The sequence below is a fragment of the Hemitrygon akajei genome, chromosome 10 (genome assembly GCF_048418815.1).
Source record: "Hemitrygon akajei chromosome 10, sHemAka1.3, whole genome shotgun sequence".
Taxonomy (NCBI): Eukaryota; Metazoa; Chordata; class Chondrichthyes; order Myliobatiformes; family Dasyatidae; genus Hemitrygon; species Hemitrygon akajei.
The window spans coordinates 168,740,242-169,028,599 of NC_133133.1; the positions used below are offsets into that span (position 1 = coordinate 168,740,242).

The 288,358-nt window shown below is 41.3% G+C and overlaps 2 long non-coding RNA genes across 2 annotated transcripts; one reads left to right on the forward strand and one right to left on the reverse strand.

Annotated features, from left to right (window-relative positions):
- Window positions 1-93,546: 93,546 nt before the first annotated feature.
- On the reverse strand, window positions 93,547-217,442 carry LOC140734932 (uncharacterized). Its single transcript, XR_012100641.1, has 4 exons — window positions 217,338-217,442; window positions 111,717-111,781; window positions 101,627-101,802; window positions 93,547-93,702 (listed from the first exon to the last, which is right to left on the reverse strand). It is a non-coding gene; the product is annotated as an uncharacterized lncRNA (long non-coding RNA).
- On the forward strand, window positions 157,660-174,119 carry LOC140734933 (uncharacterized). The gene is made up of 3 exons (XR_012100642.1): window positions 157,660-158,128; window positions 163,462-163,665; window positions 172,835-174,119. It is a non-coding gene; the product is annotated as an uncharacterized lncRNA (long non-coding RNA).
- Window positions 217,443-288,358: the final 70,916 nt, after the last annotated feature.

Here is a 288,358-nt window from a genome sequence, read left to right on the forward strand (position 1 = left end):
ATGGCAAAGGGGAAGAAGCTGTTCCTGAATCGCTTCGGGCTTCTATGCCTCCTTCCTGATGGTAATAATGAGAAGAGGGCATGTCCTGGGTGGTCGTGGTCCTTATTGAAGGACCCTCAGGTTGTCCTTCCTGAGGCACCGCTCCCTGAAGATGACTTAGATACGACGGAGGCTGATGGATCTGACTGATTTTACAACTTCCTGCAACGTGCTTCAATCGTGTGTAGTAACCACCCTGTACCAGACGTGATACACCCTGTACCAGACGTGATGCACCCTGTACCAGATGGTGATGCACCCAATACCAGACGTGATGCACCCTGTACCAGACGATGATGCACCCAATACCAGACGTGATGCACCCTATACCAGACGGAGATGCAGCCTATACCAGACATGATGCACCCTGTACCAGACATGATGCAGCCTGTACCAGACGTGATGCACCCTAAACCAGACGTGATGCACCCTATACCAGACGTGATGCACTCTATACCAGACGTGATGCACCCTATACCAGACGGAGATGCAGCCTATACCAGACATGATGCACCCTGTACCAGACGTGATGCACCCTAAACCAGACGTGATGCACCCTGTACCAGACAGTGATGCACCCTGTACCAGACGGAGATGCACCCTATACCAGACAGTGATGCACCCTGTACCAGACGGTGATGCACCCTATACCAGACGTGATGCACCCTATACCAGACGGTGATGCACCCTGTACCAGACGGAGATGCACCCTATACCAGACGGTGATGCACCCTGTACCAGACGGAGATGCAGCCTGTCAGAAGGTCCTCCATGGTACGTCTGTAGAAGTTTTCAAGTGTTTTGGGTGACAAACCAAATGTCCCCGAACTCCTAATGAAACAAGGCCGCGTTCTTGCCTTCTTTATAGCTGCATGGATATGTTGTGACCAGGTTAGTTCCTCAGCGATACTGACACCCTGGAACTTGAAATTACTCATTCTCTTAACAACAGTCTGCTGGCAGAACCCAGCGAGATGAGCGGTATCTGTGGGTGTGGAATCAGAACGGTTTTCTTATCGCCAAAATAAATGTACCCCATCTCCAAATTTTAACTCATCAAATGGGGTAAAAGTTTGGGGATTATGTATAAGGACAGTGAAGGGTTGTGTCTGAGGAATTAACTGTGTGATATAAAAGATGCCATAGTTTGCTCAGTAAATTCTCAAAGTAAAAGTGAACATATTGAAGATCATTTCAGACTATTTGTATTATACTAGATATATGCAAATAATAATCAGATTGAAAATCAAATTCATCATAATGTTATAGCTCCAGTGTTGCACAATTATTAACAAAATACAAAAAGAGAACACATTATCATCAACAGGGAATGATGTCAAGACTCCATAATTATATCTATCACTTTTTGCTTTGAGACAACCTGTGTCAAAAGTATGAATACTTAGATAGATAGATAGATACTTTATTCATCCCCATGGGGAAATTCAACTTTTTTTTCCAATGTCCCATACACTTGTTGTAGCAAAACTAATTACATACAATACTTAACTCAGTAAAAAATATGATATGCATCTAAATCACTATCTCAAAAAGCATTAATAATAGCTTTTAAAAAGTTCTTCAACATTTCTTCATATATTTTTAAATCTATATTGGACAACCTCAAAGTTATTTAGAGTATTATCAATGCTCTTATTAAGAAAATTAATGTAGTAATTTATTTTTAAAGTTACATTTCATTTCATAATTTCTTTGTAAACCGTAGAGTTGCTAAAACCATTTAAACTGCCTACTCCCATTGGCTCACTCTGGGAGCATAGCCCTCCATATCCTTACCAAGCACATACAGGCAGACAGACAGACAGACATACTTTATTGATCCCGAGGGAAATTGGGTTTCGTTACAGTCGCACCAACCAAGAATAGTGTAGAAATATAGCAACATAAAACCATAAATAATTAAATAATAATAAGTAATACCTATCCAAGCTCACATGCACTACTTGCGCTAGCAGCTCATTCCACACTCTCACCGCCCTCTGAGTGAAGTTTCCCCTCATGTTTCCTTTAAACTTTTCACCTTTCACCCTTAATCATGACCTCTGGTTGTGGCCCCACCCAACCTCAGTGGAAAAAGCCTGTTTGCATTTACCCATCTATACCCCTCATAATTTTGTATACCTCCATCAAATTTCCTCTCAATGTTCTACATTTTAAGGAATAAAGTCCTAATCTATTCAGTTTTTGCTAATAGCTCAGGTGCTCCAGACCCTTGTAAATTTTATCTGTACTCTTTCAACCTTATTTACATCTTTCTTATAGGTAGGTGACAAAAATCGCACACAATACTCCAAATTAGGCTCCCCAGCATCTTGTACAACTTCAAAATAATATTCCATCTTCTGTACTCAGTACATTGATTTATGAAGGGCAATGTGTCAAAAGTTCTTCTTATGATCCTCTCTACCTATGATGCCACTTCCAATGACCTGTATTCCAACTTCCCTTTACTCTGCCACACTCTTCAGTGCCCAACTGGTCTCTATGTGTGCTTAAATCTTTAAACATTACCTTGGAATACTGAACTTGACAAAGAAATGGGTAAAGTTACAAGGCCTTTCACTTTATACTACTGTAGGTTACCTCAATTAGGGTTAAATAAGGTTTTAACTCAGTTGCATTAAACCCTGGCACTCTCCTTTACAAATGGAGTAACTATATACGCAGTCAGAGTTGGAGAACATAAAGACTCAGAAAGCATGGAGAACATTATGTTAAGAAATCAGAATCAGAATAAGGTTTAATATCACTGGCAAATGTCATGAGATTTGATGTCTTTGCAGCAGCAGTACATTGCAATGCATAATAATAAAAATAATGTTAAAAAATAAGTTTTAACATATATGCCCTGTTTAATCACTTCCTAGATGCTGTCTGATCTCTCTCTCTCTATACATACACACATATACTTATATATGTTGGGTTTGCATTCCTTAGAAAGCTTGGAAAAATAAGGAGTGATCATAAACATGAGGAAGTCTGCAGATGCTGGAAATCCAAAGCAATACACACAAAATGTGGAGGAACTCAGTAGGTAACGCAGTATCTATGGAAATGAATAAACAGTCGATGTTTCTGGATGAGGCCCTTCTTCAGGACTGGAAGGAAGGGGGAGGAGACCAGAATAAAAAGTGGGGAAAGGGGAAGAAGGCTAACTGGAAGGTGGGTGGGGGAAGAAATGTATTTATTGGAAGGAGAAATTGATATTCATGCCATCAGGTTGGAGGGTACCCCAATGCAATTTAAGGTATTGCTATTGTTACGGATTCAGGCAACAATAAATATATGAGTTAGGCAGGGGTTTTTGTAGCAAATAACATGTTTATTAAACACTGAAAACAAACCCTCCAAAAGTAAACAAAACACTAACGTAACCGGAAATCAGCTGCTGTGCGGCAGCTTAAACAGTTCTTAAAGCAATGAAGCTTAAACAGTTCTTAAAGCGATGTTGCAAAAACAGTTCTTCAAAGTAGTATTGCCAAAAGTTCAAAATGCTCACAGTCCATTTAAGGGAGAGACTTTTTAAGACGATTTAAATTCTCTTTCACGTCGTGTTGCTTCGGTTCCCAAATCGAACTTTTCCCACGAAGAATTTACGTAACAAAACAAAACGGCTTAAAGGCACTGACTTTTCCTTCAAAACACCATTCTCAATCCTTTCTGATATTTCCCAGGGATTACCACGAGAACAGTCAACAAAATCCTTCCGAATGAGGATCAAACAAGGTCGAACCTGTTTCACCGTCGAAATCAATTTTCCTCGATCTTTAACTCCCGAACTCCGATCTTCACTCTCCACTGATACTCAACTAGCAGTATTGTAAAGAAACTGCTGGCAATGACCTTTTAAACTTTAGGCATTAGATAAAACTTCATCTTTCAAATAAACTGCGTCATAACATTAAATCACGCAGCGGCATGAAGTCAACATGGCAAATCCAGCCACGAACTGCCCCTCCTCACAGGGAGGGGTCCTCCTTTTATACCCTGTAAAAAAAACTTGTCACATGACCTCTACTGGCGGGAAAATGATGTCACTCCACCATCACAAGACCATTACCTCAAGTCCAGTATAGCTTCAACCCCAGTCACGCGTCACGTGTCACGGGTACGTAACACTACTCAACACTGACTTCATCTTGACAAACACATTGGAACAGGATGGGAATCAGAATTAAAATGTTTGGCTACCAGAAAGTTCAGCTTGTGGCAGAGAGAGTGGAGGTGCTGATGAAGTGATCCCCTATTTATGACGGGTCTCACCAACATAGAGGAGGCTGCATTGAGAGCATTGGACACAATAGATGACCATGGGAGGTTTACAGTTGAAGTGTTGCCTCACCTGGAAGGACTGTTGAGGGGTCTGAATGGAAGTAAGGAAGGAGGTGACCTTATTGAAACTTAAGGTCCCAAGAAGATACAACAGGCTAGATATTGAGGTATTTTCATTACTAGGAGAACCTTGAATGAGGAAATATCATTGCAAGATAATGGACTGGTCATTTAAAGCAGAGGTGTATTGAGTGTGGCAAATCTTTAGAATTCTCTACCCTAGACATTGATGGGGCTACATCATTAGAAGCATTTAAGATTAAGGTTGGAAGATGAGGAAATTGTGGCCTGTGGGTACCTGCATGAAGGAGGAGTTGAAATCAGCATGGATCAACCATAATCATATCTTTTGCATTTGTACAGGGCCCTGGTGAGACCGCACCTGGAGTAATGTGTACAGTTTTGGTCTCCAGGGTTAAGGAAGGACATCCTGGCTATAGAGGAAGTGCAGCGTAGATTCACAAGGTTAATTCCTGGGATGCCCGGACTGTCTTACGCAGAGAGGTTAGAGAGACTGGGCTTGTACACGCTGGAATTAAGGAGATTGAGAGGGGATCTGATTGCAACATATAAGATTATTAAGGGATTGGACAAGATAGAGGCGGGAAATATGTTCCAGATGCTGGGAGAGTCCAGTACCAGAGGGCATGGTTTGAGAATAAGGGGTAGGTCATTTAGGACAGAGTTAAGGAAAAACTTCTTCTCCCAGAGAGTTGTGGGGGTCTGGAATGCACTGCCTCAGAAGGCAGTGGAGGCCAATTCTCTGGATGCTTTCAAGAAGGAGCTAGATAGGTATCTTATGGATAGGGGAATCAAGGGATATGGGGACAAGGCAGGAACCGGGTATTGATAGTAGATGATCAGCCATGATCTCAGAATGGCGGTGCAGGCTCGAAGGGCCAAATGGTCTACTTCTGCACCTATTGTCTATTGAATGACAGGCCACGATTAAGAGGTCAGGTGACCTACTCCTGTTCCTAACTTCTTGTGTTCTTGTGTAATAAGGGCAAAGTGACTCAAAATCTTCTGCAACAAGAAAATTGTATGTAAATCCTTGTATTTGTGATTGGAGTACTACTTACCTGACAGAAGTGTGAATCACAGTGTGGCAGCTTCTGAATTTCAATTTAACTAATGAAACAAATCTGCAATAAAAAGATAAAAACATTAATGTTAATCACTGAACCACTGAATCATCATAAATCTCTGCAGACACAAGAGTATGTAAATCCCGGAATCTGGAACAACACACAAAAAGCTGGAGGAACTCAACAGGCCAGGTTGCTTCTGTGGTGAGAAATGGAGAGCAGACATTTTGAGTCTTCATCTGGACTGGGAATCAAAAGTCTATTTGGTTCATTAATGACCTTTAGGGGAGGAAATCTACCAGAGCAACATATACAAAATACTGGAGGAACTCAGCAGGTCAGGCAGCATCCATGGAAATGAATAAACAGTCAACGTTTTGGGCCAAGACCCTTCTTCAGGATTGAGAAGAAAGGAGGAAGATGTCCTGTTTGATCATTTCCATAGGTGTTGCCTGATCTGCTGAATTCCTCCAGCATTTTGTGTGTGTTGATCTGGATTTCCAGCCTCTGCAGAATCCCTTGTGTTTAGGAAATCTACCATCCTTTCTTGAGCAAGGCTGTATGTAATTTCAGCAGCACAAATATTTGACCCTTAACTACCCTCTGCTGTGTCAAAGCAATCTGCTCAGAAGAAGACAGGAGTAGATTATAAATGTTGCCATTTCCAGCAGCACACACAAAATGCTGGAGGAACTCAGCAGGCCAGATAGCATGTATAGAAAAGAGTAAACGGTCGACATTTCGGGCCGAGACCCTTCATCACAACTGGAAAGGAAGGGGGCAGGAGTCAGACTAAGAAGGTTAGTGAGGGTAGGACGAAGTACAAGTTGGCAGGTGATATGTGAAACTCAAAGAGTGGAAGGGTGAAGTAAAGAGCTGGGAATTTGGTTGCTGAAAGAGATAAATGGCTGGAGAATGGGGAATCTCATTGGATAGGACAGAAGACCATGGAAGAACGGGAAGGGGGGTAAGTACCAGAGAGAGATGATGGAAAGGTAAGAAGATAAGATATAGGAGGAAAACATGAATGGGGAATGGTGGGGAGGGGGAGAATTAACAGTAATGTCCACTTCTTTCCTCTAGTTCACTTTTCAACACAATAAATGCAATTGTTAATGATGCTGCAAATTTGAAATACAGTAAAAATAGAAAATGTTGGAAACACTCAGCAGGTCAGGCAGCCTCTGTGGAAAGAGAAACAGAGTTAACATTTCAGGTCAAAGATCCTTCATTAGAATAGGAATAATAGGGAAATCAAATCTACTTTAATTTGTGGAGCGGGTGGCAAGGACAGGAGAAGGGAAGTATACCAGTTCAGATGAGATCAGACATCATAGAGGAAAGCTGTTGATGAAGCTAAAAAACCATGAACAATGGAAAGTTGCAAAATGCAAAATGCTAAGAACAAAGTGTCCAGCAGTTCAGGCTCTGACAGGAGAGAGAGAAGAACTGAACCAATATGAAAAATAGATGGTCTGCAGCAGTAGCAGCCAGTTCTGATACAAACAGAAGAAGTGAGTTGTTAAATTAAACTTTGAGCCCAGAAGGCTGAGAAGTGCCCAGACATGTGAGTGGTCTGTTTCTCAAGCTGATTTGAGCCTTATAGGAACAGATCAGAAGACCATGGGCAGAGAGCTCAGAATGGGAACAGGGTGGTGTATTAAAGTGACAGGAAAGCAGAAACAGGAGGTTGCCCATGTGAGCCGAACACCAGTGCTCCACAAAGCACTCATCCATTCCACATTTGATTTCTCCAATGCAACATACACCTCATTCTGAGCTCTGAAATATATATAATTTTCAGCACAGAGGAATTTTCAACACAAACTTCTCTGACTCCATCTACTTCCCCTCTGCCTCTTTACACCCTTTCACTCTTCTTCCTCTTCTTCTTCATCTACCTACACACAGGTGGGGGAGGGGTGTTTTTCCTGACTGGAGGTCTGTGATCCATGGTGTTCCACAGGTAATAGGGTCATTGATGTTTTCAAGTGTTGTGTATTTAAAATTTCAAGAATATTTGAGTAATCTAGTATATATGTATTGTTTGGTTAAGCATTCTTGCTTCTTTAAATAATAAATTATGGATTATATGTTAAAGTATGTTAATAGCATACATCATCATGCTACCATGTGATACATAAGTGGCTTGAAGTTAGCTCTGCAGGAGTCCTAAAATTTGGGGCTAACTTCAATTCCTAGTTTAGAGCAGGGGTTCCCAACCTGGTGTCCATGACCATCAGCTAATGGTTGGGTCCATGGCATAAAAAAGGTTGGGAATCCTTGTTTTAGAGTCAAAAAGTCACACATCATGGAAACTCGCCAAGCTAACCGGATTGCTAGTCCTATCGTGTTTGGCCATAGCTCTCTAAACCTCTCCTATCATGTACTTATCCAGGTTTCTGAGTGGGGGAAATTTAAATGAGTTTTGCAAGGTATGTCTTTTTTTAATATAGAGTGGTAGGAACGTAAGAAGCTGCAGAATAGGGAACCCAATCAAATGCTTCATGGTCACAAACCTTCCCATCATTGGTCTGTAGGATGACCTGCCTCAAAAAGGTAACACCCATCGTCAAAAATCCTCACCATACGGGCCATGCCATCGTGTTGCAGCTACCATTCGGCAGGAGGTACAGCAGCTTGAAATCCCACACTACCAGGTTCAAGAACAGCTATTTCCCTTCAACCGTTTGGTTTTTGAAACAACAGGCACAGCAACACTAAGAGCACTCTGATCACTTTGCACTAAAATGAACTTTCTTTTACTCAAAAACATGAGAGGATCTGCAGATGCTGGAAATCCAGAGCAACACACACAAAATGCTGAAGGAAATCAACAGGTCAGGCAGCATCTATGGAAATGAATAAACATTCGATGTTTTGGGCTAAGAGCCTTCTTCAGGACACAAAGAAGGACCCTTCTGTTACTCAAATTATGTTTTACTTGTAATATTTGTCTATGATATGTGCTTAATGTATGTTTTATTGTGAATTATGCTCATATGGTGATGTACTGTATGCTTATGATGCTGCTACAAGCAAGTCTTTCATTGCATCTGTGCATAAATGTCCTTGGACATATGCAATAAACTGCTGAATATTTTTCTAGGAATATTGAGGGGGAGCAATATTAATGATAGGACAGTGTTTTTAAGAAGAGCAGCAGGAACAGACAGTGCTTGAAAGTGATAGAACAAGACACACTAGGAAGTTTGTTAATCACAAACTGCTGGAGGAACATCTATGGAAAAAAGAACAGTCAAGGTTTTGGGCCGAGACAAGGGTCTCAGCCTGAAATGTCGATTGTACTTTTTCCCATAGATACTGCCTGGCCTGTTGAGTTCCTCCAGCAGATTTTCCCTAGTTCGTTAATCACTCCTGGTTTCATTGATATAGACGTAGAGTAAGAAATTTCTGCTAACCAATTCAAAACCTTGTCTTTAATCTCCATTTCTGCACATATACTTTTGATAGGAGATGAGTTGTGGAAGAGGTAGCACATAAGAATATCAGAAATGAGTAGTTCTAGTGATTTAGAGGGACTGAGGAGGTTTATGAATATGGAATACTTTCCAAATATTTGCTCCTGGCATGGAAGTTCTTTACAAGAAGTGCATGTTGAAAATCAAAGTGCTTTTGGCATCTCACCTTCCATTTAAGCAACACATGCATCACATTTCGAAATTACTTTCTTGATGGGTGTGGCTTTCTTCGAAAAGATAGACAATATAGGACAAATATATCCACAAGACACTCTGCAGATGCTGGAAATCCAAAGCAACACGCACAAAATGCTGGAGGGGTTCAGCAGGCCAGGCTGCATCCATGGAAATGAAGTAACGGTTGATTTTTCAGGCTGAGATGCTTCATCAGGACTGAAGAGAAGAGGGAAGATGCCAGAATAAAATGGTGTGGGGAGGGGACAGAGGCTAGCTAGAAGGTGAAAGGTGAAGCCAGGTGGGTAGGAAAGGTATAGGGCTGGAGAGGAAGGAATCTAATAAGAGAGGAGAGTAGACCATAGGAGAAAGGGAAGAAGAAGGGAACTCAGGGGGCAATAGCAGGCAGTTTTTTTTTTCTTTGGCTAAAAATATTGGACAATGATTGGTTTGCATTAAAATAACAAATGCTTCTCACTTAAATAAAGTGCCAAATAATGCAATTTGTGGAGACAGTGCTGAATAATTAATAATGTTCCATCTTAATAATCTGTTGTTCATACTCATTATTTAAATTGTCAAGTTCACCTTCTACTGAATAAATTATTTGCTGAAATGTTCTTCAATCAATGTCCTCATTTCAGAAGTAATGGATCTCCATCAACCAGTTGGTTGCAATTGTAGTTCCTAATCTGTTTTCAGTGAGAGAAGATTAACCCACTGGGAGGTGAACAGGAAAAGTGAAGAGACTTCAAGCATGCTTGTTAGAAAGCGTGGAATAGAAAGAACAAACAACAAAATAAACTGCAATTCCTTTTGAAAGCTTACATTTTCCAAGGAGCTTCAATGGTTGTCTTCAGACTGGGATCACTATCAGATTTCTTGTCAACAATAGCTTGTGATATTAATGTTAAATTGATTTTCCAGCTGCCTTTACCTTATGTGAAGGTTTGGCAGTGATTAATATGATTGTTAACCAACAGAGATAAAAGAATAATTTCAAACTGATGTGCACAGCACTGCAGCTAATGAGAAATAAATGGCACCTCAAAGACTGGTTTCACAGTCTTTACTAAGCCAGTTACAGTGTATTGTACGTAACAATTAGCAGACCACTGGATAATGCTGTTACCAGTACTCATTCAGTACTCATCCATGTCGTATGACATGGTGCATGGTTGTATAAACAGCTGGTGCATATCACAAGTCCAGTTATGTGACCACTGACACCAGACAATCTCTGAAGAGTACTGATAATGGCAAGGGTCATCCATCTTGTAAAGACACTGCCCAGAAGAAGGCAATGGCAAACCACTTCAGTAGAAAAATCTACCAAGAACAATCATAGTTATGGAAAGACCATGACTACTCAAGTCTTACAACATGGCACATTGCAAACAACCGAAGCCCATCTAAGAATCTCTAAAATATCTCTATTTTATTAGCTCCTACCACCAACCCTGGCAATGTGTTCGAGGCACATAGCACTCTGTGTATAAAACTTACCTGTGGCATTTCCCCTGAACTGTCTCCCACTCACCTTAAATGGATGCCCTCTGGTAATATCCATTGCCACCTTGGGAAAAGGGTGTTATCTCTTCATTTTATCTATGGCTCTCATAATCTTTAACACTCTGTCAAGTTGTGTCTCATCCTCCTTTGTTCCAAATGAAAAGCCCTAGCTTGCTCAACCTATCCTCATAAGACATGTTCTCTAATCCAAGCAGCCTCCTGGTAAATCTCTGCTGCACCCTCTCCAAAGCTTCAACACCCTTCCTATAATGAAGTGACCAGGACTGAATGCAATACTCCATGTGTAGCCTGACCAGAATTTTATAGACCTGAAACATTATCTTGTGACTCTTGAACTAAATTTTCTAACTAATGAAGGACCACACACCATAGGCCTCCTTACTCGCCTGAACAACTTGCTTGGAAACTTAGCAGAATCAATGGATTTAGACCTCAACATCCTCTGGTTCCTCCATACAGCTAAGAAATCTGCCATCAACTTGTGCTCCACCTTCAAGTTTGGTTTTCAAAGGTGTATCACTTCACATTTCTCTGGATTGAACTCCATTTGCAATTTCTCCACCCAGTTCAGAAATCTATATTCCTTCATAATAAACCTTTCACGCTATCCACAGCACCTCCAACCTTAGTGTCACCTGCAAATTTACCAACCCAACCATCCAAGTCCTCATCAAAGTCATTTATAAAAATCACAAACGAGTCCCCATACAAACCTCTGCAGTACACCATTAGGCACCAACCTCCAGGCAGAATACCCTCCATCTACTAACACCCATTGCTTTCCGTGCAAAAGTCAATGCTGAATCCATACAGCTAAGTTTCCATTGATCAAATGCCTCACAAATGTCTGGATGTGTTTGGAGTCACCAAACAAGGAAACGACTGTAGATTTAATCCTCTTTAGGATATTAATAAATCAGTTGGTTTCCTTGTGAAGATCCACTAGATTTGTATTTACTGCAACTGAGACATGTTGTTATTTTTAATTCCATTATTATTCAATTACTGACATTCTGATTCAAGAGGAGAGAGTGTTAACACTGAGTCAAGACTAACTCCTCCTTAGGATAAAATGCAAAATAGTTATATTTACCTATGTATATCCAAACATGCAATATAATCTACTTTTTTCCCAATAGCCACAATTTGATTAAGTCACTTTTATTATACCAATGGTACTAAAACAGGATATCAACATTCAGTTACGAATCTAGGTTTGTCCTATCAGGTAACCTAAAAGAATCAGATTGAGAATCAGAATCAGCGGCATGCAGTATACCATGAAAATTCTTGTTTTTGCAGCAGTAGTACAATGCAATTCATAATAATAGAAAAATATGTGAATTATAATAAGTATAAATCCACTAAATAGTTAAATTAAATAAGTAGTGCAAAAATAAAAAATAAAAAGTAGTGAGGTAGTGTTCATGGGTTCAGTGTCCATTCAGAAATCAGATGGCAGAGAGGAAGAAGCTGTTCTTGAATCGCTGAGTGTGTGCATCAGGCTCCTGTACCTCCTTCCTGATGGTAGCAATGGGAACCTGGGTGACAGGGGTCCTTAATGTTGGTTTTCATTCCATATTTTGGATCAAAAGTGCTTGAACTACAGGCAAGCACGGGCTATGAGAATCTGGCAAAACAGTACAGTTGGCTCCAGCTACAAGAAGGAGTTCGCAGGATTTGTTTTTTCTCTATCTGCACATCGGTTGATTTTATGAGTTCTTTTGGATTTCTTTGTTTTGTGGCTGCTTGCAAGGTGACAGATCTCAAGGCTATATAACGTATGCATACTTCGAACTTTGAGTTGTCACCCTCCCAATTTACACTAAAACTGGATTTACTACTTTGGTTAATGCTAGCAAATGTTAGTTAGCAAACAATGAATTAATGGTTAATTGAGGTGGAACTGATCTTGATTCACACAGCATTGTTCAATTGCACAAGAATATACACCGAAACTGTAAAACACCTGACTTCCATTATTTAAACACATAATATTTAAACTCACCTTTCTTGAGAATAGACTCATTACTTATCTTAAGCACTATCTCAGAACATTGATTCACTGATTTATAACATACATTAGCTTCATTGTAAATACATTGGCTGAACAAGTTTTTCACAGCAAGGAAGAATTAGTTTCAAGTTTCAAGTTTCAAAATTATTTAATGTTATTTCCAGTACTCAAGTGTAAAGGGGAATGAAATAATTGTTACTCTAGACCCGATGCAGCATATAAAAATCACTCTAAGATAAAGAACACAATAAAAAACACAATTAAGATAAATACATAAGATAGTTTAAAGACATAGATTGGTTATATGTACACAAAGTGACACCAGGCACAGGAGTGTCTGTGTATAAGGTGACTGACAAGAAAAAGGAAAATCAAATTGGTAAAAAACGAAATCAAATCCTTAGAAAGAGGTTACATAAGATCAGAAGATGAGGAATCGCTGAGGGTAGAGTTAAGAAACTACAAGGATAAAAAAAAAACTGCTGGAAGTTATATGCAAACCACTAAACAGTAGTCAGGATGTGAGCTACAAATTACAATGGGAGATAGAAAAGGCATGTCAAATGTTATGGCAGTCATGGGGGATTTCAATATGCAGGTAGATTGTGATACTCTGGTTGGTGCTGGATCCCAAGAGAAGGAATTTGTAGAATGCCTACTTGATGGCTTTTTAGAGCAGCTTGTGGTTGAACCCTGTAGAAGATCAGCTATTCTTGATTGGCTATTGTGTAATGAACCGAACTTGATTAAGGAGCTTAAGGTAAAGGAACCCTTATGAGATAGTGATCATAATATAGTAGAATTTACCCTGCAATTTGAGAGGGAGAAACTAAAATTCAGATGTATCAGTATTACAGTGGAGTAAAGGGAATTACAGAGACATGTGACAGCAACATCTCAAAGTAAATTAGAAGTGGACTCTAGTAGGAATGACAGTAGCGCAGCAATGGCTGAAGTTTCTGACAGCAAGCACAAGACAAGTACATCCGAAAGATTTTAAAGTTTGTATTGCTAAACCATGGCTGACAAGGGAAGTCAAAGACAACATAAAAGTAAAAGAAAGGGCATATAATAGAGCAAAAATTAGTGGAAAGTTAGAGGATTGGGAAACTTAAAAACCAACAGAAGGCAGCTAAGAAAGCCATAAGGAGGGAAAGATGAAATATGAAGGTAAGGTAGCCAACAATATCAAAGACGATACCATAAGCTTTGTTTCAGATATATAAAACATAAAAGAGAGGTGAGAGTAGATGGAAAGTGATGCTGGAGAGATAGTAATGGGGAGAAGGAAAATGGTTGATGAACTGAGTAAGTATTTTGTGTCAGTCTTCACTGAGGAAGACACCAGCAGTACACTGGAAGTTCCAGGTGTCAGGGGCAGAAGTGAGTGTAGTTTTGCTATTACAATAAAGAAGGTGCTTGGGAAAACTGAAAGGTCTGAAGATACATAAGTCACTTGAACTAGATGGACCATACCTCAGGGTTCTGAAGACATTGTGGAGGCATTAGTAAGGATCTTTCAAGAATCTATTGATTCTGGAAAGTTTCTGGAAGACTAGAAAATTGCAAATGTCACTCCACCCTTCAAGAAGGGAGAGAGGCAGAAGAAAGAAAATTATAGGCCAGTTAGTCTGAACTCAGTGGTTGGGAAGATGTTGGAATTGATTGTTATGGATGTGCCTTCGGGGTAGATAAAAAAGGCCATAATAAACATGGTTTCCTTAAGGAAACATCTTGCCTGGTAAACCTGTTGGAATTCTTGGAGGAAATAACAAGCAGGATAAACAAAGGAGAATTGGTGGATCTTGGGCTGTTGGATTTTCAGAAGCATTTGACAAGGTGCCATTCATGAAGCTGCGTAACAAGATAAGAGACCATGGTATTACAAGAAGGATATTAGCATGGGTAGAGCACTAGCTGAATGGCAGGAGACAAAGAGTGGGAATGAAGGGGGTCTCTTCTGATTGGCTGCCTGTGACAAGTGATGTTCTGCAGGGGTCAGTGTTGGGACCACTTCTATTTATGTTGTATGACATGGTTGACATAAATGCTGGCTATAAGGCCAATTCTGCAGATGATACGAAGATAGGTTGAGGGGCAAGTAGTGTTGAGAAAGCAGGGAGTCCGCAGAAAGATTTGGCCAGATTATGGGCAAATAAGTGGCAGATGGATTACAGTGGAAGGAATTGTATGGCCATATACGTTGGTAGAAGGAATAAAAGCTTAGACTATTTTCTAAACGGGGAGAAAATTCAAAATTCCAAGGTGCAAAGGGACTTGGAAGTCCTCATTCAGAACTCCCTAAAGGTTATTCTGTAGGTGAAGTTGGTGGTGAGGAAGGCAAATACAATGTTAGTGTTCATTTCAGGAGGACTAGAATATAAAAGCAAGGATGTAATACTGAGGCTTTATAAGTTATCAGTGAGGCCTCCTTGGAGTATTGTGAGCAGTTTTGGATCCCTTAGCTAAGAATAAAGGTGTCTAGCATTGGAGAGAGCTCAGAGGAAGTTCACAAAAATGATCTTGAAAATGAAAATCTTGTTGTATGAGGAGTGATTGATGATTCAGTGCCTTAAGTCACTTTAATTTAGAAGAATGAGAGGGATCTCATTGAAGTTGATAACTCATCTCCTTCTACCTTAGGCCACGAACAAATCAATCACCCCGGATGAGTTATTAACTGATTAGTTATTAACTTCATACTTACTGCATCATCACTCAAAGAGTTGACCTGCATGTGCATGTAACAAGAGCTGTATAACTCATCTCCTTCTACCTTAGGCCACAATCTTATCAATCACCCCATGCTGTGGACACTTTCTGGAGGTCCACGATCTGTATGCTCAGCAACCACTGGACTAAGTGTGTAAATGTAGGAGGAGACTATGTTGAAAAATAAATGTGCTAGGTTTTCTAAAATTGACTCCTTCTATCTTAGGCCACAAACTTATCAATCACCCTTCGTATATATTGTTGATGGCAGGAGGGTTAATTAGTAGTATATGTCTCACACTGATTGTCAGCTATTTTCACAAAATAAAAAATAAATTTTATTTAAAAGTAATAAGCATTCCATTCCATGCATACCCTTATAACACGACCAGCAAGCAATATTAGGAATATTACTTCGTAATGTCTTTCATTTGATTTGTAAGTATTACACCAAAGCTTAATGTGTGTCAAAATCTTAGTCAGCTCCCTTACTTTACTAGCCAGTCTTTGAAATCCAAATCTATCATTTCCCTTAATGACTTCATTAATCATACAAATTCTAATTAGAATCTATGGCTAGTGGCCTAATGGTTCATTTGCTATTTTTCTCTACCCACTGTTCGATATGGGTCTACAATATTCTCTGTGTCTTTCAACAAGAACATACATGGTTCATATTCTACCTAAAATCCAAAGATGAAAGCCTTTCTTGTCATCATTAGAGTAGATATTCTGAAGCGCTTCTCGGTGATCTCAAGGGACCAATTCTATTGCTTGCTTCAGAGTATAAAATCCCTTAGAAATGCACTCTAAGTTTGTCAGCCAAAAAAAAAAATTACATTAACTAGTGCAGAAAAACTAACAACTTCAAAAGTAGAAGTGCTCCAGATTTGGAAACATTGCAATGTTGTTGTAATGAGGCTTTAAAAATCAGTATGTTGTTTCAAAAATGTAGGCAAGATACAGTCTAGGTTTTTATCACACTTAAACAGATATGTTCTGTGGCAGTGACTTGTCAATGATTTTTGCACAGTGACTTGTGCATCTTAGTTAAGCTTCAGAAAGAGGCATCAACCTAATTGATTGGAAGCTTGCTTGCCTTCTGTCTGAAGGGTGTAGGGTTGTGAGACCCTGCAGAAGAAGAAAATGCCAGAGTAACTTTATTATTCTTTCACTGCCAACAGGGAAATTGCTGGAAAAGAATATATCGCACTTCCTGTTTTTTAATTCTTCGTTTGAGTACACATCTTAACCAATGCAATCACTAAAATTGAATTTTTAATACAGTATAAAATTAAAGTAACTTTTCTTTGCTCCGAATGCATATGATCGATGTTTGAGGGCTTCCTTCATTACTGTCACCATTTTTCCAGCAACTACTGGGTATATTCCATAATCTTGCACATCAAAGTTCAAAATAAATTTTATTATTAAAATACATATATGTCAGCATATACGACCCTGTGATTCATTTTTGTGGGTATATTCAACAGATCTATAGAATAATAACTATAATAGAATCAGAGAAAGACTGCCCAACGAGGGCATTCTACCACAGTGCAAAAGACAATAAATGGCAAATACAAATAGAAGTATAATAGAAGTAATAGTAGTAAAATAGATTCAACAGTGGCTGGATTGGAGATGCCAGAGAGTAGTGGTGGATAACTGTTTGTCAGTTTGGAGGCTGGTGACTAGTGGTGCGCCTTAGGGATCTGTACTGGGTCCAATGTTGTTTGTCATTTACATTAATGATCTGGATGATGGGATGGTAAATTGGATTAGTAAGTATGCAGATGATACTAAGGTAGGTGGCGTTGTGGATAATGAAGTAGGTTTTCAAAGCTTACAGAGAGACTTAGGCCAGTTAGAAGAGTGGGCTGAATGATGGCAGATGGAGTTTAATGCTGATAAGTGTGAGGTGCTACATTTTGGTAGGAGTAATCCAAATAGGACATACATGGTAAATGGTAGGGCATTGAAGAATGCAGTAGAACAGAGTGATCTAGGAATAATGGTGCATAGTTCCCTGAAAGTGGAATCTCATGTGGGTAGGGTGGTGAAGAAAGCTTCTGGTATGCTGGCTTTTATAAATCAGAGCATTGAGTATAGGAGTTGGGATGTAATGCTAAAATTGTACAAGGCATTGGTAAGGCTGAATTTGGAGTATTGGGTACAGTTCTGGTCACCGAATTATATGAAAGATATCAACAAAATAGAGAGAGTACAGAGAAGATTTACTAGAATGTTACCAGGGTTTCAGCACCTAAGTTACAGGGAAAGGTTGAACAAGTAGGTCTTTATTCTTTGGAGCGTAGAAGGTTGAGGGGGGACTTGATAAACGTACTTAAAATTATGAGGGGGATAGATAGAGTTGACGTGGATCGGCTTTTTCCATTGAGAGTAGGGGAGATTCAAACAAGAGGACATGAGTTAAGAGTTAGGGGGCAAAGGTTTAAGGGGTAACACGAGGGGGAATTTATTTACTCAGAGAGTGGTAGCTGTGTGGAATGAGCTTCCAGTAGAAGTGGTAGAGGCAGGTTCGGTATTGTCATTTAAAGTAAAATTGGATAGGTATATGGACAGGAAAGGAATGGAGGGTTATGGGCTGAGTGCGGGTCAGTGGGACTAGGTGAAAGTAAGCGTTCGGCATGGACTAGAAGGGCCGAGATCGCCTGTTTCCATGCTATAATTGTTATATGGTTAAGAAGTAATAATAATAAATAAATAAATAAATAATATTGCGAACATGAGATGAAAAATATTTAAGGTTGAGTCTATTGGTTGCAGGAAAGCGCAATGATGGGGGCAAGTGAAATTAAGTGAATTTATCCACTTTGGTTCAAGATTCTAATGTTTGAGGGGTAGTAATTGTTCCTGAACCTAATGGTGTGAGTCCTGAGGCTGTTGTACCTTCTTCCTGACGGCATCACGAGAAGGGAGCAAGTCTTAAGTGGTGGACATCCCTGATGACGGATGTTTTATTTCTGTGACAGCATGTTATGTAGATGTTCTCAATTTGAATTTCCATTCTAGGGTATTAGTGCTTCCATACCAGCTATGATGTAGCCAATCAATATACTTTCCATCGCACATCCATACAAGTCTGTTAAAGTTTTAGATGTCATGTCAAATACATACAAACTCCTAAGGAAGTAGAGGTGCTGCTGTACTTTATTCGTAATTCCTTCTTGCCCTTCTTTAACTTATTTTAATACTTTCAAATCATTTACGGCAATTACTACTATCTCTTTTTTAACCAGTTCAGATTTTTAACCAAGTTTACTTTCACTAGATTCAGTAGTGTAAGCAATTTGACATCTCAAGAAACTGCCAGCCTGCCATTTTCTAGCATAGTACTAGAGATGTTAGTCTATAGGACATTGTCCTGTTTCTGGTCATACATCAGTTTTCTCACATTGATCCATCCCACACACATTTTCTAATACACCTAGTCACTCACAGGTTTAAAATACCTTTTGAAAGAAGGACTCTGCATTGTATTGACCTGGATGCACACCAATATCAGAAAAATCATTATCTGCAATATAACATAAACCAGGGTTGAGAAAAAGCCTCGAAACTTTAATTACCATCCTGCCATCCTGAAATTAAGATAAGCTCCCAGTTTTTGTTCAGCTGAAGAATAGCACTTTTGCAAGAATTTTTACATTCAAGAAGAGGATGGTTGAAATTGAGAACGTAGAATTTCATTTGCTATGTACCCAGTCATTTAACATGGGCTATCATGGTCTTTCTATGAATATCGCTGTTCTTGGCAGATTTTCTACAGAAGTCATTTGCGATTGCCTTCTTCTTGGCAGTGTCTTTACAAGACGGATGACCCTATCCATTATCAATGCTCTTAAGAGATTGCCTGTGGTCCCAAGATCAGGACTTGTGATATGCACCAACTACTCATATGATCTTTCACCACCTGCTCCCATAGCTAAGCAGGTGCTACACCTTGTTCAAGGGTGACCTGCAGGCTAGTGGAAAGAAGGAGTGGTTTACACCTCCTTTGGTAGAGACCCAAGAAGAGAGAAGAAAAGAAAACATGCAGCCTCAATCCATCTTCAACTTTTGGGCTTAACTGAGGTGCATTCATTGTCAGCTTCTATGAATTATATTGGCAGAGTTATTGCCTACATCAGACTGATTAAAATTAACACACTTAATGTAAAGTAAATGGAAATGAGAGAATGTTCAATTTATTTTAATATTCCTTTGAAATTAATGCCTCCAGCATGGAGTTCACAGGCCACAGGAGACTTAAATGTGAAAGATAAATTAATGCAAAGTACACTTAGAACACTAGCAGGAGAAGTAGAGTTAGCCATATGGCCCCTCGAGCTTGCCCAGTCCCTACATTACATCTGCACTTCTACCTTAACTCTTCTTTTCCAAATTCCCATGATTCCCTTAGTTCAAAGTAAATTTTATTATTGAAGTACATATATGTCACCATATGCAACCCTGAGATTCATTTTCTTGCAGGCATGCTCAAAAAATTTATTGGAGAGTAACTATAACAGAATCAATGAAAGACCACCCAACTAGAGAGTTCAACCAGAGTGCAGAAGGCAACAAACTGTGCAAGTGAAAATATAAATAAATAGCAGTAAAACTGAGAACATGAAGCTAAAGAGTCCTTAAAAGTGTGTCCATTGATTGTGGAAACATTTCAATGATGGGGTAAGTGAAGTTGAGTGAAGTTATCCCCTTTTGTTCAACAGCCTGATAGTTGAGGGGTAATAACTGTTCCTGAACTCTGGTGGTGTGGAATCCTGAGGGGAGGAGATTTACTTGATGGCAGCCATGAGAAGAGAGCATATCCTGGGTGTTGGGGATCCCTGATGATGGATGCTGCTTCCCTGCATCAATGCTCCACGTCGATATGCTCAACGCTTTACCCATGATGGACTGGGCCAATTCCACTACTTTTTTAGGATTTTCCATTCGTCGTTCATATGACATGGATACGCCTACCTCCTCCTTGGAGAGTCAGAAACACAAGAAAAAGTGAGATGGGACATCAGATTTCTTACTCTGAAGAGCAATAATGAGTCTAATGGTCAAATCATCTTAGTGTCAACAATACTGGCTTGTTATTTCAGATTTACTGTATTTAATTGCTTGAATAAAGTTTCTCCAGGTTCTCTGGTGGGATTTCGGCTTATATTTCTGGATCAATAGCCTTAACATCTGATTACCCTCCAGTATTGACTTTAGTCCAGATATACACAGACTTAATACCTCTCCATGGCTGATACTGTCTTCTGAGTGCCAAAGTTTCTCTTCAATTTATTCTTGGATCAATGGAGATTTCCAAGGAGTCAGTGAAAATCTCTCAAGAAGTTCTCAAGTTCTACTTAAAATGATCTAGTAACCTTCAAAAGTTCAAAGTGCAAAGTAAAATTTATTACCAGAGAATATACATCTCAGCACATACAGAATTGAGATTCTTTTTCTGTAGGCATAATTAGCAGATCTATAAAATAGAAACATAGAAAACCTACAGCACAATACAGGCCCTTTGGCCCACAAAGCTGTGCCAAACATGTCCATACCTTAAAAATTACCTAGGGTTACCCATAGCCCTCTGTTTTTCTAAGCTCCATGTAGCTCCAAGGAGTCTCTTAAAAGACCCTATTGTATCGGTCTCCACCACCGTCGTCAGATTAGTAACTGTAAACAGGATCAATGGACAACAAACTGTACAAATGCAAATATAAATAAATAGTAATAAAACCAAGCAAGAAATAACAAGATATAAGAGTCCTTAAGTGAGTGTATTTATCCCCTTTTGTTCAAGAGCCTGATGGTTGAAGGGTAGTAACTGTTCCTGAACCTGGTAGTGTGAGTCCTGAGGCACCTGTACCTTCTACCTGATGGCAGCAGTGGGAAAAGAACATGGCCTGGGTGGTGGGGATTTTTGATGATTGATACTGCTTTCCTATAGCAAAGTTTCATCTAGATGTGCTCAATGGTTGAGAGGGTTTTACCCATGATGTACCGGATCGAGTCCACTACCTTTTGTAGGATTTTCCACTCAAAAACACTGGTGTTCCCATACCAGGCCATATGCAGCCAATCAGCACACTTTGCACCACACCTCTACAGAAGTTTGCCAAGTATTTCGATGACATACCAAATCTCCACAGTCTCCTGAGGAAGTAGAGGTGCTATCGTGCTTTTATCACAATTATATTTATATGATGGGGGTCAAGGACAGGTCCTCTGTGTTACCAGGTTTGGATATGGCCCAAGTGCAGAGTGAGAGACACTGAAGCAGGTCGATAGTTAACAGACTTTAATGCAAACAGTGTTAAACAGAAAATAAAACAATAAACGCTAGGCCGTTAACTAAAATTCTGAAATGGAAAAACGAACCCTACACTGTGGCTGAAAAGAATATCTAAACATTAAACAAATACCACTAGTCTTCAGAGTCAGTTGACTCGACAGTCCAATTTCTCAGGCAAGGCCGAATGCAAGCAGGCAGCGAAGCATCGCTGTGCTGTGTCCAAGTCTCAACAAGCACTACGACCACAAGTATGGAGTTAAATACCGTCACAATTAAATACTAATTAGCTGATACGTGCAAATTCACAATCACAATTGCTGTATCTACTGCGCTGCCGAGTCCGTGGTTGTGATGCTGTGAGATAGTGACACCCAGGAATTTAAAGTTACTGACCCTCTCCACCTCTGATGCTCCAATGAATACTGGCTCATGGATCTCTGGTTTCCCTCTCCTGAAGTCTACAATCAGTTCCTTGGTCTTATTGACATTAAGAGAGAGGTTATTGTTATTGATCCACTCAGCCACGTTTCCAATCTCCCTCCTGTATGCTGATTCATCACCCCCTCTGGTACAGCCCACAACAGTGGTGTCATCAGCAAACCTGTATATGGCGTTGGAGCTGTACTTAGCCACACAGTCACAGCTGTAAAGTGAGTAGAGCAGGGGGCTAAGTACGTATCCCTGAGGTGCTTCTGTGCTGCTGGAAATTGCAAAAGAGATGTTTTTTGCCAATCTGAACTGACTGGGACCTGCAAGTGAGGAAATCCAGGATCCAGTAGTGCAAAGGGATATTGAGGCCCAGGTCTTGGAGTTTACTGATCAGTTTTGAGGGGATGATTATGTTAAATGCTGAGCTGTAATCAATAACCAGCATTCTGATGTATGCACCTTTGCAGTCTAGATGTTCCAGGCTTGTGTGAAGAGCCAACAAGATAGCATCTGCTGCAGACTTGTTGCTTTGGTAGGCAAATTGGAGTGGATCCAAGCTGCCACTCAGACAGGAGCTGATGTCCTTCAACACCAGCCTCTCAAAACAGTTCATCACTGTGGATGTAAGTGCCACTTAACCAGGTTACCATGCTCAGTTTATACACTGGTGCCTGAAGCAAGTGGGTACCACACACTGCCGAAGTGAGAGGCTGAAGATATCCGTGAATACACCAGTCAGCTGGTCAGCACAGGTCTTCAGCACTCAGCTAGGTACTCTATCTAGACAATATTCTTTCCTTGGATTCACTCTCTTGAAGGAAGCCCGCACATCATCTTCAGATACTGAGACTGAAGGATCATTGGGAGATAAGATGGTATCCAATGGTTCCTCCCTGTTCTGGCGATCAAAGCAAGCATAGAAGGCATTGAGCTCATCCGAAAGCAAGTTTCTGCTGACCCCTGTGTCGCGTCACATGATTTAACTTTGTAGGTGGTTATGGCATTCAAACCCTGTCACCGTTGTCCCCTGTTAATTCCAGTCTACCCTGAACTGTCCACTTTACCCATGAGCTGGCTTTCTGGAGATCATACCTGCATCTCTTGTAGCATTCTTGATCTCCAGACTTGAGTGCCTCTGGTCTGGCTCTCAGCGGGATCTGGATTTCATTGTTCATCCAGACTACTGATTGGGGAAAGCCTTGAACGATTTATCAAATCAAATCAAAGGAAACCCTAGGCCAAAGATTTCTCAACATAGTGAAGGCATTGACCGGCACAAGTCTTAATGAGAAGACCAGATGTAATCAAAGTGAAAATATTACCCAGCCAACCCTCGTGTGGCAAAGACTGCAACCCAAAACACACAAAACTATGATAGAAGCAAATCATATAACCATATAACAATTACAGCATGGAAACAGGCTATCTCGGCCCTTCTAGTCCGTGCCGAATGCTTACTCTCACCTAGTCCCACTGACCTGCACTCAGCCCATAACCCTCCATTCCTTTCCTGTCCATATACCTATCTAATTTTACTTTAAATGATACCATGTTTCATGATAAATGAATCATCCTTGTCTTTGAGGGACCATTAGGGTTGACTTACCTGAAGAACTTCCCAGGTCAAAGATGAACAGATTTTCATTTGGCTTATATCAGATTTGTGATGTTGTGATGACTAGTTTAGAGTGGGGGTCAGAGATACATTTCTACCAAAGGAGGTGTAAGGTGCTCCTTGCCGCCGCTAACCTCCAGATTACCCTTAGGCAGGGTATCTGCTTATCCATACCCCCCCCCCTCCCCATCAGGGTCACAAGAAGCCAGGGAGCAGATGGTGGCTGGTCGTATGGTTGCATGAACAGTTGGTGCACTTCACAAGTCCTGGTTATGCCAGGCAGACAATCTCTGAAGACTATTGATAATAGTCAGGGTCATCAGTCTTATAAAGGCACTATCCAGAAGAAGGCAATAGCACACCACTTCTGTAGAAACATTTGCCAAAAAAATCATGTTAGAGAAAAGACTGAGAACAGCACCTTGAAGACCACAAGCGCCAATGTAATATGACTAGGCACATAATGATGATGACTAGTTTAGTAATTAATCACTAAATTCTTGGGCACACGATAGTGTGGCAGTTAGTGTGATGCTATGACAGTGCAGGCACCGAAGTTTGGAGTTCAATTCCAACATGTTCTGTAACCAGTTCATATGTCCTCCCCACAAAATGCATGGGTTTCCTTGCACTGTCCAAAGACATACCAGTTAGTAGGTTAATCGTCATTGTAAATTGTGCCATGATTTGGCTCCGGTTAAATTGAGTTTGCTGGGCAGCATAGCTCAACATATGGGAAGAGCAGATTTTATGTGCACCCCTAGTTAAAATGAAAACTATAATTCCAGTTGCAGCTGTGACGGGGTGTTTGATGGTAGGAAGGGGAAGCACTACACTTTGATGAGTTATGATGCATTGCCTGGCCGGAAAGAGGAGTTTCAGAGGATCATCCCTTTCTCTGTTTGCTTTTACACATCAGCCTCAGGCTCCTGAACTTCACTCACGTCAGCTCTGAACTGATTCCACAACCTGTGGATTTACTTGCAAGGATTGTACAACTAATGTTCTTAGCATCGTTCATTCATTCATTTATTTTGTATTTGCATAGTTTGTTTTCTTTTGCACACTGGTTGCTTATCAATCTTTCTGTGTAGTTTTTCATTGTACTTCTTTATTCTCCTGTGAGATCATCGGGGTCTCTCTTCCCGCCATCACGGACATTTACACCACATGCTGCATCCGCAAAGCAAGCAGCATTATGAAGGACCCCACGCACCCCTCATACAAACTCTTCTCCCTCCTGCCATCTGGGAAAAGGCACCGAAGCATTCAGGCTGTCACGACCAGACTATGTGACAGTTTCTTCCCCCAAGCTATCAGACTCCTCAATACCCAGAGCCTGGACTGACACCAACTTACTGCCCTCTACTGTGCCTATTGTCTTGTTTATTATTTATTGTGATGCCTGCACTGTTTTGTGCACTTTATGCAGCACTGGGTAGGTCTGTAGTCTAATGTAGTATTTTTTGTTTGTGTTGATCTTACGTAGTTTCAGTGTAGTTTTTATACTGTTTCATGTAGCACCATGGCCCTGAAAAACGTCTCATTTTTATTATGTACTGTACCTGCAGTTATGGCCGAAATGACAATAAAAAGTAACTTGACTTGACTTGAGTGTCTGATAGAAACCAAGTATCAAGGAAGTATATAATGACATATACATACTTTAATAATAAATTTACTTTATATTCCTTTACGCTTTTATTAGAATCTTCCCATTGTCTTCTTCCAAATGCTCACTACTGCTGCTCCACAGCAGCTCGGTGTAGAACCAGAGACAGGTGGGGTAAGCCCACAAGATGGTGACATTATGCCATCATGAATCTTGACAATAACTCGCTGCTGGGCTGCTCCATGCCAGGATTGATGATGGAATCAATGTCAATGATGTGTTCTCTTAAATTTAGTGTGGTGCTACAAGCCTCATTGCACAGAGACTGCTACTTGCCTCTTGCTTGTGAGCTGGAGTCAGGACGTTGTGTCATCAGCAACCAGCTCTTCGTTGCTCAGTAACCTCTTACTGGTCTAAATCAAATGGCACAGCAGAATGACGGCTTCATTGCTGCTACCAAGTTGCTGGGCTTTGACAGGTCTGTGTCAATCTACTCACCAGCTGAATATCAAGGGATCAAGGTTGTTTTAGGGTAGGGTATATCTGAGAATTCACTAACACTCATCCACATCACCCCTCACATGATAACACCTTAGTTAGACCCCACTTGGAGTACTGTGTCCAGTCTGGTCACCTCACTACAGGAAGGATGTGGATAGAAATTTACAAAGATGTTGCCTGGATTGGAGAGCGTGCCTTATGAGAATAGGTTGACTGAACTCGGCCTTTTCTCCTTAGAGCGACGGAGGATGAGTTGTACAAGATGATGAGAGGCATTGATTGTGTGGAAAGCCAGAGGCTTTTTCCCAGGTCCGATATGACTAACATGATGGGGCATAGTTTTAAGGTGCTTGGAAGCAGGTACAAGGGGGATGTCAGAGGTAATTTTTTCACACAGAGAGTGGTGGGTATGTGGAATGCACTGCCAGCAATAGTGATAGAGGCGGATACAATAGGGTCTTTAGATAGGTAAATGCAGCTTAGAAAAATAGAGGGCTTTGCGGTAGGGTAACTCTGGGCAGTTTCTAGAGTAGGTTACATGGTCGGCACAACGTTGTGGGCTGAAGGGTCTGTAATTTCTGTAGATTTCTATGTTCTAAGTAGTCGAGGACATCACAGAGCAGACTACAATCCCAGCATAGGTGCGCATTCCTGCTGCCTGCTTGTTTTCAGCAAGAGGGAATTGAGTGCAGCTGTTTATCTGTGAATTTCAAGAACATCAGTGAACACAGAATGATAAACCTTGAGACCGTAAGACCGTAAGATATAGGAGCAGAATTGAACTGTTTGGCTCATCGAGTCTGCTTTGCCATTTCATTATGGCTGATCCATTTCCCTCTCAGTCCCAATCTCTTGTCTTCTCCCCATAACCCTTCCTGCCCTGAGTAATCAAGAATATATCAACCTCTGCCTTAAATATACACAGTAACTTGGCATCCACACTTCCCGTGGCAACAAATTCCACAGATTCACCCTTCTCTGCCTAAAGAAATTCCTCCGCTTCTCTGTTCTAATTGAACGTTCCTCTATTCAGAGGCTCTGAAGTGCTTCAAATATCTCCAACTCCTGCCTGGAAGGATTTCAGCTCCTAAAAGTTCATTGTTGTGTATTTAATATTTCAGTGATATTTGAGTAATATTGTAAATATATCGTTGGATTAAGCATTATTTGTTTGTTTAAATAATTCATTATGGGTTATATGTAACAGTGCGTGAAAGGCATACATCATCACACTGTCACGTCATACGTTCATGCCTCATTTAAACTAAAAACAAGCTAAGACCCATGTTTCTGGGCTACCGTCTTTTCCTTGCAATTAGTTTAATGTTTTGGAGTTACACAATATGTCAATTGTCACAAGGACCTTGACAGCCACTACTCAAAATCTTGGCTTTGCAAATTGATTGACATCATGCTCTGCATATATTTCTGCCTGACAGTGGCCTCATTTACACTTACATCAGTACGGCAGCCAGTGTGATTCATGTCACATCGGAGGCCTCAGTGGTGCCTTGATTAACGATCACTAAAGGTAACTATCATGCAAGGGCTGAAACTCACAGAAAGAGAAGTTTGTGTGCAGTATAGCAGAAACTTTCTTCAGTAATGGACTCACCACACGAGAATTCTGCAAGGTTGCTCTGTGCATCAACGCTGATCTAATCAAGAGTTTAAATTTTGTACAACGCAATGGCAGGAACATTGAATTTTCCACTGTCAGGTAATCCGCATTTCCTGTGTTCTTCACCCACACACACTCGACTGTTCACCGAGCTGCTCTTCCCTTTGTTGATCTTTCCCATCCCCTCCCCTCTCCCACCCGGTTCCACTATGTGCTATGCTCTTCCCGTATGGTTCTACCTATCAGCTACCAGCCTCTATTCCAGTGTCCTATATATTGTGTGCATTGGTAGCTTTTCCTGTTCCCTCTCACTCCTTTTGCAGAGTCTTGACGCGAAGCTTTGATATATAAATGTTGCAGTGCAGGTAAACAAGAAGATGAAAGGTCATAACAAGGCAGATTATAAAGTAAAGGGAACCATTTAATGAAAGAGACACCCAGATGGTGTGTTACCTCCCAGAGGCAGGGTCAGGGATGTCTCAGATCAGTTCTACAGCATTTTAAAGGGGGAGGTTGAACAGCTGGAAGTTGTGGTACATATTGGTACCAACGACATAGGCAGGAAAAGGGATCAGGTCATGAAGAAAGAATATGGGGAGTTAGGTAAGCAGCTGAAAAGCAGAACATCTCTGGATTGCTGTTTGTGCCATGTGAGGGTAAGAATAGGGTAACTTGACAGATGAATGCATGGCTGAGAAATTGGTGTAGGAGGGTAGAAATTCAAATTTCTAGTTCAATGGGATGTCTTCTTGGGAAGGTATGACCTGTACAGAAAGGACAGATTACACCTGAACTTGAGGGAGAATCAATATCCCTGTGGGCAGGTTCGAGAATTGTTGGGAAGAGTTTGAACTAACTTAGTAGAGGGATGGGAACCAAAGTGATAGGGCTGAGGATGGAGCAGTTGGTGTTCAACTAGATACAGTGTGTAGTGAGATTGTGAGCAAGGACAGGCAGATAAAAGGGCAAAATTGCAGTCAGTGGGATGAGTTGAAGTGTAACATTAGACCATAGACCATAAGACATAGCAGCAGAATTAGTCTGCTCTGCTATTTCATCATGGCTGATCCACTTCCCTCTCAACTCCATCCTCCTACCTTCTTGCCATAACTTTTAATGTCCTGACCAATCAAGAACCTATCAACCTCTACCTTAAATACTCCCAATGACTTTGCCTCCACAGCCACCTATGGAAATGAATTCCATAGATTCACCATTCTTCTGAAATTCCTCTTCATCTCTGTTCTAAATGAACATGCCTCTATTCTGAGGCTGTGCCCCATTGGTCATAAACTCCCCCACGATAGGAAACATCCTCTCCACATCCACTCTGTCTAGGCCTTTCAACATTCAATAGGATTCACTGAGATGCCCATCGTTCTTCTGAATTCCAGCAGGTACAGGCCCAGAGCCATCAATTGCTCCTCATACAATAAGCCTTTCATTCCCAGAAACATTCTCATGAACGTCCTCTGAACCCTCATCAATGTCTGCATACCCTTTCTTAAATAACGAGCTCAAAACTGCTCACAATACTCCAAGCGAAGTCTCACCCGTGCTTTATAAAGATTCACTATTACATTTTTATTTTTATATTCTTCCTTGTGTTTCTTGATCTCATTACTGGACATCCAGTGGCACGCGACCCTGCCACTTTGATTTGGCCCACACATTCATTAACCTGGTCTAACACTTGCCTTTATTGGGATCTTTCTCCTCCTTTAAAATTTTTTTTTTTTAATTGAGTTTTCAAGTGATTACAGAAGAAAAAAAAAATTATCTACCCTTCCCCCTCCCCTAACATCTCTATTGAAGAAAAGAAAAAGAAAAAGAAAAAAAAAAGAAAGAAAGAAAGAAAGAATGCCTGAATATTGGAAGATCCCCACATGCTCCACGGAGTTCATAATAACTTTAGTATATATATTTATTTCTTTCCCCAAATAACCAATTATTTTATCTTCGGAGCACCTATATATTTAATCTTGACTGTTGTAAATAAGGGCGCCAAATTTTCAAAAATGTTTCATATTTATCTCTTAAATTATAAGTAATTTTTTCAAGTGGAATACAGCTGGAAATTTCATTCTTCCAATGATCTATACTTAAGTATGAATCCGATTTCCAAGCAACTGCAATAGCCTTTTTGGCTACTGCCAGTGCAATTTTTATGAATTCTTTCTGATATTTATTCAATTTGGGTTTCGGTTTTATCCCTTCAATATCACCTAATAAAAATAATATTGGGATATGTGGAAGTTGTGTTCCAATAATTTGTTCCAGTAAAACTCTTAAATTTGTCCAAAAATGTTGAATTTTAGAACAAGACCAAGTAGAATGTAAAAAAGTACCAATTTCTTGGTTACGTCGGAAACACTGATCAGGTAAATTTGGGTTTAATTTATTTATTTTTTGTGGTGTAATATATAATTGATGTAAAAAATTATATTGCACTAATCTTAACTGGACATTTATTGTATTTGTCATACTATCAAGACATAGTCTTGACCAATTTGTTTCTTCAATTTTAATATTCAAGTCAGTTTCCCATTTTTGTCTTGACTTATGGACTCCTTGTTTAATTGCCTGTTTTTGAATCAAACTATACATACAAGAAATAAATTTTTTAGTTTTTCCTTTTTGAATTAAAGTTTCTATTTCATTAGATTTCGGCAATAACATTGTTTGACCCAATTTTTCTCTTAAATAAGCTCTTAATTGGAAGTAACAAAAAAGAGTGTTGTTTGATATTTTATATTTATTCTTTAATTGATCAAATGACATTAATATACCTCCTTCAAAACAATCTCCTATATATCTAATCCCTTTTTGAAACCAATTATATAAAAGTTAATTATCCATTGTAAAAGGAATAAGTCTATTTTGAATTAAAGATCTCTTTGCTAATAAAGAATTCCTTATTTCATCATCAACATTTATTTTATTCCATAAATCAATCAAATGTTTTAATATAGGAGATTCTTTCTTTTCCCGTATCCATTTAGATTCCCATTTATATATAAAATCTTCTGGTGTATTTTCTCCTATTTTATCTAGTTCTGTTCTAATCCATGCTGGTTTATCTTTATCAATAAAAGATGCAATAAATCTAAGTTGATTTGCTTTATAATAATTCTTAAAATTTGGAAGTTGTAACCCTCCTAGATCAAATTTCCATGTCAATTTTTCCAACGATATTCTTGACATCTTACCTTTCCAAAGGAACTTCCTCACATATTTATTTAACTCTTGAAAAAACTTCTGGGGTAGCTGTATTGGTAGTGATTGGAATAAGTATTGTAATCTAGGGAACATATTCATTTTTACGGTACTTACTCTACCTACTAATGTTATTGGTAATATCATCCATTTATCAAGATCTTCTTGAATTTTTTTCAATAATGGTAAATAATTTAATTTATATAAGTTCTTTATATCATTATCAACTCTTATACCTAAATATTTTATACCGTTTATCGGCCATCTAAATTGAGTTATTAATCGACATTGACTATAATCTCCTTTAGTAAGTGGTAAAATTTCACTTTTATCCCAATTTATTTTGTAGCCTGATATTTTCCCATATTCTTCTAATCTAGAGGATAATTTATGCAACAAGTACAATGGGTTTGTTAAATAAAGCAGAACATCATCAGCAAATCAGTTAACCTTGTATTCCTCCTGGTTAACTCTGAAACCCTTAATATCTGGGTCCATTCTAATTAATTCAGCTAATGGTTCTATCGCCAACACAAATAAAGCAGGTGATAATGGACAACCTTACCTAGATGACCTTGTTAACTGAAATGGTGTTGAAATTTGACCATTTGTCACTCTTTAGCTTTGGGATTAGTATTTAAGATTTTAATCCATTTTATAAAGGATACTCCTAATCCATATTTTTCCAATACCTTAAATAAAAAATCCCATTCCAATCTATCAAATGCTTTTTCTGCATCTAAAGCAACTGCCACACTCATTTCCTCCCTCTTTTGCGCCAAACGAATTATACTAAGTAACCGGGTTACATTATCTGCCGATTGTCTATTTTTAATAAATCCTGTTTGATCCATATGTATTAATTTTGGTAAGTATTTAGATAATCTGTTAGATAAAATTTTTGCTATTATTTTATAGTCAGTGTTTAACAAAGAAATAGGTCTATATGATGTTGGCTTTAAAAGATCTATCTTTTTTTGGCAATACTATTAAAATAGCTGTCAAAAAAGATTCTGGAAGTTTATGTGTTCTTTCCGCTTGGTGTATTAACTCCATAAAAGGAGGAATTAATAAATCTTAAAACTTTTTATAAAATTCGGGTGGAAAACCATCTTCTCCTGGGGATTTATTACTTTGAAATGATCCTAGAGCTTCTTCGACCTCTTTTAATGGAAAAGGCATTATCTAATCCCTTCTGTTCTTCCGAATTCAATTTTGGAAGAGTTACTTGTGATAAAAACCTTTCTATCTTGACATTATCATTTTGTGATTCTGATTTATACAGTTCAGAATAAAAATTCTTAAAAGTTTCATTAATTTCTAAAGGTTTATAAATAATTTTATTTACTCTTGTTCGAATTGCATTTATCATTTTAGAAGTCTGGTCTGTTTTTAACTGCCAAGCAAGAACCTTATGTGATCTTTCACTAGTTCATAATATCTCTGTTTAGTTCTCATAATTGCTTTTTCTGTTCGATATGTCTGAAGTGTATTATATTGTAACTTCTTGTTAACAAGTTGTCTTCATTTTTCTGCTGTCATATATCTTTGAGATTCTTTTTCTAATTTTGTAATCTCTTTTTCCAATTGATCTATTTCTATCATATATTCCTTCTTAATTTTAGAAGTATAACATATTATCTGACCTCTCAAATATGCCTTCATTGCTTCCCACAATATAAATTTATCATCAACTGAATGTGAATTTGTATCTAAAAAAAACTGAATCTGCTTTTTCATAAAATCACATAAATCTTGACGTTTTAATAATATTGAATTAAATCTCCATTTATAAAGTGATTCCTCTTTATCTATCATTATCATTGTCATTATCAAAGGAGAATGATCTGACAATATTCTTACTTTATATACCGTATTTTTCACTCTGTCTTGAATATTCGTTGTTAATAGGAAAAAATCTATCCTTGACTAAGTTTTGTGTCTATTTGAATAAAATGAATAATCTCTTTCTTTTGGGTTAATTCTTCTCCATATATCAATCAAATTTAAATCTTTCATCAATGATAAAGTTAATTTTGCTACTTTTGATTTTGTGATAACCTTTGTTGATCTATCTAAAACTGGATCTAGACAAAAGTTAAAATCTCTACCTATTAATATTTTGTCATGTGCATTAGCCAAATTCAAAAAGATCTCTTGTATAAACTTTACATCATTTTCATTTGGTGCATGAATATTCATAAGAGTCCATAGTTCTGAAAAAATTTGACAATGTATAATTACATATCTCCCCACCGAATCAATTAATACATTTTGTATTTTAATTGGTAAATTTTTATTAACCAAAATTGCAACTCCTCTCGCCTTTGAGTTAAATGAAGCCGCAATAACATTTCCAACCCAATCTCTTTTTAATTTCTGATGTTCTATCTCTGTTAAGTGTGTTTCTTGTAAAAAAGCTATATCTATTTTCATTTTCTTAATGTATGTTAAGATTCTTTTTCTTTTCACCGGTCCATTAAGCCCATTAACATTAAAACTTTAAAAATTCAGTTAATTAGTCATTATTTTTAATTGTGCTACTCCAATCTATAATAATATCTAATCTTTCAACTTTCGTGGTACCTTGGAGAGTCTTTTTAAAATTCTCCATGTTGTTATGTGTGTCCCCACCAATCATCCAGGCAAAGAAAGAAAGATAGAAGAAAAATAGATTATAAAGAAAAAAACAAAATACCCCCCTACTAATGTTGTGGATAAAAAAGAACACAACATTACCCCCCTCTGTTGTACGGGTCATGGCAATCATCATGATTACACACGTGAATCCCGTAGCAATCGATCCATAGCTCCCCCAGCTCCCCCACAACATGAAAAAGTATATATATGAGAAGAAAAAAAAATTACTACTCTCAATTAATATTTCTCAAATTTTGCCTTTCTCCCCCGTATCATCCTTAAATGTCCATCAATTCCATTCACTGTCCCTGTCTTCATCTTTAATCCATTACACTTTGAAATCTCTATGTGTAGTTAGTGAATATTTGGGAATTTTTGTGTGAACTCTTCTGCTTCTTGATAATCGGTAAAAAATCTTCTTTTTCCATCCTCCAAAAAAAATTATCAGTGTTGCTGGGTGATGCATTATGAATTTATAACCCTTTTCCCATAAAGCTTTTTTCACTGGGTTAAATTCCTTCTTTCTCTTCAAAAGGTTATAACTTATATCAGGATAGAAAAGAACTGCTTTCCCTTCTATCATCAATGGCCCTTTTCTCTTTCTGGCACATTGGGCAGCCGCCTTCAGGATCTTTTCTTTATCTTGATATCTTAAGCATTTTATCAAAATTGATTGTGGATTTTGATCAGCTTGAGGTCTTGATCTTAAGGCTCTATGAGCCCTTTCAATTTCAATTAGAGTTCCTTCTTCCATTTCCAAGTTTTCAGGGATCCATTTTTGAAAAAAATTCATTGGATCTTCTCCTTCTATATCTCTTTTAAGTCCAACAATCTTAATATTGTTTTGTCTGCTAAAATTTTCAAGCTTATCCACTTTTTCCAACAATTGTTTTCTTTCTGATGTCCAGGCAGAGATATTATCTTCCATTTTATTCATTCTTTCAGCCATGTCTTCCGTTGTGACTTCCAAGTCTGTAATTCTCTTTTCCATTTTATCCTGTCTTCTTATCATTGTTTCAAACATAATCTGCATATTTTTCTTTTTTTTTGATTTCTTTTAATGCGTTTAATTTTTCTAATTTACGCATTATTTGCATCAAGGTTTTTTCTATATTTCCAGAAAAACGTCTACCTCCATCTTCGTCTGATTTATCCAGAGAATCTGAATCTGCCTCAGATTCACTTTCACTTCCGGTTTCAATCGTAACTGGGATTTGTAGTTCAGGTTGCTCGCGTTTGCGCATGCTCCTTCCTTCGCGTTTGCGCAGTTCTTGTTGGTCTTTTTCTTTAAAAATGGTTGATGTTGCCGCAGCTTCCCGTTCTGTATTGCCGGAGGTAAAACGTACTTGAGCCCGCGGCTCGCTCGCAGCAGCGGGCCCCGATTCTGTTCCAACCTGCGTTGTCTTCAAAGTAATAGTTTTCTTCGTCTTCTGTTTATGAGACATAATTTGAAACAATCCGGAGTAGTTTATAAGTAACTTTTAGAAAGTATTTACTAACTTTTCTTCACTTAAACATTAATTTACTGATTTTTTACGGGAGAGCTGGATTCCTGCATCTCGATCCTACGTCGTCACATGACGTCCCCCTCTCCTTCTTACAAAAATGTTATGCTTGTGAATATAGTAAGGTGATGTGGTTATTATTCATGTTTGGTATGGGGGGATGATGTTGATTTGTGAGTAATGAGTGCTCAGTTGTGAGGGGTGTCTAGGTAAGGGTTTGTGGGTGTGTGTGGGCCAGGGTTTATGGGGGTGTGAGTGTCACCATTAGGTTTAGGGTTAGGGGTTGGATTAGGATGTGATTATGTGAGCAGTGGGAAACTTTTGGTTTAAGATGATGCTACCGAACAAGTGCAACGGCTCACTGGCAGTTCAAATGACAAGAAATAAGACTAAAAACATTACTAATAACACCTTTTCCGAAGTAAGTTGCGGTAAACTCTCACTACAAAGCAAGTGGAGGCAAAGCTGATATGAAGGACGAGCAGAGCGGGTGCATCGCAAAACTGAAGTGCAATGTGCTCAAGATGGAGTCGCCGTATCGCTGTTGGAGTAGGAGCGAGCGATTTGGAGAGGAGTTTATGGCCGTCCACCTAACCTGGGTGCGAGATTGGATCTCTCCCAGCACCGTGCCAATTTGGTGAGATCGAGGACAGCTTTAGGCTGTGTGGTTACGCCTGGATCCAGGACCTAGAGTGAAGCACCACCCGGTGCTTGAACAATTTAACGCCGGTCTAGATAGACTGGAAAGCCCGAGTGTCGGGACTGGAGGAGAGGGCCAGGCTAATTTCACTCACTTTCCCATAATGTTCATTTGCCTCTTGGCAGTGAACCACTGCAGTTGCTGTGCTGTTGAGACCGAGGCTCAGGCCTACTCTGGCTGCTTCGGGGGGTAAATCTAAGGACTCGATCTGGTTGCATGATTGTGTTTCCGTTTCTTTCTCTTTCTCTGTGTTGGGGTTTGGATCTTCTTTTTTGTACTTTGAATATTCTAGTCCTCTCAAAATGAATGCTAACATTTCACTTGCCTTCCTCACTACCAACTCAACCTACAAATTCATCTTTAAGGAATCCTGCACGAGGATTTCCAAGTCCCTTTGCACTTTGGATTTTTGAATTTTCTCCCTATTGAGAAAATAGTCTATGCTTTTATTCCATCTACCAAAGTGCATGACTGAGCATTTCCCGATGATGTCATTGGATATTTAAAGCGCAGTTTGACAGCTTCTTAATTAGTAAGAGTGTCAAATGTTACGGCAGAAGGCCAGAGAGGGATAATAAATCAGCCATGATGGAATGGCCGACTCGATGGGCTGGGTAGCGGAATTTTACTCCTACGTGCTAAGGTCTTTTTTGGTTGGCATCCGTCTGTCTCGAAAGACAATGGATGATGATGATTATTATCATAAGTCTGGGTGGAAGGTTTGGAGATCCTGAGATGCCCAGTCATCAAGATCTTCCTCTCGGCCTCACCAGTGTGGTCCAAAGGAGAGCTTATGAAGCAATACGTTTGGCACCAGCTCGGCTGCAGGAGCTGCCAGAAGGATGTTCAATGATGTCCAGATGCCTTAAGGGCTCCACTTCAGATTTGCTGTCTGGGTTTACTCCTGTAGCCTTCATCTCTCCTGAGGCTGCCTACAAGGTGCTCATGAACCTGATCCCACAGCTGGGGATCAGGTTCATGAGCACCAGGGCGTGTCCACATGCTGGTGGGTCTGTGTGCTACGTGTGCAGGGGTCAGACCTCCTCCCCGTCCTCTATAGTTCAGCCTGAGTCCGAAAGGAGTTCAGTTTCCATGTATCGGCAGTGAGGAGGCAGTACGTGAGGTTTGCTGTTGGAGTGGCTATGTACTGGGAAGGAGAGACTTACCCATTCAGCTCTCCTTTTTGTGAGTCTGCTAGCCAGCGGTGGAAGCTGAACGTGAGAGCGACAAGCACTACCCACTACACTACCACACTAGACATATCCCTATAACAGGGGAGTAGAAGCTATCCTTCAGAGTGGTAGTACATGCTTTTAAACTTTTGTATCTTCTGCTCTTTGGAAGAAAGAAGCGAAAATGTCCAGAGTGGGTGGGCCCTTTGGTTTTTTTGGCTGTTTTACTGAGGCAGTGACAGGAATTCACTGAGTAAAGGCTGGTTCCCAGGATAGGCTGAGTATCATCAGCAACTCCTTGCATGTTCTTGTGGTCACGTGCAAAACAGTTGCCATACCAACTTGCCATGCATCCGGATAGGATGCTTTCTATGGTGCCATTGATAAGGAGCAGTAAAGGTTGATGGAAGAGGCTCGATTTCTTTAGCCTCCTGTAGAGGCTTGTTGAGCTTTCTTGGCTACAACATCAATGTGGTTGGACCAGGATAGGATATTGGTGATGATACTATTGGGATCTTGAAGCTCTCAACCCTCTTGGCCCCAACATCGTTGATGTAGACAGGAGCATCTGCACTATCCCCCTTCCTCCAGTCGATAACCAACTTTCTACAAGGATCGCTCCCTAGGCAACTCTCTTGCCAATTCATCCTTCTGTTCTCCTTCCTGGCACTTAGCTTTGCAAGCAGAGCTAGTGCCACATTTGTCCCTACACCTCCTCCCTCACTATCATTCAGGCACCAAACAGTCCTTCCAGGCGAGCAGACACTGTTGAGGTCATCTACTGTATCGGGTACTCCTGCTGAGCCTCCCGTATATCAGTGAGGCCCAACGCAGATTGGGAGACCGCTTCATCAAGCACCTACCAGAAAAAGTGGAATCTCTCAGTAGCTGCCCATTTCAGTTCCACTTCCCATTCCCATTCCGACATGTCAGTCCATGGCCTCCCCTACTGCTGTGATGAGGCTGCCCTCAGGTTGGAGGAGCAACACCTTATATGCCATTTGGGTAGTCTCCAACTTGAATATCGATATCTTGAACATCCAGTAATTGCCCTCCCCCCTCCTTCACTATTCCCCATTCCCATTTGCCTCTCTCACATGATTTCCTTACCTGTCCATGACCTCCTTCTGGTGCTCCTACCCCTTCCCTTTCTTCCATGGTTTCCTGTCATATTCTCCCTTCTCCAACCCTTGATCTCTTTCATCAATCGACTTCCAAGCTGTTTACTTCACCCCTCCCCTCTCCTGGTTTCAGCTATCGCCTAGTACCTTGTACTTCTTCCCCCCCCCACCACCAGCAACTTCTTACTCTGACTTCACACCTCTTTTTCCAGAACTGATGAAGGGTTTCAGCCCAAGACTGTTTACTCTTTTCCATAGCCTGGCCTGCTGATTTCCTCCAGCATTTTGTGAGTGTTGCTTGAATTTCCTGCATCTGCAGATCTTGTTTAGGTATCTCTGCAACCATTTAGATGGAGGTAGAGTAGAATTTGGCCCTGCAGTCATGAGTGTACGGAGAGTAGAGTAAGGCACAGAGGACACAACCATGCGGAGCACCAGTGTTGGGAATAATCATGGTGGACTTGTTGCTGCTTATCCTTAACTGATTGGTCAGGAAGTAAGCAGAATCAAACGAAATTCTTCTAATTTAAATCCTGTCAATTCTGCCAGATACGCACCCCCATCCCGCCCCTCCTGCTGCATTAATGCAAAATTCCTGATCAAAGGTGTACGTTTTTGGTAGTGTGCTAATCAGATTGTGATGATGTTTGATGGGTAGGGGAAGAGGCCTGCTTGCACTGGACACTTCAGACCTGCTACCTGGCCGGTATCGAGAAGGTTCCAGTAAAATTTGTGAGGCTACTCATTTGGAGTTGTGCTTGAGATAATGCTAAACTAACATGCTCCTACTTTCTGTCCATTACACCACTAGCGTTATGGGCAGCAATGAAGGTCCTCCATCTCTGGTGGCGTTCAGGGCTCCCTTCATCGTGTCAGTAACTTCCTCTCTATTTTCACTACTGTCACTCATGCAAGTCCTGGGAGGAGACACAGGAATACCATCACATTCAGTAGAAGGATTCTTCTTTGTTATTTCTGTAACTGTTAACCTTGAGCTGAACCCCCAAACCTGGAGGAACGATGGACTACTCTTAGTCTGGCTCTACCCTTTGACCTGTTCGGTATGGGTGATCCTAAACAGCCAAAGCATAAGGCCCTGATTCCAGCCAACATAGCTCTCCAGGTTATTGAGGCACACAAGCCTCCAAACCCATTGACAAAGCCCTGATTATTTCTTCCTCCTGTACAGCGCTGAGAGTCTGCTTTGATTTAACCAACCAATTCATACTCGACCTACTTTACAATGACCCCAAAAACAATGCCTCTTGGCACAGCAGATGGCCATGTTCCTTAGTTGTTCCTACTCCAGCAATATGTCTCAGGTTTCATCATCAGGAAAATGGCTCATCAAGCAGCATATTCAGAGTTGCTGAGTTGGCTTTTCATCGTGTTCCTTGCTCTAATTAATGTGCCATAACTCCTTACAAAGGATGTCAGGACTGAACTCTGGGGTTAATGGACTGTGAGTTTATTAACACCTGCTTACTGTAAAGGATAACTCCTGAAATAGACTGTTGAAGGCCACAACAAAGATTTTACTTTTTAAAAAGAAATCTCTACCTGAATGTCAAGTTGATGTCAAAATACGTGGATCTGAAGCTCAACTGCTCATGGCTTTCTTGTCCAAATGTTATTAGTGTAGCAAGGTAAAGTTAATTTCCTGCTTACCTGATTCATCAAACTGGACACAATTTTGAAGAAAATTGCAATGAAGTCATAGTGACATTGCTAACACTACCAACAGAGTGTGGAGAGGAAGTGGTTACATGTTGTAAGGGATTGTTAGCAGAAATAGAAGTCGTGGGGAGGGGGGTGCAGTAAGCGGCACCCTAACTTGAGGCACAAGACCTGATGGACCGTTAGTAGAGCAGGCACTTGCAAAAAAAAAGGATGAGGCACTGGAACACAGGAAGAGCCATAGTTCTGCAGGCAGTGAGCACTTGCCATCACAACGCATCTGAAGCTCGACAATCTCATCCAACCAGACATTATTGGGGATCCATAAATTAGCAACCAGGGTGCCTAACAGCTCTCCTCGACTCGCAACACAGAACAAGTTCACGCAATTTAACAGTCAAGTTAACTTTCTCTACCCATCTATGAAAAACAGGTCGTGCAACAATACAGCACTGGCCAGAACCGAAAGGTGAAATAGAGCCAATCAGTGAACCTACCAACCCCAAGCATTCCTCTTGAGGTGTTCAAGCAACCTCGGCTTCATATGTGTTTCCAGAACCACCTTCGGTGATTATGAGAGCTTACATGATTGGTCAGTCGCACTAACTGGAATAGTATAAAGGTCGCTTGTTGAACAGCAGCTCTATCCTGGCTAACATTCAGATTCCAATCTGAATCCTAGTCAACATAATTTTCACTGCTATGATCATCTTCATTTTCGCCTCGCCATACCGCTACCATCATTCTATCCATGTCAAATCGTTGTCTTTGTCAGCATCCAATAGGCATTCTCAGTGTTAATTTTTTTATTTTAATTTAGCTCCATTAATGATGAATAAATATGTATTGCACGATCTCTATGAGTTTTAAAGGCGGTGAGGCTTTGAATTCCGATCTTGCTAAGAAACAGAAACTACAGAAAGTGCATCAATACAATGTTACATACCTGGAGTATGGCTTTATTCCATTCCTGTCAGATCAGTGACACCCCATGTGTGTCTTATTTGTAACACTGGACTGTCTAATGAAGCCATGAAACCATCAAGATTGCAGAAACACTTCCATAAAGGATTCCCTGAAAAGGCTACTTATAGTATTACTCAGTTCCAGAAGATGAAAGAAGCATTTAAAAAGCATTGTACACTCAAGTCGTTTGCCAAGAGAGCTAAAAATGGCCTTAAGATTGGTCTCATTGCTTCTTATAACAATTCCAAAATGATAGCTAAGTGTGGAAAATCTCATACAATTGAAGAAAGATTAATAATGCCTGCTGTATCAGAACTGCTCACCACTGTTCACAAGGTGGATACCAGTACTTTAAAATCAATTCTTCTGAGTAATAACTCTATCGCTCGTCATATTGACAAAATGAGTGAAGACATTGAGTATCTACTGTGCACAGAGCTACAAAAACAGAATTTTGGATACAACTGAATGAATCAACCGTGTGAGACATTGCTAATGGCATACTGTGGTGAACTACATATACCTGTCTCGACACACCCCCTGCTGACTGCTCCTGTGGCTCCTCCCACAGACCCCGGTATAAAGGCAATTGAGGCCTGAGCCCGGCCTCTCTGTCTCCAGGATGTAGTATGGTGGTCAACCACTGCTTGTTCTTTCTTCCAGTCAATAAAAGCCGATATCTCGCCTTCACGTCTCAGAGAGAGTTATTGATGGTGCATCACATACATATAGTTTATCAAAAATAGAAAAGTTTATGAAGAGGTTCTCTTTGCAAAAAGTTAAAAACAAATATCAATGGAGAATCAATCTATGACAAGCTCAAAATGTATATTGAGGATAAAAGTATTCCAATAATGAACATAATTTCTTGTGCAACAGATAGAATACCATTTATGACAGGTTGCCATGCTGGTTTGGTGACATTTATGAAAAAAGAAATTCCAAGTCTGTTTGTAATCCATTGTACAATTCATCATCAACATCTTGCAGCCAAAAGCCTCAGCCAATGACTTTCTGTCACCATGATGCTTGCAAGATCTGATATCAACAAAATTACTCATCCATTAAATAGCAGAAAATTTCACCAGTTATGCCAAGATAACAATCAAGAGTTAGAATGCTTGCTTCTTCACACTGAAGTGCATTAGCTGTCAAAAGGCTGCTGTTTAAAGTGTTTCTTTGATCTTTTTGACACTTGTTAAATTTTTGCTCAAAGTCAGCAAGAGTTTGGGAAACAAGATTGAACTTCTACGTGGAGATGTGGCATACCTATCCAAACTGTATGACAAAATGAACATTTTAAATATGAAACTGCAGGGTGAGAATTTCAATCTAATCCAGGGAAAAGTGTAGTGTCCACTTTATCAGAAAATTTGAAATATATAAGCAAAACATTGAAAGAAGAATATTCTCAGTTTCCCTGCATGGAAAGTATGTTACTCTCTTTCACAGATGGTGATTTGGAAGAGTACTGCTTATAAATGCAATCACTGAAGAAGGATTTTCAGAATCTATTCAAGCTTCTGAATGATCTGGAAACTCCAGACTGGGTAACTAACCCATTTCTTTTCAAGTTGGAAGAACAGGAGAGGAGTTTACGAGAGGGAACTATTGAAATACAGAATGATGAAGAAGCAAAAATGTTTTTCAAAAATGAAGACTTTTGTGGCATGTGGCTACATTGTCATACAAAGTTTCCAGGTCTTTGGAGAAGAGCCAAACTGCTTTTCATTGCATTTCCATCCTCCTACCTTGTTGAAAGAGGCTTCAGTGCAGTGAACCACATGCTCACAAAAACAGAAACCACTTGGAATTTGTTACGTGTAGGGACCTAAGGCTTTAACTTGAACCAGATATTTCAACTCTTGTTAAAAAACCATCAAGCTTAAGGATCACATTGATATCGAAGCTGCTGCACACAGGTACTGTGTAAGCTAGGTTTAAAGACAAATAAAAATTTAAAGCAGAATCATTTTTCTCATGTTAGCACATGGTAGACATGTTTTCTACACCATGGGGGTACCGGAAGGTATATTGTGCCTAAGAGGGGCATTGACAAATATGGAAGTGGCTAAAAAAGGTTGAGAATCACTTAACTATGGAAAGGAATAAACAGATAACGTTTTGGGCTGAGACTCTTCTTCAAGGTTGGAAATGAAAGGGGAAGTTGCCCAAATAAAGAGGCAGGTGAAGGGGAGAGAGGATAGATAAAGGTAAAGCCAGGTGGGTACGAAAGGGAAAGGACTGGAGAGGAAGGAAACTGAAAGGAGAGGAGAATGGACCCTAGGAGAAAGGGAAGGAGGAAGGGACGCAGAGGGAGGTGATAGGCAGGTGAGAAGAGGCAGTCGAGAGTAAGGAATAGAAGAACAGCGGAGAAGGAAGGAAAATTTTTATACTGGAAGGAGAAATCCAGTATTCTATTAAATTTGGAAAGACTTGGCCACTTATTCAACACTTTCACATGATGTAATTTAACCTTTTCCAAACTTATTTCTTTTTTTTTTCTTCTTGTTCTATACACGTAGAGCGGATTGGAATTGATGACACTTATGGTTCTTTTTCTTTTTTAAAAAATATTACAAATAGCCCATGTTTCTTTTTCTTTTTCTTCTCTTCTTTTTAGTTATTGGTTAATTTTGGATAGATCAGTTTTTTTGGTGTATATATATTTTTTTTCTTTTTTCTTATTTGTTATTCCATTTTTTTGCTCTGTGTACACCATACTTGTATTTTGTATGATTTTGGGAGGCTTAATTCCCTTGCGTCAATTGAGTATATATTCATTTATGTTAACTATTAACAATGTAATCCCAATAATTGTGTATTAATATTTGCTATTTTCAATATGTTGATATTAATAAAAAGATTGAAAAAGAAAAAAAAGGAAGGAGAAATCGATGTTCATGCTATCAGGCTGAAGCCTATCCAAATGGAATATACGGTGTTGCTCCTCCACCTTCAGGAAGGCCTCAAATTGACACAGAGGAGGCCATGGACTGACATGTCGGAATGGGAATGGGAATAAGAATTAAAATATTTGGCCATTGGAAAGTTCCTCTTTTGGCAGATAGAGAGGAGGTGCTCACTGAATCGATCCCCAATTTATGACAGGCCTCACCAATGTCAAGGAGGCTGCAACAATCCCTGCGGAAAGCGAAGAAGGGGAGTTAAAGGTATGTTTACGTCTTTCGAAGATGGCGTAAGTTGCGGAGGATGATGTGTTGGATATCTTGGGTGGGGTGTGGTCTCTCTGACCATTTGGGCTGTTCCTTGCAGGGGGCTCTGGCTATGCAATGCTGGTGCATCTCCAGCTGAGAGCCAACAACCTGTCTCTGAATGTGAACAAAACGAAAGAGATGATTGTTGACTTCAGGAGGGCACGGAGTAACCACTCTCCACTGAACATCGACGGCTCCTCGGTAGAGATCATTAACAGCACCAAATTTCTTGGTGTTCACCTGACGGAGAATCTCACCTGGTCCCTCAACACCAGCTCCATAGCAAAGAAAGCACAGCAGCATCTCTACTTTCTGTGAAGGCTGAGGAAAGTCCATCTCCCACTGCCCCCCCCCGGCCCCACATTCTCATCACATTCTACAGGGGTTGTATTGAGAGCATCCTGAGCAGCTGCATCACTACCTGGTTCGGAAATTGCACCATCTCAGATCGCAAGGCGTGCAGCGGATAGTGGGGTCAACTGAGAAGATCATCGGGGTCTCTCTTCCCACCATTACAGACATTTACATCACACGCTGCATCTGCAAAACAAACAGCATTGTGAAGGACCCCACACACCCCTCATACAAACTCTTCTCCCTCCTGCCGTCTGAGAAAAGGCACTGAAGCATTCGGGCTCTCACGACCAGACTGTATAACAGTTTCTTCCCCCAAACCATCAGACTCTTCAATACCCAGAGCCTAGATTGACACCAACCTACTGCCCTCTACTGTGCTTATTGTCTTTATTGTACTGTCTATTATTTATTGTACAGTCTGCACTATTTTGTGCACTTTATGCAGTCCTGTGTAGGTCTGTAGTCTAGTGTAGTTTCAGTGTAGTTTTTGTATTGTTTCATGTAGCACCATGGTCCTGAAAAATGTTGTCTCATTTTTACTGTGTACTGGACCAGCAGTTATGGTCGAAATGACAATAAAGAGTGACTTGACTTGACTTGAAGTGAATGCCTCCAGCCGAGCAAGCAGATGGTTACCAAACTCGGGCTGTCTGTGTCCAGATTCCAGTCCTGGAATACTCTGTAATGAGTTTCAGTATGCCATCCCTGTAGAATGCACGGGTATTCTCCAGGTTCTCCGGCTTCCTCCCACGGTCCAAAGATGTACCAGGTAGGTTTGTTGGCCATTGGAAATTGTCCTGTGATTACGTTAGGGTTTAATTGGGATTATTGGGTGTTACTAGTGGGTGCAACTTGAAGGGCTAGAAGGGGCTACTCCACATGCATCTCAAATAACCAAATAAGTAAGTACATACTGAGGAAGATTTAAATTCATAATAACTGTATAACATTTAACCAATGTTTATGTATTTGAAGGATCGTACACAGATAGCAGATTTATTTATAATATGATCAAGTGGTTGAAGGACATATTACACCTCAGGAGGTAATGCTGGCCTCTTTATTAACATCCCAATTTACAATCTTCATAAACTTTAAGCTCTTCAACACATGCAAGTTGTTTTCATTTAAATTCAGCTTATACATTGTAGTAAATAAAAATAAACATCAGTGCAATTTTATTTTTCATTGTGGGGTTCAGAACACTACAGCATAGAAGTAGGCCCTTCAGCCCATCTAGTCCATGCTGGACTATTATGCTGCCTAGACCCATTGACTACATGCACCCAGACCATAGTTAGCTCTCACATCCATGTAACTATACATGGGTTCTTTCAGATCAGAAAATGTATATTTTGGGTTATGTATGCTGCGATCCCAAAGGGAATGAGAAAGGATAGAGCTACAGATAGAGAGACAGGGGTCACCTGAATGACAAAGTTATTAGTAAGGTTAAGAACTCATTGGTGATAAATTCTGGCATTATTGCAGGAGAAACATCAACTCAGCAATTCAATTCACGTTTAATTGTCTTTCAACCGTACATGAATACCCATGAATAAAGCCAAACGAGATGGCGTTACTCCAGAACCAAGGTGCAAAACACAGTACCAACAGTAACACACAGCACAAGGCACATACAAGATAGCAAGCACAGTAAAGTACAGCCACACAAAAAAGTAGTCCAAATCCTGAGTTCATAAATGCTGCAGAAATCTGCAGTCGAATAAATTCAGCTTGTCTTCTGCCGAATGACCACTGGGGGCAGCACCACCCAGCCTCCGGTGGAGTGCACTGGCTCCCACAACTCTTCGAGCAAAACTACAAGCTCTATCTTACATAAGAAAAATTAAATTTTATATTAAATTAAGAAAAGAAAGCAATAACTGTACCAAACCAAAGTTTTCATCATAAATGGTATCCGAACTGTTCCATTATTGTCTGGGTTACTAAGCTGTTCCTTTACAATTTATTCACAGATAAAACTATGTTGGATAAAACATATAAAACATATAAAACATATAAAACAGATAAAACAGATAAAACCAAGGAAACAAAATATATTCTGTGAAGAGCTGGATCAGAAAGATTTAAGGAAAGAAAGAAAGATTAGCTTTATTTGTCACAAGTACATGAAAACATGGTGAAATGCGTTTTTTGCATCAAAAACCAACTCAGTCCCAAGAATGGTACTGGGAGCAGGCCACAAGTGCGGTAACACATCCAGCGCCAAAATAGCATTCCCACGACTCACAAACCCTGAACCATGCATCTTTCAAATGTGGATGGAAACTGGAAGACCCAGAGGAAACCCATATAGTCAAGGGGAGACTGTATAAACTCCTTACAGACAGCAGCAGGAATTGAACCTTGACAGCCGCTTGCTGGCACTGTAAAGCGTGACACTAACTGTTATGCTACCATGGTACCAGTGAAAAAAAACAGGTTTTAACTTGCATAAAGTGCTTCTTGTTCATGTGTTCTAGCCAGTGTGCTATACAGCTTACCTCCTACAAGAAGTACAGAACAAATCAAAACCGGCTCTTGTTGTGAAGTATAGCTGAGTGGAAGAATAATACTTTCAAAAAGCTACATTTTGTTGATGCTGGAAATCAATTGAGTGTTCATACAGAGGTCTCATACAGTTCTTCAGAAACATCAAAGTGCTCAACAACTTTATAAATTGCAGAACACACAAAATATAAAGGGAATAACTTCACTCAACTCCACTCACCCAAACACTGATCCAACAAACTATAAACTCACTTTCAAGGACTCTTCAACTCATGTTCTCAATATTTATTGCTTACTTATTTATTACTATTTTGGGGTTTTTTTCTGTTTGTATTTGCACAGTTTGTTGCCTTTTGCACATTGGTCATATGTCCATCTTTGTTGGGTGCAGTTTTTCCTTGATTCTATTGTTATTCTTTGTATTTACTGTGAATGCCCACAAGAAAATGAATCTCAGGGTTGTATGTCGTGACATGTATGTACTTTGATAATATAACTTACATTTAATTTTGAACTTTAAAATACTGAAGCATCTACAGATGGAAATGGATAGTTAATGCACCTGATGAAGGGTTTCGGCCCGAAACGTCGTCAGTACCTCCTCCCATAGATGCTGTCTGGCCTGCTGAGTTCTGCCAGCATTTTGTGTTTTTAGTTAATGCTCCTCCAGTATTTTATGTGTTGCTCCAGATTTCTAACACTAGCCATCTTTCTTCTGTCTCCATTACACATTGCAGGAACTAATACTCCATGGCCTCCTCTTCTGTCATGATGAGGCCACACTCAGGTTGGAGGAGCAATACCTTATATTCCGTGTGGGTGGCCTCCAACTTCATAGAATGACATTGATTTCTTGAACTTCTAGTAATGTACCTCCCCCTCTTTCACCATTCCCCATTCCCATTTCCCTCTATCACCATATCTCCTTACCTGTACATCTCCTTCCTCTGTGCTCCACCCCATTTTCTTTTTCCATGGCCTTCTGTTCTCTATTATCAGACTTTCCCCTCTCCAGCCCTTTACTTCACCCCTCCTTCCCCTCCCGGTCTCACCTATCACTTTGGGGTTTTTCCTCCCTCCCCCCACCTTCTAACTCTGATTCCTAATCTTTTTTTTCTACAGACCTGATGAAGGGTCTCAGCCCAAAACGTCAACAATAACTTTTTCTATAGATGCTTCCTGACCTGTTGAGTTCCATTAGCATTTTTTGTGTGCTGCTTGGATTTCCAGCATTTGCAGATATTCTCTTAGAAACATAGAAACATAGAAAACCTACAGCACAATACAGGCCATTCGGCCCATAAAGCTGTGCCAAACATGTCCTTACCTTAGAAATTACCTATGGTTACCTATAGCCCTCTATTTTTCTAAGCTCCATGTAACTGCCCAGGAGTCTCTTAAAAGACCTTATCGTATCTGCCATTACCACCATTGCAAGCAGCCCATTCCACGCACTCACCACTCCCTGCGTAAAAAACTTACCTCCTCTGTACCTACTTCCAAGCACCTTAAAACTGTGCCCTCTTGTGTCAGCCCTGGGAAAAAGCCTCTGACTATCCACACAATCAATGCTTCTCATCATGTTATACACCTCTATCAGGTCACTTCTCGTCCACCGCCGCTCCAAGGAGAAAAGGCTGAGTTCACTCAACCTGTTGTCATAAGGCATGCTCCCCAATCCAGGCAACATCCTTGTAAATCTCCTCTGCAGCCTTTCTATGGCTTCCACATCCTTCCTGTAGTGAGATGACCAGAATAGAGCACAGTACTCCAAGTGGTGTCTGACCAGGGTCCTATATAGCTGCAACATTACCTCTCAGTTCCTAAACTCAATCCCATGATTGATGAAGGCCAATACACCGTATGCCTTCTTAACCACAAAGTCTCCCTGCGCAGCAGCTTTGAGTGTCCAATGGACTCAGACCCCAAGATCTCTCTGATCCTCCACACTGCCAAGAGTCTTACCATTAATGCTATATTCTGCCATTATATTTGACCTACCAAAATGACCCACTTCACACTTATCTGGGTTGAACACCATCTGTCACTTCTTAGCCCGGTTTTGCATTGTTTCAATGTCTCGCTGTAACCTCTGACAGCCCTCCACATTATCCTCAACCCCACAACCTTTGAGTCATCAACAAATTTACTAACCCATCCCTCCACTTCCTCATCCAGGTCATTTACACAAATCACAAAGAAAAGCAGTCCCTGAACAGATCCCTGAGGCACACCACTGGTCCCCAACCTCCATACAGATTATGACCCGTCTACAACCACTCTTTGCCTTCTTGGATCCCATGCCTCCTTTCTTTCTCAATAAGCCTTGCATGGGGTACCTTATCAAATACCTTGCTGAAATCCATATACACTACATCTATGGCTCTACCTTCATCAATGTGTTTAATCACATCCTCAAAAAATTCAGTCAGGCTTGTAAGGCACAATCTGCCTTTGACAAAGTCATGTTGACTATTCCTAATCATATTATGCCTTTCCAAATGTTCATAAATCCTGCCTCTCAGGATCTTCTCCATCAACTTACCAACCACTGAAGTAAGACTCACTGGTCTATAATTTCCTGGGCTATCCCTACTCCCTTTCTTGAATAAGGAAACAACATCTGCAACCCTCCAATCCTCCGAAACCTTTCCCATCCCCATTGATGATGCAAAGATCATCGCTAGAGGCTCAGCAATCTCTTCCTTCACCTGGGGCACATCTTGTCTTGTTTGTGACTTGAATGTATTTTTTTTCTGGCTGTGATGTTGGCTTCAGTTGAGAATATTTATCAAAAAGTTAATTAATTACTATTTATTGTTCTCTTTACTTGATTCTTCATTTGATTATATCGTAATTTTTCTTATCAAGAGCCCAAAGACCAAGTGATCATTGCTTTGAAAAGGTAAGCAGCATCAGATGCTGACATTAGGAAGTGTCTTTAAAACTTGGTCACGGTTTAAAAGGATGAATTGCAACCTATCAACAGTTAACCTTCCAGTTTCACCTCTTCCACTATCATTAACAATTTGTGGAATTCAACCCATGTTAGCAGCTGTGTAATCTTCTCCTCAACTCCAAAGGTCTCCGCAGGTTGACCTTTATTATTCAAGCCAAAATGATGAAAGTACCTGATCAGAAAATACCAAAAGAAGCCAGTGAACAAATTCTCTGAAGGGAGAAGAAATGTCATGAAATGGGAATGCAGATCTTCATAAGGGACATTAGAGAGACTAACTCAAAATTACTTCATGCTCGATGGAAAGTCCATAAATATAGTGTGATCACTCAAGTCATGGATGATCTTCTTCTCAGGCAGGGGTTCCCAGCCTGGGGTCCACAGACCCCTCAGTCAATGGTCGGAGTCCACGGCATAAAAAGGGTTGGAGACCCCTGTTGGCACAAAAAGGGTTGGGTATCTCTCTTCTAAGGGGTTGTCTAGAGGTTGATGTGGGATCCACATATTCTGGTGCAGCGTGGGCAAGAGTAAGTAGTGGCTGTGGTTAGTGGTCGGGACTTTTGTTTGTTCAGTCTCTCCTTTCGCAGCTGCTGCTCATTCTCTGTGGCACAGCGGAGATCGTTCTCACAAAGTGCAGCTCCCTCTTGAACAGGTTTCCTCCAGGTGAACCTATTGAGTGCAATGTCTTCCCAGTTTTTAAACGTAATTTTGAATTTCTTTAGATGGATTTCAATGTTATCTTTGAGACATTTCCTTTGCCCACCAGGAGTTCTCTGTACTTCTTTCAACTGGGAGAAAAGGATCTTTAAGCAGCATACACAAAGTGCTGGTGGAACGCAGCAGGCCAGGCAGCATCTATAGGAAGAAGTACAGTCGACGTTTCGGGCCGAGACCCTTCGTCGGGACTAGCAAAGGATCTTTTACTGTTTGTGCAATCACATTAGCTGGACTTTGCTAGATTAAAGAAAACTGACCCAGATTTGCCAAATAGACACATATTGATCCCCAAAACATACCCCGATAAAACATGCACTTCCATTGCCTGGAGGACCTACCTAGTGCAGAGCTCTGGGCCAACCACTCAGCATTAGATTCGGAATCAGAATCAGAATCAGGTTTATTAACAGCCGCATATGACGTGAAATTTGTTAACTTAGCAGCACCAGTTCAATGCAATACATAGTATAGAAGAAGAAAAATAAATAAATAAATAAACAAATAGATCAATTACAGTATACACATATCGAATCGATTAAAAATCGTGCAAAAAAACAGAAATGATATATATTTTAAAAAATGAGGCAGTGTCCAAGGGTTCAAAGTCCATTTAGGAATCGGATGGCAGAGGGGAAGAAGCTGTTCCTGAATCCCTGAATGTGTGCCTTCAGGCTTCTGTACCTTCCACCTGATGGTAACAGTGAGAAAAGGGCATGTCCTGTGTGCTCATGGACAGAATATCTGCTCCAGCAAGCTGATTTCAATAAAAGCTTCAAATGTTTGCCTGTAACTTCATGGCTTTCTTCAATATGCTCCAGTTTGGTCCTTATTCCTAAAGACATATAGATTAGTAGGTTAATTAGGTACTGTAAATTGTCTCTCATATGTAGGTGAGAGGAGAATTTGAGGGAAATTGGGGAGTAGAAAAGCGGATTGCTGTAAATGAGTGCTTAATGGTTGACATTGTGTCAATGGGCCAAAGGACTACTTTCTGCCATAAGAATAGGTTATTTACTCCTTTGATGGGTGGCAGGGTAGAGATACATCTCTACCAAAGGAGGTATAAGGTGCTCCTTCCCTCCCCTAGACTGCAGGTCACACTTGGGCAAGGTGTAGCACCTGTTAGTCCCTCCACCCACCCACCCCATTCAGGGTCAAGTGAAGCCATGGGAGTCGGCAGTGGATGGTCGTATGAGCAGCTGGTGCACATCACAAGTCCTGGTTATGTGACCACCGGAGCCAGGCAGACAATCTCTGAAGAGTATTGAAAATGGCTGGGGTCACCCATCTTGTAAAGACTCTGCCCAGAAGAAGAAAACACTTTGGTAGAAAAACTTGCCAAGTATAATCGTGGCCACGAGATCACAATCACCTACATCATATGACATGGCACATAATAACGATGCGTCCTCTGAGGCACCATGCCTCTTAAGGAGACCGTGAGTGATCTGTGACTTAACTCTATTGTCCTACAACTATTAATAGCATTGGTTAACAAGCTATGACATTAACAGCTGTTATTTTTGGAAGACAGTTCCAAAATTCAGCTGTGTGAAGATGTGCTTCCAAACTTCAGTCTTTAAGGACCAGACTTCTGTTTTCAGACAATCACCACCGGTCATAGAATCCTTCGCAATCAAAAGAAATATTTTCTCCCTCACTACACAATGTGCTTCACTTAATAGAATAGAAACTTCAATCAACACAGCCCTTAATTTTATAAATCTCAGAGAACACTTGCTTTGTTATTTATCTGATGGACAGCTCACAGAATTTATCTCTTTTTTCCTTGAAAGCTGGTGAGTGACATTGTGAGGTCAATAGATTTATTAACTTAAGGTGTAACGGCCTTTATTAATTGGGTAGTATTTTGTTCAGAAATCATCCATCTGCCTGCTTGCTTTGGGCTCTATTTGTCACCAGGGAGGTGGAGAGGAAGGTGGGTAAAATCTGCTGTTCAGAGGTCTCAGATGCCTGCATTGTGTTAATGAGGCTGGAGCGTACTTAGTGATCGAGAATAAATACGAATCTGAATCAGGTTTAATATCACCAGCATCTGTTGTAAAATTTGTTAACTTTATGGCAGCAGTACAATTCCCTACATGATATATAGAAGAAAAAAACTGTAAATTATATTAATTATATATATATATATATATATACACACACACACATATATATAGTTGAATGAAATAAATAGTGCAAAAACAGAAGAAAAAGTAGTGAGGTAGTGTTCTGGATTCAATGTCCATTCAGAAATCGGATGGCAGGGAGGAACAACCTGTTTCTGAAATGTTGCGTGTATGTCTTCACACTTTTGTACCTCCTTCCTGATGGTAACAGTGAGAAAAGGGCATGTCCTGGGTGCTGGAGGTCCTTAATAATGGATGCTGTCTTTCTGAGACACCGCTCCTTGAAGATGTCCTGGGTACTTTGTAGGCTAGTACCCAAGATGGAGCTGACTAAATTTACAACCCTCTGCAGCTTCTTTCGGTCCCGTGCAGTAGCATCCCCCCCCCACCCCCTTACCAGACAGTGATGCAGTCTGTCAGAATGCTCTCCACGGTACATCTATGGAAGTTTTTGAGTGTATTTCTTGACTTAACAAGTCTCTTGAAACTCCTAATGAAGTCTAGCCGCTACCTTGACATCTTTATAACTGTATCGATAAGCTGGGACCAGGTTAGATCCTCAGAGACCTTAACAACTCTCTGCAACTTACTTCAATGCTTTGCAGTAGCCGCCCCCACCCCCCAATACCAGATGGAGGTGTAGCCAGTCAGAATGCTCTCCATGGTACATCTGTAGAAATTTTCAAGTGTTTCAGGTGACACACCAAATCCCCTCTAACACCGAATTAAATAGATAGATAGATAGATACTTTATTCATCCCCATGGGGAAATTCAACATTTTTTCCAATGTCCCATACACTTATTGTAGCAAAACTAATTACATACAATACTTAACTCAGTAAAAATATGATATGCATCTAAAATGACCCTCTCAAAAAGCATTAATAATAGCTTTTAAAAAGTTCTTAAGTAGATTACTTAAATACATTGAGTCCTAACCCCGGCACTTTAACATATCTTACTCCTGGCGGTTGAATTGTAAAGCCGAATGGCATTGGGGAGTATTGATCTCTTCATCCTGTCTGAGGAGCATTGCATCGATAGCAACCTGTCGCTGAAACTGCTTCTCTGTCTCTGGATGGTGCTATGTAGAGGATGTTCAGGGTTTTCCATAATTGACCGTAGCCTACTCAGCGCCCTTCGCTCTGCTACCGATGTTATACTCTCCAGTACTTTGCCCACGACAGAGCCCGCCTTCCTTACCAGCTTATTAAGACGTGAAGTGTCCCTCTTCTTAATGCTGCCTCCCCAACACGCCACCACAAAGAAGAGGGCGCTCTCCACAACTGACCTATAGAACATCTTCAGCATCTCACTACAAACATTGAATGACGCCAACCTTCCTGCACAAGTCATCTGTGTTGGCAGTCCAGTCTAGCTTCTTGTCTAACTGTACTCCCAGATACTTGTAGGTCTTAACCTGCTCCACACATTCTCCATTAATGATCACTGGCTCCATATGAGGCCTAGATCTCCTGAAGTCCACCACCATCTCCTTGGTCTTGGTGATATTGAGACGCAGGTAGTTTGAGTTGCACCATATCACAAAGTCCTGTATCAGTTTCCTATACTCTTCCTCCTGTCCATTCCTGACACACCCCACTATGGCCGTGTCATCAGCGAACTTCTGCACATGGCATATATAACTGCTGTCTTGCCTTCTTTATAGCTGCATCGATAAGTTGGGACCAGTTTAAGTTCTCAGAGATATTAACACCCAGGAATAAGAAATTGCTCACTCTCTCCGTCTGATTCCGCAATGAGAACTGGTGAGAGTTCCCTCTTCTTACCCTTCCTGAAGAGAAGGTTACCCTTCCCGAAGGGAAATTTCATTGGAATAAAATCAGCTTCAAGGAGCTCTGTCCATAAACTGATCCCCATTATAAATTCTACTATTTGGCAGGACAAGGGGTAGCTTATAAAAATAGGAAATGCAACTTAGAACCATGCAAAGAGTTGTTGCGTGCCCTGTACCCAAATTTGCTATGCAGTAACATTGCAGAATAGAATCAGAATCAGGATCAACGTAAAAGGTGGACAAAATCGAAAAGGATAAATACAGGACTAAAGGTGTTATATCTGAATGAATGCAGTGTACAGAATTAGGTAGATGAACTTGCAGCATAGTTGCAGATTGGCAGGTATGATGTTGTAGACATCACTGAATCATGGCTGAAAGATTATATCTGGGAGCTTAACATCCAAGGATCCATGTTGTATCGAAGAGGTAGGCAGGACTGCAGGAGGGTGTGGGGGGCAGAGTTGCTCTGTTGATAAAAAATGAAATCAATCATTAGAAAGAGGAGACATAGGTTTGGAAGGTGTTGAATCGTTGTGGATAGAGGTAAGGAATTGCAAGGGTTAAAAGTATCTGATGGGTGTTGTGTACAGACCTCTAAACAGTAGTAAGGACGCCACAAATGACAACGGGAGATAGGAAATGCATGCCAAAAGGGCAATGTTACAATAGTCAAGGGAGACCAATATGCAGATAGATTGGGGAAATCAGGTTGGTGCTGGATTACAGGAGGGGGACTTTCTAGAGTGCCTATGAGATGGCTTTTTAGAGCAGCTCATGGTTGAGCCCACTAGAGGATCAGCTATTCTGAATTGGATGTTGTGCAATGAGCCAGAATTCATTAGAGACCTTAAGGTAAAAAAACCTTCAGGGCCAAGTGATCATAATATGATCAAATTCACCCTGAAATTTGAGAAGGAGAAGCTGAAGTCAGATGTATCAGTATACAGCAGAGTAAAGGGAATTACAGAGGCTTGAGAGAGGAGTTGGCCAGAATTGATTGGAAATGAACACTGGCAGGGATGATGGCAGAGCAGCAATGGCTGGAAGCAATTCTGAAGGTACAGGATATACACATCCCGAAGAAGAAGAAGTATTCTAAAGGAAAGATGACACAACTGTGGCTAACAAGAGAAGTTAAAACCAACATAAAAGCAAACGAGAGGGCATATAATAGAGCAAAAATTAATCAGAAATTAGAAGATTGGGAAGCTTTTAAAAACCAACAGAAGGCAACTAAAAAGTCATTAAGAAGGTAAAGGTGGAATACAAAATTAAGCTAGCCAATAATATTCAAGAGCATACCAAAAGTTTCTTCCGATACATAAAGTGCAAAAATGAGGTGAGAGTGAATATTGGACCATGGGAAAACAATGCTGGAGAGGTACTAATGGGGAAGAACAAAATAGCAGACGAACTGATTAAGTATTTTACATTAGTCTTCACTGTGAAAGATACTAGCAGTATAGTGGAAATTCCAGGTGTCTGGGGTATGAAGTGTATGAAGTTACCATAACTAGAGAGAAGGTTCTTGGGAAAATGAAGATAGATAAGTCACTTGGACCAGATGGTGTACACCCCAACTTCTGAAAGAGATAGCTGAAGAGATTGTGGAAGCAATGATCTTTCAAGAATCACTAGCTTCTGGAATGTTTCTACAAGATTGGAAAATTGCAAATATCACTCCAGTCTTCAAGAAGGGGAAAAGGCAGAAGAAAGGAAACTACTGGTCAGTCAGTTTGACCTCAGTGGTTAGGAACATGTTGAAGTCAATTATTAAGGATGAGGTCTCTGAATACCTGGAGGCACATGATAAAATATACCATAGTCAGGGAAAATCTTGCCTCACAAATCTGCTGGAATCCTTTGAAGAAGTAACAGGCAGGATAGACAAAGGAGAACCGGTTGATGTTGTGTACTTGGATATTCAGAAGGCCTTTGACAAGGTGACACACGTAAGGCTGCTTAAGAAGCTATGAGCCCATGGTATTACAGGAAAGATTCTAGTATGGATAAAGCAGTGGCTGATTGGCAGGAGGAAAAGAGTGGGAATAAAGGGAGCCTTTTCTGATTGGCTGCCAATGACTAGTGGTGTTCCACAGGGGTCTCAAGTTAAGTCAAGTCACTTTTTATGGTCATTTCGACCATAACTGCTAGTACAGTATATAGTAAAAATGAGACAACATTTTTTCAGGACCATGCTGTTACATGATACAGCACAAAAACTACACTGAACTACGTAAAAACAACACAGAAAAAAACTACACTAGAATACAGACCTATTCAGGACTGCATAAAGCGCACAAAACAGTGCAGGCATTACAATAAATAATAAACAGGACAATAGGGCAGTAAGTGCCAATCCATGTATTGAGGAGTCTGACAGCTTGGGGGAAGAAACTGTTACATAGTCTGGTCATGACAGCCCAAATGCTTCGGTGCCTTTTCCCAGATGGCAGGAGGGAGAAGAGTTTGTATGAGGGGTGCGTGGGGTCCTTCATAATGCTGTTTACTTTGCAGATGCAGTGTGTAGTATAAATGTCCGTAATGGCGGGAGGAGAGACCCCGATGATTTCAGTTGACCTCACTATCCACTGCAGGGTCTTACGATCTGAGATGGTACAATTTCCAAACCAGGCAGTGATGCAGCTGCTCAGGATGCTCTCTATACAACCCCTATACAATGTGAAGAGGTTGGAGGGTGGGAGATGGACTTTCTTCAGCCTTCGCAGAAAGTAGAGACGCTGCTGGGTTTTCTTTGCTATGGAGCTGGTGTTGAGGGACCAGGTGAAATTCTCTGCCAGGTGAACACCAAGAAATTTGATGCTCTTAACTATCTCTATTGAGGAACTGTTGATGCTCAGCGGGAGTGGTCGCTCCGTGCCCTCCTGAAGTCAACAACCATCTCTTTTGTTTTGTTCACATTCAGAGACAGGTTGTTGGCACAGTGGTGTTCCACAGGGGTCTGTGTTAGGAGCAATTCTTTTTACATTATAACTCAATGATTTGGATAATGGAATTGATAGCTTTGCAGACGATATGAAGATAGCAAGGGGGCAGGCAGTTTTGAAGAAATAGAGAGGCTACAGAAGGACAGACAGATTAGAAGACACGGCAGATGGCATACAGTGTCAGGAACTGCATAGTCATACAGTTTAGAAGAAGAAATAAAACGGTTCACTCTTTTCTAAATGGAGAGAAGATACAAAAAAAGAACACTGAGGCAAGAAAGGACTTGGGAGTGCTTGTACAGGATTCCCTAAAGGTAAATTTTCAGGTTGAGACTATGCTGAGGAAAGCAAATGCAATGTTAGCATTCATTTTAAGAGGACTAGAATATAAAAACCAGGATGTAAAGTTGAAACTTTATAGAGCACTGGTGAGGCCTCACTTGGGGTATTGTGAACAGTTTTGGGCTTCTTATCTTAGAAAATATGTGATGAAACTTGAGAAGGTTCAAAGGAGATTCACAAAAATGATTCCAGGATTGAACAGCTTGTCATATGAAGAGCATTTGATAGCTCTGAGCCTGTACTCAGTAGAATTCAGAAGAATGATGGGTGACCTCATTGAAACCTATTGAAAGACCTTGATAGAGTGGGTGTTGAGAGGATGTTTCCTATGGTTGGAGAGTCTAAGGCCAGAGGACACAACTTCAGAATAGAGTGGTGTTCTTTTAGAAAGGAGATGAGGAGGAATTTATTTCACCAGAGAGTGGTGAATCTGTGGAATTCTTTGCCACAGGCAACTATGGAGGTCAAGTCATTGGGTATATTTAAGCAAGAAGTTGTTAGATTCTTGATTGGTCAGGACATGGAGGGCTACGGGGAAAAGGTGGAAGTTTGGGGCTGAGAGGAAAATTGGATCAGCTATGATGAAATGGTGGAGAAGACTCGATGGGCCAAATGGCCTAATTCTGCTCCTAATTCTGGTCTTATGGCCTATCAGGTTTATTACCTCTGACATATAGTGGGTGATGGGATAGGGATGTCTCTACCGATGGAGGGTAAGTCACTCCTTCCCTCCATTAGCCTGCAGCTCACCCTTGGGGAAGGTGTAGCTTAGACCCCCAATCAGGGTCATGTGAAGCCATGGGAGCAGGTGGTGGATGATCATTTGAGCGGCTGGTGCAGATCACAAGTCCTGCTGATGTGACCACTGACGTCAGGCAGACAATCTCTGAAGAGTATTGATAATGGCCATGATCATCTGTCCTGCAAGGACACTGCCCAGAAGAAGTCAATGGTAAACCACTTCTGTAGAAAAATCTGCCAAGAACAGTCACAGTCATGGAAAGACCATAATCGCCCATGTCATACAACACGGCACATAACAAACAAACAAACGGTATATAATGAATTTTGTTGTTTTGCAACAACAACATGGTGCAATACATAAAATATACTATGAAATACAAGAATAAACATATATTTTTAAAAAATTAATAAGTAGTGCAAAACTAGTGAGGTAGTGTTGATGGTTTCATTGTCCGTTCAGAAATCTGATGGTGGAGGGGAAGAAGCTGTTGTAAACTGTTGAATGTGCATCTTCAGGTTCCTGAACCTCCTCTCTAATTGTAGTAATGAGAAGAGAGCTTACCCTAGGTGGTGGGTGTCCTGAATGATGCTGATGTCCGGACGATGCTGAGGATGTTCTACGAGTCTGTGGTGGTCAGTGTTATCATGTTTGCTGTTGTGTGCTGGGGCAGCAGGCTGAGAGTAGCAGACACCAACAGAATCAACAAACTCATTCGTCAGGCCAGTGATGTTGTGGGGGTGGAACTGGACTCCCTGACGGTGGTGTCTGAAAAGAGAATGCTGTCCAAGTTGCATGCCATCTTGGACAATGACTCCCATCCACTCCATAATGTACTGGTTAGGCACAGGAGTACATTCAGCCAGAGACTCATTCCACCGAGATGCAACACTGAGCGTCATAGGAAGTCATTCCTACCTGTGGCCATCAAACTTTACAACTCCTCTCTCGGAGTGTCAGACACCTTGAGCCAATAGGCTGGTCCTGGACTTATTTCCACTTGGAATAATTTAATTATTATTATTTAATTATTTACGGTTTTATTTTGCTATATTTCTACACTGTTCTTGGTTGGTGCGACTGTAACGAAACTCAATAAAGTACGTCTGTCTGTCTGATGAGTGCTGCCTTTTTGAGGCATGGCCTTCTGAAGATTCCTCAATGGTGTGGGAGGTTTAATACCCATGATGGAGTTGGCTGAGTTTAAAATCCTCTGCAAGTTTATTCGATCCTCTGCCATGACCCCTCCATACCAGATGGTGATACAATCAGTTAGAATATTCTCCACAGTAGAAATTTGCGGGAGTCTTTGGTGTCTTATGAAGTCTCCTCAAACTCCTGATGAAATTTAGCCACTGTCAAGCTTTCAGTGTAATTGTATCAGTATGTTGGGTGCAGGATAAATCCTCAGAGATGATGACACCCAGGAACTGGAGACTGCTCAAACATTCTACTGCAGACCCCTGAATGAACTGGTGTGTCCCTCAACTTTCCCTTCCTGAAGTCCACAATCAATTCCTTGGTCTTACTAACTGCAACCAGTTAGAGACATCATCTCTAGGCCTTCCATTAGTGCAGCTTTCCCATGAAGTTTGCACTGTTGGTAATGATATCTTGTTGCAGACACAAGCAATGAGATCATTACCACCTCGCTATAAACTTTATGGGAGAGCTGCACTTATGGAAGATCCTTCAGGTGATGATTATTATGAATTGTTTCAGTGTGTCCAGCTGCTACAGAAGATACCAGAGGGAGGTAGCAGCAGCCATGGGAATTCAGCATCACAGCTCACCAGATGTTGCTCCATCCATGAACATAAACCACTGACAAAATCAGGCAGTTAGTTCACTGATTACTGTGGCTAATTGTTGCTAGTTCACCTCATCACATCACTTCATAGTTTTTTTAACTATCGCTTGCTGACTTAGTTAAAGATGACACAATAACTTGGAAGAGAAAAGATTTTACAGTTTGTATCATCAGTTGATCCTCTCTAATTAGCATCAAAGCTATTACAGAAGCAATGTATTTCATTGTTAATGGATTACTTGAGTAATGATTTTGACTGTAATAAATGAAAAGTACTACATTTCTACTTTATGATAAAATTTAAAAATGCATTTTATGCTTGCAACATCAAATTAGTTATGTTAATATTCTGGTTGGTGGGGTGGAAAGGACCTCTCTTCCAAAGGAGGTGTAAGGAGCTCCTTACCTCCGCTGGCCTGCAGGTCACCCTTGGGCAAGATGCAGCACCTGCTTATCCCCAATCAGGGTCATGTGAAGCCATGGAACAGGTGGTGGATTGTTGTATGAGCACCTGGTGCATGTCACAAATCTTGGTTATGTGACCACTGATGCCAGGCAGACAATCTCTGAGTATTGACAATGACCAAAGTCGCCTGTCTTGTAAAGACACTGCCTGGAAGAAGTTAACGGAAAACCACTTCTGTAGAAATATTTGCCAAGAACAATCTTGGTCATGGAAAGACCATGATCACCCATGATACAACATGGCACAGAAGGAACAATGACAAAGATGCAGATGGCCGTGCAAATGCCTTTTAAATGTTGTTATTGTACTTGGGCAGCACATTCCAGAAGTGTACCATGCTCTGTGTGAAGAAGCTGCCCCTCAGGCCCCTTTTCCCCTCTTGCTTTATATCTATGCCCTCTAGCTTTTGATACGACATGGCACATAATGAATGAATGATTGAATTTATTACTTAGATTTATTAATTCTATGCATTAGAGTGAAAGTTACATGAAAGTGGCAGAGTGAACCTAGCCTCTTTGTTATTCCAGGAGCAAAATTAAAATAATTTTGTTTGTGTAATTATTATGTTACTGTCTCATATAATGAGATACATGTAAAACATTGTGTATATGAATGATGAAACTCTTTTTCTTAAGTGAGGTGAACAGTATGGGAAAGAGTTTTAACTTTGGGCAGAATTGCTAATCTGGATGCAAATACAGCAAGCACCAAATTGTGGTGCAAAGCTGAAAGTTTTTGGAAATCAAATACTGCACAAACCCATTTCTGTATGGACAATTAAGAATTCCCATGAAACTGCACAAGTGGGTAGTGCTTCAGAATGTAATCCATTTTAAAATTTTTGCTTTAAATTATATTCCTTGTTGTACTCAAGGGTGGTAAAATGAAAAGAGCTGGAATATAATAACCAGAAAATATTTTAATCAGGACATTTAATCACAAGCCTTTAGTAAATTGCTTTTTAAGTATGCCTCTAAGTGCCCTAATGTCTAACAGAAGTAGCTCAATTTTTAGAACCTATTTAAAATCTCAAAAAAGGCTACAGATGAATTGAAGCTCAGTTTGCGTTGGATGTAATTTCTACTTGAGATACAAAGTTCATTTTTCACCAAATTCCAAGCAAATTATGTAAAATATATGATGGTAGCCATATTCAGACCCTATCTCTGAAAGCATTTAACAGTGAATTCTCATATAGGCATTAGAAACTCCTTAATAAAGAGATACCGAATTAAAAAAGCTTGAACTGTTGTGGATCTGGGAGAGAATGAGAAACTTTAGAGAGACGACATACAGGGGCAAGATAGATCAGCTAGTTAAGTAGTACCACAGAAGCAAACTTGTACTTAAAGTTAGTAAGAGCAAATTACTGATTGTGGACTTCAGGAGGGGTAAGATGAGGGAACACACACCGGTAGTCATCGAGGGATCAGAACTGGAAAGGGTGAGCAATTTCAAGCACCTGGGTGTCAATATCTTTGAGGACCTATTCTAGGCCCAATAGATCGATGCAATTACAAAGAAGGCACAACAGCAGCTATATTTCAGAAGGAGTTTGAGAAGATTTGGTATATCATGAATGAAACTGGCATATTTCTACAGATGTACCAAAGAGAGCTTTCTAATTGGATGCATCACTGTCTGGTATAGGGATGGGGAGTGCACTGCATAGGACTAAAATTAGCTGCAGAGAGCTTAGTCAGCTCCATAATGGGCACTAGTCTCAGTAGTATGCAGGACATCTTCAAGGAGTGGTGTCTCAGAAAGGCGGCGTCCATTATTAAGGACACTTATCACGCAGGACATGCCATCTTCTCATTGTTACCATCAAGAAAGAGGGAAAGCAGCCAGAAGGCATATATTCAATGTTCAAGAACAGCTTCTTCCCCTCTGCCATCAGATTTCTGAATCGACATTGAACCCGTGAACGCTACCTCACTAATTTCTATTTTTATTTTTCCACTAATTTAATTAACTTAATTTTTAATATATATGTTCTTCATATATTTTAGAGTCTTTGTTATTTAATATTGCAATGTACTGCTGCCACATAACAACAAATTTCATGACATATACCGGTGATATTAAACCTGATTCTGATTCATTGTATCTGAGGCACAGATTCTGTAAGACAGCATCAATGAACATCATTATGTCAGCTTAACAATTTAAAAATGTCTTCTTATGTTCATCAAATATTTTGATATATTTGAAATATCTGCAAAAACACACCTTTGCTATTTGGACTAGGATATAAAAACAATGATGTAATGCTTTACAAAGGCATTGGTCAGACTGCACTTGGTGTAGCGTGAGCAGTTTTGGGCCCACTAAATAAGACAATAGACAATAGACAATAGGTGCAGAAGTAGACCATTCGGCCCTTCAAGCCTGCACCGCCATTTTGAGATCATGGCTGATCATCTACTATCAACACCCGGTTCCTGCCTTGTCCCCATATCCCTTGATTCCCCTATCCATAAGATACCTATCTAGCTCCTTCTTGAAAGCATCCAGAGAATTGGCCTCCACTGCCTTCCGAGGCAGTGCATTCCAGACCCCCACAACTCTCTGGGAGAAGAAGTTTTTCCTTAACTCTGTCCTAAATGACCTATCATTTTTTCTCAAACCATGCCCTCTGGTACTGGACTCTCCCAGCATCTGGAACATATTTCCTGCCTCTATCTTGTCCAATCCCTTAATAATCTTATATGTTGCAATCAGATCCCCTCTCAATCTCCTTAATTCCCGCGTGTACAAGCCCAGTCTCTCTAACCTCTCTGCGTAAGACAGTCCAGACATCCCAGGAATTAACCTAGTGAATTTACGCTGCACTTCCTCTATAGCCAGGATGTCCTTCCTTAACCCTGGAGACCAAAACTGTACACAATACTCCAGGTGTGGTCTCACCAGGGCCCTGTACAAGGAAGGATCTGCTGACATGGGGAAGGTCCAGAGGATGTTCATGAAATTGATTCCAGAAATGAAAGAGTTCACGTTTGAGGGGTGTTTGATGGCTCTGGGCCTGTACTCACTGGAGTTTCATAAACACAAAATACTCTGCAGATGCTGGGATCAAAGCAACATGCACAACACACTGGAGGAACTCAGCAGGTCAGGCAGCATCCGTGGAAACCAACAGTCAATGTTTTGGGTTCAGTCCTGACGCAGGGTCTCGGCCTGAGACATTGACTGCTCAGTTCCACAGATGCTGCCCGACCTGCTGAGTTCTTCCAGCGTGTTGTGCGCGTTGCTCGCTGGAGTTCTGATGGATGAGGGTGTATTTCATTGAATCCTATCAAATATTGAAAGACCTAGACGGAGTGGATGTGGAGAGGATGTTTCATTTAGATAATGAGTCTAGGACCAGAGGGCACAGCCTCAGAATGGAAGGGCATATATTTAGAACAGAGATGCGAACAAATTTTTTTTTAGCCAGAGGTAGTGAATCTGTGGAATTCATTGCCACAGATGGGTGTGGAGGCCAGGCCATTGGGTATGATTAAGGCGAAGTTCGATAGGTTGTTGATTAGTAAGGATGTCCTAAGTTAAGGGGAGGAAGCAGGAGAATTGGTTTGAGAGGGATAATAAATCAGCTATTTTGGAATGGCTGAATGGCTTAATTCCACTCATATGTCTTGTAGTCTTACAACTAATATACTACACCAATTTACAATCACACCTCTCTTGGTGCAATGACTTCCTTTGGCCACATTATTTATTCCTCCACACAGTTTATTAATTAGATGAAGTTCAAAGCTCAAAGTTAAAAGTAAATTAATTATCCAAGTATATATATCTCATCATATATGTCATCACCCTAAGATTCATTTTCTTGTGGGCATACTCAACAAATCTGTAATAGAATAATAATCATAATAGAATCAATGAAGGACTCCACCAACTTGGGCGTTAAACCAGTGTGCAGAAGACAACAGATTGTGCAAATGATAATAAATTTATAAACAATAAATATCAAGAACAGGAGATGAAGTGTCCTTGAAAGTAAGTCTATAGGTCGTGGGAACATTTCAATAATGGGGCAAGCGAAGTTGAGTGAAGTTATCCCTTTCGGTTCAAGAGCCTGATGATCGAGTGGTAGTAAGTGTTCCTGAAGCTAACAGTGTGATTCCTGAGGCTCCCATATCTTCTTCCCAAAGGTAGCTACGAGAAGAGAGCATGTCCTGAGTGATGGGGATCCCTGATGAGGGATGTTACTTTCCTGCGACAATGCGTTGTGTAGATGTGCTCAATGGTGGGGAGGGATTTACCCATGAAGGATTGGGCTGTATCCACTACTTTTTGCAGATGAACATAAAAGAGTAAAAATGAAATTGTAAGGATCATAATAGAACAACGAAAAGCAGATAGCTGTTGGTAAAAAAAAAAAGCCTTCAAGTAAAAAACAATCTGAAATGACAAGTCAGGGAACTAGGGAAAAATAAACTGAAATAACTGAATAAAATGTATTCAGCCTTCTTTTCCTCAACAACAACACTTCTAAGATGTGAAATATAATTTACAATAAAATAGGTTTGCCAATAAGTCCATATTTCACACTAATGACTAAATGTACCCATTAGATTCTCTATTGAGTCATTAATATCTGTACTAAAATCTCTACTTGTAAAGAGAAGGCTTGCAATTAGAAGCACTTCTAATGACCTTAGAACATCCCAAAGTAATTCACAGTCATTTAGGATTTTTGAAGTGCAGTTAGTGTTACAATATGGGTAAATGTTGCAGCCAATTTATTTATTGCTTTTTCCTGGTTCTGATCATAGGTTTCCAACCTAAAGCACTAACTCTTTCAACTTTCCACAGATACCGTTCTGGAGTTTTGTTTTTGACACTTTCTGTTAAAATTCATAGTTCAGTCCCAGTTACAACAATAATATCAATAACTGGATCATTCAAACCTCTCAAGACAGGCTGCCCAGCAATGCAATCCTAGTCTAATTATGAGACAATTTATAATGACCAATGAACCTACAAACCAGTACGTCTTTGGACTATGGGAGGAAACTGAAGCAACCAGAGTTAAATTTTTCAGAAGGGCATAGAATGCAGGACTAGAGGTGCTGTATTTAAATGTACGCAGTATTTGGAATAAGGTGGACAAACTCATGCCGCAATTAGAGGCTAGTCGGTATGACGTTGTGAGCATTACTGAGTCATGGTGGAAAGAAGAACATAGATGGGAGCTTAATATCAAAGGGTATATTTTGTGTTGAAAGGACAGGCAGGAAGGCATAGGCGGTGGTGTGGCTCTGTGGGTAAGAGAAGGAATGACATTTTTCGAAAGAGGTGACACAGGGCCAGAGAATGTCAAAGCTTTGTGGGTGAAGGAACTGCAAGGGTTTAAAAAAAACCATTATGGGAATCATATATAGGCCTCCAAAAAGTAGCCACGATGTGGGGTTAAGATTGCAAAGGGACCTGGAAAAGGCATGTAATAAGGTGAATGACACAATTGTAATGAGGGACTTCAATTTGCAAGGGGATTGGGAAAATCAGGTTGGTGTCAGATCACAAGAGAGGGAATTTGTTGAGTGCCTACGAGATGGCTTTTTAGAGCAACTTGTGCTGGAGCCTACTCAGGGAAAGGGTATCTTAGATTGGGTGTTGTGTAAAAATCCGGATTTTATTAGGGAGTAATAAAGGAAGCCTTAGGAGGCAGTGATCATAATAAGACTGAATTCATACTGCAGTTTGAGAGGGAGAAGCATAACTCACATGTATCAGTATCACAAAGGAACAAAGGGAATTACAGAGGCATGGAAGAGGAGCTTGCCCAGGTGGATTGGAGGAGGATACTGGTGGGGATGACAGCTGAGCAGAAGTGGCTGATGTTTCTGGGAATATTTCATAAGGCCCAGCATAGAGCTATCCCACAGAAGAAGTTGTTCTCAAAAGGCAGGGGTAGGCAACTTGGACTGACAAGGAAAGTTAAAGACTACATTAAAGCCAAGGAAAGGGCACATAATGCAGCAAAACTGAGTGGGAATTTGGATGATTGGGAAGTTTTTAAAATCCAACAAAAGGCAACTAAAAAAGACACAAGAAGGGAAAAGATGAAATATGAGGGCAGACTAGCCAATAATACAAAGCAGGATACCTAAAATTTTTCAGTTATGTAGAGTAAAAGGGAGGTGAGAGTTTATATTGGACCATTGGAAAATGATAGTGGTGAGGTAGTAATGGGCGACAAAGAAATGGCAGATGAACTTAATGGATACTTTGCATCTGTCTTTACTGTGGAAGACACAAGCAATGTGTCAGAGGTCTGTGAGTGTCAGGGAGCAGGAGTGGGTGCCATTGCTATTTCAAAGAAAAAAGTACAAGGAAAACTCAAAGGTCATAAGTTGAATGTCACCTGGGTGAGATGGACTACATCCCGGAGTCCTGAGAGAGGTTGCAGAAGAGAGAATGAATGCATTGGTCATGATCTTTCAAGAATCACTTGATTCTTGCATGGTCCTGGAAAACTGGAAAATTTCAAACGTCACTCCACTCTTTTAAGAAGGAAGGAAAACAAAAAAGAGAAAATTATAGGCCAGTTAGCCTAACCTCAGTGGTTGGGAAACTGTTGGAACCTATTATTAAGGATGAGGTTTCGAGGTACTTGGAGATAATGATAAAATAAGTCAAAGTCAGCATGGTTTCTGTAAAGGGAAATCTTGCCTGACAAATCTGTTAGAGTTCTTCGAGGAAGTAACAAGCAGGGTGGACAAAGAAGAGGCAGTGGATGTCATTTTCTTGGATTTTCAGAGGGCTTTTGATAAGGTGCCACACATGAGGTCACTTAACAGGATAAAATCCTATGGCTTTACAGGAAAGATAACGGCATGGATAGAGGACTGGCTGACAGGCAAGAGGCAGTGAGTGGGTTTAAAAGGGGCCTTTTCTGGTGCTGCCAGTGACTCGTGGTGTGCTTTGTGGGTGACAATTTGGACAGCTGTTTTTCACATTGTTTGTCAAGGATTTAGACAATGGAATTGTTGGTCTTATGGCAAAGTTTGCAGATGATATTGAGATAGGTGGAGGGATAGGTAGTGCTGAGAAAGCAATGCGATTGCATAAGGACCTAAACAAATTGGAAGAATGGGAAAAAAGTGGCAGACGGAATACAGTGTTGGGAAATGTATGATAATGTATTTTGGTAAAAGGAACAATATTCTGAATTATTATCAAAATGGGGAGAAGCTTCAAACATCTGAGATGCAAAGGGCCTTGGAAGTACTCATGCAGGCCTCCTAGAAGGTTAATTTACAGGTTGACTCTGTGGTAAAGAAGGCAAATGCAATGTTGCCATTCATTTCAAGGGAAATAAATTATAAAAGCAAGTAGATAATGCTGAGGCTTTTTAAGACACTAGTCAGGCCGCACATGGGGTATTGTCAACAGTTTTGGGCCCCATGTCATAGAAAGGATGTGTGGTCATTGGAGAGTTTGAGTATTTATCAATTAATATAAGATTAGCACATAAAATTTAAAAAAACACTGGAAATTGAAAATAAAGTGGGGGCACAGTAGTGTAGTGGTTAGCATAACACTTGACAGTACCAGCAACTTGGGTTCAATTCTCGCTGCTGCCTGTAAGGAGTTTGTACATTCTCCCCTTGACCGCTTAGGTTTGTTCCAGGTGCTCTGGTTTCCTCCCACAGCCCAAAGACCTACTGATTGGTGGGTTAATTGGTCATTGTAAGTTGTCCCACGATTAGACTACAGTTAAATTGGTGTATTGCTGGGTGGTGCAGCTCGAGGGGCTGCAAGGGCCAATTCCACCCACTATCTCAATCAATAAATAAACAGGAAAATACTTTAATTACTCAGCAGGTTTGTTTATTTTATCTTTTATTTTTTATTTAGAGATACAGCATGGAGTAGGCCCTTCCAGCCCTGTGAGTCACAGCGACCAATAACCCCCTACAACCCCAATTTAACCCTAACTTAATCACAGGACAATTTACAATGACCAATTAACCTAATCGGTAGGTCTTTGGTCTATAGGAGAAAACTGAAGGACCTGGAGGAAGCCCGTGCTTTCTAAAGGGAGAATGTACAGAGGCTGCTTATGAATCATGCTGAAATTGAACTCTGAACTCTGATGCCCCAAGCAGTAATAGCATTGAGCTAGCCACTATGTCACCATGGAGTCCAGGTGAGGTGGTATCTGTGTGAAAAGTTCAAAGTTCAAAGTTTAGTTTATTATGTCACCATGTAGAACCCTGAGTTTAATCTTCTTGCGGGCATGCTCAATAAATCCAATAACCAAATCATAAGGGAATCAAGGAAAGACCGCACTAACAGGGCAGACAACCAGTGAGCAAAAGAAAATACAAAAAGAAATTTAAAAAAATAATAATAAATAAGGAATAAATATTGAGGAAATGAGATAAATAGTCCTTGAAAGTGAGTCCTTTGGTTGTGAAGTTATCCCCTCTGGTTCAAGAGCCTGATGATTAAGCGTAATAGCTGTCCTGAACCTGGTGGTGTGAGTCCTAAGGCTCCTGCACCTTCTACCTGATGGCAGCAGTGAGAAGAAAGCATGCCTTGGGAGTGGGAGTCCTTGATGATGGCTGCTGCTTTCCTGCAAGAATGCTCTGTGTGGATATGCTCAATAGTGGGGAGAGTTTTACCCATGATGGACCGGGCCATATCCACTACTTCTTATAGGATTTTCTATTCAACAGCATTGCTGTTCCCTTACGAGGTTGTGAAGCAGTCAGTCCGTATACTCCCCACAACAATCTACAGAAATTTGTCAAAGTTTTAGACATCATGCTAAAACTTTGCAAATTCCTAAGGAAGTAGTGGCGCTGCTGTGCTTTCATTGTGATTGCACTTATGTGCGAGGCCCAGGACAGATCCTCTGAAATAATAGCACCAAGGGATTTTAAGTTGCTCACCCTCTCCTCCTCTGTTCCTCTGATGAGCACTGGCTGATGGACCTCAAGTTCCCTCCTCCTAAAGTCAGTAATCAGCTTCTTGGACCTGCTGGCGTTGAGTAAGAGATTTTGGGGCTTTGAAGCACTCAGCCAGATTTGTCATTGCCTTTGACTCAGCCTACAACAGTCACCGAACTTAAAGAGGATCACAGCTGAAGCTTCAGGTTGAAAACCCTTTATTAGAAGGCTTTCCAATTTGAGAGATAACTCTTCTGTAACACACTCAAAGTGCTGGAGAAACTCAGCAGTTTTGGGCAGCATCTATGGCAATGAATAAAGAGTCAACATTCATTATGATGGGTCTTGGTGCAAAATGGTGACCCTTTCTTCCTTTCCATAGATGCTGTCTGACCTTCTGTTTCTCTTTATCATTTTGTGTGTGTTGCTCTGGATTTCCAGCATCCGCAGAATCGCTTGTGTTTATGTTAATTTGATTTCTCTTTCCTCAGAAGACATCTGACCTGCTGTGTGCTTCCAGCATTTTCTGATTTTATTTTCTTTGTTATAGGTTGTCTTTTATTTGTAGTTTTGAATTAATATGGATTGCATTGATGACTTACAGCAACCCTTCAGCTTCACGGCTGGCTAATACTTGTGCAGTCTATTTCACACTGAGCAAGGAATGATTTCAGACTCAAGACACCAGCAGGAGTGTCCTTCTTTAGACTATCAAGCCAGGCTTATTTATTTAGTGTCAGTACCATTCTCACCAAACCGCTGCTGTGTGAATGTATGACTCTGGTGATTCACGCTGGCTCCCTCAAACACCTGAGCAACTACCAAGTCTGTAAGTGCTTCAGACTTGAGATTTACTTCACTGTGTGAACATCCCACTTTTGTTCCAGTAAAGTTCAAAGAATTTCAAAGTAAATTTCATTATGAAATGTACATACATGTCACCACAGCCAACCCTGAGGTTCATTTTCCTGCAGGCATACTCAGCAAACCTGTAGAATAGCAACTATAACAGAATCAACAAAAGATCAACCAGAATGCAGAAGACAATAAAATGTACAAATGCAAATATAAACAACTAGCAATAGATAACGAGAACTTTGGATAATGAGATAAAGATCCTTAAAGTGAGATAATTAGTTATAGGAACATTTCAATATTGGGGCAAGTGAGTGTAGTTATCCATTTCAATTCAAGAGCCTGGTGGTTGAAGGGTAGTAACTGCTCTTGAACCTGGTGGTGCGAGTTCTGAGGCTCTTGTACTTTCTATCTTATGATGGCAGTGAGAAAAGAGCAGGCACTGGGTGGTGATAATCTCTGATGATGGATTCTGTTTTTCTACAACAGATGTGCTCAATGTTTGGGAGGGCTTTACCCGTGATGGACTGGGCTGAATCCATTACATTTTGAAGGTTTTTCCATTCAAAAGCATAAGCACTTCCATACGAGACTGTGATGCAGCCAGTCAATATACTCTCCACTACACATCTATAGAAGTTTGTCAAAGTTTTAAATGTCATGCTGAATGTCTGCAAACTCCTGAAAAAGTAGAGGCACTGCTGTGCTTTCTTCGCAATTATACTTACGTGTTGGGTCTAGGACAGATTCTCTAAAGTAGAAACACCCAGGATTTTGAAGCTGTTAACCCTCTCCACCTCTGATCCTCCGATGGGTAGAAATATTGAATGCTAACTGAACATCTACTTCAAATTACAGACTTTACACATTGTTGATAATTTTTTTAACATGTTGGAATCACTAGTCTTGTTATTGTCAGTAAAACAGAAGTTATGAGTTTACAGCTGCGAGGTATATTTGCATGCTTTTTTCTATCTGAGGTGATTTGAATAATTTATTTGCTTCTTGTCTTTCATTTGGGAAAAAAATCCCTGAAGCAAAGGAGTCCCTTCAGATATTACAGCCATTATATCAACGAAAGCTAACAATTTATGGCAATCTTTGGAAACTTGACATGGGAAGAATTGCTGGTGGCATTTTATATTAAATGTATTTTGTGTGAACCTTCCATTAACATAGCCTCCTTGAGTTCTCATCTCAAAATGTTCTGATAAAAATAGCTTTTATAAATAAATTATTTTTAGAAAGGAATGACTGTGTAGTGATGGTTTTGGAATTTGTTGAGGGCCAGCCTTTGTATATTATAATTAAGAGGAATTGTTTGTAATTCTTGGTGCAAATTTAGTTTGAATGCTGATTTTCAAAGCAAAATAATAATTTTATAAGGATTTTTTTATGTTTAGCTCTGTTTACTAACTAACTAAGGGTTCTTGTGCTGAACGACTTCATGATCCTATAATAATGACAAATCCCTAAAGTTGGTAACGCAAACAAAAATGTGTCTGATTGCAAATGACCATCAATTCCCAGTAAAACTATTTCTGAAAAGATGATGAGAGAAAAGAGTTGCAAATTTATTTATTTTTATTTATTGAGATATAGCACAGAATAGGCCCTTCTGGGCCTTCCAGCCACACTGTCCTGCAATACCCCAACTGAACCTTAGCCTAATCCTAGGGCAATTACAATAACCAATTAACCTATCAACCAGTATATCCTTGGACTGTGGGAGAGTACTGGAGCACCCAGAAGAAACCCATGCAGTCACAGGGAGAAGGTACAAACTCCTTACAGGCAGCAGCAGGAATTGAGCCCAGTTTACTGGTAATGTAAAGGATTTTGCTACCATGACGCCCTAGAGATTGGAGTTGCCATTGCTCTAGTCAACGAACATACGTCTAGAAATAAGAATAGAGAGTACTGGAAACTCTCAGCAGATCAGGAAGATAAACAGAAATAACGTTTCATAGCTTTCAAAAGTGACCTGAATCTAATGTCTTCAAATTTTATTCCTCCATATTACAGGACTGGATCCACCATTGGGCAGATCTTTCTGGATCTGATGACCATCAACCCCCATTCTCACTGTACTGACTGGCTGCAGAGCTTGAGTATAGACTTTGTTAAAGGCTTCCACCCTGTGGCTTTATGATGAGGTGGTGACTAGGCTTCAGACAGCGGAAGCTGAGACCTCACCCTGTCAACTCAACTCACAACCCCTACCTCATAAAGTTCACTACCCCTACCTCATAAACTGAAAGTTCCACTCACCCTCCCCCACGTTCATCTCTTTATTCCCCTTCTCTTACGCTATAAATATACTCTTTGATTGGACAGTGGTGCCAGACACAGCAGAAGCATTCCCGCACAGGTCCGAAGCAGAGCTTGAAAAAGCAGACAGTTTCCAACCAGAGTCTTTGATTGGACTGTGGTGCAAATGCAGTAGAAGTATTCCCATGCAGGTCCAGAGCAGAGCTGGGGAAACCCAGCATCCATAAAAGAGAGGTACGATCTAGCAGAGCGACCGTCATGGGAGCTGCCATCGTCAGAGTGGTCTGAGTCAGAGTGGTAAAGCTTTGGCTCAACAGGCTTTGGCAAGAACAGGTGGCGGTCAGGTTAAGTAGATAAGTTTATTTCTTATTTCCTTTTGTTATCTAACTCTTGGAAGAATAGGGATATGTCTGCAGGACCAGTGTGCAGTTCTGGGTGTCAGATGTGGGATTTCCAGGAAACTTCTAGCCTCTGTGATAGCCACATCTGCAGTAGGTGCATCAAGATGCAGCTCCTTAGAGACCATGTTAAGGAACTGTATATGCAGCTCGATGACCTTCAGTTTGTTAAGGAAAGTGAAGAAGTGATAGACAGGAGCTACAGGGAGGTAGTCACCCCAAGGCTACAGGAGACAGATAAATGGGTGATTGTCAAGAGATGGAAAGGAGAATGTCAGATAGTGGAGAGCACCCCTGTGGTCATCCCCTTCGGCAATATGTACTCCATTTCGAATACTTTTGGGGGGGTGGGTGGAGATGACCTACCTGTGGGAAGCGACAGTGGCCTTGCCTCTGACACTGAGTCTGGCCCTGTGGCCCAGAAGGGTAGGGAACTGATGAGGATGGCAGCAGTGATAGGGGACTCTATAGTTAGGGGGTCAGATAGGCGATTCTGTGGACACGAAAAGAAACACGAATGGTAGTTTGCCTCCCAGGTGCCAGGGTCCACGATGTTTCTAACTGCATCCACAATATCGTGAAAAGGGAGGGTGAGCAGCCAGAAGTCGTGGTACATATGATACCAACGACATAGGTAGAAAAAGGGACAAGTTCCTGAAAGCAGATAGAGGGGTTAGGAAGGAAGTTGAGAAACAGGACCTCAAGGCTAATAATCTCGGGATTGCTGCCTGTGCCATAGACAGTGAGGATAGGAATAGAATGAGGTGGCAGATAAATGTGTGGATGAAAACTTGGAGCAGGGGACCTGGATTCAGATTTCTGAATCATAGGGACCTCTTCTGGGGCTGGTGTGCCCTGGACAAAAGGGATGGGTTGCACTTGAATCTGTGGGGGATCAATATTCTTGTGAGCAGGTCTGCTAGAGCTGTTGGGAGTGGTTTAACCTACTGTTGTTGGCAGGGGGATAGGAACTAATATGATAGAGCTGAGGATGAGCCAACAGGTTTACAAGTAGATGATGGGTATAAGACCAATGTAAAGAAGGACAAGCCAATGATTGGGTGCAAATGCAGACAGCACAAAGAGTTAAATTATACTACCCATGTAGTCACAGGGAAAACATACAAATTCCTTACAAACAGTGACGGGAATTGAACTCAGGTTGCCTGTACTGTAAAGCATTGTGCTAACCTCTACACTGCCACCCTTATGTTACAAATTATTAAGTTAAGGGGTAAACCTTTCCAAAATAAAAAAGGGAACTCCACCATTAGTACAAGAGAGTTTAAAAGTAAATCTTAGATAGTTTTCAGAAATTGACTAATGCAAAATAAATTGAATGATCAAATCGTAAGTTGCCAAGGTAAAACGCTTCTTTCAAATTCCCGTACTCTCTGTGCAGACATACACTGGAATTCTTTCCTGTGTCTTCAGAAAATGCTCTTCCAAACAGAAGATTGTTGCGTATGCACTCATCTGCTCAATACTGGCTACCATCCTCAGTAATCCATCTCACCTCATTCAGATGATTACAGATTTAAAATATGACCTGTAAAATCTAGGCTGACACTCTAGTACTACACTGGGAGAAAGTTACTCTGTGAGTTGTGATTTTTTTCTGTTAAACCAAAGTCCCCTATTTTCACTCAGCTAAATACAAAGCACCCCTTCCTGCTATTTTGAAGATACATAATGTGTTGTGTATTAATATTTAAGTAATATTTGATTAAGCATTCTTGTTCTTTTAAATAATTAATTATGGGTTATCTACAAAAATGTGTTAATTGAATACAGTAACATGCTACCATGAGATACAGGCACCATTCACTTAAAGACCAAGTTCTACCCGCATTTCGGACTCCTGTATCTTCATTTGAATTATTTTAATGATTTGAAGTTGCAAAGCGTAACATAATGGAGTTATATTGGAAATGTATAATTATACATTAACAGTTTAAGATGTCGCTGGTGAATCTCAGTGACTTCTGTCTGGTGGCTAACAAAACCTGGAAAACAACTAAATACTTTGTTAATCACACTGTTTCTGGCAAACAATCATTGCAAGTAATAGTCTCCAACTTCCCTTTGGACTTTGAGGCAATTCGTAATGGCTGAACCAAGGCAAGCCGAGGCAGCAGGCACATCACCAAGAGTGAGAAAGTCCTGAGGTTCAATCGATTTCCAGGCCAAACTGGAAAGGTTGGGTACAGGCCGAATCGAGGCAGCGGGGTCCAGGCCCCAGAGTGTATCAAGTTGATTGAAGCCAATGTTTGGACATTGATTTAGGCATCAGGCCGCGTACTAGTAAAAAATACTGTGTAATGATGTCACAAATGAGAAAATCTGCAGATGCTGGAAATCCAAGCAACACACACAAAATGCTGGCGGGATTCCGAAGGGTCTTGGCCCAAAGCGTTGATTGTACTCTTTTCCATAGATGCTGCCTGCCTGGCCTGCTGAGTTCCTCCAGCATTTTGAGTGTGTTGCTTGTAACTATGTCTCTAGAACCATAGAACCATAGTGCTTTACAGCACAGAAACAGGCCTTTTGGCCCTTCTTGGCTGTGTCAAACTGTTTTTCTGCCTAGTCCCACTGACCTGCACCTGGCCCATATTCCTCTGTACACCTGTCATCCATGTACCTGTCCAAGTTTTTCTTAAATGTTAAAAGTGAGCCAGCATTTACAACTTCATCTGGCAGCTCATTCCACACTCCCACCACACTCTGTGGAAGAAGCCCCCCCCCCAATGTTCCCTTTAAACTTTCCCCCTTCACCTTTAACCCATGTCCTCTGGTTTTTTTTCTCCCCTAGCCTCAGTGGAATAAACCTGCCTGCATTCACTCTATCTATACCCATCATAATTTTATATACCTCTATCAAATCTCCCCTCATTCTTCTATGCTGCAGAGAATAAAGTCCTAACCTATTCAATCTTTCTCTGTAACTCAGTTTCTCAAGTCCCAGCAACATCCTTGTAAACCTTCTCTACACTCTTTCAACCTTATTAATCGCCTTCCTGTAATTAGGTGACCAAAACTGTACACAATACTCCAAATTCGGCCTCACCAATGCCTTATCCAACCTCACCATAATATTCTAACTCTTATACTTAATACTTTGATTTATAAAGGCCAATGTACCAAAAGCTCTCTTTACTACCCTATCTACCGGTGACACCACTTTTAGGAAATTTTGTATCTGTATTCCTAGATCCTTCTGTTCTACTGCACTCCTCAGTGCCCTATCATTTACCTTGTATGTTCTACCTTGGTTTGTCCTTCCAAACTTGTCTGTATTAAACTCCATCTGCCATTTTTCAGCCCATTTTTTCAGCCGGTCCAGACCCTTCTGCAAGCTTTGAAAACCTTCCTCACTGTCCACTACACCTCCAATCTTTCTACCATCAGCAAATTTTCTGATCCAACTTACCACAATATCATCCAGATCATTGATATAGATGACAAATAACAATGGACCCAGCACTGATCCCTGTGGCACACCACTAGTCACAGGCCTCCACTCAGAGAAGCAATCCTCCACTACCACTCTCTGGCTTCTCCCACTGACCCAATGTCTAATCCAGTTTACTACCTCACCATGTATACCTAGCAATTGAATCTTCCTAACTAACCTCCCATGCGGGACCTTGTCAAAGGCCTTACTGAAGTCCATGTATACAACATCCACTGCCTTCCCTTCATCCACTTTCCCGGTAACCTCCTCAAAAAACTCTAATAGATTTGTTAAACATGACCTACCACGCACAAAGCTGTGTTAACTCTCCCTATTAAGTCCCTGTCCATCCAAATACTTGTAGATCCTATCTCTTAGTACTCCTTCCAATAATTTACCTACAGCAGACGTCAAATTTACCAGCCTATAATTTCCTGGATTACCTTTTGAGCCTTTTTTAAACAACGGAACAACATGAGCTATCCCCCAGTCCTCCGGCATCTCACCCGTAGATACCAACATTTTAAATATATCTGCCAGGGCCCCTGCAATTTCAACACTAGTCTCCTTCAAGGTCCAAGGGAATATCTTGTCAGGTCCTGGGGATTTATCTGCTTTGATTTGCCCCAAGATAGCAAGCACCTCCTCCTCTTCAATCTGTATAGGTTCCATGACCTCACTACTTGTTTGCCTCATTTCCATTGACTCCATGCCAGTTTCCTTAGTAAGTACAGACACAAAAAACCCATTTAAGATCTCCCCCATTTCTTTTGGTTCCACACATAGCTGACCACTCTGATCTTCAAGAGGACCAATTTTATCCCTTACTATCCTTTTGCTCTTAGTATACCTGTAGAAGCTCTTTGGATTATCCTTCACCTTGACTGCCAAAGCTACCTCATGTCTTCTTTTAGCCCTCCTGATTTCTTTCTTAAGTATTTTTTGCACTTTTTATACTCCTTAAGTACCTTATTTGCTCCCTGTTTCCTATACACGTCATACATCTCTCTCTTATTCTTTATCAGAGTTCCAATATCCCTAGAGAACCAAGGTTCCTTATTCTTATTCACTTTGCCTTTAATCCTGTCAGGAACATACAAACTGCACTCTCAAAATTTCTCCTTTGAAGGCCTCCCACTTACCAACAACATCCTTGCCAGAGAACAACCTGTCCCAATTCACGCTTTTTAGATCCTTTCTCATTTCTTCAAATTTGGCCTTTTTCCAGTTTAGAACCTTAACCCGAGGATCAGATCTAGCTTTATCCATGATCAAGTTGAAACTAATGGTGTTATGATCACTGGAACCAAAGTGTTCTTCTACACACACTTCTGTCACCTGTCCTAACTCATTTCCTAATAGAAGATCTAATATTGTATCCTTTCTAGACAGTACCTCTATATATTGAACTATATATAGTTCAGCTGTTGAAAAGAAAGGAGCTTAGCATAAATATATGTAGCATTTTTGAACTCAATATGGAGTTTTCTTTGACACCTGGGTTGGGAATTGTATCAATGGAATCAAACATCTCAAATAAACTTTAATACCAATAACTCATTGACAATTCAATAGAAAATAATTGAAAGGTGTTTTCAAATGGAGGCAAATTCTGATGTTATTCAATCATCTGGCATACTTAGCCCTAAAACTTTATGATGAGACAGGCCCCCAGGGAATTGTCTGAGACTTCCTGTAAGTCTCTGTTGGGAGGAGTGCCAAAGATAACTGTGTGTTATTTTACCAATATCAGCAATGAGTTCAATGTCCTAATGACAACATCCTCTACAACCTCTCACTCACAGAATTATAATTTGTTCCAAAGAAATCTCATATTTTAGACTATAAATTCTTTGATGTCAAAATAGGTAGACCAGTGGCAGGGCTCAGAATGCACAGTGGTACAATAAATAGACCGATTACCTGAAAGATCCAGAAGAACAGGTTTGAATCATAACCTCCAGTGTTTGCACGTGACATTGTGGGTTTTACCTGTGCTCTCTGCTTTCTTCCTACATCCCAACAATGTGCTGTAACACACATGCAGAATGGTGGAAGAACTCAGCAGGCCAGGCTGTATCTGTGGAAAAGAGTAAACAGTCGACATTTTGGGCCGAGACTGCTCATCAGGACTGGAAAGGAGAGAGGAAGGAGTCAGAGTGAGAAGGTGGGGGGAAGGGGAGTGCACGGTGGCAGGTGATAGGCGAAACCAGGAGACGGAGAGGCAGAAGGGTGAAGCAAAGAGCTGGGAAGTTGATCGATGAAGGAGACAAAGAGCTGTAGAAGGGGGATGATGGACAATGAAAGATCATGGAAGAAAGGGAAGGGGGAGGAGCAACAGAGGGAGGTGATGGGCAGGTAAGGAGATACGGTGAGAGAGAGACTGGAATGGGGAATGGTGAAAGACAGGGGCGGGGGTGCAATTACTGGAAGTTCGAGAAATCGATGTTCAAACATTGTGCTGGTTGGTAGGTTAACTGGCCACTGTAAATTGCCCCAAGTGTGTTGGTGAGTGGTAGAATCTGCAGGGGAATTGGTGGGAATGTGGTTAAAGAATAATATGTGATTAAAGTAACAATGGACAGCTCATACCTGCCATAGACTTACCAGGCAGAAGAGCCTGTTTCCAAGCTGTCTATCTCTATGGGATGGCATCCGTTAGTCTCGTGAGACCATGCACCTGTGCCTGGAAAGTCTTGTCCTCTCCAGCGCACAGGCCTGGACAAGGTTATATGGAAGACCAGCAGTTGCCCATGCAGAGAGTCTCCCCTCTCCACGCCACCGATGTTGTCTAAGGGAAGGACAAGGGCCGATACAGCCTGGCACCAGTGTCGTCACAGGAGTTGCCAGAGCGAGGTTGAAGGCAATGTCGGACTGCCTTAGGGATTCCAGCTCCGGATTTGTCCTCAGGGTTTACTCCCGAAGCCCCTCCCATGAGTGGGTATGGCCGCAAGGCAGCGGAGGTTCTCTATAACACTTTAAAAAAGTGATTGAAACTTACGTATTCTGTATGATGCAGAACAATAATTAAAAGCATATAATGTTCACTAATTCCATAAGCAACTTTGCGGATTTGGGCATGGATGCTAAAGAAAACAATTGCTAATTATAATTACAACATCTTATTTATTGAGCTTGGCAAGTTTGCAAGAATGTTTTCATGTTGGGAGTGGCACAGTAGCATAGTGGTTAGCATAACACTTTACAGTACCAGCGACCTGGGTTGAATTCCTGCTCCTGCCTGTAAGGAGTTTGTACATTCTCCCCGTGACCACATGGGTTTCCTCCTTGTGCTCCAATTTCCCCCCCACAGACCAAAGACGTACTGGTTGCTACGTTAATTCGTCATTGTAATTTGTCCCGTGATTAGCTTTGGGATAAGTCAGGGGATTGCTGGTTCAAAGGGCCAGCAGGGTCTATTCCGGACTGCATCTCTAAATAAATACCATAAATATTGAAGCTATGAACTTCTACTGATATGTTTTTGCTTATCTAAATGCAAAGGACTGATCATAAAGGCAAAAGTAGGACATTGCATCAAATGATTTATTTTTATTTAGAATAGAGCAAATTGGCATTTCACAGCAGTTGCCCCTACAGAAGATCTTATCCATCCCTGCTGAGCAAGCTAATAGCATCCTAGCATGCTTGCAGATGGTTCCAGGCGAAAGGACTTAGAACAAAAAAAAGGACATCAAGGAAATGATAAAAAGGATCAAGGTCACCTGCACTGTCCTTTTTATGACTGGCGCTGGATCTCTCTGCTGTGAAGAATGCAAAGAAGTTTCATTGTTTTGCATTAACTGCCAACAAAGTTTACCGACATGTAGCAATTTCATTTCTGAAGAAGTACTTACTGCCCATTACACTGCTGGTGATTAAGACAGCAATGAAGGTTTTCTTCATTGCTGTTTCGATAACAATTTTGTTTTTGACCAGTTAGCCATGAGCTGAACCCCCAAACCTGGAGGGCCAGTGGACCTCTACCCTTAGTCTGGACTCTACCCTTTGACTGGTTTAGCACGGGTGACCCTACCAAGAGCCTGAGTCCAGCCAATATAGCTCTCTGGGTCATTGAAGCACACAAGCCTCCAAATCCTACAACAATGTTGTGGTCGTCTTGGAGATCCGAAGAAGTATTTGTGAGATTTAGGAGACTTCATGGATGAAGAAGTTTTTCTGTAGTTAGACATGTGAGGAAAACTCTGTATGATGCAGAACTATAATTAAAAGCAATTAACGTCCACCAATTCCATAAGCAGGTTTGCAGATTTGGACATGGATATTCAAGAAAACAATTGCTAATTATAATTCCAAGTTCTGTAATCTGGTTCTCAAACTCGAGAAACTCTTAATGAATAGTCTTTTATCTGTTGGCACATAAGCTCAGTGGCCATTCTATTAGGTACACCTGCTCCCTAATGCAAATATCTAATTGACAACTCCATGCATAAAAGCATGCAGACGTGGTCACAGGTTCAGTTGTTGTTCAGACCAAAGATCAGAAAGGGGAAGAAATGTGATCTAAGTGACTTTCACTGTGGAATAATTGATGATATCAGAAGGGGTGTTTAGAATATCTCATAAACTGCTGATGCCCTGGGATTTTCATGCACAGAAGTCTCTAGAGTTTACAGAGAGTGGTGCGAGATGCAAACAAACATCCAGTGAGCAGCATTTCTGTGGGTGAAAACGCCTTGTTAATGAGAGAGGCCAGAGGAGAATGGCCGGATTGCTTCAATCTGACAGAAAGGCGACAGTAATTTAAATAACCATGTGCTACAACAGCATCTCTGAATGCGCCACATGCCAAACCTTGAAGTGGATGGGCTATAACAGCAGAAGACCATGCACATACATTCAGTGGCCTCTTTATTGGGTATGGGAAGTACCTGATAATTTCTTGATCTCTTGATCTAATTACTGACCTTAGGCAGTGTATTGATGATGTGATGACACTATTGAGATTGATGCGGTGGGGAAATGACTCTGGTGTTAGCATGAGTTGTGACTGGACTCACTGTTGCATATTTGCAATGTGTGTAATTTCTGTCAGAAATGGGCAGAAACCCATTAAAGCCTTCAAAATGCACTTCACGTACCAACAGCCCTGTTCCTCTCATCAAACCTATACTCTGTTAAGAATATCCTTGCTCTTGCCACACCCAGCAGCGTCTTGGGAATGCAGAAGATGTGTGTTGGTCAGAGAAACGGTGAGGCACATATCCAACACATGCCTAGCTGTAAAGCAATGGAGAATTTACCGTCACTGGTAAAAAGTTATTTCTTTTTTTTAATAATTCACTTTCTTGACTTCCAGTTCCTCTTCCCATTTCTATTGTCTACTTATTGCCATGGAGACTGGAAGCACTGACTCAAGACCCAATTCATACATTGTTATGGTAGAATGCAGATTTAAATTCACTCAATTAAATCATTTGCAACCAGAAAAGACTGGCTTCAGTAATGTTGTTCATGGTTGTCATGTAAACCATCGGGTTTAACGTTCCTTAGGAAAGGAAACATTCGGCTTTGTCCGGCCAGACTGTAACATGACTCCAGATTTCATGGCAATGAGGTTGGTTGTCGATTTTCCTCTGATATGCACATCACTACCCTCTGTGCTGCTTTCCCTCAGCACCAGACTGGATACTTTCTGCCAGTTCCACCACAGTGAAGGCCCTCCATCTCTGATGCTGTTCAGGGCTTCCTTCATCATGTCAGTAGCTTCCTCTCCGTTTTCACTACGTCAGTCACATAAGTCCTGAGTGGAGACTGAAGAATACCATCGCACTCAGATGCAGAAGGATTCTTCATTACTGTTTCTGTAACAGTTTTGTTTTACTAGTCAAGGTTGTTAGCCCTGAGCTGAACCCCTGAACTTGGAGGACCGGTGGACCACTCTTAGTCTGGCCTCTAACCTTTGACCTGTTTGACCCTACCATAAAGCCCTGATTCCAGCATTGCTCTCTCGGTCATTGAGGCACGCAAGCCTCCAAACACAATGGCAAGCTTGTGGTCTCCTAGGAGGACCAATCTGGATGGTAAAATGGATTTTGTTCTTCAGTTCTCTGGAGTTGAACTACGGATACCTCAAACTTCTAACTCAAATGTTAAATTTCAACATAGTGAGCTTCAGCTAACAGCAGGAGTTCGCATTAGCAGATAAGAAAAGGGTATGCCATATAAAGTTTGCTATATTCATTTATGTGTAAAAGTGACGTACAATATTTTTAAGCCACAATAGTTGTTTAACACATCCCACTGATGGTATAAATCAAATTTAAACTGATTTCTGGTATTACGATGGTGCTTTGGTTAGCAATATGTCTCAAATCATACACCATGCAGTGCATAAATTAATACATAATTACTCAATATTATTATTTTGTTTTTTTTTGTATTTGCACAATTTGTATATTTTGCACATTGGTTGCTTGTTCATCTCTGTGTGCAGTTTTTCATTGATTTGATTGTGTTTTCTTGTACATACTGTGAATGCCAGCAAGAAAATGAGTCTCAGGGTGACGTATATGTTCTAGGGGTGTATTGAGCATCCAGAGGGGGATAGCACCTCTAGTGAAGGGGCTTGTCATGTCCATTTCAGGGTAGCTCACCCACCTTTGGTCCTCACCGGACACTCATCTCTCACTTGCGGCCCCAAGTAGCTGTTTGCTTGTGACAACGGCCGCACCCTGGTACACCAGTTCGATAGGCAGGCCAAACCAGGCGAGGGTAGCCAGCGGCCTCATATCTTGGTAAGAGAGGGACATATCCCAGCATGAAAAGTCGCCCTCGGCAGACTGGGTGGATGAGATCTACAGTAAGATCCAATGGCCAGGAAGGTGGTACTGTAATGCTCCATGGAGAGCGAAGAGCATGATAAGGCACAGAAAATATTGTGGTCATCCACAGCAACCAAGGAAGGTGCTAATTTCAAGGAAGGCTCGAGGGGCCGAATGGCCTACTCTTGCACCTATTTTCTATGTTTCTATGTTTCTGATGCTTTTTTGTACCACTGGACCCAGACTCCTGAGGCTGAGAGAGTGGAACTGCCCCAGTGCTACAGGTTTTCCATTTTAAAAACTCTCCCGCACAGGTTAACTCATTGTCGGACATGATGGACAACCACCATATGTACTTTGAGAATTAATTTACTTTGAACATTGAACCATGAGAACTTGATTATAAAATAAATACCCATATATCATTCCACTGACGCTTTAGACATCAGTATGACATTCACAGGCCTGTATGTATGAACAGGTTCAATACCGTGAATAAAGTTGCAAATTTAATTTAAAGAAATAAATTATTTCTTTAAATTATATTTGCAACTTTATTAGATAGGAAACAGAATAAAAAAATATTCATTGCGTCCAAGAACTGTTACTGGTGAATCAAAATTGTAATGAGAAAATGCATTAAAAGCTCAATATTTGGTTGTGGAATGCCGAGGAGGAGAAAAATATTAATACAGAAGTTACAAAAACAGATCATTTAGTTCAGGTGATAGATACGTCTGCACAAGAAAAAGTAATTCCAATATGTCAGTCTGCTCTACTGCCGCAATGAAGCCACACTCAGGTTGGAGGAGAAACACCTTATATTCTGTCTGGGTAACCTCCAACCTGATGGCGTGAACATTGATTTCTCAGACTTCCGGTAATTGTGCTCCCTTCTTCAGCATTCCCCATTCCTGCTTCCCTCTCTCAGTTAATCTCTTTACCTGCCCGTCACCTCCCTCTGGTGCTCTTCTTCGGTTTCTTTCTTCCATGGTCTTCCGTCCTCTCCTATCAGGTTTTCCCTTCTACAGCCCTTTACCTCTTTCACTAACCAACTTCTCAGCACTTTACTTCACCCCCTCCCAATCTCCTGGTCTCACCTACACCTTGTACTCCTTCCTCCCCTTTCCCCACTTTCTTATTCTGACTTTCCAGTCCTGATCAGGGGTCTCGGACCAAAATGTCGACTGTTTACTCTTTCCTATAGATACTGCCTGCCCTGCTGAGTTCCTCCAGCATTTTGTGTGTGATACCAAGAAAAAGTATGGCTTCTTGTGCAAAGTGAGAAAAACACAACCTCGTATCTCAGAAAGGCTGCGCCGTCATTGGACAGAGTCCAGTGGAGGCTTACGAGGATGATTCCGGGAATAAAGGGTTAATTTATGAGGAGTGTATGGCAGCTTTGGGCCTGTACTCACTGGAATTTAGAAGAATGCGTGAGGGTCTCATTGAAACGTTTTGAATGTTGAAAGGACTAGATAGGGTGGATGCAGAGGGGATGTTTCCTATGGTGGGGTATCCAGAACTAGAGGGCACAGCCTCAAAATTGAGGGTGACCTTTTAGAACAGAGGTAGGGAGGAATATTTTTAACCAGAGGGTAGTGAATCTGTGGAATGCTCTGCTACAGACAGTTATGGAGGCCAAGTCCATGGGTATAATTAAGGCGGAAGTTGATCGTTTGCATATTAGTCAGGGGATCAAAGGATATGGTGAGATGGCAGGTATATATGGTTGAGTGGGATCCAGGATCAGCCATGATGGAATGGTGCAGCATACTTGATGGGTTGAATGGCCTAATTCTGCTCCTATGTCTTATGGTTTTATGGATCATTGGATGGAAACTTCAACACAAGAAGTGGGATTCAATTGAATCCCAGTGCCTGGGATTTTCAAAGACATCAAGAAGGCACAGTCAATTTGCAAACTGATGGGAGAATAAAGACCCCTTGGTTAACTGCCAGCTTCCAAGTAGGATGATCTAGGCGAGTTCCTGAAAAGAGTGAGGATGGTGCAATTCTTGGGCAGAAGGTACTTTTGTTTACCTTGTGAAGTATCTGCCCCTCTTGTGCCCACAAAGGACAGATTTTAACTTAATTCCTTGGTTTTCTTCAGCCTGTTTCTGTCCGGTGGGGGGGGGGGGGGGGGGAAATGTGACAGTTTTCTACTCAGGGAAAGGATCAAACTGCACCACAGCTCACCTAGCCCTTCGAGGCATCTGCATACCCTTCAGGTTAGACTGTGGAACTGAGAGCAAGGAAGCAACTTGTATGTCACACACACAAAATTTGAGAGGAACTCAACATGTCAGGCAGCACCTTCGGAAACGAATAAACATAATGTTTCTGGCCAAGACCCTTCACCCAGTCCTGTGTGTTACTCTAAATTTCCGGCATCTGCAGAATCTCTTGTGTTTATTGCTGTCTGTTACCACGCTCCTAAGTGGTTTGTTAATTCCTCAGCCTTTAGCCTTATCTGGAGTGCTTCAGTCCTCCAGGTCTTACATTATCTCCCTCTTAAGAAACAACACAAAGCAGATAATGACAAGGAAATCTCAATTCATTTAATGTTTTGTCTCCCCCAGGATAATGGAGGGATCAAATCTCAAAGAAAGAAAACAATCAAGCACACAGCAGCTTTATGTCGATACCTCCAACTGGTTCTCAGGGTGAGCGCATGATTAAACTATTCTCCAATTATTTGCCAACTAGATTTTACTACCAGCTATATCTGAAAATTATAGTTAGCCGGCATATTATCTGATAAAGTCTTGAAATCACAATAGTCTAATTCTCTCAAGTCATGGGTGCTTTGTTCTTCTAGTCAGCTAATCCGAATTAAAATCATTTAAAAAATTGAAAATTTCTTTCATAATTCAATCCTTCTAATAGCAATGTAAGTTATTGATTCATTCCTATTGGTGATCCCACCTAAATGGGTTTCTCCGGCCACTGTCTGTAAGGAGCTTGTACATTCACCCCGTGACCGCGTGGGTTTCCTCTGGATGGCCTGGTTTCCTCCCACATTCCAAACTGTACCCATTGGTAGGTTAATTAGTCATTGTAAATTGTCCTGTGATTGGGTTAGAGTTAAATTTGGGGATTGCTGGACTGCATGGCTCAGAGGATTGGAAGGGCCTATTCTGTGCTGTATCTCAATAAATCCTGCTGGGAAAGGAGAATGAAATAAAGGAAAAGTATAGAGCACTATAGGCCAGTACAGGCCCTTCATGAAGAACTGCAAAACCCGTCTTTTCTCTCCTCATTCGGCATTCATTCATGAGACACATGGAGAAGGAAGTGACCTTCACACAAACAGTTAACAAATGAATAACAGAAAGAAATGGACATTTTTTTTTGTAGTTAGAAATGTTGAGAAAGGTGATAAAATCTACACATCACTGGATTGCTTGCTTACATCAGCAAGGAACGCTGAGCTCAGATATCAGCCGGGCAGTGAGCTGCTGGCATGGTTTGTGCTGGTAGGATTGGCTTGAGAACAAAGAAGCAGCTGGCGTTTGGGAACTCCAAAACTCCCTGATGGCTTATGACGTTTTTACTCTGCTTGTGACCGATCAAAGAAATGGCATAAGCAAGGGCTGTTGATGCTTCTTGGGGAGAGAGGCTGCATAACTTTGACTGTTTAATGCCATTGCAATACACAGTGGAAGAAGTGTTAATTCTTAAATGTCGCTCACATGAAGGCGAGTGTCTCAAGATAGATTCCACAAGCTACTAGTTAAACCCAGAGCATTCAGGAGTGAAGCTGGAATAAACTTCTACACATACAAAGGATTATAGAAGTTTGAAGCAACCTTCCATAAATTGTGGGTGAATTGTTCATTTGTTTTTCATTCATACACCTGTTTTAGAATCGTTAGCAAGGCTCTCATTTATTGCTCATTGCTGGTTGCTCTTGAAAGCCAATGGGAAGTCATTTTTTTGAACTGGAGTGATGGTTAAATTGGAAGGGGCTTTGTTGTTGCTTTCACGCGATGACTGTTCTTGCAGTCATTCTGCGAAGGACAGTTCTCTATAAATGACATTTAATAAGGAATATGGGACAAAGGTGGATATTAGGTCTCCAGTACTCCAGATGGTGGATGGTAGGTTAGACAGCCTGCCAACTTGGCTGACAAACTCAACCTGGAGGGTTGAACCTGCCGCATTCATCTCCAAAATAAAAAGCATGCTGCCTGCTTACCGTAAGGTGATCCCAGATGGACAGGCTACAGAGGACCTCTTGTTTGTTTCTGCCACTACACTGTGTAGGTTTATCTCCAGCAGAGCTCTGATGCAACTGGGATTTTCCAGATCTGGACTCGCACCAACCTACAACATGGTTCTCTCTCAATTTAGGTAAGTAGAATGCCCCTACAGGGAGAACACACGCACTTTATAGTAGGCAACCTAAAATTCTGTCTATGTGTCTGTATGCAATAACTGAGCTTTAACTTTTCTAGCCAAATGAAATAAAGAAGCAACACACACAAAATGCTGGAGGAACTCAGTAGGCCAGGCAGCATCTGTGGAAAATTGTACAGTTGATATTTCAGGCCAAGATCCTTCAGCAGGAAATAGACAAGCTTTTATTTTAAACTTACAAGGGTATCTCCAGGACTTGAAGACCTGAGTTATCAGGAAAGATTGAATAGGTTACAACTTTATTCCCTAGATCGTAGACGACTGAGGGGAGATTTGATAGAGGTATACCAAATTATGAGGGAATCGATAGGGAAAACGTAAGCTGACCTTTTCCACTGCAATTGGGTGCGACTACAACTAGAGGTCATGGGTTAAGGGTGAAAGGTGAAATATTTAGGTGGAACATGAGGGGAAACTTTTTCACTCAGAGAGGCATGAGAGTGTGGAATGAGCTGCCAGTGCAAGTGGTGAATGCAACTTTGATTTCAACATTTAAGAGAAATTTGGAAAGGTACATGGATGGTAGGGGTATGGAGGGCTATGGTCCTGGTGCAGGTCAATGGGACTACAGTTTAAATGGTTCAGCATGGACTAGATGGGCCAAAGGGTCTCTTTCTGTCTTGTAGTTTCAATGAATCTGTGACTCTAAGGCTAGTGAAAGGTAAATGATTGATTGGTAAGAAGCAGTCATTCAAGAAAACCACTTAAACAGACACTACAAAATAGCAAAGGAAAAGATAAAGATTAATATTTGGATGAGTAAACCAACAGTTATTATTGCTTCATAATTCTCAAAATGGTGCACATCCCAGAAATGCAGAGGTTGGTAGAACATGGAACATATAACCTTGTGGCCATCACTGAATCGTGGTTGAAGGATGGTTGTAGTTGGGAACTGAATGTCCAAGGTTACACATTATATCAGAGGGATAGGAAGGTAGGCAGAGGGGGTGGTGTTGCTCTACTAGTAATGAATGGCATCAAATCAGTAGAAGGATGTGTCATAGGATCAGAAGATGTTGAATCCTTGTGAGTTGTTAAGAAACAGCTAGGGTAAAAGGAAGTTGATGGCAGTTATATGATGGCCTCCCAACAGTGATTGGGAGGTGGACCACAGGTGGACAGGAAAGAGAAAAGGCGAGTCAAAAGGGCAATGTTATGGTCATCATGGGAGATTTTAACATGCAGATCGATTGCAGAAATCAGGTTGGTAAAGGAGCTCAAGAGAGTGAGTTTGTTGAATGCCTAAGAGATGGCTTTTTAGAGCAGTTTGTCATTGAGCCTGCTAGGTGATCAGCTATACTGAATTGGATGATATGTAATGAACCGAAGGCGATTAGGGAGCTTAAGATAAAAGAGCCCTAAGGAACCAGTGATCACAATATGACTGAGTTCAACTTGAAATTTGATAGGGAGAAAGTAAAGTATGAGGTAGCAGCATTTCAGTGGAGGAAGGGAAATTACAGTGGCATGAGAGAGGAGTTGACCAAAGTAAATTGGAAGGAGCTGCTGTCAGGGATGTCAGCAGAACAACAATGGTGTGTGTTTCTGGGGAGAATGAGGAAGATGCGGGACATATGTATTCCAAAGATGAAGAAATATTCAAATGGTAAAATAGTACAACCATGACTGACAAGGGAAGTCAAAGCTATCGTAAAAGCAAAAGAAAGGGCATACAACAAAGCAAAAATTAGTAGGAAGATAGAAGGCTGGGAAGCTTTTAAAAACCTACAGAAGGCAACTAAAAAAATCATTAGAAGGAAAAAGATAAAATGTGAAAGCAAGCTAGCAAATAATATCAAAGTGGATAGTAAATGTTCTTTTCAAGTATGTTAAAAATAAAAGAGAAATGAGAGTGGACATAGGACCGCTAGAAAATGAGGCAGGAGAAGTAATAACAGAGGGACAAGGAGATGGCTAATGAACTAAATGAGTATTTTACATCAGTCTTCACTGTGGAAGACACTAGCAGTGTGCCTAATGTTGTAGTGTGTGAAGGAAGAGAAGTGGGTGCAGTTACTATTACAAGAGAAAAGGTGCTCAAAAAGCTGAAAGACCTGAAGGTACATAAGTGACCCGGACCAGATGAACTGCACCCTAAAAGAGGTAGCATTAGAGATTGTGGCAGCATTAGAAATGATGTTTCAGAAATCATTGGACTTTGGCATGGTGCCAGAGGATTAGAAAATTGCAAATATCACTCCACTCTTTAAGAAAGGAGGAAGGCAGCAGAAAGGAAATTATAGACCAGTTAGCCTGACCTCAGTGGTTGGGAAGATGTTAGAGTAATTGTTAAGGATGAGGTGATGGAGTACTTGGTGACACAGGACAAGATAGTACAAAGTCAGCATGGTTTCCTTGACGGAAAATCCTGCCTGACAAACCTGTTGGAATTCCCTGAGGAGATTACAAGTAGGATAGATAAAGGGAATGCAGTGTATGTTGTATATTTGGTCTCTCAGAAGGCCTTTGACAAGGTGCCACACATGAGGTTGCTTACCAAGTTAAGAGCCTATGGTATTACAGGAAAGTAACTAACATATTTAGAGCATTGGCTGATTGGTAGGAGGCAGCAAGGGGAAATAAAAAGATACTTTTCTGGTTGACTGCCGGTGACTAGTGGTGTTCTGTACTGGTTGGTGCTGGGAACCACTTCTTTTTATGCTGTATATAAATGATTTAGATGATGCAATAGATGGCTTTGTTCCCAAGTTTGCAGATGATACGAAGATTGGTGGAGGAGCAGGTTGTGTTGAGGAAACAGGATGCAGAAGGACTTAAACATATTAGGAGAATGGGCAAGAAAGTTGCAAATGAAATACAATGTTGGAAAATGCATGGTCATGCACCTCGGTAGTAGAAATAAATGCATGGACTACTTTCTAACCAGGAGAAAATCCAAAAATCTGAGATGCAGAAGGACTTGGGAGTCCTTGTGCAGAACACCCTAAAGGTTAACTTGCAGGTCTCATTGGTGGTGAGGAAGACAAATGCTATGATAGCATTCATTTCAAGAGGTCTAGAATGCAAGAACAAGGATGTGATGCTGAGGCTTTATAAGGCACTGGTGAGGCAGCAACTTGAGTATTGTACTTTGAACTTTATACACTTCTATCAATTTAGCTCTCATTCTCCTGAACACCAAATAAAAAAACCTAGCTCACCCAAAATTTCTAATGGAAGAGAGCATATTTTAGTGGGCCAGTCAAAATTGTCCCTGGTATGTAGCTGAGTAGTAGAATCTCTGGGAAGATGATGGGAGTGTGGGGAGAATGAAAATGGGATTACTGTTGGATCAGCTGTCAAGTGGAGTTTATTGTTATGAATACAAGTGGAACATCCCAGGCATGAAGGTATAGACTACACACAAAGCATAAATTATACACAGAATTATCTCATACAGCAAAATTATGACAAATTATGTCTATGAAATAACAAGACCTTTTGAAAAAGTAAACAAAGACAATAAGTCCATGGTAGTATAAGCTGTGGTCCATTCTCTTCCATTGTTGAGATAGGGTTAGGGATGTGCAGGTAGGTTTGAAAACCTAGTGTGAATACCTCAATTGTCAGTATGATGGGTCAAAACATTTATTTCAGTGTTACACAGTCCTGATTCACTGTGACGCCTGTGGTCTATTGGACCGTAAACAGTGACTAGATAACAAGCAAAGGAAACCAAGGCCCAACCTAAGCATGGCCCTAATGTCTTTTAGACTGTTCGTACGGTCAAAGGCCACTTACTCCATTTAGTGGTGCCTCTAGTGCTCACATGGTGATCCAGCTGATTAATATTTAAGTAGTAAAACAACTACTATTTAGGAAAATATTTAAAATATACTCAAGTCCAGTCAAGTCAAGTTTATTGTCATTTGACTATATACATGTATACTATCAAATGAGACAACATTTCTACAGACCAGGGTGTAAATCACAGTAATACACATACACACATAGTGCACACAATAATTTAGGAAAGTAAGATTTAAATCTACAAATGAATTACAGATAAATAAACTAAGTAAAGTGCATAAGTTACATATTGTATGTGCCTTCTTAATCAGGGAGTTGAAAATGAGAGACCAGGTGAGGTGAACTCCCAGGAACTTAGTGCAATTAACTCTCCTTACATAGGAGCCATGTATGTGCAAAGAGGGATGGTTCATCTGCACCTTCCTAAAGTTTACAGTCATTTCCTTGGTCTTCTCCACATTCAGACTTAGGTCATTGTTCTCACACCAGTTCAGCAGACACTCTGCTTCCTCTCTGTACTCCGACTATTAATGTCAATAAATGTTTAATAATAATTAAATACAGTTTACTAAATGTTTCCTTCAGATTGAAAGATAGCAAACATAATTTCTTTATTCAAATGTGGAGTGTTCTATACTTTTGTGCAATGGTGTGCAGGAGCAAAGCTTCAGAAGGAGCTGATGTACACTCTGTAGATATCTAACAGTTCTCTACCTACCTGCCAACTAATATTCAGACATGTTCTTGAATTTGCTCACTGAACAGTCTTGCCTCTGTCCTTCAATATGCTCCTTCCAACTTAACTCTTTTGACCTCAGTTTCTGTTAGCTACGCTGGCGTACCTGGCTTACAGTCAGGAGTTATATAATGACATTCCTGTGAAGCTTTTGGTACATTTTTCATCAGTTAAAGTTCTATGTAAATGTAAATACTTGTAATCGTAAGGTAGGAACAACTGTAATCAATTACAGTTATTTTGGGGGATGTTAAACCATAATACTATAAGACATAGAAGCAGATTAGAGACCATTCAGCCCATTGAATCTGTGCCAAAACTTGATCATGGCTGATGTACTTTTCCTTTTATCCCCATTCTCCGTCCTTCTCCCCATAACCTTCTACACACTGACTAATCAAGAACCTATCAACCTCCTCTTTAAAAATACCTAATGAATAGCCCCCCACAGCCATTTGTAGCAATGAATTTCACCAATTGCTACCTTCTGCCTAAAAAATTCTTTTACTCTGTGGCTCTTCTGTCTGGTCCAATACTCTTGCACTATTGGAAACATCTCCTCCATATACACTCTTTCAATATTTGCTAGGTTTCGATATCCTTTGTCTTTTGCTGAGAAAGGTGAAGGCAGATAAATATTGGTGACTAGAAGTAAGGGGAGTGAATAACCAGGTGATTTAACTGAGTAAAGTGACCAGGAGGAGAAAGAATTCACTTGAGAAATTTGTCAGAAGCTTTTAAAACAATTGGAAGAAAAGCTCATTATTCCAAGTGACTGGATTCTCATGCCAGTGGACTGTCATCCTTTGACAATGTGTTTGAGTTGGCTTTTCAAGCACATATCATAAGTAGCAGAGAGAAAGGGAACGTTAGCCACACTGAGTGTGACCACAGCTCGGAAAGTAGATCTATTGTCCAAGTGCAGAGTTGCAATCAAGAATCTAACTGCATTGGATGAAACGTAGCCAACAGGGCTACAGCTTGAACTGTGGCTGCTAATGGACTCCTGTGTGTGTATACATAGCACAGTTTATTTTAGTTTAAAGATAACATAGATAATGACATCTATTTTTCCAATAAAGTTCAAAATACTTTAGGCTAAATGTACAAAAAGCCCGAAAGATCCAATAAACAGCTTTTCTTTCAGTCAGGTATACACAATTCCATAAAACCATATAATAAAGGATCAGAATTAGACATTTGACCCATTGAGTCTACTCCACCATTTCACCATGGCTAATCTATTTCCCTCTCCACCCCAATCTCCTGACTTTGCCCCATATCCCTTCATGCCCTGGCTAATCAAGAATCTATCAAACTCTGCCTTAAGTATACCCAATGACTTGGCTTCCACAGCTGCCTGTGGCAACAAATTCCACAGATTCACCAGTCTATGGTTAAAGAAATTCCTCTCCTCATGAAACATGTTGCTTGTTGTGTTCTGTGTCATCCAGCCGATAATGCTGGGCATGTTACTGTATGTTGGCACAGGAATGTGTGGCCACACTTACAGACCACCCCAGCACTGTCTTGCGTGAGTTGGTTGATAACAAACGATGTATTTCACTGCATTACACATGACAAATAATCTTGAATCTTGGGTTAAGCTGACCTCCCACTACCAAAGACCTGAGCAAAAAAATCACAGTTAACATTTCAGAAAATTCTCTACTGACAGATGCGTTGTTCTTTAGATGAGATGCTGGTCCAACTCTTGCTGGCTGGAGCAAGTGGTTCCAAAGGGAACCATGAGCATTCAGCCGGTCTAGGACATGTGTGCAAATGCTAAGAAGCTGGAGCTTACTTGACACATTAATGGGAAGGAATTGTTCAGTTTGCCTGGATGCTAGATACAAATGGGGACAGCAGTGAGATCAAGTCTTCACAGGCTTGCTCTGGGGATATTGTCACTCAGATCCTATGCCAGTCAAACCTTGTGCACGATCTGCGACTCTGCTGATTTCAATGGGTTTGTGAGTTATGTATTGGAAAGTGAAAGGAGAGGGAAATAGCCTTCTTCCTAATCATTTTCCCATTTTTATTAGTTCTTTGTGTCTTTGTTTTTATACTTAAGAATGAATAATTTTACTCATTCATATATTTTATTGAGTTCTACAAGTTTTTAAATGTCTCTGAATATTAAGGGAAATTTGTGACCATAGCCTCTATACTGCACTTTCTGAGACCTCAAATGACCTACCACGTTAATCCGAAAGGTATGAAACTTTGCAGGTAAGTTCTTCAGGTTGTCCTGTCCAAAATTTACACTTCAACCAATTAAAAAGCAGATTATTTGATCCTACAATTACTGTTACTTATGAGATTTTTAAAATTATTGTTTTGCACTTTGTTTTCCTGGAATTATTGCACTAAACTCACCCTGGGCTTCAGTTGTTACACATTTCAAACTGTTCAACATTAATGGACTCTGCTGTTTTAATCCAAGGTTCTTTTAGAAGTCAGGAAAGAAGCACAAAGCTTGTTGCTTCATGTTAGTTTTATTAAGAGTTGACAGAACAAATAGAATTTGAAACAGACAGTGATAGGGGTACACTAGTGAGAGAAGAGAGAAAATCTAAAGAACAAAGATGGCACCTAGCATAGAACAGCTGTTGTTATACTACTGGGTTAAGAAAAATTCCATTCAAATCTATAGATAAGGTTTAAAAATTAGAAAGCACTTATTCAATATTGCAATACCAAATGAGATTACTTATTCACTTAATGCAGAACAAAGAAACATTCTGAGCTTTCCAGAATTACACTTTGTATACCCACTAGAGGCTTATTAAACTGTTATGTGCACACTATAGCCACTAGGAATCATTGTAAGCAGTTACTTGTATATTAGTAATTATATAAAGTACAAGCAGATAATTGTTAAACAGCAAAGAAAATAACAATTAAATAGTCTAATCTGAGAAATAAACAATCAGATACAACAACATTAATAAAAAACTGAGAGTGCGGCTGCAAAATTAATGATAAAATAAACAGAAATATTTGTGATTAGCTGTGTTGTGTGGAATAGACATTCTGGTGTTCATCCTGCAAGCAGAACAGATAAAGTTATTCATATATATATATATATATATATATATATAAAAGAGGATATTGATTAACAACTTTCCCATTTTGAGGCTGAGGTCTCAACCAATAAGATTCTTGCCCATCCATAATGGCTGCTGAAAGGGATGTTTCCAATTGAATTTATAAGAGGCTAATGACGCATTGACAAATTGGTAAATTGTTTTTTTATATATTTTTCAAGATACAGAGAAGATCTTTGTTCAGCATGAAATCCATCCAGATTATCTCATTACAACAGTGCGCTGAGACATAACAAGGGAAAACAATTGAATTGAAAATACACGTGGACTAAGATGTTAACTGTCCTGTGCTATCATCAGTGGGATCATCAGTTGATCTGCCACCTGTCTTCAGGACTTTCGGCCCGCTTATGATCAAGACTCCCTCAAGGTGGTGGGCCAGCAGTGCTAAAGAACCACCTCCCATTGATGAGCTTAACAATTTGGCATCTGCCTCTATCAGAGTTGTTGGTCGCTTCAGATAGTCTACTTTTCAGGTCCCTACGCAGCTACTGAAGAGTTTACAAAAGATGGATACACTGTCCGACTATCTGCCCCTCTGGACGTACTTAGTCCACACCCATGATCCTGCCTCTGCTCCTTCAGCTACAGCCCTGCTGGTTGACTTGATCTCTCTTCTAGTAAAGCCAAGGTCACGCAGCCACTTCTGGAGAGTGAACACAATTAAGCCACAGCACCTTACTTCGAATGGATAGCATGAGACCTTCCACCCGCTGTCTCTGCACTCTGATCTTAATTCTGCATACTTGCGCTCATGGGCTTCATCGATGTTGCATGAAATCCATCCAGATTATTTCATTACAACAGTGCACTGAGACAGAACAAGGGAAAACAATACAGAATACAGAATATATTGCTACAGTTACAGAGAAGATGTGAATCAGGCAGACAATAATGTGCATGGCCATGATGAGGAAGATTGTGTTGTGATCTGACAGACATGTAAAATTATAGGAGGCACACTCATATGGCAGGTGGAACCTTTTCCCCCTTACAGGAGGTATAAAAGACAAAAGGACATGGGTTCATGGTGAGGAAGGAATTTTGAGGGGATTTGAGGGGAGAGATTTAAATAAAAGTCCACTAGAATTCACTGCCAGAGAAGATTACAGTTAGATATAATAATGACATTTAAGAGACATTTTAGACAGGCACCTTAACAGACAGGATATTAGAAGGATAAGGACCCAAAGCAAACAAATATGAGATACATAGATGAGCATAAAGGTCAGTAGAGGTGTGACGGGTTGAGGGGCCTGTTGCTGTGATGACTGTGAATTTTAAGATACAGGGATTTATTAGAAATTCAATTTTACATCTATGTTTTTACAGTAAAATGAATCTTTTAATATGAGGCTAACATGTTGGCAACATCCATTTTCTAACAATCTTATAAAGAGTTTTCACTGAATGGCTAACTGTCCCAATAGAAATGTTGAGCAATTGGTTACTCACATCACTGTCTTATTCCATCTAATGAAGAATGTAATTAATAAGCTGCAAGACCTTGGCCTCAATCTCCCCTTGTGCGATTATATCCTGGATTTCCTCACTTGCAGTCATTGCAGTCAGTTTGGGCTGGCAATAACATCTCCTCCACGATCTCCCTAAGCACCCGTGCTCCACAGGGCCGTGTGCTTGGCCCCCTGCCCTACTCGCTTTACACTTATGACAGTGTGGCTGAGCACAGCTCCAATTCTATATTCAAGTTTGCTGACGACACCACCGTTGTGGGGCAAATCAGAGGTGGTGATGAATCAGCATATAGGAGGGAGATTGAAAACTTAGCTGAGTGGTGTCATAACAACAACCTCTCACTCAATGTCAGCAAGACCAAGGAACTGAGTATTGACTTCAGGAGAGGAAAACTAGAGGTCCATGGCCAAGTCCTCATCAGAGGATCAGAGGTGGGGAGGGTTACAACTTTAAATTCCTGGGTGTTACAATTTCATATCTTGGACCCAGCATGGCAGCACTTTTACTTCCTCAGGAGTTTGCAGCAATTCAGCCTGACATCTAAAATTTTGACGAACTTCTGTAGGTGCATAGTGGAGAGTATTGAACTGGCTGCATCACAGCCTGCTATGTAAATACTAAAGCCTTTGATTGGAAAATCCTACAAAAGGTAGTGGATGCAGCCCAGTACAACATGGGTAAAGCCCCTCCAACCACTAACAACATATACATGAAACGCTATCGTAAGAACATAAGAACATAAGAAATAGGAGCAGGAGTAGGCCATCCAGCCCATCGAGCCTGCCCCGCCATTCAATAAGATTATAGCTGATCTGTCCGTAAACTCAGCTCCATCTACCTGCCATTTCCCTGCAACCCTTAATTCCCCCACTATGTAAAAACCAATCTAACTATATCTAAATATATTTAGTGAAGAAGCTTCAACTGCTTCCCTGGGCAGAGAATTCCACAGATTCACCCCTCTCTGGGAAAACAGTTTCTCCTCATCTCTGTCCTAAATCTTCTCCCCTGAATCTTGAGGCAATGTCCCCTAGTTCTAGTCTCACCTACCAATGGAAACAACTTTCCTACTTCTATCTTGTCTATCTATCCCTTTTAAAATTTTGTATGTTTCTATAAGATCCCCTCTCATTCTTCTGAATTCCAGAGAGTATAGTCCCAGGCGACTCAATCTCTCCTCAGACGTTAACCCCTTCATCTCTGGAATCAACCTGGTGAACCTCCTCTGCACTGCCTCCAAAGCCAGTACATCCTTCCCCAAGTATGGAGACCAGAACTGCACATAGTACTCCAGGTGCAGCCTCATCAGTACCCTGTATAGTTGCAGCATGACCTCCCTGCTCTTGAATTCAATCCCTCTAGCAATGAAGGCCAACATTCCGTTTGCCTTTTTAATAACCTGTTGTACCTGCAAGCCAACTTTTTGCAATTCATGCACAAGCACTCCCAAGTCCCTCTGCACAACAGCATGCTGCAATCTTTCACCATTTAAATAATAATCTGCTCTTCTATTACTCCTTCCAAAGTGGATGATCTCGCATTTACCAACATTGTATTCCATCTGCCAGACCTTGGCCCACGCACTTAACCTATCTATATCCCACTGCAGACTCTCCACATCCTCTGTACAATTTGCTTTTCCACTCAGTTTAGTGTCATCAGCAAATTTTGCTACTCTATACTCAGTCCCCTCTTCCAAATCATCATTGTTCAAGCATAATACACTAGTTTTAGATCTAACTATTTCATTCTCCATCTGTATGCGAAATTCAATCATACAATGATCACTCTTTCCAAGAGGATCCCTGACTACAAGATCGTTAATCTTACCTGTCTCATTGCATAGGACTAGATCTGAGACAGCATTGAGTTCATTTACATGCTGCTCAAGAAACCCATCACAGATGCATTCTATGAAGTCCTCCTCAAGACTTCCTTGAACAACATGATTCACCCAATCTATGTGGAAGTTGAAATCCCCCATGACAACTGCCATTCCATTCTTACAAGCCTCAGTTATTTCTTGGTTAATCGCCCCTGCAACTGCAATATTTTTACTAGGTGACCTATAGACAACTCCCACCAGGGAGTTTTTCCCTTTGCTATTCTGAATCTCTACCCAGATGGACTCAACATTCTGCTCTGTCATATGAAAGTGGCATCCATCGTCAGAGATCCCCATCAGCCAGATCATGGACACTTCTCGCTGACACCACAAGGCAGAAGGAACAAAAGCCTCAGGACTCATGCCATCAGGCTGAAGAAAGTCACACAAATACTGGCGGAGCATGTGGAAATGAATAGACAGTCAACAGTTCCAGCCGGGAATCTTCTTCAGGACTGAGAAGGAAGGGGGCAGATGCCAGAATAAAAAAGATGAGGAGAGGGAAAGGAGGCTGGCTGGAAGGTGATAGGTGAAGCCAGGTGGGTGGGAAAGGTCAAGGGCTGGAGAAGAAGGAATCTGATAGGAGAGGAGAGTGGACCATAGGAGAAAGGAAAAGAGGAGGAGACCTGGGGGAAGTAATAGGCAGGTGAGAAGAAGTAAAAGGTCAGAGTGGGGAATAAAGGAAGAGGGTGGATGGAATTTAGTTACTGGACAGTTCTTAACTCTCAACCATTAGGGTTTTGAATAAAAGGGGATAACTACCTCAACTTTACTTGCCCTATCATTGAAGAGTTCCTACATCCAATGATCTCACTTTCAAGGTCTCTTTATCTCATGTTCAAGTTATTTATTAGTTTTTTTAATATTTGCATTTGCACAGTTTGATGTCTTCTGCACTGTCTGATCTTCCATTGTCCCTGTTATAGTTACTATCCTATAGATTTGCTGACTATGTTCACAGGAAAATGAATCTCAGGGTTGGATGTGGTGACGTATCTGTACTCTAATAATAAAATATACTTTGAACTTTATACACAAGTGTTTGGGAATTTGTTTGGTTCGAGGGCTTCACACTGCATAGCTGATGTTTTAACCGAGAACTCCGAAGTTAGTCAGCTGTAATTTTTGTGTAGTGTTTCTATTCTTAAACATAGTACAAAATAAATCCCCTAAGATATTACTCAGCCACAAGACAGTGGATGCCAGAATAATGAATTAGGATTAAAATTGTACTGCCCACACCTATCAACTGTACAATATACTACAGAATCAGAATCAGGTTTATTATCACCGGCATGTGACGTGAAATTTGTTAACTTAGCAGCAGCAGTTCAATGCAATACACAATCTAGCAGAGAAAAAAAGTAAATAAAATAAAAATAATAAATAAATCAATTACAGTATATGTATATTGAATAGATTAAAAAACATGCAAAAATCAGAAATCAGCCAAGCATTATCTAAAGACAGCACTACTAGTCACTGTGAAGATGACCTTCTCCATCAACCTCTGTGCCTCCAGCCCAGCGTTGGCAATAGGGCTCAGGAAATGTCAAAGAGATGGATGATATATTGCCCTAAATTGCCGAAAACCTTTTCTGGCAGCACAACAGTGCTGTCAAATTTCATCACAACACAGTAATGACCAAAGTCCACTTATTGTGTATAACCTCGCATGCCAACTGTTTGATTTAATGTTACAGACCACCTTTGATCCGACACGATTAGTCGATGTGCGGTTGATTAATGATCATCAAGAGTGCCTGATTCCCACATATTTCATAAAACTTCTATTCCAGTCGTATTATCTATATTACATTAACTTGAAAGCAGGAATGAATCTTTTGGGGGCAGTGTTTCCGTTTACGGCCATCGGTAGTACAACTTTCATCAACTACGACCAGAATACAATGCAGAATAGGCCTTTCCAGGCCTTCAAGCCACGCTGCCTACCAATCCCTTGATTTAATCCTAGCTGAATCAAAGGGTTCAAAGGTACATTTAATGTCAGAGACATTGACAATCATTGGACAACTTACAATGACCAATTAACCTATCAACTGGCACATCTTTAGACTGCAGGTGGAAACAGGAGCACCCAGTAATAAGGTCACTGGGTGAATGTACAAACTCCTTACAGACAGTGGCAGCAATTGAACCTGAGTCTCTAGTACTGTAAACACTGTGCTAAGCACTACACTACCAAGCTGCTTGTTTAGTATATTATATATATTAATATATATATATATAAAAAACAGAATCCCATTCGCCATGCAGCTGACGAATCCAAAGGAACAGCAAAGACCAATGCAGTTCGGCACCAGCAGCATCGCAGGAGTTGCCAGTCAGTGTTAAACTCAACGCTGGATTGCCTTAGTGACTCCCGCTCTGGATTTTTCCTTGGGGCTTACTCTCAAAGCCTTCCTCATGAGTGGGTATAACTACAAGGCAATGGCGGTTTGAGATCAGCGTTCTCCTTCTACGAGATGAGCTGACGAGCCCCATCTGCTTGACGCGACGGATTTTAAGTTGCCAGTAACCCACCTTTGCCCCTTCTCCTATCAGTAGAAGTTATTCTACTGGGCTTATTGGCTAAGCCACATCTGAAGGCCAGGAGCTGGACTCGGTTGTCAGAGGCTATTTGAGATGCACACCATTGAGGGCACTTAATAGGTAGTGGGAGCTTACTCCCACTACCACCCCCAGCTATAACAACCTTAAGGAATCAAAACAACGTAAACAAGACATCGGCTAACCTAGACAAGAATATACTGTATAATGCAGAGAGACAAGCACACTGAACAATAATTGTGCAGTCAGGATGGTTCCTCTGTCAGGAAATCACAAAGGCGCATTAAACTAAATATCTGAGCTACTCTTGGTAATGTTACTTATTTAAATTATGTTACAGTTGTTCAGGTATCCTTGCTGTACCACAAATATCCTCACTAATCCCTCAGCAGATGAAGTGAGACAGCAGAGCATCTTACTACAAGGTGTAAATAGGAGCAGTCAATCATCCTGAGATAATATTATGGGACAGCGCCGTGGCGTAGTGGATCGTGCAATTCTATTATAGTACCTGTAACGCGGGTTTGATTCCCAGCACGGTCTGGTAGGAGGTTGCACGTTCTCCCAGTTGCTCTGGCTTTCTCCCACAACGCAAAGACGACGGGTTAGTAGGATAATTGGTCACATGGGTGTACCTGGTTGGTACGGACACGTTGAGCCAGAAGGGCCTGGCATTGTGCTGTATCCCTAAATAAAATAAATTGTATAGATGATTAGGAACTATACGTAATGAGCTTCATGGCACATCCCTTTGCGGCAGCGATTTCTCTCAAACTTTTCTCCTACCCCATCACTCAGGGAACAGAATGAGCCCTTCGACACGTTCCCAGGTTCTGCGGCATAACCCCACCAATAGGACCAAACTGCTGCTGCAATCAGATAAAGTTTATCTCTCCGAAGTCCTCATACCTACACTACTGGGCGAAGAGGCTTTAGGTACGGGTGCAGCCAAGCACCTATTAGGCAAATATAACCCATTAAAAATAATAAAGGTAGATTTATACAAAAGGACACTCATTCTGAAATATGGTTTGGCAACCAATTGAAAACTTTGAACTCACCTATTGCTTAAGCAAGTTCTGAACCATTCACTTTTAGAGGTGGTTCTCAATGTTCAAAGTACATTCATTATCAAAGTATGTGTAAATTATACAACATTGAGATTCATCTGCTTTCAGACAGCCACAAAACAAGAAACCCAAACAAACCCAGTTTCAGAGAAAGGCCAACACCAATGCGCAGATAGAAAAAATAACAAATCATGCAAACAATAAAAGCAAGCAACAGCTTTCTGAACAAAATAGAGTCCATAATCCTGAAGCCTAGAGTAGGCCCATAGCCTCAGTATTAGTTCATCACACAGCGGGGCAAATTGCCGTGAAGCTCACAAACACTGAGCCTGAAGCAGCTGGAGCAGGGTTCAGACTCAACGCTGAGGAGAGTGGACTGAATGTAAACATCACAGAGCAGATCTGGCCCTGACTCTTGCCACCGGTCCCACACCCTGCCTTTTCAGTCCATTTGGCCTAGAATTTAAATTGTCCAGACACTGGAACGTCCCCTGCACTCAGACCTGGGCCCTAACACAGCAATATGCTCTGGGCCTGTGTTCCACGTTCCGGCCTATACCTCACCATTCCAAATTGGCCCAGCATTTAGATGAATCGAACCTCACTCACAGTTTAAATGGACGAGCTCCGAAAAAACTCTGCTCCAACTTTTCTCCGCTCTGTTCACTCCAACTCCATCTCTGACTCTAATGTTGTCTCGAACCTGCCTCGGCCTCACTCCAACTCTGGCTCGCACCCACATCGACCCTCAGATCAACCTTGTCTTCACTTCACCTCTTCATTTGTTGTGGTGATCTTGTACCACAATTTTCCACAGAAAATGAGTTAACAATAGAGTATTTCTTGCTTTGAAAACCACCGGTAAGCTGCCACCCATCTTCAGTAGCGCCATCTTAAATGAGCAGTCTGTTGGTAACATGAAGTTACCAACATGGTAACATGATACTTATTCAAAAAATGCCATGGTCCACAGTGTGAGATCTGCGGAAGAGCATCAGGCGGTCAAACTAAATCTACCACAATGTCTGCTGTAAGAATAATCATTTTTAGTGAAGTTAGAGACATCTATGACAATGAGAGAGACTCTGCAGAAAAACTGTTGCCTTTCTAACTAATGCCCTTCAGGAGAATGTTGGTTGTGTACCCCCTTAGGAATTTCAACTGCCTTCTATATATTTATTATTATTATATTATTCGTGTGGAAGAGATTAGGACAGGTTGGGATGTCTGTTAATAGAAACATAGAAAATAATTGCTCTGGAAGTATTTTTGTTTAAGAAAGTGCATTGATAGTTAAATTTTGAGGCAATCATTATCTTAGAGTGAAACCAGACCCTGGTCTGTGTGACTCCCAGCGTACTGCCAGCAGCATCCTGTGGTACCCTGGAAAAGCACATGTACAATGTCCTGTGTATGTTACTCAAAATGGCTTCTTTGGTTTGTTAAGAGTAGGAATGCTTCTTTGTCTGATAAGTGTTTCTCTCGCAGTTGTTTAGCTTTAGACTTGCTGATATGGGGATTGTATTCATTTGTTAACCAATGGGGAATGTTATTTTGTCTTGTGAGGCTGGGAACTTGGGGGGGGGGGGGTGGGTTTCGCGGTCTTTTGAGGAGAGTCGAGAGGAAGACGCCAAGGAAGATGGACGTGCGCTGCACTGCTTGGTTGACCACCGGGGGTGGTCCCAGGTTCGAAGACGTGGAGGTCGGAGGCAAGCGACGAGGGGTCAAATGGTTCGATGGTTGAGCTCCAACGATGTGCACTAAACTGACCGAACTTTGATAAGTTGGCGCCTTTTGTTTTTTTTCTTTCCTTTCATATATATTGTATTGCCTAGTACTCTTTTAGTTTTAGTAAACTCTTTAAAGTGTATTTCATAACGGTATCTGGTGTGAATTTGATACTGTGTGCGGGCGTGAGGCATAAACTTGATTCTCATAGCACCTGCGTGTACGGGAGGTGGGTTGGTGTGTGGCTGGATCTCCTTTTCCCCTAGACATATACCAGCCTGTTGGGTAAGTGTTACACACAGTAATTTCCAAGCAGTAACCAGCTTACATCCCACCCTGAGGGTCTTTTGATGGCTTATCACAAACCAGGGATTCACAACCTGGGGTCCACAGACTCCTCAGTTAATGGTAGGGGTCCATTGCATATAAAAAAAGTTGGGTACCCCTGCTCTAGACTCAATAGTAAATCCAGGGATGAATCAGGAAGCTTCAGCCTGACCACTAGAATATCCCTGATTTCCAAGTTGCAGAGTTCCGGTGCAGACATCTGGATCTCCTGTTGCTGTCTGTAAGGAGTTTGTACATCTCCCCATGATGTTGTGGATTTCCTCCAGGTACTCCAGTTTTCTCCCACAGTCCACAGTACCCGTTGGTAGGTTAATTGGTCATTGTAAATTGCCCCGTGATTAGATTAGGGTTAAATCATGGGGTTGCAGGGCAGCGTGGCTTGGAGGGCTGGAAGGGTCTATTCCGTGCTAAATAACTCACCGCTATATATTCTGTAGATAGCTCTTCAGACCTGCTGGCAAGTTCAAAGCTGAAATTAAGTATGTAGTGTATATGTTACCATGTATCACCTTAATATTCATTTACTGCAGGCACTTACAGGGACTAAAAGAAATACAATAGAATTTATGAAAAGCTATACATAAACAGACAAAGACTGACAAACAACCAATGTGCAAAAGGTGTCAAACAGAAATCAAAAATAAATCAAAAACTGAGAACATGAGTTGTAAAGGGTTCTTGGAAGTGAGTCTGTAGTTTGTAGAACTAGTTCAGAGCAGCAGGGATTGAAGTTATTCATGCTGGTTAAGGAGTCTGATAGTTGTAGGGTAAAGATTGTTCTTGAACTTGGGGGTGTAGGACCTAAGACTCCTGTACCTCCTGCCTGATGGCTGTAGCAGGGAGAGGTCGTGGTCTGGATGGTGAGGGTTTCTGATGATGGATGCTACTTTCTTGCAGTTGCTCTCCATGTAAATATGCTCAACGGTGGGAATGCTTGTGATGGACTAGGTGGTCTCCATCCCTTTCTGGAGTCTTTGCCATTCCGGAGCATTGGCATTTCCACATCAGGGTGTGATGTAACCAGTTAGAACACTCTCCATTACGCACCTATAGAGGCTTACCGAAGTTTTTTGTGACATGTTGAATCTACGCAAGCTTCAAAGAAAGTATAAGCGCTGTCATGGCTTCTTTGTGAAGTTGTTGGCATGCACTGAAACTCCGAGATCCTTGGCAAGGGAGAACCATCCCTTCAGTCAAAGCCAATTAGCCACTGAATCAACGCATTCACAAAGTCAAATTTCAGAACTGTTTTCATTCCAGGCTGCAAATATACACCAAAATTCATCCACATCAACAGATGGCAAAGAATGGAGCGAATACACTCCGTGGCCACTTCAGAATCAGGTTTATTATCACTGGCATGTGATGAGAAATTTGTTAACTTAGCAACAGCAGTTCAATACAATACATAAAATAGAAGAAAAAAATAATAAACAAGTAAATCTTATTCAGTATACTTTATACAGTATACATATGTTGAATAGATTAAAAATCATGCAAAAAACAGAAATACTATATATTTAAAAAAAGTGAGTTAGTGTCCAAGGGTTCGAAGTCCATCTAGGAATCGGATGGCAGAGGGGAAGAAGCTGTTCCTGAATCACTGAGTGTGTGCCTTCAGGCTTCTGTACCTCCTACCTGATGGTAACAGTGAGAAAAAGGCATGCCCTGGGTGCTGGAGGTCCTTAATAATGGACGCTGCCTTTCTGAGACACTGCTCCTTGAAGGTGTCCCTAGTACTTTGTAGGCTAGAACCCAAGATGGAGCTGATTAAACTAAATTTATAACCCTCTGCAGCTTTTTTCGGTCCTGTGCAGTAGCCACACCCATCCCATTCCACACAGTGATGCAGCCTGTCAGAATGCTCTCCATGGTACATTTATAGAAGTTTTTGAGTGTATTTATTGACATACCAAATCTCTTCAAACTCCTAATGAAGTATAGCCACTATCCTGCCTTCTTTATAACTGCATAGATATGTTGGGACCAGGTTAGATCCTCAGAGATCTTAACAACTTGATGGTATTTGAGCTATGCCTAGCCACACAGTCATGTGTATATAGAGAGTAGAGCAGTGGATTAAGCACACACCCAAGGTGAACCAGTGTTGATCATCAGCAAGGAGGAGATGTTATCACCAATCCGCACAGATCATGGTCTTCCCATTAGGAAGTCGAGGTTCCAATTGCAGAGGGAGGTACAGAGGCCCAGGTTCTGCAACATCTCAATCAGGATTGTGGGAATGATGGTATTAAATGCTGAGCTATAGTCGATGAACAGCATCCTGATGTAGGTGTTTGTGTTGTCCAGGTGGTCTAAAGCCGCATGAGTAGCCATTGAGATTGCATCTGCCGTTGACCTATTGTGGCGAGAGGCAAACTGCAATGGGTCCAGGTCCTTGCTGAGGCAGAACTTCAGCTTAGTCATGACCAAACTCTCGAAGCATTTCATCACTGTAGATGTGAATGCTACCGGGCAATAGTCATTAAGGCAGCTAACATTATTCTTCCTAGGCACTGGTATAATTGTTGCCCCTTTTGAAGCAAGTAAGAACTTTCTGCTCATAGCAGTGAGAGGTTGAAAATGTCCTTGAATACTCCAGCCAGTTGGTTGGCACAGGTTTTCAGAACCTTACCAGGTACTCCATCGGGACCTCCCGCCTTGCGAGGGTTCATTCTCTTTAAAGATATCCTAACTTTGGCCTCTGAGACAGAGATCACAGGGTCACCAGGTGCAGCAGGGATCTGCACAGCTGTAGTTTTGTTCTCCCTTTCAAAGCGGGCATGGCAGGCATTGAGTTCATCTGGTAGTGAAGCATCGCTGCCATTCATACTATTGGGTTTCGCTTTGTAGGAAGTAATGTCTTGCAAGCCCTGCCAGAGTTGTCATGCGTCCGATGTCGCCACCAACCTCATTTGAAATTGTTTCTTCACCCTTGAAATAGCCCTCCACAAATCATAACACACACAAAATGCTGGTGGAACGCAGCAGGCCAGGCAGCATCTATAAGGAGATGCACTGTCGACGTTTTGGGCCGAGACCCTTCGTCAGGATGTGAGCATTTTGTGTGTGTTGTTTGAATTTCCAGCATCTGTAGATTTCCTCGTGTTTGCTCCGCAAATCATACCTGGTTTTCTGGTACAGGCCTGGATCGCCAGACTTGAATTGCATAGATCTAGCCTTCAGCAGACGACATACCTCCTGGTTCATCCATGGCTTTTGGTTTGGGAACGTGCAGTAAGTCTTTGTAGGCACACACTCATCCACGCAGGTTTTAATGAAGTCAGTAACAAATGCAGCATTTTCATCCAGATTTGAAGATGAATCCCTGAATACAGTCCAGTCCACCGATTCAAAGCAGTCCTGTAAGCACTCCTGTGCTTCCCTTGTCCAAACCTTCTTGGTCCTCACTACTGGTGCTGCAGTCTTCAGTCTCTGCCTATACTCAGGGATTAGAAGTCCAGCCAGGTGATCAGACTTCCCGAAGTGAGGGCGTGGAATGGCATGGTAGGCATTCTTGATGATGGTGTAGTACGTTGTTTCCTCTGGTATTGCAAGTGATCTGTTGATGGTAATTGCTTAGAGGTTTTTTCAGACTAGCCTGGTTATAATCTAGTGAAGGCGTTAGGGTGTGCTGTTTCATGGTGGAATGTATATTGCTACCAAAATGACTCTGGAGAACTCCTCTGGTAGGTAAAAAGAATGGCATTTAACTGCTAGATATTCCAAGTCTGGTGAGCAGAATTGGGACAGCATTGATATATTTGTGCACCAAGAAGAGTTGATCATGAGGCATACTCCTCCACCTCTGCTTTTGAGAGACTCTATAGATCTATCCTGATGGTGTATAGTAAACCCATCGATCTGAATCGCTGCATCCGGTACAGAAGGGGTTGACCAGGATTCCGTGAGACAAAGGACACATGCGATCCTAATGTCCCTCTGATTCAGCACCCTAGCTCTGAGATCATCGATTTTATTCACCAGAGGCTGCTCGTTTGCAAGCAAGATAGTCGATGTAGGGAGTTTAAAACCCCAATCTGCAGCCACGCTTCCTCCATGGACGCTTACGTCCACAATCAGAATTTTTTTGTCAGTTTTAAACAGTGATAGTTCATTTAAACACATTAAGACATCTTTGTTGACTACACTGTTCAGTTTTGAAATACTTAAAGAGAAACACATTAGAAAAACAAGATTTTTATCGGTATTTACAGATGCGACAATATGTTAATAAGACGCTTAAAAATGTAACCAAGGCAAATACATGCTTGATAGAGCTCTTTAGAAAAGCATATAATTCAGATAATGGTAGTAGAATAATTTCAAGCATGTATAAGGGGTTGTCAAATCTTAAAACACATTCAACTTCATACATTAAAACAAAATGGGAGAAGGAAGGAGGGATAATTATATCTGAGGAAGAATGGACAACAATATGGAGATATCAATGGAAGTGTACCAATTCACAGAAATGGAGGGAGTTTGGATGGAAAAACTTGATAAGATATTTTATTACACCCTCTCAGAAATCCCATTATGATGGTAACCTCCCTGTTTGCTGGAGAAATTGTGGAAATCAAAATGCAAATCATTATCATATTTTTTGGGACTGCCCTGTTATCAAAAACTATTGGAGGGGGATACACAATGCCCTACAAGACATCTTTAAATGTGAAATACCTTTGGAGAGTAAGACCATATATTTTGGATATATACCTCAAGAATGGTTGAAAAGAGATAAATATTTAATGAATATACTGTTGGTGGCTGGTAAAAAGACTCTTACTAGGAAATGGTTATCACAGGAGAGCCCAACTTTAAATACATGGATGGAAATTACAATGGACATTTACAAAATGGAGAAGATAACAGCATCCGTTAATCATAAGCTGGAACAATTTGATTCATACTGGGAAAAATGGTTTAACTACATAATGCCTCATAGGCCTGATTTTATTCTCACAAATCAATGAATCTGTTGTAAAAAAAAAGATCACTCCCTACTTGTACATAGTTCTTTCCTTTTGCTTGTTTTTTCCTTTCCACTCTTTTCTATAAGTGTATACCCCAGATAAACACTATGTGGAGATTTGTGATATATATGATTATATGATGTAGATGTACAATGTCTGAAATACATCTTACGGAAACGTTTGTTTGATGAACTTCAATAAAAAAAATTACAAAAAAAAAGACACCTTTGTTGACTATACTGACTTTGGAAGCAGTTGTGCTTTTTAGCTGTATCAGGCTGAAACGAGAATATTTAATCGTATCCATTGGGAGTACTGCCGTTATTCGAGTCGCCCCTAGGCACCCCAGGAGTTCAGACGGAAGTCCACTTCCTTAGGTGTCTCCTGTACCTAATAAAGTGGCCACTGAGTGCATGTTCATAATCTTCTGCTACTGTAGGCAATCCACTTCAAGATTCAGCATGTTGTGCACTCAGAGATATTCTTCTGCACATCACTGGATATTTGAGTTACTGTCTCCTTCCTGTCAGCTTGAACCAGTCTGGCCATTCTCCTCTGACCCCTCTCATTACAAAGACGTTTTCACCCACAGAACTGCTGCTCACTGGATTTTTTTTTGTTTTCCACACCATTCTCTGTAAACTCTCGAGACTGTTGTGCATGAAAATCCCAGGAGATCAGCAGCTTCTGAGATACTCAAACCACCAACAATCTTTCCACAGTCACAGTCAAGTGATTGCCATATGATTGTCAGATTTCTTCCCATTTTTTACACATTCTGATGTTTGGTCTAAATAACGATTGAACCTTTTGACCATGTTGGCATGCTTTAATGTAGCGAGTTACTGCCGCATGATTATCAGATTAGATATTTTCATTAGTGAACAGGTGAATAGGTGTATCTAATAAAGTGGCCACTGCATGTATCCGTCAGTGATGATCTCTGTGAGCAGATTCACAGTGTTCCACATGTCTTCTGTCCTAGAGGAGCTATTCCTGCATGGATATTATACAAAAGTCTCAAGCTAGAAACAGCTTAGCGTTCATTCCAAATCTCCCTGGTGGGATGATATACCTTTCAGTACTGCTGAAAAAGAGCTAATGAATATTCCCGATTAACTGGGCTGTTATAGCTGCTAGATATTATTATTGCTCCAACTATTGCAACAACAGCCTCAGTTCTATTGAGGTGCTGGGCTTCCCTTTTCTTATATCAGATGTGCTCAGCTTACTGTCGAACCTGTGTAGCTGGGGAAGTTATGAATTGCTCTTATCTCTCCACTCTGAATATCTGTCTCCCAGTGCTCTGGCAGTGCAGTAAAATAAGTAAGTGGGCTGCCTTCAGGCTGCATCCATTGAGGAGCATCACCAGCTCAGTTATAAGACCATAATAAACACAAAGTATACTACAGATGCTGTGGTCAAATCAACACGTAAAAAAGCTGGATGAACTCAGCAGGTCGGGCAGCATCCGTTGAAATGAGCAGTCAACGTTTCGAGACTAATGCGGGTCTCGAAATGTTGACTGCTCATTTCAACGGATGCTGCCTGACCTGCTGAGTTCATCCAGCTTTTGTACGTGTTGATAAGACCATATAGGAGCAAACATAGGCTATTTGGCCCATCGGGTCTGGTCCACCATTTCATCATGGCTGATCCTTATTTCCTCTCAACCCCAATCTCCTGCCTTCTCCATGTATCCTTTCACACCTCAGCTAATCAAGAACCTATCAACCTCTGCCTTAAATATTCCCAATGACATGGCCACCATAGCTGCCTGTGTCAACGATTTCCACAGATTTACCACTCTCTGGTGAACAAAATTCATCCTCATCTCTGATCTCAATTGACAGAGACGTAACATAAAGATTTTTACTCCTCATGTATGTGAAGGATGTAAGTAATAAAGTCAATTCAATTCAATAATGAATGCACATAGTCTTTTTTTCCCAGAAGAAGGCAATATTAAATCAGAGGTCATAAGTCAACTAGAGCCCACAATCATGAATAGGATTGAGGTCTATGTGTCTGTTTACAGAATTGTTCATGGGAAAAAACACTTTGAGCAATTCTTTTGCATGCCACAAGTTTGTTTGCAATATGAGTTTCACTGATGCCTAGTCAAATGGTGCCCATCAACGATTATCATGGGTAGAGACATGACTGAGGTACATAGGTACAGTTCACAGATAAGAGAGTTAGAGGGATATGGGCTAAGTGCAATCATAAGGACTAAATTGGTAGGCATCTTGGTTAGTATGGACAAGGTGGGCCGAATGGCCTGTTTCTATGCTGTATTAATCCACTATATCTGATACCTAACACTTCACCGGGCTAACTCCAGTTTAGACATATCATTGTGTCCATGCTATTATATTCAGAGAAATTTTCTGAGAACCTAACAAGAATTTACATTGGCTGCATTCCTGGAAAAGTTAAAAAAGCTTTTAACTGAGCTTGACATAATGGATTGCAGTACCTTATTTCCAGCATGACATCATCAGTAGGTTGCTTTGATTGATGTCAAATTTCCTTGTACAGCATCTGCTTGGTATGAGAAAAGAGACAGCAATCATACTTCATGACCGTTTCCTTAGGCATGCTCCTCAGCCCAAACACGTCCCTCATTTCTGTCAAAGATATACCTCTTCTATAGATATGTCATGATATTGAATTGCTACATCACAGCCTGGTATCAAAACACCAATGCCATTGAATGAAAAATCCTACAAAAGGCAGTGGATTCGGTCCAGTATATCACAGGTAAAGTCCTCCCAATAATGAGCACATCTCCATGAAATGCTGTCGCAGGAGAGTAGCATCCATTATCAGAGATCCCCACCACCCAGGTCATGCTGTCTTCTCACTACTGCCATCAGGTAGAAGGTTCAAGAGCCTCAGGATTCACACCACCAGGTTCAGGAACAGTTACTACCCCTCAACCATCAGAATCTTGAATAAAAGGGGATAACTACACTCACTTACCCTATCATTGAAATGTTTGCACAATGAGTTATCTCACTTTAAGGAATCTTTATCTTGTTGTTTCACATTCTCATTATTTACTGCTATTTATTTATATTTGTGTTTGCACAGTTTGTTGCCTTCTGCACTCTGGTTGATCTTTCATTGATCCTGTTGAAGTTACTGTTCTATAAACTTGCTGAGTATGGCCAGAGGAAAATGAATCTCAGGGGTGTATATAATGATATATATGTACTCTGATCATAAATTCACTTTAAACTTTGAACTTAGTATTACTGTAATTCATCCAATGGATGGACCAGTACTTCCATTTAAATACCATCAGGAAAGCTCCAGAGATAGCTGGACGATCTTGGAAGCCCAATAGTGATATCTACTGAACGTCAAAATCACAGTGGTACAATGACAGGGAAACAAATACAAGGATTAAGCCACAGTTAGAACTAGGAGACACCAGAAACTGGCAATTCTAACTCAACCGCATCAAGTTAACGCTGTTATTGTCATGATATCGGGCAGATCAATCTCTGAATCAGGTTTAATATCACCAGCATATATCGTGGAATATCTTGTCTTTGCGGGAGCAGTACAATGCATTACATAATAATAGAGGGGAAGAAGCTGTTCCTGAATCATTGAGTATGTGCCTTCAGACTTCTGTACTTCCTGGTGGTAGCAATGAGCAGAGGGCATGCTCATTGATGGGGATGATGGGGATCCTTAATGATAGACGCCGCCTTTTTGGGGTATCACTCCTTGGCAATGTCCTGGATACTATGGAGGTGTCAGTACCTCCAGTTGAACTCTGTGTTTTTGTGTGTTTCCCCCATAGCTGTCAGTCTGTAGTTTTGTATTTGTGGTGAACTACATATACCTGTCTGGACACCCCCCCGATGACTGCTCCTGTGGCTCCTCCCACAGACCCCTGTATAAAGGTGATGGAGGTCTGAGCCCGGCCTCTCTGTCTCCAGGATGTAGTAAAGTGGTCACTCACTGCTCGTTCCTTCTTCCAGTCAATAAAAGCCGATATCTTGCCTTTACGTCTCAGAGTGAGTTATTGATGGTGCATCTGTATTGTCACGTGCTTCTGTCCCCGCTCCTGCTCTACTCCGGCCCCTGTATCACTGAGTACTCCGTCCCTCATCTGTTTCTCATTATTACCTGTATTATTACACTGGAATTTAGACGGATGAGAGGGGATCTGATTGAAACATATAAGATTATTAAGGGATTGGACACACTGGAGGCAGGAAGCATGTTCCCACTGATGGGTGAGTTCAGAACTAGAGGCCACAGTTTAAGAATAAGGGGTAGGCCATTTAGAACAGAGATGCAGAAAAACTTTTTCACCCAGAGAGTGGTGGATATGTGGAATGCTCTGCCCCAGAAGGCAGTGGAGGCCAAGTCTCTGGATGCATTCAAGAGAGAGTTAGATAGAGCTCTTATAGATAGCGGGGTCAAGGGATATGGGGAGAGGGCAGGAACAGGGTACTGATTGTGTATGATCAGCCATGATCACAGTGAATGGTGGTGCTGGCTAGAAGGGTCGAATGGCCTACTCCTGCACCTACTGTCTATTGTTTATTGTCTATTGTCACCTGTGTCTCATTGTGCTCCACCTATCATCTGCCTCTCTGTTTATTGCTCAGTGTATTTCAACCCTGTGTTTTCACCTGTTTGTTGCCAGATTGTGCCAGTGAATTTTCTTGAGCCTTTCCAGCATTTGTATCTGTACTCTGTCTGTCTGAATATTGACTCTGCCTGTTTCCTGATTCTGGTTTTTGGATTTCACTGGATGTTTTGATCTCTGCCTGAATTTTGATGCTGACTTTGGTTACACCTTGGGATTTGTTGCTCAATTAATATCACAGTACACACAGTACTGGGTCTGCGATTGGATCCCTGCTCCAGCACCCTGATGGTACAATCTGGCCAGAATGGATCCAGCAGACACTGATTGTCTGAGAGCTGTCCTGAAACAATGGGAGTGATGCTGGGGAGACACCAGAACCAGCTGGACTCTGTTTTCTGGGTAGTGGAGTTGTTCTACCAATGTAGCTGATCTTGTGGCCTAGACTCAAGTCACTCCGGCTGTCCCAGAGCACCCATCAACATTCTGCGACTGTATCTTCTGCCCTGCCCTTTGCGTTCTTGCTTACTTCTCCCATCCAAGAGCCCTGTCTGCCTCCTCCAGAAAAGTACTCAGGTGAGTCTGGTAACTGCTGCTATTTTCTTTCCTGGTTCATCCTCTTTTTTTTTGAGTTGCAACTAACCTTTCTGACTGAGCTGAGGTAGCTTATGTCATCACCAACTGTCCAGTCGGGAGAAAGAATGGGGAATAACTATCTGGGAGGCAGGCTCCCCTTTCTGCAGTAGTTTTTGGTTATTTTCTGAGGAGATGAGAAGTATTTGATCACCCCAAACACAGGAGAGAGAGCCTGCCTGTGAAAGGTGGCATGTGCACCAGTGATGCAGATCTGTGTCAGATTATCCCATAGAGTTCTGCACCCTAGCCACAGCCAGCGGCTAGAACTCGGGCACAGTACAACACCTTCCTGAACGGCCTCTCCAAAGGCATCAAAGATGAGATGGCCAGGATTTCCTGGTGGATTTGGCCACCTGTATTGATGTTTGCCTTCAGCAGCACCACAGAGGGAGGGGTTTCAGGGGGTCACTGGCTGAGTTCCAAGCTCCTTGTCAGTCTACATTGCCCTGCCATTTGCCTCCATCTACAGTTCTACGGAGTCAGTTGACTTGAAAGTCCAATATCTCGGGGAAGGCTGAATGCAAAACAGCAGTGAAACATTGCTATGCCCTGTCCAAGTCTTGACAAGCACTATGATGACAACTATGGAGTTAAATGCTATCACAATTAAATAATTAGCTGATATGTGCAAATTCACAAGCACAATTGCTGTATCTACTGTGTTGCCAAATCAGTGGTTGTGACACTATCCTTGTGCATCTGCACATAGCTTCAGAAGGTTCAAGATTGTTTTTGTCATTCTTCAGTAAGTGAGTGTAAAGGAGAAAAATTGATTTATGATGCAGCATTAAAAACAACATAAGCATAAAGAGCACAATTAAAAGAACAAAAGAAAACCCACAATAAATAGAAATATAAAAGTAGTCCTACAAAACACAACTGTTGAGACCATCTGGATGTTTTTTTTCTTTTGAAGAGTTCTGTAGATGCTCCCAGTGCATCCTTGGTACAGGCATTTGGAGAAAGCAGTGATGAACACAAAGTAACTGTTAAATCAAAGAGTGATTTCCATTATTGGCACATGGGAATTCCAATCTCCTCATCAGATTTCAGTCTGACAGATTCCAAGCTATTGCAAATATGCAGTTGGTGGCCACTTTATTAGGCAAAGGAGGTACCTAATGAGTGCCCACTGTGTGTATATTCATAGCCTTCCACTACTGTGGCCGATCCACTTCAAATTTCAACAGGCTGTGAATTCAGAGCAGCTGTTCTGCACACTACTGTTGTAATGAGTGATTATTTGAGTTGCTGACACCTTCCATGAGATCATGAGACCATAAGATATATGAACAGAATTGGGCCATTAGGCCCACTGATTCTGCTCCACTATTTCATCATGGCTGTTCCAATTTTCCCCTCAGCCCCAATCTCCTGCCTTTCCCCATATCCCTTCATGCCCTGACCAGTCAAGAATCTATCAACCTCTGCCTTAAATATACATAAAGGTTTGACCTCCACAGCTGCCTGTGGCAAATAATTCCACAGATTCACCACTCTGGCTGAAGAAATTCTTCACCTTCATTCTAAAATGATTTCTCTCTACTTTAAGGCTGATTTAATTGCAGAAACATTCCAGTTTTAGACTTTCCCACCATCTCCACATCAAGTCTATCAAGGCCTTCCACCATTCTATAGGTCTCAATGAGGTCACCCCTCATTCATCTGAATTCTAGTGAATGCCAGGCCCAGAGCCATCAGACGCTCTTTAAATGGCAAGCTATTCAATCCTGGAATCATTTCTGTGAACCCTCCCCAGTTTCAACACATCCTTTCTAAGATAAGGGGCCCAAACCTGCTCACAATACTCTAAGTGGGGCCTCACCAGGCCTTTATAAAGTTTCAACACCGAATCCTTGCTTTTATATTCTAGTCCTCTAGAAATGAGTGCTAACATCACATTTGCCTTCCTCATGACAGACTCTGTGCAAATTAACCTTTAGGGAATCCTGCACAGAGCTTCCTAAGTCCCCTTGTGTCTCAGTTTTTTGGATTTTCTCTCCATTTAGAAAATAGTCAACCCTTTCATTTCTTCTACCAAGGTTCATGACCATACACTTCCCGACATTGTATTCCATCTGCCATTTCCTATCGTCTGCAAACTTTGCAACAAAGCCATCAATTCCATCAATCAAATCAATGACGTATAACATAAAGCTCATCAGTCCCAACACAGACTCCTGTAGAACACCACTAGTTATTGGCAGCCGATCAGAAAAGGCTCCCTTTTTTCCCCACTTTTTGCCTCCTGCCAATCAGCCACTGCCTTATCCGTGCTAGAATCTTTCTTGTAAAACCATGGGCTTGTAACTTGTTAAGCAGCCTCATGTGGCTCCTTGTCAAAGGCCTTCTGAAAATCTAATACACAACATCAACCAATTCTCCTTGTTCTCTCCTGCTTGTTTTTTCTTCAAAGAATTCCAATAGATTTGTCAGGAAATAAATTCCCTTGAGGAAACCATGCTGACTATGGCCTATTTTATCATGTGCCTCCAAGTACCCTGAGGCCTCATCTTTAATAATTGTCTAATAGTTTCCTTTTCTTCTGCTTTTCTCCCTTCTTGATTACTGGCGTGATATTTGCAATTTTCCAACTTGCAGAAACATTCCGGAATCTTGTGATTCATGAAAGATCATTACTAACGCCTCCACAATCTCCTCAGCCACTTCTTTCAGAACTCTGGGTATACACCATCTGGTCCAGGTGACTTACCTACCTTCAGACCTTTCAGTTTCCCAAGAACCTTCTCTCTAATTAAGGTAACTTCACATTCTTCATAAACCCTGATACCTAGAACTTCCACCATGCTGCTAATATCTTCCACAACAAAGACTGATGCAAAATACTTATTCAGTTTATGTGGCATTTTGTCATCCCTCATTACTGCCTCTCCAGCATTGTTTTCCAGTGGTCCAGTATAAATTTCCACCTCTCTTTTACACTTCATGTATCTGAAGAAACTTCTGGTATCCTCTCTAATAATATTGACTAGCTTACTTTCGTATTCCATCTTTACCTTCTTCATAACTTCTTTAGTTGCCTTCTGTTGGTTTTTAAAAGCTTCTAAATCCTCTTATTTCCCACTTATCTTTGCTCTATTATATGCCCTCTCTTTGACTTTTATGTTGGTTTTGACTTCCCTTGTTAGCCATGGTTGTGTCATCATTCCTTTAGAAACCTCCTTTACTGGGATATATATATATCCTGTCAGCTTGAGCCAGTCTGGCCATTCTTCTCTGACCTCTCAGTAGTTAGATGTTTTCACCCACAGAGCTGCCACTCACTGGATAATTTTTTGTTTCTCCCATCATACTCTGTAAACTCTAAAGAAATCAGCAGGAGAGCAGCAGTTTCTGAGACTCTGGGGTGTACACCATCTGATCCAGGTGACTTATCTACCTTCAGACCATTCAGTTTCTCAAGAATGCAGACATTCAAACCACCCTGTCTGGCACCAATGATCACTCTATGGTCAGTTTCACATAGATTGCATTTCTTCCCCATTCTGATGTTTGGTCTGATCAACAACTGAACCTCTTGACCATGTCTGAATTATTTTATGCATTGAGTTGCTGCCACATGATTGGCTGATTAGATATTTGTATTAACGGGTTGTACCAAATAAAGTGGCCACTGAGAGTAAATAGGATGTGTGAAATATCCTCCTACTGTTAGTAACACCCAATACTCCAGTCATGCATCACCCATCTTGTCATCATCTCATTGAAATGGCCATCACACCCAGAATCTCCTTGTGCTTCCATACGGGAAGAGGAGCACTGCTCTCATGAAATATCTCAACTGATTAGCATTCAACAGTGGCAACCTGATGCATCATTTTCTGGAAAAAGGAAACTAACATCTCATCTAGCTTCACCCTGGCATAATCTGCGGATGAACCTATGGAGAGCTGTATCATGTTAACTTGCAACTAAATCCTAAATAGTATTCTGCTGTAGTCAACACAAATGATGAAGGCCTAGTTGGGAACACATCCGGAAATTCCAGTGTCAATACAACAGGGCACATGCTGTGAACTGCTTCCAGTTCAGAATCAGATCAGGTTTATTATCACTGACATATTGTGTGAAATGTGTTGATTTACCACAGCAGCCCATTCACTACTACCCATTATGCTGCTGGCATTTAGGGCAGCAATGAAGGTCCTCTATCACTGGTGAAGTTCAGGGCTTCCTTCATCATGTCAGTAGCTCGGTTTTCACTACTGTCTATCATGGAAGTTCCTGGTGCAGACCCAGGAATATCATTGCACTCACATGGCGAAGGATTCTGCATTGCTGTTTCCATACAGTTTTGTTTTACTCGTCAGGATTGTTAGCCCTGAGCTGACCCGCCGAACATGGAGTACCAGAGAACCAATCCTAGTTAAGCCTCTATCCTTTGACCTTTTTGTCGTAAGTGACCCTACCAAGAGTCAAAGCATAAGGCCAATGTAGCTCTCCAGGTCACTGAGGCACACAAGCCTCCAAAACTTATGACAAGGTTGTGGTCTTCTTGGAGGACCAGTCCAGTGCATTACATAAAAATATTATAAGTTACAATATAAAAAATAAAATATAAATAAATGGTGCACAAGATAGAGAGCTAGTGTTCATGGACTTCCTCATCACCATCCCCAAGTCTGGGTCCCTGACATACCCTGAAGTAATTCCATTTGGAATAAAAAAAATAATTAAAACACAAAGTAGAAACTCCATATTGGATTAAAGAGTGAAATGTTCTGAGAAATTCAAAGGCTGTGACAAATTACCTTCATCCTCCTGTGAAATTGTTTTTCAATGGCAAAAGATTGCATCAATTAAGCATACCAGCCTTCAGAAACCTGCTCCTGACTTCTACTGCATTGTTCAAGGATATGTAATGCTCCTTCAGGAGTCTTTGGGCTCCAGCTCTTGAGAATTTTCTTAATGTTTCTTTGGCTCTTTGCACACTGATCCACTACCAGTAGTGATATATGGCATAGTCAAAGGACCTTGTCTCTCAGAGGAGAGTATGGGGATTAAACTTTACAAGAGCGCTAGACTCGCAATTAGAATAAAGAAAAGGAGGGAAAGCAACAGAATGTCACTGATCATAAAAAATGAGATTAGATCATCTACCACAGGACCAATAAACATTGATGTACAGATGAAGTTGATGGCTTAGTGGCCAGGTTTGTGGATCATACAAAGATAGGCAGAGAGGTACATAGTATGGTCATGCCTTTTAGCAGAAGGAATAAAAGCATAGGCTACCTTCAGAGACGTAAAAGGTCTTGCGAGTCCTAGTGTAGGATTCCCTGAATGTTAACGTGTAGGTTGAGTCCGTAGTAAAAAAGGCAAATGCAAAGTCAGCATTCCCTTCAAGAGGACCAGAATATAAAAGCAGAGAGGTAATGCTAGGGCTTTATAAGGCATTGAGCGGACTATATTTAGAGTATTGTGACTTGTATCTAAGAAAGGATGTGCCTGGGATTGCATATGGTCCAGAGGAGGTTTATGAGAATGAAACCAGGAATAAAAGGGTTAATAGAAGAGGTGCATTTGAGAGCTGTGGGCAAGTACTCACTGGAGTATAAAAGAATGAGGGGAGGTTTTTTTGATACCTCTCATTGAATATTGGAATTTCTAAATAGAGTGGAGATGCAGATATTTCCAAGAGTGGGAGAGACTAGGGCCAGAGAATACAGCTTCAGAATAGAAGTACATTGCTTTAGAGCAGAGATGAGGTGGAATTTCTTCAGCCACAGGGTTGCGACTCCATGGAATCCATTGCCACAGATGGCGGTGGAGACCAAATCATATTAAAAGTGCAAGTTGATAAGCTCTTGATTTGTAAGGACATCAAAGGTTACGGGCAAAAGGCAGGAGAATGGGGCTGAGTGGGAAAATAAGTCAGTCATAATCAAATAGCAGAGCAGGATCGATGTGCCAAATGGCCTAACTCTGCTCCTGTGTCTTCTGATCATATGGTCTTATGGATCCTGTAGCAGGACCATAGCTTCCTGGAAGTGGCAATACAAATAGATAGGATGGTGTTGAAAACATATGGCATGCATGTCTTCACCATTCAGGGAAATGCAATATAGATAAAAGTAGGCAAGTAGTTTTGGAGTACAGTGTGCATTGCTGGTTGCCACATTATAGGAAAGGTATGAAGGAATGGATGATAAATGCTCTGGATGTTGCCTGGATGAGAATGTAGCAGCTATAAGCAGAGAATGCACAAAAACTTCCATCTGGAGTGTCAGCAACTGAGGGAGAAGCTCATTTGAGTAAATAAAATTATGAGAGGCATAGAGTTAAAAATTAGTCATTTTTCATTTAACTTGTCTATATCCCCTTGAAGCTTCTTTGTATCATGATCATGACCTTGATTCCTGCTCAATTTCACATCATGAGCAGACTTAGAAATGTTTCATTTGGTTCTGCAGTGAAGTTGGTGATTTGAATTTGAACAGTTTGGGCTCGAACACTGATCCCTGAGATATCCTACTAGCCATCCTTATTAATGTCAGAGAAACTTAAATTTTCCTAACCATTACTTTACAATTATTAATCAGCTCATAATCCACATTTGTATATCACCCCAATTCCAATCTTTGATCTCTAATTCCAATTTGTAATTTGTTTTGTGTGGGACTTTATTGAAAGCTTTCCAAAAATTGAAATGCACGACCCCATCTACTCTACTAGACGCATCAAAGAACTCAGGAGGTGTCATGAACCGTTTGGGTCTCGCGGCTTGCTGTAGAGCTTTGAGCTCCTGGATTTACTAAATGTTCGAGCCGAGAACCGATGGCTTTCTATTTGGTCTTGTGTTGATTGGGACTGGCCCGTGTTTCCTGCATTCTATGGTTATTTAAAGGGCACTCTCATTGTGCTCTGGAAGCAGAGTCCTACTGTATTTGTGGAGAATGAGTTATATCAAGGCGTCGCTCGGTAATGCTTCTGATGCTCTGTTGACCTTCCCATGTCTAACCTCATTTCACGGGGAATCTGCTGTCCTCCATTCCTGGGTTGAGTCACTGTCACCCTGACAGATTCTGCCGTCCTCTGCACCAGGGCTGAGTCATTGCCAGTGCAGGAGCTCACCCTGACAGAGTCTGCCATCCTCCGCGTACGGGTTGACTCAGAGCCTGAGTCACTGTCACCCTGACAGAGTCTGCCATCCTCCGCTTCCGGGTTGGCTCAGAGCCTGAGTCACTGTCACCGTGACAGAGTGTGCCATCCTCCACTTACGGGTTGACTCAGAGCCTGAGTCACTGTCACCCTGACAGAGTCTGCTATCCTCCGCGTACGGGTTGACTCAGAGCCTGAGTCACTGTCACCCTGACAGAGTCTGCTATCCTCCGCGTACGGGTTGACTCAGAGCCTGAGTCACTGTCACCCTGACAGATTCTGCCGTCCTCCACACCAGGGTTGACTCAGAGCCTGAGTCACTGTCACCCTGACAGAGTCTGCTATCCTCCGCGTACGGGTTGACTCAGAGCCTGAGTCACTGTCACCCTGACAGAGTCTGCCATCCTCCGCTTCCGGGTTGGCTCAGAGCCTGAGTCACTGTCACCCTGACAGAGTCTGCTATCCTCCGCGTACGGGTTGACTCAGAGCCTGAGTCACTGTCACCCTGACAGATTCTGCCGTCCTCCACACCAGGGTTGACTCAGAGCCTGAGTCACTGTCACCCTGACAGATTCTGCCGTCCTCTGCACCAGGGCTGAGTCAGAGCCTGAGTCACTGTCACCCTGACAGATTCTGCTGTCCTCCACACCAGGGTTGACTCAGAGCCTGAGTCACTGTCACCCTGACAGATTCTGCCGTCCTCCACACCAGGGTTGACTCAGAGCCTGAGTCACTGTCACCCTGACAGATTCTGCCGTCCTCTGCACCAGGGCTGAGTCAGAGCCTGAGTCACTGTCACCCTGACAGATTCTGCTGTCCTCCACACCAGGGTTGACTCAGAGCCTGAGTCACTGTCACCCTGACAGATTCTGCCATCTTCCGCTTCCGGGTTGACTCAGAGCCTGAGTCACTGTCATCCTGACAGATTCTGCCGTCCTCCACACCAGGGTTGAACAGGTGCCAGTGACTGCTGTGACCAAGAGGAATCTATTGTTCCTGTGCACTTGAGTCCACTCCTACGAGCGTTCACTGTGATGCGGAGAGGGCTACAAACTGGATGCAGCTAGATAAGACGAAGGCAGAAGACCAGGTTGGCACAGACTAGATGAGCCAAATGGCCTGTTTGTATGCTGTAGTGCTCTAACTCCAATAGATGAGTCAAAATGATTTCCTTTTCAATAATCCATGTCAGCCATTTGCTCTTGTTATTACGTATTCACGATATTGCTTCCTAGTCTACCTTAGCTAACCTACCGCACATAACTTATTTCCTTGTGATTGAAAATTACTTTTGAACTTAACTCCTTGCAAGCAATTCCAAAGGAAGTGAAGTCTACATTGTCAGAAATAATGTACAGGTAGGTTTGCTTTGAAATATCCTTCTGTTTTCACAAAACTTGTTACTGCCTGATATTTGTTAAAATTGCTCCTTTAATGTTATTTACATTCATCTTCTGAAGGCATTTGGCAGAGTGACTTCTACATATGGGCTCGGAGTGGTGCTGACCTACAAAGCAGAAAAAGGTCACATCCCTTGCATTCATTGGGACTCTTTTAAAATTGATTCACCAGAAGTTAGCATGAGACCCACAATCTACTTAAAATCAATTTACTCTGTTTTCTGCTCTGTTGATGTTTTCTTGGCCACTTCAACAAAAAAGTTTTTTATTTCTCAACCAGTTAGTGAATGCATTTAGTATTATTGTACATGCAGTACCGTGAATTAGTTGTACATAATACATCATTTCTTTGACAGTATTTTTGTCGAGTTAGAATGGTATGACATTGAAGTCTGAATTCTCATTTTATCTTTAATATTTCCTTTGGGAAGTGCTTACAAGAAGTCATGCTCAGAAATACTATTGTTCCATCTGAAATCAGCATTAATCGTCCATTTGTGGAGAGAGAAACAAAGTTATGATTTCACAATCAAACTGAAAAGATAACTCTGGTTTTTTTCTTCACAGTCAGACCATTCCAGCATTTTCCCAATTATTTTATGTATCGATGCCAAAATTGGAATTGAAATACAGTGCGGAATTGGCCCTTCCAGCCCCTTGAGCCACGTCACCCAGTATCCCCCAGATTTAATCTTAGCCTAATCACGGGACAATTTACAATGTCCAAATGACCTACCAGCTGGTACATCTTTAGACTGTGGGAGGAAACCAGAGCACCTGGAGGAAACCCATGTGGTCACAGGGAAGAAATCCAAACTCCTTACAGATAGTGACAGGAATTGAACCCAGATTGTCTGTACTGTAAAGCATTCTGTTATAAAGCATTATAAAGCTGCCATTTTTTATTTTGGGTTATTTCTATTCAAGTTCTCGGAACATTCTGATGGGATTGAAATATGCATTCTCAAAATTATATGTCCTATAATATGACAGCTTATATGTGATTAAACCTCAGGAAGCAAGTCAAGTCACTTTTATTGTCATTTCAACCATAACTGCTGGTACAGTACACAGTAAAAAACGAAACAACGTTCCTCCAGGACCCTGGTGCTATATGAAACAACACAAAACTACATTAGACTTCAGACCTACACGGGACTACATAAAGTGCCCAAAACAGTACAAGACAGTATAATAATTAATAAACAAGACAATAGACACAGTAAAGGGCAAATTACAATATAATAATAAATGATGTAATGTAAATATAAACAATTTAAATAATGTTTTAGCAGGAATTGAGAAAGAAATGAGCAGAAATTGCAAAGGGAGTGGAGTAGTGTGCAGTTGAGTGTGTGTGTAAGTTGGTGCCAGACTAGACTGGGTATTGAGGAGTCTGATGGCTTGGGGGAAGAAACTGTTGCACAGTCTGGTCGTGAGACCGGAATGCTTCAGTACCCTTTGCCAGATGGCAGGAGGGAGAAGAGTTTGTGTGGGGGGTGTGTGGGGTCCTTCATAATGCTGTTTGCTTTGCGGATGCAGCGTGTAGTGTAAATGTCTGTAATTGTGGGAAGAGAGATGATCCCTTCAGCTGACCTCACTATCCGCTGCAGGGATTTACGATCCGAGATGATGCAATTTCTGAACCAGGCGGTAATACAGCTGCTCAGGATACTCTCGATACCTCCTCTATAGAATGGGGCGGGGGGTGGGGGGAGATGGACTCATTAAGTAGTGGCTTTTCAATGGAAATTACTCTTAAATAATCAAAGTAAAACTCTACAGACTGTAGAACAACTTATGAATTGGCTCCTTGATATTATGCCATATGTTCCTATAAGATTCAGAACATCAGAATCAGGGTTAATATCACCCACATATATCATGAAATTTGTTGTTATATCGCAGCAGAACTTTGCAATATATATTAAAAAACTGTGAATTACAGTAAGAAAAATATATATACTACATATATTAATATAAATATGCTATATATAAAAATTTAAATTAAATAAGTAATTTTTAAAAAGTAATGAGGTCATGTTCATGGGCTCAATGTCCATTCAGAAATCGGAGGAGAAGAAGCTGTTCCTGAATCACTGAGTGTGAGTCCTTAGGCTCCTGTATCTCCTCCCTGCTGGAAGCAATAAGAAGAAGGCATGTCATGTCCATGGTGATGTTGGTCCATAATGACGGATGCCACCTTTTTGAAGCTTCTTGAAGTCCTGGATACTGGAATTCATGTTGGAATTCACTGAAGAAAATGAATATTGGTGTAACTGGTTAGATTTTACATCTCTCCAACTCAATTACCATATATACACTCAGTGGTCACTTTATTAGGTACAAGAGTGGAACCCGATGTGGTCGTCTGCTGCTGCAGCCCATCTACTTCAAGGTTTAACGAGTCGTACATTCAAAAATGCCTTCCCGCACACCACTGTTGTTACGCATGGTTATTTGAGTTACTGTCACGTTACTCTCAGCTTGAAATAGTCTGGCCATTTTCCTCTGATCTCTCTCATTAACAAGGCTTTTTTGCCCTTGGAGCTGCTACTCACTTGACATCTTTTTGTTTTTCACACCATTCACTGTAGAGACTGTTGTGCTTGAAAATCTCAGGAGATCAGTAGTTTCTAAAATAATCAAAACACGCCACCTACCACTGACAATCATTCCATGGACAAAGTTATTTAGATTACATTTCTTCCCTATTCTGACGTTTGGTCTGAGCAAAACTGAACCTCTGATTGCTGGATCTCTGTTTATTTTCTGGGAATCAAAAATGATGAGGGGTCTTAATTCTAATGATTGATTATTTTAGAATACAAACAAACACACAAATGGTGAATCTGTGGAATTCTTTGCCACAGGCAGCTCTGAAGGCCAAGTCGTTAGGTATATTCAGGGCAGAGGTTGATAGATTCTAGATTGGTCAGGGAATGAAGGGAAACAGGAAGAAAGCAGGAGATTGGGGCTGAGAGGAAATTCAGATCAGCCGTGATGAAATGGCAGAGCAGGTTCGATGGATGAAATGACCCAATTCTGCCCCTTTATCTTCTGGTCTTAAATACTAAACAAACTAAATAAAGTGCTGAGAAACAATGCTAAGAGGTGGAAGAAATGTGAAGACAAAAGAAATAAAGATGGCACCTCTGAAAAATCCATCACTTTTATAGATAAGATAAGAAACTCCTTAGATATAAATAAACTAGTGAAGACACTACATAATTAAAACAATTACATCACATGGGTACTGTGCTGATAATTAGCCAATGAAAAATGAGAAAGGTGATAAACCGTTCGTTTAGCTGCTATACCGCTTTCTGCCAGTGAGTGGGGATGAAAAACCACGTACTGTAAAAATATATAAGTTTGTTAAAAAGTACAAATCTTATAAAAAGTATTATTTAAAGAACTATGGTTTCCAACATAATCCTGTCTGCATGCTTTAATGCATTGAGTTGCTGCCACACGATTGGCTGATTAGATAGTTGCATTAATGAACAAGTGTACAGCTGTACCTAATAAAATGGTGACTGAGTGTACGTAGCTCATGTAGGCCACCCTACTCATTGAATCAGCTCCAATACTCAACAAGGTTGTGGCTGATTTCTTTGCAAGTCTTCATCTCTGCATTCATTCTTTTGTTTGTTAAGTGAATCCCTGCTTAACAATATTTGAAGGCATCTACACCCTTTAACAAGGGAGATGCAGAAATTCACATCCCTTTGAGAGATGAGAAAAGATCACCTGTATTAAATGGATTACTCATTCATTTTGAACAATGCCTAATTCTAGATTCTCCCACTACAGAAACATTCTCTTTACAGCAACCCTATCAAACCCTTCAGGATCTATGTGTTTCATTCAAGTTATCTCTCAGCCCTTACTCTTCAAGTTGCAGCAGATACAAGCCTCTCCTGGTTAGACAACCAGTCTATTCCAGGTATTAGTCCAATACACCTTCTCTGAACTGATTCCCATACACTAACATCCTTCCTTTATTGAGGAGCTCTTGCTGTACACAGTACTCTAGATTTTGCCTTGCTAATCAACTCAGTAACTGAAGCATATCTCTATAATTTCAAAGTACATTGATTATCAAATTATGTATAAATTATACAACCTTGAGAATTGTCTGCTTACAGGCAGCCACAAAGCAGGAAACACAGTTTAAAAAAAAGACCAACACCGAATGCTCAGAGAAAGAGACAACACAAATGAAACACAATCAATACACAAATCAACACAAACACAAGCAATAAAAGCAAGTGACAGCATTCTGAATGAAATAGAGTCCATAGTCCTGGCGCCTGGAGCAGCCAGTGTAGGCCCGTAACCTCAGTGTCCAGTTCATCACACAGTGGGGCAAATTGCCACAAAGGTCGCAGACACAAGGCACAGAGCAGCTAAGACAGTCTCGGCACCGTGGAGACAGGAGTAGACAATGCAGAGAAGTGAGCAGAACTGGTCTGACCCTTGCTTCCAGTCCTGACACCCTGCCTTTTCAGTGTATCTGAGCCAGCATTTAAATTGTCCAAATACTGAGTCATGCCCCGCACTAAGATCCGGGCCCTGCCTCAGCGATACGCTCGGAGACTATACCCTACTGCCAAATTGGCTTGGGGCTTAATTGATCAAACCTCATTTCCAGTTTCGGTGGACAGTCCCTAAAACTCTTCCACGCAGATTCCTCTCCAATCCACTCGTTCCGACTCCATGTTTTATGTTCAACTTCCCTCGCAACATCCAAAATTCCATAGCTTTTCTAAATACTTGCAATGCCTTTATGTTTGCCTTTATCAGGTCGTGCAGTGGGAAACTCAGAATGATAGGGTTGTAAAGAAAGCTTTTGGCACTTTGGGTTCATAAGTCAAAGTATTGAGTACGGGATGGGATATTATGTTGAAGTTGTACACGATATCGGTGAGGCCTACTCTGGAGATTGTGTGCAGTTTTGGTCAGCTACCTACAGGAAAGATGTAAATGAGGTTGAAAGAGTACAGAGAACATTTACAAAGATTTTTCCGGAACTGGAGGGCCTAAGTAAAATGGAAAGATTGAATAGGTTAGGACTTTACTTGTTGGAACATAAATGACTCAGACGAGTTTGATAGAGGTATGTTATATGGGGGTTAATTTCCTTAGAAACATAGAAGACCTACAGCACAATACAGGCCCTTCAGCCCACAATGCAGTGCCAAACGTACTTACTTTAGAAATTACCTAGGGTTACCCATAGCCCTCTATTTTCCTAAGCTCCATGTACCTGTCCAGGAGTCTCTTAAAAAACTCTATCGTATCTGCCTCCACCACCATCACCGACAGCCCATTCCATGCACTCACCACTCTCTGTGTTTTTAAAAAAGAATTACCCCTGAAATATCCTCTGTACCTACTTCTAAGCACCTTAAAACTGTTCCCTCTCATGTTAGCCAATTCAGCCCTGAGAAAAAGCCTCTGACAATCCACATGATCAATGCCTCTCATCATCTTATATATCTCTATCAGGTCACTTTTCATCCTCCATCGCTCCAAGGAGAAAAGGCCGAGTCCACTCAACCTATCCTCATAAGGCATGCTCCCCAATCCAGGCCACATCCTTGTACATCTCCTCTGCACCCTTTCTATAATTTCCACATCCTTCCTGTAGTGAGGCGACCAGAACTGAGCACAGTACCCCAAGTGGGTCGGACCAGGGTCCTATATAGCTGTAACATTACCTCTCGGCTCTTAAAGTCAGTCCCTAGGTTGATGAAGGCCAATGTACCATATGCCTTCTTAACCACAGAGTCAACCTGCGCAGCTGCTTTGAGTGTCCTATGGACTCGGACCCCAAAATCCCTCTGATCCTCCACACTGCCAAGAGTCTTACCATTAATACTATATTCTGCCATCATATTTGACCTACCAAAATGAACCACCTCACACTTATCTGGGTTGAGCTCCATCTACCACTTCTCAGCCCAGTTTTGTATCCTATTGATGTCCAACTGTAACCTCTGATAGACCTCCACACTATCCACAACATACGTAACCTTTCCGTCATCAGCAAACTTACTAATCCATCCCTCCACTTCCTCATCCAGGTCATTTATAAAAATCATTGCGAATAGCGGTCCCAGAACAGATCCCTGAGGCACACCACTGGTGACCGATCTCCATACAGAATATGACCCGCCTGCAACCACTCTTTGCCTTCTATGGCAAGCCAGTTCTGGATCCACAAAGCAATGTCCCCTTGGATCTCAGGCCTCCTTACTTTCTCAATAAGCCTTGCATGGGGTACCTTATCAAATGCCTTGCTGAAATCCATATACTCTACATCTACTGCTCTACCTTCATCAATGTGTTTAGTCACATCCTCATAAAATTCAAGTGGGCTTGTAAGGCACGACCTGCCTTTGACAAACCCTTCTTCTGTCTCTTCATTTCAGTTCCAACTAGTTTAAACTGTCGCCAACAGCCTTAGCAAACCTTCCTGCCACGATATTGGTCCCCCTCGAATTCAAGTGCAACCCATCCTTTTTGTACAGGTCATACCTGCCCCAAAAGAGGTCCCAATGATCCAGAAATCTGGATCCCTGCCCCTTGCTCCAATCCCTTGGCCACACATTTATCCTCCACCTCACTCTATTTCTATATTCATTGTCGTGTGGCTGTGACAGTGGCTCTATTCCTATTCTCACTGTTGTGTCAGAATCAGAATCAGGTTTATTATCACCGGCATGTGACGTGAAATTTGTTAACTTAGCAGCAGCAGTTCCATGCAATACATAATCTAGCAGAAAGAGAAAAAATAATAATAATAAATAAAATAAAATACAATAATAAATAAACAAGTAAATCAATTACATATATTATTAAAAATGTGCCAAAACATTAATACTGTATATTTAAAAAAGTGAGTTAGTGTCCAAAGCTTCAAAGTCCATCCAGGAATCAGATGGCAGAGGGGAAGAAGCTGTTCCTGAATCGCTGATTGTGTGCCTTCAGGCTTCTGTATCTTCTACCTAATTTTAACAATGAGGAAAGGGCATGCCCTGGGTGCTGGAGGTCTTTAATAATGGACGCTGCCTTTCTGAGTCACCGCTCCCTGAAGGTGTCCTGGGTACTTTGTAGGCTAGTGCCCAAGATGGAGCTGACTAGATTTACAACCTTCCGCAGCTTCTTTCCGTCCTGTGCAGCAGCCCCTTCATACCAGACAGTGATGCAGCCTGTCAGAATGCTCTCCACGGTACAACTATAGAAGTTTTTGAGTGTATTTGTTGACATGCCAAATCTCTTCAAACTCCTAATAAAGTATAGTCACTGTCTTGCCTTCTTTATGACTACATCAATATGTTGGGACCAGGTTAGATCCTTAGAGATCTTGACACCCAGAAATTTGAAGCTGCTCACTCTCTTCACTTCTGATCCCTCTATGAGGATTGGTATGTGTTCCTTCATCTTACCCTTCCTGAAGTCCACAATCAGCTCTTTCGTCTTACTGACATTGAATGCCAGGTTGTTGCTGCGGCACCATTCCATTAGTTAGAATATCTCACTCCTGTATGCCCTCTCGTCACTACTTGAGATTCTACCAATAATAGTTGGTACTGGTGAGATTCTACCAATATTCACTGTCGTGTGGCTGTGACAGTGGCTCAATTCCTATACTCACTTGTCAGTCAAAATCTGCTTCCATCATGCTGGCAATCAATTGGCCTGTTTGACAGATGCAGCAGCTCTTTCTCATTGGTTGCCATGTTGCCGGTTTCAGGCACTAGAGGGTATAAGAATAGCACGTGCAGGAGGCATGGTCTCTCTCCTTTTGTTCCCAGTGCCTGCTTCACACTGTGGTCGTGACCAGTGCTGAAAAACTATTCGGAAAGCATCCTCCAGTCTTAGAGGAGCCCATGTGCACTCTTAGCTTAGTATCTGTTTGTCTTGTAGTTTGTATACTTAGTTTTGTAGTTTGTGTAACTTGGGGGAGACTTAGATGTTTGGTTAAAACTTTTACTGTTTGTCCATAGGGGATTAATATGTTTATTCATAACTACAGTTGTCTGCCTCACTCACCAAGCCTGGAAACCAGCTTCCATGTTACAGCATACGTAATTATGAAGGGTAGAGATAGCATAAATGCAAGCTGGCTTTTTCCACTGAGGTCGGTTAAACCTGAAAGGTAAAATATTTAAGGGGAACATGAGGGGAATCTTCTTTACTCCGAGGGTGGTGAGAGTGTGGAAAAAGCTGCCACTGCAAAGTGCTGCATGTGAGCTCAATTTCGATGTTTAAGAGAAGTCTGGATATGTGCATGGATGGCAGGGGTATGGAGGGCTATGGTCCCAATGGGAGCAGGCAGCTTGAATGGCTCAGTATGGACTGGATGGGCAGAAGGGCCTGTTTCTGTGCTGTACTTTTCCATGACTCTATGACTGTATTGGTATTGGTTGGTTACCATCACATGCACCAGGGTACAGTGAAAATCCTTTGTTTATGTTCTATCCATATAGATTACGCCATACATAAATGCTCCAAAGTATTGAAAAGAAACGCAGAATGCAAAGCATTGTGGTCCAGTAACAAAGAAAGTGCGGTGAGGGCAAGTCAGCAAATAAATTGCGTGGGCCATGATGAGGCAGATTGGATTGGATTTTTGCATTAATATAACTTCTAAAAAGTTGTGATGCCTACAGCGGTCCCTGTGGTACACCACTCATTACATCTTGCTAATAAAACACGCATTTACAGCTACTCTGTCTCCTGTTAGCAGCCAATCTTTCATTCATGTCACTATGTTACTTCTGCAACATAAGCTTTTATTTTCCATGATAACCTTTGAAGTGACACCTTCTATTATTAGAACACTACAGAAGTTAGAATGGAGAGCATTCTCTGGCTGTGACACTGTCTAGCATGGGAGGGCCACTGCATAGGATCGATAGAAGCTGCAGAAAGCTGTAAACTCAGTCAGCTCCATCATGGGCACCAGCCTCCCCAGCATCCAGGACATCTTCAGGAGCAATGCTTCAAAACGACAGCATCCATCATTAAGGGCTCCCATCACCCAGGCCATGCCCTCTTCCAGTTGCTACCACCAGGAAGGAGGTACAGAAGTCTGAAGGCACACACTCAATGATTGAGGAACAGCTTCTTCCCTCTGATCCTCCAGGTTCAGGGGTTCAACTCAGGGCTAATTACCCTGACCGGTAAAACAAAATTGTTATGGAAACAGCAATGAAGATTCCTTCTACATCTGAGTGCGATGGTATTCCTGAGACTCCATCTAGGACTTGCATGACTGACAGTGGTGAAAATCAAGAGGAAGCTACTCAGTTGATGAAGGAAACTTTGAGCATGCCAGTGGTATAATGAGCTGTAAGTTCTTCCCCTTTGCCATCTGATTTCTGAATGGACATTGACCCCATGAACACCACCTCACTGCTTTTTTTTTTGCACTATATATTTAATTTATTGTGAACTTCAGGAAGAGCAAGACAAAGGAACATGAACGAGTCATCATAGACAGATCAGAAGGGGAGAGAGGGAGCAATTTCAAGTTCCTGGGTGTTAAGATCCCTGAAGATCTAACCTAGTCCCAACATATCGATACAGCTATAAAGAAGGCAAGATGGTGGCTATATTCTATTAGGAATTTGAGAAGATTTGGTTTTTCACCTAAAACACTCAAAAACTTCTACAGATGTACTGTGGAGAGCATTCTGACAGGCTTTATCACTCTCTATGCGGTGGGGGGGTGGGGTGGTCTACTGCACAGGATCAAAAGAAGCAACAGAATATTGTAAAATTAGTCAGCTCCACTCTGGGTACTGGCCTCGAGTATCCAGGACATCTTCAAGGAGCAGCGCCACAGAAAGGTGTCATTGTTATTAAGGACCCCCATCACCCAGGACATGCCCTCTTCTCATTGCTACCATCAGGAAGGAGATACAGAAGCCTAAAGGCACACACTCAGCGATTCAGGAACAGCTTCTTCCCCTCTGTCATCCGATTTCTAAATGGACACTGAACCTGTGAACACTACCTCACTTTTTTGTTAATATTGTTTGTATTTTGCACTATTTTAAATCTAACTATCATATATACATATATATATATATGTATGTATATATGTATATATACACATATATACATAGAAACATATATACTTACTGTAATTGATTTGCTAACTTATTTTTTCTTCTGTATAATGTATTACATTGAACTGCTTCTGCTCAGACACATGCCAGTGATAATAAATCTGATTCTGATTCATGTACTTGTACATATATATAAACTTATACTGTAACTTACAGTTCATATTATGTATTGCATTGTACTGCTGCCGCAGTGACGACAGATTTCACGACTTACTTTTTGTTTATTCATTTACGGGATGTGATTGCCGTCAGCTAAGCCAGCATTTATTGCCCATCCCTGGTTGCCCTTGAGAAGGTGGTGATGTGCTGCCTTCTTGAACTACTGTAGTCCCTGAGCTGTAGGTACACCCACACCTACATATGCCAGCAATATTAAACCTGATTCTGATTCACATTCCCCCGTGACCACCTGCTCCTAAATGCTTAGCTTTCCTGCCATATTCCAAGTATATGCTGGTAAGCCAAGTTAGTTACTTCTGAGCATTCCCCCAAGTGCAGATGGGTGGCAGAAGAACTGGGAGCATTAGTAAGCACATGATTCTGATTCAGATTCTCAGATGTCCTCTAGAGCTCCATGTACTGTAAAACCAATACCAGCCTTTTCATTTCCAGATCATTTTATTCAAGTTTTTAAATTGCGTTAGTGAAATTCTGTGGGAAGTTGCTTATTCTAAATACAAGTTAATCTAAATCATATACTTTCTTAGTGATTAAATGGGCCACTAAAAATACTGAGCTCTGAGGATGTTCACATGATTAATGTTTTCAACAGTGATTAAACGGAGATGTTGCACCCACCAGCTGTTTAGCTTGTTGAACTGTAAAATGAAGTAGGAAACATTCAAGGAATGCAGCACTAAAGCCAACTCATGTAATACTATCTCCTGGAGGGCAGTTGTGATTTAATCTGGTAAAAAGATATATTAAATAAAGCTAATTGTAATGACCTGCTGGTTATGTTATACCATGTTCTGACGTGCGATCAAATTAAAATCAATTGGAACACTGAATTGTGTGATTCCTGACCATTTTGTTTCTCCATTTTGTAGCAAAGTTACCAACTAGATATTTTCTAAACAGTAGTTAACTGCTAAATTAATCTATTTTTAGTAAATTCTTCTAACAAAGTACAGAGATGCAACTAGTGACACTTATTAGCAAAAAGGTGACAATTTTCTACGAGTCAATAGCTAAGTAATAGTTTCAATTCTAAACTGAAGACTATATTATGTAGATTTAACACTACAATTGAACCCATGAAAACTACCTCACTACCTTTTTATTTCTATTTTTATTTTTATTTCCATCTATTATATAATATATATTATATAATTATAAATAGTTACATATGCCAATGATATTAAATCTGATTCTGATTCCAAGGTGAGAAACTATGGTGAGCATAGAACTATTGCATTAAGTTCAGAAGTTTAATGAGGATTTTACTACTCATCAAAATGACTCTACTTTGTGTAAGAAGATATTAATCTCCAGAACCATGCTATATATCGAGGCACGACCTCGCAAAATTAACTGCTTAATTTTTTTTTGGGCAAAGGATTATTGCAAAGTATTTCCTGTTTGCAGGTGAATATCAGACATCAAGTTAAGGACTCCACAACTCAGGCAGCTTCTGAATCTTTTGCCAAGGCCCATCCATAGTCTGTCAAGAGGTTAGACTGGCCGAGCTGTCTGAGCCTCAGATGTACTACAGAGAAAAGGCTACAGTGTTTACTCTTCCCAGTTACAGTCTGACGGTTTGATTTCATGGAATTAGTTTAAAGCAGCTGCCCTGTGAAAGCAAGATCTATTGTGATTAACTAATCACTGTTTTTAACCACACCATGGGTGGACTGTCAGAAGTAAATCAATGTGTGTGTGTGTGTGGGGGAGGAAGAGGGGATGGTGAGCAAGGTCAGTAATATATCTTAAAGTACCAACCCAGAAAATGCATCACCGACCACCGACTGTTTCCCACAACTTCATCATTCACAATTTCTGACAAAGGTCATATCATATTTATATGGTCCACAAAAACACTGCACTGCAGCAACATGCATTCCTGCTCCTTGCAGCTTCCAGATATTTGACAATCACAGTCACATGTCGAGATTTATATACTATATAATATACAATTGGATGTCCTTTTTTTCCGTCTGTACTCTAAGGTTCTCTGTGTCTATATGTCTATATCTCTATGATGCAGAGATACATCCTAGGGTGCGCTGGGACACATCATCAGTCATGTAACCCTGGGTCATCAGGTGTTTCCACATCAGACACCCTTGCCCAGGTAAACCAGCCAGGGTTGATCAGGCTCTGAATTGAATCCCAGCAGTACTGTTCCTCCTGACCCATAGCCATCTAGAGGCACCTCTATGATGGTCTTGATGCCACCTTTCTTTGCAGCCCCCGTAATGCCAAGGAGTGAGTAGGTTCTGCAGAGCGAGCAGTCGGCAAAACCTCAACACACCACCTCTACACCTCAACACCTTACTCTTAAGGACAAGCAGGATTAAATAGACTAAACCAGTAATTTTAAAATTTCAGCCTGACATTTTTATTTCCAAAGTTTGGCAGAACAGAAACATGGTTTAATTCAAAGTGCTCATGTCACAGAGAAAAAAGCAACTATTTAGGTTTATGGGATACAAGCAGACATTCTTCAAGATGTTTCTTGTACCATTAAAACCCAACTATTGCAGAATCAAAGTTCAAAGTTAATTTATTATTAAAGTACATATATGTTACCATATATAACCCTAAGATTATTTTTTTGTGGGCATATGGAGTAAATATAGAGAAAAAAAAAACCAATGAGAGACCCTACCCAACAGGATGGAGAAACAACAACCGAGTGAAGGACAACAAACTGTGCAAATTCAGTACCCTGCAAAAGTCTGAGGCACATACACACACACACACACACACACACACACACACACACACACACACACACACACACACACACACACACACACACACATATATATATATATACATACATATCCTCTCACAGTGCTCCACCCTCATCATCCCAATATCCTTTGCTCCCACCAGATTTACAAACTCGCTTTCTGCTCCACATTAACAAATATATATAAGCCTTGGATTTTTGCTTGGATTCCATATACAATATTGAGATTTGATTTAGACCATAAGATATAGGAGCAGAATTGGGCTATTTGGCCCATCAAGTCTGCTCTGCCATTTCATCATGGCTGATCCATTTCCATCTCAGCCCCAATCTCCTGCCTTCTTCCCATATCCCTTCATGCCCTGACTAATCAACAATCTATTAACCTGTCTTAAATATACCCAATGACTAGGCATCCACAGCTGCCTGAGGCAACAAATTCCACAAATTCACCACTCTGCTGGCTAACCCTTCCATCTCCACTCCAAAAGGATGCCCCTGGATTCTGAAGCTGCGTCCCCTGGGCTTAGACTCTCCACCATAGGAAACATCCTCTCCACGTCCACTCTATCGAGGCTTTTCAAACCTCAGTAGGTTTCAATGAGATCCTGTCCCCCACTCTTCTGATTTCCAGTGTGTACAGACCCAGAGCCATCAATCGGTACTGTATTTTTCAACACACAGCGGAGAGCTAGGTTGTAAACTTGGCAGGAGCAAAGGATGTTGCAAACAATACCTCATATTCAAAACTCAATGTTCAAAGTTCAAAGTAAATGTATTATCTAAATACGTACACGTCACCATGTGCCACCCTGCGATTCACTTTCTTTCAGTAGAACAAAGAAATACACAGAACCAATGAAACACTACACACAAAGACTGACAAAAAAAATCAAAGTGCAAAAGGTAATCTGTGCAAATACAATAAATAGATAGATTGAAAATAAATAAATAAAGCTGACAACAGGAGTGGCAGAGCCTTTGAAAATGAACAGATAGATTGTGGATGTGAGTGAAGTTATCCACACTGAGCTCTAAAAGGCACTGAAAGATTCCTACATCATTGTTTTATATGCACTGTACAATCATTCAGCACAGGGGAGACCTTCCAACCTATTGAGCATATGCTGTCACTCGTAAATTATTACTAATCGATCCCAGTCCCCTGCTCTGTCCCCGTGGTTCTATATCATTTCCTTCTTAAGTAGAGATTCAAATCACAGGTGAAGGTCATTCATCACCTGCTCAGAGATGCATTTCTGTTCACTGAAACAGACAAATACATTCTCCTCTTTCCTCTTTTATTTTGCCAGTTACTCTCTGAATTCTCCTTTAACCAATCCTTCCATCATTAAGGCCTCCGCACCATCTGCCAAAGGCAGGACTTCCTGGTGCCCAAACATTTTAATTCCGATTCCCACTCCCATTCCGACATGTCTGTCCAAGGCCTCCTCTTGTGCCAAGGCGAGGAGGAGCAACACATTATACACCGTCTGAGTGCCCTCCAACCTGATGGCATGGATATTGATGACTCCTTTCAATAAATAAATTTTCTCCCCACGTCCTCTATTCTCCACTCTGACCTTGCATTTCTTTTCACCTGCCTATCACTTTCCCTGGGTCCTCCTCCTTCCCTTTCTCCTATGGTCCACTTTCCTCTTCTGTCAGATTCTTTCTTCTCCAGCACTTGACCTTTCCCACCCAGCTGGCTTCACCTACTACCTTCCAGCTAGCCTCCTTCCCTTCCCCCAACCTTTTAATTCTGGCATCTTCTCCCTTCTGTTCCAGTCCTGAAGAAGGATCTCAGCTTGAAAAGTCAATTGTTTATTCATTTCTGTAGATGCTGCTTGACCTACTGAGTTCCTCCAGCATTTTGTGTGTTGCTTTAGAAAGAGGTGTTCTCCACCTGATCTGTCAAAACCCCTATTACTTAATAAAGTCAAACTAGAAAAGCTGATCTACCTTTCAGCATGGAAAAGTTTGAAATGAAGATTTGGCAGCATTTCAAAACAGTCGGAAGAATCATCGCAGACTTCAAATTTGTTTAAATGTCCAGCATATCCTGCACTGGTTCATGTGACTGCTTCATATTTATGAATATTGATATATTGATTAATTTGCATTGTATCTAGCTGTCCATTGCAGTGATGAACACAAGTAGCAGTGTTCATTCTTAAAGATATTCCATTAAGATTTGGTGGATTAGTGTCCATTAAGATTTGTAGGATTGCTAATTTTTTTGTAGATTAACAACTACGTGCTTGTTCGTAGTTTCATATCATCATCTTTATATTGTTCAGTAAGTTCTCCAATAATTGTGGTTTGGCTGCTTCTATACTTTTCTAGAAGCTTCTTAACTTTTCTGTAGCCTGTGACATGCCACTTGAATCTGGCTATTTTATAGGCTAATTCTTATCACTGGAATGTTGTCACTTTTTAATCAGAGCTAGTTTCTGAAGAAAATTACCATGATTTCTTCCTTCTCTCAGTTCTTTGTTGTTTTTGTGGTTATAACGCTTAATAAAAATGGCTGCCTCATTCCTGACCTCCAAAGAGCTTCTGGATTACAAAAGCACCAGGATCCAGCAGATCCATATCTCGGTATGAAACTGTTTTAAATACCAGTTGGAGACACGACAGACTGCAGATGCTGAAATTCTGAGCAACAAGCAGTCTGCTGGGGGATTCAGTGGGGCAGGCAGCATCTGTGAAGGTGCGTGGGGGGGAAAGGAATTGTATCAGAATTTTATCCCGAGTTGTTAGCAGTTCCTTTCGTTCCGGGATGCTGTTTGATCTGCTGAGTTTTTCCAGCAGATTGTTAGGCTAATTCCCATTTCATTTGAGAGTTACCGGGTACAGATGTCCCCCGCTTTACAAATGTTCACTTTACACCACTTTGCTTTTACAAAAGACCTACATTAGTAACCTGTTTTTGCATTACAAAGAGGATTTTTGCTTTTATGAACATTTTTCCCATATAAATTAATGGTTCTTCACTTTACGCCATTTCAGCTTAAGAAAAGTTTCATAGGAATGCTCTACCTTTGTAAGGGGGGAGGGGGGTGGAACACCTGTACAAGCATTCGAAAGGAGATGGATATAATCCATGCCTCCTATTGTCCCCTGGCCAGTTTGCTGAAGAGATGTACCCATGTGAGGATACACCACAAGCTTGGCAAATTAAACATTTTTGCTGAATTCAAGAAGCAAATATTTGGGATAAGAAGATTGCCCTCTCATAAGTGAAGATGTCGAAGTCATTTCCAATACCTCCCTCTGGTGCCTTTCCTGCTTCCCTTTCTTTAACAATTCATTCTCCTCTCCTATCAGAATCCTTCTTCTTCAGCCTTTTATATTTTTGACCTATAACCTCCCAGCTTCACACTTCATTCCCCTCCCCGACCACCTACCTTCCCCCTTCACCTAGCTTCACCTATCACCTTCTAATTTGCACTTCTGCCCTCCCTCCACCTTATTCTGGCTTCTTCCCCCTTCCTTTACTGTGCTGAGGAAGGATCTTGACCCGAAATGGCAACTCTTAATTCCTTTCCGCAGATGCTGCCTGATGCACTTTTTGTGTGTTACTACTTTAGTGGAGGCAGCTGCCATGAGGGGACATAGTTACAAGACTCGGGTTCTGCCACTTAAGTCAGAGCTGTTTGGGAACTACTTTTGGAGGTTAAAGACTCTGGAATTCTCTATCTCCAAGGTTTGTGCTTCGTTCATTCATTATGTACCATGTCGTGGACAATCCTGGTCTTTCCATGACCATGACTGTTCTTGCCAAATTTTCCTACAGAAGTGGTTTGCTATTACCTTCTTCTGGGCAGCGTCTTTACAAGACGGATGAGCCCAGCCATGATCAATATTCTTCAGAGATTGTCTGCCTGGCATCAGTGGTCACATCACCAGGATTTGTGATATGCACCAGCTGCTCATACGACCATCCACCACCTGCCCCCATGGCTTCACGTGACCCTGATCGGGGGCCTAAGCAGGTGCTGCACCTTGCCCAAGGTTGATCTTCAGGCTAACAAGAGAAAGAGCACCTTACTGCTCCTTTAGTAGAGATGTATCTCCACACCACCACCATGGCTTGTGCAGTAGTATTAAAAGAGAAAGGACATAGGTCCAAGGGCAATGGAGAACTGGCATATAAGAGGAGACAAGCTAGACCAGAAAAGCCATGTTCATATTGAACGGCAGAATGAGCCTAGTACGGCTGAGAGTTCTGCTCTTGTTTCGTTTTCTTGTATTCTTAGGTATCATAGTTGAGTCGGTAGCAAACAGATTGATTGCCAAAAGAATATCTGCATTTTGTTGGTTATTAATGCATTTCATTCCACCTAAATTTTCCTTGTTAACAATGATATTTCAGTCAAAATGTGCAGGAAAAATTGCTTGATTTCCTGCCTTTTGTCCATATTTACAGATTTGACTGATAGGTTGCTGGCTATAAGGGGGCCGACCACTTGACAACTTTAGGGAACACTTCAGCAAATTTGGGTAGCACAATTGATGGGGAATGATTGGATCCGGCCATCGCAAGGTGACACCAAATGGACGCAGAGGCGAGAATATGCACAGCGGCAAATTGACATACAAAAGGGAATTCTAGCAGCAGCACCGTGAGCGGCCAAATGAGGCTGCAGTCAGTGGCAGCTCAGTACATCATAAACAGATCTATAAATAACTTTCACAGCTTTCCAGAAGGCACAGAGATGCCAGGGAGGCAAAGACCACTCTTGGCAGACCACTTTGGAAACATCACAAGCATTAGCTCATGTCTCCATGAGGAAATCTATCACAGGCATTGGGCCAGCTGGCTCCAGATTGAGGAATCATTCCATTCACCGTTCTGGGAAATACCTGTCGACAAAGGAAGGAAGAAGACCTAAGGATGTCCTGATGTGCTTTTTATATAGTAGAGAGCCATTTGAAATGTGGTCACGATTGCAATGTAGGGATTGCAGGAGCCAATATCAATGCAACAAGACCATAAGATACAGGAGCAGAATTAGGCCATTTGGCCCATCGAGTCTGCTCCGCCATTTCATCATGGCTGATTCATTTTCCCTTTCAGCCCTAATCTCCTGCCTTCTTCCCGTATCCCTTCATGCCCTGACTAATCAAGAATCTATCAACCCTGCCTTAAATGACTTTGGCTTCACAGCCACCTCTGGCTAAAGAAATTCATCCACGTCTCCATTCTAAATGGACAATCCTCTATTCTAAGGCTGTGTGCTATGGTCTTAGACTCCCTCATAATAGGAAACACCTTCTCCACATTCATTCTAACGAGACCTTTCAACATTCAATAGGTTTCAATGAGGTCACCCCTCATTTGTCTGAATTCCAATGAGTACAGGCCCAGAGCCATCTAATGCACTTCATGTGACAAGTTTTTCAATCCCAGAATCGTTTTCATGAATCTCCTTTGAAACCTGTCCAATGTCAGCAAATTCTTTTTTAGTTCATATAGAAATGCAGTAATGACAGTGTTACCTGTTTTAGGTATGGTAGGTTGAGAAATAAATATTAACCTGGAAATCCATTTTTCTAAATATTGTGATGGGATGTTATATGTCTACCTGAGGGGTTTCACATTACTGTTTTTGTTCACAAGGTGTAGATGCTGCTGGCAACGGTGGAATTTGTTGTCCAGTCCTCTCCAGAGGAGCAGGTTAAACATCGAACCCATTGGATTTGGAGCTCATATATAGGCTACAGCCAGTAAAGTTGGCTAATGGTGTTAATGAACCAGGCAGATTGTCAGCATCTGCAGAAGCTCTTATGTTTCTGATTTACTGCTCCATTATGGTTTCTTTGAGGAATACCAACCATGTAGATGTTTAAATCTTCTCCTCTAAGGGATTTCAGAGAGATGATCTCTCACTGCTCCTTGTTTGTGATCTCTGCTGCCCTCCATACCTATCAACTTTTACCCCTCCCCCCCCAACTTCTTATTCTGGCATCTTCTTCCTCCCTTTGCAGTCCTGGTTAAAGGGCCTTGGCTCAAAAAAAAAGTCACTTCTATAGATGGTTCTTGACTTGTGGAGTTGTCCAGCATTTTGTATGTGTTACTCTGGAATTCCAACATCTGCAGAATCTCTTGTGTTTAAGATTTTTATAACAATCCACTTATTTCATGATTGGTCATATGCATTTTAATTCCAGATTTAGAACATAGAACAGTACAGCGCAGTACTGCCCTGTTGGTCCATAATGTTGTGTAGACTTAATAACCTATCCTAAGATCAATCTAACCTTCCCTCCTACATTGTCCTCTGTTTCTTCTATCCACATGCCTATCTAGATGTCCCTAACATCTCTCCCTCCCTCTCTCTCTCTCTTTCTCCCTCCCTCCCTCTCTCTCTCTCTCTCGCTCTCTCCCCCCTTACTCTCCCTCCCCTCTCCCCCCACTCCTTTTTCTCTCTCTTCGTCTCCCTCTCCTGGTCTAGAGAAACATTATCCCAAATGATTTTATATAGGTATATTGTCTGAAAAGAGGATGCTGTCCAAGTTGCATGTCATTTTGGACAATGACTCCCATCCACTCCATAATGTACTGGTTAGGCACAGGAGTGCATTCAGCCAGAGACTCATTCCACCAAGATGTAACACTGAGCGTCATAGGAAGTCATTCCTACCTGTGGCCATCAAACTTTACAACTCCTCCCTCAGAGTGTCAGACACCCTGAGCCAATAGGCTGGTTCTGGACTTATTTCCACTTGGCATGATTAACTTATTATTATTTAATTATTTATGGGTTTATATTGCTATATTTCTTCACTATTCTTGGTTGGTGTGGCTGTAACAAAACCCAATTTCCATCGGGATCAATAAAGTATGTCTGTCTGTCTGTTGAATGACAATAAAATTGACTTGATCATCATCAACATTATTTGCTGTTTTGTATAATGTGGGTGATTATGGTCTGTCCATGACCGTGATTGTTTGTTGCAAATTTTTCTACAGAAGCCATTTGCCATTGCCTTCTTCTGAACAGTGTCTCTACAAGGCGGTTGACCCCAGTCATCATGAATACTGTTCAGAGATTGTCTGCTTGGCAACAGTGGTCACATAACCAGGACTTCTGATATGCACCAGCTGCTCATACGACCATCCACCACCTGCTCCCATGGCTTCAAGTGACCATGATCAGGGGATCTGAGGAGGTACTACACCTTACCCAAGGATGAGGTCTGCCACCTAACTTGTACTGAAAAGCAGGTCAAATAAACTTTAATATCACTTGTACGTTTTTCTAAGCAGTTACTTCTAAACATGGTTTTAAAGGACAAAAAGACTTTATTTGGTTTCCTGTTTATTGGTTGGTTAGTTTCCAGCACATTAAGGCCTGGAGAAATCTTATGGAATATCTGCAAGTGCTGCCTTCCTGACCATCAGCAAATCCAAATCCCATGCATAATTTTCAACAAGTTTCATCCAGATTTAAAAGGTTTCTCATTTGTGGCAGTGGAGGTTTGAATTGAGCCAAACCAGGGGAGTTGCTGTCAGCATACTGTAGGAGCCGAATTAGCTCATTCAGTCCAATTCTGCTTTACCATTCCATCATGCCTGATTTACTGTATTATCCCTCTCAACCCCATTCTCCTGCCTTCTCCCTGTAACCTTTGACACCATTACTAATCAAGATCCTATCAGCCTCTAATTTAAATATACCCAATAACTTGGCCTCCAAAGCTCTCTGTGGCAAGGAATTCCAGAGATTCACTACTTGGTGGCTAAAGAAGTTTTTCCTCCTCTCTGTTCTACCTAGACATCCCTCTATTCTGAGGCTGTGCCCTCTGGTCTTAGACTGTCCCCATTGTAGGAAACATCCTCTTCATGTCCACTCTATCTAGAACAAAAGAGTCTTGGCCTGAAATAGCAACACTTCATAAACGCAAGAAGCTCTGCAGATGCTGAAAATCCTAAGAGGACCGCAGGAGCTCAGGCAATATCTATGGAAAAGAGTAAACATTCAATATTTCTGGCAAAGACCTTTCAATAGGACTGGAAAGGAAGGGGGATGACACCAGAATTAAAAGGTGGGGAGGGGGGAAAGGAGGACAGCTAGAAGGTGATAGGTGAAACCAGGTGGGTGCAAAAGGTAAAGGGATAGAGCAGAAAGAATCTGACAGGAGAGGAAAATGGACCATAGAAGAAAGAGAAGGAGGAGGGGATCCAGAGGAAGTTGATAAGCAGCTGAGAAGAGGTAAGAGGCCAGAGTGGGGAACAGAAAAGGGGAGGTGGAGAGAATTTTTTTTAACTAAGAGAAATTGATATTCATGCCATCAGGTTGGAGGCTACCCAGACGGAATATAAGATATTGCTCCTCCACCTTGATGGTGACCTCACTGTAGCTCAAGAGGAGGCCACGGACCAACATGTCAACTATTCATTTCTCTCCCTAGACGCTGCCTTGACTTGCTGAGTTCATCCAGCACTTTGTGTTGCTCTAGATTACCAGCATCTGCAGAATTCCTAGTGTTTGTGGCCTAATGTTGGTTTTGGGTAGGGACCCTGAACAAGTGTCTTCTTGAATCCCTCAGCATCTGTCTTTCAGAAATGCAGCTTAATCCATTACCTTGGGTTGTCTGTTTTTATGACGTCAATAGAGACAACTATTGAAGGTGAGTTATGCTACTGACTAAACTGACCTTCACCTCCACTGTGTTTACACTGAGCAAATTAAATTTGGTGAGAGGAACAAAAAAAGATTACAGGAAGAGAAAAATATTCAATTGACTTCTATGCCCTTGAGGAGAGCAGATAGCCAACACTGTCCTTCACAGACTATTACCTTGCCATACTTTTGGCATTAAACCTTGTGTACATTAAGATGCTTGATTTAAATAATAATTCTTGTCACACAACTAAATTACAAAAGGCTATACTTCTTTATTGGCCATGGCTATACTTATGGCTTCAATTTTTATGATATAGTCACCATATGTAGATAGAAACAGAATTACCCTTGTGTATCAACATATTTGTGAAGTTAGTGTGTTCTGCTTAAAGGTGGTGAATGGTGGGAAGGTACAAAATGAAGCAACTGGTCCAGGTAGATTTGGCAGATATTTTTGTTTCCTCAGCTTCCAAATTGTACTTCCTCGGAGAATAAGTTTTGGTCAGGAATTCATGATGATTTTACCTCTAGCCATTCCAATAAGCTCTGTGGTCTTCTCCTAGGCTCTTCCTGGCAATTAATCATTCATCAAGAAAGTGACTTAAATCAAACCATAGGAAACGAAAGAAGAAAATAGCTAAATCAAGACCTGTCCTGGAGTCGGAGGATTGTCTGTTTGTGTGAGTGGGTGGGAGGGCAGAGAGGGGCTGGTTTTGCTGTTGGTTTGTTGCTTGTGTCCTGTGTTGTTCTGCTGAACACTGTGGGCATGCTATGTTGATGCAGGAATATGTGGCAATACTTGTGGGCTGCACCCAGCACGTCCTTCAGTGATGGTTGTGAATACAAATGATGTATTTCACTGTACATTTCAATATACATGTGACAAATCCATTTGGAGAACATACTCCTGTTTTCTTCATTTTCAGTAGTACAGTAACAGATGACCCTTGATGATTGGGAAGAGAGCTGTCTACAATAGTTTCTGTTCTCTATCATCTTACTGAGTCATAGTACAGGTACAGTGATTGATATTTTTCTTTGTTCTTTTCAGGGCAAAATCCTACTCTGAATATGATCCAAATCTCTGCTTCCTATAGACTACCTGCACCCTTAAGACACTACTTAAAGCTGACTTTTTAATGCTTGGTCATCTGCCTGTGTGGCTCATTTCTAGGATTATCTGTATAGACCATAAGGAGAAAAAATAGCCCATTTGACCCATTGAGTCTGCTCCGCCATTTTATCATGGCTGATGGATTTCCCTCTCCATTCCAATCTCCCACCTTCTCCCAGTAACTCATCATGCCCTAACTAATCAAGAATCTATTAAACTTCACCTTAAATATACCCAATGACTCAGCCTCCATAGCTGTCTGTGGCAATGAATTCCACAGATTCCCCACACTCTGGCTGAAGAAATTTCTCCTCATGTCCATTCTAAATTGACATCCTTCTATTCTGACGCTGTGTCCTATGGCAATGAATTCCACAGATTCCCCACACTGGCTGAAGAAATTTCTCCTCATGTCCATTCTAAATTGACATCCTTCAATTCTGACGCTGTGTCCTTTGGTCCTAGACTCTCCCAGCACAGGAAAAATGCCCTCCACATCTACTCTAGCAAGACCTTTCAATATTCGATAGGTTTCAATGAGACCACCCCTCCTACATCCGAATTGCAGTGAGTAGAGGCCCAAAGTCATCAAATACTCCTCAGAGGTCAAGCCTTTCTATCCCACAATCATCTTAGTGAAACTCCTTTGAACCGTCTCCAATGTATGGACATCCTTTCTTAGATAAGGGACCAAAAATTACTCACAATACTCTAAGCGAAGCCTCATTTGGAGTAATGGGTGCCTCCGTGTAGGACAACGTGGTACTTACTGCATGTTGATCTTCACCAGGTGCAATTATCATTTGTTGATCTACCAGTGAAGGTCACAAAATTGATTACATTTTATTTCCCATTTCACAGGGCAGGATTTGAACCAAAAGAATGAGAGTCATTACTCCAGTCAAAGACATTTGTTCTTATCTCCCCACCGGTTAGCCCTCCATATCTTTATGATCATTTGCAGCCCTCCGGCTCTCTAAAATATCCATTCTCTTCATCTTAATCACTCTGTCATTGGTTGCCATGACTTCATCTACCAAAATATTAAGCTCTGAAATTCCCTCTATAACCTTTCCTATCTTACCACTATCCTTCCTTTAAGTAGCCCATCAAAATCACCCCCTTCATCCAGACTTTTGGGGCAATAAACAATCTGCTAGAGGAAATCAGCACATCAAGCAACATCTGTTGGGGGCATAGGAATCTTCAAAATTTCCATGCATCAGCATCTGGTAATCTGATGTCAGACTACTTTGGCCTGAAACTTTAAAAATTCCTTTAAGACAGGAGCTCTTAATCTGGGTCCATGGAAGGATTTAGGGGGTCGTGAACTAGGATGTGAAACCATTTGTATCTTCATTTTCACTAACCTGTCACTGAAATTTAACATTTCCTTCAATTATGAATGTATGCAACAAACCACCTGTGACTTTGTCACCAATAGAAATCAGAAATATTTTCATATCACATTACAGTTGTTACAAATATCTCAATATATCATTTTCGCTATGCCCATCACTACTTGTTGCTTAATGTCTTGATAAAGAGGCATATACCTGTGTGTTACTGGATCACAAATTTGTTTTTTTAATATTTTGTTAACTGCATTTCAATATAATTGATTTATTTTGTAATCCTATGAATTTTATTTTATATATTTAAATACGTTATTCTGAGAAAGGGTCTATAGGCTACATGAGACTGCCAAAGGGGTCCGTAGGCTTCACCTGAGTGCCACAGTTGTTAATGGCAAAAAAAGGTTAAGAACTCCTGATTTAAGAGTTCCTCCAGAAGTTTATTTCTTGCTCTAAGCTCCAGAATTTGCAGTCTCTTCAGCAAATTTCCTCAAACTTCTTACACAGCTCAAGCTCAGTTTTATTTTACATCCCCTGAGTAAAATGCAAGACGTTGTTGATGTTGTATCCCGCATTAATGAATACTATTCAAATACACCCATAACTTTAAATTTTTGATAAACACAATAAAAAGTGGATGTGCAAACAAGCTGGATGAACTCAGCAGGTCGGGCAGCATCCGTTGAAATGAGCAGTCAACGTTTCGGGCCAACATCCTTCGTCAGGGCCTCTGCCACTTGCCCCCACAATAAAAAGTGGAATGAGTGGGAATTAATACGTTAGTAAGTCTTCCAGTGCATTAATTAAAAAAGAACTTAGAGAACACTGAAATGGCAAGTGATTTAAAATGCATAATAAATGTTCTCAGATAAAAATTAACGATGTAATAAAATGGAACATTATAATCCAACAAAGCTTCAAAATGAATGTGCTTTCAATGAATAACTTACTACAGGCTCACTAGTTGAACCATAAAATGAAGACCCTGTGGAATCATTCATCAGAAAGAAGTTCCAAGCCTCTGGCTAGAGGGGAATGCGAACTGACATTATTGACCAAAACATTATTTTGCAAATCTAAGAGCCTGGACAATTCCCCCAAGCTCATAATTCCAGTACAGTCACAATTTGAAATTTAAAGTCCATTGATAACCCTAAAATTTAAATTAATTTTTGTTCTGTCGGATCTTGGTCATTTTTGACCCCTGGGTTCTTTCAGGATTTCAGGAATGAGCAAGTAACTTTGGTTTTCACAATCATTTATTTTAAAGTTTAAATAAAGATACAGAGCAGTTGAAACTAAGTGAGTAGCCGTGAAGTAAAGCAGAGATTAAAGAGCTTCAAAGATTCAAGAGATTCAATATGGCACTTTTGAAAAATCTAGCACCTTTATAATCCAGAGAACAGAAATTCCTTAGGTAAGAATAAACCAATCTACAGTTGCACAATAATATCACATAGGTAATGTGGTAACACTTAGCCCATTAAAAATTGAAAAGGTATATAAAACTGCTATATGGCTATAACTGGGAACGAACCACCATACTGTGAAAAATACTTGAGTTTTCTGAAGACACAAATTGTTAAAAATACAAATAATGGTTTCCTTTTACTGACATGATTGAAACTACGATTTTAGTCTTGCATTAATTCAACTAAGATCTTATAAAAGGTACATAAAAAATGATCCCAACAGCCACCACACATTTATGATTATGTTCCTTTTTAGACTTATAGGTATAGCAGATACAACTTGTTCCCAAAATCTTCTGTTTTTGGACTTAGTTTTTATAGTACTTGTATCAGACTGGTGTTGAGGGTCAAAGGTCTGACCGTCTCAAAGCTTGTCCACTCAGATATTATCACAATGTGAATATACTAATCTTAACCCTAACCCTAGAGTGCATCACCATCATTATTGGATACCTACTCAACAAATAACCGATTTATTTAGGACCAATCCAGCATCTTAAGCATTCATTCTCTCATCATCATTACATAATGGATTCAGAGTCTGCCATTTCCAAACTGCACTGCAATTAGTCACGCTGATAGCATCTCCCAAACTCGTGGTCTGTAACATGAAATAAGACAAGAGCAGCATATGCATGGGTCCCTTCAAAATCATATACCATCCTGACTGAGAAGAATATTGTTCTTCCTTTATTGCCACTGGGTCTAAGTCTTGGAATTCCCAAAGCACTGGTCTCCTTATTGCCTGTTATGCCACTGACGTTTAGGGCAGCACGGAAGGTCCTCCATCTCTGGAGGTGTTCAGAGCTTCCTTCATCATGTCAGTAGCTCAGTTTTCATGACTGTTAGTCATGCAAATCTCAGGTGGAGACTCAGGAATACCGTTGCACTTAGATTTTGAAGGATTCTTCACTGCTGTTTCTGTCTTTTGACCAGTCAGGGTTTTTAGCCCCGAGCTGAACCCCCGATCCTGGAGGACCAGTGGACCACACTTAGTCTGTGCTCTCCACTTTGATCTGTTTTGCATGAATGACCAAGAGCCAAAGCATAAAACCCTGACCCCAGCCAACTTAGCACTACAAGTCATTGAGGTATGCAAGCCTCCAAACCACAACAGAGTTGTGGCCCACAAGACATAGGAGCAGAATTAGGCCATTGAGCCCATCGAGTCTGATCCACCATTCCATCACGGCTGAACTCAGATCCCATTCAACCCCATTCACCTGCCTTCTCGCCATATCCTTTGATGCCCTGACCAATCAGGAAGCGATCATCTTACGCATGAGCTTGGCCTCCATAGCAGTCTGTGGCAGAACATTCTACCAATCCCACAGTGGTATGTCAACAAATAACACTCAATAATTTCTATAGTTGTCCCGTGGAGAGAATTATGACAGGCTGCATCACTGCCTGGTATGGTGGGGGTGGGGGGGAACTACTGCACAGGACCAAAAGAAGCTGCAGAAGGTTGCAAATCTAGTCAGCTCCATCTTGGACACTAGCCTACAAAGTACCCAGGATATCTTCAAGGAGCAGTGTCTCAGAAAGGCAGCGTCCATTATTAAAGATCTCCAGCACCCAGGGCATGCCTTTTTCTCACTGTTACCATCAGGTAGGAGGTACAGAAGCCTGAAGGCACACACTCAGTGATTCAGAGACAGCTTCTTCCTCTCTGCCATCCGATTCCTAAATGGACATTGAATCTTTGGGCGCTACCTTACTTTTTTTAAATATGCAGTATTTCTATTTTTGCATGTTTTTTATCTTCAATATATGTAATTAATTTATTTGTTTATTTATTTTTTCTTTAGATTTTAATATTATTTTTTCTCTCTGCTAGATTATTTATTGCATTGAACTGCTATTCTCATAGGATTTTACCTTATTAAGCAGCCTCATATGTGGCACCTTATCAAACGCCTTCTGAAAATCCAACTAAATGACATTCACTGCCTCTCCTTTGTCCACCCACCCTGCTTGCTACTTCCTTGAAGAACTCCCAACAGATTTGTCAGGCAAGATTTCCCTTTGACAGAAACCATGCTGACTTTGACTTATTTTATCATTAGTCTCCAAGTACCCTGAAACCTCATCTTTAACAATAGACTCTAACACTTCCCCAACCATTGCGGTTCAGCTAACTGGCCTATAATTTCCTTTCTTTTGTCTTTTTTCCTTCTTAAAGAGTGGAGTGACATCTGCAATCTTCCAGTCCTCCGGGACCATGCCAGAATCAAGTAATTCTTGAAAGCTCCTCTTGGAAGCTACCTCACAGTACTGTGCAATTAACTTCACCAGTAAGGCTACGGTGATGTAAGGTGGTGGTTCATCACGACCTTCTCATTTAAAGGCTAAACGCAGTAAAAAAATTAATGGTTTAAAGATTAGCTTTATTTGTCACATGTACAGCACTGTGCATATGTCTTAGATATAGCTAGGGTGGAGAAGTCCTTTGCACAGTTCTGTATTTCTCAGCATAAAACAGAGAGTGAATTTGTACATCTTGCAAGAACAAAGGGAATGGTGAGCGTGGAGACCCGCAGGTCGAGTCTGGGACCGTAGCAGAGAAGGAACAGCTGCACAGAAACAGGCCCCCTGGCCCAACTAGTCCTTGGCGACTATTATTTTGCTTCATTCCATTGACTTGACCGTAGATGGTAGCCCTTCATACCCATCCCATCCATGTACTTATCCAAACTTCTCCTAAAATTTTGAAATTGAACTTGCATCCACCAGTTCCATGGGCAGCTCAGTCAATGCTCATACCATCTTCTGAGTGAAGAAGCACCCCCTCATGTTCCCCTTAAACATTTCACTTTTCACCCTTAACCCATCACCTCTAACATTTGTACCCTTTTGCAAGCAGGGGAAATATACTTCCCCTTTGACTCTCCATTACTGCAGTAGGCTGCTTCCAATGACGAGTAAAGATACAGGAGTGCCAGCTTCATAAGTCAGCATTGGGATTTCATGTGACGAGCTCATATCAATAAAATTCTCCACTCAAACATTACATTAAAAAAATATGATTGTACAGAGACTCCAGCATAAAAAAGACATCTCGAGTGTATAATCAAAGAAAACTTGTTTCCATTTAAATCAAATCAACTTTTTCTTATTCTTGCTTTTGAAGCTAGTCTTGTTGAAGTCATCTTGTTTAATAAAAAGGTATAGATCCCAATTCAACACAGCAATATCACATTTTGTTGAATGCCAATCTTAATAAGTTCTATTAGTTATACTTAACAATATATTTTTAAGGTAGTGGAAGTTATTACTAATGAAAGGTCTAGTTTCAGACAGGGATGAATGCATACTGGAGTTGCATAACGCAAAGGGAAGCCTTTAATAAATAAAACTCAATTTGATATATTAGTATTAATATGTAATGTTGACATATTTGCTTGTAATCAATGAATACTTGAAGATGAATGACTGATCCTCAGTTAACCTCATCTTATAATTAATTTATAACTGAGTAATTATTTTATTTCTAAGAGTCGAACAATTAAGCTTCGTGGTTTAAAGTCAGTGGATTGGTGGCAGGGTGGTGATACGTCTCTACCAGAGGAGGTGTGAGGTGCTCAGTTATCCACTATCCTGCAGGTCACCCTTGAGCAAAGTGTAGCACCTGCTTAGTCCCCCTGATCAGGGTCACGTACAGCAATGGGAGCAGGTGGTGGATACCATCAAATAATTTGATTTCAGCCTGCTACAGCTGAGAACCACAACTACATCTAAGGTCTGTACAGTTAGTAATGACATTTTAATGCACTAAAAAAATCTGTCCCTGCTTAAAAGTGATCAAATCGATCTGGTCGAGGGCACTGGCACACATCTTCTTTACGGCAGCGGAAGAGGGGATGCATGCAGAGCTGGACTAAAGGTTCATTTAAGAAAATGAGGCTTTCGACTCCCAGTACCTACCATCGTGTTGATAAACGTACAGTCTCTGGTAAATAAACTTGAAGATCTCAGAGCTAAGGTGCTGTACCAGTGAGACGTTAGGACCATAGGTGTCTTTTGTTTCTCAGAATCTTAGTTAAACCCTTCTGTTACAGACGTAACGATTCAGATAGATAGATAGATAGATAGATAGATAGATAGATAGATACTTTATTCATCCCCATGGGGAAATTCAACTTTTTTTCCAATGTCCCATACACTTGTTGTAGCAAAACTAATTACATACAATACTTAACTCAGTAAAAAAATATGATATGCATCTAAATCACTATCTCAAAAAGCATTAATAATAGCTTTTAAAAAGTTCTTAAGTCCTGGTGGTTGAATTGTAAAGCCTAATGACATTGGGGAGTATTGACCTCTTCATCCTGTCTGAGGAGCATTGCATCGATAGTAACCTGTCGCTGAAACTGCTTCTCTGTCTCTGGATGGTGCTATGTAGAGGATGTTCAGAGTTTTCCATAATTGACCGTAGCCTACTCAGCGCCCTTCGCTCAGCTACCGATGTTAAACTCTCCAGTACTTTGCCCATGACAGAGCCCACCTTCCTTACCAGCTTATTAAGACGTGAGGCGTCCCACTTCTTAATGCTTCCTCCCCAACACGCCACCACAAAGAAGAGGGCGCTCTCCACAACTGACCTATAGAACATCTTCAGCATCTCACTACAGACATTGAATGACGCCAACCTTCTAAGGAAGTACAGTCGACTCTGTGCCTTCCTGCACAAGGCATCTGTGTTGGCAGTCCAGTCTAGCTTCTCATCTAACTGTACTCCCAGATACTTGTAGGTCTTAACCTGCTCCACACATTCTCCATTAATGATCACTGGCTCCATATGAGGCCTAGATCTCCTAAAGTCCACCACCATCTCCTTGGTCTTGGTGATATTGAGACGCAGGTAGTTTGAGTTGCACCATATCACAAAGTCCTGTATCAGTTTCCTATACTCCTCCTCCTGTCCATTCCTGACACACCCCACTATGGCCGTGTCATCAGCGAACTTCTGCACGTGGCAGGACTCCGAGTTATATTGGAAGTCTGATGTGTACAGGGTGAATAGGACCGGAGAGAGTACGGTTCCCTGCGGCGCTCCTGTGCTGCTGACCACCGTGTCAGACCTACAGTCTCCCAACCGCACATACTGAGGTCTATCTGTCAAGTAGTCCACTATCCAATCCACCATGTGAGAGTCTACTCCCATCTCCGTTAGTTTGTGCCTTAAGATCTTGGGCTGGATGGTGTTAAAGGCACTAGAGAAGTCAAGGAATGTAATCCTCACAGCACAACTGACCCCATCTAGGTGAGAGAGTGATTTGTGCAGCAAATACGTGATAGCATCCTCCACTCCCACCTTCTCCTTATACGCAAACTGAAGAGGATCCTGGGCGTGCCTGGTTTGTGGCCTCAGATTCTGTATTATCAGCCACTCCATGGTCTTCATCACGTGCAACGTCAAGGCAACAGGTCTGAAGTCATTCAACTCCTTTGGTTGTGGTTTCTTCGGTACCGGGACAATACAGGATGTTTTCCACTGTCTGGGTACTCTTCTCTGCTCCAGGCTCATGTTGAAGATGCGCTGTAGTGGTTCTCCCAGCTCAGTCGCACAGGCCCTCAGTAATTGTGGGGAAACTCCATCCGGTCCAGCCGCCTTGCTGGTACAGATCTTCCTCAGTTGACCTTCCACCTGTGCAGCCGTAATCCTGGGCGTGGGCAAGGTCTCCTGTGAGTGGCTATTTTCCTGTGAGGGAAGTAAGCCTGGTGTGGATTTCTGTGGTGAGGATGAGATTGTGCTGTCGAACCTGTTGAAGAAGTTGTTCAGCTGGTTCGCTTTCTCCACATCTCCACTTATGTTTGCCCCCCGCTTTGCACCGCATCCGGTGATGATCTTCATCCCATCCCACACCTCCTTCATGCTTTTTTTCTGCAGCTTTTGTTCTAGCTTCCTCCTATACTGCTCCTTTGCCCCCCTTATCTGTACTCTGAGTTCCTTCTGAACTCTTTTAAGCTCCAACCGATTACCATCTTTAAAGGCCCTCTTCTTCTGGTTTAGGAGGCCTTTGATGTTACTAGTGATCCAGGGCTTATTATTGGGATAGCAGCGAACAGTTCTAACAGGGACAACGGCATCCACACAAAAGTTAATAAGATTCAGATTGACAGGTTCAAAGTACACCACCAAGATAGGACTGCTGAGTCCTTCAAAGGCAGAGGTATGTTTCATAGCCAATGCCTCATGGTGCACAAATGGGATGGTTCTGTCCCAGACCTGGAATACCTCACAGTAGAGTGCTCCCGTGGCAGGTAAAGTCCATTTTACCTGCCACAGGAGATTTCAGTGATCATCTTGGTACATCCTACCACAGGCTAATGTCTAGCAGGCTCTAGACAAACTGTGTAATGTGATCAACAGGCATGAAACAGCACATCATGATACCTTCCCTGTCATTTTGAAGGATCTTTGAAAAGTTTCTAATTATTACCAACAAATCACTTGAAATGCCAGAGGAACCAACACACTGGGCCACTGTTACACCACAATCAAGAATGCCTACCGGCACGGTATGTGCCTATGGCACATCCCATGTCCAGACTTTGGAAAGCCTGAACAGCTGGCTGTATTTCTACTCCCTGAGTACAGGGAGAGACTGAAGACTGCAGCACCAATGAGGACCAAGAAAGTATGAACAAGTGAGGCGCAGGAGTGCTTACAGGACTATTTGAATTAGAGGGGTGAACTGTATTCAGGGATACATCTTCGAAACTGAATGAGTACACCACAGTTGTCACTGACTTAATTAAATCCTGTGTGGATGAGTGTGTGCCTACGAGAACATACTATACTTACCCAAATCAAAAGCCATGGATGAACCAAGAGGTTCATAGTCTGCCGAGGGCTAGATCTGTGGCATTCAAGTCTGGCAACCTAGATCTGTACATGAAAATTGGGTATGACTTGTTGAGGGCCATTTCAAGAATAAAGGAACAATTCTGAGTGAGGTTTGAGGGGACATTAGATGCATGTTAACTCTGTCAGGGTTTCTAGGCCATTACTTCCTACAAAGTAAAATCCAATCTCATGAATGGCAGCTATACCTCACTACCAGAAGAGCTCAATGCCATTTATGCTCGCTTTGAAAGGGAGAATAGAACTACAGCTATGGGAATCCCTGCAGCACCCAGTGACCCTGTGGTCTCTGTTTCAGAGGCCAATGTCAGGCTGTCTTTCAGGAGGGTGAACCCTCGCAAGGTGGCAGACCACAATGGAGAAACTGGTAAGGCTCTGGAAACTTGTGCCAACCATTTGGCAGGGGTGTTTGAAGACATTTTCAAACTCTCATTGCTACAGTCAGAAGTTTCCACCTGCTTCAACAGGGTAATAATTATACCAGCGCCCAAGAAGAGTAGTGACAGCAGCCTTGTTACTCTCATCCAGTAACACTCACATCGACAGTGATGACGTGCTTTGAAAGGTTGGTCATGGCTAGAATCAACTCCTACCTTAGCAAGGACCCGGACCCACTGCCTTTGCCACAACAGGTCTACAGCAGACATGATCTCAATGGTTCTCCATGTGGCCTTGGATCACCTGGACAAAACAAATACCTATGTCAGGATGGCATTTAACTCCATCATTCCTACAGTCCTGATTGAAAAACTACAGAACCTGGGACTCTATACCTCCTGAAGAAAAAGTATCTCACGATGTGTATTGTATACATTTCTCTGACATTAAATGTACCCATTAAGCCCTCTGCAGCTGGATCGTTGACTTCCTAACCAGAAGATCACAATTGTGCAGATTGGAAATAACATCTCCCCTTGCTGACAATCAACACTGGCACACCTCAAGAATGTGTGCTTAGACGACTGCTCACTACACTATGACTGTGTGGCTACGCACAACTCAAATGCCATCTATAAATTTACTGATGATAAAACCATTGCTGGCAGAATTTCAGATGGTGACGAGAAGGTGTACAACAGTGAGATATACCAGCAGGTTGAGTGGTGTTGCAGCAACAATCTTGCACCCAACATCAGTAAGACCAAAGAGCTGATTGTGGACTTCAGAAAGGCTAAGATGAGGCAGCATACCTCATTCCTCACAGAGGGTTCATAAGTGGAGAAGGTGAGCAATTTCAAGCTCGTGGGTGTCTATATCTCTGAGAACCTAAACTGATCCCAATATATCGATGCTAGATTATGTAATGCATTGAACTGCTGCTGCTAAGTTAACAAATTTCACATCGCATGCCAGTGATAATAAACCTGATTCTGATTTACTACCGTCTAGCTAAAAAAAAATTCCTTCTTGCCTCCGTTCTAAATGGTCACCCCTCAATTTTGAGGCTGTGCCCTCTAGTTCTGGATACACCTCACCATAGAAAACAGGCTCTCCACATCCACCCTGGGAAGGGCATATGTGTAGATGTAACATTGCTGGAGGCTCAGTCTTTGTGACAGGTAACAGGGCTGCATTACTGCAGCTACGTACTCCTCAGATTTTTTTTTAACCTCTTAATACCACGAGTTACCAGTAGAGTAAAAATGTTGCATTAAACAGACATTGCTACCTGTGGCAGTGGAATGGGAGAAGAAATGGTTTCAACTTTATGAAGAAGAGCAGCAACTCCCAACCTTTTTTTATGCCATGGACCCCTACCATTAACCAAGGGATGTGTGGACCCCAAGTTAGGAACCCCTGAAGAGGTGCCATTTTTATAAGGTCAATATTTTTACTCTACAAGTTTTGTGGGTTGATAATGATTTCAGTGCCTTTTAGAGGCTTAACTGCATTATACATTGACTGCAGCAGTTAAACCCTGAATTACAGTAACTTTATTATGAAGTTAACAAAATGAATGTGATCGTTAATGATTTATGTTTTGTCAGATAGTTGAAATACTCTTGAATGCAACTGGTGAGCATCCTGAAAAACCTATCCAATAATAACAATGATATCTAATCCTATAATTTTGATCTTATAAGCAGTTTAGCCTAAAAACAGAGGAGATGCTAAGTACTGAAATGTGTTTCATTTCTGCAGTTCTGTGGGGATTTGTGTTACCTGCACCAACATTAAATCAGATCATTTGCTCACAACAGTGGTCATTAGAATTCTGCTCTAGTCTTACTGCAGCAAAGCTGATCGTTCTGAGGATGCAGAGGGAAAATAAAAATGTCTTCATTGCTTTCCCTATAGATGTTAAAACCTTCAAGTATGGTCAACATGAAGTCAGCAGATTGTGTGGTACATCAGAGGATGCAATCCTGCTCCGTAGTGTGCACTTTTTCAATGTCACAAGTCCTATAGGGCCATCAAAATGGAGTCCGTGTGACACATAGAGTGCTGGCTATCTAAATTTTAAGGCATAACTTCATGCAGATCATCGCACTGATCTCTGAGCAGCTTTAATGCCATGCCAGCATTGCCTCTGTGAAGCTGAATGTGTTCAGCATCAGGAAGGATCTGCATATCAGGCCATTGGTACTTAAAGAATCATCAGGTAAGATACCTGCATTTTAATTCGTCACTGAACTCTAATTGATTTTTCTAGAATCTTACAGGCATTTAGTATATCCTTTTACTCTTTAAAGTTGTTGAAATCCATCTGCCATATGTTACATAATGAATGCTCAGCCCTGCGTACCAACAACGAGGCAAGTGATTGCAGGGCAGGAGGTAGAAGAAGAAGTCATTTCAAGATGCAAGATTGTTCAATGTCATTTCCAGTACACAAGTGTAAAGAAGAATGAAATAATTGTAATTCCAAATCCAATGCAGCACAAAAGAAAGACAATAAGATAAAGAACACAATTATCAAATTTAGTCAGACATTGCTTTTCTGGACCTCATCCCTCCTTCCCAAATTTTTATAGTAACCTTTGCTTCCTTAGTAGTTTTAGTGAGCAGATCTCCATCTTGAATATATTCATTGTCTGCCCCCACAACTCTCTGGGGTAGACAATTCCTGACATATGTAACCTCGAAGAATTTCCTCCATCCAAAATGAATGCGCATTATTCTGAACCTACACTCATGTCTTTCACATGCAAAACATTCTCACAGCATCCATCCTCAGAACCTTGTATGCTTCAATAAGAACACCTCTCATTCTGCTCAACCTTAGCCTAACCTGTTTAACTTCATACTACAACACTTTTATCCGAAGAATTAATCTTATAAATCTTTTCTGCAATGTCTCCAATGTAAGCACATCCTTCCTTAGATTTGGAGATCAAAGCTGTTCACATAACCCCCCGAGTGTCTTGCAAAGCTCCATGAAAACATCCTAAATTTAATATTTATTGCATCATCATCATCATCATCATTATGTACTGTGCCGTATGATGTGGGCAATCATGGTCTTTCACTTGTCTTTAATCTGTCTACTGAGCGAGGGATTAGATCCCCTTCATGTTGTTGTTCTATCCATGATCATGACTGAGCTTGGCAACTTTTTCTACTGAAGTTCTTTGCCGTTGCCTTCTTCTGGACAGCTCCTTGACATGAAGGGTGACCCCAGCCATTATCAATACTCTTCAGAGATGGTCTATGTGGTGTCAGTGGTCACATAATCATGATTTGTGATGTGCAACAACTGCTCATACAACCATCCACAACTTTCTCCCATGGCTCATCGGCGGGGCGGGACTAACCAGGTGCTACAGCCCTTGCCGAAGGGTGACCCACAGGCTAGTGGACGGAAGGGACACCTCACACCTCCTGTGGTAGAGATATGTCTCCACCCTGCCACCTGTTTATATTGCGTACCCTTGCAATAAAGGATAACATTCTGTTAGTAGGTTCTGTTCTCAAATGCCATTTCCTTGAGTTTCAAATCAGAAGAATGCACAAAATGCTGGAGGAACTCACCAAGTCAGGCAGCATCTATAGAGAGAAGTAAACTTTTGACATCTCGGGCTGAGACCCTTCTTCATGAGTTCTATATACTAAGTTCCCAGATTCTTTTGTATCACTCTTTAAATGTTTAAATAATATTTTGTTTTTAAATTTTTTTTCTTCAAGTGGTGACATCACACTTTCCTACTTTATATTTCATTTGCTAACTCCTTAGCCACTCACTTTTAACATTTTTATTTGGGCCTTTAGCTCCCAGTGGAGCACAGGCATTGTTGACCTCCCAACTCCTTTGTCCTCTGAAGTCAATAGTATGGTTGGAGTTCATCAATGTTTCTACAATCCCCTGTACCCACTGTATCCCACTGTACAGGGGATTAACCTATGCAGCTTCACCAGACCTCATTTCCACTTCTCACAACGAGGATGTAGGGAAGGGACTGGATGAGCAGACCTCCATAAAGAGGGAAAAAAACATAGAAAACCTACAGCACAATACAAACCCTTTGGCCTACGATGCTGTGCCGAACATATACTGACTTTAGAAATTACCTAGGGTAACCCATAGCCCTCTATTTTTCTAAGCTCCATGTACCTATCCAGGAGTCTCTTAAACAAAGAGCGATTACCAGAAGATGCTGTCAGGATGAAGAGAACCAAATCCCTCTAGCACTTTGTGTGTGCTGTCTCAAATAAGGATGTAAACTTGTCTTAACACTTCTCCCAATCCTTCCTATCACAACACTGAATGACTTCCCTATCAAGCTTTGTACTAGGGTATAACTGACCTACAGACCTGAAGCAGGGTCTCAACCGAAAATGTCGACAACTCCTTTCCCCACACAGATGCTGTTGACTCAGTGAGTTCTTCCAGTGATTTGCTTTTCTGCTCTGGATTCTGGCAGCTACACTATTATTTGTCCCTCTGGCCTACAGGACCAATAGGAAACTTTTTTGGCCTTTATCACCTGAGACTGAATCTGTGCATCGAAAGCCCAAGGGAAGCTCAGCATAAGTGGTGGACATTCATCACCTCACAACCAACACAAAGCTGCCGATCCATTCAAGCACCTCCTGCCACTTTGGGCTCACCACATTCCACAAAACCCACGGGACTGGAGTGAAGCAAGTAACCTTCAGTGTTGAAACGCTGCTTAAAGAAAAAGAGATAAGGAAGGGTTTAAAGAGCATTTATTCCAAAGTTTGGTACAATCACTGGACTTACATTAATGTAAGGGATGTTGCTCTAAAGCCATGAAGAATGCACTTGGCATTGGTCTGTTGTAGCTTAGTAAAGTCTGTCATCCAGGTCTGGTTGGGAACTAACATGACCTCATAATCCTTTGCAATCCAGGAAACCTATCAAGTATATGCCAGTTCTCAGAGCATCTAGTCTAGGAGGTGCCAACCTGCGGCACACGGATCCCTTGCATGATGGTGTTGGTCCACTGCATAAAACAGTTGGGAACTCCTGTTCTAGTCAGTCCCATTCCCCCACTTCAAAGGTCAAAGTAAATTTATTATCAAAGTACATGTATGTCAGCATATGCAACCCTGAGATTCATTTTTTGTGGATATTCTCAATAAATCCAATAACCATAATAGAATCAATGGAAGGTCACACCAGCTTTGGTGTTCAACCAGTGTGGAAAAGGCTACAAGTAGTGTAAATACAAAAAGAAAGAAATAATAATAAGTTAATAAGCAATAAATATTGAGAATGGGAGATGAAGAGTCCTTGAAAGTGAGCCCATAGGTTGTAGGAATATTTCAATGATGGGACAAGTGAAGTTGAGAGAAGTTATCCCCTTCTGGTTGAAGAGCCAGATGGCGAAGGGGTAATAACTTCCTGAACCTGGTTGTGTCAGCCCTGAAGATCCTATACCCTTCTCCCGATTGGTGGTGGGAGGATCTCTTATGATGGGTGCTGCTTTCCTGCGACATTGCTTCATGTACGTGCCCTCAACTTCCTTTCCATGTTCTCCTGAATCACCTGCCACCCATCGACACTTGGAAGTAATTTTGCAGCTGCCTAATAAACCAAAAACGCGTAGTTGGGATGTGGAAGGAAACTGAAGAAAGCCCTGCAGAGACAGGGGGAAAATATGCCGATTTCACATAGACCATACTCAAATTTCAGATCAAACATGGGACCCTGGAACTGTGAGGAAGCAACCTTAACATTAAGCCATAATGTCACCAGTAAGTGTTTAGTACAAAGTTCAAAAATTTGAAGTTCAAAGTACATTTATTATCAAAGAACATATACATTATACAACATTGAGATTCACCTCCAAACAGGCAGCCACAAAACAAAGGAACCCAAAAGAACCTATTAAAAAAACAGACCATCAAAACCCAATGTCAGAAAAAAAAACAAATCATGCAAACGATAAACACAGACAAATAGCATCCTGAACTGAAGTGCACAAAAAGAGTTTGTCCGTAGACCCTTAGTTCAGTGCAGAGTGAAGCAGAGATCTAAACCATTCCATCTGTTATCTCAGACCCCCACACCCTGACCATTTCAATCTGGCCTGGCGCTTTGGGGCCTGGACACTGCTACTTTGATTTGGCCTGTCCCGATCTTTCCAATTTGGCCCATCCTTTAAACTGATTGAACTTCAGTTCTTCCTCCTGCTTGGTGATGAGCTCACTGCCTCACCTCGCCTTGGTTCTGTCACCTCAATATCTGTTTCACACAAAATAAAGGCTTGTCTTGGGATGTTGCATGAAATCAGTCTCCATGCATGTTAATGGAAAAGTTACCTAACACTCTTCCATATTCATGAACTTTCCAAAATTACTTAATTTTGGCACAAATTGTGGATGGAAATGAATTTTCTATTGCCATTGTTAAACTTGTATTGTATAGGATTGGTCTTACAACCCTCCAGTACAAGACTGGGGTTGAGAGCAAATTGCCAATGTTTTCATAGAAATTTGGAAAGTCAAGGCATAGTAGGTCTCTTGGCCCTTTGAATCTGTTCCATCATTCAACATGAAGCTGGCTTATCAGCCGTTGAAAGCAACATGACACCATAACGTAGCAAAAAAAACAGAAAGAAAAACAACCATTGTGACAAAAACAACTGATATTTGTGAAGCGGCTTAAATGAAGCATGATCGCCCAAGGGGATTCACAAATTTGGCTCCATTACCAAGCAAAGCTAGACAAAAAGCTGTACATTCACCAGGCTGCTGTTTATTGATTACCAGCTCGGAATTCAGCATCATCATACACTCAGTTGTATTTAACGAACTTCAAAGCACGTAGTCCTCTGCAAATGGATCCTCAAGTTTCTCATTGGGAGACCACAGTCATTACGGATCAGTCACAACATCTCCTTGCTGATAGTCAACGCTGGTACACACAAAGGATGTGTGCTTATCCCACTGCCCTGCTCTCTATTCATGATTATGTAGCAAGGCTCAGCTCATGACTCAATGGGTAGACCCAGCTCAAATGCCATCCATAAGTTCTCTGATGCTGCCTTTTCAGGGTTGGGTCAATTCTGCTCACAGCTCCCCAATGTTTACTCCATTCTTTGCTGCTCAGAGTCTTGGGTTTTTTTTTTGCATTACTTATTTAATTTAACTATTTATTTATGTTTCTCACCCCTAATGGCCTGCTCTGGCTGCATCGGCATGAATGAGGACTCACTTTCATTCTAAATGGTATTTGCTTACTTTCATTGATTACACAATTTGTTCTTTTTTCTCTCTCTGACATTGGGTGTTTGTCATTTTGTTTAATATATGAGTTCTTTTGGGTTTCTTTGTTTTGTGGCTGCCTGTTGGGAGTTAAATCTCAAGGTTGTGTAATGTATCCATACTTTGATAATAGATGTACTTTGAACTATGTTGGCAGAGTCTCATATAGCAACACGGAGGCACACAGGAGTGAGATAGATCAGCTGGTTGAGTTGTGTCACAACAGCATCCTTGCAAGACCAAGGAATTGATTGCTAATTTCAGGAAGGGGAAGTCAGAAGAAAAAACATGAGCAAACACGAGGAAATCTGCAGATGCTGGAAATTCAAACAACAAACCACACAAAATGCTGGTGGAATGCAGCAGGCCAGGCAGCATCTATAGGGAGAAGCGCTGTTGACGTTTCGGGCCAAGACCCTTCGTCAGGAAAAAACATGAGTTCTGATTAATGGATCAGCAGTGGAAAGGGTGAGTAGCTTCAAGTTCTTGAACATTAAAATCTCAAGAGGATTTATACTGCGGCCAACAAAGTCAAAGTCAAATTTATTATCAGAGCACATACATGTCACCACATACAACACTGAGATTCTTTTTCTGTGGGCATACTTAGCAAATCTATAGAACAGTAACTGTAAACAGAATCAATGCACAACAAACTGTGCAAATGCAAATACAAATAAATAATAATAAATAGCAAGCATGAAATAACAAGATAAACTGTCCTTAAATGAATGTAGTTAACCCCATCTGTTCAAGAGCCTAATGGCTGAAGGGTAGTAACTGTTCTTGAACCTGGTGGTGGTGGTGGTGAGTCTTAAGGCTCTTGTACTTTATATCTGATGGCAGCAATGAGTGAAGAGCATGGTCTGGGCTAGTGAGGAGCTTTGATGATAGATGCTACTTTTCTATGATAATGTTTAATGTAGATGTGCAAACAATGGTTGGGGGGAATTATTCCATTATGTATTGGGCCAAATCCACTACCTTTTGTACCATTTCCTGCTCAAAAGGCTTTGGTATTTCCATACCAGGCTGTGATGCAGCCAGTCTAAAAGAAGTCATAAAAGTGGCAAAATTTCATTTGCATTTAGAGACGATTCGGTACAGCACCGAAGACTCCAACAAATGTTTACAGATATACTGTGAAGAGCATTCTGACTGGTTGCATCACTACCCAGCATACAGAGTGGGCTCCAACGTGCAGATCTGAAAGAGGCTGCAGAGGTTGTAGTTTCTACTACAGGCACAAACCTCTCACTAACAAGGAGATCTTCAAGAGTAGGTAGCGCATCCTGAACATACCATCTTCACATTACTACCATCAGGGAGGAGGTACAGGAGCCTGAATACCCACACTCAGTGTTTTAGGAACAGCTTTTTGCCCTACACCATCAGAATTTTGATCAGTCCAAGAACCCATGAACACTGCTTCGCTGTTCCTCTTTTGCATTATCTATTTTTGTGTGATACAACAATTTTGCTGCCCTTCTGCCACAACAAATTTCACAACGTACGTCAGTGATGATATGCCTGATTCTGAGCCATGTTTGATAATAAGGCAGAAGCATAGTTTTGAGGAGTATCAAAAATTAAAAAAAAAAATGGGCTACAGCAAACCCAATCACATCAAGGTTGAACCTATCGTATTCACAACCATACACACCTTTGCTTACTGCCCATTACACCGCTGGCGTTTAGGGCCGCAATGAAGGTCCTCCATCTCTATCTGGCCATACTGCCGCACACAGATGTAGAAGGATTCTTCATTGTTGTTTCCAAAATAGCTTTGTTTTACCAGTTAGAGTTGTTAGCCCTGATCTGACCCCCAACCTGGAGGACCAGTGGACCAGACTTAGTCTGTCCTCTCCCCTTTGACCTGTTTGGCATGAGCTACCAAGCACCAAAGGATAACATCCTGACTCCAGTCAACATAGCTCACTGAGGCACGTAAGCTTCTAAACCCTACAACAAGGTAGTGGTCCCCTTGGAGTAACCATCAGGAGCCATTGCTTTCTGTGTTCTTGATTACAATGTTATCCAAAAAAAAACAACACACACAAAATGCTGGTGGAACACAGCAGGCCAGGCAGCATCTATAAGGAGAAGCACTGTCGACGTTTCGGGCCGAGACCCTTCATCAGGTCTTCATTTTGGCTATCGCTCCTCTGCTCTCTTTTGGATGAAGGTCTTTGACCCAAAACACCAAATTTCCTTTTCCCTCCAGAGATGCTATCTGGCCAGATGAGTTCCTCCAGCAGCTTGCTTTTTCTGCTCCAGATTCCAGCATCTCCAGACCTTTTGGTCTCCTTAAATATCAGTAAAATGAAAGAGTTCCTAGCAAATGAAGAGGTTGGTCATTGACTACAGAAAGCAGAGTGGAGTAAATGTCCCTATCTGTATCGATGGTGTTCAGATGGAGATGGTTGAGAGTTTCAGGTTCCTAGGAGTACATATCAACAATCTATCCTGGTCCAAATACATGGATGCTTTGGCTAAAAAAGCACTCCTAAGCCTCCACTTCTGCAGAAGGTTAAGGAAATTCAACATGCTCATTGGCCATCACCAGTTTTTATAGCACCACAGAAAGTATTCTATCAAGATACATCATAGCATCTGCTCTGCCCAAAACCCCATGAAATTGCAGAGAGTTGTGAATGTAGCTTAGTCCGTCATACAAACCAGTCTCCCCTCCATTGACTCCATCTATACTTCTCACTACCTCAGGGAAGAAATAGACATAACTACAGGCTCACCCCCTTGGTAATTCTCTCTTGCCCCCTCGCCTGTTGGGCAGAAGGTACAAAAACCTAAGAGAGCAAGCCACCAGACTGAAGGACAGTTTCTATCCCCCTGTTATCAGATTCTTAAACACTTGAATTCTTGATCGTCTAATCCACCTCACCGTGTACCTCGCACTTTACTTGCCTACCTGCACTGTACTCACTCTGTTTCTGTAACAATATATTCCACAGCAACACACACAAAATGCTGGAGAAACTCAGCAGGTCTGGCAGTATCTATGGAAATAAACAGTCAACATTTCGGGCTGAGACCCTTCTTCAGGAATATATTCTACACTCTGTTTCCTTTTAATACCTCCACCCTGTTTGGATGGTATGCAGGACACAGGTTTTTCACTGTATCACATTACATGTAACAATAATAAACTAACACTAATACTAATCTGTCTGCATTCTGCCTCAACAATTCTTGGTGGCAACATTGCAAACATTCTCTGAGTAAAGTCATTTTTGTTGAATAGAACCAGGAGAGACTTTCAGTTCCTTTCAACCATTTTTGATCCTTGGCTGAAGCTCCAATTCCCTGGCTCATTGATCTCAATTTACCTACAATTCCAGTATCTATCTACCAGATTAAATATATTAATCATTAATGTCATCATCATTATTAGGTACCATGTTGTATGATATGGGGCAATCATGGTGTCTCTTTCCATAACCATGAATTTTCCTGACAGCCTTTTCTTACTTCATCTCTGAAGTTTGCCTTCAGAGATTGTCTGTCTGGCATCTGTGGTCGCACGACCAGGACTTGTGATATGCACCAGCAGCTCCCATGGCTTCACATGACTGTGACCTGATTGTAGGGGGGTTGCTAAGCAGGTGCTGCACCTAGCCCAGGGGTGACTCACAGGCCAACAGAGGGAAGGAGCACCTTACACCTCTTTTGGTAGAGATGTATCTCCACCCTACTACCTAAATATGTGAAAAGCTCACTTATTTTTGTAGCCTTTCATTTCTGTCCCCTCGCAGGTAGAAATTTCTGCATGACAGATATCCACCTCAGTTGAGACACCATCCACTACCTCTACATTTACAACATTCTGCCTGTTCTTAAGGGAATGACCTTATATGTACAATCAATCTTATTAAAGTAGAAACATCTGCTTCTGCTTTAAACCTAATAAATCTCTTTTGTTCCTTCTCCATCCTCTATATCATTTATTTTAATTTAATAACTGTATGGCAACCAGCTAGTTTTCTTTCAGTCATCAATAGAAATTGACAAGAAAAATGTAAAGTGAAAAATTTGGAGTTCTTGTTGTATGGTAAATCCTTAGATGTCTTGCTAGTTTTCTTTATGCCCTCATTAGGCATTCATTTGAAGCTCTTCACTCCTTATGCATTTTGTTTCCCATTACATGAGACAACACGACCCAGACAGAAGCATTTGAGCTCCAGACAAGACAGTTAAATGCACGAAGCTGGCTACACAGCCGAGAGTATAAATTATACTATAAAATCTGCATTAGAAGAGGCTAGAAGCTGTTTGAGAACATGACCTTGTAAACCAACTATTGTTCTGAAATTTCTTCTAAGAGAGCCTACATCTCCATTGGCACTTCGCAAAACAATGAAAATAATAATAAAAATAATTATAATAAAGACCTTTCCTGGAAGACATCCCCACAATCTGAACAGACTAGATATTGGCAAAGAAACAAAGAAGTCTGGCCCGGAGACAGAGGCCTCTTCCCAGAAACAACAGGGCTCCTTTTGGCAATCCAGAACCAGGTAGTGAACACAAAAGAAGTATCAAAATACACAAATAAAGACCAATAAATTCAAGATGATAAATGCGGAAAATATCAAGGGAAACCAGAGACAATCCAACACACTACAGGATCCTGCAGCAGTTTAACTCAATCAAATGGCAAACATCATTCAACAAAAGCTTGCTTTAAAATACAAACTCTTAAAAGAAACCATACCTCACTATAAATATAAGTCTGATCCAGTTCCATAGTCTTTCAATTTCCTCTTTCATTCAGCATATTTCTGGTCTTTTCACTTATTGATTTCTGTATGTTATGTGTTTGGAATGGCTATATCTATTAAACAATATATTTTTGCTTGTTTATCCTGTATCATTATAATGGAAACTCTTAAAAGAAACCATACCTTACTATAAATATAAGTCTGATCCAGTTTCAGAGTCAGAGTCTCACAAATTATATTATGACCAATTGGTTATTACAGATGGGACACTCCATTATAATAATATAGGATAAACAAGCAGGAATATATTGTTTAATAGATATAGCCATTCCAAACACATAACATAACATACAGAAATCACTAAGTGAAGAGACCAGAAATATGCTGAATTGAAAGAGGAAATTGAAAGACTATGGAGCATCAACAATGTCTCAGTAGTAATATCTACAACTGGCATCATCCCGAAGTCACTACACAATAGTAACAAACAATTAGGGCAACACAACAATGTCTCTGTAAATCTTCAGAAAGCCACAATTCTGAACAACACTCGAATAATCTGAAAGTTCCTAGCAATTGAGAAATGATTGAGTTTGGTTATGCCCATACCTCAGGTTTTACCAGCTTTAGGTGAGAAAAAAAAACAAGAATAATAACTTTATATGATACATTAAGACGAAGGCTCAAAGTTCTTTACATAGATTGTGAACATAAATCAATATAGTCATAGAAAATACAAGGAAAAATTAAGAATCGCAAGTGAAAACAAACATACAGAGGAAAATGTAATTGAATATACCAAATCATATAAATGTCATCAATATCAGCAGATATTAAATAATCCTATATGTAGGTCAAATAAAAAACTAGGCTTTTAGAAGTGTTTTGAAATGGTCCAAGGTACTAGTCTGGTGTATCTCAGTTGGTAGAGTATTCCAAATTTTTGGTGCACAAGAACAAAACACTGTATCACCAGTTCTTATATGCTTTGTTCTAGGAACCAAGTATTCATGGATCTGAGATTACAACTCGGAATGTAAGGGGATAGACATTCCAAAATATAAATAGGAGCTAGTTATTCAGAGCCTTATGGACAATTAAGAGCATTTAAAAATTGATCCTGAAGGACACGGGCAGCCGGTGCATTGATGCCAAAACTGGTGAAATGTGCTTGGATCTCAGATTTTCTTTTTTAGGTTAAGATTCTTGCTGCTGCGCTTTGAACACGCTGTAGCCAATTTATATTTTTCTTAAGCAGTCCTGAAATTTTTACTGGCAACTGAAGAACAGTAACCACAATGCTTACATACATTTCACAGTGCATGTAGTCAGATCAGTAATTTCAGTGGTGGCAGGCATTTGAACCATGAATGTCTACTTGCATCACATGTGCAGTTAAGGAATTACTTTGTACATTGTGAACGGGTGAATAACTAAAGGGAAAACATACACACATTTCTGAACATTTGTAAAGATGAGAATTGAGACATTTAACATTTTCAAGGAGAACAGTCTGTTATGTGTGGACACATTGCCTAAAATAACCTTCCATTTTCATGTTTACTCCCAATGAATTTGAAAAGCTTTCTGTCCAGACTTTTACTCAGAGCTAGTAGTTTGCAGCAAATTCCTTTTGCTTTTCAGATCTAATTAGTTCAAGATATGTTCTCCTCTGCATTGGAAGGAACATCTCTAGAATGGGTGAATGCTTTACTGAATACATCCATTTTGCATACTGAACCTGAGGTGTTGGCTGTTTGAGGCTTTCAATATTCATCTGAACTGCCATTCTGACTTCTCCACATTCGTCCTACCTTGGCCTCCTCTTGCCATGCACCATTCAGCCATTTGCCCTGTGACAATCTCTGGTCCCACCTTTCAAATTTCTCTGGTGGATTTGATTGAGCAAGTACTCCCATCCCAATTGCTGCTCACCACCTAGGTCACTTCCTTGAATGCTATTAACAATATGATTGATTTCACTGTAATCCTAATTAGAATAAATTGCTTGTATGTATTTACAAAGGGAGGCCAATCTGGCAAATGGATGGTTGGATAGATATGAATGGATAGATGGTTGGGTGGATGGATGGGTGGGATGGATGGATGAGTGGGTGGATAGATAGATAGATAAGTGGGTGGGTGAATGGATGGGTGGGATGGATGGATGAGTGAGTGGATAGATAGATAGATAGATAGATAAGTGGGTGGGTGAATGGATGGGTGGGATGGATGGTGGATAGATGAATGGGTGGACTGATGGGTGGATGGGTGGATGAATGGATGGATGGATGGGTCAACAAATGAACAGACAGATTGGTTTGTTATTTATTGATTGATTAATTGATAAACACCACAGAATCAGTCCTCCGGCCCTTTGAGCCGTGCCACCTAGCGATCCCCCAATTTAATCCCAGCCTAATCACAGGACGATTTACAATCACCAATTAACCTACCAACAGGTATATCTTTGCGTTCTGTGAGGGAACCGAAGGATCAGGAGGAAATCCATGTGGTCATGAGGAGTACAAACTCCTTACAGACAGCGGCAGGAATTGAACCCAGATCACTGGTCTGTAAAGCATTGTTCTAACCACTAACGTGCCCCAAGAAACAGAATAGCGGAATTTCAGTCTTCGCATGGATAAAATTAATTTCCCACTTTCTCCATCTGCCTATTTTTTTCCTATATTCTCATCTCTGTAAGAAATTGAAATAGATGTATAGAGAAAGCTGCTCTGACATGCAGAGGTTGTGCCATGTGTATACTTTTACTGATAATGTGTGAATGTCTGTTGAGCTACTAGAATATCAAATACCCTGACTGATAGAGATTGTCACTAAGTGATAGTTCTTTGTTAGTGGGTGAAATTTTACATCTGGTAGATGATGTAATTTGTTGTGGATGTGGGTGTTCATAAACTTCTTGTAATACTGGTACTGCTATGCATTGACTTCTCTGGCAAACTTCAAAGTTCAAAGTAAATTTGTTAGCAAAGTATACATGTGTCACTATATACTACCCTGAGATTCATTTTCTTGTAGGCATTCACAGAAGAATGAATAAATACAATAGAATCAACAAAATACTTCATACAAAGACTGGCAAGCAACCAATGTGCAAAAGAGGACAAACTGTGTAAAAACAAAAAAATAGTAGTAGTAGTAATAATAATAATAATAATAATAATAATAATAATAATAATAATAATAATAATAATAATAATAAAGAAATAATACTGAAAACACAAATTGTAGAGTCCTTGGAAGTAAGTCCATAGGTAGACTGAAGTTATCCACGATGGTTCAGGAGCCTGATGGTTGAACGGTAATGATTGTTTCCAAACATGGTGGTGTGCAGCCTAAGGCTTGTATATCCAGTATATCCTTTCTGATGGCAGCAGCAAGAAGAGAACATGGCATGGATGCTTTGGGTCCTTGATGATGGATGCTACTTTCTTGAGTCAGTGCTCCTTGTGTGGGGAGGTCCACGTCTCCCGTTACATCCTTGTGTCCTGCAGATGTGATCTCTCTCTCTCTCCCCTCCCCCACCCTCCACTCTCTATTTCTCTCACTATCTCTCTATCTCTATTTTTCTCTCTCTCCATCTCTCTCTTTCCTCTCAAGTCAAAGAAATTTTTTTTTGAGAATCGCATGCATGATATCCGTTCCAGTTGATGAATGGTACTTCCAAAATGGGAAATAGATTGGCTGCAGCTGGTTGAAACTGCAGATCCTTGCAGAGGAAGCCCAGTGCACCAGGACCAACTGGCGATGATTGCCATCAGCTGTGCCATTTTCATGCATGACTGCATTTCCAGCCCTATTTTTATTTCAAGCTTGCAACTCACCAACAGCACAAAGTCATTTATGAAAAACAACACTGTCATATTTTTCAAAGCAGTCATTGCAAGGATGCAAGGACGTACATACCTCAGGGGTAGCTTTCACCAATGAAGACATCAAACTGGCCATCAGAAGAAAACTCTGATAACAGGTCATCGTCCCGAAACATTATTTTTGTTTCTCTCTTCACACGTGCAATCTAAACTGCCAAGTATTTTCAATAATTTCTATTGTTATTTTGGAAAACAATTTCCCCCCTCTTCCCTTTAGAAGGTGATTAGTTCAATAGAATTTTCATTTGTCGTTACGTGACTTGGAATGCAGATCCTGGATGAAATTCAGAATTTAGCCTATCTCTCCTGTATCATTCAGCTTGCTTAAAGCATAAGTATTTGCAACAATTTCAGGTATTTTACTAAAAAAAACCTGTGCAATATCACTACCTAAGTTGAATAAGTTTGCAAGTAACAATACATGAGAGTAAATACAGTTATAATTCCAGATAGGACTGCCCTCTACAATTTAAATAATATGTTTATACAGGAAGTCCTGGGGTTATGGATGCTCAACATATGAACACCGCTGCACACAAATGAGTTCTCATAATATTATTAAATTCAAAATTCCAGCACACACTCTGTGGCCACTGCACTAGGAAGATCTGCACACCGGTTCAGTGGCATCTAAATCAAGTCAAGTCACTTTTTATTGTCATTTCAACCATAACTGCTGGTACAGTACACAGTAAAAATGAGACAATGTTTTTCAGGACCATGGGTGCTACATGAAACTACATAAAACAACACAAAGGCTACACTAGACTATAGACCTACACAGAACTGCATAAAGTGCATGAAATAGTGCAGGCAGTACAATAAAGACAATAGGCTCAGTAGAGGGCAGTAAGTTGGTGTCAGTCTAGGCTCTGGGTATTGAGGAGTCTGATGGCACAGTCTGGTCGTGAGAGTTCGAATGCTTCAGTGCCTTTTGCCAGATGGCAGGAGGGAGAAGAGTTTGTGTGGGGTGCATTCATAATACTGTTTGCTTTGCAGATACAGCGTGTGATGTAAATGTCTGTAATGGCGGGAAGAGAGAGCCCGATGATCTTCCCAGCTGACTTCACTATCCGCTGCTGGGTCTTGTGATCCGAGATGGTGCAATTTCCGAACCAGGCAGTGATGCAGCTGCTCAGGATGCTCTCAATTCAACCTCTGTAGAATGTGGTGAGGATGGAGGGTAGGAGATGGACTATTCTCAGCCTTTGCAGAAGGTAGAGACGCTGCTGGGCTTTCTTTGCTATGGAGCTGGTGTTGAGGGACCAGATGAGATTCTCCGCCAGGTGAACACCATGAAATTTGGTGCTCTTAACAATCTCTACGGAGGAGCCTTTGATGTTCAGCAGAGAGTGCTTGCTCCATGCCCTCCTGAAGTCAACAACCATCTCTTTTGTTTTGTTCACTTAATGTTGACTTAATTTGGGCTCTAGGAATCCATCCCAACTCTATAACTCATATACTCTTGTGCTCCTGTCTTCAGCTAAGTTGGGCTCATGTAACTCATCAGCAAAGTACTTTTAAATTCTGGGTCAAGGTCTTACCAATTTCTTGCTGGTGGACTTCACTGGTCCCTTTAAGCAATGTGATTGGGTGAATGTAGACTTGGTTCTTCTGAACACTAAGGCCCAATGTGCACTAAGTTAACCAAGGCAGCCCTTGTGCCCACTGTTAAGTTTTGTAACTTCAAAACATTAAATTAATTCAAATGAAGGCAGTAATCTGAAGAATGCATAACTTCATCTTTTCCTTAAGTGAGGATGTATCGTGTGATAATGTATGCAATTAACATATTTTTACATATGACCCATAATTAGTCATTTAAAGAAACGAGACTGCTTTATCAACCAATATATATACAATATTACTCAAATATTACTGAAATATTAAATACACTACACCTGATACCTGCCAACATAAAGAACCCATAAAAAGGACCTGAAGGATCATTGGGGACCTGAGTCACCCCATCCACAATCTATTCCAGCTGCTGCCATCTGGGAAACGGTACCACAGCATAAAAGCCAGGACCAACAGGCTCTGGGACAGCTTCTTCCACCAGGCCATCAGACTGATTAACTCATGCTGATTTGAGTGTGCTCTATGTTACATTGACTGTTCTATTTATTATAAATTATTATGATTGCACATTGCACATTTAGATAGAGATGTAACGTAAAGATTTTTACTCCTCATGTATGTGAAGGATGTAAGAAATAAAGTCAATTCAATTCAACATTTCAGTCATTGACCCATAATGCCAATGATCGGTCCAAACTGATATAACGTATGCTTAAAAATGGGGACTGGATTATCAAATTTCAGAGTTCAGACCATAATAATCAGCATGAATGATGAGGCAGAAAAATGATGAAATTAGAAACATTATAGAATCAAAGAATGATTCATCTGTGGCCATTTATCCAACGTGCATCTCCCATAGAACCAGCCAATGAATGACGTTCTCCTGCTCTCTCTGCTTTGCCCTGATCAGTTCTGCTCTTCTGGTACTTATCCCATTCTCTGTTTAATGGTTCCATTGAATCTGTTTTCCTGGCAGCCCAGCCCGATGCAGCAAGGATCTCCCCAGCTCTTTGTCGATTCCTTCACCAAACGCTTTAAATCTATTGAGTATTTCCTTTATTTATTGAGACACAACGCGGGATTGGCGCTTCCGGCCCTCTGAGCTGCACAGTCCAGCAATCCCAGCTTAGTCATGGGGCAATTTACAGTGACCAATTCACCTACCAACCAGTACGTCTTTGGACTGTGAGAGGAAACCAGAGCTCCTGGAGGAAAACAGGAAGGACGTATAAAATCCTTACAGGCAGTAGTGGGAATTGAACCCGGGTCACTGGTACCGTAAAGTGTTGTGCTAACCACCATGCTACCATGCTGCCCCTGGAATGGGGTCTCCATAGTTTATCAAAGTTCAAACTTCAAAGCAAATTTATTATCATAATACATACGCATATGTCTCCATATTACAACCTTAAGATTTATTTTCTCATGGGCATTCGAATAATAACCATAACAGAATCAAAGAAAGACCACACCAACTTGGGCATTCAGCCAGACTGCAGAAGACAACAAACTTTAAATCAAAAAGAAATAAACAAATAAGCAATAACTATCGAAAGCATGATGAAGAGTGCTTGCAAGTGAGTCCATAGGCTGTCAGAACAGTTCAATGATGCTACAAGTGAAGTAATCCCATTTCATTCTAGTGTGTGCTGGTTGAAGGGTAGTGAATGTTCCTGAACCACGTGGTGTGAGTCATGATGCTCTTGTACTTTCTTCCTGATGGCAGCAGCGAGAAGAGACCATGCCTTAGATGGTAAGAATCCCTGATGATAGAAGCTGCTTTCCTGCAAAGTTGCTCCATGTAGGTATGCTCAATGGTGGGGAGTCTTTACCTGCGATGGACTGAGTCATATCCACTATTTTTTGAAGGATTTTTCTTACGAGAGCAGAGATGATTCTATACCAGGCTATGATGCAGCCAGTCAATATATTCTCCTCCACACATCCATAGAAGTTTATCAAAATCTTAAAAGTTTTGCTGAATCTTTACAAACTCCTAAGGAAGTAGAGGCACTGCTGTGCTTTCTTGGTAATCCGTGCCGGGCCCAGACTGGTCCGCCAAAGTGATAACACTGAGGAACCTTATCCACCTCTGATCATCCAGTGAGGACTGGCTCATGGACCTCTGGTTTCCTCCTCCTGAAGTCAATAATCAGCTCTCTGGTCTTGCTGAAATTAAGTAAGAGGTTGTTGTTGTAGCACCACTCAACCAGATTTTCAATCTCCCTCTTACATGCCTATTCATTACCACCTTTGATTCGGCCAGTGATGGTGGTGTCATCAGCAAACTTGAACATGTCATTGGAAATGAGCATGGCTGCCCAGTCATAAGTGTAAAGTGAGTTAAGCAAGTTCCAATTCGGTTTCCTTCTCCTGATGTTGAGAATAAGCCATTTATGATTTTGAAAGGTTTTCATATATCTTTATAATTTCCCTGTATTGAACAGAACAAACTACCTTCCCCATCTCCCCCGTAACAGTAATTCCTCATCCTTGCACAATTCTAGTGGATCTGTTCTGGAGACTTAATCATTCTGACAATGCATGTTCCATATAGGAGTAGCTCCCTCTCTTGGATATTGTAAGTAAAGCAGATTTACAAACCAAATACAAAATTAAAGATCAGGAAAACTAAGAATGATGTGACATTGGTCTTCAGATTGTTAGACAGAATGAAGCACATACAAGGGTCCAAAAAGGACTTACCTCTGGTAGATGGCTCTATTGGGAATTGACATCTTCTTCGTAGATCAGATCTTCTTTAACTTTCACACCTATGAATTGAAACACAGATGTCCAAGATGAGTTGGACATCAGATGCTGTTATACCGAACTCCTGCTCAGATGTGCTTGTGAGGCCACTTCATATCTGGAGCCCATGGTTTAAATTGGAGGTAGCTGACGTACATAGAGCAGCTCCATCAGCCATCAGCCCAATGGACGGAACATGCCCTGGAGATGGAGGCTGTCAGTGTATGTAAGTAGGAGGGAGGAAAGGGGCTTGTTTTGTTGCTTGTCATGTCTTTTTTTGTGTTTTGTGTTGTTCGGCTGAGCATTGTGCTGGGCATGCTACATTGGTGCTGGAATGTGTGGCAACACTTGTGGGCAGTCCCCACAACATGTGTTGCTTGTTAACGCAAATGATGCATTTCACTAAATGTGCTTCGATCTATATGTCTGAATCTGAATCTGCTTGGAGGGAGTCACCAACTTGGAATAAAAAGACAAGTGTTTTGGGGAATTATGTTTTTTTTTATCATTATTTTACCTCAGCTTAAATATTAAATAGATAAATACTTCTTACTAATGTCCTACACTCTGTCATGCATTTAACTAACAGCATTTTTTAACGTTCTTTTTTCCAATAATATTAACACATAGTTGATTATTTAAGTTTACTTTTTTTTTCTAATATGGGTCTGGTTATCAGAGGCATAAAAATTAGCTAAAGGCCTTTGACATGGCAGGCTGACAAAGCCTATCAGATTGATCCCAGGCACAGCCCAGTTCCGGATCATGTCCCCAACCCGGTCTTCTTTACTGAATTGTTCCAGAGTGTGGAGCATCAACATAGATACCCGTTGAATAGTTTTTCTTAATGAAAATAAATTTCAAACATAATAAAAAATGCATTTACAAGAATAAACTGTGCAATACCTTTTTATTCTTACATTCATAGACAACACCTTAAGCAGTATTCAAATACATTTCTTAAAACCAACGGCACTATTGCCACTCATGTGGCCCTCAGTGCTACAATAATTGAGGGGCTTCCTCAGCCAACTTGACCCCTCCCTGTCCAGTAGCAGCAGAACCCTTCCCCCCTGACTTCTTGCGGTGGCTGCACCAAGCTTACTGGTGCCCCTCAGCATGTACTCCTGCAGCCTGGAATGTGCCAGGTGGCAGCTTTCCTCTACGGACACCCAAATGTGCTGTACGCCAACAGGTTTTGAGCAGACCCAAGTGCACCGTTCGTTGCACTGACAAGCGTCCCGCAGTCTTGATGTCCATCTGCACACACACGTGTGTGTGTGTGTGTGTGTGTGTGGGTGTGGAAACAGCCCAAAGATCAGTGTGTCCTCCATCATGCAGCTGCTTGGGATGGACTATGACCTTCTTCCCAAATGCACAGTCCACAGAGAGGTAAGTGACTGTCTCATCCCCACTACAGACCTCTCCGTGGCAGGACACTGTGAGCGGCAGGCTTGGCCAGTCCTGGTGCACTCTGATCTGGTGCTTCCCATGTCCAGCTACACATCAATGGTGTTGAAAACCTCACTCTGTAAATTGGGATAGTGAGGAACAAAACTACATCTGCTATAGCATTGAATAAGTGTTGATACGTTCCTAAATGTCTGGGTGGCATAAGCGGGAGCAAACAGTCTGATTAATGAGAGATTTTAGATTCCCTTTGATTGAAGGAGTACAGATGGGGAAGCTGGTCTGAATATCTACCCACCCGTAAGATGGGGCAAGGGGATCTGGTGAACCAAAAGACAATATACCACAATGCATAAGAGCATGCAGAACATGGTCAAGGAGCTCAGCTGTAGTTCCAACCAAACATCAGAATGGAGAGTAAATGTGATTTAAGTGACTTTGGCTGTGGAGTGATTGTTGGTGTCAGACAGGGTGTTCCGAGTATTTCGGAAACTGACGGTCTCCTGGGATTTTCATGTGCAACAGTCCCCAGAGGTCACAGAGAATGATGTGAAAATAAACATTCAGTGGGTGGCAGTTCAGTAGGTGAAAATGGCTTGTTAATGTGAGAGGTCAGAGGAGAATGGCCAAATCTGATGACAGAAGGGTGACAGTAATTCAAATAACAGTGGTGTGCAGATGAGCTTCTCTGAATGCAAAACACTTCGAACGATGAAGTGGAAGGGTTACAGCCACAGAAGACCACACCAGATTGCAGTCCCGTACCAAATAAAGTGACCACTGGCCAGATGCTCACATGTGAGAAGTCACTTGATATCTCTTATTATCATGCACTAGGACAGATTGAACAACTGGTACACGGATGTCAATAAATAACTGTAACTCTGGTTATACATGATCTGGTATATACTCTCAATATAAAATCAGTCCCACTCCACATTGGATAAAATATTCATTCAAGTGAAGTAAGTACAGGAAAACTTTAAATTGGTGCTAAATTAATCCCTATGTATAGCTGATAGAAACAAAGTGAACCACTGATTTAGGTCAATGGGACTAGGAAGATTAGTAGTTTAGTACAGACTAGATGGACTGAAGGGCCTGTTTCTGCACTGTAGTGCTCTATAAGTCTATGTTTTAAATCAATGATCTATCACAAGACCAAAGACCTTCACATATAAACCTAGTAGACACTAGAGACTGAAGATGTTGAAATCTGAAGGAAAGTCAATCTACCGGGGAAACTCATCACATCAGAGATAGCCTGTGAGGGGAAATGGACAATCAATGTTTTACCTCGAGACCCCTCACCTGGACCGAAAGAGCAGAGAGAGAGTCAGTATGAAGAGTTAGGTGGGGGCAGGGTGGTGGGTTAGAGCTGTCAAAATTCAGGTGAAAAGGGGTGTAAAAAGATGAAGTCAAGGGAAATAGAGGGGTGGAGATAGTGATAGGGGCTGGAAGCTGAAAGGAGGAGACAATAAAGGGCTGCAGATAATGGAATCTGATAAGAAAGAAAGGTGAAGTGAAATTAAATAATGGTCACAGGTAGAAAAGTAGGGGAGGAGGTGAGGGAAAGGGACCCAGTGGAAGGAGTGTGTGGATGATGGGCACAAGGAGCAGTCAGAGGAGGGATAAGAAACTAGGTTATACTTTTCCCCCAGTTTTTTTCCTCTCCCTTACATACACAACTGCTTTTGATGCCCATGGCAATTTCTGAGGAGACTTTCAACTTCCTTTCTGGGAAAAATACACAAGATATAAAATGCACATGCAAAAATAACATTTGAATCGTGGATGACGTTCAGACATTACCACAAAGAATTTGTTCTTTGCAGAAAAAGTCTTTCAGAGAAAATTACTCTCTGCTTGAGATATGCAGAAAGTGAGGAAGTAAAAGTTCTGCTGATTTATATTCATGAGTACTGTTTGACACAATTGATAATTTTCAGGAATATGGACGTGGAAATGGGCCACTTCAATCCAGTTTGCCATTCACTTAGATTATGAGTAATCAATAACGTAATTCCTTTTCCCAGCATTTTCATATCCTTAACACAAACCCAGTAAAAATATGAAATATTTAAAGAGATATATCATGGAAAAAGGTACTTTGATCTACTGAGTCTGGACCACTCTTCAACCACTCTTTTTTCACTAATAATACACTAATCCAGGGGCTTCCAACCTGCAATCCACATACACCTTGCTTAATGGTATAGGTTCATGACATAAAATGATTGGGAACCTCTGCACTACTCCAAATCATCTCACATTCTCTTCATTTGCTCCCTGGTTCTACTTCCACACATGAGGGGCTACCCACATGGATCCCTGAACATCAAATGGGTATAAAGTGGCGTGACCAGCTCTCCCTAGTCTCTACCTATGAAGATTGAGAGGGGGCACAAATTTGACTGGGCATTAGTGAAAGTCATGGTGCAAGCAAACACATGGCATGGAAGTGTGGTTTTCCGCTAACAATTCTGTAAGCAGACATGTAGACCTCAATCCTATTTATGAGCCAATGTGGGCAAAATTGCAGACCACAATGCACAAGGTGCACCATGCAACCTATCAGTGATGAAATCTCCTCCCCACAACTGAGTTTCCGCAATGACGACCGGACAGTTAATTGATAAGTATATAAAGGCAAAGCATTCAGAGGATACACCAAAAATTAACAGCTCACTGACGACGTCTCCTCATATGGAGACAAAACTTTTGCAAATGAATTGCCAAGATCAGAGAGCAACTCAGCCCAACCACGTTAAGGACAATTTACAGTGACCACATAAATCACCAACCTGCACCTCCTTGGCATGTGGGATGAAGGCCCAACAGGAAAAGCTGAGTTTGTTACAAGGAGAATGCAAAACTCCTTACAGGCAGAAACTGAGCTCAGATCTGTGCCCGAGTCTCTGGCACGATGAGGTAGTGTCTCTACAGGCTGTGCTACTGTGCTGATCATTTGCCATTTCAAAGAATATTTCTGATTTGTCTGTCCTCTTGTATCTCCATTTTCTGTTTTGTGAATATTTATAAAAGGCTTTATATTGGGAGGATGAGCAAATAATATTGCAGATTAGTTTAACGGAAGTAGGTAAGTATTCATGTTTTGGTAAAGCTCTTCTGTTGCCTTACCATCTGAGAGTGCAGCTTCTCTTGTTGGATGTGGGTGCATTGCTTAATGGTGTCAATGTATGCACAAAATGTGTTTGACCTGCACTTCTGTCATTACAAAATCCAGGGGCTAAAGTCACTGTGCAAGAGAAGAACATATTTCTTACAAATAAGCAGTACCTTGTGTTACCTTAGTGCATATATGTCAAACTCAAGGCCCGCGGGCCAAATCCGGCCCGCGGTGGAATTATCTTTGGCCCGCGAGATAATATCTAATTACTATTAAAGCTGGCCCCAGTAATCGAAGTGCCTATGGCGTATGATATGGCCAATGCTGAGTTTATTCAGGTACCAGGTTTTCAGGGTTTTTAGTGTGTTATGATACCAGCCCCCTCCTTTGTGAGAATTGCAACAGCCCTAGTGAAAGGGGGGTCAATGACCCGAGAGAGAGAGAGAGCAAGAGAGAGAGAGAGAGGCTGAATGGACACAGGAAATGGAAAGACAGCGACGTGCTGGATACCACATTCCACTGGGACAAAAGCTGGCGACTGTGGCATTGTTCTCAGGAGACACCTGGGAACTGCAGACGTGCCAAATCGCAGGGACATTGTAAAGCCCTCGGGCAAAGTGGGCTGGTTGAGAGAGATTGTATCACCTGCAACCTGATTGACACCTGAGATCCCGTGAGGCAGTATAAAGAAGGGTCTGAAAGAGGACGACCCTCAGACGCACCAAGGAGACACCAAGAAGCACGATAACGCTTCCCGTGGGAACGGGAAGCCATTTTGAAATAAGCCACGTGCGTTAAATTCCGAATGCGGGGTTTGTGGCTGGAACCAACGGAAGATCGCTTTTAACTAACAACGGGGAAGATCGCTCCCCTGATTCCATGGATGTTTCGGGCAAGTTTTTCCGTTTTATCTCTCTCTCTCTCCAACACGTGAAACCAAAAGAGAAAAGCCTGCAGACTTCAGAGTGACTCTTTATATTTCCAATTGGACTCAGTATTATATACCCTAGACAACGAAAGAGCTTATTTCTGAGTGATTATTAATGTACCTGCGTTTTAGATTGAGTATTGACGCATGTTATCTGAATGTTTGTATTAACCTTAATTTTTGTGCCCCTTTATTAATAAAACTTTTGAAAATAGTACCATTGGACTTCAACTGACATATCTATCTTTGCTGGTAAGTGAAACCAGTTACTGGTTTCGTAACAAGTGGGGTTCTCGTCTCGGGATTTGACACCAAAAAGGGGGAGGTCAGTCAATCGGGATTGTAAGTCAAAACAAAATAATTTGGATCTGGTACGCAGGTAGCCAGACAGAAAAACCAGCAAAGATGGACGTGTGTGAATTTATGAGCACCAAATCAGACTTGTTAAATTTGGCGAAGGGGTTAGAGATGGAAAACGAGCAGGATCAAGCTGAGAGGCAAAGACAGCATGAAATTCGGATCAGAGAGTTAGCAGCAGCCGAGAGAGCGGCAGCGGGGAGAGAAAGAGAGAGGGAGGAGCTAAGGAGAGAGCGGTTTAATGTTAGTCGGGAGCTGAGAGTAGTACCTCCGTTCGAAGAGACGGATGTTGATAGTTATTTCTTGTTTTTTGAAACGGTGGCAGCTATGATGCCGACCCGCAGACGGGCGAGTGCGGTGGTCCCGCCCCTAGAGTCCCAAAGCTATCGCGCATGCGCGGTCACTCGCAGCCTGTCGGAAAAAGCGGCTGAGAAAGAGGACAGTTTAAATGAAGCCAGCGGTGATCTGGCCAAGATGTTTTTACCGACCCTATACCATGAGGGTTCCGAGGGTGGTAAAACAGAAAGCAGTATAGTAAAAGGGGGTAAGGGAGAGGAAATAGCCCTGCCCTTAGTGAAGAGAAAGGTCCTAGAGGTAGGAACTAAAGTTGAGAAACGGATAAAGTTGTTAAAATGTCCAGAGTTGGACATGGTTAATCTGTCTGGTTTGGCAGAATTGTTTGAAGAAGTTGAGAGTTCTAAAGGTGTTCTCGATGGTCCCGAGAGTGAAATGAGGGCAGTCTTAGAGAGGAAGGGTATCCTTGCTGTGGAGAAGTCAGCTGAAATGGCCGAGGAGGTTGTTTCAGCTCGCAGGGTTGCGCCTTCCCCAACGGGGGGCTGCCTAGAGAGTAACTGGAAGGATCGGGAGACGTTAGAATTTGAAAAAGGTACGGGTATTGAAAGCCTGGAAGGGGCCAATGTCCCGTTTGAGTGTGTCCAAGATGGGGGCGCACGTGGTGCTGAACCTGGTAACAGAGCTCAGGGGAAGTCTGAGGTGTTTGATTCAGGGGGACGGGGCGGCCGTCTTTGTGGATCAGATAGGGTTGGTTCAGTAGGAAAAGGGTTAACCTTGGTAACCGTGGGAAGTGTGAGTTCCACGGTGTTTGTATTCGAGAGTGGGGCCAAGGTTAATGCCGAATTTAAAGGGGGAATGAGGATTGTTATTGAAGGAAACGGAAAGTCTGTAGTTCCCAAGTCGAAGGAAGAAATTTTAAACCTGGCAGATCGCTCACAGAGTGAGTCGGGAAATAGCGGGGCCCCCCACTCTATTGTTACGCCAGGGTGGGGTGTGAAGAGGTTGCATTCGAAATGCTACCTGAAAGAGGAGTTGGAATTAAAAACAAATAGCCTGAAGGGTCTTGACAGTTTGGGGCATGGTGTTGAAAAAATAGCCCCGATGAACGAGGCGGGCGGGAGTTCACCACGCCAAATTACTCAAAGTCCCAACGGGGGGACTCGCCAGAAAAGAGGTGACGGTTAATGGGGATGCCATTTTTTTTAAACAGCAAAGCAGGTTTTACGGGTTGCGCCAAAGCCTGTGAATAATAAAGACAGACCTTTGGAGACCTGCCGGCGAAGTAAACCGACCGAAACGATTAGTATTCGCATAAACTTTTGTAGATGCACCTAAGCTAAGATCACACCTCCTTAGTTATGTTGCTGAAGAAAGCAAATAAATAAGCTGGTTATTGAGCTGAAGTCTGATGCTGCTAGGCGTTAGCATGGCACGTGAGGTTAAGGTATTAGAGGAAAGGGGCACTGTACTTGTTAACTGTTTAGATGCTGACTTGAATGTATAACTGTATTACTCTGTAGTGAAAAGAAAAGCTTCTGTATTGTATTAGATTCAAAATTTCTGTAAGACTGTACCACTCTGGGTTTTAACCGATGGTAAAAACCTTTTTAAGAGGGGAGGTGTTATGATACCAGCCCCCTCCTTTGTGAGAATTGCAACAGCCCTAGTGAAAGGGGGGTCAATGACCCGAGAGAGAGAGAGCAAGAGAGAGAGAGAGAGGCTGAATGGACACAGGAAATGGAAAGACAGCGACGTGCTGGATACCACATTCCACTGGGACAAAAGCTGGCGACTGTGGCATTGTTCTCAGGAGACACCTGGGAACTGCAGACGTGCCAACTCGCAGGGACATTGTAAAGCCCTCGGGCAAAGTGGGCTGGTTGAGAGAGATTGTATCACCTGCAACCTGATTGACACCTGAGATCCCGTGAGGCAGTATAAAGAAGGGTCTGAAAGAGGACGACCCTCAGACGCACCAAGGAGACACCAAGAAGCACGATAACGCTTCCCGTGGGAACGGGAAGCCATTTTGAAATAAGCCACGTGCGTTAAATTCCGAATGCGGGGTTTGTGGCTGGAACCAACGGAAGATCGCTTTTAACTAACAACGGGGAAGATCGCTCCCCTGATTCCATGGATGTTTCGGGCAAGTTTTTCCGTTTTATCTCTCTCTCTCTCCAACACGTGAAACCAAAAGAGAAAAGCCTGCAGACTTCAGAGTGACTCTTTATATTTCCAATTGGACTCAGTATTATATACCCTAGACAACGAAAGAGCTTATTTCTGAGTGATTATTAATGTACCTGCGTTTTAGATTGAGTATTGACGCATGTTATCTGAATGTTTGTATTAACCTTAATTTTTGTGCCCCTTTATTAATAAAACTTTTGAAAATAGTACCATTGGACTTCAACTGACATATCTATCTTTGCTGGTAAGTGAAACCAGTTACTGGTTTCGTAACAAGTGTTTATTCGGCAGTCTTGCTCGGCAGTCTTCTTCATAAGAAACGGAATTTGTAAAGTGAAACACTTTGTAGTTATAACAGAAACTGAGACACATGAGAGCAGGCTGAAAAAACGGAGGCAATGAAAGCTGCGTTCGCACGCGTCCGACTGATCCGGCCCGCATGAAGCTGCATTTTGCTCAATCCGGCCCGTGACCTAAAATGAGTTTGACACCCCTGCCTTAGTGCATTGCATAATAACACTGGACAACAATGATTTTGCTTCCTGAATACTTCTGGGTGAATCTTATGGACTTCGGACTGCTGATCATGAAAATCACCATGAAATTTCCCTATCGGACAATTTTTTAAAATTGCCTATATTTGTTATTTTAATTCCTAATTCAAGTCAGAATAACTGATGCGAAGATTAAGGAAACCATTTTTGTTGGTCCACAAATCAAACAGGTCATCAATGACAGCAGTTCGAAGATCTTCAAGTGGGACCGGAGAAAATCACATGGAAGGTATTCAAGGACGTTGCTGAAACTTTTCTTGGCAACTACGGAGTACCAAGCTATGTGCAGATGGTTTACAACATGATTCAAGCATACAAAACCATGAAGTGCAATATGACACTAAAGCTTCATTTTCTGCATTCCCATTTAGACATTTTCCCTGCAAATCTCGGTGCTGTCAGGTACGAACATGGTATAAGGTTTTAACAGGACATTGTGTAATGGAGAAACCGTATCAGGGCAACTGGAATCCATCATTGCTGGCTGATTACTATTGGACACTTAATCGAAAAGCCTTAGACACTGAGTACAAATGAAAATCGTTAACAAAACATTCTTAGCTTAGTTGAACTATTGCAATGTGTCAGCACTGTTATGCAATTAGATGCATTATATTCAATAAAAGTTAGCTTCTTCAGACTACTTGTATCACGCAGGAATTTCTACAAATTCCTAGGTGATACAAGTAGTCTGAAATTATATTTGTGTTCAACTTCAAGTGGTCTATCATATACAAACAATAAAATTTGAGGAAACAACACAATGAAACAAAAATGGTTGTGCAGTGTAATCTGATCTGGCAAATGGTGTGTCAGCAAGCTGTTGTATACAAGTGGAGTTCCTGACTTCTCCCTTACCTGAAGCACCTGATGCATAAAACTTCGACTGAGAAAAATGAAAAAAAAAAAATCCTAGGAACCTGCATTGGTGGTTAATTTAAAAGGATTTCCTTCACAGCATATGCTTATCTTACAGGGGTTCCCAACCTTTTTATGGCATGGACCCCTACCATTAACTAAAGGGTTCTTGGACCACAGGTTGGGAACAAGTCCCCTGGCTAGATAGATAGATAGATAGATAGATAGATACTTTATTCATCCCCAAGGGGAAATTCAATGTTCCTCCAGTATGATATCACATAAACACAAGACAGACCAAGACTAACTGACCAAAAAAACCACATAATTATAACATACAGTTACAACAGTGCAAAGCAATACCATAATTTGATAAGAGCAGACCATGGGCACGGTAAAAAAAAAGTCTCAAAGTCCCAGATAGCCCATCATCTCACGCAGATGGCAGAAGGAAGAAACCTCCAACGTGGCAAAACTTCCCGATGCAGCCTCTGGAAGCACCCGAGCACAGCCAACTGTGAGTCCGTCCGAAAACTTCCGACAACTTCGTGCCTCCGACCAGCCCTCCGACACCGAGCACCGAGCACCATCTCTGCCGAGTGCTTCAACCCCGGCTCCGGCCACCAAGCAACAGGCAAAGCCGAGGATTCGGGGCCTTCCTCTCTGGAGATCTCTCCGATCGCTCAGTAGCAGCGTCAGCAGCACAGGCATGTCAGAAGTTTCGCCAGATGTTCCTCCGTGCTTCACACATCCGTCTCAATCAAATCAGGATTGTGCACGGCCCCTACTTACAGATAACGGATATTCCTTACTGGAGTGGCCGCTGCGCCCTGCGTCGTCGCGCCGCCATCTTGATGTTTTTTTATACTCTAGAACTTTTATACTCTCCTTTCCTATGAAAGACTGGATGTGGAGTATGGGGACTATTGGTATAAAAAAAAAATTAATTTATTCCTACATGCCCTTACATTTTATTCAACTCAATTTGATTTTGAATGGGAAGTAACACTTAGGAGGCTTTGAATTCTCTATCATTCTGTGGAGTTTCTTTTGTCTCGTGGAAGTCTGTGAAGAGGATGAATTTCAGGTTGTATACTGGGCACATACTCTGATATTGGCTCCAAGAGTAGTCATAGCCGGAGGGTGGTAGTAGGGACAAGCTCCCACTGCTAAACAAATGCTCTTCATGGCGAGCATCTCAAACAGCCTCTGACAACCAAGACCAACTCCTGGCTTTCACGTGTGGCATAGTTCCTATGCCCAGCGGAGCTGTTCTCACTGACAGGAGGAGGGGCAAAGGCGGACCACTGGCGCCTTAAAGCCAGTTGCTCCGGGCAGATGGGGCTCGTTAACCACGGATGGTAGCTCATCTAGAAGAGGGAAAACTCTGATTTCAAACCTCAGCTGCCTTGCAGCTATACCCACTCACGGGAAGGACTTTGGGAGTAAACCCCGAGGAAATATCCGGAGTCGGAATCCCAAAGGCGGCTGACTGCTGTACCCAGCACCGGCACGGCAACTCCTGCGATGCTGCTGGCACCAAACTGTATCGACTTCCGTCGTTCCTTTGGACCTGTCATTAGCATGGGGGGGGGGGTCCCCACTGCATGGGCAACAGACGGATCTCCATATCAATTCTGCCCTGGCTTGTGCCCTGGAGAAGCCACGCCCAGTGACTATCAAAAGCAGAGTACCCACGGTCGACCATGACTGACGGAGGCCACACATACTCTGATATTAAGTGTACTTTGAAACTTAAAACATTTCAGCTGGATAATCACTACTGCTGGCCCCATCAGTGCACTTCCCCTGTGCTGTAAAGCCTGGTCTACAATCAATGCAAACATTAGTAGCTTGCACTATTTAATCCCTCACAAGTTCTGACATGATTTCAATTAATTGGATGCACCCTCCCTATATGATAAAGCAGTATAGATTTTATACACTAGCCTTAGTAGATCACCTAGAGCATTTTCAACATCTACAATGCCATTTTACATAATGTAATATACTAATAAAAATTAATAATAATTCCAATGAAATGGATTTGTTCCATCAGTAAACTATCAGTTTAACAGAGAATTAAAGCTACACAGAAATCTATTGTACTCATGTAAATCTCAGGTAATGTGAAAAGGTGATAGACTCCATTAGAAAATTGCTCATGGTGGTGTAGTGGATAGCACAATGCTTCGAGCTCGAGGTATTCTGAAGTTCAGAGATCAATTCTGGAGCCGTTCTGTAAGGAGTCTCCGTACATCCACCCGTGGAATGCGTGGGTTATCTCCCAGTTCTCCAGTTTCCTCTCAAGGACTGTGTGGACAGGGTAGGTTAATTGGTCATTGTAAATTATCCTGTGATCTGATTAGGGTTAATCGGCTGTGTCGGGGGTTACTGGAGCAGCATGGCTTACTCTGTGCTGTATCACTAAATAAAGTAAATAAATGAAAACATAACTGCCTAAATTGGGATTTCCGCAATGCAACTTTTAGTTAGAAAGCTAAACACACTTTTTAACCAAAATGTATAGCACGGAAATACAATATAATCTGCTGCAACATTGCTGCTGAAAGCATATTCTTAACACATTTCATAACACATGCTGGTAATAATAAACCTGATCCTGATTCTGATTATGAAAAAATTTCCATAAAAATACAATATGACTCTATTTATATTAAGTCAGTCATTGAGACGGACCCACTACTAAGCATATTAGGGCAATTTGACATTGAGCCAACTAGGGGACGAGCTATACTGGATTGGGTGTTACATAATGAACTGGAGTTGACTAGGGAGCTTAAGGTAACAGAACCATTAGGAGGCAGTGATCACAATATCATTGAGTTTAACTTGATATTTGATAGGGAGAAAGTAAAGTTTTGACGTAGCAGTATTTCAGTGGAGTAAAGGAAATTATAGCGGTATGAGAGAGGAGTTGGCCAAAGTAAATTGGAAGAAGCTGCTGGCAGGGATGACAGCAGAGAAGCAATGGTGTGAGGTTCTGGAAAAAATGAGGAAGGTGCAGGATAGATGTACAGTATTCCAAAAACAAAGATATACTCAAATGGCAAAATAGTACAACTGTGGCTGACAAGGGAAGTCAAAGCTAATGGAAAAGCAAAAGAGAGGGCATACAACAATGCAAAAAGTAGTGGGAAGACAGAGGACTGGGAAGATTTTTAAAACCCTACAGAGAGCAATTAAAAGAATTATTAGGAGGGAAAAGATGAAACATGAAAGAAAGCTAGCAAACAATAGCAAAGTGTATAGTAAAAGTTTTTTCAAGTATGTAAAAAATAAAAGAGAGTTAAGAGTGGATATAGGGCTATTAGAAAATGAGGCTGGGGAAATAATAACGGGAGCCAAAGAGATGGCAGATGAACTAAATAAGGTTCTTGCATCAGTCATTTTTGTAGAAGACACTAGCAGTATGCCAGATATTGTAGTGTGTGAAGGAAGAGAAGGAAGTGCAGTTAATATTATAAGGGAGAAGCTGCTCAAAAAGACCTAATGGTACATAAGTCACGTGGACCAGATGAACTGCACCCTAGGGTTTTGAAAAAGGTAGTGGTAGATATTGTGGAGGCATTACTAATGATCTTTCAAAAATCGTTGGACCCTGGCATAGCGCCAGAGGACTGGAAAATTGCAAATTTCACTCCACTCTTTAAGAAAGGAGGAAAGTAGCAGAAAGGAAATTATAGACCAGTTAGCCTGACCTCAGTGGTTTGGAAGATGTTGAGTCAATTGTTAAGGATGAGGTTATGGAGTACTTGGTGACACAGGACAAGATAGGACAAAGTCAGCATGGTTTCCTTCAGGGAAAATCTTGCCTGATGAACCTAATGGAATTCTTTGAGGAAATTACAAGTAGGATAGATAAAGGGATGTAGTAGATGTTGTACAGTATATTTGGACTTTTAGAAGGCCTCTGATGAGGTGCCACACATGAGGCTGCTTACCAAGTTAAGAGCACATGGTATTACAGGAAAGTTACTAACATGGTTAGAGCATTGGCTGATTGGTCAGAGGCAGCAAGTGGGAATAAAAGGACCCTTTTCTGGTTGGCTGCCAGTGACTAGTGGTGTTCCTCAGGGATCAGTGTTGGGACCATCTCTTTTTATGCTGTATATCAATGATTTAGATTATGAGGACACTCAGTCCTCATTTATTGTCATTTAGGATTGCATGCATGCATTAAGAAATGATACAACATTCCTCTGGAGTGATATCACAAAATAACAGAAGGACAAACCAAGACTCCCACTGACAAAACCACATAATTCTAGCATATAGTTACAGCAGTGCAAAGCAATACCATAATTCAATAAACGCAGACCATGGACACGGTTTAAAAAGTCTCAAGTCCCGATCGACTCCAATAGTCCCGATATCAGGCAGCAAACGGGAGAAACTCTCCCTGCCATAAACTTCCAGGCACTGACAATGCCTTGGAAGCACCCGACGACAGCAGACTCTGAGTCCGTCCGAAAACTTCGAGCCTCCGACCAGCCCCTCCGATACAGCCTCCCAAGCGCCATCCTCTGCCGAGCGCCTTCAACCTCGTCCCGGCCACCGAAACAAGCAAAGCCGGGGTCTCGGAGGCCTTCTCCTCCGGAGATTCCGGACCGCATAATAGCAGCGGCTGCGAAGCGGGCATTTCAGAAGTTTCTCCAGATGTTCCTCCACGCTCTCACGTCTGCCTCAGGATTGTGCACGGATCCCTACTTAACACGTAACAGATATCCATTCTCCGGAGAGGCCGTGCACACTGCATCATGCCGCCATCTTCTCCTCCTTCTCCATTGATGATGAAATAGGTGGCTTTGTTGCCAACTTTGCAGATGATACAAAGATTGGTGGAGGGGCAGGTAGCGTTGAGGAAACAGGTAGGCTGCAGAAGGACTTAGACAGATTAGGAGAATGGGCAAGAAAGTGGCAAATGAAATACAATGTTAGAAATGCACGGTCATGCACTTTGGTAGAAGAAATAAGTGTACAGACTATTTTCTAAATGGTGAGAAAATCCAAAAATGTGAGATGCAGAGGGACTTGGGAGCCCTTGTGCAGAACATCCTAAAGGTTAACTTGCAAGTAGAGTCAGTGGTGAGGTAGGCAAATGCAATGTTAGCATTCATTTCAGGAGGTCCAGAATACAAGAGCAAGGATGTGATGCTGAGATTTTATGAAGCATTGGTGAGGTCTCACTTGAGTATTGTGGACAGTTATGTGCTCCTGATCTAAGAAAGTATGTGCTGGCATTGGAGAGAGTCCAGAGGTGGTTCACAAGGATGATTTCGGGAATGAAAGGGTTATCGTACAAGGAACGTTTGATGGCTCTGTGTCTGTACTCGCAGGAAATTAGAAGGATGAGGAGTAATCACCTTTTGAATGTTGAAAGGCCTAGACAGAGTAGATGTGGAAAGGTCTCCATGCTTGGATTTCCAGCATCTGCAGATTTCCTCGTGTTTGCTAGATGTGGAAAGCCTGTTTCCCATGGTGGGGGAGTCTAAGACAAAAGGGCACAGCCTTAGGATAGAGGGGCATCCATTTAAAACAGAGATGCAGAGAAATTTCCTTTGCCAGAGGATGGTGATTTTGTGGAATTTTTACTACAGGCAGCTGTGGAGGTCAGGTTGTTGGGTGGCATTTAAGGCAGAGCTTGATAGGTTCTTGATTAGCCATGGCATCAAAGGTTACATGTACATTAACATCAATATCAGTCAATGTGGCCACTATAATTGATTGATAGTTATCCAATAAACTGCCTGGTAAGTATTGGCAGCCTAAAGCAAAACACAAGTAGTAGTAAGAATACATTGAGCAAGAAAATAACAGTTGTTGGTTTTATCCAAATGCAGAACAAACAAAACCCTTCTTTCTCTACTATTGTCCACTCTTCTCTCCTATCTGATTCCTTCTTCTCCAGCCCTCGACCTTTCCTACCCACCTGACTTCACCTATCACCTTCCAGCTAGTCTTTTTCCCCTCCTCCCACTTTTTTATTCTAGCATCTTCCCTCTTCTTTCCAGTCCTGAAGAAGGGTCTCATCCTGAAACATCGACTGCTTATTTATTTCCATTGATGCTGCCTGACCTGACGAGTTCCTCCACCATTTTGTGTGAGTTGTTTTAAACAGTGAAATAGCTTTTTATTCTTTCTAGGAGCAAAGACATAGGGTATGTATCTGTGAGCAAATGTCTAAATCTTGGAACTCTGTCTACTCTATAGATTTTGAATTCAGAGGTATTGGTCTGGACTAAACCCTATTGCAGTCATCTGTTTGATTAATGTGCTGGAGAAATCAATGCAGGTAAGCATCAATGTCTGACTGCTATATTGATCTTAGAACACAGCTGCTTAGCAAATGTACAAAGCTTTGGTAATACGTGTCAGGAAAATACATTCAGTATTGACTTGAAAGGGAAAAGTTATTCTATAAAGCATAATCTCACTGCTATGACACTGAAGGAACTCAGCAGGCCAGGCAGAACCATTGGAAAAAAAGTAAACAATAGAAATTTCAGTCCGGGACCTTTATACAGGCCTTCTTCGCTGCTAGACAAAAATGTCTTTCATGCTAGAGTCCTGATTGGATTCTGAATATGCCACTTGATCATTCACTGAGGTAACATGTGTTATGTTTGTCCTTAATAAAGGCAAACTTAGCCTGCGTAAATGCTAAAACTTTTTTATTTACAGAACGACATCAGCTCAACTCTCAGCATGAGGGACCAGGTCACCAATGTCATTTTCAGTTCTGAGCATTACCCACAGGGAACTGATGTTCTTTGTTATGCATACATAATAACACAACGTGCACATTGCCGAGCTAGAGTACAGACTTCTCCAAAGCTATAGTAATATCTGTAGTGTATTTAATATCTCAGTAGTATTAGAGCAATATTGTAAATATATTGTTTGGCTTAAATAACTCGTGGACTATATGTAAAAATCTTGAATTGCATCTGTCATCACCTTACCATGTGATGTGTGCGCAATTCACTAATTGTGAACATGAAATAAGGCTCACATCTCTCGGTTCTCTTGATTTCCTTTGAATCAGTTTAACGTTTTGGAGTTACAAAACATAACAAGATGTGAATACCTGGTTTTTATATCCATGTGTGCACACAGTGGCATTTTCTTCAGTATCTCCACTGAGTGTACAGGTGTGGTTTTCTGCTGCTGGAGCTCAACCACTTCAAGGTTCAACGTGTTGTGCACTTAGAGATGCTCTTCTGCACACCGCTGTTGTAATGCGTGGTTATTTGAGTTACTGTCACCTTCCTGTCAGCGTGAACCAGTCTGCCCATTCTCTTACTAACAAGATGTTCTCGCCCACAGAACTGCTGCTTACTAAATGTTTTGTTTTTCACACACCATTCTCTGTACATTCAAAGGACTTGAGTGTGAAAATCCCAGGAGACTGGCAGTTTCTAAGATATTCAAATACCTTGTCTGGCACCAAGAATCATTCCATGGTCAAAGTCACTTAGAACACATTTCTTCCCATTCTGATGTTTGGTCTGAACAACAACTAAACCTCTTGATCAATTGGTTTAAGAGGAGGATAAATTGTTGATATTTCAGGCTGAGACCCTCCTTTCCATAGATGCTGTCTTCCTATGTAAGTTTGTGTGTGTGTGTTGCTCAATATTTCCAGCATTTGCAGAATCTCTGGTGTTAAGGAACACTGCATCAACTTCCATCTAGGTGTGTTGTAGTCCTCAAGAAACCAGATTTTCCTGAGTCTCATAACAGTGTTACAAGTTTTCCTCTGCAGAGGCTGTCTGATCTGCTAAGTAGTTTCACCATGTTCTTTTGTTTCACATTCCTGGCAGCTTCTACTTTCCATTTCTCTCCATACCTGCAAGCTCTTCTTTTCTCATGTTCTCCCTCTGTTTCATATTTTTCTTGCAGCTAGTAAGTAGTCACACCTGAAAGCGGCTGCTGTCAAATTTGGAAAACCCCATTACCACACTATCCCCTTTGTCCTCCCACTCTCTACAACCTAAAATACATCTCCTTACTCAATGGCCAGAAATATTAGCTCTGTTTCTGTCTCCACAGATGCTGGCTGACCTGACATATATAATCAACACTTTCCTGATTATATTTCAGATTTCCCGTGACTACAAATACTTGATTTTCAGCAATTCAGCAGGTGTAGATTAATCTGTACAGGGTTTCAAAGTTATCCCTGCGACCATGTAAGTTTCCAACTCATGCTGTGGTTTCCTCCCATGTCCCAAATACATACAGATTGTTTGGCTACCACACACACGGTGGAGCAACTAATGGTGTGTTGATTTTTATACGAGAGAGAATACGTCGTAGAGGCATAGGGAAATAAAGACAGGGGGAATGGGGCAGATGGAATTACTCTGCAGGGAGCAGCCATACAGTACAGTTCATGGGCTGAATAGTACACTACCCACTCTGAGTTGTTGTAACATCAATTAGACAGTCAGCCAAACTCCATTCAAAAATGATATACGAGTCAAGGTATAGCCTCCTGGTTTCTTGGGTTTATCGCAGACTCAATGGCATGCCAGAGTGAACGAGTGAAAATGATAAACAACAAAATACAGTGCAATTACCACATTGTCCCATTCACACAGGTAAATAGCCACAGCCAAGAATGAGCTTAGTTAAATTTCCTGCAGATAAACATTATAAGATTTTGACAAGTAAGTACTATAGATAAATAGTATGTGTAAACCATTAGCATCTAATAAACACAAAACTAACGTTCTATTTCAGCAAAATCCTATTGATACCTTTAGACTAACTTCTAAGCAGTATAACATAAACCCACAAACAATTCTTCTGCTGGGGAAACAACAGAATCGCTTTAGACAGAGACTACCTCAGCTCCAAACATAAACCTCTGGTATTCTGTCAGCCAATATGCATTCCTACTTACTACTTCCTCACTGCACAGGAAGAGCCCAAAAATAAAGATCTGAAATTGCTTATTTGAAAATAGAAGCTGAATGTGCTTAATCACATAGTAAAAACATAAATCAATTCCCTGAAGTGCAGAACTAATAATCAGCTTCTGTGTTGCAATATGTATACGGATGACTGGAAAACACATACGTAACAAGAGTACACAACACGTTTTCTGTCAGTGATGATGTTAAAGCAGTGACTCAAGTTGAAAAAAAATCTATGACTTCTAGTTAAAATTGACTCCCAATATGTCCAATACTTACAAAACAGCAACAAGAAAACCAATTGAATACTGATCAGCACAACAAAATGGGTAAAATGTAAATCGAAAAAAAAAACATAGCCAAATTGGAAAAAACTCTTGTTAGACAGATAGTACAAACACTTACCACAAAGTAAACATATTAAAACACTAGCAGACATTCAGAAAATAGTTGCAAAACCAATCTTCACTGTCAGATGTTTGAAACAATAAGAAAGACTAGAGAAAATTGTGCTTTACAACACTGAAAGCCTATTGCAGATGGGTAATCTTATAGCAAAGTATATACAATGGGCCAGACAGCAGTGGTAATATCACTGAACTAGTAATTCACAGGCTGGGAACAATAATCTAATGCAGGAGATTTCAACCTGCGGACCATGGCCCCTCAGTTAATAGTAGGGGTCCATAACTTAAGAAGGTTGGGAACTCCTGACCTACTGTCAAGTCCACCCATTAGTTTGGGAAAATTGGGAAGCTTATACATTCTGAGCTATTTTATTAGGTACCTCCTATACCTAACAAAGTGGCCATTGAGTGTATGTCCATGGTTTGTTCAGAAATGATCTTCTGCACACCACTGTTACAATGCATGGTTATTTGTGTTACTGTTGCCTTCCATTCTCCTGTGACCCCTCTGAGTGACATGGTGTTTTCAATGAGCACAGGGCTGCTACTCATTGGATGCTTCTTCTTCTGTTTTTGCACCAATCTCTGTAAACTATAGAGACTGTTGTGCACAAAAAAAAATCACAAGAAATCGGCAGTTTCTAAGATACTGAAACCACCTCGTCTGGCACCAACAATCATTCTACAAAGTCACTTAGATCACATTTCTTCTCCATTCCAATGTTTGGTCTAACAACTGAACCTCTTGTCAATGCTTGCATGCTTTTTCACATTCAGATGCTGCCACGTGACTGGCTGATTAGATATTTGCATTGACGGGCAGGTGTACAGATCTAGGTAATAAAGTGTCCGCTGAGTGTACTTGGGTTGTGTTAATAAAACTTCGTTTGTTGTGAAAATCTTGAAGCTTCATTGACACAACAGATTCCTACAGTGTCATGGTATTGTAGCGGTTAGCACAACGCTTTACAGTACAGGCTGCCGGGGTTCTATTCCCATCACTGCCTGTAAGGAGTTTGTACGTTCTCCCCATGACCGTATGGGTTTCTTCCAACAGTCCAAAGTAAGTTAGTAAGTTAATTGGTCATTGTAAATCATCCCATGTTTAGGTTAGGGTTAAATTGGTGGGTTGCTGTGCAGCATGGCTCGACAGGCTGGATAAGCTCCATGCTGTATCTTAATAAATAACTAAATAAGACCTAAGTGTTGCATCAATGACTCATAATTGATATGCAATTACATCAGACATGCTCAAACCTCCAGCATATTCTCAGAATAATCAATGGAACATTCATTTCTTGTAAACTAAATTTTGGACTCGACATAGAGCTGGCATGAATATGCTGGACTGAAAACGTCTGTGCTGTATGTTCCAATTGTTCAATCAGTTATCAATGTCTAGGACAATCTCACAATAAAACAGGAGTGTCTATAACACAGATCTATAAGCAACATATAGGGATCAACCAAATACAGTGTCCACACCAAGGTGAAGCTGCAGCAGAGCTTAGTTCTGTCCACGCTCTTGTGTGGGTCAGAATGCTGTCGCATAGCAGAGAACAACCTTACCAAGCTGTCATCATTCCACACCGTGAGCCTCTGGAAAATGCTCCATAGTTTCTGGCCAAGAAAGATCTCCAACCACGCCCTACCTCCTTCAGTGTCACCGAAAGGACATGGCCGCAATCATCATGAGGAAACATTGGAGATGGATCCGGCACGTGATGAGAAGAGAGGCCAACTCCATCATCAAGACAGCACTTCATTGGATCCCTGAAGGGCAGAGGAATCATGGGAGACTAAAGACAATGGCACCGTACAATAGAAGCGGAAATGAGGGCCTTGAACAACACCTGGGGCACAATAGGGAGGATGGCCAAGGACAGACAGAGGTGGAGGACCTTAATTGCTGTTCTAAATACCAACAGTGTAACAGGCAGTAAATAACTACTATAACACCAGAAATAGAAAAAGTCAAAGCTAGTCAAGAATAATCATTGCTCAAAATACCATGGACTATTTTCTGATCCTTGAAACAGTGTAATTGAATGTTATATACAGCATTTCAACCTGAGAAAGCAGATAGGGTCTTATCATCACACATTTAGTAGAGTTCTTCTGCTCCTGCTCTAGTCTTACATAAGGACCCCAAATCCATAAAGCCCGAACTCTGAGATAAGATCACTACCAACTACACCATAACTAGTACTCACGATGGGTTGAAACCCATACCATACAGCTTAGTGGAGCCATGTTGGGAGCTATTACTTTCTAAGTTAGCTGAATTACCTTGTTTGATTTTAATAGCTTGGAATTTCAGCTGAGAATAAAATATTGCACATTGATATGACTGTACATTGATGCCAGTGACTAGGAATAGTTCTTCCTATTTCAAATCATGTTGTAGAGTGAAGAAATGATAAATTCAATGCAGCACAGAAGGAAATCATTTAGGCCACCGAATGAATATGCCATATACCATTCAGCTAGGTCTTCTACTGTACACTAACCATCTATTACAAATTCAGAGTGGATCAAATGATAGGCACATTTTATTCACTGGCAAGGGAAGCTACTTCACATGCTGTTATCTGGAAAGTAGTTTCAATCTTATAGCTCAAACAGAGCAATTTTAAATGTTTTACAGAGAACAGTAACTAGATTGTTTCATTCCATAACGTTCCTCCATTACCTGCATCCATCTCTAATTCTGTACATATGCTTGATTTGTCTTTCAAGGCTGTGTCCTGCTTTTCTCTGTTGTCAAAACATCCGATATTTAAGATGGCACTGGTGAAGGTCATCAGACATCCCATCCTGCAAAAACTCATTTCAGGGAGGTAGCACCCCCGCCCCGCACAAACCCATACACCCCCCGCCGGTCGACCTCCAAGGGTGTATGTAATACTTTGTTTCGTGATTTTGTCTAATCTGTAAACCAAGTTGGGTATATGCAGAAAATGTGACATTAAAATATGTACTTATATTATATTATCATGTTTATTCTGTTACAACTTTAAGCAAGTCTACAGGGAGTTTGGCCTCATCACATAGGTCATCAATAGAGTAGCTCCTTAGCAGCCAGACAGCTAGTTTAAATAACGTTAGCTATGCTAATGAACAAATGACACCAGTTAAACTCACCTCAATATGACTTTTACATTTTAATCCACCATGGGCAATAGAAAAGTCACTGTTGCAAACAGTGCAGCGAGCAACACTGTCATTATTTTTGAGGTCGACTGTAAAGCCCGCCCACAGAGAAAACTGATAGGTCTACTTAGCACGAAGGGAGACCAATCAGGATGCTCCCTCTCCCCTCTTCCCCCACAATAAAATCGATTTCCAGGATATTGTATATAATTTCTGGGCATCAGGGAGTCGCTATCAATATGCGGGAGACTCCTGGAACTTTCTGGAGAGGTGGGATGTCTGAGGTCATGGACGACTAGCTGGTTGCAAATAAAACAAAGCAAACAACTAAGTACTTTTTTAATCACATTTTTCTGGTAAACAGTCACTGCAAACAATAGGCTGTAGCTTCCTGTCGGAGCTGAGCTTTTGCACGTGGCTTTTATGCGGTGGAAACTGAAGTCTTGGAGGTGCAGAAACATCGCAGCATTGTGTGTAGAGGCTGAATCAAAGCAGTGCAGTCCGCGCTGGAGACCGCAGAATGGCTGGTGTGGACTTGGAGGCTATCTGATTCAGCAGAATGAAGGCAAGGAGAGCAGGGTCAGGACCTTGTGGCCCAGACCCAGCCCTGAGATCCGAGATTTGATCAATTTAAGCACCAAGCTGAATTGGGAAAGGTGGGTACTTTTTCTGCACATTGGGTGTTTGACTGTCTTTTTTTAATGGGTTCTATTGGGTTTCAACAAACTACAAATTCATAAAGATTTCAGCGTTACAGATACATTTCCTCAAATACCTCGTAGAGCATTCCAGTCTATCTCATTCCCAGGCACTCATACAACAATCCTGAAATTAGCTCGCCTTAAAGTACCTATTCCTTTTCTCCTTATTAGAACATTGCCCAATCAGCTAAATTGCTTTGGATTCATTGGGTTGAGTCACCATGGACCAGGCTCACCATCCACAATGCCCACCAGTCTGCACTGACCTTTTCAAGGATGGTAGATGAGTTGAGCTATTTCCCTATATCCATGAATCATACCATGAGGTAGAGTGCATAGATGGGGTTAAGTTGGATCTTGGAGCCCAGTCCCCAGAGAGCCCTCCACACTTGTTGTTGCCAACTGGCTCTGATAGTCATCTCTGGCTTAGTTCAACCTCTCGGCCTAGTGTGCGCTTCACCATTAAACTCTGCAAAGAGTCTTCTCATGGTGCAGGAGATCAGACGGGCCCGAATTTCTGCATTTCAAAACACAGAAGAAGTTGAAGACACACAAAATAAACCCTGATAGTTTGCTGAAGGATCTCTACAGGACCACATCTGAAAGATAGCCATAATTCAGCCTGTTAAAAGATTCTGCAGATGGCAGAATGATGCATTTCAGGAAGAGGTTGCTCACTCATGTCCATCACAGCCCTTTGAAAGGCTATACAATTAGTTACACAATCCTATTCTTTATAGGCAACTCAATAAATCTCTTATTTTCAACTATATTAACACAACATACTATATGTAAAACTATTGAATCCTGTCTATGTACATTCCTTAAAATCATTTTGCAGGTAAAACCTCTACATTAAGTTTACTTCTTCACCATCAGGTTCAGGAAGATTTATTACCCCTCAACCATCAGGCTCTTGAACCAGAGGGGATAATTTCACTCAACTTCACTTGCCCCATCATTGAAATACTCCCACAAGCTGTGGACTCACTTTCAAGGACTCATCTCATGTTCTTGATATTTATTGCTTATTTATTTACTATTATTATTATTATTATTTCTTTCTTATTGTATTTGCACAGTTTGCTGTCTGGTTGAACACCCAAGTTGGGTTGTCTTTTGTTGATTCTGTGAAGGTTATTATTCTACAGTTTTATTAAGTATGTCCGCAAGAAAATTAATCTTATGATTGTATATGGTGACATATATGTACTTTGATAATAAATTTATTTTGAACTTTTAACTATGAATTGGAAGTTTAAAAACAAGTACACAAGCACAAAGGTTTTTGCATTGCAAGTCATATTCTGGGCTAGAAACCCAAAGTTCCTACAAGAGGACCGCAGCCTTGTCGTGGTTTGAAGCTTGTGTGCCTTAATGACCCAGAGAGCTACCTTGGCTGGAGTCAGTGCTTTGTGATTTGGCTCTTGGTGGGGTCACCCATGCTAAAGAGGTCAAAGGGTAGAAGTCAGGCTAAGAGTGTTCCATCGGTCCTCTAGTTCGGGGGTTCAGCTCAGGACTAACAACAATGACTGGTCAAACAAATTTGTTACAGAAGCAGCAATGAAGAATCCTTCTACATCTGTGTGCACTGGCATTCATGAGTCTCCACCTGGGACTTGCATGACTGACAATAAACCAAACGTAGGCTACTGACATGATGAAGGAAGCAGTGAACGCTGCTAGAGATGGAGGGCCTTCATTGCTGCCCAGAACGCCAGAGTTGAAATGGGCAGAAGAAGAAGAAGAGACTGGAGAGGGTAAGCCCAAGGTCTAGGAGTCTGAGAGCCCAGGGCCAAGGACCAGAGTGGCCTGTCCTAGGTTTGGAGGGCTGCCAGTGTGTGTGAGGGGGTGAGTGGATGGGGAAGGGTATAATCTTGCTGCTGTTGCCTTGTTTACTTCTGTTATCGTTGTTGCTCTGTGTTGTATGTTGTGTTGTGTTGAAGATTGTGGGCATGCTATTTTGCCACCATAATGTGTGGTGACACTTGCAGGCTGCCTCCAGCACAGCCTTGGGTGTGTTGGCTGTTAATGCAAATGGCACAGTTCACTGCACGTTTCCACATACACATCATAAATAAATTTATATATGAATCTGATGCAATGGAAAATTAAATACCTCCTCCCAAATGCTTTGAGTACTACACTAGATATTGTTATTCTTTTATTGATCACTGTTGTGTGGAAAACCACACAATTGGGAGTCACTTCCCTCCCATTTATTATAATTGCAAGCTTTCACGGCCACTAGATGTGATAGGTAGAAAACATTGATTTTAAAATTTTCTTCAATGAATTTATTCCTCTTTTGATTCTATATTCATGAACTCTGCTTCCAAATAGATGCCCCAGTTGATGTATGGCAAGTGGGTTGATGTCTTTTTCTCCTTTGATGGTAAATATCATTACAGGCCACACTAACAAACTGCATGATTTTTGCAATAATTCCATTCCATTGTCATTTAGGACTGAAGAAATCAATTTGCTATTTCTTGAAGTGCTGAACTCTTATTATGTGAAGCATTTAGATCACTAAATACTAGAACAACATACTGTCATATCAATGAGTAATATTACAAAAGTGTACACCTGTCATATGCATTCTAGCATGTTTTAATTGTAATATATAGTGCTTGACATTCTCATCTAAATATGATTATCTTATTGAATCTTTTACAAATATCACAAAGTAATATTAATTAGCCCCTTAGAAATTATATCCTGACATAAGCATTTCTTACGATTTCATCAAAAAGACACATTTTCTAAAAGGTCAGAATCAGATTTAATATCACCAGCATATGTCATGAAATGGTTAACTGCAGCAGCAGTACAATGCAATACATGATTATAGAGAAAAAAAACCTGTAAATTACAGTAACAACAGGAACTACAGTAGGGGCTCCCAAACTTTTTTTATGCCATGAACCAATACCACTAAACAGGGCGTCCATGTTCCCCAAGTTGAAAACCCCTGGTTTTGAGGGATATGAACCAAAAGTAGGGAAGTGGGACTAACTCAGGTAGACTCCGTCATCAGCATTGACGAGTTGGGCCAGAAGGCCCATTTCTGTGTCATGTGACTCCATGAGTCTATTTATGCAAGGGCACAGGAACCTGACTAAGTCATTCACTCCATCCTCTGTTCTGTAAATTTCAATAGACACCTGCTGATCTGTAAATCAATTCCAACTAACTAGCAGGTGACATTCCCTCAATATTCCTGGCTAATAGATATGTATTAATAGTCTCATAAACTAAATTTATTCCAGTATCACAACCTTCTGGAGCAGAGAATACTAGATTTCTCTCTGTGTTTTTCTCCTTGCTGTTATTGGCTGTCTTTGAAAAAGCCAGCACTGATTTCCACCCCATGGTAATCATCCTCCTCCTTCAGCAATTAATATTTTTAATGTTTTTGTTCATGTTTTCAAATCATTCATCAGATGTTTACATTATTAATTCCATAAAATAACTTCTATGCTGCCATGCACTGCTCACTGATTTTTCCTGCTCGAGGTTTATAATAAGATTCTCCCAACAGTGATTATCATTCCTCTGTAGCTTTTCAAACCCCACCATTAGTTCCTTTCTCACAAAAACCCCAACACGCCCAGTAAGTGCAGTTTCACTATTGAGTTTGAGAAAGAAAAAGGCACGAGGTACATCACTGAGACCAATACTGATATTAAATAAGTAGTGCAAAAACGTAGTGAGTGGTGAGTTCATGGGTTCAATGTCCATTCAGAAATCAGATGGCAGAGGGGAAGAAGCTGTTCCTGAATAATTGAGTGTGTTCCTTCGGGCTTTTGTACCTTCTTCCTGATGGTAGCAATGAGAAGAGGGCATGACCTGGTGGATGGGAATCATTAATGATAGACGCCACCTTTTTGGGTCATCGCTCTTTGGAGATGTCCTGGATACTATAGAGGCTAGTCTCATGGTGGATCTGACTAATTTTACAATTCTTTGCAGCTTATTTCGATCCTGTGCATAACCCTGCACCCCCTCCCCCCCCCCCCCCCCCGGTACCAGACGGTGATGCCAGCCAGTTAGAATGCTTTCCATGATACATCTGTAGAAATTTGCGAGTATCGTTGGTGACAGACCAAGTCTCCTCAAACTCCTAATGAAATATAGCTGCCGTCTTGCCTTCTTTGTAGCTGCATCAATGCTGTATGTTGGCCTACGTTACCATATGGACTGCATCAAGCAACTACTTGCCTTACATCCTAACTGTTTTAAAACCCTTAACTACAATTGAAAATGCCTCAGGGAGTAAAGGAATAAAACTGAACTAAATCAAATAGATTTTAAAATATGAATAGAATAATCACAAATAAATAAAATATGAAAACAACATACTTCTTCATTTAAAGCAAATTCTCTGCTACTTACTTTCGTCAATCGCACTGTTCACCAGATGGAAAAGGTGGCAATTGAAGTAGAGAGTGGTGAAACTGTGGAATTCATTGTCACAGGCAACTGTGGAGGGCAAGTCATTGGGTGTATGTATTATATATAAATATATAGATAGAGAGAGATAGAGAGATAGAGAGATAGAGATAGAGAAGAGTATGATAGACTCTTGAATGGTCAGGGCATGATGGGATATGGGCAGAAGGCAGGAGATTGGGGCTGAGAGGAAAAATGGATCAGCCATGATGAAATGGCGGAGCAGACCCAATGGGAGAAATGGCCTAACTCTGCTTCTCCATTATGCTCTTACGGTCTTCTATTACTTACATGAAAACTTCCACTTGGCATATCTTGTAATGAGACTTTACCGTTTACTCCGACATGGGGAGAATACAAATTCAGCAGCTTGGAGACACGAGAGAGACTGCAGATGCTGGAAAGTTGGACCACCACACACAAAATGCTGGAGGAACTCAGCAAGTTAGGCACCATCTAGTTTTCTAGTATTTTCATGTATTGTTAAATTCAGCGACAATTGAATCTATTTATGCAAGAGCTCGGGAACCAGAGTAGGCCATTCTGTTCATCCACTCTGCAGTAAATTTAAGTAGACACTGGCTAATCTATCCATCAATTCTAATTAACTACTCTGTATCAATATTCCTGATTAATAAATATATGTAAGTAGTATTATAAGCCAAATAAACTTCAATTTCACTATTCCACTCCTGGAATCAACAAAACATTTTCAATCGCAGTTAAAGGTTTTAAATCAGTCTGGACACACACCTCAATGAGGTAACTAATTCCTTGATGTAATCTGCACGTTAACGTAGGCCCAGTAATTGAGTTTTACCAAAACAGTGAAAATGTATCAGATTATTGTGGATATATTGCTGCTTTTGTGTCTGATGCACCATCAATAACTCATGCTGAGACGTAGGAAGCGAGGTATCGGCTTTTATTGACTGGAAGAATGAACAACACTACATCCTGGGGAATGAGGCTGGGCAACAGGCCTCAGTCGCCTTTATACAGGGGTCTGTGGGAGGAGCCACAGGAGCAGTCAGCGGGGGTCTGTGGGAGGAGCCACAGGAGCAGTCAGCGGGGGGTCTGTGGGAGGAGCCACAGGAGCAGTCAGCAGGGGTCTGTGGGAGGAGCCACAGGAGCAGTCAGCGGGGGGTCTGTGGGAGGAGCCACAGGAGCAGTCAGCAGGGGTCTGTGGGAGGAGCAACAGGAGCAGTCCAGATAGGTATATGTAGTTCACCACAGTGTCAATATAAGATGGCAGCAGGCACGATCGCAACAGCCTCTCTGACTCCTATCAACGAGGAAATTTCTTGTCCTGTCTGTCTGTTTCTTTGATCGAAAAACTTTGCTGATCATAAAGAACACTAAAATCTACAAGTCTATTCACGGGCAAAAGGGATAACAAAGGCATTACGGACTAATGCATGGAGTGGGCCCTCACTCCACACCACAGCCTGCTCAGGGAAGTAGCTGTTAGAATGGTGTGTGAAAATGCAGAAGTGCAGTATGTGCACCAGTATTCCAGTGAGACTTAAAGTCCAATAGTCCCAGTGATTCTACTTGCCAATATCCGAATGCAAGAAAATAAGATGGATTACTTGCCCTCCACTCCATTCTGTCCCACCTAGAAAATTTTCCTCATACACCGGGATGTTGTTCATTGACTTCAGCTCAGCACTTAACATGATCATCCCTCAGATGGCTGGTGAGTGAGCTGTCCTTGTTGGAAATCAACACCCCTCTCTGTAACTGGACCTTAAACTTCATGAGGGAAAGATCTTGTCAATCGAAGTTGGCAGCAACATCTCAGGCTCCATCATGCTCATGACTGCATTCCTAGATCCAGCTCAAACCACATAATCAAGTTCAATGTTCAAAGCAAATTTATTATCGAAGTGCGTATATGTCACCGTTTATAACCCTGAGATTCATTGTCTTGTGGGCACACTCAGTTAATCGTAGAATAATAACCATAACAGAATCAATGAAAGGCTGCACCAATTTGAGCGTTCAACCAGTGTACAACAGACAACCAGTGAAAATACAAAAACTAACTTATAATAAAGATATAAGAAATAAATATTGAGAACATAAGATGAAGAGTCCTTGAAAGTGAGTCCATAGGTCATGGGAACATTTCAATGATGAAGCTGAATAAAGTGAAGTTGAATAAAGCTATCCTCTTTAGTTCAAGATCCTGATGGTTGAGGGGTAATAACAGTTCCTGAACCTGGTGGTGTGAGTCTTGAGGCTCCTGTACCTTCTTCTTGATGGCAGCAGCGAGAAGCGAGCATGGTCTGGGTGGTGGGGGTCCCTGATGATGGATGTTGCTTTCCAATGATAGTGCTTTGTGTAAATGTGCTTAATGGTAGGGAGGGCTTTTCCCGTGATGAACTGAGCTGTATCCACTACTTTCTGAGGGATCTCCATTGGTGTTTCCATACCAGGCTGTGATGCAGCCAGTCAATATACTCCCCACTGCATATCTATGCAGGTTTTTCCAAAGTTTTAGACGTCATGCTAAATCTTGGCAACCTCCTAAGGAAGTAGAGGTGCTGCCATGCTTTTTACATAATTACACATGTGCTGGGCCTTGGACAGATCTTCCAAAAGAGTAACACCAAGGAATTTAAAATTGCTGGTCATCTCCACCTCTGATCCCCTGATGAGGACTGGCTCATGGACCTCTGGTTTCATCCTCCTGAAGTCAATAATCAGCTCTCCTTAGTCTTACTGACATTGGGTAAGAAGTTGTTGCTATAGCACCACTCAACTATGTTTTCAGTCTCCCTCCTGTATGTGGTGGACCTGTGCTGCTGATGGACATTGTGGAGGAGATGATGCTGCCAATACAAATTGACAGGGGTCTGCAAGTGAGGAAATCAAGGATCCAATTGCACTAGGAGGTATTGAGGCTTATTGATTAGTTTTGAGGGGAATATGGTATTGAATGCTGTCTGTAAAGAGCATCCTGATGTATGCATCTTTGTTGTCCAGATGTTCCAGGGTTGAGTGAAGAGTCAATGAGATGGTATCTGCTGTCCACTGTTGATCCAATAATGGTTGGCCTCACCAGCAACAATGATCAGTCAGCATAAAGAGAGGAGGCAGAGAGGCTTGTTAAATGGCGTGAGAACAACACCCTGAGTCTCAACGTGGACAAGACAAAAGAGATGATTATGAACTTCAGGAAAAGCAGGCTGACCTCTCTCCATTTCACATTAATGGCTCTACCTGGAGAGAGCGAGGACCACAAAGTTCCTTAGTGTGCACTTAACAAGTGATCTAACCTGAACCCACAACAGCTCCTTACTAGTCAAGAAGGTACAGCAGCATCTACACCTTCTGAGGAGATTAGGGTGTACAAGATGACCTGCCCCCATTCTAACAACTTTCTGCAGCAGCACCGTCAAGAAAGTCCTGTCTGGGTACAACATTGTGCGGCTCAGAAGCTGCAAGGCTTTGGACCACAAGAACTTAGAAAGCTTCGTAAAAACCGCCAAGAGGATTACCAGGGCTTCCCTCCCTCCTATTTGTGATAGTTTGTACAGGAGCATTCTAGACAAAGGGCCCGGAGCATTGTTGAGAATCCCTTCCACCCATCCCGCAATTTCTTTGGCCCACGTCTATCAGGAGGGAGGTACAGAAGCATCAGGACTAGGACTGTCAGACTTGTTAACAGCTTCTTCCCTCAGGCTGTGAGACTAAAAGAATATCCTACCACCACTTGTCTCATCACTAAAACATTGAAATGTTTACTGTTTACTGTTACCTGTGCGGCCTGTTACATATATTTTGAATTATATTTTATTAACTTATTTATGGTAATATTTTGGTTTATGTGCTATAAATGATATATCTTCTGTGGGTGCACCATGGACCAGAGGAGTGTTGTTTCATTTGGTTGCACAGTCGGATGACTATAAACTTGAATTTGAATTTCTGATCAAGGATAAATGAAAGAGACCGCTCTCTGCTTTGCAAATTATAACACTTACTAAAAAAAGAATTTTCAGTTTCAAATGGTCAGCTTACGTCACAGGATGGCAACGTGCATAGTCACAGCGGCTCCCATCAATGGTGATATTTCTCGTCCTGTTCGTCTTTTCTATGTTCGAGAATCTGCGAGTCTACTTTGCCAACGAGCTGCATAACAAATGGACTGTGCAGTTATGGCCTAACACGTGGAGCAGGCTCCACGGGGAAGCAGACATCAGAAGTGGTGCGTGAGGTTGCAGGAGCATGGCGAGGCATGCCGATATTTGAGTGAGACTTCAAGCAGATCCCTCCAGTCAGATGATCGTAAACCTGAACTTGAATTTGAACTTGAAGGTTGCACAAAAGCTGTCTGGAATTCTCTCCACCATCCAAAAACAAATAAGAAATCCTTCTCTAATGTCTTATCACATGCTTTAATATTGCAGGCTCTTGCCATTTCAATATTATTTCCTTTCCAGGAGACCTTGCTGGCATTTTCTGGCTGATGTAATATTTTATTGATTGCATTTTCCTCTTGCAATAAGTTTGCTAAATGTCAGTATTAAAGCCCTCAAGTTATATTGCTCTGCACATCAAGAGCCATCCCATCTGAATCAATATACTTTAATTCACTTTTAAGTTTGCTTGGAAAAGTTTGAAAAATGCACCTTTGCCTTGTGAATTTCAGCTCAAGAACAGACAATCTGTGCATGAATGAACGAGGCAGACTGTTTAAAAAAGTATTTGCATTACTCAGGTTCAGTATAAATTTATAAAGTTCACTCAAAGCAGGTTTCATTCCAGTTGAATATCTGGCATCAAAGTTCAGTTCTTTGTTATTTACGTAAAGTGATAATTAGATAAACTGGAAATGCAGTAAACAAATTCTATAAATACATAATTTGCTTAAATAATAATGATATTTCTGCCATCCTTAATTTTTCAATACGTGCAGGCTTCTGCAATGGTTTGCAGTTGACAAGTAGAATAGATATTCACTCACGTCATTACAATACCTCCCAACAGAGGGTCCAGGCAGCCCTGCTGGAGTACACAGCACAGAAGTCGGAAAGGTGCTGACATCCACACTGCCTTCAGCCAGTAGTTTTCTCCGTCAGCGGCAGATGGAACTTATTTCTAACTAGCAGCGTTAGTTAACCTGAAGTATTTTGAAACTTCAGTTCCAGCACAATAATTAAAGATTAGCTTTATTTGTCACATGTACAACAAAACTTTGAAACACACAATACAGGGAAATGTCAACATCCAGCACAGTCCGCGGATGTGCTGGGGGCAGTGTGTGAATGTCGCCATGCTTCTGGCGCCAACCTAGCACGTGCACAGAGAACCAGTCCTAACTGTACATCTTTGGAATGTGGGAGGAAACCCGAGCACCCGGGGGAAACCTACACAGTTACGGGGAGCATGTACAAACTCCTTGCAGACAGCGGTAGGAATGAACCCCAATTGCTGGTTTGGTGCATGTCATTTCAAATTCTCTCCCCGTTCCCACCAACCCGTCTGTCCTCAGCCTTTGCTACTGCTATGGTGAGGACAAAAGCTAATAAGAAGAATGAGAAGAAATTTCAAATTTCTATATTCAGGTCACCCATATCCCCAGTGTTTCTTTCCCACTTCGATTGGTCCACCTTGGTTCTCTCTCTGTCTTTGTTTACTTTCTATCCTCGTTCTCCACCACCCCCTTTGAACTCATGATCACTAGATTCATGTCTAGATATTCAACCTGGTTGATATCATTAAACACACAACAGAGGAGAGGCAATAGACAGACATAAAGTCATATGATCCAAAATCTGGTCTTTCAGCCAACCTGGTCATGCCAACTTCCCATTTACATTAACCTCCTTCTGATCCCACCTTTTTCCTACATTTTCCTCGATTTCCCCCACTCACCTACACACTAGGGGCAATTTGCAGTGGCCCCTAACCTGTTATGCCACACTTTTGGAATGTGGGAGGTAACTAGATGACCTGGTGGAAAGCCAGGTGGTCACAGAGAGAACGTGCAAACTCCACACAGACAGCACCAGAGGTAAGAATTGAATCCAAGTCTACTGAGATATGAGGAAGCAGCTCCCTCAGCTGTGCTACAGGAACAGGTCAATGTCCAGCCTTAATAAACTTAATCAAAATAAACTGTGGTCTAAAGACTGAGTTAAGATGGATAGACAGGTAGATAAACAGATGCTTTACTGATCCCAAAGGAAATTACAGTGTCACAGTAGCATTATAAGTGCACAGATATAAACAGAATAAAAAATATTAAAAAATTAGAAAGGGTGGATCTCAGTCATGCTCAGCTAAAGGCTAATATGCAGCACATCTGGCCCCTCAACCTTACACCAGCTGTGACTGATGCATCCAGCTTGGTCCTATTCATGTTTCAGATCACCAGCCTGGACTCACAAGATAATGAAGATAAGTTGTTTATTTTGGTTTCTTGAATGATGACTGCTAGGATGCAAAAAAAGGAATGAGATAGCTTGAATGGTTAATTGGAAACACAACCACACCTCACACTCAATGTTATGACCAGGGAGTTGATTGTGGACTTCAGGAAGCGGAATTCAGTTCTGTCTGAGGGGATCAGCTGTGGTGAGGGCGGGTAACTTTGAGCTCCTGGATATCAATTTCTCCGATGAGTTACCCTGGGCCCCATACATCAACGCAAACAAGACACATCAATGGCCCAACTTCTTTACATGACAAAAGTCTCTCACAAATTTCTATAGATGTACAGTGGAGAGCTTTCTGACTGGTTGCATCAAAGACTGGTGCGTAGACTCCAATGCAAAGGATTACAGGTGGCTACGGAGGGCTGTAGACAGCAGGCTCCATTACAGGCATAAGGCTCCCCACCATGGAGGGTATCTTCTAGATATGGCGGCTCAAGAAGGCGGCATCCATCTTTGACATCCAGCACCTGGGATATACTCTCTTCTCATTACTACCATAGGAAGGAAGTGCTGGAGCCAGGAGAAGCACACTCAACAATTCAGAAACCCCTTCTTCCCCTCCAGCATCAGATTTCTAAACATTTCAGGAAACCATTTCTTTCTTTTGGCACCTTGTGGTTACTTTGTAAGTTTGTCTTTGCACTGTACTGCTGCTGCAAAACTACAAATTTCTTGCCATGAGACAGTGATAAAAAGACCATAAGATATAGGAGCAGAAGTAGGCCATTTGGCCCATCAAATCTGCTCTGCCATTCAATCATGGGCTGATCCAATTCTTCCAGTCATCCCCACTGCTCTGCTTTCACTCCATAACCCTTGATGCCCTGGCTAATCAAGAACCTATCTAACTCTGCCTTAAATACAACCCAGTGACTTGGCCTCCACAACTCATGGCCTGCCCGCTCATGGCAACAAATTCCACAGATTTACCACCCTCTGACTAAAGTAATTTCTCTGCATCTCAGTTCAAAAAGGACGTCCTTCAATTCTGAAGTCATGCCCCCTTGTCCTAGAATCTCCTACCATGGGAAATAACTTTGCCATATTTAATCTGTTAAGGCCTTTTAACATTTGGAATGTTTCTATGAGATCCCTACTCATTCTCCTGAACTCCAGGGAATACAGCCCAAAAGCTGCCAGACATTCCTCATACGATAACCCTTTCATTCCTGGAATCATTCTTGTGAATCTTTTCTGAACTCTCTCCAATGTCAGTATATCCTTTCTAAAATAAGGAGCCCAAAACTGCACACAATACTCCAAGTGTGGTCTCACAAGTGCCTTGTAGAACCTCAACATCACATCCCTGCTCTAATATTCTGTACCTCTAGAAATGAATGCCAACATTGCATTCGCCTTCTTCACCACCGACTCAACCTGGAGGTTAACCTTTAGGATATCTTGCACAAGGACTCTCCCGTCCCTTTGCATCTCTGCATTTTGAATTCTCATCTAAATAATAGCCTGCCCGTTTATTTCTTCCACCAAAGTCCGTGACCATACACTTTCCAACAATGTATTTTATTTGCCACTTCTTTGTCCATTCCCCTAAACTATCTAAGTCTCTCTGCAAGCTCTCTGTTTCCTCAACACTATCTGTTCCTTCACCTATCTTTGTATCATCGGCAAATTTAGCCACAAATCATTAACATACTTTGTAAAAAGCAGTGGTCCCAACACTGACCCCTGTGGAGCTCCACTGGTAACCAGCATTCAGCCAGAAATGGATCCCTTTATTCCCACTCTCTGTTTTCTGCCGATCAGCCAATGCTCCACCCATGCTAGAAACTCCCCTGTAATTCCATGGGCTCTTATCTTGCTAAGCAGCCTCATGTGCGGCACCTTGTCAAAGACCTTCTGAAAATCCAAGTACACCACATCTACTGCATCTCCTTTGTCTACCCTGCTTGTAATTTTCTCAAAGAATTGCAGTAGGTTAGTCAGGCAGGATTTTCCTTTCAGGAAACCATGCTGGCTTTGGCCTGTCTTGTCATGTGCCTCCAGCTACTCTGTAATCTCACCCCTAACAATCGATTCTAACAACTTCCCAACCACTGATGTCAAGCTAACAGGTCTATAGTTTACTTTCTGCTACCGCAGTCATAATTTTCACTGCACATACATCACTTCCCTGACACTCTTGAATGTCCGGTATACTGCAGATAACTTCCACTATGAAGATTGATGCATAATAAGCATTCAGTTCCTGTGCCATCTCTGCATCTCTCATTACAACATCTCCAGTGTCATTTTGTATTGGTCCTATATCCAACTGTGATAAGACTACTGAACGGATCCTGACCCGGATCTGGGCCTTACCTTCCAAATATCCGGACCTGACCTGCACTACCTTACTTTCCCTTTTCTATTTTCTAATTATGATTTATAATTTAAATTTTTATTATATTTACTTTGATTTGTACTTCAGGGAGCGCAAAGTGCAGAATCAAATATCGCTGTGATGATTGTATGCCTAGTATCAATTGTTTGGTGACAATAAAGTATATCTACCCTCCACTCTCTTTTACCCCTTATATACTTAAAAAAGCTTTTAGTATCTTCTTTGATATTAGTCACCAGCTTCCTTTCATAATTCATCTTTTCCTTCCTAATGACTTTCTTAGTTTCCTTCCATAAGCTTTTAAAAGCTCCCCAATCCTCTATCTTCCCACTCACTCTGGCTTCCTTGTATACCCTCTCTTTTGATTTTACTTTGGCTCTGACTTCACTTGTCAGCCACAGTAGTGTCGTTCTTCCCTTTGAAAATAATAAACCTGACTCTGATACATTTAGCATAATGTTAATGTCGTAATAAATTAATGTCAGTTAAATGCTTTTTATAATCTTATTATTTTAATTAATATATATTAATAACTTACATCTATTTTACTAGTTTTAACTGTCTCAGGGAAGATCAATAACCTTTGACACCTATGAATGTCCCAGGGGAAGTCATGAAAAGCAGCTTGTCATGCAGGTCATTTTTACCCCTTCTAGTGACACATTATGTTGATTGGATACATAGACCAAAAGACCATAATACTTGGAGCAGAGTTAATCCATTTAGCCCATCAAGTCTGCCCTGCTATTCCATCATGGCAGATTTATTAACATTCTCAACCCCATTCTCCTGCCTTCTCCCTGTAAACTTTGACACAGTTACTAATCAAGAACCTATCAACTTCCACTTTAAATATAACCATTGACTTGACCTTCACACCATCTGTGGTGATGATTTCCACAGATTCACTAACAGCTGGCTAAAGAAATTTCTCCTCATCTCTGTTCTAGATGGACATCCTTCTATTCAAGGAGCTCCCAGCCTTTTTTTATGCCAATAAGCCTTACCATTAACCCAGGAGTCTGTGGAGTCCAGATTGGGAACCACTGTTCTATTCAGAGACTGTGTCCACAGGTCCCTAACTCCACCACTATAGAAAACATCATATTCACTCTATCTAGGCCTTTCAATATTCAATAGGTTTCAATAAGATCCTCTCTCACTCTTGTAAACTCCAGTGAGTACAGGCCCAGAGCCATCAAACATTCCTCATACCTGGAATGTTCTCTATCCTCATACTCTTTCATTCCTGAAATCATTCTCTGAACCTAATACCCTGACAAAAGGAGAGAGAGGTCCAGTATTAGAAATAATTTTGAGAGGTCTTGAGGGGAGATGTGGAAACATTATTTTGCCTACTTCTGAGGGGATCTGGAATATTCAGCCTGGAATATGGTAGAAGCTGAAGGAGAAAATATGGTAGAGAGGAGTATGGTTTGGGAATCGGAGAATGATTGTATTTCTCCATGGGTATGAACCAAGTCTAGCTGCTCTTTGAAAGAGCCAACACAGGCAGAAAAGGTGAGTGATTCCCTGATTCTATTGCTTCCCAAGAGGTCCTTAACTTTAACGTATATGTAGCTAGACTGAAAACTAACCTTACAGTACTAGCAGTTCAAACTGGAATTTTTTTTACAAGTGAGCCTACAAGTTTTTGGACAATATTTTATTGGAGATTAACAATAAATACACATGTAATGATATCCAGGAGTTACGTATGCACTTGACTTACAAATTCACACGCCGACACGTGCCTTCATTTTCTATGCATAGGGTCATTCCAGAGTGCATCATGTGCCATTAATAATGCTTGTTAACTTTTGTGAATATCAGACCATAAGTTATCGAAGCAGAGTTGGGCCATTTGGCCCATCAAGCCTTCTCTGCCATTTCATCATGGCTGATCTATTTTCCCTCTCAGCCCCAATCTCCTGCCTTCTCCCCGTATCCTTTCATGCCCTGACTAATCAAGAATCTATCAACCTCTGCCCTAAATACACCCAGTGACTTGGCCTCCACAGCCACTTTGGCTTTCTGACTCTACACAGTACACCTTTATAATCTTTCTCTTATTTCCTTAAGGATTCTCTCCTTGACTATTTCACCTTTTTGAAATAATTTCATTTTCTGAAAAACAATTTATAAGCACAAATTGAATTACTGAAAGCCATGAATTAAAATAAATTAACATGTGAGAAGATAACACAATTTAACAAGATAGTCCAGTGTTAAAATCTCATTGCATTGGCACCAAAGTTTTGATCAAATGGTCATTATTCGAATCAGAGTAAGTTTTATTATCACTGGAACATGTCACGAAATTAGTTGTTCTGCAGAAGCACAACAGTCATGCAGAGACATTAAGGTCACATCATTCATTGTAAACAAAATTATCTTCAGTAAATTAATACAATAAAAGAATAAACCTTTTCAATAATTTAAGTAGCAATGTGTCACATTACCAAGTGTATTGTATTGATGAATAGCAAAATTGTGATTTATGGTGTTTGAACTGGTAAAAGCCATTCAGCTCATTGAGTTTAGAAATTCCCAGTACTACTTGTACTCTATCATTGATAATTCAACCAGTTTAATTGCTTGAAGAAATATTCTGCAAAATTCCTCATGTAAACATAATAAAGCTCTAGAATATCTGAGATCTAAAAGGTCATGCCCCCCCAAGAGGATCACAACCTTGTCATGGTTTGGAGGCTTGCGTGCCTCAATGACCCAGAGAGCTGTGTTGGCTGGAGTCAGGGCCTTGTGCTGTGGATTTTGGTAGGGTCACCCGTGCCAAACAAGTCAAAGGGCCAGACTAAGAGTGGTCCACTGGCCCTCCAGGCTCAGGGGTTCAGCTCAAGGCTAACCAGCCTGACTGGTAGAACAAAACTGTAAGGAAACAGCAATGAAGAATCTTTCTACCTCTGAGTGTGGTGGTATTCCTGAGTCTCCACCTGGGGCTTGCATGAAAACCGAGCTACTGACACGATGAAGGAAGCCCTGAACACCAACCGAGATGGAAGACCTGCATTGCTGCCATCGGCATAATGAGCAGTAGTGAGAGATTATTCAAAGCAGACTTTCTGTTTCTGAATAAAAAAAACTTTTACTATTAAGCAACACCCCACCACAATTATTCTAAACACCTGTGCTTCACAAAGTTGCATCTTTAAGCCCCGACTCTACTCCCTGTACACATAACTGCAAAAACAGGTTCTGCTCTAAATCCATCCTCAGGTTTGCAGATAATACCACTGTAGTGGGCTGTATTTCAAACAATGATGAGTCAGAGTACAGGAAGGATATATAGAGCTCATGACAACAAACTTTCCCTCAAGGTCAACAAGACAAAAGAGCTGGTCACTGACTTCAGTAAGGTCGGGGCACATGTTCCTGTTTACATCAATAGTGTTGAACTCAGGGGGGTTGAGAGCTTCAAGATTCTAGGAGTGAACATCTCCAATAGACTGTCCTGGTCCAACCACATGGGTGTCAAGGCCAAGAAAACTCACCAATGCTTTTACTTCCTAAAGAAATGTGACATGTCCTGACTGACCCTTACCAGTTTTTATTGATGCACCATGGAAGGTATCCTATCTGGATGCATAACGGCTTAGTACAGCAACTGCTCTGCACTGATTGCATGAAACTGCAGAGAGTTGTGGACACAGCTCAACATATCAAAGCAAACCAGCCTCTGTTCTTTGTACTCCAGCTATACTGTTCACTGTATCAAAGACCCCACCCACCGTGGACACTCTCTCTTCTCTTCTCTCCATTGGACAGAAGACAGAAGAGTCTGAAAACACATATCACCAGGTTCAAGTAGAACTTCTAGCCCTCTGTTATAAGACTACCATATAGTTCCCTCAGACAATAAGTTGAATTCTTGACCTCTCAATTTACCTAGTTATAGTCTTGCACCTTATTCTTTACCTGGACCACACTTTCTCTGTAGCTGTTACTCTGTATTTGCCATTATTATTGTTTTACCTTGTTCTGCTTCAGTGCACTGTGTCATGATCTGATCTGATCTGTACAAACAGTGTGCAGGACAAGATTTTCACTGTAACTGGCTACATGTAACAATAATAAATCAATTCCAGTTCCAAGTTGTTCAAGTTAGGAAACTCAAGATAGATTTTTTAAATCACCTCTTAACTAAGAGCATGCAACAGAAAGTCTAGAATGAGTAGAGCGACAGTGCCAATAAAGGAATTTCCTCTGTGTCTAATGGATATAACCACGTAAATATCTCAGATAAGTAAATATACATATAAAGAGACCAGAACTCTTCTCAATGTCTTACCACTGAAATAATGTTGCTCTAATGCACACAGAACTTGCCCTTTGGCTATGTTGGATTGTAGTTACTGCAATCCCATACATTTCAGATCAATGTCATGTCATTGCTTGACTGGAGTGTCAGCCTTTGAACTTATGTCCACGCTTGCCGATAGGCAGGCAGATAAGCAAAAGGTTGCAATCTGAATTTTTGCTCAAAAACATATTTGACACATTTTCTGGTCAGGATTAAGCATCATTACAGAGCACTTTGAAAACTTTGACTTCTCCATGTTCTTCTGTACAGCAACGCTAAAGAGATGAAATTGCTGAACAAGTAAACAGCTCACAAATTGAATGCTCAAACAAAATAGATTAGTTTTATATCACACAGTTATGGCTTCAGAAGAAAATTAATATTAGCAGCATTTGTTTTAAATTAATTGATGCATTGAGGTGGAAAAGCCAGAAAGTAATATGTAACAACAGTAACCCAAGTGATGAAAAAATGTGTTAAAAGAAAAATTGTGGAGCTGAGAGAAATACATTATCCTGGTTTCTATTTCAAGCTGACACATGAAATTTCTTAAGCATTCAAGCTGGCTATTTTTAGAACCAATACAGTAATTATTTTCATTAGCATAAATCCATGACATGTAATTATTTGGGAGATGATCGGCATTTCTCTATTATTCTGAGTTTAATACATACGTGAAAGGAGACTTTTAAAGGCCCAGGATCTGTCCAGCAATTGGCATTGCTTCTAAAGCAGGATCTTGGCTCCCTAAAACTGTACCCACACTTCACAGTTTGCTCCACTACACAAACGTCAGAGTTCTGTTTCCATGGAGATGAGTTGTGTCCTGAATAAAAGTAGCCTCTTATTATTGGTTCAGCTACAGAGAAAGTCAGTCAAGCTAATTTGGGTTGTAGTGCTGACTAACCTTGAGAATCTCAGAATTGTAAACCATCAATCATAATTCTCTTAGAATCTCATAATTTTAATAGATCTAAATCTAAAAGATGAATATTTCAGCAACAATTTTCCACTTTTGTGCATGGTGAACTATTCAACAATTCAAGGGCAAATGCAAGACTTTATTTGTTGCCAGGTTCCAAGTCTTTGTGTGATCAGACTGGAGTTGGAGTCAAAGTTGGTACTCAAATTTAATATTGATTTGGAATGAAACTCTATCATTAAGTTCATAGCATATATATATTTCACAACCTTGAGATTCATTTCCTTACAGGCAGCCACAAAACAAGAAACCCAAAAAGAACCCATTAAAAAAAGACTGACAAATACCCCATGTGCAGAGAGATGGGAAAAAAAACACAAATCATGCAAACAATAAAAGCAAGCAACAGCATTCAGAACGAAAGTGAGTCCATAGATACTTAGCCAGAGCAGCCAGAGCAGGCCCACAGCCCTAGCCTCAGTTCATTGCACAGCAGATAAAACGTCGTGGAGCCGGCAGACACAAAGCCCAGAGCAGCCGGGCACATGTCTGTGGCCTCCATGACGTTAGGTAATAATCTGCCAACACAGATGCCTTGTGCAGGAAGGCACAGAGTCGACTGTACTTCCTTAGAAGGTTGGCGTCATTCAATGTCTGCAGTGAGATGCTGAAGATGTTCTATAGGTCAGTTGTGGAGAGCGCCCTCTTCTTTGTGGTGGCGTGTTGGGGAGGAAGCATTAAGAAGAGGGACGCCTCACGTCTTAATAAGCTGGTAAGGAAGGCGGGCTCTGTCGTGGGCAAAGTACTGGAGAGTTTAACATCAGTAGCTGAGCGAAGGACGCTGAGTAGGCTACGGTCAATTATGGAAAACTCTGAACATCCTCTACATAGCACCATCCAGAGACAGAGAAGCAGTTTCAGCGACAGGTTACTATCGATGCAATGCTCCTCAGACAGGATGAAGAGGTCAATACTCCCCAATGCCATTAGGCTTTACAATTCAACCGCCAGGTCTTAAGAACTTTTTAAAGCTATTATTAATGCTTTTTGAGATAGTGATTTAGATGCATATCATATTTTTTACTGAGTTAAGTATTGTATGTAATTAGTTTTGCTACAACAAGTGTATGGGACATTGGAAAAAAAAAGTTGAATTTCCCCATGGGGATGAATAAAATATCTATCTATCTATCTATCTATCTAATGTTTTAACCTGAAGATTTATGTCAGTTCAGGGATAATCACAGTATTTTAATATTTTGTCTGAGACTATCCCGCAGTCTCTCTCAGTACTGACCTCTGTATATTTTCTGAATATACAGCAATTGTATATACAGCAATTGAATATACAGCAATTGTATATACAGCAATTGTATATACAGCAATTGTATATACAGCAATTGAATATACAGCAATTGTATATACAGCAATTGAATATACAGCAATTGTATATACAGCAATTGAATATACAGCACAGCAATTGGAAGATTTTACAAGTCAAGTCATGATCAGTCCCGAGTCAGATAGAAATACTGTTCACAGATGCTAGTAATGAAACATTTATAACTCTACAAATTAAACCATGTTCCTGTCTTCATAATGTACAACCCTGATTGGGTGGGGTGGGGGGTGTGTGGATATTTTAAAAAGACTGTGTAAAAGTCTTCAGATCCAATGCAGAGCTAAAATAACACAAAAGATAAAGAATACAATAATAATTAAAAAGCAATAAATATAAATATGTAATATAGCTTATAGATGGTTTATATGTCCATAAAGAGGCTCTAGGCATAGGAGTTTCTGTACATGAGGTTACTGACAGGAAATAATAGCGTTTGGGGACGTGGAGAGGTGGGTTAGGCATAGTTACACCCTTCATATGGCTGGGGAACTAGAAATGAACAGAATACTTGAAGTGTGGGCTCACCAGCATCTTGTACAACAGTGTGCAAAACCCTTAGGTACATATATATACCTAGCACGCCTAAGACTTTTGCACAGTTCTTTACATTTTTGTCTGCCAAATTATCTTCATGACATCCTGAAGCCTTTCTTGGCCCTCCCCACTGAACCTTCAATTCTGATTTTTAAGACAGCTACTGAAGAAAATGGGTGACAAAGCAGAGATACATCTCTACCAAAGAAGGTGTAAAGTGCCCCTTCCCTCAGCTAGCCTGCAGCTCACCCTTGGGCAAGGTGTAGCTCCTGCTTAGCCCCCCTCATCAGGGTCACGTGAAGCCATGGAGCAGGTGGTGGATGGTCGTACGAGCAGCTGGTGCATATCACGTCCTGGTTATGCAACCACTGACACCAGGCAGACAATCTCTGAACAGTAATGGCAATGGCTGGGTTACCCATCTTGTATAGACACTGCCCAGAAGGTGGCAATTGCAAACCACTTCTGTCAAAAAATTTGTCAGGGACAGACATGGTTATGGGAAAGCCACGATGGCCCACGTTGTACAACACAGTACATAACAATGATGATGATCATACTAGCAAACTATTTAATATCTTTTTACAGTGGGGTAGCAGCACTTGAGCCTCATGGTATGTGCTTTCAGCTTTGTATCTCTTACCCAGAGGGGGGTGGAGAGAAGGCAGTAGTTTATGGGATTGGTGGGGTATACTGAGCCGGTGAGAAGAATGTCAGTGCCTATACAGGAGAGACTGGTTCCTGTCGTGTGTTGAGTTGTGTCCACAGCCCCTTTCAGTTCATTGTGGTCACATTCAGAGCAGTTGCCATTCCAAGCTGATATGGATCTAGATAGGATGCATTCTATGGTGCATCAATAAGAAATTGGTAAGGATCAATAGGTTCATGGTTTATGAAGTAGAGGCATTGGAGAGCTCTCTTAACTGTGATATCAACATGTTTGGACCAGGACAGACACCAGGAAATGTTCAGTCCTAGGAGCTTAAACCTCTCAACTTACTGAACCTCAATACCATTGATATAGACAGAAACATGTGCCTACTCCTACTTCCTCAAGTCAATTACCAGCTCTTTAGTTTTGTTGACATCTAATTTATCACTAAGCTTCCTATCTTCTTCTGTACTCCTGCATTATTATTTGAGATATAGCTCACTATGGTGATATCATCTGAAAACCTTTCAATCAGGGGTTCCCAATGTGGGATCCACGGACCCCTTGCCTAATGGTATTGGCCCGTTGCATAGTAAAAGGTTGGTAACTCCTGCAATAGATGGAGGTTGAGCAGAACCTGGCCATGTACTCATCAGTGTACAATGAGTAGATAGGGAGGGAGCTGACAATGTGGAGAATTGACATTGCAGAGATGTTGCTGCCTTTCTTTAACTGATTTTGGTGTGTTGACCATGAAATCAAGGATCCAGTTGCAAAGGGAAGCATTGACCACCCCACTTCCCAAGGCCCAGAGATTGGTGATAAGTTTGCTTGGAATTACAGTATTGAAAGCAGAGCTGTAATCAATAATCAACAGATGTTTCAGAGTTGAGGGTAGGATCAGGTAGATGGTGTGCATTGTAGACCTGTTTTGGCAGTAAACTAATTGAAGTGGGTTGAGGTTGTCTGCAAGTTAACGTGAGCCATGACCAGTCTGTTAAAGCAGTTCATGATGGCAGAAGTCAGAGCCATTGGGCCATTGTTGTTTAGGCACATTACCTTGTTTTTCTTGGGTAACAGGATGATAGTGATCTTCTTAAAGCAGAAGAGACTCTCAGCCCAAAGTACTACCTCTTTGCGATTTTGTATTTTATTTGTAGTTCAAATCCCAAAAATATTAATTGGCTTCTATAAACAAGCCTATGTGTAGGTGTGTGGCAATAGAATTAAAAGGGGACTTGGTGGAATATGAGAAGAAAGAAGTCAGAGAGTTAATGAGAAATAAGAGGATGTGAAAAGGGGCTGCATAAACCCAATGAACCTCCTTTAGAGTCACAGTGAACAGCCACAGACTTTAGAGACAGAATTTGATGGTATAAGAGATCCTATAAAATTCACATCCAGAAGTTTACTGAGTTCTCTCTTTTCCTGTACTTCTCCATATTCTTAGGTGTTCCACAATGAGTGCAACTTGCCTCGGATTCCATTTATTAGATGTGGTGCTTTATCTTTTTTAATTATTGTCTGATGCTGTTGGTGAGAATGGAGGGAAAAGTAGGCATTACCATGATTCTGAAAAAGCCTATACCCTGAAAAGCTCAAGCCCAGGTGTGCTGAGGTCTGAGGGGAGCAAATGATTGAACACCTACTGCTGAGACAGAGCATGAGGTCCCAAATAAAGGCACGGTTTTCAATGGCCAATTTCACCGATTCTTTTGTGGGGTAATACGTTTGTGCATTGGCTCTTTTCCTTTACAGCGTTTGTTCCAAAAGAAGATGAAATCCAGTTAGTAGGCACCTCAGTTCATATCAGAAATTATTATCATTAATGCCACCAGGTCTTATCACCAGATGATGACAACATAATCCATTCCTTGACATGATTACTGTCAGCATACATTCAACTAAATGACATTTATATGTAGCAACACTATGTGTGTCTATACCTAGTATTTAATGTATACTGAAATATTGCATGAAACTTCACAATGTAAGTTACTCTATTTATTCAAAAGATTCAAGGATTCAAAGTACGTTTATTGTCAAAGTATGAACTAAGTATACAACCCTGAGATTCCCCTTCCCACAGACAGCCACAAAGCATAGAAAACCATGGTGCTGTTCAACACCCAACCCACAAAATGAAAAGAATTGCGCAAAGTGCAAATACAGGTGAGAAACACAGAATATAAAACATCAACCCCGGGGTCATTCAAACAGTCTAGAAATGTGTGGTTTAATTCAGTTCAGTTCAGTTTAGTGCTGTGTCATTCTTTGGCTACGGGCCACAGAGCCAGCCCATCCTGATCAAAATCTAGCAAAATTGCAACAAAATAAAGGAGTAACCAGAGCCAAAATCACATATAACATGAACTGTAGAGTACAATCCACAATCTGTGTCAATTAAACCTTGCCCAAGACTCCAGTACCACCTTCCAGCAGCATTGAGCAAAAGGGAGAAAGAGACCAAACAAACACAGGCAACTTCCTCTGGCACTGCTGCACCTTTTTGATCAGGATGGAGGAGTTCAGGGACCAGGTGAGATCCCTGAGGGGGGAGAGGGAGGTAGGTCAAACCGAGGTGCTGGACCTCGTCATCTCCTCTGATCAAGCCAACCTCTGTGGTGTCGTCTGCGAACTTGATTATGGAGTTAGAACCATGTACAGGAACGTAGTCATAGGTGAAAATGGAGTCGATCATGGACTCCAGGCTGCGTACTTTGCTTGAAGCCTCACTGTATTCCCTAGATTGCACAATTGGCCCGAAAATACACCATGAAAATGTAAATCACAGGTTCCAATCACATGTAAAATCTTAGTAGCAGAATCATACATGGAAGAGGAAGTAAAAGAGGAAAAGAGAGTGGGTTTTGTGAATTGTCTGAAGGTTGGTCACGTTGTTCACTGGCGTGATCTTCTTCTGATAGGGAAGATACCTCACAGCAGGTTGAGCCACTATGCTTGCTTTCTTATGCTTTATAGTTTTTATGATCACTGATTCTGTATGCAGTCCCCCACCGGGCAAGAAACATGCGAAAGGAACTCCACAAAAAGCTGCCTCACTCACAGAAAACCTATTGATCTATTTCATGTCTTCCTTTATCCAGTCTCATTAACTTCTGCTTTTATTTTAAGCATTATTGTATTTTTACACCTTCCAGGAATTTGGCTCCATTTCCTCAGATGCCAGCTCGCTATTGATGCCTCATCAAGACTTCTCGCAAAAGCCCAGGGAATACCTGTAAATTCATTCTTCCTGTAGACTCAGTGGGGAGCAGTGTACACAGATATATATATAGAGAGCAGTCTAAATCCTTATAAAGATTGCCTTTTTTTGTCAAATGCACATCGAAACATGCTGAGAAATGGGGTTTTTTATGTCAATACCAGAAAAATCCAAATACAGCATGTGCTGAGGGCAGCCCACAAGAGCGACCACACTTCCAGAGCCAATACAGCATGTTCGTAAGTTACTAACAGCTCTCCGAGTCCAGCCCCATATCCCCACCGTGAGATGTGGAAATGAGTAAGGCCAGCCAACAGGGCTCTGGTGAATCCTCTGTACAGTGGATACAATGGATTACAAAAACATTGATGAAACTCAACTATACCGTCGACTTCAGGAGATGATGGAGGCAGGAAGTCATCAATTGCCTCTGCTCCACTGGGAGTTAAGGGCCCAAGAAGAAGCATAACTTACTAACACTAACTCGTACATCTTATGGAATGTGGGAGGAAACCAGAGCACTCAGATGAAACCCACGTGGTCACAGGGAGAACGTACAAACTCCTTGCAACCGCCAGCGGGAATTGAGCACTGATTACTGGCGCTGTAAAGCATTACACTACCACACCGGCCCAGTGTTTCCTTGTGCCTGAGCAAAGCCACCGTTGTGAGAATGTTCAAGAGGGATTGATAGACAAGAGCAATAACACCAAGTCATGGTAATACCACCAATAAGTAGAGAAGGTTTCGCAGGTAACTAAGTGGCTTGGTAGCGTGGTGGTTAGCACACCGCTTTACGCAGGTTCATTTCCTGCCGTAGTCTGTAAGGAGTTTGTACATTCTACCAGTGACTGTGTGACTTTCCTCCAGGTACTCCGGTTTCCTCCCACTATCCAAAGACATACTGGTTGGTAGTCTGATTGATCATTGTGAATTGTCCCGTGATTAGACTAGGATTAAATTCGGGGATTGCTGGGTGACGCAGTTTGAAGGGCCGACAGGGCCTATCCCGTGCTGTATGTCAATAAATAAAAGTAAAACAAATCCCATTGGTTCCTTACAGTTTGGATGATGAAATTAAATAAGGGCTGCTTGCTACCTGTTGTTATGAATGTACCACAGCTCGGAGGGGCCGAAGGGTGCGGGGTAGCCCTCTCCTTTGTGAGAATCGCAAGATCACTATTGAGTCCATTCAGGAGACCCAGGAAATGAGAGAAAGACATGCAGAATCCACAAGTCGTTGGAATGTGTCCTGGCCTCCGAGAGGCGGACCCATTGATGCCGGCTATTGTCTCTTGGAGACGGACTTGTGTATTGCATCCTGTACGATGCATCGACACCCCAGGCAATGAAACGAGGGGGAGGATGGTGGGGGGATTGCATCATCCCAACCTGATTGACATCTGAGACCCTGTGAGTCAGGATAAAAAGAGGGTCTGTGGGAACAGCCCCTCAGACGCACCAGAAGAAACGCCAGTGATCCCGTAATAGCAAGAAACCAGGGGAAAGGCCACGTGCATCCGGTTCCATTTGCCCTAGAATCGGTGGGCCCTTTTCCACGGCCGAAAGCTTTTTAGCTAACAACGGGGAAACCAACTCCCGACGACTCTCGAAGGATTGACATCATAAAAGGAATGGGCAAGGTTTAAACCCGTCTTTCTCTCCAACCCAAAAGCTGCAGCTTGAATGAACTGAGTGACTTTCATATTTCCATCGGACAATACATTATCCCCTAGACAACGATAGAGCTATTTCTTATTGATTATTATTATACCCGCGCTTTTAGATTTAGTATTAACGACGTATATTATCTGTATGTTTGCATTGACATTGTTTTGTGTATTTTTATCAATAAATACTGTTAAAAATAGTACCATCAGACTTCAATGGACCTCTCTATCTTTGCTGGTAAGTGACCCAGTTACGGGGTACGTAACACTGTCAGTGACAATAAATTAAGGATACCACACCTAGCACCTTTACATTGAGGGTTGACAATAGCACAGTTCCTCCAAGTGCCTTTCAAAATATGTATTTTTAGCCAAGAATTCCACTATTAACTTCAGTGGTGTGCAATAGGAAACCTACACTTTTCACCCACAGGATGAGTTAATGGCCCTTTATGGGCTGAATTGTGTTTTTTTCTTTAATCAGTATTTTTCCTACTCACATCTTAACAAGAGAGCTGCCATGGATTTTGGATGCATTTTCTGCACGTGATGCAAACCAAGTGATGTCACAATTCACCTATCAACACAACTAGCCACTGCTCTACACACTGTCCTCACACACTTGGGGAATATGTGAGAATGCTGTTCTTGGACTACAGTTCAGCATTCAACACCATAATTCCCTCCAGGCTCAACAAGAAGCTCAGTGACCTCAGTCTTCATCCTGCCTTGTGTAGCTGGATCCTGGACCTCCTGTCAGATCGCCGGTAGGTGGTAAGAGTGAACTCCCTGACCTCTGCCCCTTGACCCTTAACACAAATGCCCCTCAGGGCTGTGTCCTAAGCCCTCTCCTTTAACCTCTGTACACCCATCACTGCGTCGCCACCTACAGCTCCAATCTGCTAATTAAATTTGTTGACAATACTACACAAATTGGCCTAATCTCAAATAATAATGAGGCAGCCTACAGAGAAGAAGTCATCACCCTAACACAGTGGTGTCAAGAAAACAACCTCTCCCTCAATGTTGCAAAAACAAAGGAGCTGGTTGAGGAATGGAGACAGGCTAACTCCTATTGACATCAATGGATCTGGGGGAGAGAGGGTGAACAGCTTTAAGTTCCTCGGCATACACATCACCGATTATCTCACATGGTCTGTACATACTGGCTGTGGTGAAAATAGCACAACAGCACCTCTTTCACCTCAGACGTTTGAAAAAGTTTGGTATAGGCCCCCATATCATGAAGACTTTCTATAGGGGCACAACTGAGAGCATCCTGACTGGCTGCATCACTGCCTGGTATGGGAACTGTACTTCCCTCAATTGCAGGACTCTGCAGAGAGTGATGCGGACAGCCCAGCTCATCTGTAGATGTGAACTTTCCACTATTCAGGACGTTTACAGAGACAAGTGTGTAAAAAGGCCCGTAGGATCATTTGGGGACGCAAGTTACCCCAACCACAAACCGTTCCAGCTGCTGCCATCTGGGAAGTGGTACCGCAGCATAAAAGCCAGGACCAACAGGCTCCGGGACAGCTTCTTCCACCAGGCCATCAGACTGATTAACTCACGCTGATACAATTGTATTTCTATGCTAAAATGATTGTCCTGTTGTATATACTATAACAAATTACTATAAATTGCGCATTGCGACGGAGATGTAACGTAAAGATTTTTACTCCTCATGTATGTGAAGGATGTAAGAAATAAAGTCAATTCAATTCACTCCCTGTGCAATGTGTTGCCAGCTATGCTCTCATTGGACAATACCAGACTGGAACCCTGCCCAAGTTAACAACCCTCCTCCATCCTCAATCACCAAACATTGCACCTTGTCCAACTGAATAGCCCTGGCAGCCAACCTTCAGCAAACTCAGATATGAAAAGCGCTGATCTTCCCAATCATTCAGCAACCTTTGGACCCTGACTCTCCCAAGGCTCCAACCCACTAGGATGAATGAAGTTTGCAGAACACACCCCCCCCCCCCCCCCAGGTTCCAATACCCCAAAGGTGAAATCCAACCTGTCCCCCTGGGCCAATCAGGCATTTCACCATCAGCTCGCCCTTTCCCCAAATTTGTCCACAGATAGTTTGCTTTTTATTCCCTACACACCCTACAAGATTGAAAGAAGAAGTGTAATATTAAGCAACACACCAAAAATGCTGGAAGAACTCAGTAGATCAGGCAGCATCTATGGAAATGAATAAACAGTCGATGCTTCAGGCCGAGACCCTTCTTCAGGACTGAGAAGGAAGGGGGAAATCACCAGAATTTTTTTTTTTAATGGTGGGGGGGAGGGGATGGAGGCTAGCTGGAAGGTGATAGGTGAAGCCAGGTGGGTGGGAAATGTCAAAGGCTGGAGAAGAACCTAATGGGAGAGGAGAGTGGACAATGGGAGAAAGGGAAGGAGGAGGGGACCCAAGGGGAAGTAGTCGGCAGGTGAGAAAAAGCAAAGGGTCAGAGTGCGGAATAGATGGGGGAGAGTTTTTGTTCACCGGAAGGAGAAATCAATATTTATGGCAACCTCTTTCCCCTCCCCCCCCCCCACCTTCTAATTCCGGCATCTCACCCCTTCCCTCTCAGTCCTGAAGAAGGGTCCTGGCCCGAAACATTGACTGTTTACTTTTTCCATAGATGCTGCCTGACCTGCTGAGTTCCTCAAGCATTTTGTGTGTGTTGCTTTGGATTTCTGGCATCAGCAGATTTTCTCTAAGTGTAATATGAGTTCAGTAATGCCCAAAAGTCTGCAGCAGATACTTGCAAATTAAAAAGCCTTTGCTTCATCATTGAATAGCCAAAATGTGTGCCTTTCATGCTGCATAATAATTTTTAGGCCCTTTTGACCTGAGAGTATTACCTTGAAATAAAATCCCTAGCAGACAGAATATTTTAGCAGATAATGTGGAGGAAAGGAAACAGCATGAGTGAGCATGCATTTTCTGTGACCCAAGCAAATTTTTTCTTTTTTCTCCAATTTCCCTGACAATCTGTGCTATCACTCAGAAAATTTCAAGGTTTCCATGGTAAGTGGCTGTACATTCTGTAAATGGAAGGCTTTAGTTATTTTTATGAGAAGGTAGTTTGGGATGTCCATGTTTGCGCCAAGTTTCTACGTTACATTCACGTTAATTCACATTCACGTTAAGTTTCTACGTTAATTCCCAATCCAGATCAAGCAGGTGGCTGTGGAAGCCAAGCCTCTGAGTATATTTAAGGCAGAAGCTGATAGACTCTTGATTCATCAGGGCACGAAGACATACAAGGAGGCAGAAGATTGGGACTGAGAGGGAAAATGGATCAGCCCTGATGAAATGGCGGAGCAGACTTGATCAGCTAAATGGTCTAATTCTCTTCTATGTCTTATGATGCAGTTCATTTGACCACAGACAGTGATTTGATAGCCGGCTAATATGCGTTCTTCTTGTAGACAACCTGTTAATTTTCTGACATTCTTTGAAGGCAGAGGCTCTGATTTTAAGTGTTTCCTGACAACTTAAGTAGTGAAACGGTTCAATGATTAAACACAATGACTCAATTATCCCCAGAGAAATCCAGAAGGACTGTGTTTAACCAGAAATTCTCTCTCACACACAATGAAGATCTATCCTTCAGTACTCTCTTTAATATGTTGTATCACTAAAGAAAATAATTTCTTAGGCATTGGTTTAGCTGCAACACCCAATCAAATGAGACTTCTTCATGTGCTTAAATAGGCTGTGCTTTGAAATTCCATCATCTTCAGCCCATCATTGCTGCCACCTACCAGCTCTCAGCTTCTGGAGCTATTTCCACTCCCCCATCTGCCTAGCACCCATCCTCACCTGAGCCTACCTGCTCTGGTTTCACACTTCCCTCCATCAGTGTTTTTTATACTGGCTATCTCCCAATTCTTCATCTTTCAATACATCTTTCGACCCAAAACATCAACTGTCCATTTCTGTCCATCATGGCGGCCTTTCCCGCTGAGTTAGAAACATAGAAACATAGAAAACCTTCAGCACGATACAGGCCCTTCGGCCCACAAAGTTGTGCCAAACATGTCCCTACCTCAGAAATTACTAGGCTTACCTATAGCCCTCTGTTTTACTAAGCTCCATGTACCTATCTAAAAGTCTCTTAAAAGACCCTATCGTATCCACCTCCACCACCGTTGCTGGCAGCCCATTCCACACACTCACCACTCTCTGAGTAAAATACTTACCCCTGACATCTCCTCTGTACCTACTCCCCAGCACCTTAAACCTGTGTCCTCTTGTGGCAACCATTTCAACCCTGAGAAAAAGCCTCTGACTATCCACACGATCAATGCCTCTCATCATCTCTCTATCCGGTCAGCTCTCATCCTCTGTCACTCCAAGGAGAAAAGGCCGAGTTCACTCAACCTATTCTCATAAGGCATGCTCCCCAATCCAGGCAACATCCTTGTAAATCTCCTCTGCATCCTTTCTATGGCTTCCACATCCTTCCTGTAATGAGGTGACCAGAACTGAGCACAGTACTCCAAGTGGGGTCTGACCAGGGTCCTATATAGCTGCAACATTACCTCTCAGCTCCTAAATTCAATTCCATGATTGATGAAGATCAATAGACCATACGCCTTCTTAACCAAAGAGTCAACCTGCGCAGCTGCTTTGAACATCCTATGGACTCGGACCCCAAGATCCCTGATCCTCCACACTGCCAAGAGTCTTACCATTCAAACTATATTCTGCCATCATATTTCACCTACCAAAATAAACCACTTCACACTTATCTGGGTTGAACTCCATCTGCCACTTCACAGCCCAGTTTTGCATCCTATCAATGTCCCGCTGTAACCTCTGACAGCCCTCCACACTAGGCACAACACCTCCAACCTTTGTGTCATCAACAAATTTACTAACCCATCCCTCCACTTCCTCATAAAGGAGGATAGTAAAAGCTTCTTTAGGTATGTGAAGAGGAGACAATTAGTTAAGACCAAGGTTGGGCCCTTGAGGGCAGAAATGGGTGAATTTATTATGAGAAACAAGGAAATGGCAGATGAGTTGAATAGCTACTTTTGATCTGTCTTCACTAGGGAAGACACAGACAATCTCCCGGATGTAATAGTGGCCAGAGGACCTAGGGTAATGGAGGAACTGAAGGAAATTCACATTAGGCAGAAAATGGTGTTGGGTAGACTGATAAATTCCCAGGGCCTGATGGTCTGCATCCCAGGGTACTTAAGGAGTTGGCTCTAGAAATCGTGGACACATTGGTAATCAGTTTCCAATGTTCTAAAGATTCAGGATCAGTCCCTGAGGATTGGAGGGTAGCTAATGTTATCACACTTTTTAAGAATTGAGTGAGAGAGAAAACAGTGAATTATAGACCAGTTAGCCTGACATCAGTGGTGGGGAAGATGCTGGAGTCAATTATAAAAGATGAAATAGCGGCACATTTGGATAGAGGTAAGAGGATCAGTCTGAGTCAGCATGGATTTATGAAGGGGAAATCATGCTTGACTAATCTTCTGGAATTTTTTTGAGGATGTAACTATGAAAATGGACAAGGGAGAGCCGGTGGATGTAGTGTACCTGGACTTTCAGAAAACCTTTGATAAGGTCCCACACAGGAGATAAGTGAGCAAAATTAGAGCACATGGTATTGAGGGTAGGGTACTAACATGGATAGAAAATTGAAAGAAAATTGATTGGCAGACAGGAAACAAAGAGTAGGGATTAACGGGTCCTTTTCAGAATGGCAGGCTGTGACCAGTGGGGTACCGCAAGGTTCGGTGCTGGGACCGCAGCTATTTACAATATACATTAATGATTTAGATGAAGGGATTAAAAGTAACGTTAGAAAATTTGCAGATGACACAAAGCTGGGTGGTAGTATGAAATATGAGGAGGATGTTAGGGGAATGCAGGATGACTTGGACAGGTTGGGTGAGCGGGCAGATGCATAGCAGATGCAGTTTAATGTGGATAAATGTGAGGTTATCCACTTTGGTGGCAAGAACAGGAAGGCAGATTACTATCTGAATGGAGTTAAGTTAGGAAAAGGGGAAGTACAATGAGATTTAGGTGTCCTTGTTCATCAGTCACTGAAAGTAAGCATGCAGGTACAGCAGACAGTGAAGAAAGCTAATGGCATGTTGGCCTTCATAACAAGGAGAGTTGAGTATAGGAGCAAAGAGGTCCTTCTGCAGTTGTACAGGGCCCTGGTGAGACCACACCTGGAGTATTGTGTTCAGTTTTGGTTTCCAAATTTGAGGAAGGACATTCTTGCTATTGAGGGACTGTAGAGTAGGTTCATGAGGTTGATTCCCAGGATGACGGAACTGTCATATGTTGAAAGATTGGAGCGACTGGGCTTGTATACACTGGAATTTAGAAGGATGAGAGGGGATCTGATTGAATCATATAAGATTATTAAGGGATTGGACACGCTAGAGGCAGGAAACATGTTCCCGATGTTAGGGGAGTCCAGAACCAGAGGCCACAGTTTAAGAATAAGGGGTAGGCCATTTAGAACAGATTTGAGGAAAAACTTTTTCACCCAGAGAGTTGTGGATCTATGGAATGCTCTGCCTCAGAAGGCAGTGGAGGCCAATTCTCTGGATGCTTTCAAGAAAGAGTTAGATAGAGCTCTTAAAGATAAGGGAGTCAAGGGATATGGGGAGAAGGCAGGAATGGGTTACTGATTGTGGATGATCAGTCATGATCACATTGAATGGTGGTTCTCGCTCAAAGGGCCAAATGGCCTACTCCTGCATCTATTGTCTATTGTCATCCAGGTCATTTATAAAAATCACAGAGAGTAAGGATCCCAGAACAGATCCCTGAGGCACTCCACTGGTGACCAACCTCCATGCGAACTATGACCCATCTACAACCATTCTTTGCCTTCTGTGGACAAGCCAGTTCTGGATCCACAAAGCAATGTCCCATTCCTCCTTATATAGGCATCCGTTAGTCTCGAGAGACCATGGATTTACACCTTGGAAAATTTCCAGGGTGCAGGCCTGGGCAGGGTTGTATGGGAGACCGGCAGTTGCCCATGCTGTAAGTCTCCCATTTCCATGCCACCGATGTTGTCCAAGGGAAGGGCAAGGGCCAATACAGCCTGGCACCAGTGTCGTCACAGAGCAATGTGTGGTTAAGTGCCTTGTTCAAGGACACAACATGCTGCCTTAGCTGAGGCTCAAACTAGCGACCTTCAGATCACTGGACCAACATCTTAACGACTTGGCCACGCGCCAACACTTATGCCTCCTTACTTTCTCAATAAGCCTTACATGGGGTACTTTATTAAATGCCTTGCTGAAATCCATATACACTGCATCTACTGCTCTTCCTTCATCAATGTGTTTAGTCACATCTTCAAAAAATTCAATCAGGCTCGTAAGGCACGACCTGCCCTTGACAAAGCCATGCTGACTACTCCTAATCATATTATACCTCTCCAAATGTTCATAAATCCTGCCTTTCCAGATCTTCTCTATCTTCCTCCAGCTGTTTGATTTTCCTGCCCTTGTGGAGCAAAAGAAGAAAAGACGAGAACTGTTCCAGTTCAGAGGGCAATGCTAACTTGCCATTGATATGGCTCAGGACACATTTCAATCCCTTAGTTTTCCACTTGTTTGTATCCAGCTGTGACGCAAAATATTTTATTCTTTGGACCTAAGAGCCTAATGGCTTTGGCAGAATATCATTTTTCACACCAACCCAATCACAGAATGTAATTTTAAATAAATACTGTGTCTCATTTTTCAGGCTTCCAATTCTATCCCCACACAGATATTTAATTAGATTATCATTATTTATATTATCTGAATTTCATACTCTGTTCTATTTTTTTCCTGTTAGAAGATAATATCCATCTATTCCTTTTACAATATTAACCAGTATAAAGATCAGAGTTGTGAGAAAACTAAAGTCTGTAACTCTTTTAAAGCAGACTATTCAAAGTTCAAAGTACATTTATTATCAGAGTATGTATAATACTACAACCTTGAGATTTGTCTCCTTACAGGCAGCCACAAGACAAAGAAACCCAATAAAACCCATTTTAAAAAAAGCTTCAAACACACCAATGTGCAAAGAAAGGGAACAAAAAGAAGGCCATTAAACACCCAACATGTAGAAAATAGAACAAATCCTGCAAACAAATACCATTTGGAACTGAAATTCACGAAAGTGAGTGCAGAGCCACAAAGCCAGTCATCACTATAGCTGATTCAGGAGCCTGTCTGTTGCAGGACGCAGCCTCAGTTCAGTGCAGAGATGAGTAAAGCTCGTGGAGCAGTGAGGTGAACTGGTTCGTTCCTAGCTTCCGGCCCTGAACCCTGACCTTTTCAATCTGTTGGTGTTTATCAATGTTCCCCATAAGAAATTATTAAGCAAAATTTGAGCACACTATATTGAGATAATGCCCTGGCATGGATCAACATTAAATAGGGAATAGAAGTAAATGAGTCATTTTTGTGTTGGGTGGAAATGAATAGCTGAGTGCCAGTATCCCAGCTGTTGCCAAACAATAACTATTATTCCAGAAGAAGGGTCTCGGCCTGAAACATCGACCATTTATTCATTTCCAGAGATGCTGCCTAATCTGCTGAGTTACTCCAGCATTTTGTGTGCATTGCTCTGGAATCCCAGCATCTGCAGACGTTTTTGTGTTTATGAATAACCGTGCTTTTATTTGAAGGAATCAATTGTAAAGCGTCCAGGTTGGCCTTTGATATAAAAGTGAGTTGTAGCATGGCCTGTGAAAAGGTTGCAGAGAAGTTTTAAAGAGATAGAGCTAGGTTAATTGAACGAGGAAGGGTGTAGCAGCTGGAAAACAGTGAGGTCCTTCACTTTGTTGAAAACAATGAAAAGTCTAATATTTATATCAAAGGGATTGAAAGGTTTTGTACGTGAATTTAATCTGCAGGTGCTGTAAGTCAGAAGGTAAGAGGTGTATTGTTCTTTATTGCAGAAAGATTGAGCACAAGAGAAGAGATACCTTGATAACACCTCCACAATGCTGGAGGAGCTCAGCAGGTCAGATCAGCATCTATGGAAAGGAATAAACAGTTGACGTTTCAGGCTGAGGCCTTTAATCAGGACTGGAAATAGAAGGGGCAAAAAGCCAGAAAGAGATACTTGGCTCAGATTATAAAGGACCCCAATCATTCTGCATCTGGAATATTGTTTACAGGTCTTGACTCCCTTCTTGAGCAAGGATGTACTTGCAACAGTGGAATTGTATTGAAAGATCAGCAAATACACTCAGTACCGCTTTCTTTAAATATTACCTGCTCATTAATGCAAATATCTAATGAATGAGCCAATCATCTGGCAGCAACTGAATGCATAAAAGCATGCAGACATCATCAAGAGGTTCAGATGTTGTTCAGTCCAATCATTAGCATGGGGAAAGAAATATGGTGCCAGAGGGGGTGGTTTGAGTATCTCAGAAACTGCTGATCCTCTGGGATTTTCACGCACCACATCCTTTAGAGTTTACAGAGAATGGTGCGAAAAGCAAGAAAAAAATCAGTGAATGGCAGTTCTGTGGGTGAAAGCTCCTTGTTAATGACAGAGATCAGAGGAGAATGGCCAGGCTGGTTCAAGCTGACTGTAAGGAGACAGTAACTTGAATAATCATGCATTACCAGAGTTGTATGCATCTCAGAGTGCACAACATATCAAACCTTGAAATGGATGGGCAACAGCAGCAGAAGAGCTTGACATACACCTAGTGCTTATTTTGTTAGGTACAGGAGGTATCTATGTAGAGAGAAGGAGTTTCTCTGAAATCTACTTTCTATTGTTTCTTTGCTGTGTGCTGAGAGGGTAGGAGTTCAAAGTAAATTTTATTTCTGTGTGTGTGTGTGTGTGTGTGTGTGTGTGTGTGTGTGTGTGTGTGTGTGTGTGTGTGTGTGTGTGTGTGTGTGTGTGTGTGTGTGTGTGTGTGTGTGTGTGTGTGTGTGTGTGTGTGTGTGTGTGTGTATTTATATATCACCACATACAGCCCTGAGATTTATTTTTCTGTGGACGTGCTCATCAAATTTATAAAATAGTAATTGTAACAGGATCAGTGAAAGATCAACTAGAGTGTGGAAGACAACAAATTGTGCAAATGCAAATACAAATAAGTAGCAATAAATAACAAGAACATGAGATAATGAGACAAAGAGTTCTTAAAGTGAGGTCATTGATTGCAGGAACATCTCAATAGATGGGGAAGAGCCTGATGGTCCTTGCAAATATACAAGTTCAATTCTAAACTGTTAGAAACTGACGTGTGCATATACCAAAGATCAAAGTTCAAAGTGCATTCATTATCAAAGTACTTTATACAGCCTTAAGATTTGTCTCCTTACAGACAGCCATGAAACAGAGAGGGAAAAAAAATAAGCAACCAATAAAGTGAGCAAGCAGCATTCAGAACCAAAGTTCACAATGCCAAGCATTACTGCAGCCAATTCAGAAGGCCACAGAAGATGATTCAGAAGGCCTCAGCCCAGCAGAGTAGAGCCAACCCCACGGGTCAGTGAGATGAACCGGCCATGACTCTACAAGGGAAGGGCTCCATAGCAAATCATTGTAAAATAAATTCAGGAGGTAGTCCCTGGTCCTGCCAAGCAGACTCAGAAATCTAAATTGAGATAATTAATTAGAGTTGTGAATGTTAATATCTGTTGTGGTCACAATCAAACTACCAGATTATCATAAGAAAAAAGAGTGATTCACAAATGCACGTCTGTGAAGTAAATCTGCTGACTTTACAGCCTAAATTTGACTTCAGGTTCAGAACAAAATGGCTGACCATTACTATCTTCCGCAGCGACCAAGCAAGCCACTCAGTTTTATCAAACTATTGCATACAAAAAACACCAGAAAATAAAATCCTATCAAACTACTCAGCATGGACATGAACTTGGAAAATACACTCTCACTTGAAGCATCTTCTTCAAGCTAGTGTGTAGGGATGGATCTATTGTATGGATGCACTCAGATCGATGCCTTACAAGTCACAGGCTCAACCAGACAAAGTCCAAAGCCGTCCAATGAATGATGCACATGGACAAGCTTGGACTCTGAACTTATGATGGACTAATGTGCTTTGCCACGGCAGAGGTGGAGGATCGAATGGGACTGATGTGATTACTTTATCCAATTCTGGCATAGACCCAATGGGCTGAATGGTCTGCTTCAACAGTTTAACAATTCTATGGATCCATTCAATGATCTGGGGTTTGGCGTCTGAGTTTGGAGAACTGTCTACAGACTGAAGAAACAACCTGATACTCTCACTCTGCCAGAGTCATAATTTTCTGCCCGTGCCACAGTCTCCTCCATCATGTTTGCTGGGCATGGCCTTTACCATTACAAAAGTGTCTTATAGCATACTGCCAGAGCAAGATTTGGGAGTCTTCAGTGTTGACTATGGATACTTATTTGCTTACTTTTATTGTTCGTGTGATTTGTTTTTTTTCTGTCTGCACATTGGGTGTTTGATAGTCTTTTTATAGGTTCTTTTGGGCTTCTTTGTTTTGTGGTTGCCTGTAGGGAGTCAAATTTCAAGGCTGTATAATCTATACACACCTTGATAATAAATGTAGTTTGAACTTTGAACATCACTTGGAAGAAGCACGTATAGAAGCAACAGCTTAGAAGGAACATTCAATGCGTACAGGAAACCAAACTTCAAATTTCAGTACAAGTACAGCAACACCACCACCTTTTGAGCAAGTTTCACTTTAGTTAAGATTCTTCAGGGCATCATGGTGGAGTAGCAGTAGGCATAATGATATTACAATGCCAGCAACTTAGGTTCAATTCCCGCTGCTGTCTCCCTGAGACCCCGTGTGTTTCCTCCGGGTGCTCTGGTTTCCTCCCACATTCCAAAGCTGTACATGTTAGTAGGTAAAGTGACCACATAGGTGTAATTGGCCTGTTGCTGTGATGTACCTTTCAATAAAATTAAAACAATACACTGTAAATGAGGAATAAATCTATTTGATCGCTCTACCTGCATTGGATGGGTCAACATAGATATGAGTCATCACCATATAGTCCTGTGGCAACCGAGTTCCCATTTTCACACTGAAGAACACCCACACTCTCATTGCATTGTGCAGCACCCTCATTATCCTCAAAACTGTGTGACTGCAAGAAAGAGAAACAAGGGATTGCAAACACTGGAACTCTGAAGCAACACACCAAGGTGCTGAAGGAACTCAGCAGGTCAGGCAGCATCTATGGAGGGAAAAGGACTGTTAACATCTCAGGTCAAGACCCTTTTCTGGACTGGAAAGACAAAGAAGAGAACACCAGAAAAGGGTGGAGGGAAGGAGTTAGATGATAGGTGGTGAAAGGGGTGTTAGGCAGATGAGGGAGGGGGGAGAGGACACACTGGACCTGCAAGCATAATGGGCTCTCAGCAGCAGCAGCATTTCACCACAATTGGAAACGTATTGACCTGGTATTCCATGAAAGGCACCAGCATTGGCTCAGTGAGGAGCCAGAGCAGCAATAGATGTATTTAAAAACAAGGTGCCAATAGTATGACTCAAGGCTTCATGAAGACAAAGCCAGACATATCTCTTGAAAGGTAACCACAATTTCTTAGGTTAGTCTTCACTGAATTTGATTCACTACACATGATATTGGGAAATGGCTGAGAGCAGTGGCAATAGCAAAGTCTGTAAGAATATAAGAAATAGGAGGAGTAGACCATCTGGCCAATCGAGCCTGCCCCGCCATTCAATAAGATCATGGCTGCTCTAACCATGGACTCATCCCCACCTACCTGCTTTGTCCCCATAACCCTTAATTCCCCTACTATGCAAAAATCTATCCAACCTTGTCTTAAATATATTTACTAAGGGCAGAGAATTCCACAGTCCCACCACTCACTGAGAAAAGCAGTTGCTCCACATTTTCCTTCCTGAATCTACTCTCCCGAATCTTGAGGATATGTCCCCTAGTTCTAGTCTCACCTACCAGTCGAAACAACTTTCCTGCCTCTATCTTATCTATCCCTTGCATAATTTTATATGTTTCTATAAGATCTCCTCTCATTCTTCTAATACATTCAAACAACATCCCAGACGAAGATTTGTGCTCCAAAACATGCCACATTAGCCAAGATCTCCAGTCCAGTTACCACCCCAACCTGTCAGGCTGATCAATACCTCCACTCACTAATCTACTCCACTTCATCCCCCCGCCACCACCACTCTATCATTTCTTGTCAGAGTCGCCTTACGAACCTCAAGTCATTTTATGTATATACGGTCTGTGCATATAAGCTAATCTTATGAATTTATATTCACTCTATTTTTTTAAATTCCAGTCCTTATGCTTATTGAGTTTTTATGCTACACAAGGGGTAACAATCATTTATTTCTTCTTTACACTTGTGTAATGAGGAATGACAATAAACAATCCTGAATCTTGATCAGAGCCATCTCAGTTGTCCAGGAGCAACTTCTCTCCAAAGACCAGAACAAGAACAATCAGCTTAATTCGTGCCATTATCACTCAGCTCTCAGGTTTCTGCAGAGTGATAGAAAGTGTTGTCAATGGTGTTGACAAGAGGTACCCGTTCATCAAGAACATGTTCATAGGTGCAGAGTCCAGGTTGCAGCAGAACCCTTTGGTTCCAGACTTTATTTCAGGTCTGGAGAAAGGAGACACATTCAGATCTTGGTAAAACTTTTATCAACGGTGAAATAGTGGATTCTTATTTTGTGTGAAATGATAGAAGCTCCACAGGGCAGTGAACCAGGTCCAACCACCGATTTTGCACCATCAGTGATCTTTCCTCCAGCATGTCAGAATTGGAGATGTTCAAATTCAGAACCAGGTTCAGCATCACTAGCATGTCTTGAAATCTGTGAAATCTGTCAGTAAAACCTCAGATAAAGTTAGGAATCAAAAGTTTAAGTATGATGCAACTAGTGTCCTGAGTTGTTCATATTTCCTAAGACCATAAGACACAGGAGCAGAATTAGGCCATTTGGCCCATCAAGTCTGCTCCACCATTCAAACATGGCTGATCCTTTTTTCCCCTCCTCAGCCTTACTCCCTGGCCTCAAGAACCTACAAACACACTCAGACAGAAATTTGTCCATCCCAAGGATCCTACACCCAAACATAAACAGAGCAGTGTTGGATATGCTACCCAATGCAATGAGAACTTAACAGATCTAATATGCCGACGAGACAAAACTACCACTCCTCAAATGGATGGCTCAACATAGGAGGACTACCACCTCAGCTCAAGTCTCGGCTGTACATCTACACCTAAAGGACAGGGGACACTCCTTTGACGATAACAATGTACAGATTTTGGACAGGGAGGACAGGTGGTTTGAAAGAGGGGTTAAAGATGTCATCTTTCTCAAACTGGAAAACCAAACCCCGAACAGAGGGGATGTGGTATGACACTACCTATCATACTATGGTATGCTACTTACAATGCAGTCCTAACATCTCTACCTCAGCATCTCCACAACACTTCACACCTCCATTCATGTCAAGATAAGACTAATGACCTTCTCATTACCTCTACGACTCTTAACAACCCTCAGGTGATTGTCGGGGGTGGGGGGGAGTAGCTGAGACAGCATGGCTCCAAGAGCCAGAAGGGCCCTACTCTGTGTTGTATCGCTAAATTTGAAATTTAAAAAAACAAAAATTGCTTTTGCCACACGTGCTAGACATTAACCTCTTCAATAGAAGAGTAGATTACTAACTAACTGCCTTTCTAAGACCTTACCTCTGCTGAGTTCCTCGTCATACCCTGGGGTTAGCCATTGACTGGAAATTTATCTGAATCAGCCTCTTAAACACTTTGGCTATTGGACCAGATGCTTAAGTATTGTGAGTGTAAGACCAGGTGGGAGGATGGGCTTCCTGTAGTGAATGACTCACTTCCTGACTCCCAGCTTCCTTTTCACTGCCTACACAATACGTCAGCATGACGGATACTCTGCACCTCCCTGGATGAGTGCATCTCCAAGAGGCTCAGCCTGAGCAGAGCAGCTTGCTTTAATGGCATCCGGCTGCTCTGGGATGTGCCTTCATCAGGCGTAAAACAGATCTGCTATTTGACTCATCACCTCCTTCTCAAGGACAAGGAGAGAAAACCAATGAATCCTGGCCTTGGCAGGAATACCCACATGCTGTAAATGAGTAAACAAAAATCCATAATTGTCAGTGTTATCAACAGAAAGAATTAAGCTGCAGCAAGCAAGGTAAATTGTATAATGTCCTCGAGGAATTAAGCAAGCTGTGGAATGACATTGCAGTGGCCCTGGTGAGTGGCTGCAATCGCAGATACAATGACATTTACCTCTGAAGATAAACGAACGCCCTGATAAACTGGGACTAGAAGTAAACTTGACAGGTGGCCCAGGGCAGCATGGTAGCATAGTGGCCAGACTATACCTTACAGTACAGGAGACCCGGGTTGAATTCCAGCCTCTACCAATAAGGAGTTTGTACATTCTCCTCCTGAGTGAATGGGCTTCCTCCCACTCTCCAAAGATGTACCACTTGGTAGCTTAATTGGTCATTTTAAATTGTCCCATGATTCGGCTAGGATTAAATCAGGGGTATGGGTTAAGGGTGAAGGGGGAAAAGTTTAAAGGGAACATTAGGGGGAGCTTCTTCACACAGAGAGTGGTGGGAGTGTGGAATGAGCTGCCAGATGAAACGGTAAATGCAGGCTCACTTTTAACATTTAAGGAAAACTTGGACAGGTACATGGATGAGAGGTGTATGGAGGGATATGGTCCAGGTGCAGGTCAGTGGGACTAGGCAGAAAAATGGTTTGGCACAGCCAAGAAGGGCCAAAAGGCCTGTTTCTGTGCTGTAATGTTCTATGGTTCTATGGACAGCTGGGCAGCATGGCTCAATGGGCCAGAAAGGCCTATTCCACACTTTATTTCAATAAATAAATTAGGGAAAAGTATCATGCAGTCAATAAGGTCTGAATGGTCTACTAGAGTGCAGCAGAAATTATTAATCAGTGAGATTCTCTTACTAGTCAGATTCACCCAATGCTGCATACATTTCCTCTCTGAATTGCAGTCATCATGATCTCAAACAGCATCTTTGTCATTGAAGGCCACAGCAGAAAAAACAATTTTTAACAACTTGTTAAAGGACACTTTGTGGCACAGCTTTCTGTGAGGAAGCGGCAAATATAAGGGTCCTGGAATAAGAGACAATGTGCTGGAGGAGCTCAACAGATCAGGCTAAGGATGGAAAAAATAGTCAACATTTTGGGCTGAGACCCTTATTCATGAAAGGAAGGGGAGAAGTCAGAGGAAGAAGCTGAAGGGAGGGCAAGTACAAGGTGAAAGGTGAAAATGGGAGAGGGGAAGGGAGTGAAGTAAAGAGCTGGGAAGTCAATTGGTGAAAGAGATAAAGGGCTGAAGAAGGGCGAATCTGATAGGAGAGGACAGAGGGTCATGGAAGAAAGGGAAGAGGGAGGAGCACCAGAGAGAGAAGATGGGCAGGTAAGGAGATAAGGTGAGAGAGGCAAACAGCAGAGGTGAAAGAGAGGAGGTGAGTAATAAACAGATGTTCAAGAAATTGATGCTGCAGTCTTCACTATTGACCTGGACTCAAGTCACTATTTTCGCCAAATAAAATGTGACAAATAATAGAAATTAATAGTTGGCAAACATTCGGAATTTGTGTTTGTGAGGTATATGAAGTGTGGTTAAATAGAATACATTTGAAAATGCTGTTGATCCTGAGAGTTATTAAATGGGTTTGCACTTTTATTATTAGCTTAAATAAGTGAAATATTGCATTTAATTAGTCTCTTCACACATAAGATCCTCCAAGAGGAGCACAACCTTGTCATAGGTCTTAGAGGCCTGTGTGCTTTAATGACACAAAGCTATGTTGGTTGGATTCATGACTTTGTGCTTGAGCTCTTTGTAGGGTCACCCATGCCAAACAGCAAAGGGTAGAGGCCAGACGAAGAGTGATCCACCAATCCACCAGGTTCAAAAACTCATTACAGAAACAGTAATAAAGACTCCTTCCATGTCAGTATGCGATGGTATAGATAGACAAAGATGGAAGACCTTCATTGTTTCCCTAAGCGCCTGCGTCATAACAGGCAGCAAGTCATCCATAAGCCTATCCCCTCTCTGCTTCCCCTCCCCCACCCCTTGATCTTTCCTCTGACTGGTTTTCCACTCTCCCCCCACCTTCTTTATGGGGCCCCTGCTCCCTCCTTCTTCAGTCCTGACGAAGGGACTCGGCCCGAAACGTTGACTGCTCATTTCAGCGGATGCTGCCCAACCTGCTGAGTTCATCCAGCTTGTTTGTACATGTTGATTTGACCACAGCATCTGCAGTGTGCTTTGTGTTTGTCATCCATAAGATACTCTCTTCAGCCTATTTCTTTTCTGAGCAGCCTTATTTGATTATGATAAGAGAGTCTTTCTTCAGCAAATTCTGCTGCTTGTGTTCTATTAGATCTACTCAAGTGATAGATGTGATTATCTTTATTAATACATCTTTATATACATGCTTTGGGTGGTGGGGTGGAGATATGTCTCTACCAAACGAGGAGTAAGGCGCTCACTTCCATCTGCTAGCCTGCAGGTCATCCATGAGCAAAGTGTAGCATCTGCTTAACCCTCAGGATCAGGGTCACTTGAAGCCATGGGAGCAGGTGGTTGTATGAGAAGCTGGTGCAGATCACAAGTCCTGGTTATGCAACCACTGACACCAGGTAGACAATATTTGAAGAGTATTGATAATGGCAGGGGTCATCCACCTTGCAACAACACTGCCCAGAAGAAGGCACTTCAGAATAAAAACTTGCCAAGAGCAATCATGGTCCTGGAAAGACCAAGATTGCCCATGTTATACGACACGGCACATAACGAACAAGATTCATGCTGCCTTGGAAATTATGGCAAGCTGGAATGAAACATGTAAACACAGTTACAGTTCCCAAATGCAACAGAGATAGCAGAATTAGCAGTGAAGCAAACACACTCATTAGTTTTTTTATTCAAGGGCAAACAGAATCACAATATTAGCTACTTAAAATCGCAATTTAAAGTTCTAATATTTTTGCCCCGTTGATCATGCACAATGCAGGTGAACAATTTGCATGTCCAACTTTGTAATAAGGTTAATTATACATTCAGGGACCCTATTAGGTATCTCCTGTAATAAAAAAAATGCCAGTGAGAGTAGGCTTGTGGTCTTCTGCTGTTGTAGCCCATCCACTTAATGTTAGAATGCTGTGCATTCAGAGATGCTGCTCTGTACATCACTGTTGTAACATGTGGTTATTTGAGTTACTGTTGCCTTCCTGTCAGCTTGAACCAGTGCAGCCATTCTCCTCTGACCTCTCTCATTAACAAGGCATTTTTCACCCACTGAATTACCACTCACTGGATTTTTGTTTTTCTTTTGCAATATTCTCTGTAAACTCCAGAGACAGTTAACATAGAACAATACAACACAGGGTCAGGCCCTTAGGCCCACAGTGTTGCACCAAACCAGCTAAAAAGTAAATTTAAAAAAAACAAAAACTGTTGTCCTTGAAAATCCTAGCAGATCAAGTTTCTAAAATAATTAAACCGCCCTATCTGCCACTAACTATCAGTCCACAGTCATAGTCATTTAGATTACATTTCTTCCCAATTCTGATGTTTGGTCTGAACAACTGAGCTTCTTGACTATGTCTGCATGCTTTTATGCATTGTATCACTGCCACATGATTGCCTGATGAGATATTTGCATTAATGAGCTGGTGTACAGATGTACAGTTCCTGTAAAATGTATCCCCCCCCCCCTTAGAAGTTTTCGTGTTTTATTGTTCTACAACATTAAATCACAGTGGATTTAATGTGGCTTTTTTGACACTGATCAACAGAAAAAGACTCTTCATGTCAAAGAGAAAACAGATCTCTACAAAGTGATCTAGATTAATTACAGGTATAAAAAAAAACAAAATAATTGATAATCAGCTCCCTTTAATGTAACACACCAAAATATCACTCATGCAGCCAATTTGTTTTAGAAGTCACACAATTAGTTAAATGGAGGTCACCTGTGTGCAGTCAAGGTTAAAAACAATGAAGTTAATGTTCTGAAGTTGTCAAGTCAGAGTCTAGATCTCAGTCCTTTCAAGAATTTGTAGCTGGACTTGGAAAGGACTGTTCACTGATGATCCCTATGCAAACTGAAAGAGCTTGAGCAGTATTGTAAAGAAGAATGGGGAAAGATTGCAGTGTCCAGATGTGCAAAGCTATTAGAGACTTATCCACACAGACTCAAGATTGTATTTGCTGCCAAAGGTGCATCTACTAAATACTGACTTGAAGGGGGTGAGTACTTATGTAATCAATTATTTTGTGTTTTATATTTGTTATTAATGTAGATCACTTTGTAGAGATCTGTTTTCATTTTGACACGAATGAGTTGAATGAAAAAGCCAAATTAAATCCATTGTGATGCAATGTTGTAAAACATGAAAACTTCCAAGTGGGGGTGGTGTAAATACCTTTATACCCTTTAAAGGCACTGTACCTAATAAAGTGGTCACTGAATGTATGTAGCAAGAACAGTACGAGTTGACTTATCTAATAATTTTTATTTTCCTTTTTATGACAAAACTAGGTATCACCTCTCTTGAACAGTTGAAGAAGATTAGTAGGAAGTCATGGAACATTATTACTTTTACAACCCAAAATCCCAATCAACAAATGCAGATACTAAGAAAATCGCCTCAGAATGAAATTGCTTTCTGTTAGTTCATCTACCTACCAGTGCCTTTCACCAAATTCACCTCTTGGAAACATCTTGACAAGCAATGACATTTCTTGCCAGCTATTTGAGGAAACAATTAGGGGGAAAAAAAATCAATTTGTGGAGTATCCAATGAAACAGAACTAGGCTGATTGCCAGCCTGAGTTCAAACACGTCTTTAATTGATTAAATTACCAATGATTGAGAGATGTGCTTCCTGGTGTGCCCTTGCCAAGCTAAAATTAATTTGAAGACGATAACTATAATAATTTTTGAGCTCTCCCTTGAGATGTAGAGTGTCTAGTGATGGGTAGAGGTGATTTTCAAGTTTGACCTGAAAATGCCTCGAAGCTAGAGCGCTGGATGCACACTACAGCTAGGAACAGATCTGAATAATGTGGTGGCATGGACTACATCAGCATGCTGCTGGAGGGTCAGCCTCACCAGCAGGCTGGAGGGATTGGAGTGTGGGACCAGGAAGTAGAGTGTGTTGGGGTGGGGGGGAGAAAATTGTTGAAGGGCCATCAATAGACAGGGATGTTTCAACTTCCTAAATCTTTGAAAAGTAATTTTTTAAAATGCCAGCAACACACACAAAATGCTGGTGGAACACAGCAGGCCAGGCAGCATTTATAAGGAGAAGCACTGTCGACGTTTCGGGCCGAGACCCGATTAAAATGCCACAGTGGTCTCATAACTTCTGTGTCTCAGGTTGCGTCCTGACCAGTTAAAGGTTCAAAGGTTCATTTTATTATCAAAGTATGTATGCAGATTACAACTATGAGATTTGTCTTCTCCAGATAGCCACAAAAAAAACATAAAACCATAGAAGTAGTTGAAAGAAAGACATTATTCCCCCGCTCATGCTCTAGTTGTAAATCCACCTTCCGTGCATGAAAAGAAAAACAACAAGTATTTGCAAACCCCAATCCTTTCAACCCCTCCCTAACATAAAAATTAACAGATCACCCACATGGAGAAACAAGAACATCAAACCCCAAGCCCCCAGCCCACCATTTGGCAACAAGAAAGAATGGGAGAGACGACGAAACAAACTTCTTCTTCGGCTGTCCATCGATTTCAATGTTTCCTGTGCTGAGCGTTTAGTCTCTGCAGGCATGTTTATGGCCAGCATTGGATCAGCACTGTCCCCCACATCGGTTGCACTTGTGATTTGACTGGTCTAGCACCGAATGTCTGCGTTAATGACCTGCTTCATGTTTCTTCTGTCTTTTCTCCTCGATAGCTGGGATTGACTTCTTGACAATGCAGCACCAGCTTCTTCTGTGTAAAGCATCTTTCTCCCAGGTGTTGACATTCATGTCAGTGTTCTTCATATGGTGCTTGAGCAGCTTCTGACCACCATGCTTCCTCTTTCCTTCACGTAGCTCACCATAGAAAACAGCTTTGGGTAAACAATCATCGCTCATTCTTGTAACATGACCAGTCCAGCGCAGCTGGGAAGCTGTGATGAGCGATTCTGTGCTGACTGTCCCAGCACGTTTGAGCACCTCCACGTCTGGTACCCTCTCTTGCCACTTGACATGTAATATCTGGCGTAAATGCCTGAGTTGTGTCTTGGTCAATTTCTTGATGTACTTCCGATACAATGTCATTGTTTCAGTTGAATAAAACAAAGATGTTAAACAAACACAAAACAAGCACAGAACTGAAAGAGGCAGATAAGAACTACAGTTGAATCCATAAATTTCAGAATTATGTGAGAGCATCGGAACACAGTGCCCCCCCCCCCCCACCCGAGGGCAGCAACCCAAGCCAATGGCCCATCCACTGTGCAATAGAGTTAGCACATTCTTTCTGTGATTGTGTATTCTAAAGATATGCTGGCTGGTAGATTAACCCTCCATCGCAAATTCCTTAGATGTGTAAGTGAATGGTTGAAACAGAGGGGATATGGTGAAACTAAACAGGTTTATAATTAAATTGGAGTAATTGTTAGTTTGATGTTAATGCAGATTGAGAAAGCTGTTGGGTTGGTTTACATACTTCGTATCCAATGACTATTATATTGCATTCAGAACAAAAGTGAGTCCATAGATACGAAGCCCGGTGCAGGCCCACGGCCTCAACCTTAGTCTGCAACATTCGCTCTGCTCTTCGCTGCATTAAGGCTGAGGCTGAGGTCTTGCTCCAGCTGCTCGGGGATTCAGTCTGCAAGTTCCGTGACATTTTGCTCTGCTGTGCGATGAGCTGAGGCAATGGGAGTACTCCAGCTATCCCAGGCTTCATGTCTATGGACTCACCTTCATTCTGAATGTTGTTGTTTGCTTTTAGTGTTTGCACAATTTTTGTTTTTTTGCACAACTTTCTGTGTTGGTTGGTCTTTTTTTAATGGGTTCCTTTTGTTTTCTCATTTTGTGGCTGCAAGGAGACAAATTTCAAGGTTGTATAATATATATATTTTGATAATAAATGTACGTTGAACTTGAATTTTCATTATGTTAATTGAGCCTGCAAATGATGATTTATTTATTTATTGAGATACAGTGCAGAATAGGCTCTTCTGGTGCTTCGAGCCAAACCACGCAGCAATCCCACAATTTAACCCTAGCCTAATCGTGGGACAATTTACAATGACCAATTAACCTACCAACCAGTATGTCTTTGGACTGTGATAGGGAACTGGAGTATCTGGAGAAAACCTAGGTGGTCACGGGGAGAACATACAAACTCCTTACAGGCAGTGACAGAAATTGAACCCGGGTCACTGGAACTGTAAAGCATTGTGCCAACCACTACCCCACCATGTTACTCTCTAACAATGCAGGTGCTTTGTTAGAGGATCTCAGATTATATTTTTGAGAAGCCTCCATCCCTCACACCTGTTTAGATTGATGTGTTACAGAATGCTGCAGGTCAGAAACTGACCCTTCAGCCCATCTAGTCTGTGCAGAACTGTTATTGTGCTTAGTTGTATATGCAACTGTGGAGTTGTCCAAAAAGAATCAAGTCCTGGGCAAAAAGAAATGGCCAACTGTTGGGAATTACCTATCACTTTAAGGAGCTGCTTGTTACAAAAAGAAAAATATAACTCAAATGACATCAATCATGATCTGGACAATAAAGGCTCTTGTGTGGTGTTCACAAGCCAAAATAGTACAACACTGTGTCATCAAAAAATGAAGCCTTTTAAACAGATTCTGATTGATGGCTGAATGTGACTGGTAATTGAGATGGGAGAAGGGGAAACAATGTCAAACCAAGCCTAAAATAGCCAAGCAGAAAATGTCAGAAAAAAGGGTTTTGTATGGCAGAGTCAAAGCTTTCATGGCACTTCTAAATCAATATCAGAGTCCATTGGTGATAGAGCTGGAAGACGGCAATTGGTTCACAAGCAGAAAGCTATGAACAGTACAAGAAACTTCCAATCAAAACTAAAAAAAGTTGGGAAATTCAGAACGATCAGTAAACAGGCTGACCTAGCAGCTGCACAATAATTTAAACAACCGTGATATCCAGAAATGGTGAAGTATTGGTCTACTTCCATCTCTAGATGATTATTGATATTATGTGCATCGTCCTTTGCAATAATATCTAAACAGAACATTATGTATTTATTTTTTGAGATACAGCGTGGAATACGTCCTTCGCGCCATGCCAGCTAGCAACCTCCAATTTAACCTCCGCGTTATCACAGGACAATGTATAATGACCAATTAACTTACCAACCAGTACGTCTTTGGACTGTGGAAGGAAACCAGACCTCCTGGAGGAAACCCACGTGGTCACAGAGGAGAATGTACAAACTCCTTACGGGTAGTGGTAAGAAATGAACCTGGGTTGGCTGTATTGTAAAGTGTTTTTCTAATCACTACACTACCATGCCATCCCAAGGTATAACTCTGTTCCATTATGATTTCACCAAAATTTATATAAAAATTTACCTTTGTGATCTTTATTTATGCTTATTCTTCACTTAACCTTTAATTACACAATGGTTTATGAAATTATTCTCTCTGGGGTATTGAATATTAGTCTGAAGATATTTGTCCTCTTTAAACATCAGGAAGTCCAACTGGAAGTCTGGGAGTCGAGGCCCAATGACTGGAGTCCTGTGTCTGCTGGGAAAGCCAAGGCCCAAGGTGTGTGAGTCTGCATCCATTGGAGGCTAAGAGCTAAAGGTGGCCTGTCATAGGAGTTGGAGGACTCTTTGTGTTTGTGTGCATGGGTGGAATGGAGTTTCTTGAAGGTTTGAATAAACCTTTCAGCTGACTCATTCGTTGCTGGGTGGTGAGGAGCTGACTTGAAATGTCTGATGCCATTTTTTTTGTCATGTGTAGTCTGAACCTTTCTGACGTGTACAGGTATGCATCGCTTAAAGTCCATGATACGTTCCGTGAAATCGGACATTATGTGATTTGGACATTGTGCGAACATCATTTTATACACTTTGCCTGTTGCTGCTGCTATCACTAGGAAGTGTTTTGCTGCATTTGAAAGCCATGATGCACTTTATGGTAATATCTTCGAAAGAAAATTTATTGTTGTTATGCTTATGTATTTGAAAATTAATAAAAAGATTAAAAAAGAAAGAAAATTAAACAGAGAGATAACGCTACTACACTCGAGAAGAGTGATACACGAGATTGGTTACATCCGCTACATCACATTCTCCAGTCGGGACTACGGACATATATGCGATCAGATGTCGTCCGAATAGACGTTAAGTGGCGCACACCTGTATTGTGATATATTGTCACTCATAATTTGTCCTGGTGTGCCCAGTTCTGGAGAAGATGGTCTTCAGAGCACAAGCAGTCTTTTCTGATGTAGTTAACTTCATTGGTATGACCACAAGCCACTTCAAGTGAGCGAGCCACAGCAATCAGAAACATGGAGTCTACAAATGGCACAGCAAAGTAAATGTTCATTCTTTGCCCTGGTGAAGATAGCCACTCCCACAGGTGTAACCATGCCTGTGGGAGTGCATTTTGAATTTTGTGGCATCCTAAACAGCTTTTGGTCAACTGTTCAATCTGTATCTATTCCCGGCCACCACACTTAGCTCCAGGCAAGACTCCTCATCTTGACTTTATCGAGGTGTTCTTCATGCAGATTTTCTAACACTCTGGTGCGCAGGTTAGAGAGAGCCACAAAACAAGATCCACATATCAGGGTTCTTTGACGTACAGACTGTTGATCTTGTCTCACTGAGAACTCTGAAAACATAGGGTTACCGTGAGCTGGGCATCCTTGCTTGGTGTTGTCATAGACTTTTGACAATGTTGGGTCATTCCTTGTTTCTCTTTGTATTTCAGAATTTTTTTACTGGCAGCTGGTCCACCAATGTTGTGTGGAACACTTCCGCTGGGTCACAGTACAAAGACCTTTCCTCTTCAGTTGCCTATAGTGGAAGACATGACAGGCCATCAGCCTTGCTGTGTTGTTTGGTACCCTGGAACTCAAGGTCATAAGAGTGGTTTGTAAGAAAACTGCCCAGCATTGAATCAGTTTACAGACATCACTGAAATTACCTTTCTGGGATTGAAACTGGGCACAAGGAGCTGGTGGTCTGTCACTAGAGTAAGCTTTTATCTGTAGAGGTAGTGGTGTAACTTCTTTATTCTCCATACTAGACTAAGAGCCTCTCAGTTGATATGTTGTGCTCTGTGCTTGTCAGTGATTTTGACACAAATGCATCAGACATTCAGACCCGTCTTTCATAATATGTGACAAAACAGCTCCAATGCCATAAGGCGATGCATTGTACGCCTGTCTAATAGGCAGGGATGGGTCATAATTGGTGAGCAGTTCATCTGATGTCATTTGTCTCTTTGTTTCCTTGAATGCTCTTTCTCATATTTTTGACCATTTCCACTTTGATCCCGTCTGCAACTGTGCGCTCAATGGGTGAAGCACTGTATCGATGTTTGGAAGAAACCTGTGGTAATAGTTTTTATGGCCAAGTATGACCTGAGTTGTGACAGTTTCTGGCTTGTGTGCCTGTAACACTGTTTCAATCTTCTCTTGTGACTTATGTACAGTAAGCCATGCTCGTCAATGACATGTCCACAATATAAGATTTCAATCTTGGAAAAACTCACATTTCTCTCTCACTTTACAGGCAGACCATGTCTCCTCAGCCTGGTAAGCACTTTACTAAGGTTCTGGAGGTGCTCTTCATCATTCTTGCCAGTCATGATGATGTCATCAAGGTAACATGGTGTCCCCAGGTTATCTTGGAGCACTTGGTCCATTGCTCTTTGCCAAATTGCTGAAGCTGATGTGATACCAAAGATGAGACGATTATCCAGGAACAGTCCCTTGTGAGTGTTGATATTGAGGAATTTCCTGCTTGACTCCTCAATCTCTATTTACAGATAGGTTTGAGACAAATAAATCTTTGAAGACTTCTCCCACCTGATAAAGATACAAAAATGATTTCTATTCATGGCAGGGATACTGCACAGTACGCAGCACAGGGTTGATACTCACTTTGAAGTCCCCGCATATGCAAACAGCTCCGGCCTTCCCTTTCTTGATCACTGGGGCATTGGGGATGGCCCAATCACTCCATTCTACCTTGGAGAGAATACCAGACACCTCCAGGCTCTGAAGTTCTACATCCACTTTAGGATGTAGTACACAGGGCACTAGATACGCTTTATGGAATCTCGGTGTTCCTGCTTCATTCAGTTCAAATCTGGCCTTCATGCCTTTGAGTTTACCAATCCCCTTCTCAAACACCTTCTCATCAGCATTAAGCAGCTGTGCCAGTCTCTGGTTAATGCTACCGTTTGGGCGTTCGGGCTGCAGTTGCCTGTTGACACATTGAGAGCTTTGATTGTCAGTCTTTTGGATTTTTCTCAACCATTCACATCCAAAAAGTACTGGCCTTCCACTTTTGAACACATAAAGCTCTAACTGCTGCGATTGGCCTCCATATGTCACATTTACTTTCAGTTTGGCTTTCAGAAACACTTTTTCAGCTGTGTAGGTCTTTAGCATCACCGGGGTCTTTTCAAATGGTAGCTTAGAAAACAGTTTGTTGTAGTCGACCTCTGAAATCATAGACAGATCTGATCCTGTATCCAGCTCCATTTTAAGTTTTACAATGGGCACATCCGTTGTGATCTGTATGATTTTGTGATCTGTTTCAGTACTGCTACACAGCTCTAGGCATGACAACTCATATTTCTCAGGCTTTGTGGTGTCTGATTCAGTTTCACCTTACACACTTGTTTAGATTTGTGTTTGAAACTTCTCACTCTGAGTGTTTTTTCTCTTTGGCTGTGCTTTTTATCTGGCCTGAACACTTTCTCTTTCTGTGACACCCTCTGCAACTTTTTCTTTGAACCAACGGTTATTTGCATCATGGGAGGATTTGCCACATCAATAACATTTTTGGCTCTTTGCGCCATTCAGAGACATTTGTGGATTTCACACTCTAAACTCTTTTTCAGTAGTTCTTCCACATTCTTTGCTGTACTCTCCAATGATAGTGCAATGGTCAATGCCCATCCTAAGGATAGGTCTCTTTATAACAATATCCTCTTTTGAGTCCTTTGACTATGCATGCCTCACACAAGCCTGTCCCTTAATGCATCAGAATGTCCATCTCTAAGGTCACGGTATTAGAAAAGTTTGTGCAGTTCTGCAATATATACAGAAATGCTTTAATCCTTTGGCTAGTTCCTTTTGTGTAATCTAAATCTCTCAGCTATTACTAGCGGTTTTGGGCTAGAGTGGTTTTGCAAAATTGCACCAGTCTCATCAAATGTCTTGCTTGCTGGCTTTTCAGGAGTTTCTAAGTTGTGTAAGAGTCTGTACTTCTAGGACCCATTTAGCTAAAAAGTGTGGAGACTTTCATACCTCATCCACATTGTTAGCATTACAACACTATTCAACCCTCTCACTATATGATTCTCAGTCGTCATTGGCACTATCAAATTCATCAACTTTCCTGACTAAGGCCAATGTCACATTATTTTCACTTTAGCTTTGCTAGTTGTGCATCTCTGACTGTGTACTATGCATTGTTACCCTTTTCTAGCATCTATGGCAACTTTCTCCATGCTGGTTCGTTCTTCTTTCTCACTGTCTTGCTCCCTTCTTCCGAATTCTGTCATCTCAGAACTGTTGGTGCAGTTAGTGATATTTGCTGACATTCAAGTTCATACTCATCATCATTTTTTTTGTGTCTGTACAACTACATATCAAATAAATAAAGGTACACACTTGAAGGAGTTAATGTGTATATTCCCTTTGCAGAGAGATCAACAAATCAATGTGTATGTATGTAATCAGTCAATAATCAGTGCCAAGAGGAGTTATGTGCTAAAAGAAATGGTCTGTATACTACAAGACCAACAACTGATGCTCAACAAAAAAGGAAAAAATCACATTATGCAATCAATTGAAGTGAACAACAACGTTGTAGATCAAATTGAGTCACAGATCCAAGTGCTGCAGTATCCAAGACTAGAATCAAGAAATAATTTCAAGACTGAGACAAGAGCAGGGCTCTTGAATAGCTGCTAGATGAGAATCTAAATGAGACAGAAATACTAAACGCAATCACAGACTGAACCAAAGTTGAGCTGACAATTGAGCATTGAGTTCAGGTGCTGTTTAAATATCCAAGTCTGGGTGCCAATACGTGGCCGCCAATTAGAGGAGTGGGCCAGCATCTTTAAAGGTATCCATACTCCAGAGAATCAGAGCATCTAAACCTCAAAGGTTGGCCATGTCAGATGAATACCATAACAGTCCTCATGCATGATTCACAAGAAGTTTGTGTACAGGTACAGCCCATCATTAATAAAACTATCAGAATTACACATTTTATTGTTCAGGAAATTGAATCGAATAGTTGTGTGATTGTGCTGCAGATAGATAAGGCATTGGTGAGACTATATCTGAAGTACCCTTTACAGTGTTTTTCACTTTATTTAAGGTAGGAAGTTCATTATGCATTGTAAGTAGCTTGGTGTCCTGCTGGACTAACCTGTAGAATGGATGCATTGTCTCATGAGAAAACGTTAAACAGGCATGGATGGGAAATGCTGGAATTAGGAAGAATAAAATGGGATGACGGAAATCCATAAGGGTCTTGAGAGGAAAACGTGAGGAGGATATCTCTTAGATTCATAGTCACAGAATTGTGTAGTACAGAAATAGGCCCTTGTGCCTACCAAATTCATGCTAACATTTTGTCTGTCTATACTAATCACATTTGGCCACATTAAATTACATTAGATCAGATTAGATTCAACTTTATTGTCATTGTGCCGAGTACAGATAGAAAGCCAAATGAAATGCAGTTAGTATCTAACCAGAAATGCAAAGAATAGTGTTATTTACAAAATAACTGCAAATAAAAAGTAAGTGCTACAGCACACAAATATAAAAGTACTAGGTCAGTACAATATGGGTGCAATACTGCTTAGCGCTGTGATGTGAGGTTCAGCAGGGTCACAGCCTCAGGGAAGAAGCTCTTCCTGTGCCTGCTGGTGCGGGAGCGGAGGCTTCTGTAGCGCCTACCGGATGGGAGGAGAGTAAAAAGTCCGTGGTGAGGGTGAGATGCATCCTTGATAATGCTTTTTGCCCTGCCCAGGCTGCGTTTATGGTAGAAGTTCTCAATGGTGGGCAATTAGGCTCTGATAATCCGCTGGGCAGTTTTCACCACATGCTAGAGTGCTTTGCAGTCCGATATGGGACAATTGCCATACCACACTGAGATGCAGTTGGTGAGTATGCTCTCAATGGTACAGCAGTAAAAGTTTGTCAGTATCCTGGGACAGAGGTGAGCTTTCTTGATGCTCCGCAGGAAATAAAGGTGCTGTTGCACCTTTTTGATCAGGATGGAGGAGTTCAGGGACCAGGTGAGATCCTCGGAAATGTGGACACCAAGGAATTTGAAGCTTGATGCATGCTCCACTACAGCTCCATTGATGTAGATGGACATGTGAGTGTGGCTCCTAGCATGCCTGAAGTCCACAATGATCTCCTTGGTCTTCTGAGTGTTAAGGGCCAGGTTGTTGTCAGAACACCACATGGCCAGGTGCTGGACCTCGTCACTGTAGGCCGTCTCGTCATCTCCTCTGATCAGGCCAACCACTGTGGTGTCATCTGCGAACTTGATTATGGATTTAGAACCACGTACAGGAATGCAGTCATAGGTGAAAAGGGAGTACAGAAGAGGGCTCAGCACACAGCCTTGAGGCACGCCGGTGTTCAGGGTGAGAGTGGAGGAGGAGAGGTTGCCTAACTTAACAGACAGGGTTCTGTTAGTTAGAAAGGTATATGCCTAATATGCCTGCTTACTTAACTAAAACACTCTTAAATATTGTAATTATCCTATTCAACAACCTTCCCTTCGTGCGCACTCTCCACTCTCTGTGTGAAAATATAACTCCTCCTATCCCCTTTAAGCTCCTTCCTCTCATCTTAAACCTATTCCCACTTGATTGTTCTTGTGGGAGAATATAGAAAAGTGGATCAATATACAAATTGGGGTTCACCCATAATCTGACAAGGATGAGATGATATCTATATTTTCAGGTCATGAACTATCTTCCTCAAAGGCTGATGGAAGCATAGTCTCTGAACATTTTAGGGCAGAGCTAGATAAGTCACTGATATAGGACAAATGGCTACTGAAGATGATCAGGAATGCAAAAGCAAGGGTACGGTTAGAAGGGCCATGAAGTGACTAAATGGCAGAAGTGATCTGAGGTGCCAAGGCCAATTTTGGTATCTAATTTCTATGCTTATATCTATAGTAGAGAAAAGTTTCAGTTCATGCCCTTTACATCAACCCCAAACTACAGCATCCAAGTATCTCTTAAAAAAGCACAAGTATTGCACTTTGGAAGGACAAACCAAGGTAGAACATACAAGGTAAATGGTAGGACACTGAGGAGTACAGTAGAACAGAGGGATCTGGGAATACAGATACAAAATTCCCTAAAAGTGATGTCACAGGTAGATAGGGTCATAAAGAGAGCCTTTATTAATCAAAGTATTGGGTATAAGAGTTGGAATGTTATGGTGAGGTTGGATAAGACATTGGTGAGGCCAAATTTGGAGTATTGTGAGCAGTTTTGGTCACCTAATTACAGGAAGGATATTAATAAGGTTGAAAGAGTGCAGAGAAGGTTTACAAGGATGTTGCCGGGAATTGAGAAACTGAGTTACAGAGAAAGGTTGAATAGGTTAGGACTTTTTTCCCTGGAGCGTAGAAGAATGAGGAGAGATTTGATAGAGCTATATAAAATTATGATGGTTATAGATAGAGTGAATGCAAGCAGGCTTTTTCCACTGAGGCTAGGGGAGAAAAAAATGATTTCTACCAAAGTAATCATGCAGTCCAACATTACTTTGAATGTTGTTGGGGTGTATTTCGGAGATGCTGATGGAGGTTTGCTTCTTTATCATTTCTCAGCAATGCTTTCTCACTCAGACTTTGTAGGCAAGACTAAATGACTTTTTTGCAAATCTACCTTTTAGAAGAAAGTGAGGTGTTGAATTTTAAAATAGGGAGAAAATAATTAAAATATAATTGCAGAAAGCACACCAGAAAACATGATTAAGTCCGGTACATGAAACATTAAGGATTCATGCGCATACCTAATACTTATATGCCTTCCACAGATGCTGCCTGACTTGCTGAGTTCCTCCAGCATTTTTGGATGGTGTTAATATGTTCTCTTGTTTTTGATGGCCTCACTAAGTCCCAGGTACACTAGCAAAAGAAGTTGGGAGTTGTAGTGTCAACAAGGTCACCGGAGAGACACAGCTGGTAAAGGAGGGGGAGGGGGAGGGGGTGGGGGAGGGGGAAGAGAGAGAGAGAGAGAGAGAGAGAGAGAGAGAGAGAGAGAGAGAGAGAGAGAGAGAGAGAGAGAGAGAGAGAGAGATTCCCCAACGTTACAGCACATTATTATATGTTAAAGAACAAATGTAACAGGAAAATCTCTATAGTTACAATGCCCTTATAAGGGTTCTTTTGAGGTGAATGTAACTTTTCAAATGCTTGGATCTTCCCACCAACACATGCAAAAAACTGGGAAGTGTATGGTCATGCACTTTGGTGGAAGAAATAAACAGGCAGACTTTTATTTAGATGGGGAGAGAATTCAAAATGATAACTGAGATGCGGAGAAATTACTTTAGTCAGGTGGTGGTAAATCTGCGGAATTTGTTGCCATGAGTGGTTATGGAGGCCAAGTCTTTGGGTGTATTTAAGGCAGAGATAGATAGGTTCTTGATTAGCCAGGGCATCAAAGGGTATGGGGTGAAAGCAGGGGAGTGGGGATGACTGGAAGAATTGGATCAGTCCATGGTGGAGCAGGCTCGATGGGCCGAATGGCCTACTCCTGCTCTTATATCTTATGGTCTTATAAAGTAAGTATTAATTACTGTGGACTCTGAGCTGTTTCCATGCAATGAGATGTTGATTGCATTCATGCAAATGCAGACATCTCAAGTCAATTGGACGTTTCCTATTCAGAGCTGCATTGTAAATTTAATCTGCAATCCATATTCAGATCTGCAGGTTGGTTGCTGAAGGTTAACATTTGCTAATTGCTTCTGCAAAATACACCCTAACAAAATATACAGAACTTCCTTCTTCAAATCTGACCAGATGCTATCAACATCTCCAACACCAGGATGGGGTAATTTGCTACCTTTAGCTACCTTTTGCCCTGTGGTAATATGCTCAACAGAGGAATTAGAATTTGAGAACAGTAATGTACTGCCTGTTTTGGGAAGGGTAAAATGATCCTGATTAAAAATGGTCAACTCAGCCACTTGCTGCTTTTATCTCTGAGACTATCTATTGTTAGAAATTATAACCCTTTCCTTTCCCTGATGATCTGTGTACTGACCTAAGTTTGATTTTTTTTTCCAGGAAATAACATGATTCTAACCGGATGGCGGTAATTTTAAAGTGATTTGTTAAGCATCAAACTTATAAGGCTTGATGAACCATTTAATCTTCATTTTTCCATTGATTTTGTGTATCCCTCCACATGTCCACATTCAAGATTTGACAAGTGCAGGAGATACAAAATCTATAACCCACCTTACTTGACCCAAAATTTGATCCCCACTTGTATTGTTCAAATCAAGATCACCATATCGCTTTTACCTCTGATTTATTGAGCATGTCAATAAATTTAAATCCCATTGAATAAAAACATGACATCATAGATATAAATAGGAATAGGCCATTCAGCCCCATGAGCCTGTTCCATCATTCATAAAGGTCATATCTCATCTTTTCCCCTAGTGCTTTCATGCTGTACAAACCTCAAATGCCTTGCTTCCCTTCATATATATGTCTTCTATATACTCAGCGAATGAGCCTCCATAACAGATGGGTAGAGAATTCCAAAGATTCACCATTCCCTGCATGAATAAGATTCTTCTCCTCTGTCCTGAATGGACATCCCCTTACATTGTGATCCTCCCCTGGTTTCAGTCAGGTGGAACATCTGTCCTATCAAGCTCCATAACAATTTTGCTCTTTCCAATGAGATTATGATGATGTTTCATTTCTGCTCACACAACAAAACTATCCGGAATCACCATGTCGAGCTGCTCTAGGACTCATCCTATCACAAGAATACTCTTCATAACAAGAATATCCTCCTCCTTCCCTTTCTCCCATGGTGCACAGTCCTCTAATATCAGATTCCTTCCTCTTCAGCCCTTTCCCTGTCCACCTATCACCTCCCAGCTTATTACTTCATACCCACTCCCCACCTGCCCATTTCCCCCTCACCTGGTTTCAGCTATCACCTGCCAGCTTGCACTCCTTCCCCTTGCCCATCTTCTTATTCAAATTTTCCCCCTTCATTTCCCATCCTGTCGAAGAGTTTCAGCCCAAAACATTGACTGTTTATTTCTCTCCATAGATGCTGCCTGATGTGCTGTGTTCCTCCAGCATCTTGTGTGTGTTACTGAACATTTCTAGCATCCGCAGGATCTCTTGTGTTTATCCTTCATTAGACACTGGAAAAGGTGGTAATAATCCAGCTGCCGTCTCAATTTTGTATAAATTGAGCTAGACGACTCTTTTATACTATTGTAAAAGCCAGATTTGTTCAATTAAAATCATCTTAATTGCATCAGAAAGCTGCTATCCTGCAAGTATTATTGCAGCTGCATCTCATTGATAGTTAAAACATGTAATTTGCATGATTAACTGCATTTTTTATTACGAATGCTTTATAACACATCATCATTTTCACTGGTCATTTGTATCGCTTCCTTTTTGAAATTGAAATATGTCTGCACTTTTCCGAGCATTTGTAATAGCTACCGAGAGAACGTTAATCTTGATAGCTTTTTGGCAGTCACTCTTGACGTGAAAGTACAGTATTTACAGCAATAGGCACTAACAGACCAATAGAAGTAAAGTGGGAAATATGTAAGAGATAATTCACTCACTATGAAGTACAGAATAATTCAACTTCTTGTTACCATTCTATTTAATAAACCAAACAAGAGATCAGAAGCAACTGGATCATCAACTTCCTAATCAGAAGATCACAGTTGGTGTGGATTGGAAATAACATCTCCACCTCACAGACAATCAACACTGGCACACCTCAGAGATGTGTACTTAGCCCACCGTTATACTCTCTCTACACCCATGCCTGTGTGGCCATGCACAGTTCAATTTCTATCTATAAATTTGCTGATGATGTAACCATGGTTAAAAGAAACTCATATCACGACAAACAGGCAAGATACACCAGCTGGTCGAATGGTGTCATGTCGCAGCAACAACCTTGCACTCAATGTCAGCAAGACTAAAGAGCTAACTGTGGACTTCAGGAAGGGTAAGACGAGGGAACACACACCAGTCCTCATAGAGGGATCAAAAGTGGAGAGAGTGAGCAGCTTCAAGTTCCTGGGTGTCAATATCTCTGAGTATCTAACCTGAACTCAACATATCGCTGCAGCTAAAAGGAAGACAAGACAGTGATTATATTTCATTAGGAGTTGGCAAGACAGCAACTGTATTTCATTAGGAGTTGAGGAGATTTAGTATGTCACCAAAAACATTTGCAATTTTTTACAGATGTACCATAGAGGGTGCATGACCATCTGGCTGGGGTGGGGGGGTGGGGTGTGGGTCGGGGCTACTACATATGATCAAAATCAGCTGGTGAGATTTGTAAAATTAGCCCATTCCATCATGGCCTCCATAGTATCCAGGACATCTTCAAGGAGCTATGCCTCAAAAAAGCAGCGTCCAGGACTACATTTCTCAACCTTTTCGCCTTCGAGGAACCCTGAAATAATTTTCAGGTCTCGGGAAACCCCTGCATAAAAATATTATATCTGGAGCTCACAGTATGTTAGTGTGATCAGTAAGTTGTAGAAATAATAATCCAAAAATAATTGCCAATGCTCTTTTGAGTAGAGAATGAATTTTTAGCCAACCTTTCTTGGGGGAAAAAAACAGGTACTTAGCTTACATTTCTTGAAATTAATCTCTTTCTCTCCCTTTCATATATTTTTAAAAACTTAAAAGGCAAACATAATAAATTTATGTTAAATAACTGGCTTAAGCCAAAATGGGATTTAATTTTTCTAAAGGTAAGCTTGGTAGATTTGATTTAAATAAATGTAAATTGATTTTAACGAATGCTATTTACAACATGAACATTTATTGACAATGTTGAGTAGTGAAGTTAATAGAAACCATAAGCCAAAGCAATAGGAATAAAAAATAGCTTAAGACTCAATTTTATACAAGACTTTGAAAAAGCATTTTCTTACTAAGTGACATGATCAGGCTCAAATACATATAGGCCTAGCATGTGAAACCGGTGATTGATTTGACTGCATTAATACTCAATTCTGGTTCAAACTTGAGATAAGCACGCACAGATTTCACCTTCAAGTGAAATGAGATGATTTCTATTCTTGCTTGTTAAACAAGAAAAAGCTTGCTCATATATGTAAGAAGTTGAAAACTGCAGCAAAATGTTCATTACGGAGAGGTGAGTACATTCAATGCTCGGAAAACATACTTCAGGCTCCTCATCAGCCTACCACCCACTGCTCAGAACAATACAGTGCTCACCAATTAACAACGGCTTCCCCTACCTCGTGTAAAAAGCTGAGAATGAACTCAACCAAAAAAACATGGTCCGGTCCTACAATGCACAGCCATACTGGGCTGAGGGGCCTCTAAGGGGTTTGCTAGCAGGGCTTGTCTCTGCCCACCATTGCAAGTGCAATCATTGCACATTGCACAAAGTTTAAATCTCGTAAAAAATCCCTAACTTGTAAATACCTAAAAAATTGTGCGTTAGATATGTCACATTTATCCACTAGCTACGAAAAAGACATTAAACAGTTCTCTAAAAACAAATCTAAATAAGTTTTTATTCCCCTAGTTTTCCATATTAAAAAGTCCTTATCCAGAATTGATGGTTTAAAAAATAGTTAAGATGGATATTACTAGAGAGAACAAAGTTATTCAAATCAAAAAATCTGCAAAACTGAACCCAAATTTTTAATGTATGTCTAACAATGGGACTAAGATCTTGTCTACCAATCCGAGAAAACAAAAAAAGAAGAGGAGCTCCCAGTAAGGAAGCCAAAGAAAACCCCCTTACCGAACTCTCCTCCAAGTCCAACCATGAAGGACAATCTTGATTACCTATATCATAAATCCAAAAAGTAATATAACAAATATTAATTGCCCAATAGTAAAATCTGAAGTTTGGTAACACCAATCCTCCATTTTTTTGATTTCTTGCAATAAAAGTTTACTCAATCTAGAACTCTTATTATTCCAGATATATGACAGGATCATAGAATCTATTCTATCAAAGAACATTTTCGGGATAAAGGATGTAACAGCTTGAAACGTATATAGAAATTTGGGTAAAATTACCATTTTTAAAAACAATGCTTTTTTTTAAATCACAGACTCTCGCAAAATCCCTAACAACTTCTTGATGGACCCTAAGGTTCTGCGGGACCCCAGTTGAGAACCCCTGATCCAGGACATGCCTTGTTCCCATTGCTACCATCAGGGAAGAGGTACTGAAAGCACACACTCAACAATTCAGGAACAGCTTCTTCCCCTCTGCCATCCGATTTTGGAATGGACATTGAACCCATGAACACTACCTCACTACTTTTTTTATTTCCTATTTTTTGCACTACTTCTTTATCCAACTACTTTATATATATATATAAATTCAGTTTTCTTTTTTCTCTCTACTATCATGTATTGCATTGTACTGCTGCCACAAAATAAACAAATTTCACAACATATGCCAATGATAATAAACCTGATTCTGACAAGTTCAAAGTAAATTTATTTTCTTAGTATATCTATGTTACCATATACCTGAGATTCATTTTCTTGTTGTAGAATGAAGAAATACAATTGAATCAATCAAAAACTGCACACGATGTCTAATAATCAATGTGCTAATTAAAAAGAAACAAATGATTAATACTGAGAACTTGAGTTGTAGAGTCCTTGAAAGTGAGTCCATAGGTTGTGGAATCAGTTCAGTTTTGGGGTGAGTGAAATTATCCATTCGGGTTCAGGAACTTGATGGTTGAAGGGTAATAACTGTGATGTGAGACCTAAGGCTCCTTTACCTCCTTCCTGATGGCAGCACTGAGAAGGAGAATGGCTGGGACAGTGGGGTCTTTGTTGGATGTGCTCAGTGGTGGGGAGGGCTTTACCCATTACAGACCAGGCATATCCACTACTTCTCATAGACTTTTCCTTTCTTGTGCATTGGTGTTTCCATACCAGGCTGTAACACAACCAGGCAGGATACTCTCCGCAAGACAGGAAGAGACTTCTGTACACAGAATTGTTATGTAATGTAAACCATTTAACAAAAAATAATGCAAGTACTTAAATGTAGTTCACTTCATGGCATGCATGAGAATATTGCTCATTTGATGTTTCAGACACTCAGCACAGCCATAATATGCCCACTGCCCTCTCCTATGACACCTCATTCTAATAACTTCGCACTTAACATGTAATTGGGATTTAACGAAGTTCTCACCCACTGTTAATAAAGTAACACTTCACTCAACTTTACTCACCTCAACATTGAATGATTCCACAATCTATGGACTCCCCCACAAGGACTCTACAATCTCACGATCTTGATATTTATTGCTTTATTTATTTATTTGTTTGTTTATTTATTTTAATTATTTTGTTATTTTTTCCTTTTTTGTAGTTACACAGTTTGTCGTCTTATGCACAATGGTTGTTGCTCTGCCTCTGTTGTGTGTGTGGTTTTTCATTGATTCTATTGTATCTCTTTGTACTTAATGTGAATACTGCAAGGAAATGACTCTCAGGGTAGTATATGTACTTCGATATTAAATTTATTTTGAACTTTTGAACAAGTGTGCAGCATTGTTAGTAGTTTGGAGTAGAGAGTCATCAAGAAAGTAATATCATACAGCTTTAGCTTACATCACATAAAGTAATGGCAGTGCTGAGTCAGAATTAAGTTTTATTTGTACCAATAACACTTATATCTCCAGTATGATAAATATGTAATTTTAGCAGCAACCCATTTATTCTAAAACTTAAGATTTTTAAGTTAGCATTAAAACCGCAAGCATGGTGTCAGTGAACAATGCGATCAAGGGTGACATCCACCAGACGGTTCACAAAATGACCTCTTTCACTTCTTTTGTGGCTTTTTCTTTCAACTGTGGTGCTGCTACTGTTGGAGCATGTGATCCACATTTTGGCGGAGTGTTTTCAGGCCGATTGAGTGAACTGGCACTTTTCTGTCCCAGAGCGTGTTCCATGAAGGCTTCGAGCGGCCTTAAGGCCAAGAAGCCTGGAGAAAGGGCATGAGCCTATGATCAACTCCATTTCTCACCACTCTCACCAATTAAAGCACCAAGGAAGACCGCATTCATCAAGGTGAGTATGAAAGGTGAGGGTATATGAGGTGCCATCTAACAGCCGAAGGAAGGTGTCTGCCTATCATGGTCTCTCTCCCCCTCTCACTTCTTGCTCCTGGAGAAAGATCCCTGCATTCAGATGGCGCCTCTCTCCCTCGATGCTATCCGAGGATTGTGCCAGAGTTCTGGAACTTGGGTAAAGGTTAATCGACTTGATTTGAGGATTAGACTCTGTAGTAGACATTACGATGTGTTTCTGGATCGGTCTTCCCTTTTTTTGTTGCCACTTTGGGCAATTTTGAATCGATATGGCCTACAGATAATGAACACTGAGCTGAACTGAATATGCCTGGACATCTTTTGATTTTGTGTTTTATATTCTGTGTTTTTCACTCATTTTTTTATTGGTGTTTACACAATTCATTTTGTTTTTGCTCTGGGGGTGTTGGGGGTGGTTGGTTAATGTTTTTCTTTGAATGGATTCCATAGTTTTCTTTCTTTTGAGGTTGTCTGTGGGGAAGATGAATTTCAGGATTGTTTACAGCATACATACTTCGATAATAAATGCACTTTGAATATTCAGTTTTCAATGTGGTCCTATAGTTTATTGAAGATTGCAAACTTGTATGTAACAGTAGCAAATCTGTAAATTGGATAACCCTTTTGTAGAGACAGCATAGAAGTTCTGGTTTCCAGATGAGGTGACTGTTGATTTTTGAGTCGAGTCAATACTGACAACATGATGCCTGAAGATAAATATGGACATTACAGCTTGTGAGTATGTAATGAATCAACATGAAGAGACAAACATGCTTTTTAGTAAAAAGGCTCTGCAGAATTAGCCAATCTAAGAAATCAAAGATCTTTGTACAAAAAAAGGGCAATCTTCAATGTGAAGAAAATGAGGAAAATGAGAAACTGCTGTTTTACAGCATTAGTTTGAGTGAACCACTAATTAAGCAGTCATCATCATTATGTGCCATGTAGTATGACGTAGGTGATCGTGGTCTTTGCGATCTAGGTGATCTGGAGGCGGGGCAAAATCAAGATGGCGCTAAACAACGACTCCTTTGCTTGCATCTTTGGAAATAGCTCTATTTCTATTTCTGATATCTCTTTTTTTCCTTCTCAAGGTTCTTTTGAAGACCCTGACCTGGAGTTACTCTTTTTGGTTCTTTGTGGGAATGGGACCTGCTTTCAGTGCCTCATGACGGGCCACTTTTTGATATACCAGGGACGTGGCCTGGAAGGCGAACGTGCTTTCCGGGTTCTGTATTTTTGTGGCTCTGGGGTTGTGCTGATTCTAGTCCGGTGCCCTGAATGAAGCATCACGGGAGAGCACGGAACTTCATGAGCAGTAGGTTAGCCACCGGGGGTTAAGTGTCCAGAGAGCTGTGCCTCTCTAGTGCCGACTCTCTGGGTGCAGAGCTCGAAAAAAGTGATGTAACGGACTTCTAACATCGTAAATCAGCGAGTTGTTTGTTATGTCTCCCCTCCCGCTGTGAAACAGGAACATCTCTTTTACCCTTATTAGGGAGAGAGAGAGAGAGCCTGTGGTATGTCGAATGGCTGGGTGAACGAGTAGTTTTTGGGGTACTCCAAGTCTGTGTCTTCACTGATGCTTTGCTGCACGCTCGAGTGCTCGGTGGGGGGTGCTGATACTTTTTTGCTGGTGGGGGTGGGGGGTCATTGCCTTGCTGCTGTTTGTGTGTGGGAGGGGGGGTTGCTGGAAGGGGCTTTAGGGTTCTAACATATTAACTGTCATTCATTCTTTGGGGCACTCCTCTGTTTTCATGGAAGTTTGTGAAGAGAAGTAACTTAAGGATGTATATTGTATACATATTCTCTGACATTAAATGTACCTATTGAACCTATTGAATTTTTCTCTCTCTGCCCCTCTCACAATCACTCCTTGCCTGCTCTCCATCTCCCTCTGGTGCTCCCCTCCCCTTTCTTTCTCCCTAGGCCTCCCGTCCCATGATCCTTTCCCTTCTCCAGCTGTGTATCCCTTTGCCAATCAACTTTCCAGCTCTTAGCTTCACCCCACCCCCTCATGTCTTCTCCTATCATTTTGGATTTCCCCCTCCCCCTCCCACTTTCAAATCTCTTACTATCTTTTCTTTCAGTTAATCCTGACAAAGGGTCTCGGCCTGAAACGTCAGCTGTACTTCTTCCTATAGATGCTGCCTGGCCTGCTGCATTTCACCAGTGTTTTGTGTGTCTTGCTTGAATTTCCAGCATCTGCAGATTTCCTCGCGTATTGAACCTATTGATTATTCTTGGAAAATTTTTCTACAGAAGTGCTTTTACATTGCCGCCTTCTGGGCAGTGTCTACAAGACAGGTGACCCCTGCCATTATCAATCCTCTTCAGAGATTGTCTGGCATCAGCGGTCACATCACCAGGAATTGTGATGTGCATCAGCTGCTCATACGACCATCCACCAACTGCTCCCATGGCTTTACATGACCCTGATTGGAGGGGGAGGGGGGTTCATGAAGTAGGTGCTACACCTTGCCTAAGGGTGACCCGCAGGCTGGCGGAGGGAAGGAACACCTTACACCTCCTTTGGTAGAGATGCATCTCCACCCTGCCATTCAAATGGTATATCACAAGACCATAAAATGCTACCCAGTCTGGTTTACGTAGATGTGAAGCTTTCGTTCTTAATTCAACTAAGCTGCTGTAATGGGAATACAGATTAAAATATTAACAAGGCACAGGGAAATTAATTTGAGGAGTCTCAACGATAGAGATTCTAATTGAAACAGTATCAGAGAGCCTCTAGACACTGCCGGACACTGGAGATTCTCCAAGAGGACCATAACCTTGCCATTGGGTTTGGAGGCTTATGTAACTCAATGACACAGGGAGCTATGTTGGCAGGAGTCCGGGCCTTGTGAGATGCTGAAGATGTTCTATAGGTCAGTTGTGGAGAGCGCCCTCTTCTTTGTGGTGGCGTATTGGGGAGGAAGCATTAAGAAGAGGGACGCCTCACGTCTTAATAAGCTGGTAAGGAAGGCGGGCTCTGTCATGGGCAAAGTACTGGAGAGTTTAACATCGGTAGCTGAGCGAAGGGTGCTGAGTAGGCTACGGTCAATTATGGATAACTCTGAACATCCTCTACATAGCACCACCCAGAGACAGAGAAGCAGTTTCAGCGACAGGTTACTATCGATGCAATGCTCCTCAGACAGGATGAAGAGGTCAATACTCCCCAATGCCATTAGGCTTTACAATTCTACCGCCAGGACTTAAGAACTTTTTAAAAGCTATTATTAATGCTTCTGAGTTAGTGATTTAGATGCATATCATATTTTTTTTTACTGAGTTAAGTATTGTATGTAATTAGTTTTGCTACAACAAGTGTATGGGACATTGGAAAAAAGTTGGAATTTCCCCATGGGGATGAATAAAGTATCTATCTATCTATCTATCTATCTATCTACTTCTTGGCAGGGTCACTCATGCCAAACAGGTCAAAGGGTAAAGCCAGACCAAGAGTGGTCCACCGGTCTTCCAGTATCAGGGGTTCAGCTCAGGGCTAACAACCAAGACTGGTCAAAAAAATGTCATGGAAACAACAATGAAGAATAACTCTACATCTGGGTGTGATGGTATGGACAGCCTGGAATAGAGGACCTTCATTGTTGCCCTAAGCCCCAGTAGCGTAACAGGCAGTAAGTAAGTATAGAAACCATATGGATACAAATCCAGGAAGTTAAAGACAGTCAATAGGATATTTATCATATTGCCTTTGTTTGCACTCGTAATAACAGTTCAAAACTCTGATTATTTGCAAAAATAAGATATTGAATTTCTACTTTATAAGAATCGTTGCCTAGAAATTTGACCACATTTCTTCATGTGCTCAAATATTTTAGCAGGAGTAATAGAGTGAAATTATGACACTCCAAAACAAAATAAGCAAAATTGATTGTAAGACACACAAAATACTGGAGGAACTCAGCAGATTAGGCAACATCTATGGAAATGAATAAACAGTCAACTTTTCAGGCCAAGATGCTTTTTCTGGACTGAAAAGGAAGGGGAAGGTGCCAGAATAAAAAGGTGGGAGAGGGGAAGGAGGCTAGCTGAAGGTGATAGGTGAAGACGGATAGGTGGGAAAGGTGAAGGGGAAAGCAGAACTGGAAGCCACGTGGAACAAGATGGCAGTGAAGTCAAGTTCCCAGGAAGGATACTGTTTGTGGCTCTGGTAGTGAGTTTGGGTACGTGGTCAAAGAGTTGGAGGGCAGCAGAGATCACAAGTGGAGAGCAGTGAGAGAGGGTCTCTCTGAAATCCTGTCGAAGAGAAGGTTAAATTTTCATGGTCAGCGTCCCTTGAAAAAACTTTGAAGTTGAGCAGCAAATCATAAACACAAAAAAAGTCTGCAGATGCTGGAAATCCAAAGCAACTCACACAAAATACTGGAGGAATTCAGCAGGCCAGGCAGTATCTATGAAAATGAATAAACAGCCGACGTTTCAGGGCCAGACCCTTCATCAGGATTGGAAAGGAAGGTGGAAGACAGCAAAATAAAAAGGCAGGGGTAAGTGAAGGAGGTGATAGGTAAAGCCGGGTGCTCCAGGACAGGAAATGAAGGAAATTGATTGTAAGCTAGGATTTGTGTAGATTTCAGACAAAAGATTGTGTTAAATTTGAACTGTGAATGTCCATTCAGGAAAGCTCCTGTCTTAATGCAGCTTATGTACTTTGCAGAATATCAGTCAAAGAAGGATGTCAATTTTTAAAGATACCCACCCAATGGCAGATGGGTGGCAGAAGCATTATGGTTGTCATAGAGAAGACAGAACATGGAGAGAATTCAAAGGTTCTCGGAGAGAATCAAGGAGACACTGAAGTGCTGGTAAATGCCAGGAAGAGGAATGCACACAGAATCATGCAAAATGTTGGATTCTGACGTTTTTGATCCCAGGTCCTTTCAGAAGTCAAGAAAGAGTCATAAAACTAGTTGATTCACGATTGTTTTATTAAATGCTAATAGAACAAAGAGAATTAGAAATGGAAGGTAGCAGGGTCTAGTAGGGAAAGGAAAAGAAGAAGCAAAGATGGCAGGCCAAAGTGTTCAGGCCTTCTCATACCATAGATAAGAGACATTCCATCCAAATTTGTAGATTTTAACCATTCAGATAGTCCCTATTCAAATAATGCAATCCCCGAGAAGCTTCCTGAATTATACAAAAAACTATAACCACTAGGGGACAAACTAAACAATTGAATATATGTGGTATGACTACTAGGAAACATGCTGAACAGTTACATGTATATACAATAGGTAATTATATAAAATACAAGAAGGCATAAACTGTGAAGAAAATAACAATTATACAGTCTAATCCAACACACATTCATGCAAACACAATAGCACATAGACACTTACACATTGCACACATCAATTACATCTATGGACAAATATTAAAAAAAGGTTGTTTGTTTCACTCTCTGCATTGAGAAAGGAACTGCCAGGAATAACAAGGGGACCACCTAGATGGGAATGTTCCTCTTACGTACAGTGACTCTTCAGCCAAGAGAAGATCACCTTCCTCCTCCTGGCTGAAGGCAGCTCTGTGGAGCCAATTAAATACATCCCATCAAAAAGCACATTTTTCTAATTTGAGCACATTCTGAGCACTTTGGAAGGCATGTGGGCATTCTCACATCAGCTCTGATACTGGCTTGCAAAATATCATGTTGTGGAACAGATGAACCTTGGAAGTATAGATCTCAGTATGTTATACTCCCTAGTTTCTTGTTACTGTCCAGAGACAACAGTTCTTTTTCAGAACTTGAGAGGCCCAATTTATGTTGCAAAAATTTGAAACATGTATTTCTGAATGATTGACAGTATTAGGTGTGTGTCTGGTGTATGTAGTGTAGATCCTGATCAGAAGTGCCCAGTTCAATTTCACAGTCTGCACCTTCACCCAGGCATACTTGCCAACTCAGATTATATTGATTTTGATGGCATGGTGCTGAAAATGCCAGCACTAACCCATCAAATTTCTAGTTATTTATTTTTTCATCTTTTTCCCAAATGCCAGAGGGTAATTGAGAATTAAATTCAGCTCTTCTCTAAAATGTAGGCTGGTTGATGATGTGATGCATTCCATCATCACACATCTGATGGGATAAGATGAGTTGGAGATTCCCCACCCTCCTAATCCCCACCCTTCACCCTGAAACTCTAAGGTTTTTTTTGTGAAATTTAACCTGTTCCTCTTAGCTCAAGAGGTAAAGAGTGGACTTCAGCTAATGAGCCACCTACCAATTCATCCTCACTTAGGGAAAATATTAGATGAGTTTCACTTCAGATCAGAATCAGGTTTAATACCACTGACACACACAAAATGCTGGAGGAACTCAACAGGTCAGACCACATCTATCACTGATATATGTTGTGAAATTTGTTGCTTATTGGCATCATTACATTTCTATAAATAGCAATAAAAAATAGATATATATGAAAAAATAAATTAAATAAATAATGCAAAAAGAACAAAATGGTGAGGTAGTGTTTGTGGGCTGGTTCATTGTCCATTCAGAAATCTGATGGCAGAGAGGTAGAAGCTGTTTATAAAACACTGAGTGTGTGTCTCCAGGATCCTGTACCTCCTCCTTGATGGTAGCAGTAAGGAGAGAATATGTCTTGGATGATGACAGTCTTTATAGTTTAATGGCCTTTTGAAGATGTCCTCGATGTTGGGTGAGGCTCGTGCCCATGATAGAGCAGGCTGAGTTTGCAACTCTCTGCAGCTTTTGCCGATCCTGTGCAGTGGCCCCTCTAAGCCAGACAGCAATGCAACCAGTTAGAATGCTCTCCACGGTGCATCCGTAGAAATTGTCAAATGTCAAAGGTTGTTCAGTCTGATTCTTGCAAATACGGTGCCCTTCTGCTAAACAGGCAAACTCCAAGATCATGAATTGGGATTTTTTTGCTAAATGATAATTCAGCCACTTGTAGTTTTGTCAAAGACACTTTTTGGGTTGTGATAGCCTCAAGAAAGCATCACTACTGTGGCAATTTTAATATATACATAATCAGAGGCAGGCAAGCAAAACAAAGAATATACTGTCTAGGAAATATTCCCACTATATCAGTGCATTGTCCTCCAAGATGACCACAAGCTTGTCATAGGGTTTGGAGGCTTCTGTGCCTCAATGACCCTGAGAGCTATGTTGGCTGGAGTCAGGGCCTTGTGCTTTGGCTCTTGGTAGGGTCACCCATGCCAACTGAGACACGGGATCTAAGAGGACATTGCTTTGTGGATCCAGATCTGGCTTGCTCACAGAAGGCAAAGTGTTGTAAATGGGTCGCTGACCAGTGGTGTGCCTCAGGGATCTGTTCTGGGACCCCTTCTCTTTGTGACTTTTATAAATGACCTGGATGAGGAAGTGGAGAGATGGGTTAGTAAATTTGCTGATGACACAAAGGTTGGAGGTGTTGTGGATAGTGTGGAGGGCTGTCAGAGGTTACAGCAGGACATTGATAGGATGCAGAACTGGGCTGAGAAGTAGCAGATGGAGTTCAATCCAGATAAGTGTGAGGTGGTTCATTTTGGTAGGTCAAATATGATGGCAGAATATAGTATTGATGGTAAGACTCTTGGCAGTGTAGAGGATCAGAGGGATCTTGAGGTCCGAGTCCATAGGACACTCAAAGCTGTTGCGCAGGTTGACTCTGTGGTTAAGAAAGCATACAGTGCACTGGCCTTCATCAATTGTGGGATTGAGTTTAGGAGCCGAGAGGTAATGCTGCAGCTATATAGGACCCTGGTAAGACCCCACTTGGAGTACTGTGCTCAGTTCTGGTCACCTCACTACAGGAAGGATGTGGAAACAACTATAGAAAGTGTGCAGAGGAGATTTACAAGGATGTTGCCTGGATTGGGAGCATGCCTTATGAGAATAGGTTGAGTGAACTCGGCCTTTTCTCCTTGGAGCGACGGAGGATGAGAGGTGACCTGATAGAGGTGTATAAGATGATGAGAGGCATTGATCGTGTGGATAGTCGGAGGCTTTTTCCCAGGGCTGAGATTGCTAGCATGAGAGAGCACAGTTTTAAGATCCTTGGAAGTAGGTACAGAGGAGATGTCAGGGTAAGTTTTTTACACAGAGATTAGTGTGTGTGTAGAATAGGCTGCCAGCGATGGAGGTGGATACGATAGGGTCTTTTAAGAGACTCCTGGACAGGTACATGGAACTCAGAAAAATGGAGGGCTAAGGGTAACCCTAGGTAATTTCTAAGGTAAGGACATGTTGGGCACAGCTTTGTGGGCCGATGGGCTTGTATTGTGCTGTAGGTTTTCTATGTTTCTAATTAGTTCAAAGGATAGAGGACAGACTAAGAATGGTCCATCAGTCCTCCAGGTTCGTGGGTTCAGCTCAGGGCTAATAACCCTGGCTGGTCTAAAAAAATTGGTACAGAAACAGCAATGAAGAATCTTGTATCTGTGTGCAATGGTATTCCTGAGTCTCCACCTGAGATTTGCATGACTGACGGTAGCGAAAACTGAGAGGAAGCTACTGGCACAATGAAGGAAGCCTTGAACAGCAGCAGGATCAAGACCAAAATTGGTTTTAGTCTGTCCTTAGTTTGAGGACATTCATTGCTGCTCTAAACACCAGCAGCATAACAGGCATTTAATGATGATGACGATCAGTGTACTGTGCATAATGTGACATGACTGCATATTGAATCAATTGATTGATGAGTAGAAACTGCCTGGGAATACAGATAAGCACTGTCCAAATAACAAATGTCAGGTTATGAGATAATAGTATGTTAATAATCAATTTGCCATCACTGTTTCAGGGAGATAAATGATATCAATATAATAGTTCTATAATTCTCATCTATGAGCTTTTCCAGAAGTTAATACTGTTCTGCATTTGATGAGCATGCATTGCAGAATACCAGAATTAAATCAATACCTTTGAAAACCTTCTTGTTCATTCTGACATTTTTAAGGACCTTTATTTCTGTACCATGCAGGTGTTTAGACCAATTAATTAGGCTAGCAATATAGGTACCCTGAAAGGTTATGAAAATTTAATGCTTGAACTTTAGGTTACAGATTTGGTTTTTATCAGAATCAGGTTTACCGTCACTGGCATACATTGTGAAATCTGTTTTCTTTGCAGCAGCAGTACATTGCAATACATAATAGAAAAATACATGAGCTTCAGTTATATATATAAAATAGTTAAATTGAATAAGTAGTACAAAAATAGAAATAAAAAATTAATGAGGTAGTGTTCATGGGTTCAATCTTCATTCAGAAATTCGATGGTAGAGGGAATGAAGCTATTCCTGAATCATTCCTTCAGACTCCTATACCTCCTTCCTGATGGTAGCAATAAAAAAAATGGGAATGTCCTGGATGATAGGTATCCTTAATGAAGGTACTGCCATTTTGAGGCATCACTCCTTGAAGATGTCCTGGATGCTGGAGAGGTTAGTGGCCATGATGGAGCTGACTGAGTTTATTATGTTCAATACAAGAAAATGTGAAATTATATTGACCACCCTAGAGACCTATATAAATACAAAACTGTGATAAAACATTCCCTATCAAAATGTTTTTTTTCTCTCTAGAGAAAACTGGCTTCTTGAATATTTTTTGCCAAATTTGTAAGATTGTCAATAAATGCCAAATTAATGAAGGTAGAAAATTAAAAACACTAGGGGTGTATTTTTTTAAAGAGGGAAGTCTATAGATGATAAAAAGGGAAATACTGAATGAGTAAACCTCTCAAGTGGTCAGGAGAACTTGGATTAAGGATCTCACGGGAATCCCTCCTCCGTTTACAGGTTATGAGTCAGTGCTCCTGTTTGCATTAGTAGCTTTCACAAAGGAACTGCTTCTGCTTTATTATGCATGCTTAATACATTTAAATGAGATCTCTGGTAGAGCCTTTTACTTCACATTCTCAGACAGAGCTCTCAGCCTGCTTCAATTACACCATTTAAAAGCAAGGTTTTATTTTCCAAATTATGCAACCATGAGCTTTTAATGTGTTAGCAGTGAAATATCTTAGAAAGAGCATCAGGAAGGTTAGGTAATTCCGAGCCGGAAATACACCAACTACATCTAGATGTTCTGACACATCTTGCTTGTGATGACTAGGGCAATTGATTTTAACAGGCATAGATGCAGCTTCAAACCTGAGCTTTCTGCAATGGGAGTGCCTGAAGACATCAGGGGGAGGATGGTTAAGGTCACCCCTTCATTTAATTGCAATGCCTCTGCTTCCTTCCAGGCTAATTAAATGAGCATCTGCAATTTCAACTAATTTGCTCTTCACAGATATTGCAGCCAAATGGCTGATACATTCTTCAGGATGTTTCATGGGGGGATAAATAACAAAACAATGTGTCCAGACAGCCAACTTTTTCCTAGTGGTATATCATGCAATGGCAATGAGTCACCCCTAACCCTGTTCAGGAACAGTTATTACCCTGCAACTACCAGGCTCCTGAACTAGTGTGGATAACTTCAACCACCACTACTCTACAGACTAAATTTTAAGGACTTTTATTTGCTCCATGGTCACCCCTGTTTTCCTCTGTCAGAAGGTAACTCCTCTCCCAACTTCCCTGCAGCTTTCTAAGATTTTTTCTCTCCTTTTCACTTCTGAATGCTCTCTGACATGAAACGTTGAACCTGTTTCTCTTCCCAGACGCTTTTGTTTCTGTTTTACATCTCCAGCATCTGCAATTTGTGTTTTGATATTCACTTACTTTAAGACCCATTACATAAATGCAAAGATACCAAATGACCCTTATCCAACACCTTCTGATACTTTTTCAAGAAATTCTTTGAGGTTGGTCAAGGATTTTGGAATCTATGTTGATATAGTTTCAAGATTTAGATACTTATCTTTAAACTTACTTATCATTACTTTTACTTTCAACAGTTGTTGGAGTTAGGCTTCTTCTATGACATAAAATATACTTTAAAATTTACTCTCTGACTTAATTACTTTTAATAAGTTTGTATATACTTATCTACAGATTTTCCCCCTAATAGCTTCTAAAATAAGTAGAGTTCATCAAGCAGTTTTATCCTCTCCCAGTAAAATCAATTATCTCTCTTCTTTCTGGTATAAACTTCCTCATCTATTTTTGTTCTCCTTTACTAAGATCTTGTTCATCATTTAATCTCACTATCAAACACAAAATTGATTATTATATCATGGTACCAAATGCAATCAAAGAAGATATGAACGTAGAATTGTACAGCACATTACAGGCTCTTTGGCTCAGGATGTTATGCCAAAATTTTAACCTACTCCAAAATCAATCTAACCCTTCCCTCCCACATAGCTCTCCATTTTTCTATCATCCATAATCCTATGTAAGAGTCCTTTGGATGTCCCTAGTGTATTTGCCTCTTCTATCACCCCTGGCAGTGTGCTGCATGCTCTTCCCACTCTCTCTGTGAAAAAAACACTAACTGGGTAATTGTCTAATGGGTAACGCGCTTGTCCATCAGTCTATGCTAAGATATATCCTGGGATGTGCTGGGACACGTCATCAGTGATGTAACCTGGGGTCATCGGGTGTTTCAGGTCTTTCAACATCAGACACTGTCTCCCAGGTGACCCAGCCAGGGTTGATCAGTTCATGGCTAGTGTCCTAGCAGCACTGGTCTACGGTCAAACTTCTTTATCCATAGCAATGTGGAGGCTTGGTCAGCAGGCTCTGTGGCATGTCTAGTGGTTCTTCTTTTGGCAGCCCCAGAAATTCCAAGAAGAGAGTAGGTGGAAACCATAGAAAGGGTGCAGAGGAGAATTACAAGGATATTGCCTGGATTGGGGGGTGCATGCCTTATGAGAATAGGTTGAGTGAACTCGGCCTTTTCTCCTTGGAGCGACGGAGGATGAGAGGTGACCTGATAGAGGTGTACAAGTTAATGAGAGGCATTGATCATGTGGATTGTCCGAGGCTTTTCCCCAGGGCTGAAATGGCTAGCATGAGAGGGCATTGTTTTAAGTTGCTTGAAAGTAGGTACAGAGGAGAAGTCAGGGGTAAATTTTTTACACAGAGAGTGGTGAGTGCATGGAATGGGCTGCAGTGCTGAAGGTAGAAATGATAGGGTCTTTTAAGAGACTCCTGGATGGCTATAGGGAGCTTAGAAAAATAGAGGGCTATGGGTAAGGCCTAGGTAGTTCTAAGGTAGGGACATGTTCAGCACAGCTTTGTGGGCCAAAGGGCCTGTATCATGCTGTAGGTTTTCTATGTTTCTATGTTCTGCGCAGTGTGCAGCCAGCAAAACCTCTACACACCATCTCTATAAGCTCACATTTGTGCCCTCCACCCCTGTCTCTGATACTGCACTATCAACTCCTGGTATCTGGCTTTCAGTTGACTATATTACAAAAATTAATAGAGATTAATTTTATGTAAATGTCTATGAGGCTATCCTCTACTTACTGTACTTTTCCAGGGCAACCACCTGGAATTATAGGAAAAAGTCACTGAAATTTCTTTCTCCTCCACACTTGAAATAGACTGTTTTTAAGCAGGCTAGTTTTCCCAAATGACCACTGACATCCCTCATGAAGGCGAGAGGGTGTTCAGCATAGTCTACCAGCCTCTTGCTCATAGCTGCCAGGGGAAGGTGTCAGCATGTGACCACCTCTCTCTCTCCCTCTCGCTGTCTCGAAGGAAGGTCCCTGCATTCAAATGGTCTCTCTCTCTTTCTGTCAGAGGTTGGTGCTGAAGTTGTGGATCAGAGGTTTATGCATTGGTCTCTGTAGTTTACATTATGTTGTGCTTCTGGTTTCTAGTTGCTTCGTTCTTTTGCTATTTTGGGCTATTTTTGAATTGGGCCAGCCTGGAGATGATGAACATCGACGTGAGCTGAATGTGCCTGGACTTTCATTTTTCTCTATCATATTCTTTATTTTCACTTTTCTTTTGTTGCTGTTACATACTTTGATAATAAATGTACTTTGAATCTTTGTTCTCTTGTGGCAGCAGTAAAGTGCAATACACAAATAAAACTATAAATTATAATTAGAAATCAATATTAAAAATGAAATTAAATCAGTTGTGCAAAAAAAGAGCTAAAATAGTGAGGGATTGGTAAGAGCAAAAATAGTAGTGGTCATGGGTTGGTTCATTGTCCGTTCAGAAATCTGATGGTGGGGGTGGAGGAAGAAGATGATCCTAATATGTTGAATGCGTGTTTCAGGTTTCTGTACCTCCTCCCTGATGGTAGCAATGAGAAGAAGGCATGTCCTGGGTGATGGGAGTCCTTAACATCCTCACTGAGGAAGACATCAGCAGTATACCAGACACTCAAGGGTGTCAGGGAAGAGAAGTGTGCATAGTCACAATTATGACAGAGGAAGTACTCAGGAAGCTGAATAGTCTGTTCGATAAAGCTGAAATTTGTAAATAAACTTTCCTTATAATTGTATGCGATATATAGTCCGTTATTTCTTGCCGATAGGTATTCACACAGATCAAGGTTCAGGTGAGTGAGACATCCCAACCTCCTGGGTTTGGTGGGACCCAAGTCATATTGATCCTAGACGTGCAGAGTCTGAGAAAGATGATTTTCTCACCACAGAGTCTTGTGGATGTTAACATCTCTAGATGTTAGCACCCGGTAAAAGGGGTTTCTCAACCATTGTTTGTAGAATCTCAGATGGAGATGAGAGGGTGTACTTCTCCAGCAGCAAGATATACCAGCTTGTTCAGTGGTGTCATAGCAACAACCTGACACTCAACGTCAGTAGGGTGAAAGAGCTGATTGTGGACTTCAGGAAGGGTAAGACAAGGGAACACACACCAGTCATCATAGAGGAATCAGAAGCGGAGAGAGCGAGCAATTTCAAGTTCCTGGGTGTCAATATCTCTGAAGACCTAATCTGGACATAACATATTGATGCAGCTATAAAGAAGGCAAGACAGCAGCTATATTTCATTAGGAGTTTGAAGAGATTTGGCTTGTCAACTATGACACGCGAAAGCTTCTATAGATGTACCATGGAAAGCATTCTGACAGGCTGCATCACTGTCTGCTGTGGGGGGCAGGCCTACAGATATGACAAAAAGAAGCTAAGGGAAGTTGTAGAATTAGTCAGCTGCATCTTGAATGCTAGACTCCATAGTATCCTAGACATCTTCAAGGAGCAGTGCTTCAGAAAGGCAGCATCCATTATTAAGGACCCCCATCACTCAGGATATGCCTTCATCTCATTGTCACTGTCAGGAAGGAGGTGTAGAAGCCTAAAGGCACACACTCGATGATTCAGGAACAGCTTCTTCCCCTCGGCTGTCTGATTCCTAAATGGATATTGAACCCATAAACACTACCTCACTTTTCTTTATTATTTTTGTTTTGCACTATTTTTAATCTATCTATTTAATATTGATATATAACCATATAACAATTACAGCACGGAAACAGGCCATCTCGGCCCTTCTAGTCCGTGCCAAACGCTTACTCTCACCTAGTCCCACTGACCTGCACTCAGCCCATGACCTTCCATTCCTTTCCTGTCCATATACCTTTCCAATTTTACTTTAAATGACAATACCGAACCTGCCTCTAGCACTTCTACTGGAAGCTCGTTCCACACAGCTACCACTCTCTGAGTAAAGAAATAACCCTTAAACTTTTGCCCCCTAAGTCTGAACTCATGTCCTCTTGTTTGAATCTCCCCTACTCTCAATGGAAAAAGCCTATCCACGTCTACTCTATCTATCCCCCTCATAATTTTAAATACCTCTATCAAGACCCCCTCAACCTTCTACACTCCAAAGAATAAAGACCTAACTTCTTCAACCATTCCCTGTAACTTAGGTGCTGAAACCCAGGTAACGTTCTAGTAAATCTTCTCTGTACTCTCTCTATTTTGTTGACATCTTTCCTATAATTCAGTGACCAGAACTATACACAATACTCCAAATTTGGCCTTACCAATGCCTTGTACAATTTTAACATTACATCCCAACTCCTATACTCAATGCTCTGATTTATAAAGGCCAACATGCCAAAAGCTTTCTTCACCACCCTATCCACATGAGATTCCACCTTCAGGGAACTATGCACCATTATTCCTATATATACTCCTACTGTAATTGATCTTTTCTTTCTATATTATCATGCATTGCATTGAACTGCTGCTGCTGTTAACAAAGTTCATGACACATGCTGGTGATAATAAACTTGATTCTGCTTCTGAACTTGAAAGTTGCTCACACTTTCTGCTGCGGATCCCTCAGTCAATAATCAGTTCCTTGGACTTACTGAGTGCAATGTTTTTATAGTCAGAGAGTCATAGAACACTACAGCACAGAAACAGGAACTTTGGCCCATCTAGTCCATGCCAAGCTGGTAATCTACCTAGTCCCATCGACCGGCAATGAAACCATAACCCTCCATACCCCTCCCGTCCATGTAACTTTCCAATTTTCTCTTAAATTTTGAAATCAAGCCCACATACACCACTTGTGCTGGCAGCTCAATCCACACTTTTGCCACCATCTGAGTGAGGAAATTCTCCCTCATGTTCCCCTTAAACATTTCACTTTTCACCCTTAACCAATGACCTCGACTTGTATTCTCATCCAAACTCAGTGGAAAAAGCCAGCTTGCATTTACCTTCTGTGTACCCCTCATAATTTTGTATACCTCTATCAAATCTCCCCTCAATCTTCTACATTCTAGGGACCAAAACCCTAACATTCAATCTTTCCCTAATACTCAGGTTCTCAAGTCTCGGCAACATCCTTGTAAATTTTCTCTGCACTCTTTCAATCTTACTTACACATTTCCTATAGGTAAGTAACCAAAACTGCACACTATACTCCAAATCAGGCCTCAGCAATGTCTTATACAATCTCAACACAACATCCCAACATTGCTTTATGAAGAGCAATGTGCCAAAAGCTTTCTTTACAAACCTATCTACCTGTGACAATACTTTCAAGGAATTATGGATCTGTATTCCCAGATCCCTCTGTTCTAGCACACTCCTTCGTGCCCTACCGCTCACCATGTAAGATCCACCCTGCTTGGTCCTCACAAAGTGAAACACCTCATACTTGTCTGCATTAAATTCCATCTGCCACTTTTTGGCCCATTTTTTCCAACTGGTCCAGATCCCACTGCAAGCTTGGAATGCCTTCCTTACTATCCACTACAGCCCCAATCTTGGTGTCATCTGCAAGTTTGCTGATCCAGTATACCACATTATCATCCATATTGTTGATAATCCAAGTACTGATCTTGTGATACAGGCCTCCAGCCTGAAAGGAAACCATCTACAACCTCTGTCTAGCTTCCCTCTGCAAAGCCAAAGTCTAATCCAATCCAATCTCATCTTGAACGCCAAATGCCTGAACCTCCTTGAGCAACCTCCCATTGGGATCTTGTCAAAGGCCTTGCTAAAGTCCATGTAGACAAGATCAACTGCTTGGCCTTCATCAGCTTTCCTGGTAACTTTCTCAAAAAAATCAATAAGATTGGTTAAATACAACTTAGGACACACAAATTCATGTTGACCATCCCTGGCCAGACCTGCCTATCCAAAGACTTATATATCCGATCCCATAGAATATTTTCTAATACGTTTCCCACTACTCATGTCAGGCTCACCGGCCTATAATTTCCTGCCTTATTCAAGAGGCTGTTTTAAACTAACAGAAAAACGTTAGCTATCTTCCAATTCTCCGGCACCTCACCATTGGCTAAGGATGTTTCAAATATCTCTGCTATGGCCCCTGTAATTTATGCATTAGCTTCCCACAGAGTGTGAGGGAAAATATTGTCAGGCCCTGGGGATTTATCCAGCCTAGTTTGCCTCAAGACCACAAGCACCTTCTCCTCTGTAATCTATATAGGGTCCATGGGTCCATGACCTCACTGCTGCACTGCCTCATATCGATAGACTCTGTCCATCCCTGAGTAAATACAGATGCAAAAAATCCATTTAATATCTCCCCAGTCTCTTTCAGCTCCAAATTACCACTCTAATCTTCCAGAAGACCAATTTTGTCCTTTGCTATCCTTTTGCTCTTAATATATCTGTAAAAGCCACCCACCTTGTCTGCCAGAGCAACTTCATGTCTTCTTATAGCCATTTGATTTTATTCTTAAATGTTCTCTTGCATTTCTTATACTCCTTGAGTGCCTCATTTTCTCTTGCCTGCCTATACCTGCTATGCACCTCCTTCTTTTTCTAAACCAGGGCCTCAATATCTCTTGAAAACCAACATTCCCTAAACTTATTTTCCTTGCCTTTTATTCTGACAGGAACATACAAACTCTGTACTCTCAAAATATCACTTTTGTTGGCTATCCACTTACCGAGTATACTGTATATTTGCCAGAAAACTATCTGTCCCAATCCACACTTGCTGATACCATCAAATTTGGCCTTTCTCCAATTTAGAATCTCAACCCGAGGACCAGACCTATCCTTCTCCGTAATAACCTTGAAACGAACGTTGTTATGATCACTGGATGCAAAGAGTTCCCCTACACAAACTTCGTCAGCTGCTCTGTATCATTCCCTAAGAAGAGCTCTACTATCACATTCTCCGTAGCTAGGATTTCTATGTACTGATGAAGGGAACTTTTCTGAACAGACCTGACAAACTCTTTCCCATCCAGCTCTTTTACAGAATGGGAATCCCAGTCAATATGTGGAAAGTTAAACTCACCTATTATCACAACCTTATGCTTCTTGCAACAGTCTGCGATCCCTCTATGAATTTCCTCTTCTAACTCCTGTAGACTGTGGGTGGTCTATAATATAATCCCATTAATGTGGTCATTCCTTTTTTATTCATCGTCTCTACCCGTAAAGCTGCACTAGATGAGCTCTCCAGTCTTGTCCTGTCTGAGCATTGCTGTGACATTTTCCTTGACTAGTTATGCTGTTCCCCCTCCCTTAATCCCTCCCATATTATCATGTCTAAAACAACAAAACCCAGAACACTGAGCTTCCAGCTCTATCCCGCCTGTAGCCAAGTCTCACTAATGTCTACAATGTCATAATTCCACAAGCTGATCCATGCCCTAAGCTCATCCACCTTTCCTACGATACTCCTGCATTAAAATATACACTGCTAAGAACATTAGTCCCACCATGCTCACCCTTTTGATTCCTGACTTTGTATGTTCAGTTAGCAACACCTTTCTCCACAACCATTCCACTATCTGTTCTGGTGCTCTGGTTCCCATACCCCACAACCCTAGTTTGCATCTCTTTGTTGTTGAGACATCATTCCTGTACACCTCCTTCTCACCATCTAAATGGGATCCAGTGGGATGACGCTGTATTACTCTTAGGGGTCCTTTCAAGATGACAATGTGACAGATATTCCCATTGTACATTGGACCTGAAATTTTTACCCAGCACATGCTTGGCAAAAGTAACAAATCATGCTTGCCAGAGTTCACACTTGATAACAAATTAAATATGCACTCTATTAAAGGATATCTTTCTTTACACATCAGCAACATCTACCATATCAGTATTTTCTATGCACAAGTATATCCATTCCCAGTTAATGATAGTAGATACAACTTGAATCCTCACAAGGAAAGGTCCCCTCATACACATCTTCACTCCATTACATTTGGATCTGCAGTATGTCTCTCTGATCCTTCATCATCTTTACCAACTATGTCTTCACTTTAGCCACTCAATAGTAGTTTTACACTAATATAAGCACAAAGAGATTCAGCAAATGGGAGAAGTCCAAAGTAACACACACAAAATGCTGGAGGAACTCAACAGGTCAGGCAGCACCTAATGAAATAAATGAGCAGTCAATATTTTGGGCCAAGACCATTTATCAGGATCGAAAAGGAACGAGGAAGAAGTCAGAATAAAAAGGTGGGGGTAGAGGAAGGAGGACAAGCTAGAAGTTGATAGGTGAAGCCATGTGGGTGGGACCCTCTCCTCCCCTATCAGAATTCTTCTTCTCCAGTCCTTTACCTGTCCCACCCACTTGGCTTCACCTATCACCTTCTAGCTATCGTTCTTCCTTTCTCCTACCTTTTTATACTGGTGTCTTCCCCCTTCCTTTCCAGTCCTGAAGAAGGATCTCATCCCAAAATGTCGACTGTTTATTCATTTCCATGGATGCTGACTGATCTACTGAGTTCCTCCAGCATTTTGTGTGTTGCTTTAGATTACCAGCACCTGCAGACTTTCTTGTATTTTTTTATTGAATATTATATAGGATGTGAGTTCATTTTGTATAACAGTGATATAAAACTTTGAAAATACACATTCAGATTTTAATGTATTTACACCATTTTCTCCAGCATTTTGTGTGTGTTATACTGATCTTTTAACCAAGGCAACCTGTTCATATTCTACCTTCACAGTACAGTCCGGGTCAATTTTGACCCGGCCCAAGAATCCCCTCTTAACAAGTGTCTATACCAAATTTTGAACCACAGATCTATTTAGAATGTATAAATAGCCTATTTAACATTAATAAATGGGTGATTAATCCTTAATTAATGTTTCAGAGATTTAAAATCCATTTCAATAGATACGGGTCAAATTTGATCCAGAACAACCTCAATGTGCAAAAATTTGTAGCACCTGTACAAAAGTATAACATTTTTAAATATTTTCATTTTTGCACATTTTGGGTCACTTCAGGAAAAGTCATCAAATTTCAGCTATAAAAATGGCATTTAGGGTGTTTTTACTGCTGTCAAAAGTCAAAATGGGTCAAATTTAACCCAAACAGTATGTAAGGGTTAACTTATGTTCATTGTCCTGATCACTGAAATTCTGTAAAGCTGCAGGCATCAGCTCAGCAGCAGACTGGAACTCACAATTAGCAGATAACAAGAGTTAAAAACTTTCATCCGTATAGAACCTTCTTGACCCCAGTTTGTTGCATTGCAAATTACAACAAAAATTTATCACATCCGAGCTGCCGTCGTAATACAAACACAATCTAAAGTCAGCAAAATCTACACAATAATTAGCATATAGATCACACAAAAATTCTTATTAGCATTATTCATGAATGATTCAAGCAAGTCCTATTAGCATCATGATTAATAATTGCCTAAGGCCTCCGATGTTTGGGAAAAAACCTGTTTGCAATCTCTCTTACAATGCAGCTGGCATATAATAGTTATAATTCTGACCACAGTGGCTGGGAGCCAAACAGAAGGAGGAAGTAATTTTGCTGAAATTGTTGGGAATGGTCACAGATCCGGGCTGATGTCTTCTTTTATTTAAGACGTTTTATGATTCACTCACAGTAAATAGATTTGCATTGAGATGATAGCTTTGACCTAATTTGGTTTAAACCATTCATTGTTATCATCAGCCCAGTCATCAATAAAGTGGCATTAGAATGTTGAATTGTCAAGACCCTGACATGTCATGTGTGAATAGAGATCAAAAACCTCTACCTAGCATAATGCAAATTAAAGTTCAAAGAACAACTTAAAATGGTGATAATTTATTATTCCTCCAGGAATATTCTGTCTTATTTTCAAGATAATTGACTTCCATTATTTACAGAAATGCAGGTTATCAAATGATCTAACAAACATAAATCAAACTAAAGCTATTGTAAGGCTACATGTTGCCAGTGGTACTCTTCATTATTTTTGATTAGTACCATAGAAATTAAGTAAACTGTTCTATTTATTATAAATTATAAATTATTATAAACTTCTATGATTGCACATTGCACATTTGGTCAGAGACGTAACGTAAAGATTTTTACTCCTCATGTATGTGAAGGATGTAAGAAATAAAGTCAATTCAAAAAAGCTATCTATCTGTCTATCTATATGTCCATCTGTCTGTCTGTCTATATATATGTCTGTCTATCTATCTATCTGTCTATCTATTTAGTTATTTAGAGATACTGTGTGGAAGCTGTGTCATCCAACCATCCACCTATTAATCCTAGCCTAATTACGGGACAGTTTACAATGATCTACTAACCAGAACATCATGGGACGGTGGGAGGAAAGCAGAGCACCCAGAGAGCGTACAAACTCCTTCCAGACTGTGCTGGAATGCCCAACTCCAGAGCATCCTAAGCTGTGATATTATCATGCTAACCACTACGCTATGGTGGTGCCCTGTTTTTAATTCCGTTGGTTATTGGTTATTCCACAGAATAAGTAGGATTTCCTAAATCTTATAGCTGATCAAAAAGATTCCAACCCGTTCAGAAGCAATCAGTATTACTTTATATTTAACAGGAGAACATATCACAAAATCAAGAGGTGGTTATTCAAAACTGAGGTGAATAGGAATTTCACTTGGCAGAGGATGGTTAATTTCTGGAATCTCTGCCTCAGAGGATTATGGAGGAAATATCACTGCAGATATTTAAAGAGGTAAATTTTTGGAAGGTCAGGGAACTGAAGCTCAGGAGAACTTGGAATAGCAAAGGAGTGAGGCTGGGACAGATCAGCTATGAGCATGTTGGAGGGCAGGGTAGTATTGAGGGACCAGTATCCTTCTCTTGCTCCTGTTTTTCTCTGACATCTGAAGATCTATCTATAACAACTCAGCTACTCCACTAACAGTTGAGACAGACTTGGCAACACGCTAATTTGGACCTCAGTCAAGTCTGGTGCAGGTGGCTGCCATCACATAAGTGAAGTAGTTCTCGCCACATGGCCTAGGTTGAGGATGGAACCTGAATTAGCAAAGAGCAACCTCCAAGATTATTTTGAGTGCAGGGCTTCAAATAATTTTTTGTTACTGACAACTTCATAATGGCTTTTCTAGATCAGAGATTGCACAATTTTCAGTAGGAATAACACATGAGCTCCCCAAACTTGCCAATGATCTGTTCTTGGATATCCTTTCCTTCATCCTAGCAACCTCAATAGAGTTAGTGCAGGGGTTTTATATTAGGAATGAAAACACATTTTAAAGCTCACATAGCTATTTGCAGATGTCCAATGTATGTCCTTCAGGAAAGTCACAAGCTCAATCAGGATGCCTTAATCCTGAAACACCAGGTCAACCCTTGTGGTGACTATCAACCAAAGGCATTCTAAAAGCTGTAAACATTGCCAAACATGAGAGTTTAAGGTGCATTGCATTCTCTATTTGTAATTAATAGATTAGTAACTCTGATTATCACTTTTCAGTCCAACCAACCAATCAATCACAGTTTTTAACTGAGCTGCAAGTTCTTCCTCTGGAGGGAAGTGGTTTCATAGCCCTGTAATAGTTCAAAGTTATATACCAGTATTATAGTGGCAAAAACTGATCCAACATCAATAAGAAAACAGTTACTGCTAGCCACGTAACTACCACGAGGTTGTTATACTTGCGTGATGCACCCTCAGCTCCAATTCCTTATTTCGATCCTTTATTAGCAGTTTGCAAACATCCAATTTTGAAGCGATATGAAGTGGTCAGCAAAAATATGATTTTGACCAGTCCCGAGCTGAAATAAGCAAGAATATGTAATTATTCCCTCCGCTTTTACCACGCAACTCCCCCTCCACCCCTATGAATAGTTACCCTAATAAGCATGCAACTCAGAATACAAAGCAAGTAGAGAACAGGTACATGGCTCCTACTAATATGAATAATTTTAAACCATTATGAGGCTATCAAACCTTTCCTGTCCAATAGAAGAACTTACAGATCAGTTAAAAAAAAACAATCAGGAAAAATATTCATTACAGTAACTACATCAACAGATCAGCTGTTTACCACTTGCTATATATTGATAGAAACACACCTGGCATTCTGCTCTGTGAATGCTCACAAGCTCAAGTTCAAGAGCAAGCCTTGTTGAAATACGTACGATAATAAGGCTGGATAGCAGGATATATTGAACTTAGTTTCTATAAATACATCACAAACAACCTGAGTATAATTCTGCCTATCCAGCAGAACATTATCTAACTCAACTCTATTTTACACAGTCGGATTTTCAGCTGTAGGACGGCATTATCACAGTAGTATAGTTTGCAGGATTTATTGAAACAATGTTTGTTTAAATTTCTGCTTCAGTCACCAAATAATATGTAAATATAAGTTCTGAAGGACATTATGGCCGAACACAAAGACTTTATCCACTAGCAATGTCAAAAACTATTTATGTTCACTGGCATGTTCTCTCATGCACAAAGCAGAAATGTAAATGAGAAGCATTGTGCCTTAACTCTGATTTACTGTAGAACAAAGACCAGACTTGCCTATGGGGCAAAATTAAACAACTGTTTCTTTGGGTCCATCCATCTGATAACACAGTTTTTAAAAAAGCTAAAAATGTAGGATAATTAAAACTGTGTTAAATACTTAAAATTATTTTCCGGTCACGAAAGAGTGTAACTATAATGTGCTCATGTCTTTCAGAAGCAACAGAGGCACAAGGATTAATGTGACGGCCGTTAGTCAGGATTATATCTGTCTGCTTTCTGTGACAGAGAAAGATTTTGAATTCAAGGGAAATGACAGTCCAACGAGTCACATGGTAGGTGAACTTCACAGGATCTAACATTTCTGCTTGGAATGCCACCTGAATGCAAAGACTCTAAAGATGCATTGAAAGCCAATTCTATTCTCATTTTCTAGATGTACACGTTCCGGTAAAGGAGCGTTACCGAAAATAACTGGGAAGGGACAATTCATCCTGATTGAAGCATAATCTGACATTAGCCTGTTAACAATAGAAATGCTGCTTCTGTGTATCATTTTGAATCAGTTCTTTGCTGATGTTAATGCATCAGAATTATGACCAAAAGATAACATTTACAAATAAGCAAAGCAATTTCCCATTTCAATTCTGTTTGTATAGTTTATGATTTATTTATATTTTACTTGTGAATGTTGTGCATCTGATGCTCAGAGGTGCTGCTGCCAGTAAGTTTTTCATTGCATATGTGTACTTGTGCAGATGAGGCGATAAGGCGTAGGAGCAGAATTAGGCCACTTAGCTATTGAGTCCACTCCACCATTTCATCATGGCTGATCCATTTCCCCCTCAGTCCCAATCGCCTGCCTTCTCCCCCTTCTCCCATATCCATTCCTGCCATGACTAATCAAGAACCTATCAACCTCTGCCTTAAATATACCCAATGACTTGGCTTCCACAGCTGCCTGTGGCAACAAACTCCACATATCCACCACTACCTGGCTAAAGAAATTCCTCCTCGTTTCTATTCTAAATGGATGCCCTTCCATACTTTGAGGCTATGTCCTCTGGTCTTTCACTCCCCCAACGTAGGAAACATCCCCTCCAAATAGACTCTATGAGGCCTTTCAACACCCGATAGGTTTCGATGAGATTAGCCCTCATTCTGGATTCCAGTGAGTGCAGGCCCAGAGCAATCAAACGCTGTTCATATGACAAGCCTTTCAATCCCAGAATCATTTATGTGAACTTCCTTTGAACCTTCTCCAATGTTGTCACATCCTTTCTTAGATAAGGGGCCTAAAACTGCTTACAATACTCCAAGTGAGGCCTCACTAATGCATAATGAAGCTCCAACATTACATCCAGTTGACAATAAGCTCAACTTGACTTTGACTTTGCGAGTCATGCCAATAGAACACAGGCTTTACATTGGACACTAATGAGATTAACAGCTAAATTCCTGAGCATCTGGTCTGGAGGT